Source organism: Lissotriton helveticus, chromosome 10, assembly GCF_964261635.1.
Source record: "Lissotriton helveticus chromosome 10, aLisHel1.1, whole genome shotgun sequence".
NCBI lineage: Eukaryota > Metazoa > Chordata > Amphibia > Caudata > Salamandridae > Lissotriton > Lissotriton helveticus.
The window spans coordinates 526,904,739-527,138,532 of record NC_136071.1 but is presented as its reverse complement, the minus strand read 5'-3'; the positions used below and the strand labels follow the sequence as shown (position 1 = coordinate 527,138,532).

The following is a 233,794-nucleotide window of genomic DNA, read 5'->3' as shown; positions in this document are numbered from 1 at the left end:
ACGAGCGGCTTTTTTACTCGAAAAGGGCCTATAAATTGCTCCGAAGACTGCTCGCCATGGATTCCGATTGGTTTACGGTCAACGAGCACAAAGGTGAAGTGACCCAAATAGCCTGACATTAAGTCACATTATAGGTTCATTGACAGGTAATGAAGACCAATCATTGAAAAGCCAATAGGTCTCGCCTATGTGCGAGCTATTGGCTTCTAGCCATCTTGTACAGTTCAGCATGGCTAAAAGTTAGTAATGTACAGTGGCATAGGGGAGTGGCATACAGTTGAGTGGCATGGAGAGCGGTGTGGAGTTGTGTCGGAGGTAGAGCAGCATGGAATTTAGTGTAGTGGTGCCATAGAGTGGAATGTAATGGCGTAGATAGGAGTTGCATAGTGTAAAGGAGAGGAGTACTCTCCGAAACCATGTGCAAGACACAAGGTCGCCGACCAACACCCGGCCAAACAGTACACCTTCCCCTTTGCCCTATCCAGATCACCCGAAACCCATCATTACGCCTACAATCTTCCCTAACGCCATGAACCTGAGTCTTCCCCTCTACTCGAGTCCACCCCCAGACGCTTCCCACCCTGAATACACGGCCCCCATCTCACTGCACCTTAACCCCATCAGGCCGCCTTCTTCTACACCGAGCGAACCTAACACTGTACCTTTGACCCCCTCCCCCCGTCCTCCCCCTTCGATATCCAAGACTACTACCTCTACATCACCAATGACATGGGCCACAGCAGGTCAAACCCGCCCCGCTAACACTCAAGCCACTCCCTCTATGAACCAACACACTATTCATCCTAGCCACCAAGCCCCGCACCCCTCAATGACTCCCACAGCACCACACACAATCCATCCTAGCCACATAGCCCCACACCCCTCAACGACTCCTACGGTACCAACTCAGGGCAACACCTCCAACACTCAAGCCACCTCTCCTACGACTCCCAGTTCAGTCCACCCGGGCCCTCCTACACCCCACTCCGCAGACATTTCTTCCATTCACTCCAGAGCGTCCATAATAATCCCGAACATCCATTCCTCCTTCCTCGATCTTACAAAACTCCTCCACCTCGCTGAACTCTCCTTCGTAAAGCTCATGCCCCAGACTGCCTCCCTTCCTATTCCAGAGCTCCCAAAACGACCACTACCGACAACCTCTAGACATCGGCGCCCTCACATGCTCACTAGCTACTTGTCCGAGGAGGAAACACTTGACCTTGCCCTCTCCTACAACCCCTCCCCCACCACAACTAATCCACTAGATCTCACCGAAAAAGAAATCCAGGACCTCCTTCTGGACCTTAACACAGCCCCTACTTCCACCTGTCTACCTGTTGTGAGTGACGTGAGTGTCGCACACCCCATCCACACGGTAGCCATCGACCCACACAGACCAGCCCCCCCTAGCAACAGAAGAATGCTCAGAAGTAACCTCACGCCAGTGCCCTTGGCCGTTCCGACCCTCGCCACCACCCCTCTCCCTGCCCTGACAGGCCTCTTAATCAACTGTCGCTCGGCAGTGAAGCATGCGGCTGATGTCGCCGCACTCATCCTGAACAACAACACCGACATAGCCATTCTTACAGAATCATGGCTTAATGATTCCTCATCCCCATGCCTCGACCTCTTAATCCCCCCTAACTTCAACATTGTCAGGCTCGACAGACCACACAACAAAAAAGGAGGCGGAATTGCCTGCATCCATCGCGCTAACCTCCTTGTCACTGAGCTTGCAACGAATACTACTGACTCCTGCGAATATCTAGCCCTCTCAGTCTTCAGTAGCACCATCCACACATGTAACCTACACATCTTTTATCACCCCCCAGGCACAAACGAACTTTTTACCGACTACCTCATGGAAGTTATTACGACTAAGAACTCCCCTAACTCCAAGGACATCTTCCTCGGCGACTTCAACTTGCACTGGAATGATCTTAAAGATCCCCATGTCAACGCCATTAAAGACCTCCTGGCCGATCTAGCCTTGACCCAAGCTTGCCCTCTCCCAACCCACTCGAAAGGAGCCACTCTTGACTGGATCATCTCCAAGGATACCACCGTCAAGCTCACCTCGATAGAGCCCTGCGACTGGTCTGACCACCATACCATCACCTTTCTGTTACCCAGCACACGCAAGACAAAGACACCACAACAGGTACTCCCAAAGCGCTGGGTCAGAGACACCAAAAACCTAGACATCAACATGCTTGAGATCCGCTGCAAAACAGACCTACCACCCCCCTCCCACATCACCTCGGTCAGCGACCTGAATGATCACTATTCGACTACCATGTCAAGCATCCTGGATGACCTAGCCCCTCTTAAACTAAAAAGAACTCAAGTCAAAGATAAAAACCCATGGTTCACTGGTTCCCTCAACAACGAGAGAAGATCCCTCCGACAGCATGAAAGAACCTGGAGACAGCACCCCTCAACAGACCACCTAAAACTCCTTCGCCAGGCCAGAAATATCTACAACAAGAACATCGCCAACTCTAAAAAAGAATTCTTCAGAGCGGAACTAGGAAACGCCCAGAATAGACCGCGCAAACTCTTTGAGATGGTTAAACTTCAATCGAACAAACTATCCAAAACAGTGAAAGAAAACCCCAAGTCTCTCATCTCCTCTGAGGCTTTCTCCACTTTTTTCACAAACAAAATCAAAACCTTAGATACTGAACTTAAGGCTGCCTCCTTCCCCCCCCTGAACTTTGACCCTTTGCCTCCTCCTTCCTTGCCACCACAACTCTTACCAAAGAATTTAGCTCACTGGTCTGAGTTTGCATCCTATGACGAAATCTCTGTCGCGAAAATCCTGGCCTCCCTGAACCCTAACAACCACTTTAATGACCCGCTCCCTTCAAACTGTCTCGCGACCGTTACCAAATCCATCATCCCTAGCTGGACTGCAATCATTAATGCCTCCCTACGACAGGGCTCAATACCGACCTCGCTGAAAACAGGCCAAGTCATACCCATTCTGAAAAAAACGTCGCTGGACCCAGCCTCCCCAGACAACTTCAGACCAATTTCAAACATCCCGCTCCTGGCGAAAGTGCTGGAAAAGTGTGTTCAACTACAGCTTAGTCACCACATCAACAAATACCATCTACTGGACGACTGTCAATCAGGTTTCCGACCCGGTCACAGCACCGAAACCACCATGCTCCACATCGTTGATGACGCTCTTCAAGCCCTTGACCAAGACAAAACCTGTCTCCTGATCCTCCTTGATCTTTCATCGGCCTTCGACACGGTCAACCATGCGATGCTACTCGAACGCCTCAAACTCAGGATGGGACTAGATGGCATAGTCCTCGACTGGTTCAAATCCTACCTCCAAAACCGATCTCAGAGTTTTTTAGTCAATGGCGAACTGTCCGCTCCTTCCGATGTCTCGGTGGGAGTCCCTCAGGGATCAACATTGTCCCCTACCCTCTTCAATCTCTATCTGGAACCCCTGGCCGAAGTCCTGCGCAATGCAAATATCTCCTTTCACATGTACGCTGATGACACTCAGATCTACATAAAAATCTCATCTCTGGCAGAGATCCTCACCCTGAATGAAACCCTGAAGCTGACTGTCAGATGGCTCTCCTCCAATCAACTAAAACTCAATGCCAAGAAAACTGAGTTCCTTCTAATCTCCCCTTCCAAGAACAACCCTGACATCCAGACATGGATTAAAGCCATCACAGCCTTAAATTGTTCCCCGACCATTGTGAAATCTGCCAAATCTCTGGGAATCACCTTGGATTATAACCTAAACATGCGAGACCACATCAACACAATGGCGAAATCGGCCAGATTCCACCTGAACTACCTATGGAAATTGAAACCCTTTCTAGACGCTCCGGACCTCAAACTTGCTGTTCAATCATTAGTCATCTCTCGACTGGAATACGGTTGCTCCACCCTCTCTGGCTTACCTAAGATCTCGCTGGCTCCCTTAAAAGCCTGCCTCAACGCAGCCGCCAGACTACTTACAGGCTCAAAAAAATTAGATCACATCACTCCTCACTTGAAAGCGTTAAACTGGCTCCCCTTCGAGGCGAGGATCCACTTCAAGCTGGCATGCATCACGCACAAGGCCCTTCACTCTAAATCCCCTGCGTATCTTGCTCAGAAGCTTGTGCTATCTGGTGGAAACAGACACTCAAGATCGACCAAGGCCCTCCTACTCCGGCCTGCACGCTTTAGGAAAAGAACAACCTACAATAGGGCTTTCACTGGAGCTGCACCAAGAATATGGAACTCCCTCCCTCCTGACATTAGAAAAATCCCTTCCTTTGCTCGCTTCAAAAACGAGGCCAAGTCCTTTCTCATGGGTAAATTCCTTGGCTAAACTCATTCCGTCAGCCACCTGAGAGAATGTTGCCCTATCCTGCGCCATTGCACACCACTGTATTTGACTTTTTGTATTATTTGTATTATATTCATTGTACTTTACTTATCCTTGTTGTATAGCTTCTCACATCCCCCAGGTACAGTACCCTCTGCTACCCTGTCCCACCTTCATCCCTTGACTCTCTGTAAGCCCTCCTTTGTACCTAGTTTTCATCGTTTATCGTGTGATATGTCCCTGTATTATTCTACTGTATCTGTAAAGCGCTCTGATACCCTCACGGGTCATGTTCGCGCTCTATAAAACCTTAAAATAAATAAATAAATAAATAAGGAGTACAGGGGCGTAGAGTGCACAGAGTAGAGTGGCGTACAATAGAGAAGTGGCAGAGTAGAGAGCGTGGAGTACAGTTCTGCGTAGAGTGGCCACGGCCACACTGTCAACGCAAATCAGCCCTGGCAATTACGTTGGACTGGCTCTAGGAGGGGGAGAGCTTGCTGGTGGGAAACACTGCTGCTGCTTTTATTTTGCTACAGGGGCAGATATTGCAGCACTGCTGCAACACTGGCCCCCAGTAACAAAAAAATCCCCCATCCTTCTGGCCCACCGGGAAAACGCCTGGTGCCCTCTACAGCCAGTGCGTCCCTGAGGGTGGCACAGAGTAGATGTGGTGGCTCAGTAGAATGGCGTAGAGTAGTACAGTAACTAACGCGTTAATATGGGCAGCAGATAGGGTGAAAAGCAACATTAATAAATACCCATATGTTTGGGATAAAAGTAGGGAAGCACATTGCACGTCCAGGAATAATACTCAAAGGCTTATAAAATGAAAACAATAGTGTGTTGCAGAAAGACGAGGAAGAACACGTACTCCTGTAAGTGTCTCATGGCTGAAATCCTGTAACACTTCCACAGTTGACACTGCAGAGGATAGCATCATATACCTCCTGACCCCTACATGTGTTGAGAAGTTTGTACTGTAGCAACTTGATTTCTCCAGCATGAACTAGTGGTAGCAAGAGTTCATGTCTAAATTTGAGAACCATTTTGCATCTTACAAGATGCTATTAACCATGGGCCAGATGTGTTGTTGGCGCTTAATGGCATTATTCAGCAGTCTCATATATTTCATATATGAACAGTGTATGGCGACTTTGGCTTTGTTGCTACAGCCCCGGGGGTGGATCCAGTACTTTCCCTCCGATGCCAGAGTCTCTTTCTCCACTGTTGTCCAGCTGGTGGGCTTTTCTTCAACTGCGTCCAAGTGCTACTGTCTATGCAGCATATAGATATGTAGTTTGATGGGCTCTTACCTTATACACCCTAGGCTGGAGAAGAGCACATGATATTCGTTTATCATCTTGCTAACATCCCATGTGTTTAGGCTAAGGGCAAAAAAGATGAGGCCAACTCATCTGTTGTTCCCCTACACAGCAGAGTGCCTGTGCCAGTCTCTAGCAAATATTTTAGCTTTGACAGAAGTTTCTCTCATGATGTAGGTTTGCTTCAAAGGTTCCGGCTAGTGGCAGACCTCTATAAGCATATATGCACGTCTTCATCTGAGTTAGCCTCGGCATCTACTTTATCTGAAGGAATTGTTTATCCACGACGTGCCCCTGAGTCTGTCAACGCCTTGATGGTCATGGCTTGAATTTTTATTCAGACCTGGGCTGTGGTCACCTCTCTGAGGAAAATCTGTTCATAAAAGAAATAAATATTTTTTCTTCATCCCATTTGTCATATCGGACAGAGAGGATTGACCTTGCCCTAGGGTTGTGACCATTTTGTTATTTCTTGATTAACTGCCTCAGTTGCTCCCACAGAAGTAGTGGCCATACTTCGTTGATTTAAAGCGGGCCCTTCATCCACTTCGGCACATCCTCGCAAAGTGGTTTTGTCACTCACACAAGGAGCATGTTTTGCCTTGTGCCGGATATGCTTCCGCTTCACACAGTGATTTTTGCTTGTGTTCCCACACCTTTATCTGAAATTATTCCTGGCATACTGGCGACTTCTTAGGGAGTCAATTATTTCTGTTTTGATGGATCTGGAATCATCATTTTCAGTTTTTACTATAATGTAGGCCAGAGCGGATTCCATTGTCGCTGCTCTGAAATCGGACAGTTCTTGGAATTGGCATGATATCATTTTGTCATTCAGTGCCATTTGTGACTTTCGGAGGATGAGGGCCTTAGGACCAACAAGTGACATCCTGGGATTAGTTATTTCACCCTAGCATAAAGGCTTTCCGTGGATTCTATTGTTCTGTTTTGCTCTTGAAGGGCAAGCCTCCCCTAGTCAGGTTTTAGTTTTTGGTTGAAGTGTGCTTGCAGCACAACAGCCACTACTGCATCATAGTTGGTCTCATCTTAAGTGCTGGAGGGGTTTGAAACAATTTAAATATTTCTTGGCCTGCAAGGTTTAGGATTATGGAACTCTTGACTCCTGATTCAGTTTCTGTAGATGCTATGAAATAGTTGTTACGATGACCCATTCACATGGCCCAGCAAGGCGTTACTGTCTGTGCTACAGATAGTTCACAAAATAGAATATGACGGAAATGAAAAGGGAGGGAAAATCTATACCTCAGTGTGCTTCATAAAATAACGAATTTCTTCCAAAGTGAGCTAGGAAATTGAATTTCATATGTTAAAACGGCAAAAGAAAATGTACATGTTTAAAGCACATCAATAACTGACTGCCTTGAGCATGTTTTCTATCAGCTGATTGTGTTGGGAACTACTGAAAACAAAAAAATGGATGCTACAGCTCCCCTGGAAGGATAAGCTCAAAGAACGAAAGGCCAGTATCTGCTAAGTTCATATTCCATGTTATACATCTGGTCATAGTAAGACTGGAAACAGGAAGGTGAAGTTTCTTCCATGAAATTAGGAGCTGAACTGGCCTTCGCCTTCTAAAATTGACTGTTTTCACGTTCAAGACTTTTGAACATTTCACAACAATAGGAAACTGTGCATGGTTCATAGTCTTGGAAGTACACATGATACTATGTCTTGTAGAATGAATATACACTGTTAGGAGTAAATAAACTATTGATATCCAAAGCTTTTACTTCCAAACCTTTTTGGAAAAACATACCAGCTTGGTTAATTTTGCGGATATTTTCTTCAAAAATAAACAGATTGCTGAGAAGAGTTACAGAAATCCAAGGACTTTTTTCAGTTGCCCCTTTGGACAGTAGTTCTTATCCCATCCTGGTGAACCAGAATTCCAAGCTGAGGAGCAACAAAAATGGAGAGGGAGGAACATTCTAAACTGGATCACTGAACAATTTAATGAGAAACCCCTAAACAATCAGTGACACCATGAGTTATTGTTAGCCAAAAAGGTTCAAATAATAAAGTGGGTCTGCCACTTATGTTTCTTGCGGAAATAACCCAGAAGGTATAGGGCAGAGGTACCCAATCTCTTCATTCATAAGAGCTACTTATTTACATCCTGCAAAATTGCATTATTGGCCACCTGTGCATTTGCAGAACTCCACTGTTAAAGCAATGGAGGAGGAAAAAACGCTGGAATTTAAAAACTCATGGCTTTTTAGAGGTTGAGAAGGGAGCTATCTACAAGGTTTCAGTGGGCTGAATGGCTATGTCTGCCTTTTCCAGCCGGGAGAAAAACTGTAGTGCCAAAGTCCCTAGGTGTTGATGTGTATGCCTTATTCAGAAAAGTGTAGATATTTTGAAATGGGTTTGACATAGGAGTCACCAAAAATCATGTACCTAACATTGCTTACAAGGTCTTTCGAAGCCACGTCTGCCAATTTGGGATCCAGACACACAAAAACTCAGTTTCTACATTCTGCAACAAAAGCCGAAATGATAAGTTCATGGGTCGCACACTACTCCACCCACCAGCGAGTGTAACCCAAGAGCATCACGGTAGATGCAGTTCTTCTAGGCGTGTACGCCTTTTGTAGATCTGGAAGTGTGTAAAGCAAAGTTGCAGCACCAACTCTGGACACCGGTGTTTCAGGATTATTTTCCTTCATCAGCAGAGTATAGGTATTCTTCAGGGGTTCGCTGTGCAGGCTGCCAAAATTTAACAGGTCTGGTACCACTCACGGCGCATAGGTGCGTTGTCCGAGTTCGTCAGCCCAATGGCTCAAGGGAACCATATGTAAATGAAAAGTTCATGGGTCGCACACTACTCCACCCACCAGCGAGTGTAACCCAAGAGCATCACGGTAGATGCAGTTCTTCTAGGTGTGTATGCCTTTCGTAGATCTGGAAGTGTAGAAAGCAAAGTTTCAGCACCAACTCTGGACACCGGTGTTTCAGGATTATTTTCCTTCATCAGCAGAGTATAGGTATTCTTCAGGGGTTCGCTGTGCAGGCTGCCAATATTTAACAGGTCTGGTACCACTCACGGCGCGGAGGTGCGTTGTCCGAGCTCGTCAGTCCAATGGCTCAAGGGAACCATATGTAAATGAAAAGTTCATGGGTCGCACACTACTCCACCCACCAGCGAGTGTAACCCAAGAGCATCACGGTAGATGCAGTTCTTCTAGGCGTGTACGCCTTTCGTAGATCTGGAAGTGTAGAAAGCAAAGTTGCAGCAGCAACTGTGGACACCGGTGTTTCAGGATTATTTTCCTTCATCAGCAGAGTATAGGTATTCTTCAGGGGTTCGCTGTGCAGGCTGCCAAAATTTAACAGGTCTGGTACCACTCACGGCGCGTAGGTGCGTTGTCCGAGCTCGTCAGCCCAATGGCTCAAGGGAACCATATGTAAATGAAAAGTTCATGGGTCGCACACTACTCCACCCACCAGCGAGTGTAACCCAAGAGCATCACTGTAGATGCAGTTATTCTAGGCGTTGACGCCTTTCGTAGATCTGGAAGTGTAGAAAGCAAAGTTGCAGCACCAACTCCGGACACCGGTGTTTCAGGATTATTTTCCTTCATCAGCAGAGAATAGGTATTCTTCAGGGGTTCGCTGTGCAGGCTGCCAAAATTTAACAGGTCTGGTACCACTCACGGCACGTAGGTGCGTTGTCCGAGCTCGTCAGCCCAATGGCTCAAGGGAACCATATGTAAATGAAAAGTTCATGGGTCGCACACTACTCCACCCACCAGCGAGTGTAACCCAAGAGCATCACGGTAGATGCAGTTCTTCTAGGCGTGTACGCCTTTCGTAGATCTGGAAGTGTAGAAAGCAAAGTTGCAGCACCAACTCTGGACACCGATGTTTCAGGATTATTTTCCTTCATCAGCAGAGTATAGGTATTCTTCAGGGGTTCACTGTGCAGGCTGCCAATATTTAACAGGTCTGGTACCACTCACGGCGCGGAGTTGCGTTGTCCAAGCTCGTCAGCCCAATGGCTCAAGGGAACCATATGTAAATGAAAAGTTCATGGGTCGCACACTACTCCACCCACCAGCGAGTGTAACCCAAGAGCATCTCGGTAGATGCAGTTCTTCTAGGCATGTACGCCTTTCGTAGATCTGGAAGTGTAGAAATCAAAGTTGCAGCACCAACTCTGGACACCGGTGTTTCAGGATTATTTTCCTTCCTCAGCAGAGTATAGGTATTCTTCAGGGGTTCGCTGTGCAGGCTGCCAAAATTTAACAGGTCTGGTACCACTCACGGCGCGTAGGTGCGTTGTCCGACCTCGTCAGCCCAATGGCTCAAGGGAACCATATGTAAATGAAAAGTTCATGGGTCGCACACTACTCCACCCACCAGCGAGTGTAACCCAAGAGCATCACGGTAGATGCAGTTCTTCTAGGCGTGTACGCCTTTCGTATATCTGGAAGTGTAGAAAGCAAAGTTGCAGCACCAACTCTGGACACCAGTGTTTCAGGATTATTTTCCTTCATCAGCAGAGTATAGGTATTTCTTTTATATTCAAGCTCCCTTGAGCTGGTGGGGCTGACGAGCCCGGGTTACGCACCTGCGTGCCACGAGCCGCACCGGACCTGAGAATATTTTTTTGGCAGCCTACGCAGCACCCCTACATATATGCCTATTCCCTGCTGATGAGAGGTAACAACCTCGAAACACGTGTCCAGGGATGGCCAACTCGACAGTGATTTTTGCTCAAGACTCTGGCAGAGGCGCACCCGCTGATGCTTACTTCATGGACCACAATGCTTTGGGGCAACACGCTGGTAGGACAAGCAGTGTGCGACCAATTGGACTTTCAAAAGCTGAAATGATATTTCCCAAAATACACATTGCTTTCTATCCATTAACGTGAGGTGAAAGGGTCTAATTGTTCTCCAGCTGCAACAGCTTTCTCTAATAAATCAAGGTTATGAAAGATCCTATCAGAGCTAGTATTTTATGCAGATTTACATGTATGGTTTAAGCTAAAACACATTTTAAATTGGTACCCAATTTGCTACAAAGATAAAAATTGGTGGATCGAGTGCAGAAGTCACAGTTGTCTCACTAAAATGATTGCGTTGAAGACATTCAGCCCTCAATTTGTATTTTAATTCCATTCATAGGGATTTCCTTAACCTAGCCTCTAGTATTTAACTACTTGAGGATAGCATCCTATCCTATCCTACCCTATCCTATCCTCCCCTCCCCTCCCCTCCCCTCCCCTCCCCCCACCCCACCCCCGATCTGGGGTGCTACATGAGGTCAGAGAAGAGAGATTACCAAATCAATACCATCCTGCTGTCCTAGCCAAGGCAATGTAAGTAGGGTAAGTCTCCTTTCACCACAGTGTCTCTTTTTTACACTGAAATGTTGTTTCCTACTAATAATGAAACTGGAAGTTGTGTGGGAGGAAATTCTATAAGGGCAAGAGAGATCCTCCTTTTGTAAACTAGAAAGAGCAAGGGTCTCTAAAATATAAGAAAAAGTAATGGGGCTTGCATGGATTGGTGAGGAAAGAATGGTAACTCGTGTTGGGGCAATTCATTGTTGTTCTGTAATAGCAGCAACCTATCAGGTGCTTTAGCTCTCACCTTTGCATTTGCAAGGTGCCAATCTGGCTTAGATTTGAGCCATGGCCCACCTAAAGCTTGGCCGACTAGTGCTCATTTGCCATTTAGAACCTGAGAGTGGCTTGAGATGCAAACCCTGAGCAAACATTTGACCCCCGTCAGCTTAGCAACCATAACTGAAATGTGGGCCTTTAAAGATTATTACCAAGCATAGGTTACTATGCTCTATTACTTTTCTATTTCTGTCCTCTGAAATTACCCACCTCTATATAGTGCACACGCACCCAGCACCCCGCTGCCTCTCTGGCTAGGTTTGCGCTGTGTAGCTGCCTAGAGTAAATTAAAACGACCAGATAATTACACTAAAGTGCACTTATCTTTCACACCTCCTTCTCCACCACACTTGTAGGTGTTGTGCCCCAAAGTAAGAGCACATCTCTGGCTAATGCATGACAACATAACTCTTCCCACATGTAGTCACAACACTCCGCCAAACAAGCACCTCCTTATAGTGCAGCATACTACCCGTTTGTAAATTCGCTTTTGTCACCCACAATGAGGTATAAGGAATATGTTACTTACCCTGTAAGCATCTATTTGTAGAGTATAGTGACGTAGATCCATATGTTTATAATTATCCTGCCATCTAATGTTGAGCTCGGACGGTTACAAGTTGCATTTCTTCAAAGTAGTCTTCGAGTCACGAGATATATTGACTCCTTGGTCTGGTGTGTATTGCACATGTTGCTTGGCTCCAGTGTTAGACTTTTTTTGGCTCTTCTGGTGAGCATTAGAAAAAGGAGCAATTAAGTGACAGAATAAAAAAACATGCGTATAATTGTGAGTGTGTGAAGTATGTTTCTAAATATAATGACGTAATGCAACCAAAAGCATCTGGGGTGGAGGGTGGGACCCTATGAATCTATGGCACTACATGCAATAATAGATGTTTATAGGGTAAGTAACATATTCCATTCATAGCATGTGTTGGTTGTAGATACATATGCGTAGCATTGAATGTAAAGCAGTGCTCCTCTATGTGGTGGCTAGCAATTGGTTGAAGTACTTATTTGAAATAATGGTTTAAGTACAGCTTGGCCCACTCTTGCTTGTTGATGTGTGAATACATCAAGTCATTAGTGTTTAGTAAAAATATTTGGGTTATTCGCTGTTGCTACTTTACAAAAATCCTCACTCTATAGGGATAGAGGATCCTTGTTTACATGTGGAATGAGACCTGCCTGGCACTGTAAGCACCATTTTGGCTTTTTGATAACATGTCTGAATACATCTTACTATCCATCTATCAATTCCTGCTTAGGATATTGGTGCCCCCTGGTGAGGTTTGTTAAAAGTAACAAAAAGCCTTTGTGTTTTTCGAAAAGATTTTGTTTTCTTAATGTAGAACATGATCACCCGTTTAACATCTAATATATGTAAAGGCTGCTCTGCTTCTGTGTTTGGGTTAGGAAAAAATACAAATACTGGCAGCTCTATGGTCTGACTTGTGTGAAAGGTTGAGACCACTCTAGGTAGAAATCTCGGATTAGTTCTTGAAGCTAATTTGTTTGGGTACATTTTAAAGAAAGGTTCTTGCAGAGGTAGTGCCAGTAATTCAATTATCCTTCCGAGAGAAGTGGTTGCCACTAGAAAGGCAACTTTCCAAGCTAGAGAGTGGACATAAAGAAGTGGTGTAAATGGTGGTCCCATCAGCCTGGTAAGGACAATGCTTAGGTTCCAGGCTGGGGCTGGTGGAGTGGAGGGCGGGATAACTCTTTCAAGTCCTTCCATGAAGGCTTTGATTACTGGTATTTTGAACAGGGACATATATTGCCTGTAGGCAGCTTGAGCTGCTAAGTGATATCTGATAGATGTGTAGGCAAGCCGGGTATGCTGAAGATGGGAAAGACAGCGTATAATGTCTTGTGCTGTAGGTGCTAAAGGCTGAATTTATTTATTTGTACCGAAACGCACAAATCTTTTCCATTTTGCTGCATAACGTGCTCTAGTTGTAGGCCTACACGCTTGTTTAAGGATATCCATACATTCTTGTGGTAATGCCCAAATTCTAGGATTTCAGGAGCCAAATCGATAGATTAAGTTGTTCGGGATTGGGGTGTGTTAGACTTGGCATGTTTCCGCTGAGTTTTTGCTTTCTGACCTCCCGGTTTTTACTCTGTTTTTGCTGGCTTCGTGTCTCTGCACACTTTTCTCACTGCTGATCAGTGGTAAAGTGCAAGTGCTCCTGTTGTAAACTGTGTTATGGATTGGTGTTTCCATGATTGGCATATTTGATTTACCTGTCAGTCCCTAGTAAAGTGCACCGAGTGTGCCATGGCCTGTAAATCAAATACTTTTAGTGGGCTGCAGCACTAGATTGTGCCACCCACACAAACAGCCTGTAAATGTAACTCTGGCCTGCCATTGCAGAGCCTGTGTGCAGTCTGGGACTGCCATGTACACTTGCCAAGCCCTAACCTTCCCTTTTCTTACATGTTAGTCACCTCTAAGGTAGGTCCAAGGTAGCAGGGTGCAGTCTATGTGAAAGGTAGGACATGATCTGGTGTGTGTGTGGGCATGTCCTGATAGTGAATTACTGCCAATGTTGTGTTTCACTATTGCAAGGCTACCCGGTCCCATAGGACAGAATGGGGAGCTTGTTTATAACATCTTATAAAGATAACTGGCCCTTGGAACTAGGTAGAAAAATAAAGTTTAGTACGCCTGAACTCAATCTAAAGATGCCTCTTTTAGTGAAGGTGATTTCTACATTCTGGGTTTGAAATACCACTTTTAGAAAGTAGGTATTTTCTTGCTCAGCCACCAAGTAGGCCTCTGCTGGGGTTGTGGATTGACTGTCTGGGTCTTGGATGACAGGGACTGAGGATGAGCCGTGGCTCCTGATAGTCTAGGTGGGTCAGGAAAGGGCTGAATAGACCTGGGCTGCATTTAGAGTAGGGGGAGGAGATTTTCCTTCGACCTGAATAGACCTGGACTGCCTCGGACTATGCGGTCTCCACCTCCTGCCAGGAAGCCACTTCAGAGAGGGCTGAACTCTGCCTGAGAGGAAAAAGGATTTTGGGCTATAAAAAGTGGGGACCAAACCCCTGAACTTTAGAATTCTTTTGGACCAAGAAGACTGCCAAGAGGAAGAGCTGGAGAAGCTGTGAGGAGGAACTACCACTTTGATGAGTGTTGGCCTGTAGTGTCTGCTTCTGTCTTGGGCAGTGAAAGGTCTGGACTGAACTTTCTGCAATCTACTTTTGTGGGTTTCTCCAAGGGCTTGAGGTAGAGCTTGCCCCCTGTTCAAGAAGTTTCAGGAACAGCAAAGACTTCAAGTTCTTTTGCCCTCGGCACTGGTGATTGCGTGTTTTGTGCTGCAACAGAAGAAAAAGCAACGCAACGCCGTCTACGTCTCCGCTGCCGACTCAGTGTCCCAAAAGCACGGCAGAGGGCACCGCGACCCTGGTCTCACTGCTGACGCCGCCATTGATCCGCTGCTCGCACCACGACCTGAAGGCACCACACTCCGCATCGCCTCGCTTCACGACGCCGCCTTCGTATCCCCAACGACGACGCTCCACTCCGAAATCGACGCCGCTGCTTGCACTGTGGTTTGAGGGCACCGCTCATAAAGTTACACGAAGCACCGCCCTTATCCCGCACCGCAGCCGTGGCCTACCGACACCTGCACCATCCACTCTAGTTCGTCAGCTGATGACAGAACTTCAGCTACGGCGCGCCGCTGCTTGCACCATGACCTGCCAGCACTGCGACGAGCACCGCTCCACTTTGCACCGCGACCCTGGTCTCACCGACTATGCCATCCGACGCCGCCACCGAGCCGCTGCTCGCACCGCGACCTGAGGCCATCGCACACTGCACTTCGCTCCGCTGCACCCGACTCCTGCGGACGCCAGCACCCCTGACTTCAACCGCAGAGTTCGACCTGCAACGCGTGCGACTTCAAGGGCCCGACAACTCTTGCACCGACCTCAGAACCGACACCTGCAGACGCCGTGCTTTCGGAAGCTCAACGAGAGGTTGCCAATGCCCTGCATTTTTAAAGGTACTGTTTTGCGGGTCTTCCCTACACCATAGCTGGCCCATGACGCCGCGATCAGCCAGAACTGTTTTGATTTGTTTGTTCACGATGCCGTGATAGTCCCGGACAGAGCTATCGACTTCAATGAACTGTATTTCAAGGTTATTTTGATAACTGAATATTTCTAAGTACTGTATGGTGGCTTTTTAAAAATCGTTTTTGGTCTTCTCTTAAGTATATAAAAATATTGGATATTTTTTCTAAACTGGTGTGGTGTCCTTTTGTAGTGCTTACACTGTATTACTGTTGGTTATGTGCAAATGCTTTACACACTACCTCTAAGATAAGCCTGACTGCTCGTGCCAAGCAACCAAGGAGGTGAGCAGGGGTTATTTTAGGAGTGTAACTCCCTTTTACTGAGTAGGAATAAGGGTCCCTATTAGGACAAAGGTACCTACCTCTGCCAACTAGGGACCCGCATTTCTAATAGGGTGCATCACTCTTTCTTGATCTTGAGTTAGTAGGTATTGCCAAAAAGGTAGTTTCTCATGTGGCACTAAAGATAGTTGTAGTAGAGTTGTGAACCATTCATGGCAGCCCATGTTGGGGCTACTAGGCTTTGTGTTAGAGATACTTGTGTTAACTTTTAAACTCCATATGGAATGAGTGGCAGAGGAAAAAAAGCATACGCAAATACTCCTCATCAATTGATCCATAGGGCATTGCCCTTGGATTGGGGTTGGGGAAATCTGAAGGTGATATTTTGGCATTGAGTTGAGTGGCAAACAAGTCTATGTCTGGCGTCCCACATCTTTTGAAGTAAGAGTAGAGTAGTGGCACATTGATCTCCCACTCGTGCACCTGCTGATGTGTCCTACTGAGCAGATCTGCAAAGTCGTTGTCCACCCCAGGTAGGTATTTTGCTAGGAAGTGGATTTTGTGATAAAATAGCAGAGTGCCAGATGCACTCTGATAAGAGGGATAGCTGTGAGGAGTGTGCATCTGACCTGTTGTTGGCTGTAACTGAATTGAGAGTTGCAACTAGGAAAGGCTGGATTTGCAATGGTTGCAGGTGAGATTTTTGTGTTGAGGGTAAACCCTAGTTGGTGCAGAAAGCGGATAACCTTTTGAGTGTCTTAAAGACACTGTTGGTAGCTTGGGCTTATGATGAGCCAATCGTCTAGGTAGGGGAAACATGTATTCCCTCCCTTCGGAGATGGGCTTTAGCTACTGCAAGGTGCTTTGTGAAAACCCTTGGGGCTATAGTGAACCCGAAGGGTAGCTCATTGAATTTATAGTGTTGCTCGTTTAGTTGAGAATGTAGACACAGCGGTGTGCTGGATGAATGGGGATATGGAAGTATGCATCTTTGAGGTCTAATGCGGTCATAAAATCTACTTGCTGGAGCAGTGGTATCACCTCTTGTAGTGTGACCATGTGAAAGTGTTCTGAGGAGATAAACCTATTAGAGTGGCCTGAGATCTACGATAGGCCTTAATGTTTTGTCCTTTATGGGAATGAGAAAATAACGCGAGTATACTCCGCGTCCCTGAAGTTGTAAGAGTACTATTTCTATGCCCCTTTTTGAAGGAGAGAAAAAACCTTGTGCTGTAATGGCGTAAGAAGATCCTTTGGCATATTTTGTGGTTTTGTTGGTGAAGTTTGAGTTCTAAACAATACCCATCTTTGGTTATGGATAGCACCCATTGGTCTGTGGTTATGTCTTACTATTGTGGATAAAAACTTTGTAAACTTTCCCCTGACTGGTGTTGCATGTGGTTGGGGAAGGTGTAGGTGGTCACTGTTTTGGCGGGGTAGGGGGTTTGGTAGTGGTTGCATGGCCTCTACCATTATTTCTATAATTTGTTTTATAGAAAGATCCCCTGGTGAATTTACTGATAGGAGCCATGCTGTTTATTGCCTCTGCCTGATTCAGTGGAGGAACCTTCTCTGGTTGCACCCCTGTATTGACCCCTACGAAAGAGACCATGGTGTTGATATGGTTATAGGGCCCCCATTCCTTTAGCGGTTTCAGTGTCATTTTTTAACTTCTCTAGCATTTCATCCACCTGTGACCTAAACAGTTTTTGTCTATCAAAACATAACCTGAATAAGTGTTGTTGTACATATGGTTTGAAAACAGAAACTCTGATGCATGGCGTTTGATGCGGATACTGGTGTTAACTTTGTGGGCACTTTGTCCGTGGTGTCTAAGGCACATTGTATAGTGGCATTAGGTATAGCCCTGCCTTCTTCTAACCATTGTTTTGCACATTGTTGGTATTGACCAGGAAGGTGTTGCAGCAATTAGTACCTGCATTTCATCCTATGTGGCCTGACTATCGGGAGAGTACCCCCACAAAATTTGCAATATGCTTGTAGGTGGCTGTTTGCAATGCCACACTTTTACTTGTAGCATCATATTTCCTCTCTCTCTTTATCTGTAGGAGCATCCCCTGTGCTTTGTGAATTTGCTCTTTTCCTGACCAATGAATCTGGTGTGACTTGGTTCCTAATATATTCAGGGTCCATGGACATGCCTTATATTTCTTTACATTACGAGGGGTGACTACCCTAGATTTAACCAGCTGCATAAGTATGTTGTCTGTGGACACTAACATACCTTTAAGCATAGGAAGCTGTTCTTTGTGACCTATTAAGTGTTTCAACCAGGAAAGCAGTGTCTGGGTGTACAAAGAGAGTCTTTTTGTCCTTTGTCTAGTTTGTCTTGCAAGCGCTCAAGAATGGGCTGCAATTGTTTTTGCCCTGGCTCTGTGCTAATTACCTCAACAAGCATTAAACAGGGGCACACCTGCCTTGGTGACACATGACCCTGACTGAGCATCTCCTACTGACCATAAAGTATGCACCTCTACATCTTAAGGTCTAACAGTCCGGGTTCTTCACCTAAGCACAGCAGCAAGAATACATGTTTACGCACACTAGAGAATGACAGTGCTCAGCACATTTGGGAATCATTAGAATGCTTTGCAAATACAGCCCCTAAAGGCATCACAGATGAAATCACCAGATTAGGATTATGCATATACAGCAAGACACCCTAGCTGGAGTGTCTGACAACATAATCGCTCTTTGCTTATGACATCACCTTTACCATGTACTTCACGTTAAAAACATGAACTTTAGTCCCCATAAAAGAAATAACCATTAGTAAACGCAGTTCTGATGCACTTACATCTTTTCATCTTCTGGGGATGCCCTTCTCCAGACATCCCCTACTCAACCCTTCACTCCATGAAGCACTTTTCAATTCGCCCTCAGCTGAAGAACAAAAGTTCCAGCCTAGAAGGTGTTAAATGTAGGGTGAGCCCATGAGGGCTTCTTCTTTCCAAACCACAAGACATTTAGGGTGGGACTTCTTCGTGCAAGGGGGAGACTGCGCTTCTCCAGCAGCTCCCCCGGCACCTGCACATTCATGTGGTGGTGACCCCGTCCTCCTGGGGCCACCACAAGCAAAGAACACAGTTTCGACCCTACAGGCCGGGCCTGGCCAGCAAGGCATTATGGATAGGCCCCCATATGGAAGCAGCGGCTCTCCTGGTGTGCTGGGGAGAGCCGCGATCGTCTTTCTGGTGCTCCACGCCGCCTCCTGGGCCTCGGTGGGGGGCCCGGTCCCACCCGAACCCCCAGGTAAGAGGATGCAGCTTGCGGAGCCCACCCCTGGCCGCTCTGCCTGTTGTTGGGGGGCCCAGTCCCACCCGGGCCCCCGACGCTGACTCCTTTGTTCCGGGGGTCCCGGTCCCCCGGGACCCCCACTTGCCTCTGTTGGAGGGCAGCCGGGGAATCCCACCCCTGGCTGCCCCCGCCGGCTCCCCTCGTGTGCTGCCGCGGGAGCTGGCTGTGCACTTCTGGTCTGCCCGCTCCGGCGGGCAGACTAGAAGTGCACTCCCCAAGCCTTCTCCTCGTCGTCGGGGCCTGGGGATGGGGTCCCGGGCCCCTGGATATCTTCGGGGGCGCAACGGTGCTTCCCCCTCCTCCACCTTCAGAGGAGGCCAGGGTGGGCTCATGGCCCCCGGTTGGGCATTTCCGCGGGGAGCGCGACTGCGCTCCCTGGCTTGACTTCGGGGCCCGGGGGTGGGGTTCCGGGGTCCCCTCCAGTCTTCTTCGTGGTGGGGCGCGACGGCGCCTCCCGCCCCGCCTCCTCACACGGGGCCCGGAGATGGGGTCCCGGGCCCCTCCTCCCACATCTCTTCATGGGGTGCGCGATGGCACACCTCAGCTTTACTTCTTTGGGGGGCAGCCCCCGGGACCTGACCCACCCCGGGGGCCCATTACAGACCCACGGCGGAGCCCCACGCACTTCGTTGCTGTTCTCATGAAAGGTCGCCTACCCTCCAGGGGCCATATCTCAGCCCCTGGAGGTCCGATCTTCTCCATTTTCGGCTCTTCTTGATCCTGGTGGCACCCCCCAGCCACTGGGAGCACTCTCCTTCGCCCTCGGGGTCTCCAAGAGGGTCCCATTCTGCAGGGAGCGATCTTCACTGGCTCCCTGTGCCTCTCTTCTCCCTGCGCAGAGGCACCTGCTTCTGCGCACCGGTCCTGGGCTGCTCTTCTGGCACGGTTAGGGGCCTGGGGAGCAGTCAGGGGGGTCCTCCTTCCAACTGCCCATTGCCAGGCTCCTGCACATTCCGCCTCAGCAGACTACTTGCACAGGAAGAGAAGCTCTCTCTGGGGTGTACTTTTTAAATGTTAGGTAGGGGGCTGGCAGGAAGTCTCTGTGTGTCCTATCAAACAGCGACACATCACTTACCTGCCCCTGCTCCCTCCTTGTCCAGCCTCTGTATTGTTCAAAATGAAGTTGTCCAGTGTCTCTGGCCACATGGCCTCGCCTTCCCTCCTTGGTGCAAAAACAACAGTTGATGGACAGAATGCAGGACAATGTCATACATTCACCCCAGTACAGGGATCTGGGCCTAAATCCATCGTTTTTTTGCACTCCACACCACCCCAATTCAGACATGGCCATATGCAAATCAGCCTTGACCCTGTGCCTCATGGGAACAGTCCAGCCCGAACTGCCAAGCCATGTCTTTCCTGGACCGGAAGCTTGTTTCCGGTCCAGGGAAGGCATGGCTTGGCAGTTCGGGCTGGACTGTTCCCATGAGGCACAGGGTCAGACTGATTTGCATATGGCCATGTCTGAACTGGGGTGGCAGAGTGGGCTAAAGAACGGTGATGGCTTAAACCCAGATCTGTTGACTGGGTGTGAGTGTTTGATTGGTTCAGGTGCTCCGTCCATCACCACCCCCTTGTGTACCACTTTGTTCGCTACAAGTTGGCAGGGTATGCTCAGACGTGAGTCCCTTGCTCACTTTGCCACTGGATTCAAGTAAACCTGGCTGAAGACGGCTGTAATGCCAGAAACCGGTCCTAGGAAGCTTGTTTCCGGTCCAGGGAAGGCATGGCTTGGCAGTTCAGGCTGGACTGTTCCCATGAGGCACAGGGTCAGACTGATTTGCATATGGCCATGTCTGAACTGGGTTGGCAGAGTGGGCTAAAGAACGGTGATGGATTAAACCTAGATCTGTTGACTGGGTGTGAGTGTTTGATTGGTTCAGATGCTCCGTCCATCACCACCCCCTTGTGTACCGCTTTGTTCGCCATAAGTTGGCAGGGTATTCTCAGACGTGAGTCCCTTGCTCACTTTGCCACTGGATTCAAGTAAACCTGGCTGAAGACGGCTGTAATGCCAGAAACCGGTCCTAAGAAGCTTGTTTCTGGTCCAGGGAAGGCATGGCTTGGCAGTTCGGGCTGGACTGTTCCCATGAGGCACAGGGTCAGACTGATTTACATATGGCCATGTCTGAACTGGGGTGGCAGAGTGGGCTAAAGAACGGTGATGGATTAAACCCAGATCTGTTGACTGGGTGTGAGTGTTTGATTGGTTCAGATGCTCCGTCCATCACCATCCCCTTGTGTACCGCTTGGTGCAGCCTGGTGCCTGGCACCCAGTGATAGCTGCTAATAGATGAGCCAGTAGCCACACCCATCTTCTTCTTTGTGAATAGGAGGCCTTACCTTGTGGAAGAAAGCTTATCAATCCATCCAGCTGAGGTCAACCCTCAGCCTGGGTCTGGTCACGGCTGGCTCCGAGAAATATGACAGTTCTGTATGACCCAAAAGAAGTACAAATAGGACTCTGCAGAATACTTCTTTTCACATCCGCTACACTGGACTTTAGTGCGTGTCTGGAATCTGTAGGCCTTGTGGAAGTTACTCTAGCCATGGGTTCCACCGCCCCATAAGGGAATAATGAAGTGAAAAACACAGTAAAACACACTGACTTTCCCTGGCATGTTTCCTTCCAGTTTATAAAGCCTATTCCATGTGACCACCCAATTCTGCATAAGTCCTGCCACACCATTCACTCTGTAGCTGCTCCTGGACTGAGCACGCTAGGAATCTCCCCTGCGCAGCCCCTACACGTGTGCACACGCATGTACACGTGTCTGCATGTAACCAGCGAGGTGCCCCATACTCCCGCTGATGCGCAGTGGCCTAGTCAAGCCAGAGGGACACCAGTAAGCTCTCCATGCAGTCTCCTTCATTATGAGTTCCCTGTGGGCGAGTCCCAGATTATGAGGCTCCCCCACAGTAAAAGATCAACAATTAGGTGCTCAAAAAGAAAATAATCTGGGCGTCCCCTAGTGTCAGAACCACCTTCCAACAACCCTAAATTGTGAAATGATGGGAATTATACAGGATAGGGTTTCGAGAGGCTACCATATAATGGTGGAGCTGGGTTTTCTCCTACCATAACAAGATAGTGGTCGGTATTGGAGGTCTTACAAGGCACCACAAATGTGTGAATGGTTGTAAGTCCCATTCATAATGCTAGGATCTGAAGTATCCTAAACATGCAATTCATCACAATACAGAGAAGGGGCAACTTTAGGTCCTACAGATCTGCACAATCTCTGTTCCACTGGGGATTCCTAGAATTATAAACTTTATGGGATTCAGGGCAATTTTGCATTCTTTTAAGTACTAATCAGTCAAAAGACTGCGAAATTCTAATTTACATAGAACAACCATTATTCATATTCTAGAACAAGAAGCAAAGGGTTCTAATGCCAAAACCCTCTTCCATCAATCCATTGAACCCTCTGCTCTGCTAAAACAGTGTTTCCTTAGTATCATACCCACACAAAAGGGGAAAAATGCACAACTTGCTGCATTAGGTTTATTATTAGGAAAGTGACGGATTGCCACATATTGCCTCGCTCCCAGGCCCTCACTTGCACCCACAACAGGATCTGATCACATGGGCCCGGGCCGAGAAACGGCATATGAAGGTGAAAACGGACGACAAAGCAACGCAACAAAAGCTTTAAATCTGGGTGGAAATGATGAACAAACTGACCCATACTGTACTAGTGGTTGAAAAATAGTACACAAATCCAAACTGGTCGTGCAGATTGTGTATAGTGCATGAAAGTTTATTGATGGATATGACCAATATACCTAGAAATAATGTGTAGATGTGACTGCACTACTGATATAACGGTCTTGTGGTTTATTGAAGGGTTTAGAAGCTCTCAATTGACTGTACTGAACTGAAGAAAGGGAAAGAGCATGTGGCCTTTAATGGAGAAAAAAAAATGCGATGTAATTTATCTTATGGAATGCTATGTAGTTGAGGTGGGGACTTTTTTGCAATTTCCTATTGGTTTAAGACAGTTCCTATTGGTTTCAGACAGTTCCTCAAGATTTGACAAAATATAAAAACTGCATTGCTAGTGATGAATAGTTTGATATAAACTCAATAAAAATAAAATGTTAAAAAGTGCTATAGCAGGTGAGAGATACTTCTTTCAGTCAGTTTGTTCACGTGAAAGAGAACATCTGTGTTGACGAAGACTTATGGTTAAATAAAAGTGTTAGTCTTATTAAAATATCAACTTCTTGTTTTATTAGGAAAATACATAACAATAATTTCTGTACTTTGTGCTCAGCATAGCTACTCCAGTTCTGATTTATCCAATATACACAAAGTTTGCTCTGAACATCTTTGTACCTACAACCATCAATTTAGGCGGAGATAGACATGCCCTGTTTGGTACAGGACCTTTCCAAGATTGCTCCAACTGAGGGATGTGGTATGTATGCCCTCTGATTTCAAGGAGCAGCATAGATTTTTCATCCAAAACAAATCTACCCAGGACCACAATATTAATGTAGGGATGACCCACAGCAGGGCTCAGAAACTATATCTGTAGAGAGCAAGCTTCACAGGAAAAGACTTGAACCCAGATCACTCATATGACTTTATAGTTCATTACAACTGAGATGGTCTAGCACAACCATCACGTTTTGGCTAATAGCCCCATTTGCTACAATTGACCCATGGGATCAGCATCACAGGGCACGATCACAGAGCTGTGTGTCTAGTAATACTGAGTTATGACCAAAAAAACAGAGGGCTAGTAGCTATGATCACTCCTGCCAATTTAACGGGCCAATAGCTGAGAGCATAAATCTTGCACAATGGTGCCAACATCACATGCCACTATCACTATGCCCTTTTTGAAAAGTAACGAAGATTGAAATATTTTTTCCCAAAGATGTAATTTTAACAGCCAAGTAGAGTAGCTAATATTACATATATATTTTATAAATAAGTATAATATAGTCATTTTATGGAGAGAAGCACTTTTAGGTCAGGAAATCAAAAAGTGCTTTTAACTAAAAGCATAGCACCAAAAATCTCATTTCTAAAATTTGTTTCAACAATAAAATTAATTTTAAAACAATAATTCAAAAAAAGTCTCAGCAGGTTAAAAATTGGGCTAAACAGTGGTTGGGATTAGTGTCACAAAAATTATATATCGAGAGAGAGTTTGTGTTATTTACTAAAAAAATAGAACAACTGCACTGGGAAAACATTTGATGAGGCTGCTTTCCTACGCTACAGGCAACACTTGCTCCAGGAAGCTATTTGATGCAGCTTCCTTCCTAGTCTGCCTGATACACTGCTTCAGGGGAGATAAAGGGCACTTTCAGCATCTACGGATTCCGATTGGCTGATGCTACATGAAATCGCTTCTGAAGGTACTGCTTATAAGTTAGAGTAACATTCCAGGGTGCACTCTATTACCTCTGAGCTGTCAACAAAGTAGCAGTTCCAACTATATTCTGTTTGTGGGTGTTAGAATAATTCATACTTTTTTTCAAGGAGCGAGACCGCGTCAAACATCACAATCAGTAAGTTAGTCTTGGCATATCAGTGTGGTGTTTGATTGGTTGTCAGTGCCCTACAGGTTGAGGGTTAATCCTGGTCTGGGAAGAACATTTTCAGTCTCATTCTTCTAGTCTTGCTTCTCGTTCTTCTGCTTCCACGGGTAGATCAGCTCTCCGACAAACAGCTTCTTACACAGGGAGCCCCATGAGTCCTTGGGGTAGCAACAGTAGGTTGGCAGCCTGTACGTATGCACCACATGGCCATATGACAAAGGGTTGAACTGAAAAGGAAGTTAGGACAAACAGTTAAAATCAGCTCAGAAGATCTGATGTGCCTATCACATGCGACCACGTATACTTTAGTGTTAATGTTCTTAGTCGTGTTGCCTGCACTCTACATCCTAGTTACTCTAGAATGATGAGGAGGCCTCTATATTTCATGCTTTTAGTCTACTTTGTACGTATAATTAGAAATATTCCTAATCAGCACCAATAACTTCTTGCATTTTTTCTCCTAATGGATCATCCTCAATCAAACAAAAAATAAATAAAAAGAGGGCAATGACTGGAAGAGTATGGGGGTGCAAAGTACACACGGCAGTCAGATACTTATAATCCAAAATGAGCACAACATAAGTTGAAACAAAAGATTAAGGAGAGCCAGCAAAAAGGTGGTTATATAGGGACCGCCAGAAAGCAGAAAAGGAAGAAACAGTCCCTAAACAAAAAAAACAAACAAAAAAAGTAATAGAATCTTTAAAGACCAGAGTAGAAATTAGCATTGAACACAAAAGCAAAACGTATTGATCCAAGGGATATTTAGTTAAGCATCAAATTCTGATTTGAGACTAACCGGTGAACAGTAAAGAAAAGGCGCTTTCTAATAAAAGCAATGATGGGGTCATGAAGAAGTCAATGCACTACGCCCATTCCCTTATAGATAATATGGTCTTTGATAGAATGCCAGTAAAAGGTTGTCAGCAATGGTTTAGCATGACTAAAATAAAAGTTGGTTATCATGACTGCCAAGGCCCTTATTGATACAAGGATTGGCAAAGCCAATGGGTCTCGCCTTTTTGACCCACTGACTTTGCCAATGCCTTTTGCCGATGCTGCACAGCACTGGGGAAAAAAAGAAAAGGTATGATGATGCAAATGTACACATGAGCCCATACTCGTCATGACTGGCAGCTGTGTCATTTTGTATGTGCTTCCATGCATGATATGTACGCAAGCATGCACATGCCTAAGGAGTGACACAGGCGGCATTTTATTTTTATTTATTGTTCCGATGTGTTGAGTACCATTTGGATAGATACATTTAAAAATACCTTTTTAAGTATGTGAAAGATCGTTTGTAAACATGAAGTGGCCAGGTAGCAAATGGCAGCTGCTAGGCCTTCAAAAAAAGACTAGTAATAATATATTTTGTTTTCCAGGGCCTCAAGGGATGAGGGTGCAACAATGCAGGCTGAGAGGGGTCGAGAGCAACCAGGTGTAGGTGGGGTCGCAACAAACTAGCATGATTTCTATTGAGGAGGGGGTAATAAATAAATAAATATTTAAAAAATTAGGGGACAGGGAGCAATCAACATGGTGGGGGGAGGAAGGAGCAACACAAAGCACAAATGTAATGGAACATATGAAGCAGCAAGGGGGATAGGAAGTGGTGGGAAGAGGGAGCGATACATAAAAAGGTGCTGGTTTATATCTGAGGGGGCGAGCAGCACACCAGAGGACAACGGAAAGCACATGCACTCTCATGGAGTGCCTGAAGAAAAAAGAGGTTTGCTAAATGTGAACAATGGAAGAATACTAGTCAGAAAAGGATGGTAAAGTTGCTATGGTAGAGATGAGGTCAATCAAAAGAAGAGGGAGGAATGCTCCTGATTATGAAGCAAGCACATGACTGACAATAAAGCCAACCATTGTAAGCAATGGACAGGCTCTAAAAGCCCATTGTAAGCTTCTGGTTTGGTCCACAAGAGGCGTTTGGATAACAGACAGCTGAATGTAGTCTGTATGCAAGACCAAGGATGGAGCCAATCGGTGTGCAGGAGTCCGAGCAAAGATGTTTGTAATGGGGAGGTTGCTATGGCTAAGACTAACAGAGTCACCATAGATGTAACTATTTTCAACTCATATATTCTGGTTCTACCTCACTCTCAGGTTGTGGCTAGAGCCCAAAGCAAATGAAAATGACCTAATAAAGGGAAGATGAGAAGACGCCTCAAACAGCTTAGGCCTAGGCTTTGGAGAGCACAGGCAGCACTCTGGAATCAAGTCTCAAGAGGCGACAGTAAGAATGTGTGAGGGGTTGAATAGTCACCCAGCATATGTCTCTGACAAGTACATGTTTGGAAGATGCCACAGACGCTGCCTAATCCTACCGGTGTGTACCCAGGAGCTGCATGGAGGTTAGACTTTAAGCAGGGTGTAACACTGTGTGATACACGACCACCATCTGGCAATGGTTGCCTCATCAGCTGTCTCTTCAGCATCAATGCTTCTAAAGTTCACAACTAGTAGGTCAGTAGAATGCAGGCTTGATTCTTAGAAGATATAAGCTCCAGGTTCTGCCAAATCTCCTTAGTTGAGGAGGCATTCTCCTCATTTGGGTTAACACCAACAGTAATTCTAGTCTAGGGATACGCTACAGAAAATATGGCATTAGCCAAATATAATTTCGAACTTTGTACGGAGCGAAAAACAATGTACTACATCGACCAAGATGGCAGTGTGCTCCTATCCCCTTTCACCGTTTTAAAAGGCTCCCTTTGAGCTGAGTTGACGAGCTGGGAGCGCCTGCTTGCCCCGAGTGGAATTGTGCCTGTGAAAAGTGGCAGCATGTCCAGCAACCTATTAACTTTTTCCCTACTGCGAACGGGGGAATCCAGAAACATGTGTCTAGGGATACGCTACTAAAAATATGGCAGTAGCAAATTATCATTTCGAACATTGTACTGAGCGAAAAAGAATGTACTACATCGACCAAGATGCCTAGAGGTAATGACGCTGAGACGTGATGGCAGTGTGCTCCTATCCCCTTTCACCAACACTAATTCTAGAAAGATGGAGCAACTCCTCAAAACCACCTTTCCTTATCAAAAACCATTCCAAGGCGCAAATAGCTTGAAAGTCGCTCGTGTGCCTACCACATGTCAAGCTCACAAAGAAGTATTCTTATTTCATTTTGCATGAGAACCACAGCAAGAGGTTTTTGTGTTACCTTGGACAGAACTAGATTCACTTCTAGGCTGGTTTAGGGTGCTGGGGGAACACAGATGCTGTAGGACCATTACTTACCCAAATCCTGTTCTGGAAGAGTCCATTGACTGCAGCGTAAGTCTTATGTCTGTCTGCAATCCCATTTTGCGATGCAGAAAAAGGCATAACATTTCCGGAGCAGGTTGATGTTCTTTGCTAGTTCACATTAACCGAATTTCGGCCATTGGGATCATTTGTAATTTTGAGCACCCTAAGCTCCCAGTGATCTTATGAAGAGAAGAGTTAGGGGGTGGATTTGGCGGAGAGGGGAGGCATATGACAAAGTAAGGCTATCCCATAGGGAGCAACGTTGCCTAGCCATCCAAGGAGGCTCACTTGGTACACCAGGTGTTCACATGAGTGGCAAAGGCCCGTATAGTTTAACTACTCCAGGCCTAAAAGATAGGAATGAGATTTCCTTGATAATTTTCCACTTATACCAGGGTACTGTTGATCCTTGCAATGTGAGAGATGAGCAGTAACATGCTGTGTTGTAAGGTCCATTGTCCTAGTGACATTCCAGCTGAAAAATCTGGGAGGTAGTGGGTGCCCTATTGCTTCTTCATAGATAAAGAATGTAGTATTATTCATTTAGATCATCACCACCCTTAATTTCACTTCTATAGGGGCAGAGTTGGCTCTATTGGGTCTAGAAGCAGCAGCAGCCTCTTACACTTCCAGCAGGAGTTCTTGGGATGGCAGCTGGGGTAGATTAGATGTAGCATTGATGAAGAGATTTGTGGAGGCAAAGGTGTTCTGCACCACTGAAATGACCCATACATCAGGGGTATCTTGGCTTGGCGGTGTTAGTGGGGAGAAATAGGATTGTGGCTCCTAAGATAGAGGGAGTTGGTCCCTGGTAGAGTCATTATCACTTCTTGGTTTAAGCCAGTTAGAATGATTGTTTTTCACTGCGAAATGAGTCCTTTGTCATTACCTTGAGGAAGGTGAGTGGAATGATCCCATGGCCTTGAAAGACTTAACACCCTTTGGCAGCTGAAGAATGCAGTAGGTCTCTGTGGTTTAGCTTGGATGGCACTTGTGATCTGGCGACTGTCTTTGAATGCTGAAGGACTCCATAATTGAAGGGAGTGAAAAATGTGGTTGCCTCGAACAGAAGGCTGATGAGCTTCTATTGGGCCTCTAGTTTAATGACTGAGGACTTAGCCACATGGGCTGGTGCACGGTCAGAGCAGAGTTTATGCTCCAGGTGGTACTGTAGATTAACAGAGCCATCAAGAGAATGACAAGCGCAGGCAACTGGGCATAGCTAGATAACCTTGCCAGCAAAGCAGAGGAGTCATCCAGTAGAAGAGAACGGGGGAAGGTCTTCAGGATTATGAAGATAGTCAGTGGTAAATCCTGTGCAACATACAACAACCCTATCATAGACACAATGCAGACTACTCACCACAGAGAGAGATTAGGAAGGAAGCTGGGCCGAGCACTTCAAAGAAGTCTTGAACAGAACAGACCAGTACCAACAAGTGTAGCAGAAATCCAAGAAGCAGAGACAGACTTGGAGGTGAACACCACCCCAACACATCCGATTTCTGAAGAATGGAAAAGCTCCTGGCCAAGATAACCTGAAGGCAGACATGTTCAAGCCAGACACAAACATCAACCAAGATCCTCCCACTACAGTTTACACCGATTTCAGAGGGGGAAAAGTACCAGATGACTGGAAGCACGGCATCATTGTCAAGATTCCAAAGAAGGGAGCACTAACCAGCTCCAACAACTGGCATAGAATCACCCGTCTGTCAATCCAGAGTACAATCCAGGCAAAAATCATTATACAGCACATATCTTATGCAGTGGACACAAGCAGTTAAAAAAAGAATAGGCTGTGTTCTGCAAGGGCAGAGGGTGTGCTGACAGATCCTTACTCTACGCAACATCATAGAACAGTGCCTAGAGTGGCAGAGATATACTATACATCAATTTAATTGATTTTTAGAAAGCCTTTGACAGTATTCACTGTGACAGCTTCTGGCGTATACTGAGAATACTGCATACCGCAGCAGGTAGTTCTCCACAACAATAGAATCTATTATAATTTTACCTGCAAGGTGGGAGCTAGTAAGTAGAGCTTCAAAGTCAAGACTGGTATGAGACAGGGATATGTGATGTCAGTGTTGCTCTTCAACCTCACAAATGAAGACCAAGCAGAATCACTGATGAACCTTAGTCTCTACAGTGAAAGACCTGGACTATGCAGATGACCTAGCCTTGATCTCTCAGACACACCAGCATAGCCAGAAAAAGGTGTCTTGCCAAAACATCTATGCACAGCAAGTGGGCCTAAAGATCACCACAAAGAAATCCAAAGCCATGCCATGCCAACATCCCAAACCTTCACCATCACGGCTGATTCAAGCCAACAAAGAGTGTATGGTGTCCTGGTGTTGATGACCTTGGTACCTAGTATCTGATCACCAAAGCCCAATTAAGGAAATAATCCTAGTCACTTGAATCGAACTACCAGTTTAAGTCAGACGGGTTGTCCTGGTTTTGATTAGCCCAGATGGATTAGTGAATAAGTACTCACTGGGTTGATATAATAGTGCCTTTTCCACTAGAAGTTGATATCCAGATATCAGTCTGCCAAATCACTTTTTTTTCAAGTCCATTGATTAAAGCCCAGACATTGTAGTGCTAAGTACCAACCATAAATCCAAGAAACAATATCTCTGGACCGGCAAGGGTTAGGAAGAGGATTTCAATTTACAGGAGTCTAAGAACCTCCTCCAGCCATTGGGCATTGATTTGACGCAGGAGACAAAAAGACTGATTGCATCCTGGAACCTCTGGAAGGGTAGATACAAGCACAAGATGGATTGTGGACGATGCAGGCGCACCTTTCTTTTTGTTTGAAGGTTATCGACACAGAGAATACTCTTAGTACTTCTTTCTCTTTTGTTGCTGGGGTGTGTGGAGAATGTTGTGGGTCCAGGGCAGGCTCAGTCCATCAAACTGTTTTCAAGCAGGTCTTCCAGAAAGCATGACCATATGCAGATTTTCCTGGGTTTCAGTTCACTCTTGATGGGAGGCGCAGTCCATCTCTTTAGTGGGATGATATGACCTTCTTTTATCCCTGAAGTCCCGGAAGCAAGACAACTCTGCATGTTTCCCAGACTTATGCCCACCTTGGCGTGAAAATGGCAGCCACCCAAAGGTTCAACCCCATTCCAGTGTCTAATGTGTTTCTGAACTGGTGCACTGTCTTTCCAGTCCACAGAATGATGAAGAAGAAAAACAAGTACTGGTAAAGGGGTCTAGTAGTTATACCCCTCTGGTAGAACAGGCAGCCTATCACTGTCAACCAAATGGTCAGCAACATTAAAGGTATGTAAGATTATCAATACCTGTACAAATAGTCAATCCTGTTGCTGGCCAGATATTGCAATCTTCAGAGCATCGCCTCAGAGTGAGGTATGCAGCTGCTCCCTTTACCAAGGAAGATGACCACAACTCAGGCAAGACCCACCACCACCCACCAGGTAGCTAGGTTTGGTGGGAAAAAATAAAGTGGCACTTTTTATTGCAGATTTGTTAGGCCTACCTATATATACACCTTCTAATGGTCCTTGATGCCACATGACGTCAACACGGCCTGCTGTCTGACACCTTTAACTCAACATAACTTTCCCTCTCATGGCACATCCTGCCTATGTGTTGAAGTGACGGTGGAGGGTGGAATGCTAAGGGTCTCTTCCTTGGTTGGGCGTGTACTGGCCACATGCCCCACTCTTGATCGTTAGTGGACTCAATATAACACTACCTTTGGTGGTTTCACACTGCCTCCTATGGGTGGGCTCTCATACCCCTTTTTCTGGTTATACCTTAATAAGAACAATGGCTGGTAGGATCTCAGATTAGATCGCAAAGCTGCAGCCTCACCCAAATCATCATTTACCTGCATCAGTAGTCGGAGGGGTTTCCCGGCCTGCTGCTCCAGAACATGGAACTTCACACCAGCTGTAAACATAACAAAAATACACAAGATCATAATGCATTTGAATCCAGTCAATTTACACTTCCACTCTAAATAGCACTTTCTTGTACATTAGAGCTGGTGGAATGTTCCTAAACTGAGCATTTCCCAGCCTCCCCATGAACTCTGGATTAGATGTTTGATTATAAGTGGATTCCTGTGTACCGGAGCTGGGTAAAGAGGAAGTGATCTGTTTGTCTTTTATGCCGATTTTTGAACTTATACCAAATTGCCAAGGTCTTGATCCAAGTAGATCAGGAATATTTACCCTGAACTATCACTCACAGTGTCTCAGTATTTCAAATAGGTCCTTCCATCAGGCCGCTATCCCATAGCACGCCCACTTATAACCCTTGAAGCAGAGGCCACAGCAAAGCCCAGCAGCCTGTACTCAACATCTCTTCCAATATTTCAGCCACTGCAACTGGAAGATTCTTTTCACTACTGAACCATGGCTGCTCCTTTCAATAGAAGCTGTCAAGCTGATGATAGAGAATTCCTAATAGTTCTGGTATACAATGGATCCCTGCCAAGATTCCATAATCAACCTTCCAGGCCCTTTCCGTCTTGCGGCTTCAAGTACCACAGTCACTGGACGTTGGAGATGAAGAGGGCACCAGATATCAAAGGAAGGCAGCATTCCTTCCCCAACAGATGTATGCTCCAACAAGACTAGTAGAGCCCTGCACTCTCAAAGATAAGTCAGTCTGACTTCTTGAAAAGAGTTTGTTAAGACAGTAAAAGCAGTGTTTAAAGTTTGGCTTGAAGCCTACACTATTCGCTGGAAGACTGCAAAGTCCCCTTTGTTAGTTGTATAGCTTTGAAGATCTGGGAAGGCTCTTAAGAGTGTCCTGTCTCGCAGCAGCTGAAATTATTGCAATTAATTAGCTGTTGCGGCGTCTGTTTTGCAGTTCTCTAGCATGCAACCAGTTTGTGGAGAATATAGCACATTACCATCAAGCAGCAAATCAATTACCTTAATATAAATAGCTGAATGTAGGGAGGGTGTGCACATGCAGACATGTCCCAGACTTTAATAGCCTCCAGAGATTTATTTTCCAGTTGATAACCTTAATGGGGAGTTTGAATTTAACTGTAAATGTACAGAAATCCCATGGAATGTTGCTTCATTGAAACAATCTAAAAACAGAACTTATGAGGATTACTCCTTTTGTGACTTTTAGGCATTTTAAATATTTGGGTGTTATACTCAACACTAACCACAAATGGCTCCCCCTGTTGATTACATTTCTGTCTTTTGAAGTAAAGTTTGTTGAAACCAACTGAAGCGAAGAAGAACATCTATAGAGCAAAGTGTATTCCAGTTGCTCAAAATGATGTTGGAATACAGGGATATGCCAATCCAGCCACCATACAATCTGAAAAGGACAGGTTTCCCGGAGGACTTCTGAGTCTCTTAATATCCACCTGCACAAATTCTCCCGAATGATAAGCAGCTCTGAGCTATCTGGAAGACATGATAATGCTATTACTGTAATTGTCAGCATGCCATAACCCAGAAACTTTTATCACAAAAGGGGAGTTTCGTCCTTAACAGACCAGGTATGGACGAATAACAATACTAGTTTATAAAACAAAGAGTACCTGGTTTGTATATTTAACCACTTTTTTATTTTGTGTCCTTCATCACAGTATACTGTGATGTAGGACTCCCTTTAAAATTGGACATCGAAAACTTCGCGAATATATAAATTAGAAAAACAGAAGTTTCCAAGCACTTGAAAATGTGTGCCTCTGCACACAAATCGAAGTTAAAGTGAATGAAGTAGCTGGAAGCCACGATGGCAATTTAAATGAAAGTGAGTCTCAGGCGACCTCCAAACCATCAATCAAAAATGTTAGACCCTTTACGGAAGAAGAACTACCAACATTCACCAACGTGAGGAGAGTTCATGAATTTCAGGTTATGTTGCGCCCTGATGATAATCCCGCAAGACAACGCAGGGATTAGAAACGCGTCGGCCTTTTCAACAGATCTGCTATATAGGGCGTTGAATTAACTCTATGCTCCAAAATTAGGGTGTACAATGGTTTATGCACCCAGTAGGGGTTAAGAAGAATTGCCCATGTAGCCTCAAGTAACTCCGTGACAATCACCTATTGTTAGGCAAATGGAGTTCTTGCTTTTTTTCAATTGTTAGCTGGTGTATTTCTTTAGAATTGATTGGATGAATTCTATTTGTTATTATTGTTTTGATATTATTATCACTTGTTTCACTGTAAAATTATTGTCACATTTCCTTATTTATGTAAGTTGCAGAAAAATGTTTTTGGGTGAATGCAAGAAGTATTGATTCTCAGCCAAAAAGTTTAAATGTATTGTGTATATATTCTCCCAAAAAAACGTAAATGGTTGACATTGAGCATATGAACCTATTGGTCATTGTTTCGATTCCCGCACAAAATAAAAAAGCGGTTAAATATACAAACCAGGTACTCTTTGTTTAATAACCCAGAAACCGCCATGACCAGAATGTTTCTGAAGGATGTTATCCAACTGGACTATGCTCTAAAACTCCCCATGTAAAGTATTCTGGGGAAACATGTATTATGTTAGGCCATCAATTTCTGTTCACAATTCCATAACGTCTGATAAGAGAGGAGAACAAATGGGTAAGCCATGTTTCATGACTTAAAATGAGACCGAGCTTACACTGTTAGCAAATAATCTCTCCGTTACATCACTTGTTATTTTAAATTTATTTTGTGTAATAACATGACAATATAAAAATGAGGACATAATGAAGTATTTCGTATTGCTGGAATTGCTAAGTATATTCACAGCTTTCTCAGAATCAGTGCATTATTTCTGTCCATACCAAGACTGCTCTATAGTCACAGGCTACATGTGGCATTAATATGTCCTACATCTTGATTGGAAACATTTCCTCATACTTCAGGAACATTTATTTTTAACAGGATCTCAAGATAAAAATGACTAACAGTTACAGGTTAAATTTACACAGTTTCGCTTTGAATTCACTCATCCCTTGTTGAGCTTCCTTGGGAGTGGACATCTTCTCGAGTCTTAGCACGGTGCTCATGTGAAAAAGTGTCCCCAAACGTGTATGCACTTTATGGACTGTTTGCACCTTCTATTATGTCTCCTGATATTGGAATTAACAAGACCATTCATTTGAGCTGTGGGCATGAGGTCGACCAGGCCATTCTGTATATGCCTTCTGGAGTTGTACGCCAGTACTGTGCAATACTGTGAGCAAATTTCTTAGCAGTAAATTTAAAGATTATATTGGTCGGTCTCCAAATGATTAAAATGTTATGCAATATGTGCAGCATGATGAATTGTGTTTTCATAGTTCTGCATTGGAAGATTTTACATATTTATTTATAATATATCTTTAAGCCATGGTTGTGAAAAAATAAATATGTCTTCATATCACATTATTTACAGCAACTGTACGGAAAAACACACATTCACATATTTTTTACTACAGTGCAACAATCATATTCAAGTTTACTACCATATTACAGCAAAACAGATGAGAAAAACACATTGTATTGCCTGACATATTTCATGTAATAATTACTTTGCAGAGGAAAACAACTCTCCTGATAGTCACAAGGTCTCTTCAATGTGCTTTGTCGTACTGCATAACTTTAGCCACTTATGTCCTGGTTTCAGTTAAATAACTTTTGCTTAAACAAGTACACATGAAAAGACAGCTAGACATAAATTATATATGTAGAAGCACAGAGTATAATATTCCATTTATTTCCATTGTTGAAGGTAGGGAGTGACATTGTAACTCACTTGAGGCTTGGCCTCTTGAGTCATGGCCCATGCAGACACTCAAAAATCGTAATAAATAGCATGCTACACGCTGCACAGCTGTACATACGAGTCTGTGTGTACGTGTTAAATTTACAGTTATTATTTAGTTTGCTTATAAGAACTTAAAGTAGGTTTAAATAAACCTCTGTAATTCATTGAAAACAATACACTATTTAATTATAGTTAAGGAAAAAGCAAAAATAAAAAAATACTCAAATTCATGAGTTACGGTTAGGTAAAGTAGCCATGAGTCATGCCCCAGTAATGTACTGCTTATACTACACATAGGACATCATACATGACCTCGTGAATGACATCACTGGTGACATCTTAAACGACATCATTGATGTCGTAAGCACATGTGCCCAACCCTTCGTGGGCAGCCATTTCCTACTGTGTATGGCATTTAGCTCTGAGCATCAGATGTTGCCTGCACGGTCTAGACTATGGCATTGCATTTGATGCACAAGTTATAATTTGCAAGTCTTGTGTGATTTATGGATTGCAGTTCATCCACTTTAAAGCTTAGAGCACAATTCTTAAAACAACAGCCATCTGAGGTGAGCAGATTTAGAGTGCACTATATAAAGGAGCAAAAGGAGCAGCTCCCCAGCTAAAACATGGAAACTACCCAGGGTTCCCTGCTTATTTTTTGCATTGCTTGCACAGACACTGCAACAAATCATTCATCCTGCGAGGTGCAGTACTCACCTGCCAGTCTGTAGGAGCGGCAGAGACGGAGACCTACAGAATACAGCGGCAGACAAAGAATCAGGTCCACCAGGAGATGGATGAGACCTTGCACCACAACCACAAGCAGGCGTAGCTAGCAGGAAGAAAAAACAAAAGAAAAAAACCGAACTGGTTAAACTGTGTCGAGGGAGATAAAAGGAAGTCATTACAAATGGTTATTAAATATCTACATCCACTGAACAAATTCTTCATTCTAAATTACAAAGCCACTCTTTCCTACTGGCTTATGGCAGTCAATCTCTAACAAAAGATAACATACTCTTAACAATTTAGAAACAACAAAACTGATTTATTGTTTGAACTCTCTTCAACGTTCTGCTACCATCACATCGACCGGAAGCATACGGGTAAAATGCTAAGAGTGCTCAATATCTGGGCATCATGCACCCTGCAGAGACGTCAACACATTTCTGTGCTATTCCTGTTCTTTTGCCTCCAACTGATGTCATTTGCTGTCCACTTTAGAAGGACAGGCCTCTCCCATCAATTTTGAAGTGGGCACACACTCCATTGTCTCAAGGAAAAGTGTGCCCGATGGTCTCATGACATGTTGTGGGGGCAGAAGATTATCACTATGGTACTGAGTCAAGGCAGACACACCTAGACACCGATGCCAGGGGATTTGCATGTGTGATTTCATGGAGATGATTTTCTGAACTCTTTGCATGTTTTATGAAGTTGACGAGAGCCACGAACTACAATTAAAATTTAACTTTGATGTAATGATGATAGGACGAGAGACAAGTCAACAGAATGACCAAGAGAAGAACAGAAGAGAAAGAAAGAATAAGAGAGAAACATCAGGACACAGACTGGAAGAAGGAGAGAGTGTGAGAAAAAGTGACATAAAAAAGTGAAAGAAAGACGACAGAACGATAGAGACAGATGAGAAAGATAGCCGATTATTTCGCTTTTGACTGACACAAACAACTTTTTCCTTAATCACAAAAGGAATAGGTTACTTACCCTGTAAGCATCTGTTCGTTGCATGTAGTTCTGTAGAGTCACATTCACTGCATACTCATGCCATTTAGTGTTGGGCTCTGACGTTGCAAGTTGTTTTTTCTTCGAAGAAGTCTTTCGAGTCCCAAATTTTAAGAAGCTTTGGCGAAGCCATTAGGTCTCACCTATGCAAGAGCTAATGGCTTCACCAATATGTTTTAGCAATGTTGTACACCAGACTGGCTAATGTTCGGCATGGCTAAAAGTAGGAAGAGTAAAGGAGAGTGGCTTTGAGTGGAGTGTCGTAAAGTGAAGTAGGGTGGAGTGTTATGGACATGGAGTAGCATACAGTGTTGTGGAGGGAGTAGAGTGTTGTAGAGTGAAAAAGCATAGAGTAGTGTGGTGTAGAGTGGAGCACAGTGTCAGAGTTGAGTAGAGTGTTGTAGAGTGGAGTGGCAGAGTGTTGTGGAGAGGTGTAGAGAACAGTGTAGTGGCGTAGAGGGTGTTTCACAGAGGGGAGTAGAGTGGCGTACAGCAGAAGAGATTGGCATAGAGTGAAGTGGAATAGAGTGGAGTAGTGTGTCATAGAATAGAGTGGAGTAAAGTGGCTTAGAGGAAGTTGGGTAGACCGTCGTTGAGTGAAGCAGTTTTGCAGAATGGCACAGAGTGGACTAGAGTGCTGTGGAGTGGCATACAGTAGAGTAGAGTGTCAGTGGAGCGGAGTTTAATGTAGTACAGCATTATAAAATGGAGTATCGTGGCGTGTCAGAGTGGAGTAGAGTGGCTTTAGTGAAGTGGCGTAAAGTACAGTGGTGCAGAGTAGATTTGCATAGAGTGCAGTGGCGTAGAGTGCATTGGTTTTGAGTAAAGTGGTGTAGAGTTCATTGGCATGAAAAGAACCAACGTCAGCGCGCTGGCTGAGTTGGCACCTATATATGTGACGTGGACATCACTTCTAACGCAGACAACACCACACGGAGCCAACCAACACCATCTACCGGTGCACTAGGGTACGGCTCATGAAAAATCTCCTGGATCCAGACTGGCGCATGGGGAAATTCAAAGGTAAGGAATCTGTAGCTGGAGTCTCTACCAAATAATGTGAGTTACAAACCACAAAGCCAATGGTAAGCAATGGGCAGAATGCATTTCTAGGTCAACTTTCTGAATTTCCCCAATGTCTTTAGCAAACCAGACAGCTGCACTGTCTGGTAGGCTGCGACATAAAAACAAAAAGAAAGCCCAGAAGAAATCACGGGTGACTACTACAAATACTAAATAAAACACTGAACGCAAGTTCCCACTCTCTTTAATTTATTTGTTACATATCTGCAAGGTGCATACTTATTCAATTATTCATATGACTCTTAAAATTACTTAGTAGTGGTTAGTTGTCGACTAAGATAGTGGTAGCATGACAGACAGTATCCTGATGTGATTTTGCTATTTAGTTACAATGATTCATTTACCCAGTCATCACATCCTCTAAAATGGAACATGGGGGGTGGTTGCATTCTAAACCAGTGAATGTTTTTCAATTCTTTCCTGACCAGCCTTAGATTTCCCTTTTTTGGATCACCTAAGACAGGTCATGCAGTAGATATGAGGCAGTGGTGAGGGCTGCAGTGGGGTCCTACAGAACAGTGCATCTGAATCACTAGAGAAGTTGAGAAATAGAGCGCTCCCATACTTTTCAGTCTTCTGCCCTCATACAAGAGTGGTCTCCATCAGCCATCGCAAACACATAAAACCACACTATTATGCTTCTGGACGCAGACTTGACTTTAGTTCAAGGCTAAAGCAACATTCAGACTTGACATCAGAGACACCGATCCTGCATCTGGTCCATCTTGCTAAGTCTTGTTTAATTAATGTACCTACCATATTTGTTCTCCTTCAACATGCTAACATTTAAACCAAAATGGATTTTGAACATTTCTGGCCCAGCATTGACATCTCAGTGTTTTCAGACTTAAATGTCTAGAGTACTAGCTCAATGGACCAACTGATTTTGCACTGGTTTTACGGTGCAAGCTAGTTCTCACTCAGGATCTCATGGTTTCTCAAGCTAAACATACACACAACCTTACACAGTATGCAGTGCAAGTGCCACAGTTTACCCACCGTAAACCACTTTCCGGATTCTTGTCTACTCATGAAGACATGCATACACACTGTGGACTGTAACACTCAAGAATTCAGTGCCCCATGAGTTTGGCCCAAATGTATTTACTTGGCATGCGTTTTTCTGCTCCCTTTATCACAACCAATGGACTTGCTGCCATACTCACCATAGTAAACACCAGGTAGTACAATGCAGTTGTAGGCAGAAGGAACAGCAGGATTGTGAAGAGAAGAGTCCCAATGAACAACTGCAATAAACAAACAATAGTGTCTGGTTACATAGAGCGGGACAACAATGCAGATATAGTGTAGTTAAAAAAAAGAGGGAAATCCAGTATCTGTGTTGGCCCAGTTAAACCCTGAGCCCAAAATACAAGAAGAAGAAGAAAATTGTCTCCGAGGAAGCATATGGAGATCGTGCAGACTCTATTGTTCTATCCGTGGGTAGAGTGTTTACCAGAATAGAGATGTGATTAGACTATATGGTAAGTCTGGTAATTATTATCAGATTAAATGTTCCTTATCTTTAAATCACACCAGTCAAGCAAAATGTGGTGTTTCCCCTCTACTACGTAACTAGCAGTAACAAGAAGTCTGGTAATCATGACCTTTTGCCAGAATAATATTCAAAACATATTTACTGAGTATGGTACAGAAATGCACCACTTTTCTAGGTTTCAGAGGCCAGAACCTAATTGTATGTTCAATGACAGACGAATGACAGTCAGGGTACAACTAAAAACCTATCCATGATGTAGAACTCACGCTTGAGTTTCTACCGATGAACGTTGAAGAGGAAAAGAAAGGGGTGTGAAAAAAACAGAAGTGGTAGAAAAAAAGGATGATTCAACCTCCAAGTGGGTTACTCTAGCCTTCTGCCCAAAAATGTGTCCTGGCAATCACCAAGTCTCTCTATACGAGCATACGATCACCTTAAGTTGGCATATTAGTAAACCATTAGAAACTATTAGCAGGCAGTAGGAGTGCAGTGCTTTACAGACCCTACTTCCTAAAGCTTAAAAGGAGTTGCAAATGTTGTACCTGGTCCAAGTCATAAGAGCAGGAGTCCACTCTCTGCCGCAGAACATTCCATTTCTTGCCTCGAAAGAGCCGCCACAGAGACGACAGTCCATAGATCTTCAAGCAGTACAGCCTGAAGGGAATGCCCAACAGAAAAGAATCAGTATATGGTCAAGAGGAGAATAAACCAGGGAGTGCTATACAGTTAACACAAAACAGGATGAACAAAAGTCAGTGTGAAAGAATAAAGTTCCTGAGAAGATAAATAAAATGAAAGGAATCAACACAGTCTACACGACGGAAACATCACAAACTGGAAAGGGAGGAACCAATACAGGATGATCAAAAAGTACAACCCTGACATGAAGACAAAAGAAAACACATCCAGGTGCAGTAGAACATGTAGGAAAAACAGAAATTGAGCCATCAGCACAGAGAGGAAAAATAAATTACTTACCTTTAACAATGACATCCATCAATTGTATATTCCATAAACTCACATGCTAAAAACTGTTCCCTTTGGCTTCAGTGGTGAATCCGGGAGGTTAAAAAAACAATTAAAATGCTATCCAAGTAAGTTATCACTATTAATTTCCCAAGCAAACAAGGTATCTATCATTATCATAAAGGCAGGGCTCAATATGAATCCATGAAAAATAGCAGTACTGGAAGAAAAAATATGTTTATGTCACCGTCTCCAGATCTTTCATAAATTCATATGCTGTGAACGAAGTCTAACAGCGAAGATGAAAAGGAAGAGAATAAAATGTAAGACCTCGCACCTGAATGGGTTTCTATTTATCGCTTTGTCTGGCTGACAATCAGTCCTAGCATCGGACTTCACACAATAATGCTTGCAAACAATATGAACAGACGTCCAGGTAGATGCTCGGCAAATTTCAACAAATAAAACATTTCCCAAGATTGCACAATGAATGTATATGCTGCAGTGGAATGGGTCAAAACTCAACCAAGAAGTGAACAATTAGCCTTCGAGAAAAATAACCTGATGCTGGGTAAAAATACTTGCTAAAGTTGACTAGTATGCCCAAGGAGTTTTCTTATGTTAATTTACTATCTCAGAGCTCCACTGGTATGGAGAAATTGAGTTATGAACAAAATATAAAATGAAAACACTGTGTCCGAGCATTCATCAAACTACGCTCAGAGAAGATATATACTGTTTTCGTAGTTGTTCAAAGGTAGCCAAGGTAGAGATTCTGGTACTGGATCTTGAGAAACATAGATGATTGCTGTGCAATTAGAAACAAATTTGGAACTCGCTCCAGGACAGATTTGCTGCTTTTCGCCTTTTTCTACATCTTTTTGCTTGATGTGATCAAAAGAATCATCCCCAGAAGCACGGCTGGGCCCAGAAGTAGAACTGATATGACTCTTAAAACTTTGCTGTCTACCTTTTGAAATTTAATGTCATCACCAAAGCAGTGGTGCTGGGTATCCCCGTATAAAAGTAGTGTGTGCAATTTGTTCAAAGTGCCAATTGCCTTCTTTTTAAACTCCCTAAGCCAGCTCCCCTCAATCATCCCCAGGATGCTTCAGGCCTCTTCAGTAGAGTTCTATGGCAGGCACTTCCCCTGTAGCACCATTTGTCTGGGTCAGCTGTGAAGAGGGCATTTACTAAAGCAGGACAACCAACCCTTTTGTCTTGGTGGTTAGCCGCTCAGGAGTACTTTTCAGTGCATATACTTGTAGGATCTCTCTCCTAAATGAGCAGTAAATAACCAGAAAATGGGGGTGGCACCAGCAAGAGCTACCTGCTGGGGGCCAGCACATGGTACAAAATGCCTATAATCCAAGTGCAACAGTCCTGTGACGAAATTCAGGGTCTTGTTCAGTATGACCCCTTCCTGGACATTGACATAAGACCGTTTCTGATCTTAGATTACTTCTAGTGAAGCATAAGAACTCCCCAGATGGCAGCTCCAGAGACATGATATACAGGCAATGTGAGGGTGGGTCACAGAGACCTGTATGCTACATGCAAGGTATAATGCAAATCCTGCTGTAAACATTCAGAGCTAAGGTAGGCAGGTTATTCAATATATAATAGAATCCAAAATCCCAATGAAAAATAAATAATGTTTAGTCCTCGCTACCAGTGCTAACAAATATCAAGCAGGTAAGCAGAAGCAGCAGAACCTCACAAAATGTATGATACAGAAGTAAAATTATGGAGTGTCAATTTCACCATACTTCCAAACAGATGCTACCACTACAAAAAACCTATGCTTAAGGAAGGAACGCAGAACTGCACATCATCATATGCTCAAAAGGTGGCATTGACAATCTGCATAGGACCACAATAGCCTCCCACAATAGGACAGCAAGTTCTTTACTGGTTATGATAGACACCCGAATCCAGGTTTCTTGTACAGCCAGGTGGAATCAACTCAAAAGAATAGAGCCACACTCAGGGCCGGACTGGCTACCGGGCGTTTGGGAATGCTGCTGAGCTGGGGACGGATTTCGTTGATGGGAACCTGCATGTGCTGAATGAAATTAATTTTGCTTTGTTTATTTCAAAGCACCCACAGGTCTCCATCAACAAAATCAGCCCCCACCGCAGTGAAATCAGCCCCCAGCTCAGCAGCATTCCAAAACGCCTGGTAGTCAGTCCGGCCCTGGCCACACTAGTATTTGGATCTCAGGCGAAGGCCTCCAGCAACACTACATAAGATTTATTTTCCATAGTCACCAAACTGGATCATAACATGTTAAATTTAAAAAGCCCCAGCATAGCAATGCTTAGACGTGGAAGAAAGCTTTACCAAAGAACTTTAGTAGTGGATTCCACTTTTGCTTTTAGATCACCCAGAGAGCGGATTTCACTTTGGTTCCCCACATAAGCATAGGAAGTTACATGCTACTCAGATATTCTACATCACTAGTGCATATTTAAAAATCAATTCATCAAACAACAAGTTTCTACTCATTCCAGCTACAAATCTTCAAACCCAATGGACTGCTCGTTCTTGGATCTAGTAAATCACACAGTCTGTTTCATACTAGCTATCAATGCCAAGGCTTGCGGCGTCCTCATGGATTCATGTCTGCCCAATCTTATGTTAAAGCAGTGGCTAAATCTGCATTATTCAAACCACACCAGAAAGGAAACAGATTTTTCTTAGCCAGAGACTTCTAAACAGTGGACCAGTCTCTTGATCCATCAAGACTGGTATATTGGAACGTATAGCAATTCAAAACATGCTTGTTTCCAAATACAACCCAATCCTTGTGAGGGACATGCTTTATGCAGCAGAATGAATTATTACAAAGAATTTCAACAGATTAGACCCCTTAAAATTGCTACACCTGTTACATCTAAAAGCCCAGCTAACATTTAAGGTAGCACGCCTCATCCAATCCACAAACCTCCTTACCAGATATGACCAGCGCTGATAAAGGACAGAAAAAGCGCATAGGATTTCCAATTACATTCATATAAATGTAACTCTTGCTGACAGCTGAAAAATCGGCATGGGTCTGAGTCACCCGGACCAATATCGTGTCTACTAAAACCAACCAACTGACTGGTTGAAAGATGGGTGTTCTCTGTTGGCACTCAAACAGGAATTAGGGAAGACTTCTGACTCCTAATCCCACAGTGAAAGAAACAAGCAACTCAGCTTCTGTTGCTTACTAGCTCGCACAGACAATTCACAACTAAGACAGAACTGTGCATTTTTTTGTCCACATTAAATGACTGTTTGGTTACTGCTATTTTTCCTGCTTAGTCGGCACAGCGACTGAGTGAGTGAGAATATTTGCATGGTGCTCCGCACCAAAAAGTCTCTCTAGACGCAGTACAAACAACGGTCGAAAAAGGTAGGTTTTCAGCATACTGTGATTTTAAAATGAGATAGGAATTGGAAGAGTAACAGAGTTTAGCACCTAAACAGTGGCGACCGCTCAAACTCAGAAGCTTATGGAGATCTTGAATCAGCTGACACTTGTTAAAGCAAGACCTTTGCCTCCTAAACGTAAAGGGGTGTACACAGTGGGTCGTGTGTTCAAATGTTAGAAGTCATTGCAATCTATTTGGCCTTCACCAGTGCCTAGTAGCGATTGGCGTAGGAGGCCTACAGTGGACGCTTTAATGTAGGTCAGCCTTTAAACAGACACTACCATTTTGATGACATGTTTCATTCCCATCCGTAGAGATTAGCTGTCAGCATAACCGAATTCATTCTTTTGTAGAGGGTCCCAATGTTTGGCACTAGTATTTTGAGTTGAGCCTGGGCAGCGCATGCGCTGCTCTGCAAGGCATGCTGTATTCAGGTATGGAGTTGAAGCTCTGCCCACTCTCCGCCCATATATTTTTCATTGGCTTGTGTCATTGTCCTTTGGAAACTGGCTTTTCATTTGTCAATAGGCTTGGTAGTCCCTCCTTAGTACCGCCTGGTCTCATTTTGTAACCTCCCAAGGCGACACCCCATGCTACATGTGCTGTTACTTGGTAGGCTTTAATCACAGCCTCTGAGCACTATTTCGTTAAATCGCAGGACACGCTCTCTCACAAAGCTTTATTTTTTTTTTTCTCTTAGCACGTTTGTACCGCGCCTTTGGTTTATTTGCCGCACTGAACGTGGCCACATGTTATTGTTTTTTTTTTACCATTTATTGTTTTTTTTTTTTAAACTGCCCCATGCCACACTTTCTCGTTAATGGTGGCCGCGCCCCTTTCCTTAGACGAGCCGCGTATAAGGAAAAGGGCACAGTAGCCATTAAAGAAAAAGCGCAGCATGGAGCCATTTTACAAAAGAAAAAAAAATTTGTCTGTCAACTTGACAAACAAATGCTTTTTTTGTAAAAGCGATCCATGCCACACTTTCATTTAAATGGGGGCCACGCCCCTTTCCATAGAAGTGGGTCGTCTAAGGAATGTCCGCCCTGACAGTGAAAGCGCGGCATGGAGCTCTTTTACAAAAAAAAAATGTGTCTGTCAACTTGACAAACAAATGTGTTTTTTTTGTAAAAGCGCCCCCATACTGCGCTTCAATTTAATGGTGACTTTCCTTAGACGTGGCTTGTCTAAGGAAAGGGGTGCAGGCGACATTACAGTGAAAGTACGATATGGGGCGCTTTTACAAACAAGCATTTGCAATGCAATAGGTACGAGAGTTCCATACGAGAGAACTATTGCATTGCAAATGCTTGTTTTAGTCTGATTTTACAAGCCTGTTTTATGATTTCTCACGTTTATGCAGAAATGTATGATTAAATGCATTTAAAGATTGTAAAAGTCGTATGGCAAGATTTGTAAAAAAAACAACAAAAAAAAAGACAGGTTTGGGGTTTTCTTGTCCTAATGGGCACCTTGTTACCTGTCCCCCTTTACTTCACATTCTGCATATTGGGGTCTTTCATTTTTAGGTCTATTGCTAAGGGGTCATGTTATTATTTCATGTCTCCTAGTCTACTAGGTTCCGCTAAGTTTAATCTGTCGCTTGCCCTTTGCCTGCTCCATGTAGGACATTTTCTAAAAACGTTTTCGTAGACCCTTTTTTATGCAGATTTTTTAGGCGGAAGCACAATGCCTTTAACCTATCATCTTAGATTTGGGAGCTATTGAAATGAACAATGTTTTTCTATTTCCCTAATCTCCATCATGGATGTAGGATATTGCATTTGGTAGCACTCGTTCATCGTTCCTAATGGAGTACCCTTGTGTTCCTAGATCTTGTGTTTCTACATTTGCCTGCAATCCCCTACCCTGTGGTATAAAGGAGCCATGTAAATCTTACATTTACAACATTTGTCTTCCTTTTATCTACCCATTTTCGTTGGGTGAAGGGAGGAACGGAAGTATTGAGGAATAACCCACAGCTGACAGTCAACTGGTTAAGTTGGTGGTGGTTCTGCTGGCATAGGCACATCTGCTGAAGCAGGTTTACCAGTTTAGCATCATAATTAATTCCTGTCCTCAACATCATTCTCTGAGGTTCTGGAAGGAGACAGGCCCTCAAGACTCATGCTTTTCTTCCACATAACCCAGAACATCCATCTGAGGAATCAGAGATGGCAAATTTATAAAGAGCCCAGGTCCTACTGTAGTTCAGATGCGGTTTACCTTATGAACGTTGTAAACATAGATGTCATGATGGCACTCAGGACAAAGGCTGTATTCACTGCGATTTCACGGTCCAGTGTATTGCCAAGGCAAGCTCTACTGATGAGAAGGCCATTGCTGAATTCATAGTTCCTTTAGTAAAGCACTACAACTGTGTCTTGGTTCATCTGCACTCAATCAATGGGCAGTGCAGGTAAAAGGAATAAATCTATCACTACAAGCGATCAAAGCACAACGATTGATTAGGTTCAAGGGGCTCATAACAACAGCCTTGGTGGTGGTCCATACCATGTTGATCCCTTTCACCTTTTTATCATTTTGCGATGGGTACTTTTTCAACTTAAAGTAGGGGGAAGCACCCTATAAGAATCATTGTCAATCTTCTTCAGCCAGGGGCGGGGTACTTTCACCCTAGTACGTACTTGGCACAAGTCAGATGCTGCAAAGGCTTGTAAACAGCAGTTCACCCATCTGGAGATTGTCTGTCTTTGGAAGACTTGGGGAGCATTAAAGCAGTGTGGGGCTCAAAGCCTGCTTGTAATAGGAACCCCCATGCGAAAGGTTGCATATGTTCTGGTCTTATAACCAACTATCATTACTTTATCGAATTGTTTTTCATTTGCTTTACAAAATGTATAATCACCCATTGTCTTTGGGGGCTAAATGCACACTATATTAATACTGTTAGTAATGAATATGCTACTTACCAGTATGCATCTGTTCTTGGCATGTAGGGCTGCTAACATTCATATCTTAGCATTAGATCGCCGCCTAGTGTTGGGCTCGGATGATTGCACATTGTTGTCCTGGAAGAGTCTTCGAAGTATCCTGAGATAGGTGGCTCCTCCCCTGGACTACAGTGCGCATGGGCATCGGCTCCATCCCCAGATTGTTTTTCGCCATTGTGGCAGGAGATGGAGTGAAAGTGTAAAGGATGTCCATGCTAATGAATAAATACAATAGTATATCTGCAGCTGCGACAGGCACCGGGGAGGAGGGCGGGCGATATGAATGTTAGCAGCCCTACATGCCAAGAACAGATGCATACTGGTAAGTAGCATATTCAGTTCGAGGCATGTGGGCTGCTAAATTCATATCTTAGCATAGAATACATAGCAGTCCCTCCATCAGCGGCGGTTGCCCGTGCCAGCTGCAGAAACCTGAAAAAGTGTCTTTAGAACAGCCTGTCCTACAGCTGCTTGCTGCTTGGAATGCACATCAACACAGTAGTGTTTTGTGAAGGTATGTGGTGTGACCCACGTGGCTGCTCTGCAAATATCCTCTAAAGGAATGTTCCCTAGGAAAGCCATGGATGCCCCCAGTTTGCGTGTGGAGTGCGCTCTGGGGGGTATTGTTAAAGTGCGCTTGGCTTTTTGATAACATATCTGGATGCACTTAACAATCCACCTGGCTATCCCTGCTTTGGAAATTGGGTTGCCTTTGTGTTGTGGTGCGAAGGCAACAAAGAGTTGTTTCGTCTTTCTAAAGGGTTGTGTTCTGTCTATGTAGTACATCAACGCCCTCCGTACATCTAAGGTATGGAGCATTCTTTCCGCCACCGTTTGCGGGTTTTGAAAGAATGCTGGCAAGTCAATAGTTTGATTAAGATGAAACTGTGACACCACCTTAGGAAGGAATTTAGGGTTAGTGCGTAGCACCACCCTATTTGGGTGAATTTGAATGAACGGCTCTTGTATGGTGAGCGCTTGCAGCTCACTGACACGCCTCAGAGACGTAATAGCTATCAGAAAGGCCACTTTCCACGTAAGGAATTGGAGCTCACACGAGTGCAGTGGCTCAAATGGTGGCCCCATCAGTCTGGTGAGAACGACGTTGAGGTTCCACACCGGAGCTGGTGGAGTTCTTGGGGGAATGACTCTCTTCAGACCTTCAAGGAAGGCTTTAATGGCGGGCACCCTGAAGACAGAGAGGTGCTGCCTGTTCTGAAGATAAGCCGCTATGGCTGAGAGATGTATCCTAATGGAAGTGTACGCCAGATTGCACTTGTAGAGATGTAACAGATAACAGATGATGTTGGGAATAGATGCATCTAGCGGGTTGATGTCATTGGACGTACAGTAGATGACAAAACGCTTCCACTTAGCAGCATAGCATGCTCTAGTAGTAGGTTTCCTCGCCTCCTTGATGATACTCATGCATTCTGGAGGTAGGTTAAGGTATCCAAACTCTAGGACTTCAGGAGCCAGATCGCCAGGTTGAGCTGTCGTGGATCTGGATGCTGAATGTCTCCATGGTTCTGCGTCAAAAGACTGGGTGTGAGGCGCAGTCTTTGATGCGGCACCACCGAGAGTTCGAGGAACGTGGTGTACCAAGCCTGGCGCGCCCACGTTGGAGCAACCAGGACGAGTGTCATGGAGTGCTGCCTTAGCTTTCTTGCGACCAGCGGTATTAGAGGGGCTGGCGGAAAAGCGTATGCAAATTTGCCTGACCAGTTCATCCATATCGCATTCCCCTGCGACTGTGGGTGAGGGAACCTGGCGGCAAAGAGTCGGCATTTTGCGTTCTCCTTTGTTGCGAACAGGTCTATCTCCGGATGACCCCACTGTTGGAAGAACGGGTGGAGAACAGAAGGGTGTATCTCCCACTCGTGCATCTGATGGCTGTATCTGCTGAGCAGATCCGCCATCTGATTGTCCTTGCCCGGGAGGTGTTCTGCCATGAGGAAGATGTTCCTCTGAATGGCCCACTTCCACATGCTCTGAGCCAGATGAGACAGCTGTGGCGAGTGGGTGCCTCCCTGCTTTTGAATGTAGTACATCGCGGTCATGTTGTCCGTCCGGACTAGCACGACCTTGTTGCTCAGATGTACAATGAAGGACTTGAGCGCCATGAAGATTGCCATCAGTTCCAGATAGTTGATGTGCATCTTCTGTTGCTGCGTCGTCCATAGTCCCTGCACTGTGTAAGTGAGCACATGAGCTCCCCATCCCTGGAGAGACGCGTCCGTTGTCAGGATAATCTGCGGCACAGGCTCTTGGAACAGTCGGCCCTTGCAAAGGTTGTGTGGAGTCCACCAATGCAGAGAGTCGTATGCCCGACTGGTAACCAACACTAGGTCTGTCAATTGCCCACGAGCCTGTGTCCACTGATTCGCTAAGCACTCCTGGAGCGGGCGCATATGCAACCGTGCGTGAGGGACTATGAAGATGCAGGAGGCCATCATGCCTATCAACTGCATGAACACTCTCGCTGGCAGGGAGTGTCGTGGTCTGAATCGTTGGATCAGCGACTGAATGCTGTCGATTCTGACTTGGTTTGGCTGAGCCATGGCTGTCAGGGTGTTGATCGTAGCACCCAGGAACTGCCGGACATGTGCCGGCTGAAGATGCGATTTTGGGTAGTTCAGGGAGAAACCCAGATCGTGAAGCAGGCGAATTGTAGTCGACATGTCTGCGGCGCACTGTTGCTCCGACTTGGCTTGTACGAGCCAGTCGTCTAGGTAGGGGTAGACATGGATATTCTGCCTCCTGAGGTGCGCCGCCACTGTCGCTAGACACTTGGTGAACACCCTCGGGGCTGTTGTGACTCCGAAGGGTAGGACTTTGAACTGGTAGTGCCTGCCTTGAATAGTGAACCTGAGATATTTCCGGTGTGACGGGTGTAGTGGAATATGGAAATAAGCATCCTTGAGATCTAAGGTTGCTAAGAAGTCTCCCTGGTTTAGCAAGGGAAGAATCTGCTGCAGTGTAAGCATGTGGAAATGTTCCGATAGTATGTACAGGTTGAGGGGACGTAGATCGAGAATGGGCCTGAGAGAACCGTCCTTCTTTGGAATAAGGAAGTACAGGGAATATACCCCTGTGCCTTCCTCCCCCACCGGCACGAGCTCGATTGCGCCTTTTTGCAGCATCGCCACTACTTCCTGCTGCAATAAGTGCAAGTGCTCTGCGGACATAGGCCTTTGCCTTGGTGGGATGTTGGGTGGAGTGGATTTCAACTCTAGGCAATAACCATACTGAACTAATTGTCGCACCCACCTGTCTGTGGTGATGTTTCTCCAGACGGGCAGGAACTGCTGCAGTCTCCCCCCGACAGGTGTTAGGTGGTCGGGGGGCAGTGACAGAGAGTCACTGTTTGCTTGGAGTAGAGGTGCGGGAGCTGTTGTTTCCTCTGCCGCGACCTCTGTTGCTGTTGTTCCTATAACCTCCCTTGTTCTGCTTAGTGAACGAGGCTTGCGCCCCACCTTTGGAGAACTGGGATTGTTGACCCATCTGTCCTCTGGTGACTCCACGTGCACCTGAGCGACGAAAATTGCCGCCACGAAACTGTTGGGACTGCAGGGCCCCCATAGATTTAGCAGTTTCCGTGTCCTTCTTTATCTTCTCTAAGGTGGTGTCAACATCCGGACCAAACAGACTATCAGGATTGACTGGCTGATTCAGAATTGTCGTCTGAATATCCTGCTTGAACCCTGAGATGCGGAGCCAGGCTTGTCTTCTCAGCATAACGCTAGTGTTGATAGCCCTAGCAGCTGTGTCCGCAGCGTCAAGTGCACACTTGATGGCTGCGTTTGATATTAGCTTTCCTTCCTCAATAAGCATCTTGGTGCCTTCTTGGAACTGTGGGGGCAGGTGTTGTATAACCTGTTCTAGGGTGTCGTAGTGCGCCCTATCATAACGCGCCAGGAGCGCCTGTGTATTTGCGATGCGCCAAAAGTTTGCCGCCTGTGCAGCCACTCTTTTGCCTCCTGCCTCAAGCACTTTGGACTCCTTGTCCGGGGGAGGAGCTTCACCCGTTGTCTGGGAGTTGGCACGTTTCCTGGCATTGGCAACCACAAGAGAGTCCAGTGGCAACTGTCCCCGGATGTAGACGGGGTCCGCAGGAGCAGGCCTGTACTTCTTTTCAATGCGAGGGTTGACCACTCTAGCCCTCGTAGGCTCCTTAAAAATGTCTCCAGCATGTTTGAGAACACCTTTCAGCATAGGAAGTGTCTTTACTGTCCTCTCAGATATGGCAAAGGTGTCAAAAAGGAAGTCTTCCTCAACCGGGTCGGCATGCATGTCCACATCATGATTGGCCGCCGCCCGTTCAATTAGTGCATGAAATCCTGCTGAGTCCTCAGTCGGGGATGCACGTGCATTAAAGGTTTGCGGGTCTTGGCCCGCACCCTGGGTGTTTTGGTCACCAGAGTCGTCGTATGAATCTGGTTGTACATCAGGGTCATCGATGGGGAAATTGTACTGTTCATCCTCATCATCTTCCTCACCCACAGAGTGTTCTGGGGAGGGAGTAGGGCTCCGTCTAGGAGGAGGCTGAATCGGCTCCGTGAGGCCTAAGGCGTCAAGGGGCACCCTCTTCTTCTTCAACGGGATGACGTAGGGGTCCACCGGCTCCGAAGTGATCTTCCGTTTATAGAGGGTCAGCTTGCCGGTGGCAGCATCGATGAAATGCTCTGAATCGTCCACCGAGTCGAGTACACGACGTGGAAGAGGGTCTGGCAGTGAGGAAACCTGCTTCGGAGCCGATTTCGTCGAAAACGCTTTCGGCGCCTCCTTAGGTGGCAAGAGAAAAAGGAGTTTCCCCGAAGGCTTAGCCGGAGCGTCCTTTTGCGGCTGCGGTGATGGCATCGGAGCCGATGGAGCAAGGGCCTTCTCCCTGATTCTCTGCAGTGACTCCGCAATGGGGGACGGTACACTGCCAGTGGGTTTCGTCGCCGACAAGGATGCTTTGAGCGGTCCCTCGGATCCGACGTCCTCGCGGGCCTTGTGCGGTTTGGGCGCGGAAACCTTCTTCGGGTCCTCCGAATCTTGAGGCCGGGGCGCCGACTTCTTGGGCGTAGCCTCGTTGGAGCCGACCTTGGCGGGCTTGGACGGCGCCGGAGCCGTTGATCCGAGCCGACCATCTTTCTTGGGGGCCCTTTCCTCGGGCGTCGGCTTCGATTTCGGAGCATCGGAATCGACCGACTTCCTCGGCTTCTGCGGACCGGAGGTCGACGGAGCCGACGGGGTGACGGGCACCGACTTCTTCACAGGCACGGCAGCCATTTTAGGAACACTCGAGTCCTTTGGTTTCAGTTTCGATTTCGGGTCGGCCATTTTAGGTGTTGACGACCCCGACGGTTTCAGTTTCGGTTTCGAAACATCGTGCCCAGCAAGTGAGTCCGAAGCCGGGCCCGAAGGCGGGGCTGTGGCTTGCGGCAACGGGTCCAGGGTAAGGCCGACAGGCGATCCCGTGTCCCGGTCGTCCTCGAAACTTTCGGGGCAGAGCTCGTCCGCAGAGCTGTCCGCCGCGGCCCCATAAATTTCATCGTCGTCTCCTACCTCTTCGACGTATTCGAGGACCTGACCCGCGACTCCGTCGTCGTCTCCCGGATCCGCCTCGACCTCCGACCGTGAGGGGGAGATTTGTAGAAGGTGACCCTGGACCTCTTCTTCCGGGTCGCCGAAGATGTTCTCCGGATCCGGGGCCGCTTGCCTAGCTTCCAAGCGCACCGCGCGCCGAAGCTTGAGAGTTTTCTTGGAGCGGAACTGTGCACAGGCCTTGCACTTGCCGTCGTCGTGGTCCGGTGAAAGGCACTTGTTACACACAGGGTGTAGATCGATGTGTGGGTACTTAGACCCACAGAGCGGGCAGTACTTGAACGGGCTCCGCTCCATGTCCGTAAAGGCTTGCTGTCGTGTCGCGATGAGAAGGCCTCAAAGTTTAGAAAGCGAAGAAAACTCCGCTTATTCCGGCTTCAAGAGACGGAAGACTCGAGACCGAGCGCAGACAATACCGACGCAAGAAAATCGAGGCCTTTTGGCCGGTAAAAGATAGTTTTACTTGGTTCCGACAGTAAGACGTCGAAACCACATCCGAACCCAATGGCGGAAAAAAACAATCTGGGGATGGAGCCGATGCCCATGCGCACTGTAGTCCAGGGGAGGAGCCACCTATCTCAGGATACTTCGAAGACTCTTCCAGGACAACAATGTGCAATCATCCGAGCCCAACACTAGGCGGCGATCTAATGCTAAGATATGAATTTAGCAGCCCACATGCCTCGAACATAATTCATAAGCAACATCGCTGGAGATGAAAAAGTCTACTAAGATTGAGCAGGTATGTCATTTCTGTATTTAGTAAATAACACTGAGTATTCCTTCTTATAATTATATTGCATATTTCAACAGTCTTCAATTGCCTCATTTAATGTCTCATAATTTTGATTTCTGCAATCAGTCACAGATGATTATCCACAACATTGCTATGTCCATTTCTTTTAGAATGATGTCCTGCATCCCCACCTGTTTTTTTTTTCCAGTAAATGGTAAAAGGACACCCCGCTGGATCAGGTCTTTTCTGGGGTTAGGTTTGTAGTATCATGCTTCTTGTGCGCTTAAATATTGCAGTGTCAAACATCTTTGTATAAGTTATCCTACTGTATATTGGCTTCTTTTGTACAACACTCCTCCCACTACCATGAACATCGCACATCCAAATAAAAAGCAGGCTACTAGAAGTGGCTGAGGGCATTCAATCATCATTCAAAAGAATGTTCTGTACATTCAGCCTTTTGCTGTGAAGTGGTAAAGATGTAGATCTATTATGCAGATGTGGTCATGTAACCATTTTTTTTGCCAAATCATTCATCCTCTCCTCTTACATAGAGGGAGGGAAGAGAGTAGGTAAGAATTAGAGGTCATATGTGTTTTGGGTTTACCAATCAGGGATTCTGACTTCCTGCCCTGCTCAGGAAGCAGAATGCATGGTGCCAAAATAACACGAGAATGGGCAGTATAACTTGGGGCACAGGAAAAGAGACAAGCATTGGCATAGCCAATAGGTCTCGCCTTCGGGAACTTTGTAAGTGTTTAGCCAAGCAGCACATTCTGTGTAATTGTACTAAATTGATGTAGTGAACTCCCAGTTTTAGAAGTTTCACCACAATTCATACTAACAAGTCTGCTTTCACTCACGTTTGCCTTCGAAATGTACTTTTTTTTGTTTAGAAGAACTTTATTAGGTTGCGCTCTACTCAACAGTGCTGCCAGGATGCAATGTGTAGTCTCAACCTTTTACAACAGGCTAATGCAGTTTATATTTGCCATTCCCATCACATATTTGCAAGAGAAGTGACGGTGACAGGCGTTCAGTGCACCGGAGGCACATCCTCAGTGACAGACGTGAGCCGCCCTAGGGGCTCCCCACTGACACACACGCGCCGAATCACACATGGCTTCTCTGTGATTGGTGCTCACTGAATCAGGGCTGTCCCTCCACCCTACAGTACCCCAGTAATAGGCATGCCTGCACCATAAACTTTCTCCCGTGGCTGACGTGCACCGCACCAGAGGCAGCACCACAGTGTCGGCCGTGAAATGCACCACAGACAACCCTACTATCACCAATGAATAATGAATGCGAGGCGGGAAGGCCCGAAGCGTGCTGTCCGTCAGGCATTGCCTGCGCAACTAGGCAGGGTGTTTCCTTTGTGTCCTGGAACCATGTGCCTGTTCCTAGGAACTCATTCAATGACGGCAAAGATTGCACGGTGCGCAGGGCTGTAACTGATGGCACTGATAGCTCTAGAAGCAACACCCACTAGTGTGAAAATACTGAAAACCGAAATAGAAAAGCTTTGTCTGACAGGGAGAGATGTGTACATTTGAGTGGCAAGCCAGGGAGCTCAGGCCGTTTGTGTCTGCACTGCCTGTGATACTATGTAATCAGCGAGCGCACGATTTTCTGCCTGTATCCATTACTTCTCTTATTATCTTTAGCTGTAGACTGTTTGTGCGCCTACATTGTCAGTACACCTTTTATTTGATAAGAGGTGACATGTATCTTCTGTTTTAGATAACCAGGGCACACGACACGTTCTAAATTACTTCGTCAGGGAAGAGTGGTCTGTCAGAAATCCAACGTGTAGCATAACAAAACTAAACTCTCCTTTTTGCTCAGCCTTTCATCAGTCAGAAATTGGTGAAATGAGTACCACTGACGGGGTTAATGTTATCAACGTTATCGACGCGACTTCAGGCACGTGGTTAAACTTTTCTTGCAATCTGTTCTTCCCAACAGAAAAGGCCATTTGGATAATCCAGCGAGCCGTTGTTCTCACCCTTCAAAAAGTACTTTTGGCCCCTACAATGAATATAATTAAAGAGGACTTTATTTTAATAAGTGTAAAACGCTTCAGCGCATCCGGAAATGAGAAAGTGACTGGTGCACAAAGCGCGGACTGGCTAAGGGAATGAAATTATTAATGGTGCTTTTAAAACACACGAATATTGAACGATATTTCAGTAGATCGGGCAAGAGAAAATAATTGAGCAGAAAGCGCGGACTGGATTGGAAAATGTAGAGGGATGGCCACATCATACCTCTACGGCACTGCGCTGCTCTGAAACCGAGAAGCATGCGTCTGGGATCGGGAAAGAGAAAGTAATTGAGCAGAAAGCTTGGACTGAATTGGAAAATGCAAAAAGTATTCATATGCTGTAAGGGATGTTCACATCTTACCTCTACGGCGCTGCGCTGCTGTGCTCTGAAAACTGAGAACCATGCGCCTGGAGCGGGAGCTGAAATAAATAGGATTCAGCTGATCGCAATGTGCAGCTGAGGGTGCTTAATTGTAAATGCCTGCAGGCAAATGGCAAATTGGACCCGGCTGGAGACAGAGCGCAAAAGCTTGGATTTCATTCAGCAGTGAAGTGCATGCGGGGGAGCTTCATAAAATGACAAGACAGCAAAAGTGAAAGCAGGGGTGCGCGATTTAGCGACGGCAAACACGCGAGGGGCAAAAGTGAAAGTAATCACGCACCAGATGGCGCCTCGGGTTAATGAGATAAAGGCAGATGGCGGCTGCGCGCGTTCACGCGCACATGCACGCAGCTTTAGGCCAGGAAAAGCTTGTGGGTAGCACTTTGAAAAGCCCCTTACTAAAAGTCAAGCAGTAGCACATGCGCTGCTCTAGGCTCGTCCTAATAAATGAATCACAGAGCAAACAGGGGACATTAGACAACAACATGATCTGGAGAGACTGGCATAAAAAACAGTAGGTAATATTATGGAGTTAGCCCGGGGAAACACAGAGACGTCTGGAAATAAGCAAAGAGTGGGAAATCAATATAGCATCAGTCTTTCTCCTTCCAAACAGTGTTTGTAAGGAGAAAGGCAAGCATTAAGAGCTGTGGCTCCATTTGTAGCAATAAGTGAAAACATTAATTTGTCTCAAATACTGTGCCACCTTGTTATACACAGGAAGAGGTAGGCTATCATGACTGTCTATGCAAAATAATATTTGCGCTAACTCAGGTTTGAGATTTGGAGATTTGTACCACGGATCTCAAGTTTGATTGACAGATCACCATACAACAGAACTCTGTCATCCTGCTCCAGAAAGGAGGCTTCCTACACCATAAAGTTCAGTCTTTACAGAGTTGGAGGCTACAACGTATAGACCAGAGGTTTTCATTTGAAAATACTGATTCTCTGCACCAAGCAGCACCAAAACCCAAATTCCAGGGATGTATTTCACACCACACAGCTCTGCTACTGCACGTCTAATTAAGAAACTACAGGCGGAATACAGCTCTGCTATCCCCTTCACGAAAAAAGGTTCCCTCCACCACTTATACCAGTTCTAGAAGAAACAATCCCTATACATTATCCATGCTCCAGAGAGACTCTCTGCGTCATGTTCATCTACGTCAGAGGAGAGCTGTACTGCACTCTAGACCAGTTCCTAATATGTACTTCACTGAACCACAGAGTTCTGCTAGTCCATCTCTAGAGAACACATCGCTGCTCCCCATAAGAGTGCTAGTATTCCTACTTTATAACACGTGGAAGAGGTGGGGAGACCTCCACATAAGCCCATGAGATCGGCTATCACAGCACAAAGAGAGACCCCTTACACCATTCAACTTGGCCATCATAGCTTGTGAAGCGAGTCCCCCGCCAATAGTACCAATCTCTGCTTTACAAGTATGCTCTGCTCTCCACATAATGCCGTGTAGTTCCTATAAAACCTATACAGGATCTGCACATTTGGACAGCATACACTGTAGGATTGGTGTCAGACTGATTCTGAACACCCCCAATGTGTAGGTTGGCCTTTTTTTATCAGCTAGCTCACAGTGCCACTAGAATCTCCTCTTACCAAGGAGAGAATAGTTATTGGCAACCATCGAACATGACAACCCTGATCCCTCAGCACTGTGGAAACAATGTACTACTTTTAGCTCAGTCACTCGTGCTTACTTAGTCTGTCTTAGAGAGATACACAGAATAAACAGGCTGGGTGTTTTCAATAAGCATTTATTGAACAGTTGTTATGTTGGTGTAAAATAGATGAGCTGCAACAACCGTTAGACAGTAGCAGATATATAGGATTAGAAGCACTATGAAAGTAAACCGATGGTAAAGCTCTACCATCTTGCTGTAATCATGAATTCATACAAGTATATAAAATACATGCTAATAAAAAGATGCGTACTCCTACAATGCCTCCCTAACTAGATGTACCTAAGTGTACCTAACATGTGTGTAGGTGTTAAGACAAGAATCCCTCTAGGATAAAGTCAACCCCATTACCTGAAGTGAGAGACTGTGGGACCCACGTCCTGGTCTCGAGTTGGACACCCCACGAGGGATGTGTTTTAGACCACTGCGAGCTGGAGTGTCTGCATGCAGGAACCTCAGCGTCTCTGGTCAGTGTGTTGGCCCGGAAGTCCTGGTCTCCACTATCTATCTTAGCAAGATGTGATGTATATATACTAATAGGTCTCCCCGGGGGTCCTAGCTCGCTGTATTGCTGTGTCGGACTTAGGATGACATTGGGCATGAACTTTATACATAGATATTATATAGGAGATGGTAGTGCTGCTGTGCTTCCAAGAATCCTCATGCATAATGTATGAGATTTCGAACTAGGGAAAACCAGCGTTCTGAATGCAGTGTCGTATCTAGGTAAAAGGTCAGTCCCTGTAAACCGGACAAGTGTAATGTAGGGTAGAATATAGGTGAAGGGTTACAGTGTTACCTGGACCTATATCAGGGTGCCTATATAGAGTTCAAATGTTTTCTTATGTTTAATAAAATAAGACGTCCATTACAGACACAATTTACATGAGAGCACCTGTACCGCGAAGGATACTGTTAATGACCTGTATCTTATGGTAGTAGATGTGGGTATGTATACTTGTCTCTCATGCCTTTTTGTCCTTCACGTACCTCAAAAAGTTGCAGCCGGCCCTGAGGGTTGTAGGCCTCACTATGTGTAATGCTCTGTGGATTATTAATAAACGTCTTACAAAAAAAAAAAAAAAATCAGGGTGCCTATATGGAATATAACAATAACAGAGACCTGCTAGCTGTGACTGCAGCTCAAGCAGAGATTGACTGACGTATGTCATTTGGACATGCTACTTCTAAAGAAAAGAGACCCTGCCTCACAGATCTGTACCATATAACCTCCTATCCTTATATAATTGAGCTCTGCCATTTACTAAGATGACAAAAACTGCTTACCCACCTGGCACCGTAGACATAGAAGCAGTAAATATGGAAGGTAAGAAGAGCGATGATATCCGAGAGGATGGAGAGTGCCACAGTCAAGCCCAGGCAGGCAGAGAGTCCAACATACCACAGGATCATCTCGATGAAGGGGGACATAAGGTGAATGTAACCTAATGAGAAGGAGAAAAGAAGGAATACCTGATGGGCACTCAATTAGGTACAATGTTTTTGTTTAGTTTGGCACTCTGCTCACAACTGTGCTTCCAATGTCCCGGCCATCTTTACATAGTACGGAAAAGAGTCTTCAAAGAGTCAAAATATTTGCTTCTGCTGTTGCAGTTTCCATACCGTTGGTTATATACGGAAGGGAGGTTCCGTTATAAATATGGGTCTTTAACGCAGACAAGATTTACCTTTGGATGTAATTACGAACAGATGAGGAAGACGTGAATGTATGCTTCGTCCCCAAGACTTCATCAGCTTTGCATGGCTCATGTAATAAAGACCCATTAGGCAGAAATGACACAACATCCTTATCTGTATCATTAGCTCTCCTAAATGACATCTCCTTTGCAGTCATGTGCCTTTCTATCCAAGACCATAGACAAAAGAACAATTGAATTACCCCTTGGGTACATTACCAAGATTCCAAGATGAATGCTAAAGCCAGCATCTCATGTCTATGCTTTCACAGATCAATTTGAAAAAGATAGGACCAGTACTCCTGTGACCTCTTTCTACGATTGAGAATATGGATCTCGGACAGCGGCAGTTAGATTCTACAAAAAACTTCAAATGCTTCAATGGAGAAGTGAACAACGCCTGAAGAAACTAGACAGTTGCCCAAGATGAAGAGTTTCACACAGAAAGGTGTCTCAAAGCAGCCTGACCTCACAGGTGATTTTCTTAGCATAAAAATAGACAGTAATATATGGGAATGGATAGATTGCAATGTAGCAGCCTTTGCAGATTCAACTAAAGTGATATTATGGAGGAGTGCTTGACACAGACCATTACCTCCAGTCAAATGCATTATCGGACGAGCACCTGCAAACATGACATGATGTTGAACGGAAGAGCCAAATGAAGAGCAGGGTGAACCAGATCACAGCTGCAAGGAATATGCCAAAACAATCTAACTTACATAGGTCATGTAATGCACTCTGGCAGATAGCCAGCTACGCGAAAACACGTGGCAAAAAATGAGGAATGATTCCTGGGGAAAGTAGAAGCAATACGGGAGAAAATATTAATGAGGCTCTACTACAGTAACCTTACCAAATGCAAGGCTTGTTGGTAAAAAGAGTGTTTACAAGACTGAAATGTAACTCACGAACTTAGCAAGTTGAAGAGCAACTGCATATTCAGCCATGTAAGTTTTTAAAGATTTCACATAATGAAATATATAAACAGTGGACTCTTTTAACTTGTCATACACAAACTAAGACGCATACTAAAATACAAAAACAAACTAAGGAAAATTGAGAAATATATAGTAAAGGGGCAATTGAAGCTCAAACTATTATCTTTATTTTTTACCTCTGTTTTAATTCAGGGGGTGGTGAAAAAAATAATTTCAAGATTCCTTCCATTTTGCAAAGTGTTGGACGTTTCAAACTTATTTTTTTAACTGTTATAAAACTGTGTGCATCGTGCTGCCTTAGACAAACAGGAGACCATAGTTTTCAGTTTAAAATATTTATTAGAATCTGTTGGTAGAATCTGTGCCACCTGACTAGTATTTGCAAAAACTGGCACTTTTTGCTTTTTTATTTTATGTTACCAACGAAAACAATCTGTGTCATCCAGCATGGTCTTGCGTTTGTCACAAGCAATCAGACATTCTCTATATTTTGTACTTTATTCAAATTAATACATCTAATTCCTCACATTAACTCACCAGTCTTCTGGCATCTGAGCTTGTCTTCTGTGGTCTTTTATCATTAACACATTTACTATGATCTATTCAATAAGAGGATGTGTCAGTAGTAGTCATGCAGGGGAGTAGAATGCAAGATTACCATTTTTCCTTCACTGTACGCTTCAGATCTATCCCTTAAAACTAAACTTAGTCAAAATAGAAGTAGTCCCATTTGTCAATGGTGAACTGTGGCTCAAAGATTTTAGCCTATTATAAAATGTAGTCGCTCTGTACAGCTGCATCAAAATCAAGATGTTTTTTGATATATAGTGCCAACCATTGACAAAAAGCCAATGCTCACTTGGTATATTCCCTACAATCAAACAGACCTGACCTAGATATACTCGCTGTCATCACTGTTACTTAATATGCAAAGTTAATTTTGTAACAAATTTCCTTGACTATTCGCATTGTTTACATACCATCAACTGATCGGTGCAAAAATTAAGTCGTTGAGGTATAGTTCAATATGGAAAAATAGGAAGATAATTGCTGTTTGAAGTTTTTTCCCAGCCCAAGGTTTTTTGTTTTTTTATATGAGCAGATTAGCCCAGTAAGGATTATGTTACTTACCCTGTAGGCATCTGTTCGTGGCATGTAGTGCTGTAGACTCACATGCTCTGCATACTCCTGCCATCTAGTGTTGGGTTCGGAGTAATGCAACTTGTTTTTCTTAAATGAAGTCTTTCGAGTCACGAGGTAAAGAGACTCCTCCATTCAGCGATACTGCGCATGGGCATTAACTCCTTTGTTAGATTGTTTTTCCGCAGGCGGGTGAGAAAGGAGTGTAAGTGAAGTGTCAGTATAAAGGTGTCCATGCTAAGAGAATTGTATGAATTAACTGCAATGGCCACAAGCGTCAGGGGATGGCACATGTGAATCTACAGCACTACTGTGGATGGATACATGTGCTACTGCATAGACTGTAAAGCAGTCCCTCCTAAGAAGCAGTGGCTAATGTGTGGGAGTTGCAGTGATTTGAAAAAGTGTACATAGCACTGCCGGACCTTCATTAGGTTGTTGCGCGTGCTAGTCAGTCTACACAGTAGTGTTTAGTAAATGTATGTGGTGTAGCCCATGTAGCTGCTTTACAAATTTCAGCTATGGGGATATTTCCTAAAAAAGCCATTGTTGCACCCCTTTTACGAGTAGAATGTGCGCTGGGAGTTACCGGTAAAGGTCTTTTGTCTTCAATGTAGCAAGTTTGAATGCATTTTACTATCCATCTGGCTACGCCAGATTTGGATATAGTGTTATCCTTATGTGGTGGTGGAAAATCTACAAACAGTTGTTTTGTTTTCCTGAAAGTTTTCGTTCTATTTATGTAGAACATGAGTGCTGTAAGTGGATTGCCCCTGCTTTTGCTGGGAAGTGGAGGCATCTGTGGCAAAGGATTTATATTGGTCCTTGTATCCTTAGCGTCAAAAGGACCCGTGAAGTGTAGGAGTTTGAAGTGCTCCCATTGCTTTTGTGGTGTCAGGATTTTATTTTGTCTAAAGTGGGGTCCACTTGAGGGCCAAATAAATACTCCTTATTGAAAGGCATATTCAAAACTGCCTGTTGAACCTCTAGTTTAAATCTTAAGCCAGGCATGTCTTTTGAGAAAAATACTGGTGTTGATGCCCATGCTGGGTGTGTCTGCCTCATCTAAGGCACATCTGATTGAATTATTGGTGATGGCCTGACCTTCACCATTTGTTCACTCCTTTTTTGTGTTCTTCTGGAAGATACTGTAGCCGTTCTTCCATTTCATCCTAGTGGGTCCTATAGTAAAGTGCAAGTAAGGCTTGGGAATTAGCAATACTCCAATGATTGGCTGCTTGAGCTGCAATCCATTTTCCATCATCATCAATGCGTTAGCTCTCTTTTTCAGGAGGTGGGCTATCTCCACTTGCCTGAATATTTGCACGTTTACGAGTTGCGGTAGCCACAATCGAGTCTGGTGGGACCGGCTATGTATAAAAAGTAGGCCAGTGGGTTTATAAACCTGTGAGGTTATTTCTTTAAATATATCATCTGCATGCTTTAACAAACCTGAAAGCATGGGCAGAAACAGGGTGTCTTTGTGGGTGGATGATAAAGTGTCAAATATGTATGTATGTATGTATGTATAGGCATTTATATAGCGCACTACTTACCCGTAGGGTCCCAAGGCGCTTCGACCGCTGCGAAACCCTTCCTGGCTTCCCTGAGAGATGGTCCCTTAATGGGTATCTCCAGGGTGAGACCAGGCATCCCCGGCGGTCTGGTGGGGCCGTTAGTGAAGATGAGGCAAGCTAATGCCCAGAGTTGCCGAGTGTGATCGCTGATCAGAGTGGGCACCGAGGCGAGAGAATTATCGAGTCCGCTGACCCTGGTCCAGAAACCTGCCGCGCCGGGAATCGAACCCTGGTCCCGGGCCGTCCTCTGCTCTCGGGTCTGCCGCCTCTAACCAGTGAGCCACACTAGGAAGGAAGTCTTGTTCTAGAAACTCCCTCTGCAATTGGACTCCATGAAACTTGTTGATAGGCACTAGTGACCAGCATCTTCTGGTGGTGAAGGGCGAGCTGGGAAAAGATCTGGGTCATTGGGATTATGGGGTCTGTATCATAAACATCCCAAGGATCTGGCTCCCATAATGGTTCTCCCAAGCCCCCTGTTGGTGAACCTTCAGGTGTACGGTCTAGAGGGTCCTGATGTGGAGAAAGAGGAGATGGTGGTGAATGTGGAGGAGGCGGTTGTGGTGGAGGATGATCTGCAGGGCTTGTAGTCTTGGCATTTGTCTTCTTTTTGGGAGGGAACAGAATGCCCAAGTCTTCCTCAAATGTTAGCTGCCTTTTAGGAGGAGGAGAGGCTATGATTCGCCCTGTAGCTTCTTGAATGTGGATCTTCCTTATTTTCATTTCTATCTTTTCAAGAATTGGCTCAACGGAAGACAAAGAAACTGAAGAACGCTTTAGACGATTTCTTTTCCGGCACAGAAGGAGATGGAGTTGGTTGCTGTGTTGGGTCCGAAGGCTTAGCGGAGACCAAAGAATGAGCTTGATCTGACAAGGTCGGTGCCGAAGCAGAATGCTTATGTTTAATGGCAGCTTTGGAGACGGGCCCTAAGGTGGGGCATCTGAAGTCTCTTTTCGGATCTGACCATGGCCAAAAGGCAGTGGCGGTCCGGCAATGTCTGGAAGTGGAAGGGGTAGGTACTTGGAACTCTTTCGGTGAAGCAGGTTTGGGGGCAGCAGTACTCACACGCTACTTAAAAGGCAGGGCATACTCAAGCTCTTCCTCCACAATAGAGCAGGAGATCTCTTTGATAGAGAACTCTGCGTCCTCCTCTTCACTTTCCGGCTCCTCCTGGGCGTGCTTCTAAACAAAGATATCTGGAGTATCATCCTCACTGCGTCGAGGCATTTCCAGTCGATGTGCCCTTTGATCATGTAGTGTCTTTTAGGATCGGAAAGATTTGCAGGCATTGCAGTTGGCTTCACAGTGGTCAGGTGACAGGTAGAGGTTACACACCTGATGTAGGTCAGTGTGTGGATGTTTAACGTGACACTGAGGGCAGAATTAAAAAGGTGTTCATCCCATTAGGAACACGTCTCCCATACAGACAGTGCATGCGGGCATGTAAGCCCAAGATGGGACACTCCGGAAAGGGCGATAGATAGGTGTCTGACCCGTGAAGATTATCGAGCGGAAACGGTTTTGATAAGGGCGATCGTAATTCAATATACCACCGAAGACAGGGTAGGACCAAAGACTCGTACCGAATGGAGTTAAACACGAATGAGAGGTACACATGTCCGAACACGATGGCAGAGAGAAAACAATCCAACAAAGGAGTCGATGTCCATGCGCAGTATACAGAGAGGAGGAGTCACTCTACCTTGTGGCTCAAAAGACTTCTTTGAAGAAAAACAAGTTGTACAACTCTGAACCCAACACTAGATGGTAGGAGTATGCAGAGAATGTGTATCTGCACACAAGCCATCGAACAATTACTTCCAAGATGTCTGCTCTTTGTGAAAAACAAATGGTCTAACAGCTGTGAAAATTATGCAAAGTGAGATGTACGAAGCACAAATGGCAATCCAAATGAAACCTTGTTACGAGCAATCAGAGTAACAAAGATTTGAGTAGTATACAGACAGCACCTGTGGAGGACCAGAGTGTGGATGGGTCGATATGGCTGAACACAAAAGACTTAGGCAAATATGGTAGAACACAACAGACCTTTGTTGAATTTGTAAACAGGTCCATCTAGCAACCAATATTAAGCTTTACAAAACGCTATAAGATTAAAATGAGGTAGCACAAACAATTTTACCCACTCCCACTAGACAAAAACAACTTATAATCATGTAATAAAGCAAACAGAGGTAAATTACACTGAATCACTCACTGATCCAGAGGTGGATGTGATACAAGAAGAAGCGGCCCAAGACCTGGTCCAAGGCTCGGTTCATTTTCAGACCAGCTGGTACACCCATCAGCCACTGCAACAGGTCCTGAAGCTCACGGGCCACGTGCTAGAGTCACAGAGGCACAAAAAGAAAAAACAACAACAAAGCAAATAAAGATTCAGTAGCATTCTCGCCTGCAATTTCAGTGTATCTGGGTGTATCTGGGTGTGCTGCAATTGTGGTAAGCAATACTCCGCCATACTCTAGAGGTCCTTAAAATTCACATTCAGCTAAAAATGCGGCTACAGCTAAGGAGAGAGGTCTTTTACACAGTAGATTGGACTATGAGTTATGACCACATCTTCCCTCAAATTCCTTTAGAGTTACTCATGCCCAAGTGTATGCACATACCCGGGGGTGGGAGGGTGTCGGGTGGGGTGAATTACCAGACGAGATAGTCAGGAGCAGGCCAAAGCAAGCATCTAATTGGATTGTTCGAACTTTCTGTTTTACTAGCAGAAAACAGTGGAGGTTTAATCAAAGGTAAGTGAATTACTTTAAAAGGAATGATGCTTTCCACATGGCTATTTAATGACGTGGATGAGAGCGACGTGGATGAGAGCAACGTGTCTGCAGGCTTTTTGCACTTAGTTAATTTATGAAGTTTGGAGGATCACTACACGCCTGCAGTTTTCAAGGGAAATAATCAGTCACACCAGAAGATGTTATTGCCTGTAGGGAAGTTCAAGTCATTTTTTTGAAAATGTCATTAGAGATCCCCTGGCATGCACGTGGTACATTAGTCACCAGATGTATCAGCCCACTCTGCCACATAGTTCAATATCACTTGCAGTATCTACATTTCTCTGGGCTCCATAGAATCAGAGAAATACTCATCAGAGCCCTATTGAATCATTTGTTGCCTGGAGACACAGACTTTGAATAGCCTATGTGGGTCAGCTGCGGTTAGTGTTTTTGACACTATATACTTTGCGCGGTCCAGAAAGGTCACTTCTTCCAAGCACAGCAGAGGAACCTAGAGGAATTATAGCTATTAACTTAAAAGTGGCACACAATGTGAAAAAAGTGGAGAAATCTTGATGAAGTGAGAGTAGGGGGGGAGATAATGCTAGATGAAAATGAGGCAGCATGTCATCACTTGTACGTGGGGCTCTAGATAAAGTTCTGAAGCACAATTATTAGTTTGCTCCCCGTTTTAGTAGTTGGCAGGAAACCGAGTATATAGGGAGTAATGTATGTAATCCTATTCCAGATAGGAGCATTTTTAGGCAAACTAAAATACATTATAAACCCAGTATTTTGCACTTATCCATATAGTATCCGTAGCGTGTAATTCACATAAATGCAAAGCAATTTTTTTTCCAACTTAAAGCTTGTCTTCATATCAGTTTGCAGCAAATGTAGAGAGCCTTCGTGTTGCAGGTCTCTGCTGATTCCACTGATCGAGAACCATCAGTGGGGCAGTGCCAGTGGATGCTTGAGATACTGGTCTGCTGGGTGCGTGCAACTCAGAATAAGAAATAAAACAGCAAGAGGGTAGAAATGTTGCCACTTCTAGAAGTTACATTTCTAGAATAAAAAAGACAAATTTTTACCAGTTCACCAGGTCCATTATTTAAATATGTATCCCCTTAAGGAAAGAGCGGGGACGCAGGAGGGAGTGGTGTGTGGGATAAGTGTGTGACTCACATGTACATTTTTGTTTTTGTGAAGAGGACTGCGAGAGGCCTCTAGTATCATGAGGTGTATTAAAAACACTGCTAGAGGGAGGATCCCTCAAAAGACAGACAAACATTGAATAAATTAGAAGGTCCGCCACAAAGAGATCACCTTTAGTTATCATAAAATATGGTAATACTGAAAAATGATTTAAGGGGAATATGTTACAAATAAACAGCTGAGAGGACAAAGAGAAAATGGGCTTAACCATTTCACAAGCAGGTGAAGAACTTTGTGAAAGGGACTTACATCTGCTACTGGGATGAGGGTGTCTGCCAACTGACCAATCCGATTCTTCTGGTACAGCCAGGTCATCAACAAGAGGCCCAGCGCCACGTCCAACAACAGAGAGACAAGGATGTTGGCCTTCCTAAATATGCAGATAACGGTGTTAGTATATTTGCCAATAAGTCAGCATATAAAGAAACTAAGAACAAGAGAGAATCTTTATAGTGTTTTGACAAGTTTAAATGTGAGTTGATGAATCTTACAAAGAAGTACAGTGAAACCCTCAATGAAGCAATTACACACCATTCCAATAATAATAATAATAATCATCCACATTTGTAAAGCGCACAATCACCCGTAAGGGTCTCTAGGCGCTGGGGGCCGTGGGGAAGATTAAGCAAGCTATTGCCCAGAGTCACATGGTGCTGGACTAATCTGCTGCCGGAGCCGGGGATCGAACAGTGATCCCAAGATTTCGGAGTCAGTCGCCCTGGCCGCGGCGCCACACCTCTACGGGGCAAAATGTAAGAGTCCTGGTTGTCTTAATACATTTCTTGACCTTACACTTCTTGATAATGGAGAGGAAGGATGCCTGACAGATGTTTGCCTAGCAGATCGGAGGAAACCGTGTGAATCTTCGAGAGAGGAAGACTGTTTTCTGTTGATCTGTGGGAATGCTAAGGCATCAAGTGATAGTTTGAGCTACACAAAAAGCCTTGAAGGGACACTGTGAATAGTAGAAGGGTACAAAATAGCACAAACCTAGGCATGTAATATTGCAGGAAGCACTGTGATTTATTCACTGTCATTAGAAAGTTTTTTTTGTACATATCAGGGACCCGCTAGATGCCATCTTTGCAGACAATTCAATATTTCAAAATGTTAATTGAACAAGAGAGGCAAAGCACACACGCATACCACATTTTCGTTTCAAATACGAGTAAGAGCTAATTCATGGTGGAAACTAACAATTTATGTTTTTCTTGGGAGTAAGATTGGCTAAACTTCAGGGGAGGGTTTTATGTCTCACCAATAAAATATTCACTCAGCGCCGGAACACCCCCGTTGGGGGTAGCCGTGCGCTCAACAAATGTCAATAATAATAATAATAATAATAATAGCGTCTCCTTCAATTATCTTTTAACTATTACTATCATTAGTTTTTCCAGCCATTAGTCTTATTTATGTGAAAGAGGTAAAATCTCGCTGGTTGTATATTACATGATTGTTCCAGTGTTGCTGCACTACGAATCGGCAGGTCACACTGTATCAATTGAATACTGTAAATCAAAAGCATTAAAAGGAAACTAGTTTTATCAGGTCAGTGAACTTTTCATGGTCGTCAGGAAACCCATCTCTGAAGCAGTCACCTGCAGAGCTAACAGCATTAAAAAGGGATATGTATCCTAGAAACAAAGTCATTCATTATACGCTGGAGCCCTTTCAACAAAAAGCAAATACAAGCAGTAACCAACCGTGGAGCCTATCTGATGAAAAGGGATTTTGTTTAATGCGCCTGGCTTAGAAAGGTTGGCATTCCCTTTCAAAGGCAAGCCTAGTTACACTGCAGAAGGGTTCTATGCAGGCACCTTCGCCATACCTCATGAATTCGATGTGGCCTTGGGCTCTTGTATTGTTGCAGAGGAGTTTGAGTTGGTCCAGGCGATGGCCAAGCTGTTGGCAAGTTGACAGCTTCCCCCATAGGAAGGGCAGCGGCCAGACGTGCAGCAATCTGCAGGAAAGGAAAAGGGCTCAATTATACTGGAGTATGAAAATGCACAGTAGTTTTCCACCAGGCTAGCTACTACTTGGGCATCTTCTGCATCTGCATAACCCCATTGTTTTTCTCTTGCCTGAAGTTATTCTCTGTAACCAAAATTGCACCAGTAACGCTTATGAGGCTTTGCAAATGCCCCCAGTGCTGTAAAGTGAACAAACTAGACACACTAACATTACAGCAAAGATCATCACGTATGAAGTATATTCCCCAGGTTAGGTAAACACCAACACATCATTGATGTCATATGCAAAGCAGTGTATGATGTACCCGTGTTTGTGCACCACAAGCGTTAAAGATAGGAAGGTGGAGGAAGTGTTGCAGAGAAAGGTGGCACTAAATAGAGGATGGAAGTGAGGCGAAAGAAAATCAAATGATAAGCATGCATGATAAGAAACAGAATCCTCTACACAGAACATCTTTGCCATAGTCTGTACCTTTCAAGCCAGCTGAGATTATAAGTCTGGGAAAAGAAAAAGGATTTCAGGGCTCCAGTGAGAATAAAAGGAGTGCACTCTATATAGCCAAGGACTGAAGGGATGATCATTATCTCCACAGGGAACATGTCTACACAAGCATTGGAAATGCCAATAGGCCTGGCTCGGATGGAATGTTGTATGGTAATGTGATTTCAAAAAGGGGGTGGTGATGGACAGAGTATCTGAGTTAATCAGAACACTCCTACCCAGTCAACAGATCAGGACTTGGTCCCCGGAAGCTTGTTTCCTTTCCAGTAAAGAATTGGCTTGGTAGTTTGGTCTGCCCTGTTCCCATGATGCACTGGGCCAGGGTCAGACTAATTTGCATGTAGCCAGGTTCTGAGCTGGGATGGTGCAGTGAGCTAAAAAACGGTGATGGATCAAGCCCTGATCTTTTGACTGGGTAGGAGTGTTCTGCTTAATTCAGATACTCTGTCCATCACCACCCCCTTTATGAATCGTTTTGGCCACCACAAGTGTGGAAGGGTATGCTCAGATGCGAGTCCCTTGCTCACTGCACCATCAGGATTCAAGCAAGCCGGGCCGAAGACAGCTGTAATGCCAGAAACCGGTCCCTGGAAGCTTGTTTCCTTTCCAGTAAAGAATTGGCTTGGTAGTTTAGTCTGCCCTGTTCCCATGATGCACTGGGCCAGGGTCAGACTAATTTGCATGTAGCCAGGTTCTGAGCTGGGATGGTGCAGTGAGCTAAAAAACGGTGATGGATCAAGCCCTGATCTTTTGACTGGGTAGGAGTGTTCTGCTTAATTCAGATACTCTGTCCATCACCACCCCCTTTATGAATCGTTTTGGCCACCACAAGTGTGGAAGGGTATGCTCAGATGCGAGTCCCTTGCTCACTGCACCATCAGGATTCAAGCAAGCCGGGCCGAAGACGGCTGTAATGCCAGAAACCGGTCCCCGGAAGCTTGTTTCCTTTCCAGTAAAGAATTGGCTTGGTAGTTTGGTCTGCCCTGTTCCCATGATGCACTGGGCCAGGGTCAGACTAATTTGCATGTAGCCAGGTTCTGAGCTGGGATGGTGCAGTGAGCTAAAAAACGGTGATGGATCAAGCCCTGATCTTTTGACTGGGTAGGAGTGTTCTGCTTAATTCAGATACTCTGTCCATCACCACCCCCTTTATGAATCGTTTTGGCCACCACAAGTGTGGAAGGGTATGCTCAGATGTGAGTCCCTTGCTCACTGCACCATCAGGATTCAAGCAAGCCGGGCCGAAGACGGCTGTAATGCCAGAAACCGGTCCCCGGAAGCTTGTTTCCTTTCCAGTAAAGAATTGGCTTGGTAGTTTGGTCTGCCCTGTTCCCATGATGCACTGGGCCAGGGTCAGACTAATTTGCATGTAGACAGGTTCTGAGCTGGAATGGTGCAGTGAGCTAAAAAACGGTGATGGATCAAGCCCTGATCTTTTGACTGGGTAGGAGTGTTCTGCTTAATTCAGATACTCTGTCCATCACCACCCCCTTTATGAATCGTTTTGGCCACCACAAGTGTGGAAGGGTATGCTCAGATGTGAGTCCCTTGCTCACTGCACCATCAGGATTCAAGCAAGCCGGGCCGAAGACGGCTGTAATGCCAGAAACCGGTCCCCGGAAGCTTGTTTCCTTTCCAGTTGTGGAAAATGAAATTTTGCCTGACCAAGATGTCCCCTACGTGTACCCTATGTTACATGTCATGTGCATGTCACCCATGCACTTCCTCGTAGTGGCCTGAATCACTAGGCCTCTGCAAACATGTCCTGCAAGTCAAGTCATCAAGTCTCCCAAACGTTAAGCTAAAATGAAGGCCCATGTATTTGCATTTTGCATTGTGCACTTTTAAATAAATATCGTACTGAACCCTTTTTTGTGGTTGAGCCTGAAACCACTTTCTGAATTAATGTTTTCATGACTCTTGGCACACTGAGCTGCAGTCACGTCAGCAAGAAGCCTGCCAAGACAGTATTATGAATAACAGTTATCTGTTTGCTGTACAGAGTGGCATCCCTGCCCGGTGAGGAAAAGTAAACAGAACCCGTCCGCGACAGATAGGGCCTAGCCTTCTGTCTCAGCCCCCATGCAATGAACGGAGAAATATATGCTTTTTCTGATTCTTAGTGGTGAGCAACCTTTTGCTTCAGATAATACATCCCCTATCATATCAGATTGTACAAGATGTGCTAGTCACCCTGACACAAGAGATCTCTCTTCTAGACTGAAAGTCAGCCTCCTCCCAGTTACACGTCAATTGCACGTCATGCCCAAGTTGCACACAAGTAGGACAAAGTTCGAGCTGGTCATGCAAACTCCTCCTCTAAGTACCCACCCACCTATGACACCTACCTATCACACACCTGTGACTCATCAAGTACACACCCTCATGCACGCCTACATGCTCTTATCACATTTTCTGTCTTGCGCCTGCTCCTATGTACAAGAGAAAATGAATATATAACATGTTCTGTAAATAATTGTTAGAAGACCCTTCCTGAACCTCTGTGGTGATGGAACTGATTCTCCCTTTGACTCGAGTTATTGGAATAAAGCCCATTTTAACTCAGATACCACGGACTCTGCCTCTCAATTGATGCATGATAATTGTTAATGCCTAGAAATTATGCCAGGGTAATATTTTATTTACCACATTAATATGGCGCCCTTACAGGGACATATCCCTTTCCCCACTCGCCGGAGTTGTAGGTCTAGTCTTTGCCCCCTTCTACAGCCGTGACGGACTTCAAAGTGCGCACGCCATCGGGATTTCCCGCTACTCCCTCAGGCCCAGGAGGAGGACGGACTGCGACCAGGCATCCATACGAGGCGGTGAGGAACGCGGATCGTCTCAACCAGAGCCCAGCCCGTGAGAGAGCAAGGTCCGAGGTCTCCAGAGGTCCACCTGTTCCAAGGCGCAAGCGTAGTCAAGTCAAGTTTCCGAGGCCTTCAAGTTTCAAGTTCTGCTTACCGGTGAGTACCACTATGGGAAATGCATCAAGTTTCAAGACGGGTCCACTGTGAAAGGTGGAACCGGTCAAGACGGGTCCACTGTGAAAGGTGGAAACGGTCAAGACGGGTCCACGGTTAAACGTGGGCCCGGTCAAGACGGGTCTCAATTTTTTGGGACCGGTATGGTTGTACTGTATTTTCAGTGCACAAAACTGTTTTTCAAGTACATGTTTAACTCTCTGTAATGGTATTGTTTTAGTGTTTTCATGTTATGATGTTCTAGTGTGAATGATTGTTACTTGTTACAGTTTATTTCTGTGTATTGTGTTTTCATTGTTTTGGTTCCAACATGCCGTTTTTCTCAAAATTACGTCAGATAGGGACCAGGAAAGGTATACTAGAAGAATCAGTTAACATCCCGCCTAGAGTCACACCTGGTCATTATATGTATAATAAGCATGGATTAGACGCTATCTTGTTTTTAGATTTATGGGTAAACTGCACGAAGGATCTAGAGGAGAAATATGGATGGCCTGTCTCAGGAACATGGGATTCAGAATGCATTATGGGAGTAGAGGAAGCGCTATGGAAGAGGAAGTCAAGACCCTCTCAGAAAGATGCCATTGAGTTATGGCGCAAAGAGTCACATAGGAAAACAGAACAGATTGATAGAGAAAGAAATGCTGTCATTACTGGTATTTATCCCGTCCTGTCAGAAGAACTAGCTAAAGTGACCACCTCAAAAAAGACCCAGTAGGTCGCGAAGGCAACCACCTGTACCCTTTAGAGTATGTAGAAATAAGTTTACTGTGGAGTTCCTTGTAAATAGCTCCTTGTAAATATGGTTAGGAAGAGCATGTCATTATTATGACTTGTTGAGTTTCTTGTGAATATGGCTTGTGAATAGCGCCACGTGGTTATGTTTTGTGCAGAGCTTGTTATCATTACGTTAGTCAGGAGAGAGCTGGATCTCTTTCAAGTGCTTAGAGAAAATGTTTTGAAGTTGTGCGTACGTGTTATGTGATAACGTGGAGAGATGAGTTCATGACTTTCCCACGTACTGCAGTCATTGGGGAATGATTGTGCTTCAGCTGCCAAAGGGTTAATATCTTGTATTGAGAAGGCAGTATTTGTTTTAACATGCTGTTTAACAAGGTGTCGAGGGATTTTGGCGTTTTTTGGTGTTTGCGGGGGGCGTGTTTTTGAGCGGAAATTCGTACCCGTTCCAGTGGAGGGATTTGGTTGCTTTTTGGTGAGGATTTAGGGAATAGCTTGGACTACTGTGATGCCAAATTTGAAAAGGATCTGAGCTGTGGAAGTGGTGGAAAAAGCATGTTTTGTGCGGAGGTGCGATTTGCCATGTTATCCAATGGGCGTATTTCTGAAAATTGAGAAATTATTTTGGGGGTGTTCCAGGTGCGCTAGAGGCCCGGCGGTTGGATCAGCGGTAGAGGAGGTGGATGACCAGATGTGCTGAATTTTGGTGATTTTTGGCTTGGGCGGAAGGGTGTGTTTGGCTAATGTGTATTTTTGGAAAATGGAGCTGTTTTGATTTGTGCGTGCTTTTAGGCCGAGATTTCGTGGTGTGCTAAATAGTTCTTAACTGAGTCTGCGGGATCGGCTGAAACTTGGGAGTGTCTAGTTTTGCGGCAAAGTAGTTTGGAAGTGCGTTTTGGCACGATTTCATGGCTGTATAGCTCACATGCATGGTTATGTGAGCTGACACTAAAAGTCAGTGAGTGTTTAAATGAATGAAGGTTTCTTTAACTTTTTCATTCTGGGTCTGCCTATGTGCTTTGTCAGTTTGCAGATTGAATGGTAAAATCTTGCATGGAGAGTAAAGAAGTGTATTTGTAAGGGTATAAATCAGACCCTTCATAGAATGCGCTTTAATATAACCGTGTGTTTTTTAAATAGGGATGTTTCTACAAAATATTAATTATTATTTTTCCCAATGCAAGCTGCCCTTTAGAATAGCGTGTGACAGTTATCCCACTCACTTAGGAAAGTGGCTATTTGTAAATTAATGAACGTGGCCCTTTTTGATAGCTATAATACACTACCATCTTAATGCATTGCTAAGTGTCCCCTACATTAGTTTAATTTGCATTCATTTAGTTTCAAGGCTCACCTATGTACTTTGACAGGCTGCTGATAGAAAGGTATAATCTTGCACGGTAAAAGCAGTATCCATTAAACAAGACTTGGAAAATAGGTTTTATTATGTCTGATTCAGAGGTCAGTTAGGTTGCAATGCTTAAACAGATGGTTTCAGATAAACATTTAGTGGAGAAGCTTCAATTGATGAATGCAGAGAACAGTCCCAACCCAACAGTCCATGATAATTCGTTTTTTTCTCTCAACTGCAAAATGCATAGCCTTGTGTGCAGAAGCAAACTGTCCCTTTTTGTGTGTTAATTTGCCTGCTAAACAAATGCCCATGTTTCAAATGTCTTGCCTTCTAGCTGAATTAGTTAGACAAAAGTGTTTTTTTAGAAAGTGGGGCTTTTAAGTAGCAGTACATTGTAACAGAATTATTTTAAAATGCTAGCATGTCACTTAGTTACAACAAAATACATGTCTTTATTAATTTACTTTTTATCACGTTTTAAATTTACTTCAGTTAGTTAGAGAATAATGGTTCTGGCCTGGGTACAGATATGTTTTGCATTACAGAGAATGTGTTTTTCGACCTTGAGAAGTGGCCTGGCTCCCAGTAAAAGATATCTTGTAAAGGGAGGGCTTTTCCCTCTTGGAGCATCGAGCACTGCCTGTCTTGTTATTATTGGCCATACTCCAATTCTTTTCCGCGGACGAGACCGAGCTCTGTCTTCAGTAACTTGGCAGCTGTTCTCAGCTCTCAGAGCCTCCGTGATGAGCCGCAGAGAAATGTTTATGTAAAGGGAGGGCTACTGCTCCGACTTACACTAGCTTCCTTCGAATGTGGAGGGTGGAGGCTTGCAGCTCACTCTTTAAGAAACTTGGCAGACGTTTGGCTCTTTCAATGAGCTCAGCGTTGGCAGCGACCCAATTTTAGAGAAGCAGAGACGAGTGAGAGGCTTGTCTCCTCTTAGTGATGTTTGACACTGAGCCAGTTCCTGGCTCTGAGGGGAGGGGTAGGTGAGCAAGGAGTGAGTTCGTAGCGAAGTTACCTCCCCAGCCCCTCTGACTTGTGTACAAAAAAATTGTTCTTCCTTACAGTCAACACTAAAAGCTTCATTGACTTCAGATAAATGTATAGTTTGTCCCTCAGCCGTGTAAACAGAATAATTGGCAGGAGTTTTGCTCTTGCAATGTGTTAAGCATCTGGCAGTCATTCACTTTTAGGTCACAGTGAAGCCCGGCTTGGAGTTGATTCAAAACTCCGAGCGCGGACATCTTTCTAGAGGGAGGGGCTGTTTCTCAAAGGAGTGAGGAGTAGTGAGGCTCCAGCCCTCTGTCTATGCTAGAATAATTTGGATTTTATTCAAATACATTTAGAGAACATATTGTAGGTAGTATGGTCATACTATTCCCAAGATTTAGAGTAGGATTTTATCTAAACTGCAGAGCTTTTGGAAAAAGGTTTCCCCAAAATAAAAATTGTACTTTTGAACTGAAAATTCATTTTTATTTATTTATTTATTTTTCTATAAATTTATTTTTGTTAGATGGATGACAATGTGCCCTAGCATTTACAGTCAAGCATTAAAGAGACGGCTAGACAGTATTCACATGCCTGCCAATACAGGACTGATACAGTACGTAGACGACATCCTGGTTACAGCACGATCAGACACAGAATGCGAGAATGCATCACTGACAGTTACAGTTCTGTGTAAAGCAAGTGGTGTTCCTTGAGCACTTGCTTTCCAAGGAGGGTAGTCAGCTGTAGACAGCTAACACAAGAACGTATTCAGTTACTTACTAACCTTTCACAGCCCAGGACACAAAAGGAAGTTCGTGCATTTATTGGCCTCACTTCCCCAGTATGCATATCTAGCCAAACCACTCATACAGTTAACTACACAGGAGGCAGCCATTTTGACTGTCCTCCCTTGGACACAAGAACACACCTTGGCATTTGAGGAATTAAAAAGAGCATTATGTCACGCGCCATATTTTTATTTATTTTTACATTTGACTGTAGCGAGACTGACAGGATATGAACTGACATTATTTCAGCCACACATAGAGATCAGACGTTGTAACATTCTGAATCCTGCAACACTTTTGCCCTCAAGTACAGTAAATGCACCACCACATGACTGTGTGGAAGTAATGAATATAGTGACAAGACCAAAACAAGACCTGACAGATATTGCACTTCCAGACCCTGACCTGACACACTATGTGGATGGATCATGCATGAGAACGAGTGCAGGAGAATTAGTAGCAGCCTATGCTGTGACCACAGGAAATAGACACACTGTCTGCACAAGCAGCAGAGCTCATTGCTCTGACACAAGCCTGCATAAGAGCTAAGCACTTGAAAGTGAACATTTATACTGACTCACAATATACCTATGGCGTAGTTCATGATTTTGGGGTCCTGTGGCAAAAGAGAGGTTTTTTGACCTCCCATGGGACCAAGATTCAGCACGGCCAGCTTATTCAGGCCCTGTTAGAGGCCATACATTTACCTACAGCCATTTCTATCCTGAAATATAAAGCTCACACCAAAGTTACAGACACCATTTCCCATAGTAATGACCTGGCAGACCGAACAGCTAAACGTACAGCACAGACACCAACAGACACGACAAGGACAGAGGTACCATTACTGACATAAAGTATGACAGTCAGGGACCCTACACAAGATGTACTCGACATACAGACACATGCCACTACAGATGAGATAAAGAAGTGGACTGAACAAGGAGGGGTTCAGACTGACCAAGGTTGGATGACTAAGGGAAAACCTACATGGTTTCTCCCAGATTCTATGGTACAAGTAATAATCAACACAGCACATAGTCCAGCACACTTGGGAGAGAAGGCAATGCTAGACAGCTTACAGAACATTTGGTTTAACAAGCACATGCGTGCAGCAGCGAAGCAAAAAGTACGAACATGTATGATCTGTTGCCAGTTCAATCTAGGTAAAGGCATTCAGGTGGAACAAGGCGGATTTCTTCCTCCTGACCACCCTTTTGAGGTTCTCCAGATGGATTATATCCAAATGAACAGATGTAGAGGTTACAAATATGTCTTGGTAATTGTGTGTGCACTATCTAGATGGACAGAAGCATATCCAGTTCCAGATTATACTGCTGTGACAACAGCCAGGCAATTAGTGCGCGAGTACTTCCCCAGGTATGGATTACCTCGGGTCGTCTATTCTGATAACGGCCAGCCATTCTCCTCTGAATTAATTAAACAAGTGTCTCTTCTGTTAGGTTATACCTGGAAGTTCCATTGTGTCCGACACCCAGAAGCAGCAGGCCTTGTAGAAAGACATAATCAGACAATTAAGACAAAAATTGCCAAGGTCTGTGCAGAAAAAGGCGTGGATTGGATGGTGGCCTTGCCGGTTGCCCTCTTTTACATGCGAATGGTAGCTCATTCCAGAACAGGCCTATCTCCTTATGAAGTAGTTTTCGGTAGACCGCCAAATATGTGGGGTACGCCTATGCCAAAAAAAAAATTACTGATGTTGACAGTAACATGCTGACAGATTACCTGGCTTCCTTGATGTCTACACTACTCTCTTGTTGTTCACAGGTTGCTGCTGCCTTCCCTGACAACACCCAGGTCAAGGAACACGCCATTGTCCCCGAGAATTTTGTATGCATCCGGAATTTTGATCGTTCAAGTCCCCTTGAGCCACGTTGGAAGACGCCGAAGTTGGTGGAAGGACGTAAAGGCTGAACTCACCTTCATCACTGCAAGAAGATACTTTGGCCAATTTGGAACTTTTGCAAAAAAAACTATAGACAATACAGACTTTGCGCCGCCTTTGCTAGAAAAGACTCCACAGCAGGAGTATAAATCCAAATTAAGATCTAGTGAGTCAGACGTAGTTTAATTGTTTAAGCCCACCCGGTGGTGAATCGGTTAGACTAGATTTCTGACATGTATAAGATCACAGACAAGGATAGCAAGAAAACCCAAATGAAAGCAAAATACTGCAAGATATTACGCAGTAGATGTATAGTTACCTTGATCATTCTTTTTATTCTGTGCATTGTTATAATCTGTGTCAGTTTATTGCTACATGTTTTTTCCCCATTTCCTCACATATACACTCTTCCAGTAACAGCACCGCAGAGCATACATTTAGTGAACTGCCACCTCATGAATTGTCATATCGACTTGCACTACGTAACAATACATTTATTCGTATGTTACACCATTCTCACCAGACCAGCAATGCAACTGACTGCTGGGTATGTGGCCAACTGCCCCCTTATCAGAAAACGGAGGGAGTTTTGCCATTCTATCCTCTACCTTTCTCACACAATGGGTCATGTGGAGCATGGTTTGCTTTAATGACCTCAATAGATAGAAAGTACATAGCTTATCCAGGTGGCTGGATATATGGAAACCTGAATAAAGTAATGAATGACGCATGTTTTCCAGACAAAGACGGATTTCCCCCAAAGAAAGGGAACCGATCTAGAAAATGAAGAGTATGAGCAGGGAAACGCATCTGTTAATTTCATAATGTTAAATGTTCAGCCCAAACAAAATACAGGTCCACCGTTTATATCAGTCCTGCCAGCAAAAGGTGACCTATGTGTTAGTAAGAAAGGCTCAGTACATATGGGACACATCGAGTGTAACACTGTAGTAGAGTTTAGTGATAAAGGACTTTCCTCTTTCAAACCATCACGCCATACCTATTTCATTTGCGGTCAGACAGCCTATGTACATCTGCCCTTAGACTGGGGTGGGACTTGTTATATAGCATTCCTATTGCCACCTGTTTTTCTAGCCCCATCCCATTATCATAGAGATTCACGACTAGAACATGTTAGAGTAAAGAGAGAGACAGATTCTGCAGGGATTGATCAGACTGAAACAGCATGGGAGCAATATACAGACTTCAACAAAGGTTTCTTTTTCTTCGTTGGCCCCGTCCAAAATAGTAAGCTGATACGCAAATTAACAAGAACCCTGGAAGCAGTAGTGAATGTGACTGCATCTGCCCTGGCGAACTTAACCCAGGAGCAATCTGCTATGAGACTTGTTGTTTTACAAAATCGCCTCGTTCTTGACGTCATCCTGGCGGATAGAGGCGGAGCTTGTAGAGTGATCCGATCTAGTTGTTGCGTTTTCATCCCAAATAACGCGCCATCCGTGTACGCAGCGATAACAGGACTCCACAAAATTGCTAATGTCATACATCACGACCCAGGCACATGGACTTGGTCCAGTTGGTTCTGGGGTGTAATATCGGCATGGGGATGGAAAGTTATGTCCTTCCTAGGAATGGCCCTACTTATGGTATTTGGTTGCTGTCTCTGTCTGCAGTGTGGCCCGGCCATTTGCGGCCTGTGTGCTACTGCCTGTATTCCATATCCACGTAAACAAAGGATAAAAGATGAACAAATGATTCTGTATGATCAACTATACGGTCTCATGAATATAGATGTATCCTAAAGGGTTAAGTAGGGGACAAGGAGGGAATGTGGAAAATGAAATTTTGCCTGACCAAGATGTCCGCTACGTGTACCCTATGTTACATGTCATGTGCATGTCACCCATGCACTTCCTCGTAGTGGCCTGAATCACTAGGCCTCTGCAAACATGTCCTGCAAGTCAAGTCATCAAGTCTCCCAAACGTTAAGCTAAAATGAAGGCCCATGTATTTGCATTTTGCATTGTGCACTTTTAAATAAATATCGTACTGAACCCTTTTTTGTGGTTGAGCCTGAAACCACTTTCTGAATTAATGTTTTCATGACTCTTGGCACACTGAGCTGCAGTCACGTCAGCAAGAAGCCTGCCAAGACAGTATTATGAATAACAGTTATCTGTTTGCTGTACAGAGTGGCATCCCTGCCCGGTGAGGAAAAGTAAACAGAACCCGTCCGCGACAGATAGGGCCTAGCCTTCTGTCTCAGCCCCCATGCAATGAACGGAGAAATATATGCTTTTTCTGATTCTTAGTGGTGAGCAACCTTTTGCTTCAGATAATACATCCCCTATCATATCAGATTGTACAAGATGTGCTAGTCACCCTGACACAAGAGATCTCTCTTCTAGACTGAAAGTCAGCCTCCTCCCAGTTACACGTCAATTGCACGTCATGCCCAAGTTGCACACAAGTAGGACAAAGTTCGAGCTGGTCATGCAAACTCCTCCTCTAAGTACCCACCCACCTATGACACCTACCTATCACACACCTGTGACTCATCAAGTACACACCCTCATGCACGCCTACATGCTCTTATCACATTTTCTGTCTTGCGCCTGCTCCTATGTACAAGAGAAAATGAATATATAACATGTTCTGTAAATAATTGTTAGAAGACCCTTCCTGAACCTCTGTGGTGATGGAACTGATTCTCCCTTTGACTCGAGTTATTGGAATAAAGCCCATTTTAACTCAGATACCACGGACTCTGCCTCTCAATTGATGCATGATAATTGTTAATGCCTAGAAATTATGCCAGGGTAATATTTTATTTACCACATTAATATGGCGCCCTTACAGGGACATATCCCTTTCCCCACTCGCCGGAGTTGTAGGTCTAGTCTTTGCCCCCTTCTACAGCCGTGACGGACTTCAAAGTGCGCACGCCATCGGGATTTCCCGCTACTCCCTCAGGCCCAGGAGGAGGACGGACTGCGACCAGGCATCCATACGAGGCGGTGAGGAACGCGGATCGTCTCAACCAGAGCCCAGCCCGTGAGAGAGCAAGGTCCGAGGTCTCCAGAGGTCCACCTGTTCCAAGGCGCAAGCGTAGTCAAGTCAAGTTTCCGAGGCCTTCAAGTTTCAAGTTCTGCTTCCCGGTGAGTACCACTATGGGAAATGCATCAAGTTTCAAGACGGGTCCACTGTGAAAGGTGGAAACGGTCAAGACGGGTCCACTGTGAAAGGTGGAAACGGTCAAGACGGGTCCACGGTTAAACGTGGGCCCGGTCAAGACGGGTCTCAATTTTTTGGGACCGGTATGGTTGTACTGTATTTTCAGTGCACAAAACTGTTTTTCAAGTACATGTTTAACTCTCTGTAATGGTATTGTTTTAGTGTTTTCATGTTATGATGTTCTAGTGTGAATGATTGTTACTTGTTACAGTTTATTTCTGTGTATTGTGTTTTCATTGTTTTGGTTCCAACATGCCGTTTTTCTCAAAATTACGTCAGATAGGGACCAGGAAAGGTATACTAGAAGAATCAGTTAACATCCCGCCTAGAGTCACACCTGGTCATTATATGTATAATAAGCATGGATTAGACGCTATCTTGTTTTTAGATTTATGGGTAAACTGCACGAAGGATCTAGAGGAGAAATATGGATGGCCTGTCTCAGGAACATGGGATTCAGAATGCATTATGGGAGTAGAGGAAGCGCTATGGAAGAGGAAGTCAAGACCCTCTCAGAAAGATGCCATTGAGTTATGGCGCAAAGAGTCACATAGGAAAACAGAACAGATTGATAGAGAAAGAAATGCTGTCATTACTGGTATTTATCCCGTCCTGTCAGAAGAACTAGCTAAAGTGACCACCTCAAAAAAGACCCAGTAGGTCGCGAAGGCAACCACCTGTACCCTTTAGAGTATGTAGAAATAAGTTTACTGTGGAGTTCCTTGTAAATAGCTCCTTGTAAATATGGTTAGGAAGAGCATATCATTATTATGACTTGTTGAGTTTCTTGTGAATATGGCTTGTGAATAGCGCCACGTGGTTATGTTTTGTGCAGAGCTTGTTATCATTACGTTAGTCAGGAGAGAGCTGGATCTCTTTCAAGTGCTTAGAGAAATTTTTTTGAAGTTGTGCGTACGTGTTATGTGATAACGTGGAGAGATGAGTTCATGACTTTCCCACGTACTGCAGTCATTGGGGAATGATTGTGCTTCAGCTGCCAAAGGGTTAATATCTTATATTGAGAAGGCAGTATTTGTTTTAACATGCTGTTTAACAAGGTGTCGAGGGATTTTGGCGTTTTTTGGTGTTTGCGGGGGGCGTGTTTTTGAGCGGAAATTCGTACCCGTTCCAGTGGAGGGATTTGGTTGCTTTTTGGTGAGGATTTAGGGAATAGCTTGGACTACTGTGATGCCAAATTTGAAAAGGATCTGAGCTGTGGAAGTGGTGGAAAAAGCATGTTTTGTGCGGAGGTGCGATTTGCCATGTTATCCAATGGGCGTATTTCTGAAAATTGAGAAATTATTTTGGGGGTTTTCCAGGTGCGCTAGAGGCCCGGCGGTTGGATCAGCGGTAGAGGAGGTGGATGGCCAGATGTGCTGAATTTTGGTGATTTTTGGCTTGGGCGGAAGGGTGTGTTTGGCTAATGTGTATTTTTGGAAAATGGAGCTGTTTTGATTTGTGCGTGCTTTTAGGCCGAGATTTCGTGGTGTGCTAAATAGTTCTTAACTGAGTCTGCGGGATCGGCTGAAACTTGGGAGTGTCTAGTTTTGCGGCAAAGTAGTTTGGAAGTGCGTTTTGGCACGATTTCATGGCTGTATAGCTCACATGCATGGTTATGTGAGCTGACACTAAAAGTCAGTGAGTGTTTAAATGAATGAAGGTTTCTTTAACTTTTTCATTCTGGGTCTGCCTATGTGCTTTGTCAGTTTGCAGATTGAATGGTAAAATCTTGCATGGAGAGTAAAGAAGTGTATTTGTAAGGGTATAAATCAGACCCTTCATAGAATGCGCTTTAATATAACCGTGTGTTTTTTAAATAGGGATGTTTCTACAAAATATTAATTATTATTTTTCCCAATGCAAGCTGCCCTTTAGAATAGCGTGTGACAGTTATCCCACTCACTTAGGAAAGTGGCTATTTGTAAATTAATGAACGTGGCCCTTTTTGATAGCTATAATACACTACCATCTTAATGCATTGCTAAGTGTCCCCTACATTAGTTTAATTTGCATTCATTTAGTTTCAAGGCTCACCTATGTACTTTGACAGGCTGCTGATAGAAAGGTATAATCTTGCACGGTAAAAGCAGTATCCATTAAACAAGACTTGGAAAATAGGTTTTATTATGTCTGATTCAGAGGTCAGTTAGGTTGCAATGCTTAAACAGATGGTTTCAGATAAACATTTAGTGGAGAAGCTTCAATTGATGAATGCAGAGAACAGTCCCAACCCAACAGTCCATGATAATTCGTTTTTTTCTCTCAACTGCAAAATGCATAGCCTTGTGTGCAGAAGCAAACTGTCCCTTTTTGTGTGTTAATTTGCCTGCTAAACAAATGCCCATGTTTCAAATGTCTTGCCTTCTAGCTGAATTAGTTAGACAAAAGTGTTTTTTAGAAAGTGGGGCTTTTAAGTAGCAGTACATTGTAACAGAATTATTTTAAAATGCTAGCATGTCACTTAGTTACAACAAAATACATGTCTTTATTAATTTACTTTTTATCACGTTTTAAATTTACTTCAGTTAGTTAGAGAATAATGGTTCTGGCCTGGGTACAGATATGTTTTGCATTACAGAGAATGTGTTTTTCGACCTTGAGAAGTGGCCTGGCTCCCAGTAAAAGATATCTTGTAAAGGGAGGGCTTTTCCCTCTTGGAGCATCGAGCACTGCCTGTCTTGTTATTATTGGCCATACTCCAATTCTTTTCCGCGGACGAGACCGAGCTCTGTCTTCAGTAACTTGGCAGCTGTTCTCAGCTCTCAGAGCCTCCGTGATGAGCCGCAGAGAAATGTTTATGTAAAGGGAGGGCTACTGCTCCGACTTACACTAGCTTCCTTCGAATGTGGAGGGTGGAGGCTTGCAGCTCACTCTTTAAGAAACTTGGCAGACGTTTGGCTCTTTCAATGAGCTCAGCGTTGGCAGCGACCCAATTTTAGAGAAGCAGAGACGAGTGAGAGGCTTGTCTCCTCTTAGTGATGTTTGACACTGAGCCAGTTCCTGGCTCTGAGGGGAGGGGTAGGTGAGCAAGGAGTGAGTTCGTAGCGAAGTTACCTCCCCAGCCCCTCTGACTTGTGTACAAAAAAATTGTTCTTCCTTACAGTCAACACTAAAAGCTTCATTGACTTCAGATAAATGTATAGTTTGTCCCTCAGCCGTGTAAACAGAATAATTGGCAGGAGTTTTGCTCTTGCAATGTGTTAAGCATCTGGCAGTCATTCACTTTTAGGTCACAGTGAAGCCCGGCTTGGAGTTGATTCAAAACTCCGAGCGCGGACATCTTTCTAGAGGGAGGGGCTGTTTCTCAAAGGAGTGAGGAGTAGCGAGGCTCCAGCCCTCTGTCTATGCTAGAATAATTTGGATTTTATTCAAATACATTTAGAGAACATATTGTAGGTAGTATGGTCATACTATTCCCAAGATTTAGAGTAGGATTTTATCTAAACTGCAGAGCTTTTGGAAAAAGGTTTCCCCAAAATAAAAATTGTACTTTTGAACTGAAAATTCATTTTTATTTATTTATTTATTTTTCTATAAATTTATTTTTGTTAGATGGATGACAATGTGCCCTAGCATTTACAGTCAAGCATTAAAGAGACGGCTAGACAGTATTCACATGCCTGCCAATACAGGACTGATACAGTACGTAGACGACATCCTGGTTACAGCACGATCAGACACAGAATGCGAGAATGCATCACTGACAGTTACAGTTCTGTGTAAAGCAAGTGGTGTTCCTTGAGCACTTGCTTTCCAAGGAGGGTAGTCAGCTGTAGACAGCTAACACAAGAACGTATTCAGTTACTTACTAACCTTTCACAGCCCAGGACACAAAAGGAAGTTCGTGCATTTATTGGCCTCACTTCCCCAGTATGCATATCTAGCCAAACCACTCATACAGTTAACTACACAGGAGGCAGCCATTTTGACTGTCCTCCCTTGGACACAAGAACACTCCTTGGCATTTGAGGAATTAAAAAGAGCATTATGTCACGCGCCATATTTTTATTTATTTTTACATTTGACTGTAGCGAGACTGACAGGATATGAACTGACATTATTTCAGCCACACATAGAGATCAGACGTTGTAACATTCTGAATCCTGCAACACTTTTGCCCTCAAGTACAGTAAATGCACCACCACATGACTGTGTGGAAGTAATGAATATAGTGACAAGACCAAAACAAGACCTGACAGATATTGCACTTCCAGACCCTGACCTGACACACTATGTGGATGGATCATGCATGAGAACGAGTGCAGGAGAATTAGTAGCAGCCTATGCTGTGACCACAGGAAATAGACACACTGTCTGCACAAGCAGCAGAGCTCATTGCTCTGACACAAGCCTGCATAAGAGCTAAGCACTTGAAAGTGAACATTTATACTGACTCACAATATACCTATGGCGTAGTTCATGATTTTGGGGTCCTGTGGCAAAAGAGAGGTTTTTTGACCTCCCATGGGACCAAGATTCAGCACGGCCAGCTTATTCAGGCCCTGTTAGAGGCCATACATTTACCTACAGCCATTTCTATCCTGAAATATAAAGCTCACACCAAAGTTACAGACACCATTTCCCATAGTAATGACCTGGCAGACCGAACAGCTAAACGTACAGCACAGACACCAACAGACACGACAAGGACAGAGGTACCATTACTGACATAAAGTATGACAGTCAGGGACCCTACACAAGATGTACTCGACATACAGACACATGCCACTACAGATGAGATAAAGAAGTGGACTGAACAAGGAGGGGTTCAGACTGACCAAGGTTGGATGACTAAGGGAAAACCTACATGGTTTCTCCCAGATTCTATGGTACAAGTAATAATCAACACAGCACATAGTCCAGCACACTTGGGAGAGAAGGCAATGCTAGACAGCTTACAGAACATTTGGTTTAACAAGCACATGCGTGCAGCAGCGAAGCAAAAAGTACGAACATGTATGATCTGTTGCCAGTTCAATCTAGGTAAAGGCATTCAGGTGGAACAAGGCGGATTTCTTCCTCCTGACCACCCTTTTGAGGTTCTCCAGATGGATTATATCCAAATGAACAGATGTAGAGGTTACAAATATGTCTTGGTAATTGTGTGTGCACTATCTAGATGGACAGAAGCATATCCAGTTCCAGATTATACTGCTGTGACAACAGCCAGGCAATTAGTGCGCGAGTACTTCCCCAGGTATGGATTACCTCGGGTCGTCTATTCTGATAACGGCCAGCCATTCTCCTCTGAATTAATTAAACAAGTGTCTCTTCTGTTAGGTTATACATGGAAGTTCCATTGTGTCCGACACCCAGAAGCAGCAGGCCTTGTAGAAAGACATAATCAGACAATTAAGACAAAAATTGCCAAGGTCTGTGCAGAAAAAGGCGTGGATTGGATGGTGGCCTTGCCGGTTGCCCTCTTTTACATGCGAATGGTAGCTCATTCCAGAACAGGCCTATCTCCTTATGAAGTAGTTTTCGGTAGACCGCCAAATATGTGGGGTACGCCTATGCCAAAAAAAAAATTACTGATGTTGACAGTAACATGCTGACAGATTACCTGGCTTCCTTGATGTCTACACTACTCTCTTGTTGTTCACAGGTTGCTGCTGCCTTCCCTGACAACACCCAGGTCAAGGAACACGCCATTGTCCCCGAGAATTTTGTATGCATCCGGAATTTTGATCGTTCAAGTCCCCTTGAGCCACGTTGGAAGACGCCGAAGTTGGTGGAAGGACGTAAAGGCTGAACTCACCTTCATCACTGCAAGAAGATACTTTGGCCAATTTGGAACTTTTGCAAAAAAAACTATAGACAATACAGACTTTGCGCCGCCTTTGCTAGAAAAGACTCCACAGCAGGAGTATAAATCCAAATTAAGATCTAGTGAGTCAGACGTAGTTTAATTGTTTAAGCCCACCCGGTGGTGAATCGGTTAGACTAGATTTCTGACATGTATAAGATCACAGACAAGGATAGCAAGAAAACCCAAATGAAAGCAAAATACTGCAAGATATTACGCAGTAGATGTATAGTTACCTTGATCATTCTTTTTATTCTGTGCATTGTTATAATCTGTGTCAGTTTATTGCTACATGTTTTTTCCCTATTTCCTCACATATACACTCTTCCAGTAACAGCACCGCAGAGCATACATTTAGTGAACTGCCACCTCATGAATTGTCATATCGACTTGCACTACGTAACAATACATTTATTCGTATGTTACACCATTCTCACCAGACCAGCAATGCAACTGACTGCTGGGTATGTGGCCAACTGCCCCCTTATCAGAAAACGGAGGGAGTTTTGCCATTCTATCCTCTACCTTTCTCACACAATGGGTCATGTGGAGCATGGTTTGCTTTAATGACCTCAATAGATAGAAAGTACATAGCTTATCCAGGTGGCTGGATATATGGAAACCTGAATAAAGTAATGAATGACGCATGTTTTCCAGACAAAGACGGATTTCCCCCAAAGAAAGGGAACCGATCTAGAAAATGAAGAGTATGAGCAGGGAAACGCATCTGTTAATTTCATAATGTTAAATGTTCAGCCCAAACAAAATACAGGTCCACCGTTTATATCAGTCCTGCCAGCAAAAGGTGACCTATGTGTTAGTAAGAAAGGCTCAGTACATATGGGACACATCGAGTGTAACACTGTAGTAGAGTTTAGTGATAAAGGACTTTCTTCTTTCAAACCATCACGCCATACCTATTTCATTTGCGGTCAGACAGCCTATGTACATCTGCCCTTAGACTGGGGTGGGACTTGTTATATAGCATTCCTATTGCCACCTGTTTTTCTAGCCCCATCCCATTATCATAGAGATTCACGACTAGAACATGTTAGAGTAAAGAGAGAGACAGATTCTGCAGGGATTGATCAGACTGAAACAGCATGGGAGCAATATACAGACTTCAACAAAGGTTTCTTTTTCTTCGTTGGCCCCGTCCAAAATAGTAAGCTGATACGCAAATTAACAAGAACCCTGGAAGCAGTAGTGAATGTGACTGCATCTGCCCTGGCGAACTTAACCCAGGAGCAATCTGCTATGAGACTTGTTGTTTTACAAAATCGCCTCGTTCTTGACGTCATCCTGGCGGATAGAGGCGGAGCTTGTAGAGTGATCCGATCTAGTTGTTGCGTTTTCATCCCAAATAACGTGCCATCCGTGTACGCAGCGATAACAAGACTCCACAAAATTGCTAATGTCATACATCACGACCCAGGCACATGGACTTGGTCCAGTTGGTTCTGGGGTGTAATATCGGCATGGGGATGGAAAGTTATGTCCTTCCTAGGAATGGCCCTACTTATGGTATTTGGTTGCTGTCTCTGTCTGCAGTGTGGCCCGGCCATTTGCGGCCTGTGTGCTACTGCCTGTATTCCATATCCACGTAAACAAAGGATAAAAGATGAACAAATGATTCTGTATGATCAACTATACGGTCTCATGAATATAGATGTATCCTAAAGGGTTAAGTAGGGGACAAGGAGGGAATGTGGAAAATGAAATTTTGCCTGACCAAGATGTCCCCTACGTGTACCCTATGTTACATGTCATGTGCATGTCACCCATGCACTTCCTCGTAGTGGCCTGAATCACTAGGCCTCTGCAAACATGTCCTGCAAGTCAAGTCATCAAGTCTCCCAAACGTTAAGCTAAAATGAAGGCCCATGTATTTGCATTTTGCATTGTGCACTTTTAAATAAATATCGTACTGAACCCTTTTTTGTGGTTGAGCCTGAAACCACTTTCTGAATTAATGTTTTCATGACTCTTGGCACACTGAGCTGCAGTCACGTCAGCAAGAAGCCTGCCAAAACAGTATTATGAATAACAGTTATCTGTTTGCTGTACAGAGTGGCATCCCTGCCCGGTGAGGAAAAGTAAACAGAACCCGTCCGCGACAGATAGGGCCTAGCCTTCTGTCTCAGCCCCCATGCAATGAACGGAGAAATATATGCTTTTTCTGATTCTTAGTGGTGAGCAACCTTTTGCTTCAGATAATACATCCCCTATCATATCAGATTGTACAAGATGTGCTAGTCACCCTGACACAAGAGATCTCTCTTCTAGACTGAAATTCAGCCTCCTCCCAGTTACACGTCAATTGCACGTCATGCCCAAGTTGCACACAAGTAGGACAAAGTTCGAGCTGGTCATGCAAACTCCTCCTCTAAGTACCCACCCACCTATGACACCTACCTATCACACACCTGTGACTCATCAAGTACACACCCTCATGCACGCCTACATGCTCTTATCACATTTTCTGTCTTGCGCCTGCTCCTATGTACAAGAGAAAATGAATATATAACATGTTCTGTAAATATTTGTTAGAAGACCCTTCCTGAACCTCTGTGGTGATGGAACTGATTCTCCCTTTGACTCGAGTTATTGGAATAAAGCCCATTTTAACTCAGATACCACGGACTCTGCCTCTCAATTGATGCATGATAATTGTTAATGCCTAGAAATTATGCCAGGGTAATATTTTATTTACCACACAGTAAAGAATTGGCTTGGTAGTTTGGTCTGCCCTGTTCCCATGATGCACTGGGCCAGGGTCAGACTAATTTGCATGTAGCCAGGTTCTGAGCTGGGATGGTGCAGTGAGCTAAAAAACTGTGATGGATCAAGCCCTGATCTTTTGACTGGGTAGGAGTGTTCTGCTTAATTCAGATACTCTGTCCATCACCACCCCCTTTATGAATCGTTTTGGCCACCACAAGTGTGGAAGGGTATGCTCAGATGTGAGTCCCTTGCTCACTGCACCATCAGGATTCAAGCAAGCCGGGCCGAAGACGGCTGTAATGCCAGAAACCGGTCCCCGGAAGCTTGTTTCCTTTCCAGTAAAGAATTGGCTTGGTAGTTTGGTCTGCCCTGTTCCCATGATGCACTGGGCCAGGGTCAGACTAATTTGCATGTAGCCAGTTTCTGAGCTGGGATGGTGCAGTGAGCTAAAAAACGGTGATGGATCAAGCCCTGATCTTTTGACTGGGTAGGAGTGTTCTGCTTAATTCAGATACTCTGTCCATCACCACCCCCTTTATGAATCGTTTTGGCCACCACAAGTGTGGAAGGGTATGCTCAGATGCGAGTCCCTTGCTCACTGCACCATCAGGATTCAAGCAAGCCGGGCCGAAGACGGCTGTAATGCCAGAAACCGGTCCCCGGAAGCTTGTTTCCTTTCCAGTAAAGAATTGGCTTGGTAGTTTGGTCTGCCCTGTTCCCATGATGCACTGGGCCAGGGTCAGACTAATTTGCATGTAGCCAGGTTCTGAGCTGGGATGGTGCAGTGAGCTAAAAAACGGTGATGGATCAAGCCCTGATCTTTTGACTGGGTAGGAGTGTTCTGCTTAATTCAGATACTCTGTCCATCACCACCCCCTTTATGAATCGTTTTGGCCACCACAAGTGTGGAAGGGTATGCTCAGATGTGAGTCCCTTGCTCACTGCACCATCAGGATTCAAGCAAGCCGGGCCGAAGACGGCTGTAATGCCAGAAACCGGTCCCCGGAAGCTTGTTTCCTTTCCAGTAAAGAATTGGCTTGGTAGTTTGGTCTGCCCTGTTCCCATGATGCACTGGGCCAGGGTCAGACTAATTTGCATGTAGCCAGGTTCTGAGCTGGGATGGTGCAGTGAGCTAAAAAACGGTGATGGATCAAGCCCTGATCTTTTGACTGGGTAGGAGTGTTCTGCTTAATTCAGATACTCTGTCCATCACCACCCCCTTTATGAATCGTTTTGGCCACCACAAGTGTGGAAGGGTATGCTCAGATGTGAGTCCCTTGCTCACTGCACCATCAGGATTCAAGCAAGCCGGGCCGAAGACGGCTGTAATGCCAGAAACCGGTCCCCGGAAGCTTGTTTCCTATCCAGTAAAGAATTGGCTTGGTAGTTTGGTCTGCCCTGTTCCCATGATGCACTGGGCCAGGGTCAGACTAATTTGCATGTAGCCAGGTTCTGAGCTGGGATGGTGCAGTGAGCTAAAAAACGGTGATGGATCAAGCCCTGATCTTTTGACTGGGTAGGAGTGTTCTGCTTAATTCAGATACTCTGTCCATCACCACCCCCTTTATGAATCGTTTTGGCCACCACAAGTGTGGAAGGGTATGCTCAGATGTGAGTCCCTTGCTCACTGCACCATCAAGATTCAAGCAAGCCGGGCCGAAGACGGCTGTAATGCCAGAAACCGGTCCCCGGAAGCTTGTTTCCTTTCCAGTAAAGAATTGGCTTGGTAGTTTGGTCTGCCCTGTTCCCATGATGCACTGGGCCAGGGTCAGACTAATTTGCATGTAGCCAGGTTCTGAGCTGGGATGGTGCAGTGAGCTCAAAAACGGTGATGGATCAAGCCCTGATCTTTTGACTGGGTAGGAGTGTTCTGCTTAATTCAGATACTCTGTCCATCACCACCCCCTTTATGAATCGTTTTGGCCACCACTAGTGTGGAAGGGTATGCTCAGATGTGAGTCCCTTGCTCACTGCACCATCGGGATTCAAGCAAGCCGGGCCGAAGACGGCTGTAATGCCAGAAACCGGTCCCCGGAAGCTTGTTTCCTTTCCAGTAAAGAATTGGCTTGGTAGTTTGGTCTGCCCTGTTCCCATGATGCACTGGGCCAGGGTCAGACTAATTTGCATGTAGCCAGGTTCTGAGCTGGGATGGTGCAGTGAGCTAAAAAACGGTGATGGGTCAAGCCCTGATCTTTTGACTGGGTAGGAGTGTTCTGCTTAATTCAGATACTCTGTCCATCACCACCCCCTTTATGAATCGTTTTGGCCACCACAAGTGTGGAAGGGTATGCTCAGATGTGAGTCCCTTGCTCACTGCACCATCAGGATTCAAGCAAGCCGGGCCGAAGACGGCTGTAATGCCAGAAACCGGTCCCCGGAAGCTTGTTTCCTTTCCAGTAAAGAATTGGCTTGGTAGTTTGGTCTGCCCTGTTCCCATGATGCACTGGGCCAGGGTCAGACTAATTTGCATGTAGCCAGGTTCTGAGCTGGGATGGTGCAGTGAGCTAAAAAACGGTGATGGATCAAGCCCTGATCTTTTGACTGGGTAGGAGTGTTCAGCTTAATTCAGATACTCTGTCCATCACCACCCCCTTTATGAATCGTTTTGGCCACCACAAGTGTGGAAGGGTATGCTCAGATGTGAGTCCCTTGCTCACTGCACCATCAGGATTCAAGCAAGCCGGGCCGAAGACGGCTGTAATGCCAGAAACCGGTCCCCGGAAGCTTGTTTCCTTTCCAGTAAAGAATTGGCTTGGTAGTTTGGTCTGCCCTGTTCCCATGATGCACTGGGCCAGGGTCAGACTAATTTGCATGTAGCCAGGTTCTGAGCAGGGATGGTGAAGTGAGCTCAAAAACGGTGATGGATCAAGCCCTGATCTTTTAACTGGGTAGGAGTGTTCTGCTTAATTCAGATACTCTGTCCATCACCACCCCCTTTATGAATCGTTTTGGCCACCACAAGTGTGGAAGGCTATGCTCAGATGTGAGTCCCTTGCTCACTGCACCATCAGGATTCAAGCAAGCCGGGCCGAAGACGGCTGTAATGCCAGAAACCGGTCCCCGGAAGCTTGTTTCCTTTCCAGTAAAGAATTGGCTTGGTAGTTTGGTCTGCCCTGTTCCCATGATGCACTGGGCCAGGGTCAGACTAATTTGCATGTAGCCAGGTTCTGAGCTGGGATGGTGCAGTGAGCTAAAAAACGGTGATGGATCAAGCCCTGATCTTTTGACTGGGTAGGAGTGTTCTGCTTAATTCAGATACTCTGTCCATCACCACCCCCTTTATGAATCGTTTTGGCCACCACAAGTGTGGAAGGGTATGCTCAGATGTGAGTCCCTTGCTCACTGCACCATCAGGATTCAAGCAAGCCGGGCCGAAGACGGCTGTAATGCCAGAAACCGGTCCCCGGAAGCTTGTTTCCTTTCCAGTAAAGAATTGGCTTGGTAGTTTGGTCTGCCCTGTTCCCATGATGCACTGGGCCAGGGTCAGACTAATTTGCATGTAGCCAGGTTCTGAGCTGGGATGGTGCAGTGAGCTAAAAAACGGTGATGGATCAAGCCCTGATCTTTTGACTGGGTAGGAGTGTTCTGCTTAATTCAGATACTCTGTCCATCACCACCCCCTTTATGAATCGTTTTGGCCACCACAAGTGTGGAAGGGTATGCTCAGATGTGAGTCCCTTGCTCACTGCACCATCAGGATTCAAGCAAGCCGGGCCGAAGACGGCTGTAATGCCAGAAACCAGTCCCCGGAAGCTTGTTTCCTTTCCAGTAAAGAATTGGCTTGGTAGTTTGGTCTGCCCTGTTCCCATGATGCACTGGGCCAGGGTCAGACTAATTTGCATGAAGCCAGGTTCTGAGCTGGGATGGTGCAGTGAGCTAAAAAACGGTGATGGATCAAGCCCTGATCTTTTGACTGGGTAGGAGTGTTCTGCTTAGTTCAGATACTCTGTCCATCACCACCCCCTTTATGAATCGTTTTGGCCACCACAAGTGTGGAAGGGTATGCTCAGATGTGAGTCCCTTGCTCACTGCACCATCAGGATTCAAGCAAGCCGGGCGGAAGACGGCTGTAATGCCTGAAACCGGTCCCCGGAAGCTTGTTTCCTTTCCAGTAAAGAATTGGCTTGGTAGTTTGGTCTGCCCTGTTCCCATGATGCACTGGGCCAGGGTCAGACTAATTTGCATGTAGCCAGGTTCTGAGCTGGGATGGTGCAGTGAGCTAAAAAACGGTGATGGATCAAGCCCTGATCTTTTGACTGGGTAGGAGTGTTCTGCTTAATTCAGATACTCTGTCCATCACCACCCCTTTATGAATCGTTTTGGCCACCACAAGTGTGGTAGGGTATGCTCAGATGTGAGTCCCTTGCTCACTGCACCATCAGGATTCAAGCAAGCCGGGCCGAAGACGGCTGTAATGCCAGAAACCGGTCCCCGGAAGCTCGTTTCCTTTCCAGTAAAGAATTGGCTTGGTAGTTTGGTCTGCCCTGTTCCCATGATGCACTGGGCCAGGGTCAGACTAATTTGCATGTAGCCAGGTTCTGAGCTGGGATGGTGCAGTGAGCTAAAAAACGGTGATGGATCAAGCCCTGATCTTTTGTTTGGGTAGGAGTGTTCTGCTTAATTCAGATACTCTGTCCATCACCACCCCCTTTATGAATCGTTTTGGCCACCACAAGTGTGGAAGGGTATGCTCAGATGTGAGTCCCTTGCTCACTGCACCATCAGGATTCAAGCAAGCCGGGCCGAAGACGGCTGTAATGCCAGAAACCGGTCCCCGGAAGCTTGTTTCCTTTCAAGTAAAGAATTGGCTTGGTAGTTTGGTCTGCCCTGTTCCCATGATGCACTGGTCCAGGGTCAGACTAATTTGCATGTAGCCAGGTTCTGAGCTGGGATGGTGCAGTGAGCTAAAAAACGGTGATGGATCAAGCCCTGATCTTTTGACTGGGTAGGAGTGTTCTGCTTAATTCAGATACTCTGTCCATCACCACCCCCTTTATGAATCGTTTTGGCCACCACAAGTGTGGAAGGGTATGCTCAGATGTGAGTCCCTTGCTCACTGCACCATCAGGATTCAAGCAAGCCGGGCCGAAGACGGCTGTAATGCCAGAAACCGGTCCCCGGAAGCTTGTTTCCTTTCCAGTGAAGAATTGGCTTGGTAGTTTGGTCTGCCCTGTTCCCATGATGCACTGGGCCAGGGTCAGACTAATTTGCATGTAGCCAGGTTCTGAGCTGGGATGGTGCAGTGAGCTAAAAAACGGTGATGGATCAAGCCCTGATCTTTTGACTGGGTAGGAGTGTTCTGCTTAATTCAGATACTCTGTCCATCACCACCCCCTTTATGAATCGTTTTGGCCACCACAAGTGTGGAAGGGTATGCTCAGATGTGAGTCCCTTGCTCACTGCACCATCAGGATTCAAGCAAGCCGGGCCGAAGACGGCTGTAATGCCAGAAACCGGTCCCCGGAAGCTTGTTTCCTTTCCAGTAAAGAATTGGCTTGGTAGTTTGGTCTGCCCTGTTCCCATGATGCACTGGGCCAGGGTCAGACTAATTTGCATGTAGCCAGGTTCTGAGCTGGGATGGATCAAGCCCTGATCTTTTGACTGGGTAGGAGTGTTCTGCTTAATTCAGATACTCTGTCCATCACCACCCCCTTTATGAATCGTTTTGGCCACCACAAGTGTGGAAGGGTATGCTCAGATGTGAGTCCCTTGCTCACTGCACCATCAGGATTCAAGCAAGCCGGGCCGAAGACGGCTGTAATGCCAGAAACCGGTCCCCGGAAGCTTGTTTCCTTTCCAGTAAAGAATTGGCTTGGTAGTTTGGTCTGCCCTGTTCCCATGATGCACTGGGCCAGGGTCAGACTAATTTGCATGTAGCCAGGTTCCGAGCTGGGATGGTGCAGTGAGCTAAAAAACGGTGATGGATCAAGCCCTGATCTTTTGACTGGGTAGGAGTGTTCTGCTTAATTCAGATACTCTGTCCATCACCACCCCCGTATATGATTCGTTTTGGCCACCACAAGTGTGGAAGGGTATGCTAAGATGTGAGTCCCTTGCTCACTGCACCATCAGGATTCAAGCAAGCCGGGCCGAAGACGGCTGTAATGCCAGAAACCGGTCCCCGGAAGCTTGTTTCCTTTCCAGTAAAGAATTGGCTTGGTAGTTTGGTCTGCCCTGTTCCCATGATGCACTGGGCCAGGGTCAGACTAATTTGCATGTAGCTAGGTTCTGAGCTGGGATGGTGCAGTGAGCTAAAAAACGGTGATGGATCAAGCCCTGATCTTTTGACTGGGTAGGAGTGTTCTGCTTAATTCAGATACTCTGTCCATCACCACCCCCTTTATGAATCGTTTTGGCCACCACAAGTGTGGAAGGGTATGCTCAGATGTGAGTCCCTTGCTCACTGCACCATCAGGATTCAAGCAAGCCGGGCCGAAGACGGCTGTAATGCCAGAAACCCGTCCCCGGAAGCTGGTTTCCTTTCCAGTAAAGAATTGGCTTGGTAGTTTGGTCTGCCCTGTTCCCATGATGCACTGGGCCAGGGTCAGACTAATTTGCATGTAGCCAGGTTCTGAGCTGGGATGGTGCAGTGAGCTAAAAAACGGTGATGGATCAAGCCCTGATCTTTTGACTGGGTAGGAGTGTTCTGCTTAATTCAGATACTCTGTCCATCACCACCCCCTTTATGAATCGTTTTGGCCACCACAAGTGTGGAAGGGTATGCTCAGATGTGAGTCCCTTGCTCACTGCACCATCAGGATTCAAGCAAGCCGGGCCGAAGACGGCTGTAATGCCAGAAACCGGTCCCCGGAAGCTTGTTTCCTTTCCAGTAAAGAATTGGCTTGGTAGTTTGGTCTGCCCTGTTCCCATGATGCACTGGGCCAGGGTCAGACTAATTTGCATGTAGCCAGGTTCTGAGCTGGGATGGTGCAGTGAGCTAAAAACGGTGATGGATCAAGCCCTGATCTTTTGACTGGGTAGGAGTGTTCTGCTTAATTCAGATACTCTGTCCATCACCACCCCCTTTATGAATCGTATGGTAATGTGAAGCATTACAAGTAAATGGAATGTTAATGTATATTTGTGTGGAAGCAAAAATCGCTGGACACATCCTTGATGTAAATTTGCAAATATAGAACTAGTTACAGTTCTAATAATTACTCCAGTCACATGGTTAGACCACCATTTGGTCGCTTACCAACATAAAACATCATAAATCAACACACCCAAGACCACCTCACATGCATACATCGATTGACTGGAACAAATTCAATTTTGAAAACTTAGAAACACAACACAGATCTAGACACAAATTCAGTTAAAAAACTTTGAGTGGCTACAGTAAGTTTTTGGTATCCTAATACCACTAAGAACAAAACAGGACAAAAGAAAACAAGAAAAAGATCGAAGAACAAATTAGAAAGTTGCAATGCACCTGGCTCAAAACAAACAGCAATCAAAACAAACTTCATCTTTGTAAACTTAACAGAATATAGAAGTCAATAATTAAAAACGCTAAAAAAAGGTACTATTCATACAGAATACAAAATGTTAAATTAGCAAATAAAGAATTTTATCAAATTCTTGACTAATTTCGCAAACCTAAATGAACAGAAGGAACTCATCTTACTACTCAAGAATACACAAACTGGCAAATCATTACACAACCAAAGCAGGCACGTTGTAGGTCTGTTTAAAACAAAAGAAAACCACCAGCACCAATCCATTTCTCAAAATCCCCTCCACTAGTACGCCAACCCAGCCTCTGCAGATCTTCAAACAAATATCACGTAGTGAATTTATGGATCTGGTGAAAGCAAGCAAGCCAACCAACTTGCCCTTCTAATCCTTGCCCACCACAAATCTTAAGGAACATCCTTTTAACTACCTCTGCTGCCACACCAGTAACAAGAATCATCAATAATTCTTTAACTACCGGAATCTTTCCTGAAGACTTAAAAATGGCAATGATACCCTCATGACCCCAACAACCAGAAACCAATTACAAAAGGACCTTTCCTGGGCAAACTGAAAGAAAGAGGAGCATTTGTCCAGATGTCACAATTTATTGAAGATAACTCCATACTTTCAGCCTACCAAACAGGATTCCGCCCAGGAATAGGCGCAGAATCTGTCCTCATCGCAATCTGGGATGGCCGTAAAAAACAGAGTAGATCGGAAGGGGGTTGTTGCACTACTTCTCTTGGACCTCTAAGTTGCTTTCGACACAGTTGACAAGGACACTCTAATACAAAGACTCTATGAAGTTGGTTTAGAGGGGAAGGCTCTCAATTGAATCACATCCAACCTTCAAAGCAGAACAGATGTCATCCATTCTCCCCCTTTCTCAGCTAAACCGTACTTCACAAAAGCAGGGATCCCTCAAGGTTCTCTTATCTCACGTTTGCTTCTCATCATCTACATGAAGTAATTACCGGCAATGATCTATACGTTTCAGCTCACATGCTATAACTTCGCAGATGACACACAAATACTCCTTACGGTGGAAAGCCCCATAAACACTGGAAACTCACAATCTTCAGTTGCCTAAGAACCACTGATCAGTTGATGACATGGAGCCATCTCAAATTGAATGCTTCCAAAACTGAAATACTCACATGTGTCACTTGGAAAATTGTGACCCACTCAGAGCCTGGCCTGATGATCTGGGCCTACCTCTTAAAGTATTCATCGATGTAAGAATCCTTAGCATTACCATGGAATGCAAGTTTGCAAGGAATGCATAAGGGGTCATATTAGCAAGATCAAGCTTCATTACCAAGAAACTCTGCAACACATCTTCCCCCACCTGGGAATCCCACACAAGGTCCAGGCTCTTCCTCCTGGACTGTCTAAACCTGAATATGCCAAAGGCCTCTACCACTGTTCATCGTTATCAACTATGAAAAGACTACAACGGATTGAGAACTCTGCTGCCAGGCTACTCCTACATGTAAAGCCACAAGTCCACATCTCATCTGCCTTAAGGGCCCTACATTGGTTACCGGTTGCCAAACGATCCACACTCAAGCTGCTTTGTATCACCCACAAAGCAGAACAAGGACAGGACCATTTTTCATCAGGAATAAAGTCGCCAAATACACTCAACAAAGAAACTGCTACTCAAGATTGCCACCTCGCCTCAAAACCCCCACTATACAAGACAAGCATTTACAATGCAATAGGTCTTGCGTATACGCGAGTTGGAGCTATTGGCACTGTAAATGACAATGCCTCTTATTTATGTTTTGGTTTTTAAAACATAAAAAAGCATTGTCATTTACAATCCCAACAGCTTAAACTTTTGTAAATGTGAGACCTATTGCATTGCAAATGCTTGTTTTAAGGAGGCAAAAAAAAGAGAAATCGAGCACCATGTCCCTAAAGTGGACACCGCGCTCTGCATACAATTTAGAACGCATAGCGCTGTATAAGAAAATCTGCCGCCATTGTCCCCATCACTTTCAATAAACAAAATTGGGCTCACCCACTTATAATGCAGACTGTGTAACAAGCCAAGTAAAAGGTCCAATCCTTATGGGCGGTAACAAATGGAGACAAGGCAGGACTTACAAGCCTATTTTCGAATCAGAAGCCAGCATTTAGGAAGGACTTTGACACAAGCCAATGACAAATATGGGCGGAGAGTGGACAGGGTTTCCACTGCATACCCTAATACAGCATGCCTCGCAGAGCAAGCAGTGCATGCGCGCTGCCGATAGGCTCGACCTAAAAAAAGAATATAAAAAAATATATAGGTGGTACATCTTTCTCTGTTCAAGGAGCCCAACTATGGAATTCATTAACCCCAATCATAAGATCCAGGGATAACTATCTTACCTTCAGAAGACTAATCAAGAGTTGTCTCTTTCCTACATAACCACCATACTCAAACTTAATGTACTGAATATCTTTGCGTTTGTAAACATTTATAATTTGATTATATCTAGATAGGTGTACAAACATGTATAATAACTTTTTTTAAAATATAGATATTCTTTAGGTCTGCTTAATAAACGTATATATTATTTATAGTTAAATATATATATTATGTTATGCTTAATATCTTATACGTCACTGCATAATTTTCATACAAGTTATTTGATGTTTATGGGTCCATGTTTTATTTATCACAATATGTAAATATTATTACTTTTTTGTCTACAAAGTACTTCACTACTGAAATAATGAGGAAAAGATCGAATAAAAAATAATTTAAAAAACGTATTTAAAAAAATTAGCTTAGTACAGCAACACATGAAAATCTGAGTTTGTACAACACAACTTTAAATCTCAATATATTATCTTCCTTACGCATATATATCCTTCCTATGTACTTATGTATCAATATATGTATTACTTTACTCCTACTGTAGAAGAAAAAGAAGAAAAAAATACGTATATACCCTTGTATATGTAGTTATGTATCTGTATATGTATTACTTTACTCCTACTGTAGGAAAAACATGACACTGTTGACTCTCTCCAATGCACAACTATACCTCTCTCAATAGATCATTTACCTCCACTCTATGACTTGTCCCATACCTCGTTTTACTACTATGATCTCCATAATAAAACCTGTTACTCTTCCCCCCCCAAATCTCTCCTTGATTCACCTGAAACCTCATTTTACTACTATGATCTCCCAAGCAACCCTTTCTAAATTCTTCCCTCATGTGTCCCTCCTTTGACTCACCCGAAACGTCATTTTACTACCATGATTTCCACAATCCCTTTCCAGAGACTAATCCCTCCTCAATTTCTCCTTTTACTCATCCCAAGCCTCACCTTACTACTATGATCTACCAAATAACTTCAAGAATAATTTCTTGACTCTTCCCTCTTCAATCCCTCCATTATCCTATTCAATTCTACTAACAGATTTGCATGTCCACTGCTCAAGTAAAGACATATTTCCTATGCTAATCCATCACTAATCCTTTTTTGGGCTCTGGAGTATCATGCTGATCACCCAAAAGCACTTTGATGCCTCGTATGGGGTTGTAAGCGCTATATAAACACATTACAATAAATTACCTAGTTATCGAAGACACTTTAATAGTATTCCAATGTCCTGTGTGTGCCTCTTAAAGTAGATGATAAGGAAGCTGAATAAACAAAATGGAAACAGCATCTAGAGGTCAAGCAAGCCCTTTTTTTGTGGAAGCACACAGATTCCGCCCAATCTAAACAAGTAATTCTGGCTTCCAACGTGTAGACGGAGCCAAAGCCGTGATGCTCACATAATTGTTCGGTGACAGTTGTGCTGTCAAACCAGAATATATCGATGTTTCAGAAGATTGAGGGATTAGAAGGGTCTTGTGTGATTACATGGGAACATCTTCTTCCAGCTGGCACAATAGAGCTGGTGCTGCAGCATAGCAGTATGTGTGGCTGCACTTACAAGACATAAATTATAGAAACAGAAGACCTACATTTTTAGATGCTGTGTTTTATAGTATAAATGGTAACTGGTATTTGTGTTTAATATGATTAGTAGTAAATAATTCAAATGCAACTGTGACGCGCCGGTCTTCGCATATCAGGGCCAGGCTCATGGAGAGGACCCAACAAGCCAATGTGGTTTTTTTGTGTGTCATGGCTTGGGGCCATGGAGCTTGTCACACTAGGGTTTCCTCCATTTCTAGCGCCACAGAATGTATCTTATTTTAGACCCAAGTCATTTGGTGTGTAGGTCAGCAGTGCGGGAGAAATTATAAAATTAAGTACAGGAGTTCAGCATTAGGTTTAAGCAGATACTCTTTGGAGGTGCCAGGCTCCGAGATTTTTCCCAAAGAGCATTACATTGTGAATATCTGCGAGTCAAGAGTCCGCAAGTTAAAGAGTAAAGCCTCTCAAACTGCAAACCACTGGCTGTTCAAGGGTGGGGTTTAGAAAGGCAGAGGTGAAAAAGTGGGTAATTGCACCAAATGTTCAGAGGTGAGATGATCCAAGAGATTGTGTTAAGTGTTGAAAAACAGTAACAACATTTTTTAGAATACATATTTCTTTAACTGAGTTCCGGTGAAGGCTTTAACACTGGGCCCATACAATAGTACTGCAGCTCTGACGTTTGGGAGTGAAAATATGCCAGTTAATGGCACTTATGTCAGTGTTTGAATGGAATGCTTTCTAAAATGCTTAATGCAGATCAGATGCTTCCGGAGTAAATTTGTTAGTTGATTTGCGGAACAAATCTAGGTAGGTAGTTTAACACAAACCAGAGACCTTTTACTTTAAGAGCAGAAGTTTATAGCTCAGAATGGCAGGGCTCTTGCTAATGAATGGAAATGAATAGAGGTTTGAGGCACCTTGCGGAATCAAATTCCTTCTTTTGGACGATCAGGGACAGTATGTCTTCATTCAACCCACAGTGACATCCCCTACCAGGTCCACATTTAACTGGTATCAACATGTCTGTGGCAACTCACTTTGGATACCAGTACCTCTGCAAGTAGGTGTACATGGTGGTTAACAATGCCTGGCATAAAACAGATCCTTATGGGATGGAACAGCATATTACGGCCCAGAAAAGCTTCCCAATGTCACTTGAATGGAGTGTTAGGAAGGTGAAGTTTAGGCCAACATATTAAGAAACCAAACACACCAGCAACAGGGTGTACAGTTTAAAGAGGATCTGTGGATTCAAGGTTTTGGACAGTGCCAACAAGTCAGGAAGGACAGTCAGGGTCCATCCTTTATAGTCTTTGGGCGGTGTTACTACTAACAACTGCAAGCATAGATCTTTTTGTTCTATGGAAGAGGCCAGACTGAAAGAGGTCTAATATTGGATTTGTTGCGAAGGCACACTGACGTACTGGTATATCAATGCACACCAATACAGTTGCTAGCAAGATGAGTGTTACAGCTGAGTAAATGTTTTAGGCAATAGGATAGAAAGTGGGCTTTTCATTCTTGTCAAATCCATGCTTGCATGAGTGAGTTAGGTGTCAGGTCGTATACAATGCTTTTTTTACAGAGTGAAGGGATGATTAGACTTAGGATTTTGCTGTAATTCCCAGATTGTGTTCAGTGGGCTGCAGCCAAGGCGGGAGCCTAGGGGGTGGGTCTTTATTATTTTGACAACACAGGAGGAGATGCATTTGAAGAATGGTGCTGGAAAAGCAGGTAATATTACTGAACGGGGTAATAGACAGCGGGAAAATATTTTGGCTTTTTCTAAATACAAGCATGTGGTTTTCCCTGGAAGCAAAGATATGGAGGTAGCAAAGCAGGAATTACTCATTTTCACACTTCACATAGATGATATGACGCTGTATCAATTATAGTGAAAATAAAGGAGGGTTTCGCCAAGTTAATGCTATTTGAGCAGAGCTTTAGAAACGTTGGACTTCCTCAGTTTTTGTTCTTCTCTGGTTTCTTGAGAATAGGTGGTCGACTACACCCAGTTTTAGGTAGCACTGAATGGAGGATCGAGAGTAATAATAAAAGCTGGGGGTGTTGAAGAAAGAAGGGAGAGCAATGACAGGACAGATTTAGATCTGAGTGAAGAAAGATCAAGGGTTTGCTTTTGGCATTATAAATCTGCATTGAGATGGGGATAGTTTGAGGTGTTGGGATAAGCTAAACCTTTATCGAATAGTCATTATACAGTATATATTTAGGTGTACAGAAGGGAAACTTTGTGGTTTGGGAAGAGATCAAAGATGTGCCTGGCTCATTTGGAGGAAATTCTACCTCAAAACAAAAAGCAGCCGCTTGAATGACTTGGAAAGATAGGGGTTTATATTTGCCTTCGCCAAAGGTGAAGAATAAGCCTGGACAGGTGAAGAGAATCACACTACCAGAGAAGTGGAGGCTAACCTTCAGCAGGTGCTGCTGGGTTCTTGAGCGGTCTCTAGCAGTTCTACTGATAGCATATGGTTTTCGTTCCCAGTGGAGCACTGTTGCCACCTCTGGGCAGCTTAAGAGACTTATGTGCAAGATTGGAAACACTCAACAGTATAGGCAATCATAGCAAGCACTTTCTTGGGGAAATATTCATTTTCCTATTTAAAAACAAATTACACATAGGTTTCCTTGTGCCACAACATGTTTTCGCGTGTAACACTAGTGAGCTGTATTTGAATTAGGGCATCATTTAGGGTTTAGTGGAGATGCAGAATAGCAGGAAACCTGCCCTTCTCCCAATGTATCAAACAAAACGTTCCCTAACCCTACTTAAAGCTGGGGGAACATCTAGGTTTCCAACGGTAGTGCCTGAGATGGCTTTGCTGTTAAAAACATTTACCCGCCAGCCCATCTGCCACGAGACTGCTGGGGTCACAGCATTGGAAGTCCTGCTCTAACTTTTAACGCTGATTTTTGCTGCCCTGGCCCGCCAAGCACTGGGTGGTGGAACTACGCAGGAAAAGAAGCAACATTTCCTTTTTTCATTGGGAGAATACTCTATTTCTCAGGAACATTTCTTTTTCGTTCTGCAAAAAAAAATTGATCGTCCTTTTATTTTTTTTATTCAACCCGGTGTTGATTGATTCCCTTGGAATAGGTGTGTAGTGCGGACTCCTGGGTTACCCTGTTTGCTTGTTTATTACAGCTTTGGCTACAGCTCGATTGCGGCTTTAACAGATTTATCTGGAATACACATTTATTTTCACACATAACAGTCCCGACCAGAAGTATAATGTGTTTGCCCAAGATCATTCAATTGGTTACAAAAGGTAATTTGACCTCTCTTCCTAGACAAATTGTGTAAACCTGGGTGTATTACTTCATACTCATGTTCTTAGGTCTCGCCTGCGACAGCGCATGCACTGTCATTTGCACGAGAGCCTTGAAGCCCGCACATTGCTGAACATTTGTTGGCTTTATTGTTACTCCTATTTACTGCCTTCTAATTGCCCAGCGGATACTGGCATCGCTTTCCTGTTCTTTCGGTTGGAGCATGGACCAAGTATTGATTGCTTCAGTTTGTTTGCTGTCCTTCCGCTGATCGTGCTGTGATTGAGGTACAACTTTTATTTTTTCTTCTTTCCTGTCACCCTTGGTGAACCCTCTTGCCATTTGTAGCTATGTGTTACTGTGCCACACAGATTTAAAATAACCCTTTTCTCCGTTGAAGAGAATGTTTATTGTGATGCTATGAGCTACTTCTAAATGTATTTTCACATGGACATGGGCAGAATTTCTTTATCTGATAAGAGTTTTTGCTAAATGTCTTATTAACAGATATGTTCAGAATCACAGTAGTGTCGAGTTCTAACAAGAATTGACAAATCCAATAGTCCTCGCATTTGAGACTATTGCTTTGGTATTGCCTTTTGTTCATGCTGGTCAGCATGAGTATTTCAGACTTTGGCAATGGTTTGTAGCTATGATGTATAGTAGCGTCACCGCTATGCAGCATAGCTAAAAATAATAATAATGAAAAAAGACGATGCTGAATCCAGCTCTAATTTGCATATGGCTGGATCTAAACTGGGGTGGCATTGTGAGCAAAAGAACAATGGATTTAACCCAGATCTCTTGACTTGGGGTGAATGTTTCATTTGCTCTTATTATTATTATTATTATTATTATTACCGAGTTTTAATATAGCGCCTGGTTACCAGTAGGCATCCCCGCGCTCATCCAGAACAGGACATCACCACACTAAGCACAAGGATTAGGCAGGAAACAGAAAAGTTTTAAAAAGTTTACGAAACCGTAAAAAGCTCGCTTCCGAGCGCAAGTACAGAGGGAGGGAGTTCCACAGGGTGGCCACATTTATAGAAAATCTTCTGCCACCGGTTCTTGCCTTCCTCACCCTCATAACCTGCAGCAGATGTTGATGGTCAGAACGGAGGGAGCGGGAGGCCTTATAGGATTGGACCATATCCCCAAGGATAGGTGGACCTTTCCCCTGTAGAATTTTGTGGGCTACGCACAGTGCCTTGAATTTCACCCTCTCTCTGACGGGGAGCCAATGTAGCGCCCTCAGGGCAGGGCGAGCCGACTGACGCCTAGGAAGATCCGTCAGGAGCCTGGCGGCCGCGTTCTGCACTTGCTGCAGTTTATTTAGGGTGGATTCTGGAGCGCCCAGAAACAGGACATTACTAAAGTCCAGCCGCGAGATGATAAGCCCCTGAATGAGTAACTTCCTAGAGGCCGCTGGAAGGAGAGGTAGAATCTTCCGGGCAGATCTGAGCAGGCCAAAACACACGCCTGAGATCTTTTTAACGTGTGTTTTAAAGGAAAGGTCCTGCTCGAGCCACACCCCCAGGCTCTTGATCTCCTGCTTGGGGGTGGGTACAGGTCCCAGGCAACTGGGCCAGCTGCTAGGAGATAGAGATGGAGGGGAATTCCCCAGCAGCATCAGCTCCGGCTTGGAGCCGTTGAGCTTGAGAGCTGAGCTACACATCCACGTGAAGATCTTATCCAGGCACATGTGCAGCCGGTTGGGATGGTGAGCCAACTGGGGAAGACCTACCACCAGCTGGGTATCGTCAGCATAGCTGATGATCTTGATACCCAGAGGCAGTACCACACTCTCCAGAGGGGCCATATAAATGTTAACTAGGGTAGGGCTCAACGATGAGCCCTGTGGCACACCACACTGGAGAGGTACTGAGGATGATTTCTCGTGGCCTTCCCACACCTCAAATGTCCGGCCTTCCAAAAAGGAAGCGGACCACTTGAGGGCCATCCCGGAGACCCCCACCCCTGACAGCCGTTGGAGAAGCACCTGATGGTCTACGGTGTCAAAGGTAGCACTGAGGTCCAGGAGGATCACTGCCACCGATCCCCCCGAATCCAAAATGCTCCTTGCATTCTCCACGACTGCCAACAGGGCAGTGTCGGTCCCCTGACCGGGGCGGAAACCAGTTTGGGAATTGCCCAGGAGGGAGTTGGACTCTAGGAAGCCCGATAGACGACTATTCACCAGCTTCTCCGCCACCTTACTAAGGCCGGGAAGCAGGGAAATAGGCCTAAAGTTGGCAAGGTCGGCTGGGTCCAGGTTAGGCTTCTTCAGAAGAGCCTTCACAACCGCTCCTTTCCAGCTAGGGGGTACCACTCCTTGGGTAAGGGACAGATTTATAAGGTCCGTCACTGGCCCACCGATGGTAGGGGCTACCTGCTTCAAATACTTCATGGGTGCAGGGTCTTTCGGAGAACCACTTTTCATGGTTGTCAAAACTGTAAGGACTTCTTCCACAGTGACAGAACCAAGAGAGACCAGCTCTGCAGGTCGCGCCCTGGGCTGAGGCCATAGGCTACCATCCGAGGAAACGTCCTCGGTTAGCCGGGGAAGAGAGGCAAGGATGTTAATTTTGGTTTTAAAAGAAGGAGGCCAGTTCTGAGCATTTCTCACGTGGGTCCTCGTGAATGATCTGAGGTTCGGGGGTTTTCAGGAGTTCTTTAATGACCCTAAAGGATTCCTTCGAGGAGTTGGCCGCAGAGCCAATTCTCTCCGCAAAGAATCCAGATTTAGCTACCCGAATGGCAGATTTGTGGGTACTAAGAGCCGCCCGATATTCTCTCTGGCTCGTTTCGCTCCAATCTTTCCTCCAGGACCGCTCCAGCCTCTTGCAGCCCTTCCTCAATGTTCTCAGCTCGGATGTATACCAGGGCGCAGATCCAACTCTCTTACCCCTAGTAAGTCGTTTTTTTTTGGGGAGGAGAGCATCCAGCGAGTTGGTGAGCCAGATGTTAAGGTTCTCGTCCGCAACTAGCGGGTTGGACCCAGGGGGAGGTCGTGACGCCTCCAGATGTACCGCCCATGTATCCACCGGGAGCCTAGACCAGGCTCTATCCATGGTGTAAACCCTAGGGGCCAGCGCAGCTGAGATATCGAACTGCCACTGGGCAGGCACCATAAAATGGTCTGTCCAAGGCAGAGCCAGCGGTGGAAGTGCTCTAAGGCCAAACGAGTTAGAAAATATAGGGTCCAACAAGTGGCCTTTCCCATGTGTGGCACCCGAATTAGCCAGGTTGATCCCAAAAGCTTTGAGATCACCTAGCAGATCTACTCCCAGGGAATTGAGAGGATCGTCAAGGTGGATGTTAAAATCCCCTAAGGTGACAAAGTTACCCGTTGAGGAGGCAAGAAGGGCGGTTGTTTCTAGGAAAGAGTTGAGAAAATTTCCTAAGGTTCCCGGTGGGCGATAAATAAGCAAACCCGCCATAGATGCCGTAGGAGATAAGCGGAGAGAGAACTGATAGCTCTCACAATCGCTCACCCCTCCCTCCTGAACCTTACAGACTAGCGAGTCCCTATAGAGAATAGCAACTCCTCCTCCCCTCCCCACGGGCCTGTCCTGGTGAGAAATGAGAAAGCCAGGAGGGAGTGCTCTGACCATATCGGGGCCCGAGCTGGAGGAAATCCAGGTCTCCGTTAGGAATAACACATCCAGCTCGTGGTCCAGGATGAGGGAATTGATCTCAGTGGCGTGTCTTGGTAGGGACCGACAGTTCAGCAACGCCATGGAGAGCACTGACTTAGCAGAAGCCGTATTCTGACCCACACTGCAAGCCCTACACGGCATGAACGGGGGTGATCCTTCCAGGGCGAATTTGCAGGTAGTAGAGTGGAAAGTCCGCCAGGACATGAGTTCTTCCTTCCCATACCTGATACGAGTGCAAGAAGGCTCCGATGGTTCAGGCATTAGGACCAGCCCTGAGCCCGTCTGGGCCCGGACGGGCAGACGGGCTGAACTCTGGCGTAACTCCGGCGTCAGTCAGGCGTCCCCGCTGCGCGTTACCGCTGCGCGCCGGCATGGCTGCTTTTATGTTCACCTGTGTGAAATGGAGAGCGGACTACAGCGCGCGATCTATGCCCCTCACCCAAGATGGCCGCCGACAGGACAAGGGCCGAGGACCCGCCAAATGCGGTGGATTTAACTATTAGAATGCAGGTATGATGACAGCAGTGGATGTCTGCGTGGCCAGGCTTTGTTAAAAGCAGGGGAAAGTGCCCAAGACAAAATATCAAATTATAAAGCAAAACGGGAAGAATTAAAAATCACAGGCTCAAAATCGCCAGTGACCGCTGCAAAATACGAGCGCTTCTGTAAGTAACGCGCTGAGGCTGGAAAGACCGAACCAGTCAATTTGTCTGCTTTTATGCTCACCTGTGTGAAATGGAGAGCGGACTACAGCGCGCGATCTATGCCCCTCACCCAAGATGGCCGCCGACAGGACAAGGGCCGAGGACCCGCCAAATGCGGTGGATTTAACTATTAGAATGCAGGTATGATGACAGCAGTGGATGTCTGCGTGGCCAGGCTTTGTTAAAAGCAGGGGAAAGTGCCCAAGACAAAATATCAAATTATAAAGCAAAACGGGAAGAATTAAAAATCACAGGCATTTCGTCCATCATCTGTGTGCCTTTTGCTGCCTCTCCCACCCCCCATTCCCACGGGTATGCACCAACATGGGTCCCGTGCTCACTGTGACACTGGATTTAAGCTAGCCTGGCTGATGAGGCGGTGAAGCCCCAAAACCGGTCCCAGGATGCTTGTTTCCAGTCCGGAGAGGACCTGGCTTGGCAGTTCGGGTTTGACTGTTCCCATGAGGCACAGGGTCAAGGCTGATTTGCATATTTACTAACTTTATTGCACAGACACTGAATAAAATTGAACTCAAACTCAATTTTCTGGCCACAGAAATAACCCTTCTTAGAAGGGATCTCTCTAACCTTAACTCCTGGGCACCCCCCTGCATCTCTGGTACTTCTCCAACAAGTTCTCTCAACACGTCGGGTGGCCGACCATCCCCCTTTGCAGACGGGCTCACAGGCATTACCGTGCGGTTTGCACTTTCTCTACTGCTGACCTTAACGCCCTTAGCAAATCCTATCTCCCCAAGTCCCAGGCAACTGATCATCTCCCTTACTCAAACATACCAGTCATAGTGGGCGTCAACCGAATCCCTTCAACTCTCAACTCACCGAGACCTCTGGCGCAACTCGCCGCCATCCACAAATGCAAACCACCTCAGTATAACCCTAATCCTCTTTCTTGCATGCTTGTTAACTGCAGATCTGCAGCACTTCATGCAATTGAGATTTCTGAAACCATCCTCAGCGAGGCTATTAACATTTCTCTCACTGAAACCTGGCACAATGACCAGTCGATGGCCATCCTTGACCTACTCACTCCTCCTGGCTACTCCATCATTAGACAGGATAGACCTGACAGAACAGGTGGCGGCCTAGCCATAATCCACAAAACTGAGTTACAACTCTCCCGCTTGAAGAAAACTGAATACTTGACCATTGAATACCTTGGCGTTGAACTCATTATCAATGCCTCTCCTCCCCTCAGACTGCATAATATCTAGCTCCCTTCGGGTGAGCTACCTCCCTTTGCTGACGAATTATCCAACCTTCTTACTCATTTCTCCATTTCCGCCTCGAAGAACCGGTTTTTAGGAGATTTCAACATTCACCGGAATAATGCAGATGATCCCACTTTAAAGCGCCCCGTTAACCTTCTTGAGATGAATGACATAAAACAACTCTGCAACAAACCTACCCATATCAAAGGGGCCACCCTTGACACAATCATCACTTGCTCAGATCTGGTCTCCCTTACAGACATCGTCCCCATTGACTGGTCAGACCACCATTTCATTGTGTTCAACATTTTAACCAGTGTCTTTTATCCCCCTGCAGTAAATAACAAACACATGACGTTGACCAGAAATCTCAAACAAGTCTCCCCTATTGAACTCGAGTCCAAAATTCAAGCTCAACTGCAACTTCTCCCACACTCCCAAAACGCTAATGAGCTTACTGAACATTTCAAGAAGGCTATTTCTGATGTCCTTGACCAAGTCGCACCACTTAAACTAAAACCACAAAGAGCAACCCAGTCTAAAGCTTGGTTCAATCCTTAACTCCATAATGAAAGAAGACAACTTAGACTAACAGAAAGAACATGGAGACAACGCCCCATGCCTTCTCATTTAGCCCTCCTCAGATCCACTAGATCAACATACAAGAAAAACACTTTCATGGAAAAAGCATACTTCTTTCGATCCCAATTGGATCGAGTTAAAAATAGGCCCAGAGAACTCTTTAACATTGTCAAAAAATAAAGTTCATCTGCCCCTCGTGAACTTACGGTCTCTAATAAAAAATGTGAGGAAATTGCCAACTTCTTCACTGAAAAAATTGCTAAAATTGACCAAACCTTCCTGCAAATATTGGCCTTGCCCAGCCACCAAATTTCTCTTGACATCCACCCTTTCTCTACATCTTCTCATCTTCCTAATCCGTTCCTTCAACAATCTACCCCTACCGGTTCTGGAGATATCCTTTCCAACACACAACTGAAAAATAACACCACCTGGACTAATTTCACATTACTGAGCTCGAAGTCTTTAATATCATTGAAAAATTAAAGCAGACCTCGAAAACCAAAGACCCACTCCCGACTAAGCTAGTACATAACCTTAACCATATCATTGCCCCATGTTGGACAAAAATTACACCTAATTTGCTTCCGGGTGCGTCCCCGACTCCCTTCAACTTGGGCAAATCACTCCCATTCTTGAAAACCTAAAGGCAGACCCTAATGATTTTAATAACCTCTGTCCCATCTCTAACCTCCCACTTCTAGCCAAAACCATGGAGAAATGGGTCTTACTTCAACCCAACAGCCATATAAACAAATACAACTTACTTGGCTCATAGCAATCTGGTTTCAGGGAAGGCTGTAGTACTGAAACCGCTATGTTGAACATTGCAGACGACATTCATCGTTCTCTAGAGAATGGAGAGGCGTGCCTTCTTATCCTTCTTGATCTTTCAGCAGCCTGAGAGACAGTCAATCATTTAACCTTACTGGAATCTCTTACGTCCCGCTCTGGCCTCAATGGCACTGTCCTTAACTGGTTCACTTCCTACCTCCAAAACCGAACACAACAAATAAAAATCAACTCCTGCCTCTCCAGTCCTACACCTGTCCCCCTGGATGTCCCCAGTGCTCAATTCTCTCACCCTCTCTCTTCACCTCTTCATGGAACCCATTACTATCATTCTAAAACAAGACGGGATCAATTATCACCTTTACGCTGCGACACCCAGCTCTACTACAAGATCACCTCACACAGCGATGTCCTTCATCTGAACAACACTTTGAGCAAGATTCAATCCTGGTTTTACTCCAACCACCTTAAACTGAATCCTAACAAAATGGAAATCATTCTATTCTCCCCTAAAAGCAACCGTCTCCCTTTCCAAGGCTGGATCGCTGACCTCAACACCCTCAACTGTCCGCTCACTCGCTCCAACGTGGCAAAATCCCTAGGCTTCGTCCTGGACAAAAATTTGTCACTGAAGGACCATATCAATAACGCTGCCAAAGGAGCTCTTTTCACTCTTGAACAACTCCCAAAAAAAAATCAAACCCTTTATCCCTCAAGACGACTTTAAAGAGTTTGTTCAATCTCTAGTCCTCTATAAACTTGATTACGGCAACGCTATTCTCACTGGAACATCTGAAGTCCAACTGGCCACCCTTGAAGCCGTGCTCAACATGGCTGCCAGGCTTATTAACGATTGCAACGCTCCTTCTCAGGAAATGCGCCTAGCATTTGGAATGCCCTCCCGAGGGACCTTCGCTGGAACACCTTTTACCTTGGCTTCAAAAGAGACCTAAAACGTCATCTCCTCAATAAATACTGGAGTCAATAATTCTTTCAGAACCCGTTATCTTTGGATCTCCTGTTTCGGTTTTCTTTCAGTTCACTTGTGGACTTTTTGTTTTCCCTGTGTTCTCGCTACTGTTTACTCCTACCCTTGCTCTCCTTGGTCGCTCATGTAATACGTCAGCTCTCATTATATTGCTGTAAATTTCTTTTGCCATTCTCCCAGTTTCCTTGTTAACTGGTCTTGACCATTCCTCACTTTCCCCTTCCCTCTTATCACTACGAATGTTTCCTTGTTATATTTTATTATGTGCTCTCAGGTTATACCTCCTGTATTCTATTTAACTGTATATAACCTTCGAATCCTAAGATTTTTGCTGTTCTCCTAATTCAATGGTACGATTCAATGTTCTGGTTTGCATTTTGCATGTAACAATTGTTTTTATTGATATTTGCCTTGCTCCTGCTCCTGTAAAGCGCTCCGATACCTCTGGGTCTAACCAGCACTATATACAACCTTAAATAAATAAATATGGCTGGGTCTAAACTGGGGTGGCACAGTGAGCAAATGAACAATGGATTTAATCCAGATCCCTTGACTGGGGGCGAAGATTTGATTTGCTCTGTATTCCATCCATCATCTGTGTGTCTTTTGCTTTCTCGCCCTAAGTGCGCCAGGTATGCCCATATGTGGGTCCCGGGCTCACTGTGACACTGGATTCAAGCTAGACTGGCTGATGAGGGGTGCTGCCCTGTAACTGGTCCCAGGACGCTTGTTTCCGGTCAAGAGAGGACCTGGCTTGGCAGTTCGGGCTGGACTGTTCCCATGAGGAACAGGGTCAAGACTGATTTGCTTATGGCTGGGTCTAAACTGGGGTGGCATGGTGAGCAAAAGTACAATTGATTTAATCCAGATCTCTTGATTGGGGATGAATGTCTGATTTGCTCTGCATTCTGTCCATCTTTGTGTCTTTTGAATCCAGCTCTAAAACACTTAAAACAAAGCACTTAGCCATAGCTGCATCTTAGTGCTTTATTAAATGAGTTTTAGCCACACTATAAAAGCATTTGTGCTGGTTTACAGTATGCCTTCAAAACACTTCCAAATACAACAGCTCTCATAGGTGAATGCTTGATTGCCACTAGACCAGTGCACTGCCAGGATATTTGGATCTTCTTACCCTCATTTGAGTTACTGATTATGATCTTGGATTATAAGCAATGTTTCGTTTGATCTTTTTATTTGTGAGGGTCTACATGGCAAACAAGAAAAGAATGCATTCTTTTCCATGCAGGGAGAAGACTATTTTCCAGGGACATTTATGTTTTTTAAACCATTCAGCCTTTTATTTAATGAAACTCTGTATTCTCCTATTTGACTTTTTTTGTAGGGTGTAGTTTCCAAAGCGGTTTTCCTGGACTTGCCTTTTACTTATTTGTTGCCATTGCCATGGGAACGGTATACTCTCAGGATTGTAGATTTTTCTTACCCTCCCTAGCGTTACTATGATCATGGGTTTTAAGTAACTTTTTTGCCTTTTTATTTGTGAGGGGCTACATTGCACTGCCTTACTTGTGTGTGAAGCTTCAAAGGTTTTTCATTCATCAACAAACTTCCCTCTATCTACTCTAGGTATCCATTTTTGAACTTTTTTTTTTATATACGCTTACATCAGTATACTGACTGGTTACTGATTCATAGTTCTTTAGTAGGAGTCAGAAATAATGTAGATTTAAAGGTTTCTGTACTTTGCTTGTGTGTGTGAGTGCCTGTCTCTGAGTTTATGTCTATGTGTGGGAATGATAAGTAGGTTTTTGTACTCACTGCCCCTACCCATGAAATGCTTCACCTGGTACTATGGTGGTAATTCCTGTTAAAAGGAAAGCACTGACAATGGTAGCAATCCCTAGCCACATGTTGGTCCCTGCACATAGATTTATATACAGGCAACAGGATGGCTCTGGCAAAAGTGTGCTAGTAGCTTGCATCATGCAGGTCCTGGCACAATGGCGGTAATACCGGCAAATTGCTGGCTTTGGTACAATTCCTAAAAACATGAAAGCACTGGCTCACTGTGGCACAATGTGGTAATTCTTGTCCAAAGGCTAAACCTGACAGGTGGTAGTAATCCTGCCAACAGAGATAGCTCTTGAGCCAGTTCAGTGCGGTGCCCTCTACACCAGATACGCATAGGCGGTCCAGGAGGATGCCATGCGCGATGATGTCGATGGTGGTAATGCCTGAAAAAAATGGACGCCCAAGACAAATGTTGGTAGTTCCTGGCATCTTGCTGGTGCTGGTACCATGGTGGTAATTTCTGGTGAAATGCTGGCCTGGCACAATATTAGCAATCAATGGCCACATGCTGGCTCTGAGACAATGAAGTAATCGTTGACAAAATGCTCACTGTGACACAAGGGTGGTAATTCATTGGAAAATGCTGGCCCTTGCATGTGGTGGTAATGCTGCAAGCATGCAGCCCCCGACACAATGGTAGTAATTCCTTGGAGCATGCTAGCCCTGGCACAATGGTGGTAATTGCTGAAAACATGCTGGTCATCTGTCAACATGCTGGCCCTGAGCAATGCTGGTAATCCCATGCAACATGCTTGCCCTGGGTCAATGGTAGTATTCCTCGAAAAATGCTGGACTAGCACAATGGTGATAATCCATACGAACATGCTGACAATGGCAGAATGGTGGTAATCCTGCCAACATAATGGCCGTGGCACAATTGTGGTTTTTCTCAACATATTGTGAGCAACCATGGTATGATGATGTCAATACAGAAATAAAAATCATTTTTAATACATAACATTTCAGATGGGGTCAGAAAGGAACCAGTGCACGTGAACATATGCAACAGGTAGGTTAGTGTAACTGCTTGGCTAACCTCTCTAAAGGTCTATTGGCCCAGTGTAAATGGGGGCTGGGGGTTTCTCCAAGCTAAACCTATAGTATTTGTAAATGCGTGTTCAAATTATGCATTTTTTATTAACCATTTGTTTTTCTAACTGTTGGTTTTTCGAACTTCTGTTTTCAAAAAGTTTATTTTTCTTACTTTTGATATAGAAATTAGACTCAATAGTAAATAAGAGACTGAGGCTGTGAAATGGAGGGAGTGAGGAAGCTCTAAGAAAGCTGAGAAAGGGGGAGATCTATGCAATGATAAAACTTTCTGGTATTTCGGTTACTCAACTGTATATTGCCAGTAAAGGAATTTAGGATAGGGGTATAACACTAACAGCAACATAAAGGGGCTTTAACAGGTGAATGCGAAGTAATACAGTACAGCGAATAGAAGTAGCTGTATCCTTGAAAGACCTGAGTCTTGGAGACATTTGGCAACCTTCACCTACCTGCTTTCACAAATGCCTGCCACAAGAGACAGCAGCACAGACAGAAACATGCACACAGGAACAGCAGCCCTCTTTGACAGCTCCACAATGATGCTGCCCTCCCGGCCCTCGGCCTGCCAGTGTGTTAGCTTTATTGGTCCCTCATCATACTTGTCCCTCATGAAGAGCACTTCACTCTTGGCCACTGTGTCGAAGACCGCTCGCAGCTCAGAGCTGGGGGCCGACATGGAAGACCAAGACGCGTGGTCCCCAGCAGCTAGCTGCTTTTCAGCAGGGTGAAAAAGTGACAGCATGGCCTTGCGCTGATCATAGTAAATGAGGATGGCGGAGTCTCCTTCAACATCGTTGCCCTTCAGTATGTGGCAACTCAAGAACTTAGAGTCCTTTTCCCTTCGGAGTTGCACCCACAAATCGTGGGAGAAGATGGTGCTGAGATCTCCCAAAAACTGCTGTAACTCTTCTTCTTTTTCCTCTTTGCTGTTGCTCCATGTCCCCAGGACACACAAGTCCACCTGGCTCACTTTCTGGAGGTCTGCAAGATACCTCTTTACATGGCCAGGAATGAAGGGGAAGTGCAGGACAGCCAGTACCACGGCAGAGTTCTGTTCTGGGATCCATCGGCCAATCAGAAGACCACTGTCGGCTGAAGAGCAGCATGAGGGGAAAAAGAGCTTCACTGCCATACCTGGAATCCTGAGGCAGCGCTCCGACCTGTGGAAAAATTGAAGAAAATTTACAATAAAACACTGCAATGAATAAAACATTTCCACACAATGTCGATCTCCCTCAGGTCAGGAACAGCAAAGATCAGTGTTGGTTTTGTGCTTTTGGCACATCCCCAGAGAACCTCAACCTGTTGAGAAATACACCTGCTACAGGATTATTGACAATTGAAGCAATGGCGTGGGCTCCACAATGGCTGAGCTAAGGGTTAAGGAGCCTACTCCAATCTAGGTAGGAAATTATCCATATTCAACAATATTCAATAGTACTCATAAATGTAAACAAATTGAGCAGACCCCAGGAGACCGAAGTGCTTCACACCAAAACATTATTTAATAGGCTGCTTTGCTGGCAGCAGTATATACCCGCAAAGAGGCTAATGGTAGGGCAGAGGACTGGTATAGCTCTTATAGTTAGATATAACTGATACAACTTGAATCCAATTTCCAATAAATATCCATCCCAAAATTATAAAATATCCATACGCTCCCTATACACAACCCATCCCTAAAACCCCTTACTGCTTCTATACATTACCTATCCCTGAACCCTAAAAACCTTTCTACCCCAATACATTGTACATCCTTGAACACTAAAACCCATACTACCATCCCTGAACTCTAAAACCCCTTGCTGCCCCTATACTCACCCCATACCTGAATCCTAATAACACATTACTATGCTTAAAAAATGAATCACTTAATTCATTTACATTATATTAAGTTATTCTTTGCGTATTACTTACAATTATTTAAACGTACTCAATGCTCATTCACTTTCAATTGTATTACTTATTAATAAATTGTTTTAAATCACAATTCAGGTATTAAGTTAAATTACTTTTACTTATTCTTAAAACCAGGCCACAAGTTTCCAGTTCTATGTTTTAAATTGCCATGCCAGTACATAATGTGAATTGTAGTCATTGTTTAGTTCTCTTGACTACATCTCATTGTCTCACCTGAAACAATGATTTACATATGGAAAGTCCATTGATACCGAAACGATAAAAATCCAATAAGAGGAACCGTAGATATGAATTTTTAGATTTTTAAGTAGGATTAGCAGAAAAAAGCACAAGGGTCCAATGACAGTCAATGGCCCCAGTAGAATGAGACTTAAGAGCACATTTCGTTCCAAGATTTGGCTGCCAGGTGTGAGTAGCAGCTTCCTCCACTGTTGCCTCGGCAGATTGGGGGGGGGGGGTCTGTGAGGAAGAGGGAGGCGGATCATCGGTCGGTGTGTGAAAGGTCATGCGTTTGTTGATGTATGCTGGTCCTTCGTTGTGATGGGCTTTGTATGTGTGGGTCAACATCTTGAACTGGCATCTCTTCTGGATAGTGACCAGTGTAGCTTCTTTATGTGCGGTGTAATGGGGTCAGTCTAGGAAGGTTGATGTTTAGTCTTGCCGCAGAGTTTTGTATTGTCTGTACTCTCTTCAGGAGGAGGACGACGGGTCTTACATAGAGTGTTTCTGTAATCGTGCCTGCTGGTGACGAGGGCCTGAATGGTAGTGCTTTTGGTCTTGACTGGGAGCCACCAGAAGATCTGGCATTGCATGCGTAGGATGATGGAAACAGGTGAATTAGACTGTGTTTACCTATTTCTTCATAAATAGCTTGCAGTCTAAGATGATGCCATGGTTGCAGGTGCAGGCTGTTGCGGCGGGGGATGGGCAGAGTTCAGCAGGCCACAATGTGTTGTTCCATGTCAAGGTTTTTTCCCCAAAGATGAGGACTTACGTCGTGTTTAAGCTAACCTTGAGGCAGTTACCCTACATCCAGTCGGTGACGTCCATAATACATCTGCGGAAGTTGGCTCTGGTGGTGGAGGGGTCTTCTGACAGCGAAACAATGAGCTTGGTTTTGTCGGCATAGGAGAGGATGTTGAGTCTGTGCGATTTGAGAGTGTTGGTCAGGGAGGTCATGTACATGTTAAAGAGGGTGGGGCTGAGAGATGATCCTTGCGGGGGGGGGGAGCCTTAGATGATCTTCTTGGGTTAAGAAGATAACAGTGGGAGACAGATTCATTGGGTTCTTCCGGTGAGGTATGAGGAAATCCATTTGAGGGCATCTCCCTGGATTCCGATGTGGTGGAGTCGGTTTATCAAGATGTGATGGGAAATGGTGTTGAATTTCGCTGACATGTCCAGGAGAATGAGAATTACTGTTTTGCCGTGGTCCAGGAGGGCCCTGGTGTCGACGGTGGCTGCCATCAGGGGTGTCTACATGCTGTGGTTGGCTTGGAATCCAGATTGAAAGGGGTCCAGGAGGTTGTTGTGTTCCAGGTGTTCGGTAAGTTGCTGTCTTATTGCTTTCTTGAGAACCTTCGCAGGAAAGGGGAGCAGGCAGGTGGGCCGATAGTTCTTCGGTTCTGCCTGGTTAGAGGATGGTTTCTTCAGGAGGGGCCTCAATTCGGTGCATTTCCAGTCCTTAGGGAAAAAGGCTGAGGTGATGGAGGTGTTCAGAACTTTCTTGAGCTTGTCGCCAATTACCTTGCTCCCGATGTTGAACATGTGGTGGGGACTGGGGTCAGTGGGTGCTCCGGAGTGCACGGAGTTCATGATAGAGATTGTGGCTTGAGTTGGGACAGGGTCCCAATGAATGAGCAGGTATTCAGGGTTTGTGTTCATGGGTGTGGGCAGGCCGAAGTGGTCGGCGCAGGGTGTTGGGGTTTGAAGGTTCCATAGATGAATGAGGTCCTGTAGAGGGTGAAGTCCACCAGGGTGTTGCATAGTTATTGGGAAGGGGTGAGGTTGTTCTTGGCAGCTGCGGGGTTGGAGAACTCCTTTGTGCCGGTGAAGAGCTCCTTGCTGCAGTTTGTGCCAGCATCCATGCAGTCTGCTAGGGTGTTCTTCTTTGTTTCTCTCAGGAGGCGGTGGTACTAGTTGACTACGGTCTTGAAAGTGGAATGTTCTCCTGTCTCTTTGCTGGTGTGCTTCCTTTCTAGTTGCCGGCACTTCCACTTGGGGTATTTCAGCTCCACTGTAAACCAGCTAGTTCTTCTGGTGGGTCATTGGGATTTAGCCGAATTGGTGGGGGGCAACTGTCGGCGTACTCCGTGATCCACTGGGAGAAGTTCTTCCCAACCTGTTCTTGATTGGATGTTGTGTCTGGGAGGTGGGAGTGCAGAGCGTTGTTCCACTGGTCTTCTGAAATCCTTTTCCAGTTTCTGTACAATGAGCGGAGGGCCATGGTGGCAGTGTTGGTATGTCCTGTGATGGTGAAGTGGACGCTGTAGTGGTCGGTCCAGGTAAGCTGTGAGACGTGGCTATACTTGACTCTGTCGCTGGACGTAAAAATGGGGATGAGCGTGTGTCCTGCGATGTAGGTAAGGTCAGTGACAAGTTGCTGGAGGCCGATGTTGCTCATGTTTTCCAGGAGTTCGGACGCAAAGCGGACAGTGTCTTTGTAGATGATAGAAATTCCACCTCTGTGTTTGTTGGTTCGGTCCCAGTGTGTCTCGTTTAGCCTTTGGGGGTGGCGAAGGCAATGTCCCAGCCAGGTCTCTGTGATGAAGAGGACATCCCAGATCTCGGTGGCGTGTTTGCCGAGCAATCGTGCATTGAGTAGAATGCACTGGAGTTGTGCCGGGGAGGTCTTGGTCGGTGTGGTGGATGCAGTTATGTTTGCTGTGCATCAGGTGTTGTTGGTTGCATCAGTGTTGCCGGTGAAGCTGTAGAGCTAGCAAAAGAGTGCTAGCAAAAGAACGGTCCTCTGTTGGTAGGAGGAGATGTGTGGCAGCAGTTGTCGATGTGCCCGGAAATCCAGGGCTCGGAGCTCGGTGGCAGTGCAACTCCAGGTGGCGGGCGATCCAGGGTTCCTGGAGCTGGGTGCGGTCTGGGCATGGATGAGCACAAACTGGCTTGCCTATGGCACACCAGCAGCCCAGCCGCACTGCGGCCTTCATTAAGTAGGTCCTGGGAGGGGTGCTGGGTGGCAGGAAGTGGATGTGAACAGGGGGTGACAAAAAACTGCAGCAAAATCAGGCAGAGGCAGGGAAATATCGGCAGTGAATTACAACAGTGTGAAAAGAAAAATCAGTACAAAGATACAAAAAAATTTTTTAAACTCGGTAAGTATATAATACAGTGAAACAAAAAGGCAGAGGATTACAATGGAGTGGTAAAAAGAAAAGCAGTAAAAAGATACAGAGAGAGAATGGGCGGATACAGTGTAACGACCGTGCTAAGTGGGGAATGAAAAACAATGCAAATGACACAGTTTGCTAAAGCAAAGTTAAACCAACGGCTGGGAGCGGGAGAGCGCAGCAGCGAGGGAGAGCTGGCACTTGGACCTACTTTCTGACTTAGGCTTTTAAGTCCCATCCAACCACAGGAGTTCCCCTATTTGTGGGCCCCTAGGACCTCAGTGGAGGCACATAGAGACTCGCGGGGTGTCAGACAGAGGACAACAACAGGATCCAGTTCAGGTTCATTTGCCACTGGTCAGTTGGGTACTTCCAGGAAAAGGCCTCTTACCTCATGTTACAGGGATACAACATGTTGTAAGCGTTCTCAGGCCCTGACCTACCTATTTTTGCAGTAGTTCCTATTTGCGTTATTGCAAACAGGCCCAATGTGTCAAGGCAAATACAAGATGGTAAATGTCTTCGGCCACACTAAACTTGGGTCCTGTGAACTGGGGGGGGGGGGGGGGGGGGGGGGGGGGGGGAGTGTACTGTGGTAATACTAGAGTCCTCATAAATTGAACACTAAATTGCAGTTTGTATTAGGCACTACACCCACAACAAACAAGGAGACAGACATCTGGTAGGAGAAAAGCAGGGTCCTTCAGCAATCAGACTGGGGATGCACAAGAATTTGTCTTGGCATCCTGTTCTCTCCCTTGCATGGTTGCCTCAAGTTGTTACTTGTGCCATAACAGACTTGTCAAGCAGGATTTGACAATGAAGTGTCAAAAGGAAAGCCCATAGCCCCCAACCGGCATATTCTGTGTAGTTCAGAGAAGTCATCTCTGCTCATTCAAGTCAGCCTATTGTTTGCACTGCTCCTTGGGAGGCAATCACCCCTATTCAAGGCTGAGCTCAAGCTCAGAGCTGGCAGAGGCTTGTGCTAATTAGCCTTCTGACAGTTCAGATAGGCAAGTTTCTAAAAGTAGTGTTTTCTTAATATTTATTAAAAATCTGACTTCACCATTGAATAGGAGTTTTAATAACTACCATAAATAGAGTTGTTTTTTCCTGCTGTTTCCACTCCTGCGATACAGTTTTAGTATTTAATATTACTTCCTACTGTTTCTCGAAGGGACACCCAGCCTTACTACAGTGAATATAGCTTTTAGGCATTAGTCACTGTAAGGACATATTAACATTGCATTTTACATGAGCGCCATTTAAATACAGAGCGCCCTGCTTAGTGCGCCACTAGTGACTTGTTAATCTTTATAAGGAAGATTTTTACCAGTGAAAATGGTTTTTTATGACAGTTTGCAGTGCAGGTTTTGCATGGTTACAGTCAGGCTGCAATGGTAGGCCTGAAGCAATGTATGCACTACTACTATAATGGATGGCAAGACAGGTATGGTAGTCTACTAACAGTATTTAACTATCAGGCCCTCTGTACATTTTGTACCATACACTATTGATGTGCAAGCAAGTTAACTTTATCAATAGAAGTATGCCAATAAGACCATGTTTAAAGGGGGAGCATAGGCATTTTACTACTGGTTAGCAGTGGTAAAGTGCACAAAGTTCTAAAGCCAGCAAAAATACAGGGTCCAGCAAAAGGTATAAAATCCAGGGCGACCACGCAGAAAAGGTGGATTTTCTACACATATAAATGGAACGCTTGTTGATAACATGAATTCTAAAGCAAGTAAAACAGAAAGGGAAAAAATCTTTGGGGGGGGGGGCAGGACGTAAAAGATAGTACATTTTCTATAGCAGTGTATAGGGGAAGTAAGGAATTTTAAAACGAATTCATAACATTAGTTTGGGATTAATTTTAAGTATATGTTTTTAAACATTACTTATCAATTTACCAGTGCAGCAAGGTACTCCTTATGTGAAGCGCTGCAATGTAATTACTCCAGATGCAATCGCTGGAAATTGAACGACTGACATTCGTAAAATCCTTTTGTATATCTGGCCCAAAGTGTCTTCTTGGTAGGGGGCCCATTACGCCTCACATAGTCAGAGTGGACTTCAGTGTTCAGAGTGCTCACTGATTAACTTTTAACAAGCCTCAACATGTACTGTACAAACAATGCTCTTACCGCCTTCCTAAGAGAGGAATCTTTCTGATACTAAATTCTGCCACAAGGGCACTCACAACCTAGTCACAAGTGGTTTTCTTAGTTCTTTGCTCGAGGGTTCGGAGGAACTGAAAGTAAAGGCTTTTGGAGACCAAAAGTAATAACTCCAGTGATCCATTTGAGAAGCAGCAGAATCAGATGAGAACATGTGGGACCAAAAGCTGCTGCTTTCCTTCACTGCCACTAAATGCCTGGGGCAAGATACAGAAGCACCACAGGCTGAATGAGGCAGTTAATGGGATCAGCACACACTATACGCAGCGAACTCTGGGGAAAAACAGTTCAGTTTTACGACATTAGATAATTGAGCATTATGTGAAGCATTGCGTTTGCAACTCTTGCAGCTTAATGGGTGCTTCCCCCTTACAATCCTAACGCTTTTTACAGCTCCAATTTTACTTTCCCTCTCTGGTACTAAAGACAAACATTTCTTCGGAGAAACAAAATACTCTACGTGTACACTAATAACAGGTCTCTGCTTGTCTACTACCAACAAAGAAGAGGAAAGTATTGGCAGATAAGGCACATGAACTAAGCCCATTTGCAAGGAATCCATCATTGTTATTTTACTGGGGTTATGTATAAAGCATGAATCTAGCCTAGAGGGTAGCAGAACATTGCAGATATTAACAGCATACGTAGGCAACATGACGCTGCAGAGACGCAAGTACACTGAGAAATGACAATAATGTACTTGAACTTAAACGTTACTTGTTCTTTTTTGTGTTCAATAAGTTTTTATTGGTTGTTTCAGCAGTAACAAACAGTGATTTGATCCAGTAGTACAGTTATGTTCCGAAGTTCACGGCTTAAAAGTGCTGTATAATACGTTACAACAATAATCGATGATAAATTCAAGAGTACAATAACCAATATCTCGCCGGAGGTAGCAGAACATGTATCGCACACTCTCGCCGGAGGTAGCAGAACATGTATCGCACACTAACGTTACTTGTTCTAACTAAGCATTGCACCTCTAGGTCCCAATCTCTTTAAAACACATTTACAGGTTTTATACCCGTCACTTAAGATAGCTGCTTGTTCCAGGCACTCCTTGTAGTTTTTGTGAATTATCCCTTGTTAATCTTTGCACAGCAGCATGGTGGAAAAAAGCACCATTGAGAGAAGTCCAGTAGAAATATTAAATATCTATTGCTCCTACCCACCTCATCCTCCATCAATAGTCCTTCCTCACCCGCTACCCTCGGTCTTTCACCCAAACTCTGATCCAAACATTGCACTGCCCATTTGTCCGAGGCTACTGAGTCTTTAGCCTCATCTCATTACTCTCCCTCCAAGCCTTCCCTTTCTACTGCCCATCTCCATCAACAGCCCTTCCTCTCTCCTAGCCTTCTTTCCTTCACACCCCCAACTCTGCCCCAAACATTGCATTATTCCTTTGTTGGAGCCTACTGAACCTTCAGTCTCCACCTCATCTTCCTCACTCAAGCCTTCCCCTTGTCCATCAAACAGACTTTCATCACTTTCGGGCCCTGTACTACCCAGCTTTCTCCCGTTGGCTCCTCCATACATAAAAAGGGTGCAAAATAATGCTTTTAAGTCTTGTCTGATTAATAATAATCAAATGATCACAACAATGAATTTTATGTATTTCTTACTTTATGTAATCCTCTTCTTTCCAAGAGTTTGGTCTAATTTCTTCACTCCGTTCCGTCCTCAGCTACATCCTTTCTCTGTTTTTCTAGATGCCCTATCTTTTGACTGTTTGGTTTTCGAGTCACTGTTTTCCTTCATTCAGTAGCTCTAGTGTTTTTACATCTTTATTAGGCCATGGACTCTACATCAGACCAGTTTCCACATCTAAATGACAAGCTACAACAAACCCAGAATGGCCACAGCGACAATAAGTCCTGAACCTCAGCTTATAGTACTATGTTACTTTTGCCCACAAAGCTCTGCTATTGTTACCAGTAAGAAAGAATCTCCTTCAACGACTCAGCACTATTCACTGAGGGATCCATGGGTCTAGGCCAGTCAATGTAAACTCATGCTTAACAGTCAAATGAGAAACCTCAGATCCATATTGGCTCCTCTCTTGGTCATTTCCAATCCTGCCATGGTGGAAACTGCTATTCTATACTGACATGCAAGCTCTGGAACACAATCTCAAAGAATAAGGATCATCAAAAGTTAACTAGCACTCAGAAAAGAAATAAAGCCACAGATATTCCCAAATTAGGACCCCTTTAATTCTCATACTACAAATCATAAGTGTGTATTAATGCAGCATCTAAAGCTATCCCTCGCACACCCCTTGCATACCATTCCATAGGCAAGGGGCTGCACATGGTGCTGCAGGCATGCCTGGACGACATTTCTGGGTTCATGACAACATCAAAACATGACTCCTTGGTGACAGGTCGCCAACACTCTTCTCCAACCATGAACAATAAACAGATTGGATGTTCTCCGGACCAACTAGAAACCATTTTGTTAATTGGTAGGAGATTGCCACAGATATGCTACTACACAATATACTACAACCATTTGATTCTACATCAACAATAGTCCTTTTTAGGTCTCTGCTCTAAAGAGCACGCATGCGCTGACTCCTACAAAATAAGGATCATTTAACAGTTAAAATGTCTGAAAAGGAATTCTTTTGATTGTTTGGCAAGCGAGAACACAGAAGTGTTAAACGTGGAGAACACTTTCTCGTTGAGTGAAGATCGGTTGAGTAGCTTGCCCTATATCGACATCTAGTGGCCAAATGGAGGCACTTGGAGCTTTTCTTTTTCAGTGTTTGTTTTAAAAACTAGATCACAACTGATCCCTATTTTGCAGCCAAAACCGACACCTCTGCATACAACTGCATTGTAAATGTCTTTTTTTTTAACGTACAATAAAAGCCCAATGTAATACGTAAATGCTAGAAATTGTGAGGTTTTTTTTAACATACTAAAAGAATGGCAAATACATTCTTGGAGTGAAAAATATATCATTTAAGGATACATGTGCATTGGATCCAACCTTTCAGACACTGTCCTCTTTACCGCTTGTTGGTGTTGCGGTGGCTGATTTACCCACTGCAAAGTTAATTTACTTTAAAGTTAACTTGCATACGTCTTAAAACATATAAACTAGGAATATAAAAATGTAATACTGTGCATTCATTCTATCATAATTTCAAGATGATGCGCACACACACTCTTTAAACTACTGTTATATGTATATCCAGCTTGCCTAGAAGCACTATATGTTAAACATAGATTTTGGAGTTCTCCTGCTGGCTATGCACTTGATACAATAAAAGCTGTGCTGATCTAAGAGTCAGAGTCAGAGTATGGTTGAAAATAATCCCATCCTTTCCTTCTGCCTTCATTCTATTCATATGAGGAAGAGATGGCTTTGCTCTGAACTTCCCATATGATTATTAACTTTGTAAATCAAACGCCATTCTATTTGTGCAATATGCTGGTAAAAATTGAGGGGTGTATTATCATATAAATTGCCCTGATCTTCCTCTCACCCCTCCAATGCAGAATTATGTGCAGCTGAGCCCAAGGACGGGTTTTTCCACTTTGGATTTCACTGACTTCTGTAACTACCTGCTGAATTCATATATTTCAATGAATTTTCTGACACATTTTAGAAGTTTTCTTTTTTAAATCCGCAAAATTCACTTTTAAGGGTTTCCGTAATATTCGTTTTTATTATTTTGCATTTTTGCTTCCACTTCTTGATATTTGTGGATTTTATGAATTTCTGATTAATCTTAAAAATGAAACATTTGATATGTAAATATAATGATCCACATTAAAATACCACTCCAATCTTGAGCCTCTTATCTGTAACAGAATTTAGTTTAACAGCTGAAAGTCTTTGGGGAGCGAATTACATTTATCTGTGTTGCTAAGGAGGTGGGGCATTAAATAACACAGTACATCCACGTTACTATTCGATATTTGGAAAGTGATGTTATAAATACAGACCACACAGATCCATGATTTACAAAAACAAGTATAACATACACTATACATAAGTTACATCTTCGAACAAGTATAGGCATTAGTCATACAACCTTTCTATTGAAACGGTTATAAGGTATGCCTCTAAAAGAAGCAGATGCGAGTATATAGAACATGTGTATATGTTATACACAAAGTAACATCCCATACATTTCTCTTAGTTTACATGCTTATATCTACATCTCTCTGAATCTTATCTGTCTTACACATGCTTATCAAACCTTTTTTTAGGGATAAGGCTGACTTCCATTTGGAAAATTCTTTGTAAAATGTGTCTAAAATCTTTTTAGTTTCTCACTTCACACTCTTGCCAATTATGTTGCTAAGTGTGTCCAGAGTGGAGAATCAAATGTACTCTTTTTCTTCAAGTTCTGCAGGACAACATCAACATCTAGTACAGGTGAATATCTGAAAGTAATTCACATTGATGAGGCGAACAGCTTGGGCTTTGCCGAGACCTATTGGCTTTGCCAATGCTTGTTTTGGAGAGGATGTGGTCTTGAGCAAGAAGAAGCACATGAGAATATTAAACTCACATGGATGAGATACAAGAAAGGGACAGTGAGCACCACTGCATTAGAAAGAGTAAACTGTACACGAGCAACATTTAAGAAAGCGCCTGGAAGAGAGTAAAGACTATGATGGACCACATCCAGAGAATAGACAGAAGACCAAGGGTCTTCAAACTGGGGGTGGGGCCCCCTAGGGGGGCCTAGGGTGACCCTGAGGGGAGGGTAGAGGGGGGACACCAGGCTCTGACTAAAAGAAGAATTATGCGGATAGTGGTGCTTTGTTTTAAGCGGGGAATAAATGAGTGGCAGTAATCACTCTGTAATGGGCCACCACTAACATCTTTTGTCATTGATATCCTAGCTGGAAGTATGTGTCAACAAGCATTTGCAATGCAATAGGTCTCGCCTTTTACGAGAGTTTTAGATATTGGCATTATAAATGACAATGCTTTTTATTTATGTTTTTTTTTTTAAACAGATTAACAAAAGGCATTGTCATTTACAATGCCAATAGCTTTAACTCTCATAAATGCAAAACCTATTGCATTGCAAATTCGTTAGGACACAGCGTGTCCTGCCTTTTCCTGCCGGCAAGAGCAGGCAGGACAAAGCTCTTTGTGAAAATAGTGCTCAGAGGCTGTAATTAAAGCCTACCGAGCAACAACACACCTAACAGGGGGTGTTCTCATGGGAGGTTACAAAATGGGAAAAGGTGGTACTAAGGAGGAACTACTAAGCCTATTGACTACTGAAAAGCCGCAGTTTAGAATGACACAAGCCAATGAAAACAAGCATTGAAAATGCAATAGGTCTCGCAATAGAAAAGTTTAAGATTTTGGTGTGGTAAATGTAAATATTTTTTAATTTTTGTTTATGTTTTACAAATTATAAAAGTATTAATTTTGTTATTTGAAATGCCAATAGCTATACATTTAGCAAATGTTACATCTATGGCATTAGTAAAGGTACATGTTTAGTTTTCCCCTGTCTTACATGTATTGATCTGACAAATCACAATCTTTTAAAAATGTTATAAATAATACGTTTGCAATGCAATAGGGCTCGCATTAGTAAAGTTAGGGGTATTAGTATTGTAAATGACAAATTTTTTATTTATGTTTTTGTTTTGAAAATAACGAAATTAATAACTTTGTCATTTACAATGCCAATAGTGTTAACTTTTGCAAACGTGACACCTATAGCATTTGTAATGCAATATGTGTTGTATTTACATGACTTAGATGTATTAATATTAAAAATAACAATGGGTTGTATTTTTTCCAATATTTAATACTTAAATAAAAGTTATTGTCATTTCTAATTGCAATAGCTTAAACTTTTGCAAATAACTTTTTGGAAGATTATGTTTAGTGTATTTTATTGTGATGAAAATACAAGAACAGAAGTGAAATATTAACATTTTTTTGTGACATTTGTAATAAAGTTTGAAACATTGAGAGAACATATTTGAATCAGTTGTTGTTGAATGGTTGCACAGATTGATGCTGTGGTGGCTCTGAATGATGTTGTGGCGGCGACGAGTGATGCTGTGGCGTTCAGTGATGCTGTGGTAGCGCATAGTGGGTGAGGGATGGAGTGTGGGCGAGGGATGCAGTGTGGGGCGGGGGAGGGAAGGAGTGTGGGGCAGGGGAGGGATGGAGTGTGGGGCGGGGGAGGGATGGAGTGTGGGGCGGGGGAGGGATGGAGTGTGGGGCGGGGGAGGGATGGGGTGTGGGGCGGGGGAGGGATGGAGTGTGGGGCGGGGGAGGGATGGAGTGTGGGGCGGGGGAGGGATGGAGTGTGGGGCGGGGAGGGATGGATGGAGTCGGGGGATGGATGGATGGAGTGGGGGGATGGATGGATGGAGTGGGGGTATGGATGGATGGAGTGGGGGTATGGATGGATGGAGTGGGGGGATGGATGGATGGATGGATGGAGTGGGGGGATGGATGGATGGATGGAGTGAGATGGATGGATGGAGTGGGGGGGATGGATGGATGGAGTGGGATGGATGGATGGATGGAGTGGGGTGGATGGATGGATGGGGTGGGATGGATGGATGGATGGAGTGGGGGGATGGATGGATGGAGTGAGATGGATGGATGGAGTGGGGGGATGGATGGATGGAGTGGGGGGATGGATGGATGGATGGATTGGGGGGATGGATGGATGGATGGAGTGGGGTGGATAGATGGATGGATAGAGTGGGATGGATGGATGGAGTGGGATGGATGGATGGAGTGGGATGGATGGATGGATGGATGGATGGAGTGGGATGGATGATGGATGGTTGGAGTGGGGGGATGGATGGATGGATGGAGTGGGGGGGTGGATGGATGGATGGAGTGGGGGGGGTGGATGGATGGATGGAGTGGGGGATGGATGGATGGAGTGGGATGGATAGATGGAGTGGGGGGATGGATGGATGGAGTGGGGGGATGGATGGATGGATGGATGGATAGAGTGGGGGGATGGATGGATAGAGTGGAGTGGGGGGATCGATGGATGGAGTGGGGGGATGGATGGATGGATGGATGGATAGAGTGGGGGGATGGATGGATAGAGTGGGGGGATGGATGGATGGAGTGGGGGGATGGATGGATGATGGATGGAGTGGGGGGTGGATGGATGGAGTGGGATGGATGGGTGGAGTGGGATGGATGGAGTGGGGGGGTGGATGAAATGGGGGGGATGGATGGATGGAGTGGGGGGGATGGATGGATGGATGGATGGAGTGGGGGAGCCGAAGGCAAGAAAAAAACGAGTGCAATCAGGGGAGCAGAAGGCAAGAAAATGAGTGCCTTCAGAGGAGCAGAAGGCACGAAAAACGAGTACAATCAGAGGAGAAGAAGGCACAAAAAATAGAAGAAATGGAGAAGCATGGGGAGTGGGCAGGAAAGAGATGGGGGTGAGAGGATAAAGAGTTGGATAGAAGGACCAGGAGAAAAGGATGGAAGGTGGTGAAAGGAGGGTGGATGAGATAAGGGCGAGGATGTAGGTGGAAGAGACAGACTCAAAAGAGATGGGAGTGGAAAGAGACTATAGAGGAAAAGGAGGCTGGAGAGGAGAGGAGCAAGAAAGAGATCAGGGGGGAGGGGGCAGGGAGGCCAGAGGAGCTGTGAAGCATCCAGACTGTCCTGAAGAAAATAAGGTGCGAGGTCGAGGTGAGGCCAGAAAGAGATGAGAAGGGCGGATGGAGAGGGGAGAGAGGAGGTGAACATATGGCGGTGGGAACGGAAACATGCTAGAAATGACGAGCAGGGAGAGAATAAAACAGATGTGGGGAAGAGAAGGGGTTTACGCAGGAAGAGGGGAAGTAGGACGCTGCAAGGCGAGGAAAGAACATCGTAAGATGAGAAAGAGGGGTGGGGAGAACAGAAGGAGATGAGGACGGATAAGCATAGGGAGAGAAAATAAAGAAAATGAGGCAAGAGTGGAGAAGATAACGAGATATAGAAGAGACGATGGCGGAGGGGACGAAAACAATGAGATAAGGATGAGAGGATGGGAAGGAGGCTGGAGAAGTGAAGGGCATGGAGGGCGGGAGAAGGGTGAGGGAGCGAGCATAGGAAGGAGGAGGGAAAAAGATTCTGAGGGAATAGTGGAGGGGAGAAGAGAAAGGAGAAGCAGAGGGAAGAGAGACAAGAATGAAATGTGGATGCGTAAGAAGGGTAGGAAAGAAAGAGTGACGGGTGAGGACTCTAGGGTGGAATATTGTAAGAAATGGGAGGCAAAGAGAAGTGATGTGAAGAAAATGGATGAGAGAACATTATAAAAGAGAGTGCTGCTCTAGAGGGTACACGAGGAGAGTGAGGACAGGGCATGCAAAGAATGCACCTGAAGATGCTTACAGATGGTGAGAGGGAGCAAAGGGAGGGCTGGGGAAATAATGATGTGGAAGAAGTGAGGCGTAGCCAGAGATTGGGGGCGGGGGGGGGGGGTAGAGGAGTAGGTGCAATGGAATGGTGAGGGGAAGTGGCATAGCGGAAGGAGTGAAGGAGCACGAGAGACTGCGCAGAGAGGTCAAGAGAGTGACGTGTGTGGTGGTGTGCATCAGGAGGCACTGGGACAAAGGCAGTCAGAGAACAAGTGAAAAGAGACAGGCCACGTGGAGTAAGAGACAGCAAAGTGGAGAGGGTGGTCACAGGATTAGAAGCAGCCCAGGTAGAAATGTGGGGAAAGAAGTGAGCCGCGGAAGGACTGCATGGTGCACGCGGGAAGGAGGGGAGGAACAAGGGAGGGGAAGGACACCTTCGGGTAATGTTTGCGCTATATAAAAGCGCATTAAATAAATAAGTAAATGAAGTCCGCTTTAGGAATTGTAAAATTCCTGGAGTCCAGTTTGTTTTGCTCTCTGCCGTCAAGTATTTTCAGTAGAGCAAGGAGTACGATTACAAACATGAACATTACGAACCTCCTGGAAAGTAAAGATACTTGCTTTGGCTGCAATAAATGTGCTGGTTTGTAGAGAGGATTCCTGTAAACAACAAGCTCTTGGCATTGCTGTGATTTGGGGGGGGCGGAGAAATGCGGCTCGGGAGCAAATGGGGGGAGGGGGCAGGGAGGCCAGAGGAGCTGTGAAGCATCCAGACTGTCCTGAAGAAAATAAGGTGCGAGGTGAGGCCAGAAAGAGATGAGAAGGGCGGATGGAGAGGGGGGAGAGGAGGTGAACATATGGCGGTGGGGACGGAAACATGCTAGAAATGACGAGCAGGGAGAGAATACAAGCCTTTCACCGTAACACGGCTGGCAGGGGAGGGGGCGGAGAGGGGAGAGGTGCGACACGGCAGTAGGAGGAGGAGGGGGGAGGAGAGTAGGGGAGGCACGGCCTAGCGGCAGGCGAGGAGAGGAGGAGGGGGGGAGGAGTAGGTGCAATGGAATGGTGAGGGGAAGTGGCATAGCGGAAGGAGTGAAGGAGCACGAGAGACTGCGCAGAGAGGTCAAGAGAGTGACGTGTGTGGTGGTGTGCATCAGGAGGCACTGGGACAAAGGCAGTCAGAGAACAAGTGAAAAGAGACAGGCCACGTGGAGTAAGAGACAGCAAAGTGGAGAGGGTGGTCACAGGATTAGAAGCAGCCCAGGTAGAAATGTGGGGAAAGAAGTGAGCCGCGGAAGGACTGCATGGTGCACGCGGGAAGGAGGGGAGGAACAAGGGAGGGGAAGGACACCTTCGGGTAATGTTTGCGCTATATAAAAGCGCATTAAATAAATAAGTAAATGAAGTCCGCTTTAGGAATTGTAAAATTCCTGGAGTCCAGTTTGTTTTGCTCTCTGCCGTCAAGTATTTTCAGTAGAGCAAGGAGTACGATTACAAACATGAACATTACGAACCTCCTGGAAAGTAAAGATACTTGCTTTGGCTGCAATAAATGTGCTGGTTTGTAGAGAGGATTCCTGTAAACAACAAGCTCTTGGCATTGCTGTGATTAGGGGGGGGCGGAGAAATGCGGCTCGGGAGCAAATGGGGGGAGGGGGCAGGGAGGCCAGAGGAGCTGTGAAGCATCCAGACTGTCCTGAAGAAAATAAGGTGCGAGGTGAGGCCAGAAAGAGATGAGAAGGGCGGATGGAGAGGGGGGAGAGGAGGTGAACATATGGCGGTGGGGACGGAAACATGCTAGAAATGACGAGCAGGGAGAGAATACAAGCCTTTCACCGTAACACGGCTGGCAGGGGAGGGGGCGGAGAGGGGAGAGGTGCGACACGGCAGTAGGAGGAGGAGGGGGGAGGAGAGTAGGGGAGGCACGGCCTAGCGGCAGGCAGGCAGGGGAGGAGAGGAGGAGGGGGGAGGAGAGTAGGGGAGGCACGGCCTAGCGGCCGTGCAATCAAGTAGTGAGGGGGCGGAGCTGGGGGAGGCTGTGAGAGAGAGTAGGCAAGGCAGGCGGCTGGGGGCATGTGCACGCGCTTTTAAGCTCAATGCACATGCGCATTGAGCTTAAAAGTCACGGGCACTGCAAGGAATCGCCACGATTCCTTGCAAGTTAGATAAAGTCTGGATGAGCCCCTATAGTCTCGCTTGCTCGAAGCGCATGCGCATCGACAGGCGAGACCTAAAAACTCAGCAGAGTGTGGGCGGAGCTTCACATCCTTACCTTAATACCGCATACCTTGCAGAGCAGCAGATGCGCTGCCCAGGCTCGACATATAAAGTAAATGGCTCCAAATATTCTTCAAAACCCCACCCCCATTTCTAATAGTCACCCCATGTTTTATAGTCACACTGTGGATACTTTTACATGTTAGTAAGGCCTGCCTGACCAGACATATTTAAACACTGTCAACTTAATAGAATAATTGTGAAGGAGGGGCAATTAATTTTATTTTTTCACCGGGGAAGTTTAAAAAGATTGATGACCACTTCATTAGACTGATCCTATGCTCAACGCAGCCTAAAGGCTAATGGTGACTTTGATATCTGGCACGCTTCATGGCGCTTTTCTGTGTCAAAGTTTTCATCCTCCCAAATCGGAGGCCATTGCTTCTTCAAGAACAGCCACAGAGAAGAGGGACAACCACAGAAAGGAACGAGAAAAGTGTCCATTCGTATGGGAGTGCGACCCGCCGTTGAGAACCCCTTCAGTCATGCGGAGAGGTTCCAGACACCAATCCACCCACCTAGAGGATCACACAAGCATCTTAGAAATGAGACCCTGTCCATAAAGACCATTATACTAAAACACCACTTCCAAAGGGACTTGTCAGTTATCTCATCGAAACAAAGCTGTTCATTCTACAAATAATACATGCACTAATGAAAGACTGGCTGCAAAGGCACTCTACATAGAAAACGCAGGTCGCCATTTTTTTTTTTTTTGCAGGTTTTAATACGAACTCTACCCGAAAGTATCAGAGCGCTTTCAGTTGCATTACAGGCGGAGACATTCATTTCAGGCACTGGGATATTAAGTGACTGCCAAGAATCACAAGATGTTTGAGAATCCCGCCAGACTCGAACATTTGTGCGAGCATTCTTCAAATTCTCCTAATTCCTTAATTTTAAGCACTCTGGGGAACGTGTTCAGTCCACTACTTACAAAGCAGTGTTCTGGCTGGCCTTAACCCTGGCAGAAATGGCTACTTTACCAAGCTAACAATCTCATTAAATGCAGTCTTCCTGATTCAGTTGACCGCCTGTTCGCTACTTACACGGCTCTCCCCCCGAGTCAACCTAATGTCCGTGTCCCATTGTTGATCTCGTTACGGATGTCATCTTTGGCATGGAATCTTCCGGGTCGAATAACACAACAATTCCATGACTGAACATACTCTGTGAGCGTCTATGAGTGGACTGAGTAGGAGGTACTGCTAATGTGTAAGGTGACCTAGGATTGGAGCTTTGGGAACATTTGAGCCAATCATAGTGCGCTACACGGAATTTGGGAGTGCTGATTGGCTGTGGAGGCTGCACGTGCCTAGTACGAGCCCCCTCTTTCCGGTCGATGGTTGCCGCCCCCTTTGGCGCGGGTTTGGCTGTCTGGAGGTCAGTCTGAGGTGAGTTAGTCACAGAGCAGTCAGAGTAGTAGTAGTTCGTAGTTGCAGCCTTCTATTATGAGAGGGGGAGGGGAAAGTAGGCGGCCGCGCGGACAAGGTCCCCAGAATGTGAGATTGAGCGATGATTGACCTTGTTTTGGTATCAGTGGTGTAATTGGGAAGCATTTACTCCGGGAGCCCAGAAATTGGGGAGACAGCAGGGCTTTAAGTGGAATGAAAAAACTGGGGGTGCTCTCAAAGGGGCGTGGCCAGTGTAATTAGGGGCGTGGCTTTAAAACACTTATGTGCTTAGCTTAGTGTGCCGCCCGCCTGGTATTTTGCTGTTTCTTTCATTGCATCCAGATATGTGATACAACAAGTAACATCATACCTACAACAAGTAAGGACTATTGGCTTTGTCAATGGTTATTAGTTGCATAAGATAAATAAGCTGAAACTATGGCTTGTTATATATAATACTGAAAAAGCTTCCACTTGAAGCCCTGGTGACACCACGACAATCTTGAGAGTTTCAAGAAGAGAAGGGAAATTCATAAAGAAAATGACTCTTTAAAGGATTTCCATTTCCCTACATCGCTCACCTGGCATCACGTCATGCCGTAACTTCTCCACTGGTGAGAAGGGAGCAGTGTGGGCAGCGCACATCGATGTGTTTGCTGTCACCAAACGGGTCTATATCGGGCTGATTTGTGCCCTGAAACTTTTTTCCGGACTGCAGTGACAGCAATTTGCTGCCACTGCAATCCTGAAAAAAAAACGGATCGCCTGTGCCAGGGCTCAAAACAGAGCCCGATAGAGACCCGTTTCGAGGCCCCCTTTAAAAAACTGCCGGTGCTCAGACCCCTTGAGACCCGGCCCACTTAAAGCCCTGGGAGACAGTTATGGCAGAGGAATAGGGGTGGAGTCAGGAGGGTTGTAACTTGAAAAGTAGATTCGGACTGTCAACTTTTACAGTTATGTTAAAAACAATCTGCTCAAATAAATGGCAACAAGGACGTGCTAGATTATATGAATGTCACAAAGAGGCTACATTTTAATTTTAAAATATATTGCGGAGAAAAAAACCTGCTGCACAGATCATTGTATGCAGGGCCGGTGCTAGGCATGGGCAGAGTGAGCAGCAGCCCAGGGCCTCGCACTCAGCCCACCAGCATGGGCCCCCACCAGTTAAACACCCCACAGGTCCTCTTGTACCCATGTCGATCCAATTGAAAGAAAGACGTCTCCTTGCAATTGGACCCATTGGATGGACCCCCCTCCCTGGGCCTCTTAGGGATGTGAGGGGAGGCAGACACTTCCTCTTGTCCCAGTTGCAAGGAGACACATTTTGCAGGCTTGCCCTGCAATTAGGCTCCTGCCCGGCCGCCCATTCAGAGAGACTGCGTGAGGCCCGTTGTCCAGTACTTTAGCACCCCCCCCCCACAGTTTTAACTTTCAGTCCACAAACAATTCTCACACCTTCTGCCCAATAAGAGCTGTAAAAGAGGTGCTTGTAAGTGTCTGAGAGGAGGAGCTGCTGGCCAGGAGGAGTCTGCACAAAGCAGCTTTCAGAGCCCTAAATGTGTCACTTATGTATGTAAATTGGAGGGGCCTCGCACATTCCCCTGCACCCCGGGCCCTAAAAATCCTAGAACCGGCCCTGATTGTATGCCAAGTCCAACCACTTTTGAGAAGTGCATAATAGCGGTAACCTAAATCTAGGTTAGCAGAGTTCTGTGTTGTGTCCAATAACAGTTTTGGGTCATAATGTAGCCCCTGTCAGCTGCCATTATCAGAACATCTAGAACAGATACCAATGCAGTCTCTATCCAGGCATGGGCCGAAATCTGACTGAGCTGGATCCAGTAGCTCATTGCTCTCAAGATGGCTTACTAGAATGGAGTTTACACATATTTCTAGTATTTTCACTGAAAATGGGAGGAGTGAGATAGGTTGATAAATGCTAAGAATATTCAAGTCCCCTGTCTGTTTCTTCAGAAGGGAGTCCCAATCATGCTTTTTTCTAGTCACAGCGATCTACTCTCTGGGATAAAGATGCATTACATGTAGGACATAGGCATTTTGATAGAATGTCTGCTAAAGAGACCCATACTTAAGACAGCATCAATTCATTAGGTGAGCCCGATTTTCATAGAAAGCCCTCTCTAACCGTAAAAAAACTTCTTCATATTATGTACTTGACTCACACGGTGCATCTTTTATAGCAATGCCTACATGTTGCAGGTCTTATACTCAAAATGTGCAATTAACTTCGTGTATAATGAACTGTGTTGCTCTCTATTACTTGCAGTGGAGATGTCCTGAAGACCTTGACCAAACTAACATCCTCACTGTCAGTGTAATGAACTAAGTAATCAACCACTACCTTCTATGTATACCCTGTAATTGTGAGATAATTCGTTTTCAAAATGTGTAGAACCTCATTTAATCCCCCAGTCATGTTTATTCCGGGCTTTCCCCTACATTAGAAAATCATTGTGGGAGCAGGTGACCTTTTTGACCTTTCCCAATAGTCAGTGCATAGCCCTTTAAAATACTGCTTACACCAGTTAGAAAGCAAAAGACACACAATGGCTTGGTCCAAACTGGAATGCATGGTGAGCAAAAAAACGGTAAGCTGAAAGCCCGAAACCGGTCCTAGGTTGCTTGTTTCCAGTCCAGGGAGGACCTGGCTTGGCAGTTCGGGCTGGACTGTTCCCATTGGGCACAGTGTCAAGACTGATTTGCTGATTGGCTGGGTCCAAACTGGAATGGCATGGTGAGCAAACAAACAATGGATTTATGCCCAGATCTCTGTACTTGGGTGAATGTATGACATTGTTCTGCATTCTGTCCATCAATTGTTCTTTTTGCATTTGTAACACCAATTAGAAAAGCATGCAGCAAAACCAATATGCCCCTTCAGAAGTAATGGCATGTCACACATTGTTATGTCTAAGGCTAAGAACTCTCCTCAAGCATGATCAGGTAGTAAGCAGATGAGCAAATGTTTGCTGAACACTGTTCCTCCTACACAGTTCCCTCATTTCTTTTGATGAGGTTTTCTGATCCATCCAGATGTTTTGATTGAGGTCCCTAATGTAAATACACATCCTAATCCCGCCCCCAACTCTCCGTACTATGATAATCAGCCTGAAGTATAGTCAGTGATTTAAATGGGGAAAAATAAGTGCAGGTACTCAATAAAATAGAGGTGTGGCAAGTTGGCGGGGCTAAGGGCAAGATATTATCATACATAATGACTTTTGTACTAATTGCAGCACATATTAAAGCACACAAGAAATGTTTATTTCACAAAAACAGATTAACTCATTACACATAATGAAAGCCATTATGGAACCTTCACCGACATGTCGCTGCGCATCTGATTGACAATGCAGGGTCTTTCTAGAGATCCCGTCCTGTTAATCACAGCGTGACACAAAGCCCTTTCAAACTCCTGCAGTTTGGGGACATTCAAATGGGAGCTGCAGCTCTGCAAAAGGCAACTTCACGGCTGGGTTCATTACAAGCTCCTCGGAAGCAGAGCGGCATCTGCCCTGCACTGGTCGAGAAACCTAACCTGCGCTTGCTGTGGATCATGGTACTGGTACGCTCCCTGGCTACAGAGAAGTGTCGGGACTGACGGCAAACAAAAATCGTAAGTGCCGGTATTCAGTACCAGTGAGCACGGGCCCATTTATAGCACTGAGTATAGTGGGGAATGCTTGAATTAATCTCAACAACTGATAATTACTTGGGGCCGCATACTAGTACAGTGTTATTTTGTAAACTATGCCACCTGAGTTATGACCTAGCCATATGCAAATCAGTCTTGCCTCTGCTCCAATAGGAACAGTCCATCCCGAACTGCCAGGCCAGGTCTTCCCTGAACCAGAACAATAACAACCCACAACCTTTTCTGCCCCGATAGGGGCTCCTCAGTCAGGTGCAAATTTGGTTCCTGTGGCGCAGTAAGCACGGGACACACGTATGGGCATACACGTTGCACTTAGGGCATCACACAGATGTATACAGAATAGTGATGGATGGAATGCTTGAATTAATATCAGCCACTAGTAATTACTCAGGCCGTATCCCAGTCCATCGTTATCTTGCATACCATGACACCTCAGTTTAGACCTAGCCATGTGCAAATCAGTCTTGACACTGCTCCAATAGTAATAGTCCAGCCCCAACTGCCAGGCCAGTCCCTCCCTGAACTGGAACACAAGCAATGCAAGATCAGTTTCACCCTGATCGGGGATCATCAGTTTGGTGCAGTTTGGGCACAGTGAGCATGGGAAACAATTGTGTGCATACCTGTTGAACAGAAGTATACAAAAAAGTGATTGAAGGAATGCTTGAATTGAGAATATGGGCAAACCACTGCACCTCTTTTTGTTCAATAATCCATTCTTTGCACAATCTACCTCATTTCCATGTTTGCTTTACTCCTAGAGCCAATGGTACCAGGATGACTTTAGGAATCACTGGGACAGAAACCTCCATGAAGTATAATCTAGTGCCTGAACACCTTTAATAACCATATTTCACAATTGAAAACTTCAGGATACCTTTTCTTTCACATCCTAAGTAGCTCCATCTTCTAATCTAAGTACCTGATGAGGATGATTCACGTCAATGTTTGTGCCTATTTGTTGCTGTTGTGGCCTTCCTAGCAAACATTCATCATCCTTCTCCCCATATACCATGGAATAAATTCGAATCCCCTTGGATTCAGTTCCTGCTTGACAGCAGCCAACCACTTCTATTTGCTTCTTCCCATATCCTTCAACCTGATGTTGGATTTTTTCAACTTCTCTTCTTGATAAACATGTGCCATATTCACACTTCTGAATTCGTCATAGCCCTCACTGAATTCTGATTTGCCAAAGTTTTTTTAAAAGGGATATCTTGGTATTCCCCATTGATATTCCCCAATCTCACAAATCTGCATAATAAATTATTCTTCCTTGACATCTTACCTTTTCAGCTTTCCCTTCCCTCATGGCCTTATATTCGCCTTCTTCTTCCTCTGCATACCTAGGCATAGTGTCCCATCTACCAGCACTTCCTACACATTTGGTTTAGATCTTTCCAGCGCCATGTGCCCATTAAACCCACACCTAAAGAACATACTATCCTTCATAATTGTCATGAGCCCCAAATTGTATCGCTCCTTTGGACTCACTTCTTGAACATTAAACGGATCCCTATCCCTCATATCAAGTTGCTTTATGTCATCAGGCATGTTCTAGGTATGTTGCTATTTACTGTCTACTCCAACGTTGAATCCTATTCTAATAAGAGATTCTTTTTTTTATCATTTTCATCACAGTTGTTTGCACAATGTAGTCATGCAGAATCTTATTGTCATGTTTTATTAATTACATTTTTTTGTTGTTGAGTTTTGTGCTGTTAGTGTTATTCCATATCTCTGTTGATGTCAGTATAATTTTGTATTTGCATGTCCCCCCTGTGCCGCTCAATCGGCAGAACAAGACATAGAGAGCAATTGTGAAGCTGCCATGTGAAGTGAGAAGCAGCAAGCAGGAACACCGGGATCAAGCAAGAACACAAATGTACTCACAGGGAGTGCTAAAAGTAAAGGAAACCAGCATCGGCATAGCCAATAGGTTTCACCTTTCAAAGACATTAGCTGGCCTTTTGGCTATATAAATACTTTTTGCCCATGCATCAGCGCAATAAAAAAGGATGGTGGCGATGCGTCAGCAAAAGAAAAAGGACACCACTTGCTGCAGCGCTGTGTCACCATAAATCTTAACGCACTGAAGTCATTTCTGATATTTTAAATGTATTGCTCCAGTATGGCAGAAGCCCATCATGGAGAATAGAGCTAATAAACAGGAGAAAATCTGCACAAAGACACGTAATAAAGGAGTGCCTCAACAGCAAATTAAAGCTGTCAGGCATCCCAAAAAGTAAAAATATATAAATACATTATTAAAAGGGGGTGGTGCAAGAGTGCCACAGTGCCGAACGCGGAGGAGCTGGGGAGCAACAGAGGAGCCTGGTGAAGTAATCAGGTAGGCAGATCTTGTACCAAGAGTAATTTATTTTGAATTTTGTAAATCGCCACCAAACGTGTCCAACAAAGCCGGAAAAGAATCATTGTTAGAGTTTGATGAAGACAATTGTGAACTAGCTTTAGAATCAATTGTCCTACATAAAGAAACCCTCCTGAAGTTCCACACTTTTCCACCATCAACCCTGACAGCCTTGCTGAAGACTTCTATAGCTTTGCAAGGATCAGACCATTTATTCCACCTAAAACCAGAAGTTCTTCCAAACTTGACTCTCACAAAATCACCAACTTTAATCCTTGAACTATGATCACCCAAACGTACAGAAGAACCCTTCACCTTTTCCTGATATTTTAAAACCTTCTCTCTAATCTTAGAGGGATCAAAAGAAGACTCACAAGGAATCTTCATCTTCATCCACCAAGGTAAAAGTTTTGAACCAGGTTTCCTACCTTTCAATAATTCAAACGGAGATATACCCGTAACCGAGTTAGGAGAAGTATGGTAAGACAATAGAGAGGCACAGAGAGTTTTCTTCCAATCTAAATTACTTTTTACAGCCAGTTGAATGGATTCTTTAATGACTCTATTAAAGCGTTCCGTTTGACCGTTGGCTTGAGGATTGTAATTAGACACTCTTTTGTGTACTATACCACACCTATCAAGAAAAGAAGAAAATTCGCTGCTAATAAACTGTGGACCATTATCAGACACTAACTCAGCCGGGATGCCCTCTCTACAAAATATTTCATCAAGGAACTCAACTACCTGAGCAGAACCGATCTTGTCCACCACTTTCAACTCAGGCCATTTAGAAAAATAGTCAATCAACACCAAGACAAAAACTGCCTTATTATCTGATAAATCAAGAGGACCGATAATATCAATTCCTAATTTCTTCCAAGGGCATGTAGTAAACTCAATAGGAGAAATATCCATCTTCCCAGCTAATGGCTTAACAGACTTGTCACTGTTGGCACAAGGAGAACATGAACTGACCCATTTGTCCACCATTCTATCAACACCAGGCCACCAATAGAATTTGCGGATTCTTCTTTTAGTACTTGACATTCCCATGTGGCCTTCATGGGCCATAAGAATAATTTTTTTTCTCAAGTCACAAGGAGGAACTATCTTAAGTCACAAGGAGGAACTATCTTATCTCCTCTAGTTACAAAACCGTGATCAAACATGAGTTCCTCTTTCACTTTACAAAAGGCCAACACATCACCCGATAACTTTCTTTCTTCAGGCCACCCTTGTTGCAAAAAATTTACTACATTAGATAAACTAACGTCCCTGCACATAGCGTCTCTCCAATCTGTTTCTGAGATAACACTAGACAACATGTTACATTTTACACCATTAACATCAAAATCAGGACAAATATTGGCAATCTCACATGAATCAATACAAGGCAATCTAGACATGCAGTCCGCATGTACATTTAAGCGACTAGGCACGTATTCAACTATGCACTGAAATTCTTGTAATTTGGCAGCTAAGCGTGCCAAACGTGCCGTCAACGTTCGACCACCACCAGCAGCTAACATGTTTATCAAAGGCTTATGGTCAGTTCGCAAACGAAATTTCGTGCCCCAAAGAAATTGCCTAAAATGTTCGACCGCCCAAGTGCAAGCTAAAAGTTCCTTCTCGATGGTGGAATAGTTGAATTCCGCACCACGAAGAGTCCGAGATGCATAGGAAACTACGTACTCCTCACCCATATTCTTTTGCATAAGCACAGAACCGAGACCAACATTACTTGCATCAACACATACTATGCATTCTTTATCCAAATCAAAAGGTCTTAAAAAAGGAGCATTAGCAATTTATTTTTCTAGTAATTCAAAAGCAAACTGTTGCTCATTGTTCCAAACAAATTTGACATCCTTTTTTAACAGTAACCTAAGTGAATGAACTTTAGAGGAATAATCTTGCACAAATTTGCTATAAAATTCAGTAAGGCCCAAGAATGATACAAGTTGTTCTTTACTATTGGGTGCCGGTGCCTTAACTATGCTCTGGATATGATTAAATGTAGGTTTAATACCTTGAGCAGAAATCTCATGTCCCAGATATTCTACCTTGCTCTGTCTGAATTTACATTTGGAAAATTTCAAAGTCAAACCTTTTTCTTGTACAGATTTTAATACTTTATCTAAATTCTTGTCATGATCCTCAAAATTCCTCCCATCGATTAAAATATCATCCTGGAAGGCAATGGCATTTTCACAACCATCCAGGACCTCTTTCATAAGTCTTTGAAAGACTGACGCCGCACTGGCTAAGCCAAATGGCATGCGTTGAAATTGGAACATGCCCTCTGGTGTTATAAATGTGGTAAGGAACTTAGATTCCTCATGTAGTAGCACCTGGTGATAGGCACTAGCCAAGTCTAAGGTTGAAAAGACACAAGCACCTGAGAGTGTTGAAATCAGCTCGTGAATATGGGGTAAAGGATGCCTATCAACCCAGATCCCACTATTCAAACTGCGGAGATCTACACATAGACGAAGCTCACCATTGCTCTTAAGAGATAAAACTACCGGAGAAACCCAGGGAGAGGACTCAGTTGGTTCTATGATTCCTCTAGTCACCAAATCCGGCAAGATTACTTTTAATTTGTCCCGGTATGCTAAAGGTACATTCCTGACTTTATATCGAACTGGCGTTGCACCTTCCTTTAAGATAATTTTATGTCTAAAATGTACAAATTCCACCCAGAGTATCAGTAAAAATGTTTGGAAATTTGCTTTTGATTTGGACTGTAAACTCATCATCCACAGGAGGTACTAAGTACACTGGTGGAGAAGCATTGGGATCCAGCTTGATGCTCAATTCGTGTTGATGTGGCCAACCCAGAATAGAAGCACCTTTAGCTGCAATGTAAATCTTGCCTTTTATGTTCCTATCTTTAAATTTAATGTCAGCCCACATAAAACTATCAAGATCAATTTTCTGACCAGTATATCCACCTGGCTGCACATCTGGTGGTAACAAATTAGAAGAATTCCAGTACTTGTTAAAATATTTCTGCCAATTATACTGTACCAGGCACATGACTCTATGAACATGGAAATCTCTATTCCATTTATCAAAATTTTATCTTTGGGAAAACCTTTGCATCTAGTGTCTCCTACACATAATAAACTGTTGATTTCCTGAATTTCTTCAGGATTTTCATACTCAGAATAAGTCAACAAGTTTACTTTTTGTGGAGACCTACACATTTTACTAAAATGACCCGGCTTCTTGCATTTTATACAAATTTTATTCCACGTCGGACAACCTCTGTAGTTACCCACATGATCATTTCCTCCACATCTGTAACAAATTACTTGAGTTTTCTTACCCATGAATTTGTTATCCCTTCCAATATACTCCTTTTTTAGTTTGGATAAAGGGAAACTTTTTTTGATTGTGAACATCCTTTACTATAGCAACTTCAGGAATTACTACTTTGTTCTTAACATCTTGGCCTCTGATCTCACTAACAAAGAGTTCTGAATGTTCGATGCCTTTAGCGATATTTAATACAGCATTCAGAGTAGATTCTGTCCCCATCCACAAACGTTCCTGTATCTTTTTGCTCTTGGTTTTCATCATAATTTGATCACTTAATACTTGTTCAAAATGTATTGTTTCAAAAGCACAGGTTCCAGCCAAGGTACGTAATGCAGCCACATAGTTCTCAATAGACTCATCCTCTTTCTGTGCTCTGGAATAAAACTTAAATCTCTCCATTACTGTGTGAATTGTTCTACCAAACCTAGTACTTAATTGTTTTACCACAACCTCGAAAATATTAAAATCGCCTGCACCCTCAATAGGAGGTAAGTTTTCTAATTCCTTGAGACCTGCACCTCCTAAACAATTTTTTAAAAGAGCTAATTTTCTTTTGGGAGAAAATCCATCTTCTTCCACTACATCTACATAGGCTAGAAATGTGGGATACCACAGGTCCCATTCCATCTTAGGATCTCCAGCAACAGGCAATAAATGTGCAGGAGAAACAATATTATTCGACATTTTTAGATAATTTTCTCACACTACAACAACGTAATAAGTTTTAAAATGACAATCGAACATCAAGAAACCACAGTCAAAGACTAGATAAAATAAGAAACTAACAAAATAAAAGTAGTCACCGTGGTCAAATTCGTTTCTTCTATTAAGTTTATCTTTCCTTTTTCTTTAAAAACAAATATAAGTTTGATGAGAGATGAGAAATGCAGCCGTTCGTTGAATGCACCCGTTCGTTGTATGTAGCAGCGCTATGAAGACAGAAATGAAGTCTTGTCAACTGTGACAGCGTATCGTAGCGTCGCGTTCAGAAATAGAAGAGAGAGAAAAAAATAAACAAAATGGCTGCTACGTTACGTCCTAGCGCATCATGCTTTGACCTCTGCGTGATGATGTATGTTACGTCATGCAGAATGCTAGCAAAGGAAAGAAGGATTCGAAGCTCGCTCCTCGGTCCACGATGGAACTCGGGCTGAAGTTTAAAAAATGCACCGACTCTTCAGTGGAATACGAAGCAGGTAAAAAATGGCTGCTACGTTACGTCCTAGCGCATCATGCTTTGACCTCTGCGTGATGATGTATGTTACGTCATGCAGAATGCTAGCAAAGGAAAGAAGGATTCGAAGCTCGCTCCTCGGTCCACGATGGAACTCGGGCTGAAGTTGAAAAAATGCACCGACTCTTCAGTGGAATACGAAGCAGGTATGAAAATAAAATAAAGACTCCACAATGGTTTACGAAACAAACATTTGCCTTACTTTTCGAAGTAACGGTGTACAAGTTGTGGTTCGTTTCACAGGAATTACTTGGTTCGATTTGGCAAAACGTTAAAGTACGAGTTGGCACAATAACTTCAATAGTTACAATACACTGCCTGATAACAGCTTATACATCCACCAACATTGGAAAGCCAGAATGATCTGGGCAACTCCCACATACAGAATGTAGAACACACAATGAAACATAACAATTCCAATGAAGCAATCTAAAAGGGATACAACACCTGGCAGTGCAGAGGATAGGCTTGGCGGGAGATGTTGAAAATGTGTTTAAAATAATAATCAAAAGCAAGAGGAATGAGAAGGGGTGGGCTGGGAAAGCATGGTACGATCTGGGGTGTGGTAGCCCAGCACACGGAGAGCATGGGGGAAGCATCTCATTGGAGAGAACAAGAAACACATTCACTGCCTTGAAGTGAGTAAAGAAAAAAGTAGTTCTTTAAACGCAAGTTGTGGATGGATACAAGTCATCCAATCAACAGGATGTTAAAAAAAACCTATGGGCCAGGGGACTCACAGAAAAAAAAGAGAAAGGAAAGCCATTGAACAAGAAGCACGTAAATGATAGACAAGAAAGCTATCCAATCATGAGCAGTGGACTGATGCAAATCCCACTCTATTGGTCTTATCTTTCAACAACAAGCAGCAAAAGCTGTAGGAGAGACCTACAGATCGTCTCAGTGCCCACCACCTTGAAATAAAGGCAAAAAATAAGCACTCTTCAACTCTTTGGTAGTGGAAGTCTGTTTAATACAACAAAATGTTGTTTAAATCCTTTTTTTGGAACATAGTTGGAGTACACGCTTTGAAAGGGGATTTTAAAGGGAACTTTCCCCATTGAAGACTATTCTGAAAAGCCCCAATTTAAACGTGAAGGCTGTTTCGATTGACTTTGTCTGAGTAGTTGCCTTTCCCTTCATTATGTGGCTCGACAGGCAGGATGAGTATTGGAGAATAAAATGGAGGTACACGAATTTGAGGGGGGAACGCTCTCTTAAGTTTGAAAAAGTTACGTTATAAAAAGAAAACACACAAGTGCAATTATTTAATCCAGTGAGGGCCCTGGAGATAAGAAAATGGGTATTTTAGGCGTTGGTAGCGAGAAGAACAATGGGTATAAAATGAAAAAGAAGTAACTGATAGGAACGTACTGAGGGTCTGGCATTGGTGTTTGAAGCTTGGAAATGAAGGGATGATGATGACAGACTTCTATCAATTAAAACATGATCACGATTTCTCAGGTGGGACATCTCACACACTCACTATCCAACAACACGCATGTGAGAAAGAACCCCTTTGGAGACGTTATAATCCAGAACTACAACACCCAGAATTCCCTACCGGACAAAAGCGACCTCCTACACAGCTGGGGAATCGGAAAACACCAACCTCTCCTGTTTATTCACAGAGGAGTCCGGAGCCAGAAGGAGGAGCCGAACCCGGAAGAAGATACGGGACGCCAATAAGGACTGACGTGTCCCAGGAAGAGGCGTCTTGGACCAGCGGGAAGGCGAAGCTGAAGACGGAAGAAGGCGCGAGCGTGGAGGACGCCGAGGATCAGAGCCGGGAACAGCGAGCCGAGAGCCAGGACAACGTTCCAGACGTCGAGGAAGCGGGGGAGACCGAAGAACCCTGGTCAGAGGAGTGGTGGTATCCCCCGGAGGACGCTGGAGAGCGTGCCGTGACTCTGGAGAGTTACGGCGGGGCCGGTGAGTGACACCGCACCTGGGGAACTGTCGAGGGAGGTGGGAGGTATCTTCTTTATGCGGGTGAGGGGAGGGAGTACAAGTGGGGATTGAAGCCTGAAAGTACGTGCATGCACCACAGATGCCTTAATCAGCCCCTCAGCTGTCCAGTTATCGTACTCTTCCGTTAGCACAGTTTTGACCTAGGATTTGCTCTACTACCACCTCCGACTCTATCTCACGGACTATTCCTTCCCCCTTCCCTCCACGCCTAGTTCTTAACCCCTCACTACCCTTTCGTTTCTCCTGAGCACTACCGGGTGTAGGGGTCGGTTGAACATTGTTGACCCAGAACACTGACAGGCCTCATTCTTTCTCTCCTTCTAGTGAGCCTCCGGGTGAAGTTACGCCACGGACGCCTAAACACCCCAACAACCTCGTCACCCAACCGAAAAGGGCAGACCAACGCTGGCATCGTCATCTATTCCCTCAGGAAGCGAGAAGACCCCAGAAGAAGAGACTTTTGACCCTGTAGTAACACCTAGATCTGTGTCAACAGCTAATAAAGAGACTCCTATTCGCCAATATATCCAGCCTCCGCGTCTGTATATCCGCCCTGCCCTCCCACAACGCAGGAGTGCCAACCCTCTTTACGTGCAAGCTCTCCATAAAGTGCTGAGAATAAAGTGACATTTTAAGACTGGTTATGTCCAAGGTCAGATAAACGCCACTAAAATGGCCTCATAGATCTTTAGATTGTTGATTTTTTCACCAATCAGAGTTCCTTAACTAGAACAAACATGAGATGCACCCTCACCGGAATTATGGCAACATCATCTACACCCGCTATAGTCAGTGATAAGCTAAAATGTAGCACTTGACTCCGCTGTCCAAAGTGACACTCAAGTAGGTAGAAAGTTGAGTCTTTTCGGGCGGTTTTGTGGTTAGGGAGGTGCTCTTTTCTTTTTGAATCCATGATCTGTCTTCTGACTTTTTGAAAACTCTATCCCACGTCTTTGCTCTGTTTAATTGCTCTAGTGTGAGTACTTTATCCTGAATCTCTACAATGGACACATCAATACTGACAAACTGAAAATATCCTTTGCTCTGGCGTTTTTCTCGGAAAATGTTTTGTATCCATTTTCTTTGACAAACCAATAAAAATGTAAAAAAAGTCATGTATTTAATTTCCCATGCCCCATTCTGTGGTCAGCCCAATCGCACATTGTTTCACTTTCATCAAGGTCTTGCAGCTCGTGTGCATGAGTCAGTAGATCAGGAATCTGGGAAGCCTGTCACTTGTTGGAACGGATCATTTCAGAGACAGAATTGTTGAGGAGAAATGATTTGTCTGTGTAAGGAGACACTTGGGGCCTAAAGTTACTGAAGAGGAATGGTCTGTAATATTTTCTCGTGTAGGGGCCTTGTGGTCTTTTCAGAGCTGAGTTTCATTGACTCACGGTTCTGGTTCTATTTTCTCGATTACAAACATGTCTCCAAAGAAGCAACCGATCAGTCAACATACTGCCATGCTTCACTTCTCTGCAGGCAATCCAGCAATATGGGGATCAACCACTTGCATCCTCTTTGCCTCTTTGAAAATCACATTCAGAAGCCGAAGGTCATTACAGGTAGGTATTTTGGAGGGCAGTTGAAGCCTAGCTCAAGCTACAGCAGCTTTCCTCAAAAAGTTGTACTCCTACCCACGTGGTGGTGTTAGAATCTGATTCTACCTAATTTGCTTTGAAGCACCTATGAAAATAAAATAAAATAGATCTTCACAATAGTTTGGCCATTATTCCAAGTTTGTCTGACTCCATGTGTTTTTGATTGTACCAGATAAATAAAGATACCCCGGGGTACGTTTTTTATCTGGGCAATTAATAGCACCTACTTTGAATGTCTGCGGAACACAAAATGAATCTAGAAATTGGGTGTTATAATAATTATCCAGATGCTAATTTTCCAATTTGCCAATGCCTTGCAGGCGAACACCGGCAAGGAAAGAGCTGAAATCTTGCAAGCCGTGTCACCTTTGCTTATTTCATGAAGTGATGCCAGATGATGCTGGTTTTGGCCCCCCTTTCTCCTGTAAAGACATGGCAGACATGCTTAACCACACGGGGTTGGGCGGGAGAGGAGGACCGGCACTCCTCTCCTCTGCTAATTCCATCACAGAGGCCGGTCTGGTTCAAAGCACCTAAACTGCAAATTCTGTGCTTCCTATTTGAAGTTGGCCCTCCTCTGTTGCCTGAGTATGTACTCTAAGTCCGTGCACTCTCAGTTCTTCGAGAATACAATACACAGAAGGGAGTTGGAAGTAGGATGCGGGGAACACCAGGTGAATCCCCTGGACACCAGATGCCACTCTTGGGAAGGGGAATTACAGGGAGAGGAGTTGGGCCGAAAGGGACTCTTAAAGGAGATACGAAGGGGGGCGAAGGCAGCAGGCCAGCTCCTCGAGGTGGATACGAAGGAGTTCCAGATAGGGCTCAGTTAAAAGAGCAGCCTGACTTACCAAGCTGGTGGCAGTCCTCCGTCTGAAACATGCTGAGGTCCAGAGTGCGGCAACAAGGAGAGGTAACCCATACAAGCCGCGAGTGACTGTTGCCAGCATTCTTTCACAGCATCTGAGTGCAAGTGACCCATAATGGGTAGTGGTGCCCTGCTAGGTCTCATACACATAGTGCTTATATACAAGTAGAAAACAAAGAATGGGGGTGCGAGTGGCAAACGCCCTTTGTGCGTATCCAAGAGACTGACTTGCCTGAGCAGCCATTAGAGTAGCTGATGTGAGGTAGCAGGAGCAACGTTCAAAGAAGAAGGATAATTTCCTTGAAGGGTCTGGGCAAAAAAGATGAAACTCGCATGTTTTTCACCTTATAAAATCTAGGAGACAGGGGCATATCGAAAATCCTCAAATAACTACATGCAGCAAAGGAATCCTCATACTACAGTGTATTAAACTTCATGTATCAGACCAAGCGAACTGTAGACTGCAAGAGATATACCTTAAACTTTGCCTCCCTAAAGAGATGGCGGGCAGAGGGTGAATATTGTGAATTTAAGTACTCTTGGATTATGACTTGGCTAATGCATCATAGAGCAATGCCAATCCTAACCATAATGATGCTAGCTGCTAAGCGAGAACTACACACTCTGGGAGAATCAGAAAAGGACTCATGTGAACAGCCAGACAGAGACGCAAACAGAAGACACGCTGGCAAATCAGAGAAGAGGGAACAAGAATTGGGAAAGGCACACAGAGATTGAAGAAGGAAATAAAGATCTTGAGAATGACTGGTCGAGCAAGAGAGAAAGCCAATACACTGAGCAGAGAGAATCAGAAACCCCCAAAAAGAAACATGGAATTCTCTCAGCCTACACCTCAGCACAGATATCGCAGTCAATGGCAGCCCTGTCAGCGCTGAATGACCATGGTGCAACAATACTCTGTCAACAATATTGCCAAGTCCTAAATATGAGGGAGATTGGAATATGCAAGTTAAGAATATCGTTTTATGCATGTATTTTAATAATAAAAAATCATTGGATATAATATTGTTTGCTTCAATAGAGTTGTATTAAATGTCGTGTTTTAACTACTTAAATGTATATTAGTTATATTATGTCAAGTATTAGTACTATTATATAAAAAAAAATATATATATATATTTTTAGTATACTTTTGTTCGATTTAATGTGCGGTGCACAGCCGTTTTGAAGTGTGGAACCATTCAAGTTTCTCATCCTGTACTCTGTGTTACAAACTTTATTTGTGTAATAAGGTTTGCTCACCAATACAGGCATCTTGCTGTCAAAATGCACACATCTCCTGTATAATAATAATGATCAAAGTTTCTTAAATGAGAGGTTGCCTTTTTACTTTCACAAGGTTTACCCTTGCAGGCTAGTTCAACTCTGAGCATCAAGACATTGGGGTGAAATAGCCAGTTTTTCTTGCCCCCCTTTGTTTGGAGTCTTTCAGTGGCATCTTGCCAAGAAATAAAAATGCTCAGTACTGCAGAAGGTTAGTGTGCGTATGTGCCATCAGTTAGTGCTGCGTCACCCCCTGCCCTACATACTAGGGGGACACACCGCCATATCCGAGTTAGCGCTACCTTTCTCCAAATCGAAATCACTCCCTTATCCAGTGCCGGGAAGATACTTTTGGAGTCCAGCTCCATCCTGAGAGTCTTCACCCACCACATCCTACATACTAGGGACACACACCGCCATATCCGAGTTAGCGCTACCTTTCTCCAAATCGAAACCACTCCCATATCCAGTGCCTGGAAGATACTTTTGGAGTCCAGCTCCATCCTGAGAGTCTTCACCCACCACATCCTACATAATAGGGAAGCACACCCCCATATCAGAGTAGGCACTGCTGTTCTCCAAATCGAAGCCACTCACTTCACACCATTGTCAGCTCACTTTAAGAGACTCTTCACTGGTGGACCCTGTAATATTGTGCCTCAGAGGGGGTGTGAGCCGAGGTCATGGTGCAGGATGCTGTGGAGGGTTTGTGGGCTGCCTCTTAAGCTGCCCCTTACCTGCAACATGACGACTGCCTCTTGTTCCCAGCACATGGGTCTGTGGTCAGAGAGCTGCAAAGCCAAGGAAGCGCAGCCATCTTGGAGCCTGATATAAAAGACTACTTTGTAAGGGGTTCTTCATTGTTACACCAAACACTCCTGTTCTAGGATGGCCACAACCTTGCCCTTACCTGAAGTCCGTTTTTAGGTCTGGCTTGAACGCACAACAATCTGCAAGACCTGCTATTAGTATTTATTTAAAATATACATGGAGTGAACTTTGGCTGTACTCACAAGATCATTTCTCTCTCACTTCATGTTAATCGTTCCACTTTCTAAGGAGCGCTTGTTTTGCAATGCGCAAAGGACTATTCAACATCTCAAAAGTACAACAAATCATCTTATATTTAATTCTTTATCTCATAGATACATTCTACACAGGAAACACAATTTTTTTGCTTTGATATTTCAGTGCTGCACGCCTTTTCAATGTTTTAATCTGGACTCAAAATGCAAAAAAGTCCAGACCAGACTTTGTTAATGCTTGTTACAGTTTAGTGTCTAGTGATGCGGGACATGTATTGCAGTTGTGTATGATGAAGAGGGAATAGAAGTAAGTGCGGTAACGAGACAAAACACTGCATCCTCTACTTTGTGCCCTCCTGCAAAAGAGAGTTACAATCTTTCCAGTGTTACACATCTGTTCTTACTGCACCACCCACACACCCTGGTTAGTATTGGCTAACAGCTCATAAACAGACCAGTCCCTCACCAAATAACGCCCTTGGAAAACCTAGCAGGCTATACCCCCTTGCATCACCGTAGACTTTGTCAGTATTATTGGTAGACCTTAATCGACCTCCCAATCATTCCACCATGCTGAAAGGTGTCTTGGCAGATAGATTTCTTAGGGAAAGAGTCAAAGTAAGACTCCCTCCAACAAGCCTAAACTTTGGACCATGACAAAATACTTTGACAGATGTCAGGAACTGAACAAGATTTTCAGTCATTGCTAATGGCCACTATCTTGCCACTATAGTTCTGGGTCTTAGCCAGTTTTCACAAATACACCCTGGTTGCTACCTGGTATTGACATAGAAATTTAACAGACTTTCCCATGGGATACTTTGTTTTCAATTCTAAATTTTCATTTATCAATCAGTACACTCTGGGATTTGTAGTCTTAGTTTAATAGAATTTACCTAATTGGACAAAGACAGCAGATTACAACATTAAAGGAAAAAACAGTGTTGTAAATTTTGGGAGTAAATTAGTCCACTTACATAAAGTGGAAGTCAGAAGTTAGACCACAGTCTTTATCTGAACTGTGACTGTTCTCCCACAAGGACAAAACAGTCTGATAAACATGGTAAACTGGTTTCTTTGATTAATCTTTGGCTCACCTTTAGTAGTATGGCAAAGGTAGCAATATCATCTTGAGAGAAAATGCTTGTGGTGTATGTGCAGCAACTAGCAAAACATCAATGCAGTTAAGAAATTAATGATGTCCAAGGCCTTAAGCAAGTTAACTAAATATGTGATCGATAATAAACTCGCAGTCCACACACCTCATTTAGAGACACTAATCTCTACTTTCCATTGGCAGAGCCCTTACTGGCTCAGTCGACAGAACGCATATGCAAACAGAGTAGGAGCCATCGCAGTAAAACCATCCAATGGCCTGCTCTGTTTAGAGCAGGCTGTCTGATGGCTTTTGTTTTTATCTGTCTGTCACCGCCAGGGAAGGCAAACATTGAGGGACTAAAAAAACAATAATGGCCCCATGACCCGGCAGAAAAAGATTTTGGGGGAAGATTTGTGAGGGGCTGTCAAAACTGTTGGCACCCACCCATCAAACATTTTGCCTCTTGAAGGTAACTGCTGTGACATTGGTTCCATTGAAGGTACAGCAGTCACTGCTGGGCCGGCAGTCATCTCTAAAATTATTGGCACAGTCACACTTATTGTCCTCTGCCATCCAGAATGATGCTACTCCAACATTTGAACGCTAAATCAAGCCCTAAATCAGATATGCACATACCGTTGGTGGAATTGAACGTTAAAAAGAAAACAGACAGCCTTAAAAGAGCATTGGGAAAAAAACAGCCAGTGTTCATGTGTAGGGAATGCAAATTAAAAAACTGCAGTGGATTCTTTCCAGTCGGTTAAGACCAAAACGTCCTCTGTAGCTGACTTGCAACAAAATCAGTCAATTGAAGTTTGTTTTTGGTACTGATGAAAATTATTATTTATGAATTTATGCTTCCGCAGGCTCAGAAGATAACAAATCAAATTTGTCAGAGCAGTTAAGTCTCCACTTGAGATTTCATTTTCGGAATTTCCTGCTTTAAAACTGTGGATAAAACTACAATTTGGAAATTGCAATTGGCTTATAAGGAAACAAGAAAATAACCTTTAAATTGAGGACTATAGGCTTAGGAATTACGTATCTTGGACGTGACACAGGAACAGTTATAGGAGAATCACTAACTTTGGAACTTTGTTACAATTTCTGTTTCTGGACTATTAATGTAACACATGGCACTATGATTTAACAATGGTAATCCCTTCATGTTTTTTAATTTTCCGATCTGTGTATTGAAACAATAGATGTGCTACCAATATAAATATAACATTTATATTCATATTCATTTTGATTGCCCGAACACTGAATATGTATCATGCATTTTGTATAGTCAAAATAAATGTCTGGCATTCTGGGATACTGTCAGTGGCGTGTGCTCTAAGCAGAGCTACTTAGGTGTTTCTCTTCAGTTACACTCTTTCACCCTTACTTGTTAGGATCACAAGGTTGTGCTGGTCTTACAAGATTGTTTTTTTTGTACATTTTATAAACATGGTATAGTTGCACAGCTGCCTTTAAGAAAAGTACTTGTATTTCCTGGATTGATTCCAGATCTCTTTTACTCTGTTTTAGAACCGTTCTTAGAGCACTGCTTCCGGGTCTAAATGAAATTCTCAAACTGGTTCAATCGGATTCTTTGAGGTAGGTCACACTATTTTCCTGTCTAGGCACCTTTACCACCATCTTGTATTTCTAGATCATAAATAATCCAAAGCTCTTGCATTTGTAAATGTCTGCTGTTTTCTGTTTTGAAGATTTTAAGTGGAAAAACCTTGGTGCTTATAACAGTGCATGTGCGGGCCTGGGTGTTTGCAACTGGAGTGCCAAATTTAGCACGGTCAGCCAGTTTTCAATGTGCCTTGTAAGCGTTAGACGTAGCTGCATAGTGCTTAAACTTAAAGGCTTGATTTGAGTATTTGATTACATTTTGAAAGGCGTAGCACGTGCTAGGTGTTGATTTACAAGAGAAGATGCCACTTTAAAATGCACAGTTTAAAAAACTTGCGTATAATTTTAGTTTTGAAAATTATATGTAAGTAGTTTTCATAACATAACAGAGGAAATAACACTCATTACTCAACATGGATTTTTAATTCATATGTTGCAAAGGTTATCTTTATACATGTGTCCTGTTCCTGCGTTTACGATATCCAGTTTGGCCTTAATCTCCTTCCACTGACTAACCCCCCCCCCCCCCCCCAAGTACATGAGTAATTCGTTTTTTTATACCCCCTTTCCTGAAGGAAGTGAATACTCTACCCATATAAAGCTTCCCCAGAACAAAATCCACAATGCCAGTCACTGCCTTTTTTGTTTGAAACTATGCGTCAATGAAAGTTTGGCCTGATCCAATTCTTCTTAGATAAATGTCTTTGGCCTGGTAATTCGCAAAAGAATCTTGACACTGATCAAAGAAAAAGTGGAGTATCAACAACAATGATCTCTCTTGACTTGGCCTTCTCTCCTGAGAGAGCCACTGGTTCAATGGGAGTCACAAAACTAGATTTCCATAAAGGGCAGGGCATCTCAAATTCAGAAGGAAGTTTCTCTTAGTGAGGCACAAGGCAAACATATACCAATTAAAGTGTGTTTTGCTCTGATACTCAATGGGCTGGGGATGGGGGGTTCGTAATAGATATTAGAGAGAGAAGCTTAGACAATGCTCCCTTCAGCCAGTTTGCAAAACTGTGGAACTAAGCATTTCAGGATTACTTGTACAGTAAGTTAGCTGTGACAACTAGGAACTGCATCATGGGGCTGAAAAATAACAGATGGAAATGTGTGGGACTTTCTCTTGGGTGATGTGCTGATCACTACAGGGATAAACACATATAAACTGTTAATAACACTCTCAAGTCAGAGAACTGCTGAGAGAAAGAGAAGAAAGAAAACTTTTTTCAGTTGAAACATTCCTTACTTCTAAGGGAAGAAATGGAAAGACTCAGTGAAAAAGCTTTTTCATTTTTTGACCCAAAAGACTAAGAGAGTCCTGCTGTATCCAGAAGGAGACTGACTGCTGCAGTGCCTCTCCCCGAGTGGTTGAAGGAATTATGGAAAGTCCAAGAAACAGAGGGAGCTGTATCTGCCCAAAGGAAACCAACCAAATCCTTATTGACAGTATAATTGGCTAGTAAACCTAAAGGATATCAGGGCACCTCATATAACCGATCCTTCGTGCACCATAGTGCAGCAGAATAAGCAGACCCAAGCCCCAGGTGTGCATCATTTGATCCTATTGTGGGTAAATATGAAGGTGGGTGTTAACCGTGGGGCATAGGGAGCAGAAAAGGAGGTTAATTGCTCAGCAAGCAAGGGCTTAGTAGAGGCACCATATGTACAAGTCTCCGTCTTAGCCACATGCTGTAGTGAAGGTTTCTGTGTAAATAAGTTTAGGATTATATTGTCATCTCATTCTTGCACCTTTTCATCTGAATTCTACAGCAAGATTTGCCACAGAAGACTTTGTGTATGCCTCATTAAAGTCACTAGAGGGCTGGGTGAAAGGGAATAAGATGACAACCTTTAGTGAATGGTTCAATGTTATAATGAAAGAGCACGTTTACCATAAATACTTGCAAGAGTCGCACCAGTATCTAGGGGACTCTAAGCTTGCTGACTTTAGAAAACCTTGAGGATGGCTAAAACACTGTTCTTAGAGTAGAAGTGTAATGAAAGTCTTAATGGGGATATACCTCGAAGGGCGTAACTAGAGGATCACAGACAAGGGAATTAACCATTGTAATGAATAGTCAGAGCCAAACTTGAGGATGAAAATGAGAAGAAATTCTCTCTTACATTTGTACAATCTCCTTTTCATTGTGTATATTGTTTTCCCAGGAATTTTATCATGTTGTATGATATTACGATTACTGCTTCCTTTGAGCACATCAACATGTTTGATATCACCCTCTACATGTGTCTGGCCATTACATTTCACTTCCCAACCCATGAGCTGATCAAATGACCTTGATGAAGCGGTGTTCTAGAATGGCTGCAGAAAGGCAGTTTGCCTGATTCTAGAGCCTAATATCTAACATTGCATTATCTTGACATACAAATAATGTTTATTAGTACAGTCTCATCCTCATATTGCATGCTAACTCAAAAATATTCTCAATATCCTGACAATCTGTTATGAATATCTGACCTCTGATTTTAAACTTGTGATTGTTGCCTCCTCTTTTTTTTCAAATGGCCCTATTCTTCTTTCCATCCTCCGTAGGCTTCTTTTCTATGAGCACAACCTACTCTGCAACATGCATGCTTGCCTTAATCGCTATTTTTATATTTCTGCGAAATCCCACAACTCATTTACAAGATCCCAAACTCTCCTCCTTCCTCTGAAAGTCACTCTTGCAACCTAACAATACCTAATCTACTCTAGTTTATTAATCCCACCAACCGTGTGCATGAGTTCACATACCCCACCTTGCCTCCCCCCTGATGGTTACTCCTAACTCCTATTAATTTAATCCACCACAAAGACACTGGAGGCAATGCTCAGAACAGTTTGCTTGGCACACAAGACGAATTCCAATAATTAACAATAAACAATAATAATGGGCTAACCACTAACCATGGGTTCCAGAGCAGTGTGCTGCCTGGCAAAACACCCTTGCCAGTTGTAGTAAGTGCTATATCGATTTCAATTGCAATTGTAATTTCGGGGAAGAAGGCTGGTGCTTTGATTTAATTGCAGCCAGGTCACTGGACAGGGGCTCTTTCAGCATCAAAAAATCCTCACTGGTGGTCAGGCCCTGTCGTGTATTTCTATAGGTTCTGAATCAGTCCCCCTATTCCTGACCCTATTCTGGTTAAACTAACTATCAAGTTAACTAACAGTCAGCCCATGAGGCAAGAAAACCCCCATGATGCAGATACCGTTATCTGACACAGTCACACTACGGCACAGGAACGTGTTATCTGATTAGGTCATAACGCTTGAGATCTAATTAGACAAGCGACATTCCTCCAGCCCCTGATAAGGCATACGACGTTCTCATAACAAATCAAACCTATGACAACCTGGACAATCCGTGCGGCCATTGTTTTGATTTCACAGAGAACTTTAGTAAAGAATGTGCTAACGAGCAAGTCGTATGACATCTTTATTGACGTACCTATGTCCATCCTTACGTCAATCTCGGCACCTTTAAGGTATAAATATTGCCGACCTTGCCCTATGCAAACACACGCGTGGTGACAAGACGGAGCAGCCATACTTGCCGAAGCCGAGAGCAGAAGTAGACCCCGCTGGCAACAGCCCCGCCTTCCTGGCGCGCTGAGAGACGCGCTGCTATCTCAAGCCGAGAGACCCAGCACCGGCGCTTCTGGGCAGCCCTCGCAGGCAGCCTGGAATATCGAGAGCAGAGAAAGAGATACCATTCCTCATCCATCCTAAATTCCAGGTACAGAACTGAATAACCCCTCACAGAGAGTTCTTTAGTTATTCACTTGGCAAAAACAAACTTAACTTAAAACTGTAACTTTCTATTCCCGCCCACGCATTAGACTTAGGTCAGGTACACGGGGTAGGCGTATTTAGAAACACCAGTTGAGTACGTTTAGTCAAATGTATATGTGTATGTAAATATATTTTAATCATTTTAAACATCATATGGCTCAGAAACCATATCAATGTTTTTACAGTATTATTTTATACTATTGCTTTTAATGTATGCACTTTACTTAACTATAAGTATTGCAATAATATCGATCCATTTCTCTTGTACGAGAAAAGAGACTGATCAATAAATAACATCTTTTATTGAACACGCCCGTCTCTTCCTTTTCTCTACATTCTGATGAGACTAAGAATGCACGTACTGACTGAGTAAAATAATTGCCTTGTGCTCACACGACTCTCGAGATTGACTCTTGATTAGGGGAGAGCAAAGTTGTCATGTTCTATGGTTGTCAGAAACTAAATCCCTTCTTGTCTAATCAGGGGAGTTAATTCCTTCCTTGAACATTCGAGAAAGTTTCTAGCGAACTCTGAGCTTAGCTGGCAAACCCAAAAATTAAGTCTAGTATCGACAGTAGTAGACCTAGTTAATGTCTGGCCTAGGCCTTTACTGCTGTAGGTACTATTCCAATGCGCAGAGCCTATTGGGAAAATAGGAGCTACACTACATGGCGCCCAACGCGTTTGGAAAGGGCGATAAAACTAACGTAAGACATTTAGAGTAACTCAGTCGTGCTTTCTCACTCAGACCCCTTTTCCCAAATACTCCAAAGACGTCTGGAGTGGGTGAAAGGTTATATCCTCCAAAACCTCGCAGGAGGGAACTCCTATGTATGGTTCTTGGTCAAGTCAACGTTGAAGGATAAAACAGTTCCAAAATATTGTGCATCTAATCTCTGTTTCCATAAAGAAACCTGATCTGCAAACAAACATAATACCATCCTGTCTGTAAAATGGCAGAGAGTGATGATGAAAGAGAGGCAGTTAGATTAGCAACTGAACTCGCAGATGCTGATGCTACCATGCAAGCAGCAGACGCGGAAATAATACTCATTCCGGTCATCAAAAGGAGATCTATAACTCTAAAACTTATAGAAAATGGACTGACACCTAGAGGTGGCACAGTCATATTCGTAATCGAGGCACACGAATATCGGCAGACAGAGGTATACTATTCATGGATACATTTTCCAGCAGCAAATGCTGTAACAAAGTACTTCCACTATTACAAAGTAGAGGAACCTCCTGAAACGTACACTCCTTTCGAGGAGGTGGAAGTACCACTCAAATTCCAAGAGCATTTGCTCTTATTTGATGGCGCCCTAAAACATAACAATCACATTACAAGGCTCGGTCCTTTAGGAAGACCAGGAGCAACGTGGCCGGTCTTAGCCGGATACACACCACATCCAGACATCGAAAGAATGCCTGCAGCAGAGCTGTTAATACAGCTAAAACAACTACTAAAAATTCATAGACAATTAGTTCAGTATGTAATGCGGACTTCAACAATTCAGCCAGCGATTAAACTTCCACAGCTGACCCCTCACCAGGGGAACACAAATAAAATTACACCACAGAACATCCAATCCTGCCTAGGTAAAGTTCCAGCTAAACGGGAACAGATACCATTCTGGTTGGCACAGAAAATTACCCAAATAGAGGCGGTGTTTCCTGACACCACCCCGCTAGAAAAACACAGGATTCTGACTATATGTCTCCCAATGGGAATCGCACCACACATTGAGGACTGTGACACTTGGGGTACAGTCTTTGCTTCCATCTACACAAAAACGCACGGTGTTCCATCCATTTCGGTAATACCAGATGTGCTAAAACAAATTCAAGATGAATACGGTCCAGAACCTGCTTTAACTCTTGGTATGAAATTACTGAAAGACTTCAAGCAGGTCTCGGCTATATTACTAGCCAACATAAAAGGTGAAGCAGCAAACGTGGCGATCCGCCAGAGGTTAAAAGAGACAGATATAGCAGACCAACCAGCTGAAATTGCCAGAATCATAGAAAAATCCTATGAAGAACTAGGCAGAGATAGTCTAGGTGGAATACCAGTAAAACCGCAACTGACTACAAGTCCAGAAAAAATATTTTTTAATAATAATAATTCACCAAAAAAGAACTGGGATGGAAACAAACAATCCAATCCTAAAGAAAAGAAATTCCAGTCCCGAGGAAGGTCTCCTAGGCGAAGAGAGAAATCTCCAAACCAAAGACAGAGGTCACCGCAGAGTGACCCCTCTGGGAATAGATATAACCTTAGAAATAGGGATAATATTAAAAAACCTGATAGATATCAAGACATTGATACACGTCCCTCTCAATCTTTTCAGAATTCCTCGCAGAAATCGGAAAGAAGAGGACGATCAGAAGAGCACGCCAAGTCCAAAGACAAGGAACCTGCTCAGCTAAAAAAGAAATTACAATTTCCAAAAAAGAAGGTAGCCAGTATCAAGGTAGTTAAAAATGCCGAGAATACTGAGGACACAACTGAAAAACGGAGAATGGGCTCAGACAATGCTAGACAGCGCAGCAGAGGTGAGCATAGCTCGCAAAGTCCTTATGAATCATCTGGAGACAGTGGACACGAATGAATACCTTCAAGTGGAAACTGCAGACACCAGAGTTAGCAAGCCCCACAAGATATACGAAATAACATTACGTATAGAGGGAGATAAGACTAGGAAAATTAGGGGACTATTTTGGGATAACCTCTCAAAGGGTTATGACATCCTTCTAGCTGAAAAAGACTGGCCACCAGAGTTTGTCAGGGAGTGCCCTCATGGCGAAGAAGTAATTATGCCTGCCTTCTCGAATCAAATACCGATTCATAAAAAATACACACTTGCTAGAAAGTGGGCAGTGGCCTTAGCACCTGCTTTATATAAAAATCATGTAGGATGGGATGAGGATTCTCCTCCTCACAAAATCCAGTTAAAATCACAACCTACTGCACAAAGGCAGTACCCAATTAAGCAAGAAGCTAAAAAACAAGTAAATGAAATACTAGATCAGCTAGAATACCAGGGGGTGATTGAAACTTGCACCTCACAAATGAACAATCCTTTGTTTCCGGTCTCCAAACCAGACAATTCATATCGTCTAGTTTTGGATTACCGACACCTTAACACATGTTGCAAAACTTTTGCAGTGCAAAACTCACACAGTGCTGCACTAATGAATAACATAGTGTGCAAAAAATACAAAACAACCTTGGACATCTCCAATGGATTCTTTTGTCAAAACATAGCACCAGAGAGCAGATATTTAACTGCATTCTCAGTAAATGGCACTCAAAAACAATTCTGTCGGTTAGCCCAGGGGTACAAGAACAGCCCGGGGGTATTCTCAGCGAGAGTAACAGAATTACTACAACTATATGATGATGAAGCATTATCCTATGTCGATGACATTTACTTAACAGATGATGACTTGGAGACTCACTTGAAAAGGGTGAACACCATAATACTTGGGTTCGCTGCAGAGGGTTACAAATTCAACTTCAAAAAGTCCAGAATTGCCCATCTGACAGTCCTATTCTTAGGATATGAGTTATCAAGTGAAGGCAAAAGCCTGGCAGACAATTTCCTAGAGAAATGTGCCGTAATCCAAGCTCCTAAAACACTAAAAAACCTACAGTCAATTCTAGGCTTCCTAAATTTCGGAAGAACATACATTGCAAATTACGCAGAAAGGGTCAAACCCCTTTATGATCTAATTAAACCAGACTTTAAAAGATCCAATTGGACTCAAACACACACAGAAATTTTGAGATCCTTACAAACAGACATGCTAATTAAAACAAAATTAGAAACACGTGATAACACACGCAATCTTGTGATTCGAGTCATCCCAGGGAGATGCGGATTCACATACCTGACCTCTAATGAGGGAGAAAAGGTACCAATTGCATTCAAATCACACTTGTACACTAAGGCTGAAATGAAATTTAGCCCAACGGAAAAAATTCTTACAGCAACACAGACAGCTATAGCAAAAGAACGAGCCCTGGCACAAGGTAAACGAATAGTAATCGTGACACCAATACCAGCCTTAGAGGCGGTAACAAAGGCAAGCATTCCAAATGCTAAAGCACTCCATCCGAGATGGATACAATGGGCTAACTCTCTTGCTGCAACAGACGTGGTGTACGAATTTGATCCTTATTTAAAAACACAAGAATTTCTCCAATATGAATTTGAATGTCCTCCGCCAACCGAAATTCTGCCTCTAGATCACTACGGCTGTATAATATATACAGACGGATCAGCACAACCCGCAGTAGGGGGTAAACAAGCTTACAGTGCTGCGTGCGCGATTGTTAAAGGTCGTTGGCACGAAGGGAAATTTAAACCAACCCTCACTAAAACACAATCCCTAGGAGATTGTACAGCTCAGCGAGCTGAACTACTAGCATTCAAGATGGCGCTTGAAAATACCGATCGAGAATTCCCCACACTCATAGTGTGCGATTCGTATTATTGCGTTCAGTCTTATAATGAATACTTGCAGATCTGGCTTCAGAACGGTTTCAAGGATGCGAAAGGTGGCACAATCAAGCATAAAATGCTCTGGGAACAAGTAGCTCTTTTACAAAAAGAACTACCAAAGACTCACGTGATACATACACTGAGTCATCAACGTGATGGCGTTCACATTGCAGGGAATTCATTGGCCGATGAGGCCGCGAAGGCAGCTGTGCAAACGGCTTCCGTAGCTGCCGTCACCCGGTCAAAAACAAAAATAGACAGCGAAATATTACAAGCTGTCAGCGCTTCAGAAAAGGATTCGATAGAACCACTCCCTAAAGGCTTTCCAGTAAAATACTCATACATAACTGATGCAAACAATGTTCCTTTTGCTCGAATCCCTGGAGTGGGGGATAGGGCAATTCCAAACATGGAACATAGGTTAGGACTAATAATAGCGGCACACGAAGGGCTTGCTTCTATTCATGCTGGCGTCTCAGCCACAGTATCATTATTAAAACAGAGATACTGGTGGCCACAAATGAGAAGACAAACAAGGAACTATGTTCTAGCATGTGAAATATGTCAAAAAATGAAAGTATCAACGGTGAGACGTCCAGCACAGACGCCCCTTCTAATCTCGGATAAACCATTAGCCTGTGTTCATCTAGACCACTGCGGTCCCTTACAAAGGGATGGTAACTATAAATATATCTTGGTCGCAGTGGATTCATGCACGAGATTCATATGGATGTGGCCCCAGCGAACGGCTGACGCCAGAACTGTTATAAAAGATTTGCGAGTCTTTATCGGCACATACGCAATTGGCATGCTGCATTCGGACAATGGTCCTGCTTTTAGCTCTAGGGCTTATAAGGAGGCCATGGTCAGCATGGGCGTGCAATTGCGGTACTCTTGTCCATTTCACCCTGAGGGGAACGGAATTGTTGAAAGAAAAAACCGTGACATAAAGCAATCTATAACGGCAAAGGTATTAGGTTCGGGAGCTGGGTGGGTCAAACATCTAATAAGTGTCCAACGTAGTCTAAATAACTTGCCAAGAAATTCTCTGAAGGGATTCAGTCCGTACGAATTATTATTCGGAACTAGGATGTTGATCTCTGACCTTGATAGTCAGACTTCAGTGGTAATAGAAAAAACCTTTGATGTCAAAGACCGTTTGGCTATTTTGCAGGACTTAAACAAAACAAGAAAAGACCTGAGCAACATACAGTTGAAACAACAGCCAACAACCACTGAAGAATCACCACCTGTCCCAGCAAGACCTGTCTGGATTCCAAAAGTCGGGGATCTAGTCAGGGAGAAGATCGCGGTAAAGAAGGAATTTGGGCCTTCTTATAGAAAAGCAGTTCCTGTCTTGTCTGTCAACGGGACAAGATCAGTTGTACTACCGCCACTTGCTGGAAAAAAGGAGAACAGAGTTGTATCCATCGACCTGGTAAAACCACAACATGTGGCCGATAACAAACAGTAGGCCAAGTGGACTCCCAATAAGTAGCAGAACACCAAGGTTTGCTACCAGTACAGAGGTCCTAACAAAAAGGCTCATCACATTCGAAACGCCTGCAGAAGAACAAGAAGGACTATGCAACAATGCAATAGAACTCAGACCTCTGAAAACCCAAATAAAGACATTTAGCAGAGACACACCAATCTACAATGAAGTACCAAGTGAAAATGCAAAAAACAGAAATCCTGAACCAATTGGAACAATTGACAGAACTGCATCCGGTTACTTCATCAACTTCAATGATTCCTCTGACGGCTTCAGTGAATCAAAGACACAGCCATCATCAAAATCCTTTAAAGACAAAGCTAAGGAACTTTTGAAACAACTGAAAGAAACATATCTGGTTTCTCCATGGATTGAATTTTGGGTGGGTTTTGGTGCATTTATCCTCATACTTTGGCTCATCATGGTATTTACTTTGGGACGCTTCATTGAGGAAAAATATGCTAAAATGGACACAGCAAGTCAGAACATCAACTTGGTCCTCAAACCACACACATCTTCACACGTCGAGAAAAGAGAACTTTCTTCAGAACTTTCTTCAGCCAACTTCACAGCCAATCCTATACCTGGTGGGGTAGCCTGGGACAACACTGACTATGAAATTTATGGTCCGGTCGAGATCCTGAAATATCCACACCAAATCAAGATCTCCTTGAGTGATTTTGCAAAACCAAACTCATTTGCTGATGATTGGGACTTCGAAAGCATCAACAATATGATGTCGGACTTAGTAATGTCTGCTAAATTTACAAAACATGATTATTTGCAAGGTTCTACAAATTATGATAGTATGTATTGCTATAACCATTATGGTAACCATTTTTTGCATAAATCGGCACAACCTAGAAATGTTTTAAATTATAATCAATGGGAACATTGTGCTACACCTCCAAAAGGGAGCTCTAGAACCGTGTATGACAAATATTCATATTTTTCAGGTTTTAACATAAGTAATGCTGAAACATTTTATTTTAAATTGTCAAACAAGACAGGGATGAAAACCATGATAACCAACACAAAATTGATATATTCAGATTCTTTCTTCGAAAAAATGAATACATTTGGATTTGATTATTGGGACAAAAATGTTGATTTGAAAAGTGTTTGGGGTATAAAAGAATGGCAAGTACAGGGTATAGAAGCTTTGTTTAGAGCCTGCATGATCCCAGAACAAATGATATTTTTAAATGACACTGTTCAACAAACCACCTGTCTTGGCTTAGCCAAAATCAAAGATTTAATTAAACCGTCTATTCCGAAGCCAACAATGTTTAGCAATAGCTCTGATACAGATGAAGAGATAGACGTAAACCATATAATAAACCAAAACAGAACACATCCTGATTGGAAACAATGGTTGATCTGGCCCACAGATACAAATTACTGTCAAGATAGATTCCTGAATAAAACACAGGGTTTCAAAATGACCAGGCCAGACCCAAGATATCCCCAAAGACATCATCCAGGGATAATAACAACCTACAGTGTGGGCAAATTATGCCTTCAATGGCTACAGACTTCCACACTGCCTGAAATTAAGCAACACCTAACTTTACTTACTGATGGTGCTGACTTGCGTGATTTCATACTGGGACCACGCAAACAGCGTCAAAAGCGTTTCATAGCAGCCTCTGTATATGCAGCATACAATGAGGCCTGGAAGGTTACTCAAATTGAGACAGCAGAAAGAATACGGGAAATTGACCGTATTAATTTGGAAAAATCACTTTCTGTAGTGGACAATGGGTTAATGACTCTGTCCTCCAGAATTTTTTCATTGGACAGCATTGTGTCTTCAGCAATCGATATATTATCACAAGACTTACTGTTATTACAACATGGTCAGTCACAATTGCGTTCCATTGTACAGCTTGGCTGGACGTTACAAAATCTGCGTTCAGGCTATGTGCCTTGGCGTTTAATCAACACAACGTCACTATTCCAAATCTTTAACCTTACTGATAGACAAATCGGTATGGCGCAAAAGGGTGCTGATTATACAATCTTGAGCATTGAAAAACTAGAAAGATTACCAATGACAATGTCAGAACGACCTGTCAGTGAATGGATAATACACGGAATCATAAATATTCCAATCTCAACCTTCAGGTTTCAATACTGCCAAAAATATATACAGGCTGGCATGTACGAGAAATTGGGAAAGGGGTACCTTAAAACAACTTGGAACCTGCCCTATTCACATGCATGTGTCAGTAATAAAGGACAGAAAGTGTTTCTTAGTGGCAACAATTGTGCTATGTCACTAAGCGGCACGCTTCTGTGTAACGGTATTAGTTTGCACGGAGCCTGTGAAGGGAATTCATACAACCTTTCATGTCACCAGCAAGGCGCACCTGCAACTGAAATAGAACCATTCTTTCAAATACTCTATAATGGGAGTTACATTCTTATTGTAGACCGCAGATGTTGTAGTCTTATGCCCGGGACTCCTTATCTAGTCACTACAACGGCGAAGGTCAAGTGCTGTGGACGTTCTTTATTCCCCAGCTCCTTTCCAGACAGGGAGGCAAGGGCATGGCCCAGTTTGAAAATTACTTCTATTCGAATAGACACTTTAAGCAAAATGAAAACAGTGCTTCTTCAGACGCCTACAAGGCTCACGTCATCAAAAGAAACGTATGATCTACAAGTCGCAAGGACGACTGCAGAGATACATACATTATTATCAACTAATTCCCCCGTACATTTCGCGGAAATCCTAAGCGAAATCTTAAATATTTCTGATACCACTGGGGTCTCAAAGGTATTTAAGACAGTATTTTCGATGGCATTAACACCATTCAAAGCCATACTGGGTATTTTTCCAGATTTCGTCCATTCGATTTTTGGCGGACTTCCCCTGATCCTGGGACTAATTGCAGGAATCCTATTCCTAGTCCTTATTTTTCGTTATGGCAACCCATGTCACAGATCAAACTCTCGCGACAATGGAAGATACGATCCTAGCCATTGGATACCGGGACCGGATATCAAAAATCCTGGGACTATCCCGGCTTAGAGACCTAAACATGACTTGGTTTCTATCATTTCGACCAATGTGGCAAAGATGTGTTTTACCTGTACTAAGGTGTCTGCTATGCGGAGAAGAATGCGTGTTAGACACCTGTCTGACGCTACAATCGGATGCGCCAGTGGATGCAGATACACTGTTGGTTCCTACCAAGGTTCACGCTTTGTGCTGCCCTCAAAGGCTGCCAATCCTGATGACGGCATTCCTGGAATCTTCACCACTACGATTGAAGAGTAGTGAAGTTCAAGATGAAAGCAACATCGAACAGGTACGACCTTCTGTCAGCAATGCAAATCAGAATGTCAATGGAGACAATCATGCGCACGAATGCATGGTTACCCCTATTTCCGACTTAGTGGAACTTTCCCATGAAGCTGTTGACAGTTTTTTCGAAAGCCTGAATGATATGATGTTCTCTCCGGAACAGAAATAGAGACTTTTGAGTAAACTCGCACACGGTGTTCCCTGAATTCGGCCTTCAATTTTAAAAATAAAGTCACATGAACAATTTCACTCCAGTTCACGGACAGCAATTTTTTTCAGCAAGCCCCTTAAAATATTTTTCTACATATTTTTTCCCGGGACACTGATCTTCTGCTTAAAGTAAGAAACTATTCCTAGAGAACTAAAATTTCTATTTTTAGATACTTTATAGACTTTAGCTGCCCGCTGGGATGTTCACAAATATTTTATTATGTGATGAAATGGTCTCGAACTTCCTTTCTGTATAGCAATATTAAGAGCCATTTCATGTGTATTTCTCATATACCAATAAGCAATAATGCATAACAATGCGTATTTACTTTTGCATTTAATTCATAGCTTAAGTCCATACAATATATATGACTGCAATTTTTCAGTATATTTGAAAATTTCGAAATGCATTTATGTATTTTGGGGTGGTAAGGTATACACTATACTCTATAGTATGTTGTACTATGTTATACTATGCATAGATTAGTAGATATGACCATAGTTAGCGTGGAGTGGGTGTCGTGTATTTCTATAGGTTCTGAATCAGTCCCCCTATTCCTGACCCTATTCTGGTTAAACTAACTATCAAGTTAACTAACAGTCAGCCCATGAGGCAAGAAAACCCCCATGATGCAGATACCGTTATCTGACGCAGTCACACTACGGCACAGGAACGTGTTATCTGATTAGGTCATAACGCTTGAGATCTAATTAGACAAGCGACATTCCTCCAGCCCCTGATAAGGCATACGACGTTCTCATAACAAATCAAACCTATGACAACCTGGACAATCCGTGCGGCCATTGTTTTGATTTCACAGAGAACTTTAGTAAAGAATGTGCTAACGAGCAAGTCGTATGACATCTTTATTGACGTACCTATGTCCATCCTTACGTCAATCTCGGCACCTTTAAGGTATAAATATTGCCGACCTTGCCCTATGCAAACACACGCGTGGTGACAAGACGGAGCAGCCATACTTGCCGAAGCCGAGAGCAGAAGCAGACCCCGCTGGCAACAGCCCCGCCTTCCTGACGCGCTGAGAGACGCGCTGCTATCTCAAGCCGAGAGACCCAGCACCGGCGCTTCTGGGCAGCCCTCGCAGGCAGCCTGGAATATCGAGAGCAGAGAAAGAGATACCATTCCTCATCCATCCTAAATTCCAGGTACAGAACTGAATAACCCCTCACAGAGAGTTCTTTAGTTATTCACTTGGCAAAAACAAACTTAACTTAAAACTGTAACTTTCTATTCCCGCCCACGCATTAGACTTAGGTCAGGTACACGGGGTAGGCGTATTTAGAAACACCAGTTGAGTACGTTTAGTCAAATGTATATGTGTATGTAAATATATTTTAATCATTTTAAACATCATATGGCTCAGAAACCATATCAATGTTTTTACAGTATTATTTTATACTATTGCTTTTAATGTATGCACTTTACTTAACTATAAGTATTGCAATAATATCGATCCATTTCTCTTGTACGAGAAATGAGACTGATCAATAAATAACATCTTTTATTGAACACGCCCGTCTCTTCCTTTTCTCTACATTCTGATGAGACTAAGAATGCACGTACTGACTGAGTAAAATAATTGCCTTGTGCTCACACGACTCTCGAGATTGACTCTTGATTAGGGGAGAGCAAAGTTGTCATGTTCTATGGTTGTCAGAAACTAAATCCCTTCTTGTCTAATCAGGGGAGTTAATTCCTTCCTTGAACATTCGAGAAAGTTTCTAGCGAACTCTGAGCTTAGCTGGCAAACCCAAAAATTAAGTCTAGTATCGACAGTAGTAGACCTAGTTAACGTCTGGCCTTTACTGCTGTAGGTACTATTCCAATGCGCAGAGCCTATTGGGAAAATAGGAGCTACACTACATGGCGCCCAACGCGTTTGGAAAGGGCGATAAAACTAACGTAAGACATTTAGAGTAACTCAGTCGTGCTTTCTCACTCAGACCCCTTTTCCCAAATACTCCAAAGACGTCTGGAGTGGGTGAAAGGTTATATCCTCCAAAACCTCGCAGGAGGGAACTCCTATGTATGGTTCTTGGTCAAGTCAACGTTGAAGGATAAAACAGTTCCAAAATATTGTGCATCTAATCTCTGTTTCCATAAAGAAACCTGATCTGCAAACAAACATAATACCATCCTGTCTGTAAAATGGCAGAGAGTGATGATGAAAGAGAGGCAGTTAGATTAGCAACTGAACTCGCAGATGCTGATGCTACCATGCAAGCAGCAGACGCGGAAATAATACTCATTCCGGTCATCAAAAGGAGATCTATAACTCTAAAACTTATAGAAAATGGACTGACACCTAGAGGTGGCACAGTCATATTCGTAATCGAGGCACACGAATATCGGCAGACAGAGGTATACTATTCATGGATACATTTTCCAGCAGCAAATGCTGTAACAAAGTACTTCCACTATTACAAAGTAGAGGAACCTCCTGAAACGTACACTCCTTTCGAGGAGGTGGAAGTACCACTCAAATTCCAAGAGCATTTGCTCTTATTTGATGGCGCCCTAAAACATAACAATCACATTACAAGGCTCGGTCCTTTAGGAAGACCAGGAGCAACGTGGCCGGTCTTAGCCGGATACACACCACATCCAGACATCGAAAGAATGCCTGCAGCAGAGCTGTTAATACAGCTAAAACAACTACTAAAAATTCATAGACAATTAGTTCAGTATGTAATGCGGACTTCAACAATTCAGCCAGCGATTAAACTTCCACAGCTGACCCCTCACCAGGGGAACACAAATAAAATTACACCACAGAACATCCAATCCTGCCTAGGTAAAGTTCCAGCTAAACGGGAACAGATACCATTCTGGTTGGCACAGAAAATTACCCAAATAGAGGCGGTGTTTCCTGACACCACCCCGCTAGAAAAACACAGGATTCTGACTATATGTCTCCCAATGGGAATCGCACCACACATTGAGGACTGTGACACTTGGGGTACAGTCTTTGCTTCCATCTACACAAAAACGCACGGTGTTCCATCCATTTCGGTAATACCAGATGTGCTAAAACAAATTCAAGATGAATACGGTCCAGAACCTGCTTTAACTCTTGGTATGAAATTACTGAAAGACTTCAAGCAGGTCTCGGCTATATTACTAGCCAACATAAAAGGTGAAGCAGCAAACGTGGCGATCCGCCAGAGGTTAAAAGAGACAGATATAGCAGACCAACCAGCTGAAATTGCCAGAATCATAGAAAAATCCTATGAAGAACTAGGCAGAGATAGTCTAGGTGGAATACCAGTAAAACCGCAACTGACTACAAGTCCAGAAAAAATATTTTTTAATAATAATAATTCACCAAAAAAGAACTGGTATGGAAACAAACAATCCAATCCTAAAGAAAAGAAATTCCAGTCCCGAGGAAGGTCTCCTAGGCGAAGAGAGAAATCTCCAAACCAAAGACAGAGGTCACCGCAGAGTGACCCCTCTGGGAATAGATATAACCTTAGAAATAGGGATAATATTAAAAAACCTGATAGATATCAAGACATTGATACACGTCCCTCTCAATCTTTTCAGAATTCCTCGCAGAAATCGGAAAGAAGAGGACGATCAGAAGAGCACGCCAAGTCCAAAGACAAGGAACCTGCTCAGCTAAAAAAGAAATTACAATTTCCAAAAAAGAAGGTAGCCAGTATCAAGGTAGTTAAAAATGCCGAGAATACTGAGGACACAACTGAAAAACGGAGAATGGGCTCAGACAATGCTAGACAGCGCAGCAGAGGTGAGCATAGCTCGCAAAGTCCTTATGAATCATCTGGAGACAGTGGACACAAATGAATACCTTCAAGTGGAAACTGCAGACACCAGAGTTAGCAAGCCCCACAAGATATACGAAATAACATTACGTATAGAGGGAGATAAGACTAGGAAAATTAGGGGACTATTTTGGGATAACCTCTCAAAGGGTTATGACATCCTTCTAGCTGAAAAAGACTGGCCACCAGAGTTTGTCAGGGAGTGCCCTCATGGCGAAGAAGTAATTATGCCTGCCTTCTCGAATCAAATACCGATTCATAAAAAATACACACTTGCTAGAAAGTGGGCAGTGGCCTTAGCACCTGCTTTATATAAAAATCATGTAGGATGGGATGAGGATTCTCCTCCTCACAAAATCCAGTTAAAATCACAACCTACTGCACAAAGGCAGTACCCAATTAAGCAAGAAGCTAAAAAACAAGTAAATGAAATACTAGATCAGCTAGAATACCAGGGGGTGATTGAAACTTGCACCTCACAAATGAACAATCCTTTGTTTCCGGTCTCCAAACCAGACAATTCATATCGTCTAGTTTTGGATTACCGACACCTTAACACATGTTGCAAAACTTTTGCAGTGCAAAACTCACACAGTGCTGCACTAATGAATAACATAGTGTGCAAAAAATACAAAACAACCTTGGACATCTCCAATGGATTCTTTTGTCAAAACATAGCACCAGAGAGCAGATATTTAACTGCATTCTCAGTAAATGGCACTCAAAAACAATTCTGTCGGTTAGCCCAGGGGTACAAGAACAGCCCGGGGGTATTCTCAGCGAGAGTAACAGAATTACTACAACTATATGATGATGAAGCATTATCCTATGTCGATGACATTTACTTAACAGATGATGACTTGGAGACTCACTTGAAAAGGGTGAACACCATAATACTTGGGTTCGCTGCAGAGGGTTACAAATTCAACTTCAAAAAGTCCAGAATTGCCCATCTGACAGTCCTATTCTTAGGATATGAGTTATCAAGTGAAGGCAAAAGCCTGGCAGACAATTTCCTAGAGAAATGTGCCGTAATCCAAGCTCCTAAAACACTAAAAAACCTACAGTCAATTCTAGGCTTCCTAAATTTCGGAAGAACATACATTGCAAATTACGCAGAAAGGGTCAAACCCCTTTATGATCTAATTAAACCAGACTTTAAAAGATCCAATTGGACTCAAACACACACAGAAATTTTGAGATCCTTACAAACAGACATGCTAATTAAAACAAAATTAGAAACACGTGATAACACACGCAATCTTGTGATTCGAGTCATCCCAGGGAGATGCGGATTCACATACCTGACCTCTAATGAGGGAGAAAAGGTACCAATTGCATTCAAATCACACTTGTACACTAAGGCTGAAATGAAATTTAGCCCAACGGAAAAAATTCTTACAGCAACACAGACAGCTATAGCAAAAGAACGAGCCCTGGCACAAGGTAAACGAATAGTAATCGTGACACCAATACCAGCCTTAGAGGCGGTAACAAAGGCAAGCATTCCAAATGCTAAAGCACTCCATCCGAGATGGATACAATGGGCTAACTCTCTTGCTGCAACAGACGTGGTGTACGAATTTGATCCTTATTTAAAAACACAAGAATTTCTCCAATATGAATTTGAATGTCCTCCGCCAACCGAAATTCTGCCTCTAGATCACTACGGCTGTATAATATATACAGACGGATCAGCACAACCCGCAGTAGGGGGTAAACAAGCTTACAGTGCTGCGTGCGCGATTGTTAAAGGTCGTTGGCACGAAGGGAAATTTAAACCAACCCTCACTAAAACACAATCCCTAGGAGATTGTACAGCTCAGCGAGCTGAACTACTAGCATTCAAGATGGCGCTTGAAAATACCGATCGAGAATTCCCCACACTCATAGTGTGCGATTCGTATTATTGCGTTCAGTCTTATAATGAATACTTGCAGATCTGGCTTCAGAACGGTTTCAAGGATGCGAAAGGTGGCACAATCAAGCATAAAATGCTCTGGGAACAAGTAGCTCTTTTACAAAAAGAACTACCAAAGACTCACGTGATACATACACTGAGTCATCAACGTGATGGCGTTCACGTTGCAGGGAATTCATTGGCCGATGAGGCCGCGAAGGCAGCTGTGCAAACGGCTTCCGTAGCTGCCGTCACCCGGTCAAAAACAAAAATAGACAGCGAAATATTACAAGCTGTCAGCGCTTCAGAAAAGGATTCGATAGAACCACTCCCTAAAGGCTTTCCAGTAAAATACTCATACATAACTGATGCAAACAATGTTCCTTTTGCTCGAATCCCTGGAGTGGGGGATAGGGCAATTCCAAACATGGAACATAGGTTAGGACTAATAATAGCGGCACACGAAGGGCTTGCTTCTATTCATGCTGGCGTCTCAGCCACAGTATCATTATTAAAACAGAGATACTGGTGGCCACAAATGAGAAGACAAACAAGGAACTATGTTCTAGCATGTGAAATATGTCAAAAAATGAAAGTATCAACGGTGAGACGTCCAGCACAGACGCCCCTTCTAATCTCGGATAAACCATTAGCCTGTGTTCATCTAGACCACTGCGGTCCCTTACAAAGGGATGGTAACTATAAATATATCTTGGTCGCAGTGGATTCATGCACGAGATTCATATGGATGTGGCCCCAGCGAACGGCTGACGCCAGAACTGTTATAAAAGATTTGCGAGTCTTTATCGGCACATACGCAATTGGCATGCTGCATTCGGACAATGGTCCTGCTTTTAGCTCTAGGGCTTATAAGGAGGCCATGGTCAGCATGGGCGTGCAATTGCGGTACTCTTGTCCATTTCACCCTGAGGGGAACGGATTTGTTGAAAGAAAAAACCGTGACATAAAGCAATCTATAACGGCAAAGGTATTAGGTTCGGGAGCTGGGTGGGTCAAACATCTAATAAGTGTCCAACGTAGTCTAAATAACTTGCCAAGAAATTCTCTGAAGGGATTCAGTCCGTACGAATTATTATTCGGAACTAGGATGTTGATCTCTGACCTTGATAGTCAGACTTCAGTGGTAATAGAAAAAACCTTTGATGTCAAAGACCGTTTGGCTATTTTGCAGGACTTAAACAAAACAAGAAAAGACCTGAGCAACATACAGTTGAAACAACAGCCAACAACCACTGAAGAATCACCACCTGTCCCAGCAAGACCTGTCTGGATTCCAAAAGTCGGGGATCTAGTCAGGGAGAAGATCGCGGTAAAGAAGGAATTTGGGCCTTCTTATAGAAAAGCAGTTCCTGTCTTGTCTGTCAACGGGACAAGATCAGTTGTACTACCGCCACTTGCTGGAAAAAAGGAGAACAGAGTTGTATCCATCGACCTGGTAAAACCACAACATGTGGCCGATAACAAACAGTAGGCCAAGTGGACTCCCAATAAGTAGCAGAACACCAAGGTTTGCTACCAGTACAGAGGTCCTAACAAAAAGGCTCATCACATTCGAAACGCCTGCAGAAGAACAAGAAGGACTATGCAACAATGCAATAGAACTCCGACCTCTGAAAACCCAAATAAAGACATTTAGCAGAGACACACCAATCTACAATGAAGTACCAAGTGAAAATGCAAAAAACAGAAATCCTGAACCAATTGGAACAATTGACAGAACTGCATCCGGTTACTTCATCAACTTCAATGATTCCTCTGACGGCTTCAGTGAATCAAAGACACAGCCATCATCAAAATCCTTTAAAGACAAAGCTAAGGAACTTTTGAAACAACTGAAAGAAACATATCTGGTTTCTCCATGGATTGAATTTTGGGTGGGTTTTGGTGCATTTATCCTCATACTTTGGCTCATCATGGTATTTACTTTGGGACGCTTCATTGAGGGAAAATATGCTAAAATGGACACAGCAAGTCAGAACATCAACTTGGTCCTCAAACCACACACATCTTCACACGTCGAGAAAAGAGAACTTTCTTCAGAACTTTCTTCAGCCAACTTCACAGCCAATCCTATACCTGGTGGGGTAGCCTGGGACAACACTGACTATGAAATTTATGGTCCGGTCGAGATCCTGAAATATCCACACCAAATCAAGATCTCCTTTTTTTTTTTTTTTTTTTTTTTCCGCAAGACCTTTATTGAAAATCAAGCCTTTGACACAGCATGAGCCTACAACCCGGAGGCCGGCCCGCTACGTTTATTCCATTAACCATCATTGTGATCCAATGTTACACAGGTTTTAGTATATTGCAGATTGTTACACGTATGGTTAATCGCTGGCATTCTAACTGAGTCTCACTTTTTTCCACTTTTTATAACAAGAACATTAGAACAACATACCCCAATTCGGCCGTATCATGTAATCTTAATGTACTATCCAGCAGTCGCTACAATTTACCTAAGGCCCCTCTCCCCCCGCCGCCCTCTCACACCTGTCCCATCAGCACTCATGCAATCATGCAACCCATTCAGTCTATGTGTGGAAGTTCCTCATTATCCTGCAATGACGTCAGATAATCCTCTAGATAGACCCATATGTTTTTGGGTCTGGACGTAGCTGGTAGCAGTTCTTCGAAAGTTTGTAACTTGTCACGGCATGTGGACATGTCATGCAACCATGTTTTTAACTTCGGCACTTTCCGACTATGCCAGCATTGTGCCACTTGTCGCTTCGCCAGTAAGAGCGCTATTGCACAGAACTTCTTCTTCAAGGCTCTTAACTGCGGCACTATCCCCAGTAAACAGAGCTTGGGTGTGCAGTGTACCCCCTCCTCCAGCATGACAGATAAAGTAGTAGTTACCTGCTCCCAGTACCCTGCCACCTTCGCGCAGTCCCACGCCAAATGTGCAAAACCCGCACCCTCCATGTTGCATCTTTTACATCTGTCCCCCTCTTGCAGCCCAAATTTAAACAATTTCTCTGGTGTGTAATATACTTGATGGAGGAATTTAAAGTGAATCAGCCTCAAATTACCATTCGGCGTGAGTATGTGTGTCAAAGCGCATGTGTTAGCCCACTCTTCATCAGATAATGGCGCTTCTAGTAGTGCATCCCACCGCTCTCTCGCTTTGAACGCTTGCCCGTCCAGGTCCAGTTGTGCGGCCGAGTACAGCCTGGACACCAGGTGTGATAAGTCATTAGTTGTGATTAATAGCTGCAGCGGTGCAAGGCATTGCGGTTCTGAAGGGAACGTGGGGTAGTGCTCCCTCAGGGCTCTATTGAGTCTGTAATAAGTGAACCGAAACATGGTTGTCTGGTTATTAACATAATCTAGGTTGTCTAGGCTCACGAACTCCCCATCTCGAAACACGTCCCCCATCCTATCGATACCGGCTTTGGCCAGTAGTGACATTCCGACGCTCTCCCCAGTCACCGAGAGCTCCTGGTGGTGGTGTAGCATCATGGCTGGCGCATATAGTGGTGTCTTGTGAGCTAGTTGCCCCATTTTATGCCAGGCTTTGACCGTGGTATCTACCGTGTTGATATCTCTAGCGTGGAGCGGGGGGCGGGTATGTGAGATGATTGCCGTGAGTGGAATAGGGTGCGCGTCGCTTTCCTCTATAGCGGTGTGGGCGAGGTAAGGAACTGCGTGATACCAATAAGCTGCATATTGTGCTTGCGCGCACAAGTAATACAGGAGAAAGTCAGGCACCCCGAAACCACCTCTAGCAAGTGGGAGTTGCAGAGTTCGCAGATCCACACGTGCCTGTTTACCTGCCCATATCAGGGTCCGCACCAAGGAGTTAATGTGTCGGAAGATAGTCTGCGGTGGAGTGATTGGGATGTTGTTAAACAGGTATAATAGCTTGGGCAGTATGTTCATTTTAACAATCGCTATCCTGTCCGCCAATGAAAGGGGCAGATGTATCCATCGTTGCACACTTTCCTCCAGTTTTGTCAGCACCACTCCGTAGTTTGCCCTGAGCACCTCATCCGGATCTCTGTGGTACATGACCCCTAGGTAGCGTATAGGATCTCGTTGCCAACCCAGCGGAAAGTCCACCGCAAACGTAGATGTGGTGTCCGTGAGGGGTATGATAGATGATTTGGACCAATTTATGGCTAGTCCCGAATGTCCCCCGAACCGTATGTATTCCCTGAGTATAGCGTTCAAATGAGTCTCCGGGTCCCGGACGTATAGCAGCATGTCATCTGCATATAAGGAGATGTGAAGTGGCCTGGCTATGAAATTCAGTGCCGATTCTCTGTAGTTTTGACGTATCAGGCACGCCAACGGTTCTAGCGCTAATGCAAATAATAGCGGCGAGAGTGGGCAGCCCTGCCGCGTCCCTCGCTCAATCGCAAATTGGTCCGATATATACCCATTAATCCTGACCCTAGCATTCGGTTTCGTGTAAAGCAGGGTGACCCATTGCACAAATCGTTTGGGGAACCCCATTCTATTGAGGACTGTTATCATATACCTCCATTCAATGGAGTCAAACGCCTTTGCTGCGTCTAGCATGACCGCTACGGCTTTAACTGAAGATTGTAGATAGTGCGATAACGCAAATAAAGTCCGGGTGTTATGTGCTGTCGATCTTGTGGGTACAAAGCCGGACTGATCCGGTAGTACCAGACTAGTCATCAGTGGTGATAACCGCTGTGCTATAAGCTTAGCCAGAATTTTCGAGTCTACGTTGATTAAAGATAACGGTCGGTACGAGTCACACTCCTCCGGATCCTTAGATGGTTTCAGGAGAGCAATAATCATGGCTTCGCGTAGCGTGGGGGGAAGTATGCCTTTCTCAAAGGCGGCGCCATACATATTTACTAAGTGTGGCGCTAACATGTCCGCATATTGTTTATAAAATTCCGGGGTAAACCCATCCGGGCCAGGTGCCTTGCCGTTCGGAAGTGAGCCTATAATTTCTTTAACCTCATCTGCCGTGATAGGCCTTGCTAAGTACTCCCTGTGTGCATCTGACAGCCACCCTATCGCTACATCTTGCAGGTATGTGTAAGTGTCCTCTGCCGGAGCCGTGGGTTGTGATTTGTATAGGGAGCCAAATGAATGTACAAAACAGTTCAGTATGTCATTAGCATGGGTTTGTGCGTTGCCCTCCCCACTCTTAACCTTAAGTATCGCAGTCTGGCCTCTACCTGTGCATATTTTCCTAGCCAGTACAGCCCCTGGCCGTCCTCCTTCCCCAAAAGCTCTAGCCACATGTGTGCGGTTTAAATATTTCAGTTCAGAGTCTAGAAAGGACTCGTGTTCAGTGTGTATTTCGCGAAGCTTGGCCAAGTGCGAGGTGTCCTGAGTGGATTCATATAGGGATTCCAGGTCTCTCATTTGTTGTTCGCATCTGCTTATCTGAGTTCTAATATCCTTCAGAACCCCCACTGTGGTGCTTATACAGACCCCTCTTATCGTGGCTTTGAAAGCTTCCCAGAGGATGCCAGGGTCGTCAATCGATGGGGCATTAAGGTCAAAGTAATCTTTAATCGCCTTCTGAAGCGTGTCAGCATAAATGGCATCAGTAAGAGCACGCGCATTAAAGCGCCATTGGAAGGGGGGGGGTGTGTATAATGGAACGTCGAGCTGTAGTAGGACAGGATTGTGATCGGACAGCGTGCGAGGAAGCACCCGTATTTGTCTCACCTATAGTGCCAGATCAGAGGAGCCTAGCCAGTAATCCAACCTGGACCAGCTATTGTGGGAAGCATTAACGTGCGTGGCCCCAGGTGCATCAGTGTGTCTCAATCTCCAAAGATCCTCCATATCCAGATCCTTCATCATGTGTCCCACCATTGTGCGTGAGTGCTTGTGCTGTTCCACCGAATTAGCTGAACGGTCTAAACCGTCGCGGAGTGTTACGTTCCAATCCCCACCACACAATATATGCGCGCTATTGTGTTCCTGCAAGTGTCCCCATACCCCCCTGAAGAAATCCGGGGCATCAGTGTTAGGACCGTACACATTCAGGAATGTAACTTTCTGTCCCCTCAGTGTCCCAGAAACCATTAAGAACCTTCCTTCGGGGTCCTGTGTTACTGTGTGACTTACAAAACCCACCCCACGTTTCACCAAAATGATCACCCCCCTAGAGTATGAAGAGTACGAAGCCCTGAAAACCTCCTCCGCCCATCTTGCCCCCAGTCGTGCTTGCGTGTGTGGGGCCAGGTGAGATTCCTGGAGGAAGGCTATATCAACATTCCACCTCGTCAAGCTCGCAAAAATCTGTCGTATTTTACGCGGCTGCGAGAACCCTCTGATGTTCCAGGTTAGTACGTTCAAACTGCGTCCGCCCACCTCTCTAGTCCCCATTAGTTTTCAATGACATAATTCCTGAGTGTTCAATACAAAACATTTGCAGATTGAATATAAGCAGTTCCCCAATAGGGGTTCCAACCGATCCAGTAGTATCGGGGACCAACTCGGGACCAGTACAAAAAGACATTACATATTCTGTCGGCCTAACAGTACAAACACACATCCCGCCCCCCCAGACCCCACCCACTCCAGCAACCCCAACCTGCCGAAGCCAGTCCCGTCTAGTGCACCAACTTAGAACTCCCATAAACAGTAACAAAGTGCCAGAACTAAATTCGTATTGGGTAATACCCTCGCAGAGGTCCGCCAGGGGCACAATTCTTCACCCGGTGTACAGGTGTGGGCGATGCTAAAACAGCTGTACGAATCGCAGTTCTGGTGCATACCCGCCGCCCCCCTCCCCCCCCCCACCCCCCGAACAACCAACAACCAGGTCACCGGCTAATTGACATCACTGGCATAGTGTGTCCCAATTGCAATATAAACAGTTCGTCAGCAAGGCACATTATTCCTCCCTCCATATACTCCCTGCTAATCACACAAAGTGCATTTGACCTCTCCCATAATCAGCGATGTAGGCCACCCATAGTTCGACTATATCGAGCATAGTACACCATACAAAGGGGCAGTTTCTCGCCAGTCGCGTCTCTGCCTGCATTGGGAAGTTGCCCCCTGGTGTTAGCGTCACTCCATTGTGTATGCCCACACCGCCCCATGGGAGGTGCATGAGTTGTAATGTACTACCAGTGCAAAGTTAGTAATGAGTCGCATCTCCAAAGAGAGTCCTTTTAGCCCCAACTGGGTCTCTATACTCAAGCATTTTGCATATTGTGAGTCAGACCCACCACCGGGCGAACCGGAAAACAAGTTCTCAGCAGGTTAGCAAGTGTGGAAATGACAGGCCATGCTAAAACGCATGATTTAGCAACTGAATTGGGCACTCACCAGTGGCATAACACGAAAGAACCCTTCATTGTTAGTCCGAATCTTGCTGTTGTTCACGTTGCGAATTGTCTCTGATCTCCCGCTGAACCCTTTTGAGAAATTCCTGTGCTGCTTTCGGAGTCGGTAGTATTGTCGCTTTCTCCTTCCACACCACTCTGAGGCGCGCCGGATACATCATGGAGTAAACAATGTTCAATTCACGTAATTTAGATTTCACTGTAGTGAATTCTCTCCGGGCCTGTTGGACCGCAACTGTGTGGTCCGGATAGAATTCCAAGGAATTCCCCTGATGCTGGATCTTCCCTTTCTCTCTTGCTAGTCGAAGGATCGTGTCCCTGTCGCGATAGTTGAGGATACGCGCAACAATCGGTCGCGGCGTGGCACCGGGTGGTGGCTTCGGGGCCAGCGACCTATGCGCACGTTCCACGATAAAGAGGGGCGACAGGGCCTCAGCTCCGAACAGATCCCTGCACAATGTTTCCACGTAGGTTTCCATGCGGCCTGTGTTTGTGGACTCCGGCAGGCCCGTGATCCGAACGTTGTTACGCCTCGAGCGCGCTTCTAAATCCTCCTCCTTCGCCTTTATAACCTCCAGTAGCCTTTCCATATCTGCGCACTTTGAGGTGGAGGCCCGCGCCTCATCTTCGACCGCAGATATTCTGGTTTCGGCCTCGTCCAGTCGTTCCCCATGCTTTTCCTGTCGCGCTGCTATGGTGTCCATTCTACAAGTTAAGTTATCCAACTTGCCATTAATATCCTGCAGGTTTGACTGTATCGCTAGCAGGATCTTCTCGATGTTGTTATTGGGCGCCTGACCCGCCTCCTCTTCCGGTACACCGTCAGTGGTTTTCTGCGTTTTCTTCATCTCAAAAGGCAGTTTCTGTTGGTTCTTGTCCGGCTTGCCCATGTTCGCAGATGGGGAGGTTGGCTTTCTGTACGTGGACCCCGAAGCCCTCGTCTGTCTGGTCGCTGACGCCGTGTTGAACCCCGCCCTCAGGGCGAATGACTCCCAATAGACCCCCTGCACTTGGTGAAACTTAGGCTTTCTAATCTCGTAGAGGATATCACAGGCCTTCCGAGGCTCACAGCCGGTATGTTGTCGTTCTATGGCCAACACTCTCCCCCCCACTCAGTGTGAGAGTAGGCAGCCTTACACGTTGGTGCAATAGTTCCGTAGGGTGAACATATGCCAGGCGTTGTCTCTCCGTGTGGCCCGTGCCGGCGTGCAGGTTCGGGATCCGTGAGCGACCCACCAAGAGAGGCCGCCCCGCACGTGGTCGTCTGAGAGGATACGCTATTCACAGCAGGCACCACCCACTGCGCCAGAACATGCAGCGATCCGTTCACATGGGCAGATGGGGTCCGGCAGCGGTGGCCACAGGTCTTCCAGCCAAGGGCTAGCTCCCGCAGGTGACTCGGCAGCACTGGTCACTGCAGACCGTCCGTTCCTCACAGCAGCCAGTACCACCCACCCTATAGGAGCACGGGTACCTCCACCTCTTCGTTAGCGGTCCGCACTGTGCATAGCGCTGTTGACTCTCCTGCTAGCTGACCTCCCCTTCGTTGTATCAGGCCACCGCCAGTATCCAGCTACTTCCACAGGAGACGGGGAGCATTCAATGAAACCCGCGTTTTCGGGTCGCCGCCGCCATTTTGTCAGGCAATGTCTCCAGCTCCGGAGTATGGCTATCCGGTGCTTCGCAGCGCCACAATTTAACATGCAAGGGTAGCGGGGGGGATATCCCTCATAGGCCTACCTCCGCCATGTGTCCCTGCTCCTTTACAGTAGTGGGGCGCCCGTCCTCCGTTCGCTCGTTGCGTGGATGTCCCAACATGGCGGCCATCTTGTCAGGCGCCCGGGTTCCTCGCTACTTGTGATCGCAAATTATCTGGTCGCCGTTGTCAGCCGGTGGCCGGTTCTCATCCCGACCTCTGCACGAACAGTTCACACATCATGTCCGGCTGCCGAGGGGTCGGTTGCGCGGGCGGGGGCGGCGGAAATCACCACAGTTCGTGATCGCCCGGCGGAGCTGCGTCTCAGGCAGCCATGTCGCCGTGCGCCCCCTCAAAATCAAGATCTCCTTGAGTGATTTTGCAAAACCAAACTCATTTGCTGATGATTGGGACTTCGAAAGCATCAACAATATGATGTCGGACTTAGTAATGTCTGCTAAATTTACAAAACATGATTATTTGCAAGGTTCTACAAATTATGATAGTATGTATTGCTATAACCATTATGGTAACCATTTTTTGCATAAATCGGCACAACCTAGAAATGTTTTAAATTATAATCAATGGGAACATTGTGCTACACCTCCAAAAGGGAGCTCTAGAACCGTGTATGACAAATATTCATATTTTTCAGGTTTTAACATAAGTAATGCTGAAACATTTTATTTTAAATTGTCAAACAAGACAGGGATGAAAACCATGATAACCAACACAAAATTGATATATTCAGATTCTTTCTTCGAAAAAATGAATACATTTGGATTTGATTATTGGGACAAAAATGTTGATTTGAAAAGTGTTTGGGGTACAAAAGAATGGCAAGTACAGGGTATAGAAGCTTTGTTTAGAGCCTGCATGATCCCAGAACAAATGATATTTTTAAATGACACTGTTCAACAAACCACCTGTCTTGGCTTAGCCAAAATCAAAGATTTAATTAAACCGTCTATTCCGAAGCCAACAATGTTTAGCAATAGCTCTGATACAGATGAAGAGATAGACGTAAACCATATAATAAACCAAAACAGAACACATCCTGATTGGAAACAATGGTTGATCTGGCCCACAGATACAAATTACTGTCAAGATAGATTCCTGAATAAAACACAGGGTTTCAAAATGACCAGGCCAGACCCAAGATATCCCCAAAGACATCATCCAGGGATAATAACAACCTACAGTGTGGGCAAATTATGCCTTCAATGGCTACAGACTTCCACACTGCCTGAAATTAAGCAACACCTAACTTTATTTACTGATGGTGCTGACTTGCGTGATTTCATACTGGGACCACGCAAACAGCGTCAAAAGCGTTTCATAGCAGCCTCTGTATATGCAGCATACAATGAGGCCTGGAAGGTTACTCAAATTGAGACAGCAGAAAGAATACGGGAAATTGACCGTATTAATTTGGAAAAATCACTTTCTGTAGTGGACAATGGGTTAATGACTCTGTCCTCCAGAATTTTTTCATTGGACAGCATTGTGTCTTCAGCAATCGATATATTATCACAAGACTTACTGTTATTACAACATGGTCAGTCACAATTGCGTTCCATTGTACAGCTTGGCTGGACGTTACAAAATCTGCGTTCAGGCTATGTGCCTTGGCGTTTAATCAACACAACGTCACTATTCCAAATCTTTAACCTTACTGATAGACAAATCGGTATGGCGCAAAAGGGTGCTGATTATACAATCTTGAGCATTGAAAAACTAGAAAGATTACCAATGACAATGTCAGAACGACCTGTCAGTGAATGGATAATACACGGAATCATAAATATTCCAATCTCAACCTTCAGGTTTCAATACTGGCAAAAATATATACAGGCTGGCATGTACGAAAAAATGGGAAAGGGGTACCTTAAAACAACTTGGAACCTGCCCTATTCACATGCATGTGTCAGTAATAAAGGACAGAAAGTGTTTCTTAGTGGCAACAATTGTGCTATGTCACTAAGCGGCACGCTTCTGTGTAACGGTATTAGTTTGCACGGAGCCTGTGAAGGGAATTCATACAACCTTTCATGTCACCAGCAAGGCGCACCTGCAACTGAAATAGAACCATTCTTTCAAAGACTCTATAATGGGAGTTACATTCTTATTGTAGACCGCAGATGTTGTAGTCTTATGCCCGGGACTCCTTATCTAGTCACTACAACGGCGAAGGTCAAGTGCTGTGGACGTTCTTTATTCCCCAGCTCCTTTCCAGACAGGGAGGCAAGGGCATGGCCCAGTTTGAAAATTACTTCTATTCGAATAGACACTTTAAGCAGAATGAAAACAGTGCTTCTTCAGACGCCTACAAGGCTCACGTCATCAAAAGAAACGTATGATCTACAAGTCGCAAGGACGACTGCAGAGATACATACATTATTATCAACTAATTCCCCCGTACATTTCGCGGAAATCCTAAGCGAAATCTTAAATATTTCTGATACCACTGGGGTCTCAAAGGTATTTAAGACAGTATTTTCGATGGCATTAACACCATTCAAAGCCATACTGGGTATTTTTCCAGATTTCGTCCATTCGATTTTTGGCGGACTTCCCCTGATCCTGGGACTAATTGCAGGAATCCTATTCCTAGTCCTTATTTTTCGTTATGGCAACCCATGTCACAGATCAAACTCTCGCGACAATGGAAGATACGATCCTAGCCATTGGATACCGGGACCGGATATCAAAAATCCTGGGACTATCCCGGCTTAGAGACCTAAACATGACTTGGTTTCTATCATTTCGACCAATGTGGCAAAGATGTGTTTTACCTGTACTAAGGTGTCTGCTATGCGGAGAAGAATGCGTGTTAGACACCTGTCTGACGCTACAATCGGATGCGCCAGTGGATGCAGATACACTGTTGGTTCCTACCAAGGTTCACGCTTTGTGCTGCCCTCAAATGCTGCCAATCCTGATGACGGCATTCCTGGAATCTTCACCACTACGATTGAAGAGTAGTGAAGTTCAAGATGAAAGCAACATCGAACAGGTACGACCTTCTGTCAGCAATGCAAATCAGAATGTCAATGGAGACAATCATGCGCACGAATGCATGGTTACCCCTATTTCCGACTTAGTGGAACTTTCCCATGAAGCTGTTGACAGTTTTTTCGAAAGCCTGAATGATATGATGTTCTCTCCGGAACAGAAATAGAGACTTTTGAGTAAACTCGCACACGGCGTTCCCTGAATTCGGCCTTCAATTTTAAAAATAAAGTCACATGAACAATTTCACTCCAGTTCACGGACAGCAATTTTTTTCAGCAAGCCCCTTAAAATATTTTTCTACATATTTTTTCCCGGGACACTGATCTTCTGCTTAAAGTAAGAAACTATTCCTAGAGAACTAAAATTTCTATTTTTAGATACTTTATAGACTTTAGCTGCCCGCTGGGATGTTCACAAATATTTTATTATGTGATGAAATGGTCTCGAACTTCCTTTCTGTATAGCAATATTAAGAGCCATTTCATGTGTATTTCTCATATACCAATAAGCAATAATGCATAACAATGCGTGTTTACTTTTGCATTTAATTCATAGCTTAAGTCCATACAATATATATGACTGCAATTTTTCAGTATATTTGAAAATTTCGAAATGCATTTATGTATTTTGGGGTGGTAAGGTATACACTATACTCTATAGTATGTTGTACTATGTTATACTATGCATAGATTAGTAGATATGACCATAGTTAGCGTGGAGTGGGTGTCGTGTATTTCTATAGGTTCTGAATCAGTCCCCCTATTCCTGACCCTATTCTGGTTAAACTAACTATCAAGTTAACTAACAGTCAGCCCATGAGGCAAGAAAACCCCCATGATGCAGATACCGTTATCTGACGCAGTCACACTACGGCACAGGAACGTGTTATCTGATTAGGTCATAACGCTTGAGATCTAATTAGACAAGCGACATTCCTCCAGCCCCTGATAAGGCATACGGCGTTCTCATAACAAATCAAACCTATGACAACCTGGACAATCCGTGCGGCCATTGTTTTGATTTCACAGAGAACTTTAGTAAAGAATGTGCTAACGAGCAAGTCGTATGACATCTTTATTGACGTACCTATGTCCATCCTTACGTCAATCTCGGCACCTTTAAGGTATAAATATTGCCGACCTGGCCCTATGCAAACACACGCGTGGTGACAAGACGGAGCAGCCATACTTGCCGAAGCCGAGAGCAGAAGCAGACCCCGCTGGCAACAGCCCCGCCTTCCTGACGCGCTGAGAGACGCGCTGCTATCTCAAGCCGAGAGACCCAGCACCGGCGCTTCTGGGCAGCCCTCGCAGGCAGCCTGGAATATCGAGAGCAGAGAAAGAGATACCATTCCTCATCCATCCTAAATTCCAGGTACAGAACTGAATAACCCCTCACAGAGAGTTCTTTAGTTATTCACTTGGCAAAAACAAACTTAACTTAAAACTGTAACTTTCTATTCCCGCCCACGCATTAGACTTAGGTCAGGTACACGGGGTAGGCGTATTTAGAAACACCAGTTGAGTACGTTTAGTCAAATGTATATGTGTATGTAAATATATTTTAATCATTTTAAACATCATATGGCTCAGAAACCATATCAATGTTTTTACAGTATTATTTTATACTATTGCTTTTAATGTATGCACTTTACTTAACTATAAGTATTGCAATAATATCGATCCATTTCTCTTGTACGAGAAAAGAGACTGATCAATAAATAACATCTTTTATTGAACACGCCCGTCTCTTCCTTTTCTCTACATTCTGATGAGACTAAGAATGCACGTACTGACTGAGTAAAATAATTGCCTTGTGCTCACACGACTCTCGAGATTGACTCTTGATTAGGGGAGAGCAAAGTTGTCATGTTCTATGGTTGTCAGAAACTAAATCCCTTCTTGTCTAATCAGGGGAGTTAATTCCTTCCTTGAACATTCGAGAAAGTTTCTAGCGAACTCTGAGCTTAGCTGGCAAACCCAAAAATTAAGTCTAGTATCGACAGTAGTAGACCTAGTTAACGTCTGGCCTAGGCCTTTACTGCTGTAGGTACTATTCCAATGCGCAGAGCCTATTGGGAAAATAGGAGCTACACTACAGCCCCGTAGATTATTTGTGAGGATTTAGGAGTAGAAATGTTCACAGAGGGTATGTACTGGTGCCCATTGTTTAGAAGGTGGACCGTAAAGGTAAACCTACGTTTTCTAAAATGTACTTTCAGGAGGCCTCAGTGAAAGAGATCAATGTGGCTGCACTATTCAATGGCAGTGTCAGATGGACACTCATTTCCAGTGATTGATTTCCCCAGAGTGTACTTGAAGGGTAGATCTGCAGGGTCAGTAATGTCTGCCACATGCCATTGGCCACTCTGGACTCAGATGGTTGCCTAGGGAAGGATAGCTGTATCACCAGAGATGTTTGTAGGTGGCACATTTGGTAGTGACTGACCACAGGCATGAGGGAAATCTAAGAGGGCAATTACCAATATTGCCCTGCAGAGTAACACTCATTGTATTAAATGTGTCATTAGACCCAAGAGAAGAGTAACCGCTAGAATGCAGTTGAATTCTGAAATGTTGAGAAGATTGGGCCAGGAGTTATCCACTATCTACTCATCTGTGAACGAATGCTGAGACATGTATTGGAGGGGTGACTTCTGATAGTAAGGTGCTTCCTTTGCTGTGATGCTGATGGTGGTCAGGACACATAGACCCTACAGACTGTAGCGTAGCACACAGTGTGCCACCATTAATTGTCTAGACAGGGCACCAATCCATGAAGTCCTATACTCCCTGCTTCAAGACACAGACCTTAAGTGAAGTATTATTCATAGGGTACAACCCTTAGGATGGCGGAGTTCAGGCCTGAAGAAAGGAGCCTAAAGGAGTCTCCAGCTTAAGATTGTATTCTACCACCCTAAGAGGACTAGTGAGTTGAGAAGCCTCAGGAATGTAACTAAGCTAATAGTTTAGGAAAGAGACCTTTTCTCAGATTGGGTTGGTGTCACTAATTGCTTGCATGGCCATGGAAGACCGTTGGGCTAACTTGCTCTGGGTGGGTGCAAAAACCCTGGCTTTTCAGAGGAAAGACAGAACTGTGTGCGAGAGTTGTCCGCTTCCGGTCACAACAGCTTTAGTCTGCTGTTAGGTATGGTGTCTCCATGACTGTGATGGATTGTGATGCCCGCCCATTACCTGAGAATGACATCACTATCAGTGTCTCTTTCCCACAAAATCTTTGTGTGAGCCCAATACTGATAGGAAGGAGACTTGGGCAGGTGTCTCCGTCTGATGTTGAGAGCCTACCACTGAGATTTGTAGTTCCCTCAGTCCTGAGTGAACCAAAATTACACAGACTCTGCCAGAATAGAGGCCAGAAACAACAGGTAACTCTTTAACAATCCATATGTTGGAAATTGGATTTACTGCAAGGCACTGGATTTATATATTTACCAGTCAATTGGCACTGGCTGGGAGCAGTAAGTTGACAGATGGCAATTTTGAAAGCCTATATTAAATTAGACGGTGCCTTAGCATTTTGGTCACCTGTTGTTAGAACTTGTGGTTGATGTTAGAATTACCTTGGCGGGGATTCTCAGGCCAGGATCAGGGTCAGGGTCCTCAGTGTTTATGATTAATGTTGGTAGGGGAGACTGTCCGAGAAGTATTAGGGTGACGAGAGAAGAGCAAAACAGACAAGTACCCACGTTAAATTCGATGGATTATCTATGCTCTGATGTCTTAACAATGAAGGGGGTGCATAAGAAATCCATTTTACAGTTTTGGAAGATGGCAGCCGCTTAAGACGGCCGATTTGCAGCTCCCCGACCAGTGGCAAGGTTCCGCCCATACCCGCTAAACTTAAGCTCTGAAGCATGCTTGGTACAATTGCAAATACCTGTGTCATGAACAAGAATGAGAACCGTAAGAAGGAAATCGGCTGGAGCTTACCTTGGTTAGAGATCATCTTGCGGCATCTTGAAACTCCTCAGGGGGGTATTTAAAAAAAATATATAGAAAACAATATCGAACTGGTCAAAAGTAAAGAAGGGTGCAAAGCCCACAATAAAAATCAAGATGGCCTAGTGGAAGCAGCTGAGATAAATCTCGTACAAACAAAACAGAAAAAGAAGCAAAGTTGCAACTCGCTCACCATCTCAAAAGAGCAGTAGTGGGTAATAATTGGGACCACGAGTGAGAGGCAAATGGCTTCTTTTTTTCCTTATTGGATGGTACCTGGTCTGCGGATGGTTCAGAGTCAAACGTGGATTCCAGTGAGACTGACAGCTTGCCAGGTACTAGCAGAGTAGATTCAGCAGCCAATACGCGAAAAGTGATAAGAAAACCTGGTGGATGTGATGGCAAGGGAGATAAAGACCTTAAATGGAACTATTCCCCGGGTGATCAGCTGGTTGGAAATTATGCAACCAGGCTTCAAGATGCTCACCAAGCAGCTCCCCCTACTCTGGATACTATTCTACAGTGTATCATATCACATCGTGAAGAGGCCCGGCAGGAAAGCCATCGCTCACAGGTGGCAGTTCATATGCTGCAGGGGTCTGTCAGGAAGGTTGCCAAGACATGTAATGTCATCAGTGAGCAGCTGACGGACTTGGAGCTGAGAGCAGCTGCCCTTGAGACAGACATTGCTGGTGCTTGGGGACAAGCGGAAGCTCATGAATCTCAACTTATCGACAACCTGTGGAAGCAGGAAGACCAAGAGAACCACTAATGACGGAATAACCTTCGGTTCTTAAGGACCCCGGAAGGAAGGGAAGGGTCTGATGTGCGGTTGTATATGGTAAAACTGCTGCGTTAGGCCTTCCCAGATTTAGAAGGATGGGATTGGCTGTATGAGATGCAAAGAGTGCACCGGGTCCACTTCTCCCTTCGACAGCCAGTAAGACCTGATGCAATACCCCGTGCTGTGCTGGTGTATTTTGGAAAGTTTTTGCTGCAACAGAACATCTTTGAGAAAGCTAGTCCAGAAACTCGAAGATCTGCTGAGGACTTTTCTTTCTTCACCAAGCCAGAATTTTGTCACATAACTTTTGAACAGCACTGGCATTTACGCCAAATGATTAAGCCATTTCAGGATAAGGGTGCACAAGCCTTCTTAATGAACCCGGCTCGTCTGAAAGTGATCTGTGGGGATCGTACCAGATTCTTTAACTCTAAAATTAACGCCAAGGACTTTCTTGCTGATGGTGGGGTATAACTGCAGGTTATATAGTTGTGCAACCCGTTAGCTCTGTCTATGGGCCCTCATTGGTAGCTTACATGGCAAACTTAGCCTACTAGCTCCACTAGATGGTTACAGGGGTGTGGGTTAATAGAGTATGATTGATAAGTAACCACAGCCACTGGTTGGGGGGAGCTGCTCCCCATCCACCACAGACCGATGCCAAGGCAGGTCTGTATCTCCTCAGCAAAGGGGTGTTCAAGGGTAGGTGGGATAGAGTGGGGCAGAAGGGTTGGCAGGGGATGTTGGGATGGGGATATGAGGAGCGATGGTGGTGGGGGGTTGGTGTAGCAGTGGGAAAAAAACAGAGACAGAGGGGTTGTTATGATTTTTGTGTAGTTATTTTCAGATTCTGGATCTGTTTGTTTATGTATTACAAATATGGGTAGGCTGTCTGTTCAATAAACATTTGTGGTCTTAATGACAAAGTTAAACGCGGTAGGGTTAGCAAAGTATTAAGATCCTTGGGGTATACATAATATGTCAACAAGAAACCCACATCCTGTGGGATAGGAGAGGGTCTATGCTAATTCCATGATATACACTGAGGGCCTACTGTACCCAGACCACCACGATTAGAGGGGTCGCAATTGATGTGACAAATTATTTTCCTCCAGCAAGGCAAGTCCTGGGAAATAAATGGGGGCGATGGGCAATTGTTAAAATATCTATAGAGTTAATGGTTTGTACAATCTTTTGCTCTAATCAAGATGATCGTAGGGTATTAGAAGAATCTGAGATGGAATTAGCCTCTTGGTCGGATTGCCTTATTGTATGTGGGGACTGTAACATTCACTTGGCTGTTAGTGGAGTTACTATCAATAAGTACCAGGGGAGAGAGCCACACGTGTGTAAGGCACTTGCTTCTTTAATAACTAGTCATGGGCTAACTGATGCTTGGGCCATGAGGAACCTTAGGAATCCTGGCTACACATACTTCTCTTTTCCCCACAAGAAATACGTGAGGTGTGACTACTTTTTTGTGTCCACTACTCTGTTGGATGACGGAAATATCAGGAAGTTACCCAAAATACTCGCGGACCACAACCCCTTGGTGCTTGATATATGGTACAAGGGCACTTGAGACACCAATCCAAATTGACTTTTAACAGTAAACATCTGAATAATTACCTATTTATAGAGTATATCAGGGGATGGACTCAACTGTTTTTTTTAAGACAATCAGATACAGTGCCTCCAGGGAAGTAGTCTGGGATGCATTTAATGCAGGATTAAGGGGTGAGGTTGGAAGTTTTGTCAGATTTCATAGAAAAAGACAGCAAGATGAAATGCATCGGTTGACCGCACAGCTAACCTCACTTGAGGAGAGACATACCACTGCAGTTGCCAGCAGACAGGAGGAAGTGGCCCAAGCCTACAACAGGGATAATTATGAGTATGGAGAGACTATTGGTAGATATTTATAATTGCATAGGAGACATAAGTCAACTAGAAATAGCATTGCTAAGATTAGAAGGAAAGATGGGACATATGCAACAGGCTCTAAGGAGGTTCTCAGTGTGTTAACAGGGTTTTACGGGGAACTCCACCAGGTAGAAACACAGGATATTGCCTCAGAGCTAGGGTGGCTGAGTACTGATGGGGGGGGATAGGGACCGCTCCCACTGTATTGCAAGAACTGGGGGCTGGTATTATACTTGGGGAAGTTATAGAGGCAATTCATATGATGGCCTTAGGGAAAACTGCTGGCCCGTACAGAATTCTCATGGAAATTTATAAGGTGCTTCAGGCAGAGCTTGCCCCCTTGTTATTAGATCTATATTTGGCTGTCCAGTATAGGGGGCAGTCCCCGCAGTCCTGGTTAGGCACCAATATAGTTTGGTTTTTTAAAGGAAGGGAAATCCCCAGAGGACCCAGCTTCATATTGTCCCATCTCACTAATCAATTCTGACGCAAATAAATCATCGCGGTTCGATTAGGTAAGAACATTCCCAGACTGGTAAGTCCATGGCAACATGGCTTTATACCAGGGAGAGGGACTACAGAACATATCTGGTGATTCATTATTTATTTGGGACATTCTAAGGGGTAATGCTTTGGACCACAAATTATTACTGCCATCAGAGCTATGAACTTGCACCCTTTTACGCCAGAATACAAATGATGGGCAGGGAATCCAAAAGGATTGAAGTAGTTAGAGGGACAAGGCAGGGGTGTCCTTGCTCGCCAATTCTCTTTGCCCTATATATTGACACATTTATCAGAACGATTTTGTCAGACCAGAAGATTAAGCCAGTATCAGTTAGGGGGTATGCCACTAAAGTATTGGCGTACGCTGATTACATAGCTATTGCATCCCCTGACCCACAGAGTGCAATTGCACAGGTAGAAATGTTGTCCAAGGAATTTGGCAGACATGCTGGCTATCCCTTAAACACTGAGAAGTCCAAGATTGTTTGCACTAAGAATATCACGCTTCAGGATCCACGTAGAACTGAAGTGGCCACATATCTCGGTATTGATGTAACGTCTAATATGGAATTAATTTGGGTAATGAACATGGTCCCTTTGATAGCTAAAATCAATAGGGATTTAAGAAGAAATGATAAGCTGCACCTCTCAATAATTAAGGTGTATGTAGCAAGGTGGTGGGGAGCACTACCGATATGGACTGGTGGACTTCTAATAACCCTTCCACCCCCTCTCTTTCACCGCTTCAGGACACCTGGGAAACGGAGTCCGAAGCGTGGTGGAGTCAACTTCCCACACGAAGTGCGGACTGTTCCTTTAATGGGGCCGAGTATACAGGAGAAGACACACCCACCTACGACGCACTACTGGGCGGAGTGAGCAGCTTGGAGGAACAAGGCACGCCCCCCTGTGACATGCTGTCTCGAGGAGTGGACAAGAAGCCGGAAGAGGAAGAAACGGTGTGTCCCGACACCTGGGAGAAGAGAAGAGAGCGAGCGGAGTGCGTGGAGAACGGAGAAGGAGCGAACAAGGAGAGCGGAGAACTGCGGAAGCAGTGCCTGGAGGCCAACGTTACCAAGCATCGCCCAGCCACACTCACGGAGAAGTGTGGCTCACACAGGTGCGTCACCGCGTATCGGGTTGGCTGGGGAGGCGTGGCAACGCAGTGTAGATAGTGTATATAGCGTCATATCATTCCTTATCGGATCATTCCTTCCCCCCTTTGTACCTCCTTTCCTCACCTCCAAACCTTCACCAGTTACACCATGTGAGACCTTGTAAAGCACTCCATCACCGGTCTCCTCACTACCCTGGTCCCCCTGGGGAATGTACTATCCGAAACAAGAAAGCTAAGAGTCCTCTCTTTTCCTTCCCGCATGTGGCGCTGGAACCCCACGAGAGAAGACGAACGGGTGACATCAGAGGCAGAGCAGAGGCGGATCAGTCCTAGAAGATCCCGCGGCCTTGCAGACACCTTGGATCCTGCATCTCTAGCAAGAGAGAGACTAACCCAGTGGAAGAAAAAAACCTTCATTAGAATAAAACCTCATTTACCTCACTCTGGTTTCCGTGTCCCTCCTTCTGAACCGCCACAACTGGTGTCAGAAGTGGGATCTGAGCCTTCCATCCCAACTGTAGAGATGGACCAATTAATACCACACATAATAAAGGGCCAAGAGAAGCTGGAATGGGCGGTCGAACGGCAGATGTCCTCAGCCCAGGCTGATCGAGAAACGTTCAAGGCAGCCATGACTGCTCAGATGGAGGGACTACAGAAAGCTTTGCAAGAGCCCGGTAGCGCACCCATGACAGAACGGAGAGCTCCAGTACCTCATCCGTCAGGGGTATCGCTTCAAAAATACAACCCTTGCAAGGACCCGGATGCCTTTTTAACGAACTTTGAGAGGGCTGCCAGAGCCTGTGGGTGGCCGGAAGACAAATGGCCGTTCTTCTTGACTCCCCTGCTGTCAGGCGAAGCGCAGGCGGCGTACCAAGTAGCGAACGCTACCGGGATCATTCCTTATCCACAGATAAAGACTATAATACTGGATCACCTAGGTATGGACTCAGAAGCCTACCGAGTCCGCTTCCGCAAAGAAAAAGGGTTGGTAGGCGAAAATCCGAAAACTTTGGTTTTTCGCTTAAAAAACGCGGCTGATAAGTGGATTCAGCCTGAGAGCAAAACTAAAGAAGAGATTATGGACTGCATATACCTCGAACAGTTCATGGAAGCTTTGCCCTACGTGACCCAGAGGTGGTTAAGGCAGCATGCAGGGCTAACGCCAGCTCAGGCGATTGAAATGGCCTCTACGTATTCTAGAGCACAACCAAAAGTTTACCCCTGGGAATCCGAGAAACCAAAATCACAGATGACTTCCAAACCAGAGAGAAAGGGGAAGCCCGGACTGGAGCCCTCCAAGCAAAAACCACACCGAGTCGAGTACCCAGTGATGAGGGGGCCCCAGTGCTTCGATTGCCGAGAGTGGGGCCACATAGCCCGGATGTGCCCAAGAAAGAAACAAAGCAAAGAACCAATGGAAGTGGGCTATGCTCCTAGAGCCGTCATGTATACAGCCGAAATGGGCCCATCCTTATATGTAAGAGTTATGGTTAACCAGAGGTGGGTTAGGGCGTTGCTAGATTCAGGCTGCCGACAGTCGGTTATACAAAAATCCTTGATACTCCCACACCAACTCATACCCAGTTCCCAGGTGTTTATCCGATGTGTCCACAGGGATGTGAAACCCTATACCCTGGCCGAACTTATGATACAACCCGGGGGTAGGAACCCTTGTAAGGTTAAGGTAGGAGCAGTCAATACTCTTCCTGAAGACCTGATCTTGGGGGTCGACAACCCCGACTTTGTAGCCCTGTTCAAGAAACAGACGCAGGAACCGGGACGGAGGACAACAAACTCCCTTATAGTAGCAGAACCATGGGCTCTAGATCGCAACTTTAGATTCGCCCAAGCAAACAACGCCACACTTTACAACGCGTGGGAGTCTGCCCACGCAGGACAGGGAGACCTTCAGGCACCATACCCCAGATTCATTATAGAAAAGGATTTACTATACCGGGAGGGAAAAGAGGGTGATCCAAAGCAATTGTTAGTACCCAAAGAGTTCATAGTTATTTACAACAAGGGGTGGTGATGGACAGAGTCTCTGAATTAAGCAGAGTACTCTCACCCAGTCAAGAGATCAGGGCTAGATCCAACACCGTTTTTTAGCTCATTGCACCATCCCAGTTTCAGAACCTGGCTGTATGCAAATTAGTCTGCCCCTGGCCCAGTGCATCATGGGAACAGGGCAGACCAGACTACAAAAGCCAATTCTTACACTGGGAAGGAAACAAGCTTCCGGGGACCGGTTTCTGGCATTTCAGCCGTCTTCGGCCCGGCTTGCTTGAATCCTGATGGTGCAATGAGCAAGGGACTCACATCTGAGTATACCCTTCCACGCTTAGGGTGGACAAAATTATTTACAACAAGGGGTGGTGATGGACAGAGTCTCTGAATTAAGCAGAGTACTCTCGCCCAGTCAAGAGATCAGGGCTAGATCCAACACCGTTTTTTAGCTCATTGCACCATCCCAGTTTCAGAACCTGGCTGTATGCAAATTAGTCTGTCCGTGGCCCAGTGCATCATGGGAACAGGGCAGACCAGACTACAAAAGCCAATTCTTACACTGGGAAGGAAACAAGCTTCCGGGGACCGGTTTCTGGCATTTCAGCCGTCTTCGGCCCGGCTTGCTTGAATCCTGATGGTGCAATGAGCAAGGGACTCACATCTGAGTATACCCTTCCACGCTTAGGGTGGACAAAATTATTTGCAACAAGGGGTGGTGATGGACAGAGTCTCTGAATTAAGCAGAGTACTCTCACCCAGTCAAGAGATCAGGGCTAGATCCAACACCGTTTTTTAGCTCATTGCACCATCCCAGTTTCAGAACCTGGCTGTATGCAAATTAGTCTGTCCCTGGCCCAGTGCATCATGGGAACAGGGCAGACCAGACTACAAAAGCCAATTCTTACACTGGGAAGGAAACAAGCTTCCGGGGACCGGTTTCTGGCATTTCAGCCATCTTCGGCCCGGCTTGCTTGAATCCTGATGGTGCAATGAGCAAGGGACTCACATCTGAGTATACCCTTCCACGCTTAGGGTGGACAAAATTATTTACAACAAGGGGTGGTGATGGACAGAGTCTCTGAATTAAGCAGAGTACTCTCACCCAGTCAAGAGATCAGGGCTAGATCCAACACCGTTTTTTAGCTCATTGAGTTCAGAGAGCAGGTATTATATTATGCCCATACACACTTAACTGCTGGTCACATTGGGGCGGAGAAAACACTACAGAACATATTAAAGTGTTTTTTTTGGCCTGGCCTGTACAAGGAAGCAACAGCCTTTTGTAGGACCTGTGAGGTTTGCCAGCGGAGGAACTTACAGAGACCCCCAGCTGTTCCCTTACAACCAATGCCTATCATAGGCCAACCATTTGAGAGGGTTGGCATGGACATCATTGGGCCTCTGCCGCGTTCTTCCAAAGGGAACACCTACGCGCTAGTGATTGTAGATTACGCCACCAGATTCCCCGAAGCTTTCGCCCTCAAATCACCCACAACAAAGAACATAGCGGAGAAGTTCTTAGAACTGTTTGCTCGAGTAGGGTTCCCTAAAGAGGTTGTAACCAACCAAGGGACTCCATTCGTTTCTAAGCTAATGAAAGAGGTCACCAAGTCATTAAATATCCAACAAATACGTACGTCTGCTTATCACCCGCAGACAGACGGGTTAGTGGAGCATTACAATCGTTCACTCAAAACCACATTGAGGAAAATGTTATCCCTAGAAAACCGAGACTGGGACCGTCTACTCCCATTGGCCCTATATGTCTTGCGGGCACAAGTACAAAGCTTCACTGGGTATCCTGCTTTCGAACTGCTTTATGGAAGACAGCCTAGATCACTGCTCGAAATAACCCGAGAGGCCTGGGAAAGAGAAGAACAAGAAGAATCCAGGTCTCTCCTAGAGTATACTCAGCTCCTGCGAAGCAAGATAGGGAAATTGAGGGATCTGGCTTATTCCAACATCGAATGTAGCCAGCTACGCCAGAAAAAAAACATATGACAGAGGAAAAAATGGAGAACGCTAAAGATAGGGGATTGGGCTTTGATCCTAATGCCAACGACAGCACAAAAAATTCCAGAGAGAATGGGGCCGTATCCGGTTGTTGAAGTAATCGGAACAACAACCTATAGACTCCAGATATCTCAGGCCAGAAAACAATGCTTTCATATAAACATGCTGAAGAAGTGGTTAGGACCTTCACCCAGGAACGCCCAGTTCATTTTGCCATCCACTATAGATGCCACCACCCTTGAAGCACTACCCATTAACCAGGAAATCAGTGCCGATATGAAACAGGAAGTAGTAGACACCCTCATTCCTTTTGCAGACCTATTTTCAGATCAACCAGGTAGTACCACCTTGATAGAACACAGAATAGACACTGAGCCAGGGAAGACTGTGAAAAAACGACCGTTTCGGATTCCAGCTGCTAGGCAGGAGTCCGTGAGGAAAGAGGTACAGGAGATGTTGCGCTTAGGAGTAATCAGACCATCACGTAGCAGCTGGTCATCACCAATTGTAATGGTGCTTAAACCTGACGGCACCATGAGGGTCTGTATGGATTTTAGAGCACTCAATTCCATTTCCTCATTTGATGCGTACCCCATACCAAGGGTAGACGAGTTAATCGCGTGCATTGGGGAAGCTCGTTTCATTACGACATTAGACCTAACGGAGGGGTACTGGCAAGTGCCTCTAAGGAAGGAGAACAGCCTTCTCTACGGACAAAGGACTTTTTGAATTTAACGTGTTGCCATTCGAATTACACGGAGCACCAGCCACATTCCAAAGGTTAATGCACAAGATTCTCCTTCCTTTCCGAGCCTTCTACTCCGTGTATTTGGACGACATCGTCATTTTCAGTGAGTCCTGGCAGACCCACCTGAACCACCTCCAGACCATATTGCTGGCACTAAGAGACGCCGGGTTGCATATAAATGCCAAGAAGTCCAGAGCTGCATATACTAAGGTCAAATATCTGGGGTACATGCTTGGTGAGGGAATCTAAGCACCCCAGGAGGAGAAGGTTAAAGCAATAAGAGACACGCCATTTCCCAGCACAAAAAAAGAACTGAGGGCCTTCCTAGGCCTTATAGGTTACTACCGACGGTTCTTTGCCAACTTCGCGGAAATGGCTAGTCCCCTGACCACTCTCCTCCAGAAGGGGGTGAGTCCAAAACAGATACAGTATCCACCTGTGGAGGCAAAGAGGGCGTTAAAAGACCTGAAGGAAGCAATAACCACCAGTCCCATCTTAATAGCCCCAGACTTTGAGAAACCCTTTATGGTAGCTACAGACGCGTCCGACACTGGCATAGGCGCTGTCCTCTCCCAGATAGGAAACGATGGACTCGAGCATCCACTTCTGTTTATAAGCAGGAAACTACACCCTCGTGAAAGGAAATGTTTAGCAATACGCTGGGCAGTAGACAAACTGAAGTATTATCTCGAGGGAAAACAGTTCACCCTTTTTACGGACCATGCCCCTCTACAGTGGATGAACAGACAGAAGTCACAAAATCAGAGGGTCCTGAGGTGGTTCCTCTTCTTGCAGCCCTACTCCTTCACCATACAACATAAGAAGGGTAGGGATCATGGCAATGCAGATTTTCTTTCTAGACTATGTCCTCTCCCGATCGGGAGAATCTAAGGGGGGAGGAGTGTAGCAAGGTGGTGGGAGCACTACCGATATGGACTGGTGGACTACTGATAACCCTTCCACCCCCTCTCTTTCACCGCTTCAGGACACCTGGGAAACGGAGTCTGAAGCGTGGTGGAATCAACTTCCCACACGAAGGGCGGACTGTTCCTTTAATGGGGCCGAGTATACAGGAGAAGACACACCCACCTACGACGCGCTACTGGGCCGAGTGAGCAGCTTGGAGGAACAAGGCACGCCCCCCTGTGACGTGCTGTCTCGAGGAGTGGACAAGAAGCCGGATGCCGGAAGAGGAAGAAACGGTGTGTCCCGACACCTGGGAGAAGAGAAGAGAGCGAGCGGAGTGCGGGGAGAACGGAGAAGGAGCGAACAAGGAGAGCGGAGAGGAGCGGAGGATGGCGGAAGCAGTGCCTGGAGGCCAATGTTACCAAGCATCGCCCAGCCACACTCATGGAGGAGTGTGGCTCACACAGGTGTGTCACCGCGTATCGGGTTGGCTGGGGAGGCGTGGCAACGCAGTGTAGATAGTGTATATAGCATCATATCATTCCTTATCGGATCATTCCTTCCCCCCTTTGTACCTCCTTTCCTCACCTCCAAACCTTCACCAGTTACACCACGTGAGACCTTGTAAAGCACTCCATCATCAGTGTCCTCACTACCCTGGTCCCCTTGGGGAACGTACTATCCGGAACAAGAAAGCTAAGAGTCCTCTCTTTTCCTTCCTGCATGTGGCGCTGGAACCCCACGAGAGAAGACGAAGGGTGACATCAGAGGCAGAGCAGAGGCGGATCAGTCCTAGAAGATCCCGCGGCCTTGCAGACACCTTGGATCCTGCATCTCTAGCAAGAGAGAGACTAACCCAGCGGAAGAAAAAAAACCTTCATTAGAATAAAACCTCATTTACCTCACTCTGGTTTCCGTGTCCCTCCTTCTGAACCGCCACAACGTAACACCCTTAAAATGACAATGTTTCCAAAGGTACTCTACCTATTTCGCTGTATCCCTCTCGAGCCTGAACCTTTTTTTATCAAAAAACTAGATACACTATTTTCAAATTTTATATGGCACTTTCTGAAAATTAGACAGTCACTCAAATTTCAATCCCTCCCTCCGGGAGCAAGGGGGTGGGGCGGTTCCAAACTTACTTTATTACTATTGGGCCACAATGCTACAACAGATGGGTATCCTGTTCAAGCCAGACAAAGGGGATATGGGTCACATGGCAATACAGGAAGCCGAAGCCCACCATCTATATATGAATTGACTATTGGAAGACAGCACGGGGTGTTGGTACGGCAGCTGGAGGCTAGCTACTATAAGAATTAATGAATCAAGTCCCTCAGAGCAGCCTGGAAAGTATGGCATAAAGCTGGTAGATTGACGAAGATACCAAGGCTCCATAAATATACACCCATTTGGCGTTCACCAGTTTTTTTCGGTCCCAGTTTATGATGGTATGGGAAAACAATGGGAGCAATCCGGTATAAATAAAATAGGGGATATTTTTTGTACGGATGGCTTGGCCCCTTTTGTTGAGCTACAGGAGCTCTATGGCATCGATGCTTGATCCTATTTTAAGTATATTCAAATTAAAGAAATTATTAGTCAGTTTAAGCCTGACATAATGTCTATAGATAAGATTCCTCTTTTAGAAGCTATTCTTTATAAAGAGTCCCGGATACAGCATATATATAACATCTTTATAGAAGCTACTCCAGATGACCTAGTAAAAACAGAATCTAACTGGGCCAGGAAGCTAGGTGATAACGATAGGGATCTATGTATGTTAATCGATCCCTCCAACAAGATCCTTCTTTCAGCTAACCTGAAGCCTCAACACTATAAAACGATTTTAAATTTGTATTTCACCCTTGTCAGGCTATTCGGGTGGGGTAAAATGGGAAATGATCAGTGCCCACGGTGTGGACAAGGCCCTGCTGATCTGGTCCATATGTTCTATGAGTGTGAGAAATTGGACTCTCTAAAAAGGGGTATTGAAATGTTCCTTCAAAAAGCATTAGGACAAGGAGTGAGCATCTCTCCAGCTATGATGCTGTTAGGCTACGATGAGCAAGCCCAGTTAAAACCGACGCATACATACTTTATCTTCATTTCGGTGGCAGTAGCTCGATTGTTGATCGCTATAAAGTGGAAAGATCCAGACCCGCCTTCATATGCTGCTTGGTTTGCCCGGATGCTACATATTTGTAATAAAAAAAAGGCTTTATACAACTGAGGGTCACGGTCCATGAAACGAGGTAAAAAGATCTGGGGCCCTATGCTTAAATGGGGTCTCTAATGAGTAGGTGGTATCAGCTTGGTCTGACTTTTTTAGGTTTTGCCTGGCGAAAAGATGCGCTCTGCGCATCTTTTTCGCGCAGGCGAAATCCTGATGAGAACTGTAGTGTGGCTTTGGTTCGGCCCTCGTCATTCATTGGCTGGCTCCATAAATGGAGCCTAGCCATTGGACGAGGGGCCTGTCCGTCAATGCCGGACCAGATTCGGGGGCGTTCCCGACATTCTTTGGCTTTTGCCGACGTCACGCGACGTCAGCCGAAAGCCGGGAACGCCCCCGAATCTGGTCCGGCATTGCCGGCACCTGCCTCTGCCTTCCTGCTCGGGACATTGCACAAAAGTCGCTCGATAGCCCCTACCTCCCGCTCCGTGGCAGCCCGTCTCCCTCCCTCTCCTCAGGCCGGCCAGCCGAAGGAAGCAGCCGTCCGCCTCCAGCCAGGGCCGCGCTGGGATTGGCCCAGCCGGCCGAGCCTCCACCACGTCATCGGGAGGAGGAGTGGAGAGCAGGAAGCAAGAGATCTGCTGGAAGATGTCCAGGTGAGTGCTTTGTTTTTTAGTTTGTTGCTTTGTCCGTGTGTGTGTGTCTGTTCCCGCCCCTCACCCTCCCGCTGTCAGTGTGTGGCCGTTCCCGACCCCCCTCCCGCTCTTTGTGCCTTTCCAACCCCCCCTCCTAGCTGGCACCCGCCTTCCTGCTCCGGCCAAGGGTCGCCTACAATCCCTGACGAACCCCAACAGCTCTCTTCCACCAAGGGAGAATGTGCACCAGCAGAGGCAGGCAGTCTCTGACTCAACTGTCTCGCACACAAGGCTCGTGGTTCAGGCGGGGAGTCTCTGGACTACTCTCGGCCTACTGCGGGCACCGGAGCCGGCCGATAACGTAGCCCTGCAGCCCAATTCCTGCCAGCTCCCCACTGCATCGCGAAACTCGAAGTCCGCTCCTGTTCGGACTTCGGGACAAGCAGTCGCGCCCCCCCTTACCGGGTACAGTTGTTCACGCTAGCTCCTCAGAAGGGCAGCAGGGGCAGCCTACGACGCCAGCAACAAGAGGGCACTCGCTGGCTTTGTCCCAGACTTTCCAAGGCTCCGGCGTCACAGTTGGGTGCCGCCGATCTCTCTGCGCGGCGGCCTCACAAAAGGTCCAGCAGTCAGCCCGATCGGCGATGACAGGTGTCCGTAGACCGCTCCCCGTCCAGAATTTCGGCAGCTGACTCAGGTAGGGCAGGATATTCCGCGGTGGCCGGCAGAGCAGCACTACAGCACTGCCATCCTGCCGCGCGCCAAGCCACGCCCGCGGGAAACACTGAATTAGGTGTTTGAATACACCATGACCCCAAATTGATGACATGTGAAAACTATGGCACTGCTCTCACAAAATTGGAAAGCCAGGTTGTGAGATGGGTCCTATTGCCACTATCAATAGCCGACAGAATTGCAATCCAGAAAATGGTGTTGCCCCGCTTTATTTTTCTATTAACAAACATACCCACAGCACTCACACAACAGTTTTTCACAAGACTGCGCTCCTGTATGACCACCCCTACTTGGGCAGGCAAACAACCCAAGGTAGGGTGGAAGGAGCTTACTCTGCCATATACACAAGGTAGTTTCGGGGCCCCAGACTTGCCGCTTTATTATCTTTGCACCCAAGCACAATACGTGCATTATTGGATACACCCACATGCATATCTATCGCACGAGGCACTGGAGAACGATAGTGATCATCCACTGCCATTTTATTGCTCCCAAAACGGTACACTCCACGGGCCGAAATTAACCCAGTGCACAATACAATTACAGCATGGTACAAGACGGGCTAATAAACTCCCGGCATATGCTACCGGCCCTGCCTTACAACACCATCCTCAAATAACAGTGATGCAGGAGAATAAAACGCAAAAACTTCTGGGCGAAATGGGACTGCATACAATGATTGAAATATTTCCCAATGGCTAATTCATAACACAATTGGACGTTATCCCAGCTGCTAACCGCACGCCGCTAATGTTATTTGCATATTTTAGATTACGAGCTGCAGTGAGATATTTATCCTACATTTCCTGAAGAACCCCCAACGCACAATACCCTAAAGCACTCTAGAGCATCGACTTGTAGCAAATATTTATTTATTCGTTACTTCTTTATAAAAAAACAAATTAATTAATTACATTTCCTTGCATAAAGGAATAATTCTGGACATGATTGGCAATCTATTTATCGTGTACAAAATATATACTATTAATTCCAGCTTTGTGTGCTATGGAACACCCTTGTTTGTAACGAAAAAACATACCGGTAACCTGAATGTGGACTCATCTGTGCATATGGTGTGCATTATTCCTACAAAGTAAATCCAGCGCAGCTCAGACACGCATCAGCTCGAGAGCGCAGACCTCAGAGGCGGCGGCGCCCTCGGCTCCGAACATGGGCCTTCTCATAGCCACCCTTCAGGGGGGCATCATGCTGCTGACCCTGCCAGTGCACCTCTTGGCTCTCTTAGGAGTATGGCAGCCACTAGCCAATAAGATGTTTCCGTACGTGTTGGCCACATTTAGCCACGTCTACAACCGGAAGATACATTCCTTCAAGAAGACTCTTTTCACCAATATGCTAGACTTCGCCGGCCCCGGGGGGAAGCTCAACATTTTGGAGGTCGGAAGCGGAACGGGAACAAATTTCCAGTTTTTCCCGCCAGGATGCCGAGTCACGTGCACGGATCCGAACCCAGACTTCGAGCGCTTCCTGGGCAAGAGCGTTGCAGAAAATGACCACGTCCGGTTCACGCGCTTCCTCGTGGCGTCTGGGGAAGACATGTCGGCGGTGGCCAGCGGCTCCGCGGATGCTGTGGTCTGCACGCTGGTGCTGTGTTCGGTGCGGAACGTGGAGGGGGTCCTCAAGGAGGTGGTGCGAGTCCTCAGACCGGTGAGTATTCTGTAGTGCTATTTTGAGATGTACAAGTTTAATATGGCAGCTGACTTTCACTTTCTCTGAGTCACTATTTCGAAGCGCAGATTACAAGGGAAAACTCGGCAAAGCAATAGCTACGACCTATATATTGGGCAAATGGCACTGGTTTCCTGACCCACACTTCACATGAATTATGTCAAAGCTGAGATTATTACTTGTTCACAAATTACATATTTTAGCCAATAGAACGTGTGCACTTTCTAAACTTGTAGGATTGCACATTCATAAAGGTTAAAATTTACAGAGACTTTATCTGCCAGCCTATGGCGTTACTTACCCAAGCGAAGGGTCGTTTATAGGAATTCCATTCCATTGTTTGATCCTCTACCCCTTTCCTAAACAATTCCATGTTCCGCATTTTATGCAGTCTATGCTTCATAGCATGTATGGAAAACTTGGAATCACTGAAAAATCATAAAAATAATGCATGTAGGAGGCAAGAAATGATCCAGGCTTTGTAGGCAACAGGCACCTCTATGTAGGATCCTGGGCAACACCCACCCTCTTGCTGAGGCAGATCTTTATCTTTTTGTTAGGAATGTCGCAAAGCACACTTTTGAAAACACTGCACTTCACGTGCACAACTCGACTTGTGTCATTTGTATCGGTGTAAACCTACGATTTTGTGTACTTGACTGTACGCTTCTCCACATTTTAGTAAGTCAATGCCAAACATACTTTTATGATGCTAGTAATACAAAATATATATATCTCTCTCAAAAAAAAAATATATATAGATAGATACACATAGAGAGAGACAAATTGTGTTTATAATTTTTGAACTACAGTAACTCATTATTCCTCTAATAACTAGTATATCTTTTCCGGAAAACCAACTGGCTCTGCAGATTTTCCTTTATTTATTCCAGTATTTTCTAAAGTGTTAATTTAGGGAATTGGATATCCTTAAACAAAGTAGCTTAACTTCCTAGTTGAAATATTCTCTCTATAGGTCAGAACTATGATCTTGAAACTCCAAATATATTTCCCTTACATTTTCTATTGTTGTTGAAATATTATTTCTACTTTTTTTGGCCTTTGTCTTCTACAATAGAATGACATTCCTAGCATACAATTCTCCAAAAGCAACCCCACCTCAGCTTACTCAAATTATGATTCAGAATGCCTTACGCCTAAGAGATGTTTACGTGCCTCTGTTGCCTGCAATGTGTGGGGGCTCGCAGTGTGTGTGGGGGCTCGCAGTGTGTGTGGGGGGGCTCGCAGTGTGTGGGGGGCTCTGTGTGGCTGTGTGTGTGGGGGGCTCTGTGTGGGTGGGTGTGTGGGGGGCTCTGTGTGGGTGTGTGTGGGGGGCTCTGTGTGGGTGTTTGTCATTTGCGAGAGATTAAGCTATTGGCATTGTAAATGACAATGCCATTTATTTATGTTAAAAAAACATAAATAAAAATAATGTCAAGAGCAATGCCAATAGCTCTAACTTTAACAAAGGCAAAACCATTGCATTGTAAATGCTTGTTCTGCTCTAGCCAGTAGCTTAAAAGTATATAAGGCGTATAACAAGTAGCAAAATCTGTATATATGTTAGCAACTTTTGGACCACTGGAGAATTGCTACCGTGGCCTTGCTATAACCTAAATGCCTGATGCTTCTTTTATAGGTTAGTTATACATATGGACTAATTTATTGGGATTTATTTTAGCCTGATCCGGTGTATCGAACTATGAAATCGATTTATAGATGCTTTTTTACCCCTTTGAGTATATTTTATGGTATTATGTGCTGGAACCACCATGTTTATATACCACTCTGTATACTGCTATTTATACCTTTTTACTGCTTTTTTTTAGCATTTTATGATCTTAGCTACACTGAGTTTTCTGATATGGATTATGGACCGGTGAATTATCTGGGATAAATAATAAATGTTTTTTTTTTTTATTTAAAAGGAAATCCATTTTACCACATGTTTCCCCAGATTTTCCAATGTTGTTATTTGTAATCTAAATAGTTGGTGTTTTGTACCTCTGGGTAATATGGGCTTACCAACCAGGCCCAAACTGTGTGCCTTTCCTCAAAACATGGTAGCCCTTTTTGCTAATTAACTGTTATTTTTTTATATTTTTATAGGTTTGCTAAAGGAACTGCATAAATGTCAAATGCCACATTTGAGTTTGCAACAAACCTTTCACCAATCATGTTTGGAGCAAAATCTATCAGATGAGCTAAGAAGCAGCTGTTAACAGTGCAGTGAAGGCCTTGGCGCTGAAATGCAAGCTCAACCTGTTTTTGCAGTTGGAATGTCAAATGTAATACTATGGCCCTCATTACAATTTTCAGAATTACATCCAGATTGATAACTCCAGGTGAAACTCTGCCATGTGCAATTCTGAATGTCTCTGGACCCAGAACTTTCAGGTTTACAAACTCCAGACCCAATAATTCCAGACCTGGAGTAACCAGATGGCTTTCATACTGCTGAGGCATGAACTGTGAGCAGCAGTACTGCCCAACCCCTGCAGCAGCACAGGAGAGCAGCTTCTTTACTTTTGTTAAAGGGTAGGTTTCCAAAGTTGAGTATTACACCCTTGTGGATAAAGGAGGGAATTCCGGTGGTTGTTCTCGGGGGTATATATGTTAAAGCTCGCAACAATGTTCTCAAACATCAACTTTAAAAAAAATGTGTTCAATCTTCCATTAAGCGTGATTCTGTTTCTGATTCTAGATTTCCTGTGTCTGATATCCTTTCTGATAGCAAAGGTGGTCAATTCTCTGTAGGTGATTATGTCAAAATCAAGTTACCATTTCATGTCAAGAAAGAGGTTTCCCAGTGTTTTGGTAAAATTTATAAAATTGTGGTAAAGGGAAAAACATCTGCTTAATTTAACAATAATTCTTGGTGAAGTCTTAATAGACTTGCTAAGATTCCAAAAAATGTTTTGGACAAAATGTATGCTCAGGGTTCCCATCCTGGTCGTTGCTCACAGTTTTCTTCTTTTGCGGATGATTTGACGAATTCTCACTCATCCTCACTCATTACTCAAGGGGGACCTTTCTAAACAAGATATCATCTCTAGAAATCAAGTAATCTCTGAGACTATTGATTCCTTTGTGGTTGATTTTGTTACATTGAATTTAGAAGAGTCTTGTGGGGATTCCGATGTTGGTACTCAGGAAACCAAAAATAAGTCATGCTTGGGGGAAGTGGGTAATTCTGATCGTCCCAGAAGGGATAGATATTTATTTACCTGAGAAATTTGATGATTTTGTTATGTTTTAAGGGCATGTTGTGCCATGAGTTTCCTTGTTTATGAGAGTTTTCATCATTTAATTATGTTTCGGGGTTTGTTCCTTTTGTCCTTTTTTCTTTCTTTTCCTTGTCTTCCCTTTTTCTCCTCCTTCCTTTTCCCATATATTGGTCACTGTTTTTGCTTCTCTATAAAGAGAAGAGGTGTGTAGTGTTCTGACTGCGGGCTTTAGCTCGAGGTGGACAATCTGTACACTTAACAATAAAGCACGTGAACGTTCCTTGGGAACCATATCTCTGCGTTTGAATTAGGCTTCAACTATTCGTGCCTTTACTTTGTGTCAGGAGACGTTAGGACCTTGAACTAATAAACACGGTTCCTTACCTGCTTCTGCCTCTGTGTTTACTTCAATTTGGAATCTAAGTTTTTTCATACATATAAAAACAAGAAACAGTAAGTATTTTGTTGCCTACCTTTCAATACTAATTAATTGTAGTTTCCTTAGTACTTGTCTGAAACCATTATCTCAACTAGAAAAATGTAAAGTTAAACTAGAATGTGTCTTTAGTTTTCGTACAGCAATGAGAGATGACATTTCAGGAGGCAAAAGAAAATGTATCAGAAGATTTTCAAGTTCAATATACAAGGAGGTCTTGCCTGAGGAATCGCCATTCAAAATACATATGTTTCTTCAAAAGATTTAAATTTTTAATGCATTCCTTTTTCCCAAGGGCTCAATCATAATAGGTTTGTACCATTGATCACAATTTCTCTTTAAAGACTCCACAAGGTTTTTTAGGTCTCGCACCTGCGATACAGGGCGAAGCCTTGTCGCAGCGCGAGACTATTGTTGGCGGCTCTGCTTACAAGGAGCCAAGAGGGAGACAAGAGATGGGCACGCGCAGCATGCTGGAATCGGAACAGGTCATGCGCTCCGATTCCGGCATGCTGTTGACACTCACAATGGATCAGGACACGCACACACACACAGACAGACACACGCACACACAGACACACACGCGCACACACACACACACGTAGACACACGCGCACACACACACGCAGACACACGCGCACACACCCCTCCCCCCCACTCACCGGGCTCTTTCCGCTACAGGCTCCGTCACATCACCTGGCACACGCTCTCTGTGAGAGGGCTCCATGCCTCCATCACACGGGCTACAACATGCGGGGCTCCCTCAGCTCACGGGAGCCCCGGACACTGCCGCGCGCTCCATGCCCCAAGCAAAGTTGGCCGCACGCATGCGCAGTGCGTAAGGACTGCGTGTGTGTTCCTGTGGGGTCGTGCGCTTTCGCTTTCACTTCGGCTAAACCCGTCTGCTGGTCCTGCCTCTAAGGAACACTCATCTCCACCCTCAGTGCTCCAAGCTTCTCAACACGACCCACAAGCTTGTTTTTATCGTCACCACTTCTTGAATATCTGCTGTTTCTGGGGAAAGGCCTGCTAAGAGAGGAGGGGTACCTGGTCCGACGTGGTGGGCGTCCCTTGCGTTTTCCATCTTCGCCTCCCCAGGGATGTCTGCAGGCCGAGGAGGGGCACCGGGGCTCAGGGGCCGAGATTCCTTCTCGCTGTTTTCTGCTTCCCACAGGGCTGCACTCGGGCCGAGGCCCGCGGCTGCTTCCACACCCTCTCCGCACTCATTACCTTCATTTAGCCGAGTTACCGCGCCGAGGGCCCCCTGCTGGTCTCTGGCCGGCCCTGCTGTCCTCTGATGCTGGATTAAAGCCGCCGGGCTCCTGGGCGGCTCCTTGGCCCCATCTACGGTCTGAGCCGCGTCCCGGGCCACAGTTGCTTTTCTGCCGCCCCTCTGAGCCGGGAGGGTCTCCTCGGTGGGCACTTGATCTCCAACGGGATTCCAGGCCGGCTGCTCCCCCGTGGGCAGCTGTTCTCTCTGCTGTGACTATCCTCCTCGCCTGCGGCCTGCTTGCACGTTGTCTTGTGTCGGCCTGACCTCTGCCATGGGCCTGGGTATTCCTTGCGCCTCGGAGTGATTGCCTCTCGGGCCAGGAGCTTCAAGACTCCCCATTGTTTGGTCCACTGGTGCAGTCCGTCCGTCCTGGGTTATCTCCAGGAACCCGGTAGTGCCACTGAAAGGTGCAGGCTCTCTGCTGGCACATGTCTGCGAGGAGGGTCCAATGATGGTGCCAGGTGCGGCGGGGTCTGCCGCTTGGTGTGCTTAAGGCATTGCAAGGCTCGTAGGGGCTTCATCCCCCCTGCACGTCTCCGGGGAGGGTTTTTGGATACTGCTCCATTCTTTTGGATCTTCGGTGGGGCAAGTCGGGCCAGGAGCCGTCTGAGAGGCCAGGTTGGGCCCAGGATGCTCGTCTCTGCCAACAACGGAAAGGAGTACCAAAGGGGGGTGGTGATGGACGGAGCATCTGAACCAATCAAACACTCACACCCAGTCAAAAGATCTAGGTTTGATCCATCACCGTTCTTTAGCCCACTCTGCCACCCCAGTTCAGACATGGCTATATGCAAATCAGTCTGACCCTGTGCCTCATGGGAACAGTCCAGGTTAAAGAACGGTGATGGATTAAACCCAGATCTTTTGACTGGGTGTGAGTGTTTGATTGGTTTAGATGCTCCGTCCATCACCACCCCCCTTTTGTACTTCTTTCCGTTGTTGGCAGAGACGAGCATCCTGGGCCCGGCCTGGCCTCTGAGATGGCTCCTGGCCCGACTCGCCACACCGAAGATCCTAAAGAATGGAGCAGTATCCAAAAACCCTCCCCGTCCATCACCACCCCCTTTTGTACTGCTTTTGGCCGCCATAAGTGTGGCAGGGTATGCTCAGACGTGAGTCCCTTGCTCACTTTGCCACTGGATTCAAGCAAGCCGGGCTGAAGAAGGCTGCAATGACAGAAACCGGTCCTCGGAAGCTTGTTTCCGGTCCAGGGAAGGCATGGCTTGGCAGTTCGGGCTCGACTGTTCCCATGAGGCACAGGGTCAGACTGATTTGCATATAGCCATGTCTGAACTGATGTGGCAGAGTGGGTACTCTGAATTTGGAGTGACATGTGGAAACCCACATGCACGGGATCTGGCATGATGTGCCCACGCAGAAGCACAGGACGCCAGATGAAATTAACTTCACCAGATCAGTTCACCCTTATCCACTGACAGTCAGCTGCACTATGCCCCGTGTACCATGGTCAGTTCACCATTATCCACTGACAGTCAGCTGCACTATGCCCCGTGTACCATAGTTCTTGGCCAAACTAAATATCGCAAGATACGGTTAGGTACATGTTTATGCAGCGGTAAGCAGCAGGAAGCTCAGCGACAGAAAGCAGTATTCGGTGTGGGCAGAAGACTCTGGAAGGGTGTGGGTGTCTCACAGTAGTAGGGAGTGATATCTCACCGGGATTTGCAAAGGATGCTGGGATATTCCCATCACACCCTCTCCCTCCTGAGATCTATGGTTTCAGTGGAGGGTGCATGGTGATTTGCCGCAGGTCAGGAAAGGTCGTATGAGGGTGCTGGGCAGCTTCCCCTGTTGCCTATGTTAACATTTCACTTTTCTAAAATGGGAAGTGTGTCTCTTGGCTGTTCAGGCGCAATAAGATAATTCACATATGACTGGCATCCTCATTCCCCAATGAAGTACTTCCCAAAAGTGTAAGGGGAAATGTTCAAGACCAGCCTTTTGTCATATTGACAGACCTTGCTTCTATAGAAATGCTCGAACTCTGCATAGTGGTGCGTCTCCAGACTCATTTTTATTACCTAAAGATGGTGGATTATTTATTCCCTGGCTTTTTCTTCGGCCCTGGACTATCCAGCATTGCCATCTGGAGTGATACTCTTCAGTTTTCTGCTATGCCCTAATCACTGTTCTGACTCGACTTTGCCATGTACCGTGTCTACACCATGCAGTTGTGTTACCTTATTGGCACTTGATTCCAGTGGACATGCTCAGTATCCAATCACAGAACCTCTAGTTTTTTACAGGGAGCAATCAAAACATGTTTGCAATTTAAGTTGTAAGCAATGGTAAAATGCAAACAAAACTATCTGAAGGACCGCATATATTTCTGGCCAAAATCCTGCACTAGTTGTTCCAAGGGGACATTTTTTCAAGCATGCCCCGAATTCTGATGGTGAGAGAATTCATGCTATTTTTGGACATGCCACCAATACCCCCACGAGCAAACCCTCCCCGCCCCTCCCACCCCCACCTGCCACAAAAAACATCTGGGAGGTTGTCTGTCTGAGGAATGCCAATGAATGAATTACTTGTGTTTTTTTACCTGTCGCCTGACCAAGATCAGGAAGCATGCATACCGAACCGGCACCTCCTCACCACTTCTTGTCAGCCAATAGCAATCCCCATGCCCAGCATACACAGAGAACTACACTGCTATGGCACATCACTACCAACTGCCTGCCTTCCTGCCCCATCACTGTTACCCCGCGGTGCAGCCACAGGACAGTGGCTACATTGCCCGTGTCTGCCCCGCAACACGTTGTTCCTGCGATGGAGGTTTCCCACAGCCGGGTGCAGTTAATAAGTACAGGGACCCAAAGATATGTGGCATCGCAGAATAAGAACGGACGTGGTACAGGTAGGCTTTTTTAAATTTATTTATTAGTTTTCACTTTTATGTAGCGCAAACTTTACCCGCAGGTATCAGAGCGCTTTAAATCAGCATGCTTATCGCAAGCAAGACTAGCACTCTATATTACTGGCAACTTTGCTTAGCATAAGCAACAGCTAACCATTCACAAACAATGTTTATATTCCAATTGCAAATAAAAAAAAAATTAATGCAAAGCATTGTCATTTACAATGCCAGTAACTCAAACTTTAATGCTACGAGACCTATTGCATTGTAAATGCTTGTGTTAGTTATTTGCAGTACAAACTCCATATAACTGGCCACATATATTCCTAGATATGCCATCTGCTTTCTTACTCATTATATCAACCATTGTGCATAGCCTTTCCTGTTCACTGTACTGAAGATTGCATTTTGGTAAATGAAGTCCAATTTATTTTGTAGCTAAAAAGCACCCAAATAAATTCACAAAATGAAGTATTATCTATTGAGACAATATGTGTAGAGCATATTATCTGCAAAATGAAAGGCATCTGTATTCATTCTGACACATTTAATACCGGAAATGGCACTGTTAGGTAGGTAGGCAAGCAACTAGAAAGGTTGTGATGCTAAATTAACTATTGGGGCAGTAACGCACAGTTTTGAGAGTAAGGTAGAAGGAAAATAATTTATAGAGGGTGCCTCACTCCTGTGCTTTCTCCTAGATAACATGAAAGCTGTCATGATGTTAAAGGCAGCCTGTCAAGCAGGTTTAAACTGTGGACAGTGGCATCCAGAGATTCTCATAATGGGGCACATGAGGGGGCGTATAGAAATGCAGTTATGCACAGGAACCCATTGTGATGCCAGTGGTGCCACTACAACAGTGTGCTGGGCTGTTCTCCAAGGGACACAATTTAATACACTTGGACCTGGTCAAGCATGCCTTTACTTCTCAGAGGCCAACTGAAGACATTTACAGAGAAAACAGACTTGCTCTGCCTTTGCCGAGCCCAAGAAATGAGGATCTTTTCTCCTTTACAGACTGGGAGGGGGGATGCGCAGCCCCCATCCCAGGGGAGATTTCAGCCCTGGGTCCCGACCAAGAATTAATGGGGGAGGGGTGCCATGCGGTCCCCCTCCCTAGGCTGATTTAGGGCCCTGGGGACCCCATCCCCCAGGCCCCGGCCAATTACTGTAAGGGGAAGGGGCCACTTGGCCCCCCTCCCTGAGCCAATTTTAGACCCAGGGACCCTATCCCCAGCCATTTGTTTCTGGGTGCCCTGGTCTCACCCAGGACAACCAGTGTGCAGTGTTGGGGATTGCAAGGGAGCCTTAATGCACCTGTGCTCCCTGCTGGCTCCCCACCTCTAGCTGTTTTCAGAAAACATATGAAAAGTCCACTTCCAGCGAGTGGGAGCAGTTTACCTGCTCCCGCCCCCTGGGAGCGGACTTACTGTTTGCAATAATGGCTCTAGGAAGGGGGGTGCTCGGCCTTCCTCCTTTGTTATTGCAGGGCTTGCCTCATGAAGGTGGTGGTCCCAGGGCTGAAAAGGGCCCTGAAGGGGGTCCGTACAGTCCCTCTCCCCTGGTATTTAATTTTTGGCCTTGCCCCGGGGTTGTGGTGGTTTCTAGGGTCGTAAACGGTCCAGGGAGGGGCCCTAGGGTCAGTGTACGTGGCGGGGACAGGACTAAGAAGCTAAGGAGATTGGAGTCTAGATTCATTATTGATCTGGAAACAAAAAATCCTGAAGGGATGAATAATGGGGAGGAGATGGCGGTACATCTAGGGGATTAGTCATTTAGGTACAAGTTCCAGAAAAGAAAATAGAAAAATGAGTAGATGAAAGTTCAATGTACAGTTTTAACAATTCAGTGATCCTTAAAACTATTACCGAGCAGTCCAGAGTGACGATAAAATGATATTGTTCAATGGGAGATTAGTTAGGCCGATACAAGGCGTGATTTGAAAAGCAATTGCTCAGTAGGTTTATGGAACTGGTAACCGATATACGGTGAAATGTTCATTGTAAATGAGGATATGATAAGGAGCAATTTGGGTGTTCAGCATGGCTGTTAAGAACCCCGCAGAAAGTCAATATATGGCGAAATGTAAACTTATGAATTGAAGAGCTTTGAACAATATAAATGCATAAATGTAATGTCATAAATATTGTGAATGAACTGTTTTATCGAATGGTTTATACAAACTATGTATGAGAATATCATTCATCACAGTTGACATTAACCATTACAATGTGGCGGCATCGCAAAAACTTGCGAAGTCTGTCTTCTATTCTTATGCCTCGGAAGTCACATGGACGAAAAGCTATGACGATAGACTGTTTGTATAAAAATGCCGGTTTTGATGGCGGGTATGTAAAACATTTCATAAAGGCGTCAGCCGAAACGCGTAATGTTTTGCTGGATAAAATAAAAACGGCTGAAAAACGAGTCCCGTGAGTGCCTAGCTCCTTGGGAAAAGTTACGGAGAGTGAGCGTGAATATAATTATATATATATATATATATATATATATATATATATATATATATATATATATATGTGTGTGTGTGTGCTTGAGAAGACCTTGCTGATGCAGCCGCGCCGCACCAGAGGACCACAGCCCGCACTCCAGGTAGGTCCAAACCAATTTATTTGAATAGCTGATGCGTTTTGACCAAAAACTCTTTCTCATGGAACTGGTACAAGCAGGAGCAGACAGATATGGGCGGCGGCCGTGCCACCGAGAGTGCACCACCCCACGAGGATTGGAGGACACAGGGGTTGGTATCTACCAGCCTCTCTGTGTGGGGTATGAACACTGGATTAAGGAAGCGCCCGCCTGCCGAGGCTTATTTGCGGGCCTTGAACATACCAGCAGGACATTGCATGCACCGTTCCGGCACTACAACTCCCAGTAACACTTAGCGCAGACTCATACAGAGCTGCCCATTAGGGGGCGTGCCAGCATGTGCAATAAAAAGAGTGTGTGACCGGACTGTGCTTAATTATTCCTTTCTCACGAGCCTTTGAAAAAGAAGAACACTTCGAAATGCGTCAGTGGCAGTGGGTTATGGCTGCGAAAGGGGGCTGGCTGTCGTCTTCCATACCGGCAATGACGGGCTAAGCTTGGAGCCCTGTGTTTCGTGTTGGAGTGCTTCACATTGAACAGGTACAAGCAGATATATATATATATATATATATATATCTATACTACTATAATAAAGGAAGAACTTTCAGCCTTTGAGGCGGGTAAACTCGGGAACCACAGCGCCAATCCACACACCCAATTCACCGTTTGAATCGTCAGGGTGTGTAGATGGTTATAGGCTATATAATTATTTTCAAAAAACGTGATTTAAAAAATTTACAGTAAAAAAAAATGTAGTCCCTCCGAAGTAGCGCCGGCTGCGACGTGCATGCTCACGTCAGGAGCGGGGAGGGGCGGCGTCCAGGAGCGCGACGAGGAGCGGACATGGCGCGGGGGAGGAGCGGTGACGTGAGGAGCAGCGGACAGGCCAGCGGCGGTGCGAGCAGCGGACAGGCTGGAGGAGCGGCGGCTGAGGTAAGGGAGCGGCGGACATGGCGCGGGGGAGGAGCGGTGACGTGAGGAGCAGCGGACAGGCCAGCGGCGGTGCGAGAAGCGGACAGGCGGGAGGAGCGGCGGCTCAGGTAAGGGAACCCATGTCGGGGCAGGCGGGGGTCGGGCAGTCGGGGGTCGGGGCAGGCGGGGGACGGGCCGGGCGGGGGCCCGGGCTGCTGCATAATGTCGGGGCGGGTGGGGGTCGGGGAAGCCTGTTGCACGGGACGGGCTGCTAGTATATATATATATATATATACATATGTATATATATATATATATATGTATATATATATATATATATATATATATATATATATACCTTGACTGCAACAATCAATCCTTTCGGTTGCAAAGATTCGAGGGCACACTGGAGCCAATACTTTTACAAAGATTTATTCGAGCGTCGGACTGACAAACGCGTGTCGGCAAAACTGCCTTCCTCAGTGTAAGTTTGTAAACGTGTTTTACATGGTTAAATAAAGTTACCAATTTCCAAACAAAATCAAAACTACTGTCAGTGACATAGAAACAGTTCTTTAGGACCTTTGTAACACGGCAGCCATATTGGAGTGTTGTTTGTTTACCTTTCACCATAGGCTCTCAAAAACATATATATTCATATCAATTGCAAGGAAACTAATCAGTACAATGTTAATCGTGCATTTCATTCCACTTCACACACGTTATTTCATCATTTTAAATGGAAAAATTGACAGAAACGCTTGTTCGTCACTGTCCCTTCACAAGTTAGTTATTCAGCCCTGAATGAGCTTTTACCCTTCATTGTACAACATTACATCAGCTTCGCGAAAAATATCATGTTGTCAATGAATATTAATACTTATTAAGCCCCGATGGGCTTCTGTTTATATCTTATATATCTCTTTCCATTCAAAATTAAATTTACATCATACTTCTCCCCTTATTTACATATAATATTACTCCAAATGATTTTCTAACGTGCTGCAATCAGTTTCAATTTCATCTTAAATGCCGTTGTCCAAAAGGAAGTTGCAAATTATCCTATTTATTACTATTTACATTTTGATCAAACACAATACTACTCAGACAGATCTTTTTATCAGATACATTTTCAGATTTACAAACAATTCTACCCAATGTGGACCCACATTTCATCTTCGTTGTTCAAGCCCCATTGAGCCTTACTCTGTAATTTGATTATGTATTTTGATTCTAGTGTACGCAGACGTTTGATTCTATCTCACCCCTTTCTCCTCTCTCAATCTGATCCAGACAGAAGAAATGTAATTGCTCGCTATCACTATTGTGATGAAGTTGGAAATGGCGAGCAACCGGGTATGTTTGATCTTTATTTTTAATTGCCCGAAGGTGTTCCAAGAATCCTTTTCTTTGTGGGGTGAATGGTGCTCCCTACATATCTCTTTCCGAAAGGACACACTAGACAATATACAGTATGGTCTGAATTACAATTAAGGAATTTGCCAATTTTCATTTTGGCCTTTACACCTGGAATGGCATATTCTTTCACCTTTTTACTCTTTCTACATGCCTTGCATTTAGTACAGGGAAAGAATCCCTTAATTGCATCCTTCCTTTTTGGTTTGGCTCTATAGTGGATATATATATATATATATATATACACACAGCTTTAAACGTACCTGCTAATACTTCCATATTCGTTGTAAAGGCATGTATGGTAAAGGCATATGCGTGGTAAAGATTTGCGTGGTAAAGGCATACAACCCTTCCCAAGCATATGAATGTCCTCCCCTGAGAGGGTCACCAGGTAGGGTTATGGCGATTTCAACTTTTCCTAACATACCTAGGCTTTGCAGGAAGTGTAATTCGAGATTAAAAGTTCTTCAGTCAAATAAACCATAGGGGTTCAATGATATGGAAACATGGTCACAATGGCAATTGTAAACACATTCAAGGACACAGGGACAGGGAAGAATGGTCACTGGGGCAATATTACCAGCATTAAGTACACAGATAGGGAAACATGGTTGCTGGTGCTTTGGTACATGCATGCAAGGATACAGACAGGGAAGTATGGTCACTGGGATAATGGTACAGGCAACAAGAACATGTATAGGGAAACATAGTTACTGAGGCTTGGTACATGCATGCAAGGATATAGACAGGGAAACATGGTCACTGTGGCAATGGTAGACGCAACAAGGACACGGATAGGAAAACATGGTTACTGGTGCTTTGCACGCATGCAAGGATACAGACAGGGTGACCGTCACTGGGGCAATGGTACACACAACAAGGACACTAATAGGAAAACATGGTTATTGAAGCTTTGGTACATGTTTGCAAGGATACAGACAGGGAGACCGTCACTGTGGCAATGGTACACACAACAAGGACACAAATAGGAAAGCATGGTTACTGGGTCTTTGGTACATGCATGCAAGGATACAGACATGGAAACATGGTCACTGGGGCAATGGTACACATAACAAAGACACTGGCAGAAAAACAAATTCACTGGGGCAATAGTACATGCATTAAGTATACAGATAGGGAAACAAGTTACTGGGGCTTTGGTACATGCATGCAAGGATACAGACAGGGAAGCACGGTCACTGGGGCCAGGGTACACGCACCAAGTACACAGATAGGGAAACATGGTTACTGGGACTTTGGTACATGTATGCAAGGCTATAGATAGGAAAACACGGTCACTGGGGCAATGTTACATGCAACAAGGCGCAGATAGGGAAACACGGTCACTGGGGAAATGTTACACGCAACAAGGCCGCAGATATGGAAACATGGTTACTCTTACTTTGGTACATGTATGCAAGGATACATACATGGTCACTAGGGCAACGGTACACGCCTACAAGGAAAGGAAGACCACATGCCGGGGCAGAGAGACTCAGACTGATATCATGGAGAAACAGTCATGAACACTAGAACAGGCAGACATGGGCATTGTGGGAGGGGGATATGGAAGCTTGGACAGCAGGCGCAGTCATCAGTTCTGGGACAGGGAGACACACAGTGATAATACAGACACCGACACCTGCCAGTGAGACACTCACTATTGAACAGGAAGGCACAGTCGCTGCAGCACCACACACAGACACATTTGGACACAGAGACAGGTGAAGGGAGGCATGAACAGGGAGACATTGACTCTAGGAAACATCAGACCTTGAAGAGGGAACCAGGGATGTAGACACTGGGGAAGGGGCTCACTCACCCTGCAAGAGGAAGAGACATACACCGGTGCTGAGACGCAGCCATGACCTGGAAGACAGATACTGTGAACGAACAGTCACTTGGAAAAGGGTTCAATGGACCAGCGAGCCACGAAAACTCATATGGAGACAGTGTCTGGCCATAACAAACTAGCGTGAATCAGTAAGCCCTCAGCACCGAGGAGTCGTAGACAGCAGCAGCTTAAACCATGTGCCCTGCCCTGTGGGTACAGCTACTTACAGGGCTGGTAATTTCTTCCGTATTCGTAGTATTATCAGGTAACAGAGGCTCCCCTGCCGCTTGTCGTCTCACCCCTCGTGCGCCGCTGTTCCTGCTGTGGCGCACCCAAGCAGACTGAGCCCCCTGATAAGGACACGCCGGCGCCTCCCCTGATTAACCCTTTCGATCCTGCTGCAACTGAGGTCAACCATTCGCTCCAGTGCAAAGATGGTTGGGTTTGTAATGAAAACGAGCACTTCTGTTAATGGAACATTTGCCAAATTGTTTCACCTCCTCTCTTCCCCCTTTGGAGGACTGATTAATAATCTGATGCACGTTCATGGAATTAAGTGCGTTTATAACTATATATATTCAACAACGCGACCTCGTACAATCATCAGGCATTGGCAGCGTCCAGTCTGCGCGCCAATGCGCTTCAGCATCTTGCCAGCAGTATGAGACACTATCCGAATGCAATTACAATACAATACAGCACTCAATAAAAAAAATTACAATATTCTCATTCTCTAGCTACTTTCTGCCCCATAAATCTTGAGCGTTGCTGCATAACACACCGCTCTATGCAACGTAACTCATTCCAGGTGTTCTACCTTAAACCTTAAACTCAGAGCTTTGCCTTAAGAATGTCACACACACAGCAAAGCAAAAACATCCTCAAGTCATATCCTGCTTTTTAGGTCTGGCTTGGCGGCGCAGCTCTGTACTCCAGCACAGAGTATACATAGCCTAGACTTAAGCTCCACCCAGCAGATTACTACTCTTTTACCTCATGCTAGAGGCTGTTTTGTGTATTATTTCACCTTGCAGGAAGCGCTACCATTTGAATGATTGAAGGACTATTTTACATTTGAAAAGTACGCTCAATCACCAGTTGTTAGTCACGTTAAATACTTTGTGCCAGATGTAGGAAGGCTAATACCGGTCGGTAACGGCCGAAATTACCGAATTTCGGCCGTTACCGACCGGTTTTAGGCTTTTCAGATGTAGGAGGCCACATTTCAGGATTCGGTAATCGGTAATTTAAGAAATCGGTAAATTACCGAATTCTTAAAATACCGATTCTGTAAATTACCAAATCTGTAATGTAGGGAGCACTCAAGTGAGTGCTTCTTACATTTAAGGATTCGTTATTTACCATCAACTATTAGTTGGTGGTAAATAACGAATTCCTTTTAAAAAGCAATTTTCTGCTGTTTATTCAGTGCCATGTGGCAGACATACATGCCTTGTGTGCCACATGTGCACCCATGCACTATTCAGGGGTGCAACAGGGTGTCAATGTGACACCCTGCCACCCTTGAAAGGGTTCCCCCTATTACCGATTCGGTATTTACCGATTCAGTATTTACCGAATCAGTATTTACCAAATTGGTAATTCCCATTTATTCCTATGGGAATCTGTATTTACCGATTCGGTAAATACCGAATCAGTAAATACAGATTCTTAATTACTGAATCTTACCGATTCGGTAATTTTTACCGAAAAATTATCTACATCCCATTTACCTATTCTTATATACCAAATCGATAACATTCGGTATTTAAGAATAGGTAAATTGAGATTACCTACATCTGGCCCTTAATCTCTTATATAAATTCTGTAGCAAAGTAATCCATTTTCTTACTTTATAACGCCACATTGGCAGAGTCAATAAGACTGGCTTTAATGTTATAGGCAGCATTTCTGAATGCCTGTGTTTACGTGTGTTAAAAGCTAGACCTACTGGCTTTGCCAATGCTTTTTTTAAATAGCCACACTGCAAAGATCACTAGTACCCAACTAATCCCATCTTCCTGTGCTCCAGTTACTGCTTATGAAGGCTTTTCCCTTGGTGTCAGAGTTGGATTCTCGCTGCCCATCCTGGGGCTCTCTGGGATGGAGCTAGGCTTCACTCTGTATCTAAACACCTTAATACAGTTTTCCCCAGTGTCTGCTACTAGTAGCTGGCCAAAGACAGAGCAGGCCACCCCGGTGGGTCTCTTTAAACCTTCGGACACCAGGCAAACTGGAGAACCACTCGGTGGGAAGAGGAAAACTTTCCTCTGCTGTTCGTCTGCCACGATGAGATTCCCTTCAATGTCGGCACACACTCCAGCAGGATTGCCAAACTGATGCCCATGTTTGTTGCTTATGGAGGAAACTAACTTATGACTAGCACTGAAAAGCTTCACGTCCCTGCATTCTTCACTAACGGCAAACCCCCCTTCTGGCACCTGAGTGATGTAACGTGGTCCTTGGAGTCCAGAGATGGTGTGCGTACTCGCTACCTTGAAGGCATGGTCAATGGCAAAGAGGTGGACCTTTCCTTGGGCATAATCTGCCACAAGGATTCTTCCCTGTGAGTCTACGCCAATTCCACTAGGGGAATCGAATGTACCAATCTTCATCCACTTCCCTTTGGAAAATTTTGAATTGGGATTGAAGATGCAGACTGCCCCATTGACCATGTCAGTCACAGCAACCAACCCAGAACGGGTCACGGTAACGTCTTCGGGTAGGAAATACTCCTTCCCTCTGTTCCACTCAACACACTGCAGGGACTGGAAGCTTTGACCGGACCGGTTCAGAAGGTGAACCCAAGGTCCATTCTCACTGGTCACGTAGACAATACCATCCAGCGAGCAGTGAATTCCATTTACCCCTCCATAAAGTTTGCCGTCCGGGTTGGGGATTCGCTGCACCAACTCATTTTGTCTGAAGCAAAGGAGGTTTTTGATATCCTCTAGGTCATGGCAGATGGTTTTGGTCTTCTCTGTGAGCTGATGGATATGACATTCCTTCACCATGCCCAGTCCTTGGTGGTAGCTCAGAAGTGGGCTGGCCTTTTGGAGGGTGTTTTCAGATTTCACTTGCAGACTGCGGACTGCTCTCAAGAGATCCTCTTTCTTTCGGGTAGTCTCCAGCGAGTAGTCCATTCCTGCACTTTTCTGTCAAATAAAAGTGAATATCAGCGTTAGTGCAAGTTGGGTAATGCCAGCATAGCACAGTGCAGCTCAATGCTTTAACATCTGGAAACACATACCACATATCATTCAGGAGCTATCAAAGAGCCATGAATTTATCGTAAAAAGTGAATGTCTGTGGCTGAGGGTCTACCTGACTGCCACGATGATGTGAGTTCTTTCAACTCTGTTTTTGGATAGATCACAGGACTGCTGTAGTGCTGCAGAGTTGTTTTCATGTTCAACAGGTCTTAGACTGGCACTAGGATACACAGCCTCCCAAATTGTTGGATGGATAAATAAGGAGATTGAGTGATGGAATGCAAATTTTTCAGTCGCTAATGCTGTTTGGGTTTAAGTAACTATCACATGGGTGCAGGGTTGTTACTGTCTGTGACTAGGTGGTTTAGAGAATATCCTCACGAATATATAGGGCCTAATTCCGATGTCGGTGGGACTGACATCTGCCCCAGTGGTCCGTCCGCTGCATTACGATGCGGCAGGGCATCGGGCTGAGGGACAGTCCGCTAACGGGCTTCTTGAGCCCGTCGGAGAATTGGAAATGCTCACAATCCCATAATGACAGTGGAGCTAGCCTCGTCTCCGCAGTTAGGATTATGATGTCATTTTCTGACAGCCTTTCCGTGTCGGCCTTTCCGACATGGAAAGGCTCTTGAAAAGTGACTTTGGGGGCCTCTAGCAGGGTCCCCTTCCTCCCTGGCCCATAGCCGGACAGCCTTTCCATGTCAGCCTTTCCGACATGGAAAGGCTGTTGGAAAATGACTTTGGGGGCCTCTAACAGGGCCTCCTTCCTCTCTGGCCCTTTGCTATGGGGCCTGGGGGGTGGTGCCTGCCACACAGTGCAGGGATGTTTCCAAACATCAATTTTGCTATGGCAGCTAGTGCTGCAGGCCTTTTCCAGCCCGCCACACAAGCCGCCATAGCAAAATGGATGTTTTAGACTGCACTATGGCCGGTCGCATCCAAATTGAGAGATTGGAACCGCTGACCTAAGGTCGGGCGGTTCCAGTCCACTGCGGTGTCATCTACCCGACATCGTAATGAGCCCCTATGTTTGTATTCTGCATAACCAGTGGTGTAGCATGAGTCCTGTATGCCCCAATGAAAGACTGGAAAAAGTCCCCATATAACCTCTTTTTGCAGTAATAGATAGACCTAACTGGGACTCCGTGGATCCCTCACATTCCTAGGCTCTGGTGCCACTGTACCTGCTGCAGTAGTTCTAACTATGCCTTGGTGCATGACTCTGCAGAGTAACCTTACTTGAGTGCTGTGCGGCGTACAGCATAGAAATGGAAATTATCCCCACAGTGTGTAACAGCTCACAAATAGAGCCTTGGGTCTTGGAAGACTTGTCAGGGTGGTAACTATGCTTAGTTGATTCAGGGGACTGGCAGATGGTGCCAATGCTTATACTTGTATATTCACTGAAAATATACTATTAAGAAGACGATGAGTATCTGCTAAGATCAATATCTTGCCAACAGGCAGAAACAGGATCGGACTGAGACACAAAATAGGCCCGGGTCCCAAAATAAAAACAAGCATTGGCATTGCCAATAGGTCTCGCTTGGGGACCTTATAAGTATTTAGTTTTGCAGCACAATATCCAATTATGCAACAAGAATATTGTGCTGCAAAACTAAATACTTATAAGGTCCCACAAGCGAGACCTATTGGCAATGCCAATGCTTGTTATCTCCTGCGCGCACCGCCAGCCCGGCGAAGAAACTTGTGTTTGCAAACGCTCCATCAAAGCGGGTCTCCGAGGATCAGGTGGGTAACAGAAGCAGCAGCAGGCAGGGGCGCGCTGCCAGCCAGCGCAGGCCTTGGCAGATGGGATGACATTACTGTCTTAAGTGTTGAATAGGCTGCTTCTTAATTACAGGGAACATGGCGTTCATACCCTTACAGGCTAAGCTCCCCCGCGCTCTGGTCTACCTTGTTGTCAAAGCCTGCCTGGTGACTCTGAATCTGCACTCTGAATCTGCACTCTGAATCTGCACTCTGCACTCTGAATCTGCACTCTGCACTCTGAATCTGCACTCTGAATCTGCACTCTGAATCTGCAATCTGCACTCTGAATCTGCACTCTGAATCTGCACTCTGCACTCTGAATCTGCACTCTGAATCTGCACTCTGAATCTGCACTCTGAATCTGCACTCTGCACTCTGAATCTGCACTCTGAATCTGCACTCTGAATCTGCACTCTGAATCTGCACTCTGCACTCTGCACTCTGAATCTGCACTCTGCACTCTGAATCTGCACTCTGCACTCTGAATCTGCACTCTGAATCTGCACTCTGAATCTGCACTCTGCGCTCTGAATCTGCACTGTGCACTCTGAATCTGCACTCTGCACTCTGAATCTGCACTCTGAATCTGCACTCTGCACTCTGAATCTGCACTCTGCACTCTGAATCTGCACTCTGAATCTGCACTCTGCACTCTGAATCTGCACTCTGCACTCTGAATCTGCACTCTGCACTCTGAATCTGCACTCTGCACTCTGAATCTGCACTCTGAATCTGCACTCTGCACTCTGAATCTGCACTCTGAATCTGCATTCTGCACTCTGAATCTGCACTCTGAATCTGCACTCTGCACTCTGAATCTGCACTCTGAATCTGCACTCTGCACTCTGAATCTGCACTCTGAATCTGCACTCTGAATCTGCACTCTGAATCTGCACTCTGCACTCTGAATCTGCACTCTGCACTCTGAATCTGCACTCTGAATCTGCACTCTGAATCTGCACTCTGCACTCTGAATCTGCACTCTGAATCTGCACTCTGAATCTGCACTCTGCACTCAGAATCTGCACTCTGAATCTGCACTCTGAATCTGCACTCTGCACTCTGAATCTGCACTCTGAATCTGCACTCTGCACTCTGAATCTGCACTCTGAATCTGCACTCTGAATCTGCACTCTGCACTCTGAATCTGCACTCTGCACTCTGAATCTGCACTCTGAATCTGCACTCTGAATCTGCACTCTGCACTCTGAATCTGCACTCTGAATCTGCATTCTGTACTCTGAATCTGCACTCTGAATCTGCACTCTGCACTCTGAATCTGCACTCTGAATCTGCACTCTGCACTCTGAATCTGCACTCTGAATCTGCACTCTGAATCTGCACTCTGAATCTGCACTCTGAATCTGCACTCTGCACTCTGAATCTGCACTCTGCACTCTGAATCTGCACTCTGAATCTGCACTCTGCACTCTGAATCTGCACTCTGAATCTGCACTCTGAATCTGCACTCTGCACTCTGAATCTGCACTCTGAATCTGCACTCTGCACTCTGAAACTGCACTCTGCACTCTGAATCTGCACTCTGCACTCTGAATCTGCACTCTGAATCTGCATCTGCACTCTGAATCTGCACTCTGAATCTGCAGTCTGCACTCTGAATCTGCAGTCTGCACTCTGAATCTGCACTCTGAATCTGCACTCTGCACTCTGAATCTGCACTCTGAATCTGCACTCTGAATCTGCACTCTGAATCTGCACTCTGCACTCAGCACTCTGAATCTGCACTCTGCACTCTGAATCTGCACTCTGCACTCTGCACTCTGAATCTGCACTCTGCACTCTGAATCTGCACTCTGAATCTGCACTCTGAATCTGCACTCTGAATTTGCACTCTGCACTCTGAATCTGCACTCTGAATTGGCACTCTGCACTCTGAATCTGCACTCTGAATCTGCACTCTGAATCTGCACTCTGCACTCTGAATCTGCACTCTGAATCTGCACTCTGCACTCTGAATCTGCACTCTGCACTCTGAATCTGCACTCTGAATCTGCACTCTGAATCTGCACTCTGCACTCTGAATCTGCACTCTGAATCTGCACTCTGAATCTGCACTCTGCACTCTGAATCTGCACTCTGAATCTGCACTCTGCACTCTGATACTGCACTCTGCACTCTGAATCTGCACTCTGCACTCTGAATCTGCACTCTGAATCTGCACTCTGAATCTGCACTCTGAATCTGCACTCTGCACTCTGAATCTGCACTCTGCACTCTGAATCTGCACTCTGCACTCTGAATCTAACAACGTGTTCAAATGGCACAGTCACCACGCAGGGGTATTCGAGGATTTAGTGAAGTGCACGCACAGTTCTGCTTGTGTAAATCCACCTTTCGACTGTTTAAACAACAAACGTAACTAGTGCTCATGAAAAGCGCTCCTGCACCTTCGGCTCGAGTTCGCCTATATAAATCTGCAAAAAACAACAAAGTAAAATCTGACGTGGTGACTGGTAGTTAAAACTGCAGACTTGGAATGTGCTGAAATAGTGTACACGTTGTCTGTTGTTTCCAAAGAAAATACCCGGGGGGGGGGGGGGGGGGGAGAGAAATGCACGTCTCGGAGGGCGCATTCCTTTGAAGTGTCTGATGCAATTATGCGAGGCAGGCTGGTTAGGAAGCAAATGGCATGGGAGGGAGGCTGAGGCTTTGATGTGGGAGTGAAGTGAATAATTAGGGGAGGAGAACTGGCAGGCTGATAGGCGGAAGGCTCAGGCAAGCTCGTGCACGAAGGAGCTTGCTGTCACGTGGTTCACGTGAACGTAAACAAAACGCCAGCTGAAAGCCCTTAGTTTCACGAGGATTTTGCCGACTTGAATTCTCGCTCTGCTCGATGCGCTTGACGCGCATCGATAGGTCGCGAGACCTAATGACTCCAATTAGCACACCAGACAGCTAAAAAGTGGCTCATGTTTGCAAGTTGGGTCAATTTTCAACTGGTCAAAACAGCCTATATACGTGTTTTGCAAGGAATGGCAAACAGCATGCATGTGTGCTTGCTACAGGCAATGTTTGGGGTAAAATCAGGTAAATCAACAGTAAAAACGGGTCCACCCGGACATAAAACCGGCCCACAAGCAGCCAAAAAACAGCCCACACACTGACCTGCCAGAACAGCTCTTTCGGGCACTGCTTGATTGCCCAATACAGCAGTCCGACTTTGGGCTGCAAAAGCAGAAATCTTCCAGTTGAAGTGATGTTAAGGTTACTATATGAAACCTTAAAACAAATGAAATTGGCCTGGTAGGATCAGCACCACAACCGCAACTAATATAAAGTGCTCATGACCTCAAAACACATGATGTCACAGATGACATTGCTAATTACATAGTCCATGACGTTACCAGTGGCATAAGGTATGATAGCACTATTGCCCTCATTTAGTATATCACCAAAGCTGTATACCATTGCTATTTTCCACCTTGTTTTACTGCACCCGTGCTAATGTGCGTATGTATTCACGTAAATATTTTGGCATCTGATGTAGTCTAATATGTATGAGAGTATACTTGCACTACGTGTAACTTCATCACTGTATACGTTCTATATACCCAGATAACATATAAACAGGGCCACTGGAATTATGCGGCAGGGAAGCACCAAATTATGCAGCAAGGGGGACAAAATTATACAGCAAGAAAAGGCAAACGATGCTGCATAATGCAGTACATTTTTTGATAGCATCAATACTTTATTTTCTCATTCTTACACATTGCACTAATGTCTGGGCAAAGATTTTGCCTCATTAGTATCAGTTTAACACCTAGAAATAAGCAAATTAAAGATGAATAGCTAACCGTTAGGAAGGGCCTTCTACTGCGCGCAAACACGTGTAGCCACATTTTTTGTAACTTTTGATCCGTTTGAGCTAGAAAAAGCTTTTTTGTTTAAATCTGCAGATTATGCAGCAGGTGATGGATTATGTGGCAAATAGGACAAATCCATTATTATGTGAAAAAAGCTGCGGCTGCAGAATCGCATAATTTCAGTGGCTCTGCATATAAAATAACACAACAACATCAATTGCGGTATGACACAATATGTCACCATGGATATCACCAATGATAGTAATAAAACTGCAACTAACAACTGTTTCTATATGTTTGCTGACACTGAAAATACAGCCTTGATTCTGTATCAATCACTCAATCAGGATTTGTTGAAAGTGGCTAATCACCCGTGCAGATATCCAGGTGCTAGGTTATTGCTGGGATGATTTGAAAAGCCAGGTCTTGAGTCCCTTTCTCAATTCCAGGAGAGGGGTTGAAGTTTGGAGGTGGAGGGGAAAGTCTTTCCAGAACTTGGCAACAAGATAGGAGATGGAGCGTCATCCACTGTAGCTTCAGCGGATGCAGGGAGTGTGTGTGAGGGCACGGGAGGCGTAGTGCAGGTGTCTGGAGGGTTGGTGGACGTTCAAGAAATGGTTGATGTATGTTCGTCCTTGGTCGTGGTGGGCCTTGTAGGCGTGTATCTGCATCTTGAATTGGCATCTTTTCTGGATGGCAAGCCAGTGGAGGTTCTTGAGGTGGGGGGATGTGGGTCCATTTGGGTAGGTCGAGGATGAGTCTGACAGCTGAGTTCTGTATCTTCTGGAGTCGATTCAGTTGTGAATCCTGCGTAGAGAACATTGCTGTAGTCCAGCCAGCTGGTTACTAGGGCTTGAGTGACGGTTTTGCTTGTGTTGATAAGGAGTCACCTGACGATCTTTCGGAGCATGCAAAGTGTGTGGAAGCAGGCAGAGGAGCCTGCGTTGATCTGGCATTTCATAGTGAGTTTGCTGTCTAGGATGATGCAAGGGTTGCAGGTGTGGTCTAGCGGTGTGGGACCGAGTTCGGAAAGCCACCATGCATCGTTTCATGGGGAGGTGTTCCCAAAAATTAGCACTTCAGTCTTGTCCGTGTTGAGTTTCAGGCAGTTGCTCTTTATCAAGTCAGCTGCCCTCATCATGCAGTTGTGGAAGTTTGTCTTAGTGGTGGAAGGGTCTTCTGAGAGCGAGAAGATAAGCTGGGTGTTGTCTGCTTATGATATGATGTTGATGCCATAAGCTCTGACGATATTGGCCAGGAGAGCCTTGTAAGTGTTGAACAGGATGGGGCTGAGGGATGAACCTTGAGGAACACCGCAGATGATGTTCTTAGGTTCCGAGGTGAAGGGTGGTAGGTAAATTCTCTGGGTTCATTCTGTGAAGAAGGATGCGGTCGATCTGAGGGCGTCTCCCTGGAACTCGATGTACTTGAGTCTCTTAATAAGGGTGTGGGGCGATGTGGTATCGAACTCTGCTGAGAGGCCGTCGAGGATCATGGCTGCTGTTTCGCTCTGGTGGAGGAGGGTCATGATGTCGTTTGTGGCACCGATCAGGGCGGTTTCGTGCTGTTGTTGCAGTGAAAACTGGATTGGGAGGTGTCCAGCAGGTTGTTTCTTTCCCTTAGTTCGGTAAGTTGGCGGTTGATGGCCTTCTCCAGGACTTTGGCAGGGAAGAGGAGCAGAAAGATGGAGTCCTTGAGTTCGCTGGGATCAGCTGAGGGTTTCTTGAGGAGGGGTATGACCTCAGCATGTTTCCATCCGTCGTGGACGGCGGCTGTGGTACTGGACGTGCTGAGAATGGAGGTGAGTTTGCAGCTGATTTCCTTTCTCTCAAGGCTGAGGAAGTGGTGGGGGCACAGGTTCGTGAATGCTCCAAAGTGGACGGAGTTCATGATGGATATGGTGCTCTGTGTGGTGAGCTATTCCCATGCGGCGAGCCGGTGGTTGTGCGCAGCGTCCGTTGGTGTGAGGAGTTTGTAGAGGTGGGTGAGTTGGGGTTTGAGGTTTCTGTAGATTGTGGATATTTTGTTGTGGAGTAGTCTGCCCAGGTGTCTCAGAGTTCCTGGGAAGGGGAGATCAGTTCTTTATGGCTTATGGACAGGAGAACTCTCTGACAATGCTGAAGAGTTGCCTGCTGTGGTTGGAGCTGGCTTCAATGCGGCCTGCCAGGGCATCTCTTTTCATGTCCTTTAGGTATTGGTGTTATTTTTGAGGGCTGACTTAAAGGTGAGTCGGTGTGTGGGATCTTTGCTGATGCACTGTCTTTTTTCTAGCCATTTGCATTTCAATGTCCTGAGTTCTGGTGTATACCAACTGGCTTGTTTGGGGGATTTGCTGATCTTGGGGGGCTTTACAGGGGTAAATTTGTGTTGGCCTGTTCAAGGTTTGTGTCGGAGTCGAGATGGGTGGTATTGAGGGAGTCCATCCATTGCATCTCTGTCACTTTGTTCTAGCTGCGGTGGGAGGAGCTGGGAAGTTTGGTAGTGGTGCATGGGAATCCTGCAATGTTGGATGTATGGACCTTTGACAGGGCCATCTGTACATTGAAAGTGGTACTACAACCTTATAACAACTCATCTGTAAGACAACATGTATTGCTAGTGCGCTTCAGCCATCATTCTCTAAATATTGACTTTGCAGTCTTGCCAGTGATGCAACTATTGGGAATTGTGATGTCACCGGTGACACTGTGGGGCCTATTCACAAAAGCATTTAAGAGTACGTAAAGTGGTACTCCTGTAGTACTCTTAGCTCTCACATGCCTTTGTGAATTGGCTCCAAAACATCAAAAATGGGAATAAATTGGGACTATTCAAAGAATATTCATATAAATTAGTAAATCTAGAGAGGACTTTGCCGTACTTTGCACTTTTACCAATTCGGAGTTGAATGTGTCTGGACTGATTCACAAAGGCACGTAAGCGGACATACAATCGTATTCCTGAAGTACTACTTCACAGACTCATAAATGCTTTTGTCAATCAGTCCCTATGTAAGTGACCACAAGCACTGCCTTGGTGTGGTTGGTTTTGGTTGAGTAGCTTATCCACACCAGCCAATAACCATAATGTCTGCTCCATTGATTTTTGAAATGTTTAAGTCAATATCCATTGTGTATAACCATAATTTATTTTTTTCATAACTTCCTTGTGAAATGTAACAATACTTGTTGAATGTTGTCTCAGTAACCCGCTGGTGAATAGGCGAAGGTGGTGTAATATTATAGAACTACGGTGAATTGGCTATGTAATAAGCTTTCCCTGCCCTAGTATAGAGATAGTGTCATTGGTCAGGTGGTGGCGATTAACACTTCTTGAAAAAATTATTATTTTTGTTATTTTTAAGTAAGTTATGAAATATAACATTAAGAAAAAAAATCTCTTTGCTGTTAGAAGTCATTGATGGAAATTTTCCCTTTTTCCACCACAGACAATACGTTCTGTGGTATTTCATTGTGGATTCAAATGGGGATTCTCTGCATGGAAGACAGTACCATGCAGAACTAGTGGATGTAAATGTAGTTCATCAATGTTGTATGGCAATATTGATTTGAGTACCGAGGCTTTACAGCAGACTGTTGAATCATATGAGCACAGAGTTAATTGCCAGGGGACTAATGGGAGAGGGTACAGTTGAGTGATTCATGTATGTGAATTATAAACCTAATAAAGTTGGTTTAAAAAAAATCAATGTTGTATGGCAAAAAGGCTCACCAGAATACATATGATAATTATCCGCTAGTTCTATATGGACCTGAGACCTCGTATGTTCGGCCTCTGGATCTTAAAAGCACATCTAGCTGTATGTTAGAAAGTGGTAAAGGGGCATGACAATTCGAGAATAAACCTTTTTTGTATTAAAATATACATATATTTGATATGTATATAATTAAACATTACTATATATATATATATATATATATATATATATATATATATATATATATATATATATATATATATATATATAATATAAATTGAACATTAATATATATATATATATTATATATATATATATATATATATATATATATATCACAGGCTCCACTAGGTTCTCATGGGGTGAATGGATACATTTTATTTATGCAAACGCAATTCGGAAAACATCATTCATCTGTGCTTCAAATGGTATGACAAGGGCATGACATTGACTTCCTTAAATACTGCAAGCACGTGACTCATTAGTGTATTGCAGGTCATAGAAAGCGAAAGGGGAAATACGATCTCCAATTTCGGCTGCTATATTGGGCGGGCAATTTTCTCCGTGATAGTCAGTTTATATAAAACAGTAATGTGCCACGTATCATTGTCCTCATTGCCACGCATCTCCCAATGCCGTACGCGTCTTGTCATGCGCCATTCACCTCTAGCCTTACCGTTGTTGCTGGATAGATAACACTGGTGGCAGTCCACTTCCCGCTCAACCAAGGGTTTAGATAGCCCTCAACAACAGTCGGCGTACCTTCCTTGCAGCGATTAAATCACAGCTCCAGTTCCCACCCACTGCTGCCGAACTCTTTAAGGCGGGTGCCGTTCAAAGTGACGGTAGGTATCATGGACAATATCACAGGCTCCACTCGGCACTCACGGGGTGAATGGATACATTTTATTTACGCAAACGCGTTTCGGAAAATATCCTTCATCAGTGCTTCAAATGGTATCACAAGCGCATGACTAAATCAAAACCCTTGGTTGAGCGGGATGTGGACTGCCACCAGTGTTATTTATCCAGCAAAAGTGGTAAGGCGAGAGGTGAATGGCGCAAGACAAGCCGCGTACGGTTTTGGGAGATGCATGGCAATGAGGACAATGATACGTGGAACATTACTGTTTTATATAAACTATCACGGAGAAAAGCCGCGTACGGCATTGGGAGATGCGTGGCAATGAGGACAATGATACGTGGAACATTACTGTTTTATATAAACTATCACAGAAAAAATTGCCCGCCCAATATTGCAGCCGAAATTGGAGATCGCATTTACCCTTTTGCTTTCTATGACCTGCAATACACCAATGAGTCACTTGTTTTCAGTATTTAAGGAAGTCAATTTCATGCGCTTGTGATATCATTTGAAGCACTGATGAAGGATGTTTTCCGAAACG

At 44.8% G+C, this 233,794-nt stretch overlaps 2 protein-coding genes, 1 long non-coding RNA gene and 1 pseudogene across 5 annotated transcripts; 2 read left to right on the top strand and 2 right to left on the bottom strand.

Annotated features, from left to right (window-relative positions):
• Positions 1–23,228: 23,228 nt before the first annotated feature.
• Positions 23,229–220,198, bottom strand: PIGQ (phosphatidylinositol glycan anchor biosynthesis class Q). 3 transcript variants are annotated; one of them, XM_078663064.1, is made up of 11 exons: positions 220,104–220,198; positions 115,955–116,665; positions 68,861–68,992; positions 67,282–67,402; positions 65,292–65,418; positions 59,009–59,162; positions 40,458–40,569; positions 39,584–39,664; positions 36,309–36,423; positions 31,706–31,767; positions 23,229–24,800 (listed from the first exon to the last, which is right to left on the bottom strand). In XM_078663064.1, exons 2-11 carry the CDS (start codon positions 116,635–116,637, stop codon positions 24,648–24,650), a joined length of 1,740 nt encoding a protein of 579 aa, XP_078519190.1. In that variant the 5' UTR covers positions 116,638–116,665; positions 220,104–220,198; the 3' UTR covers positions 23,229–24,647. The 3 variants fall into 3 exon arrangements, with proteins under 3 accessions (XP_078519190.1, XP_078519188.1, XP_078519189.1); XM_078663062.1 differs by lacking the exon at positions 220,104–220,198 and adding an exon at positions 219,865–220,015; XM_078663063.1 differs by lacking the exon at positions 220,104–220,198 and adding an exon at positions 134,597–134,746.
• LOC144784340 (uncharacterized) lies at positions 134,893–148,639 on the top strand. Its single transcript, XR_013601629.1, has 3 exons — positions 134,893–134,941; positions 147,181–147,481; positions 147,845–148,639. It is a non-coding gene; the product is annotated as an uncharacterized LOC144784340 (long non-coding RNA).
• LOC144784339 (thiol S-methyltransferase TMT1B pseudogene) lies at positions 204,691–206,370 on the top strand (annotated as a pseudogene).
• Positions 220,199–221,099: 901 nt separating the features above from the next.
• On the bottom strand, positions 221,100–223,019 carry NHLRC4 (NHL repeat containing 4). Its single transcript, XM_078664321.1, has one exon. The coding sequence runs from the start codon at positions 223,017–223,019 to the stop codon at positions 221,916–221,918; it is 1,104 nt and encodes a 367-aa protein (XP_078520447.1). The 3' UTR covers positions 221,100–221,915.
• Positions 223,020–233,794: the final 10,775 nt, after the last annotated feature.

What these genes read in the sequence shown, in the direction of transcription:
- PIGQ (XM_078663062.1), bottom strand. Translation starts at nt 219,908, where the DNA reads ATGGCTGCGTCTCAGCACCGGTGTATGTCTCTTCCTCTTGCAGG. An exon ending in TCACATCCACCTCTGGATCA is followed by an intron (nt 59,163 to 65,291) that starts GTGAGTGATTCA and finishes CCTTCTCATTAG; the next exon opens with GTTACATTCACCTTATGTCC. An exon ending in GCTCTTATGACTTGGACCAG is followed by an intron (nt 39,665 to 40,457) that starts GTACAACATTTG and finishes TGTTTATTGCAG; the next exon opens with TTGTTCATTGGGACTCTTCT.
- NHLRC4 (XM_078664321.1), bottom strand. Translation starts at nt 223,019, where the DNA reads ATGGACTACTCGCTGGAGACTACCCGAAAGAAAGAGGATCTCTTGAGA.